The sequence below is a fragment of the Camelus dromedarius genome, chromosome 12 (genome assembly GCF_036321535.1).
Source record: "Camelus dromedarius isolate mCamDro1 chromosome 12, mCamDro1.pat, whole genome shotgun sequence".
Taxonomy (NCBI): Eukaryota; Metazoa; Chordata; class Mammalia; order Artiodactyla; family Camelidae; genus Camelus; species Camelus dromedarius.
In genome coordinates this window covers 8,766,895-9,053,921 of record NC_087447.1, presented here as the reverse complement: position 1 = coordinate 9,053,921, position 287,027 = coordinate 8,766,895, and the positions used below count along the sequence as shown (strand labels likewise).

Here is a 287,027-nt window from a genome sequence, read left to right as displayed (position 1 = left end):
CATGACACTTCAGGAGGTGAGAACCTACTGGTGGTTTGATTATTAACCAGAGCAGAACAGGTGAACACGCCCGTTTGTTCCCCAGGGAGAACCCTGTATCGGCTGGCCTGTGCTGTCCTCTGGCGCCCCCAAACGGGTGCTTAGGGTTTATCACACATAGAAAATTAAAACCCTAATATTTACCGCTTATGATGAACTAAAGACTTTCAGCTTTGGTTTCTCTACAAGTTCATGTGCCTTCTCTTTCAAGTGACAGTTTACAAAACCAGGATAATCAGATCAAGGTGTCACACCAAAAAGACTATTGTGGTTCTAGAGGATTAGCCCCCAAAAGATGCTAGAGCTACTTTTTAGATTGTTCAGTGATTTGTATATTATTTTTAAGCATACAAAGAAGTATAGATAATGATACATTCATGTATTTTACACTTCAGCTGAACACCTCGAATACTACAGATTTGTTGGAAATCCTGATCCTATTTCCCTGTCTTCTTGGAGGTAAAAATAAAATTTAGGATAGTGTTTTTCAGATCTGTGTGTTTTATACTTGCACAACCTGTATAGGTATTCATAAACACATATAGTATTGATTTGTGCGTTTCAAATTTTTTTCAGAAAATTCGTGTCCTACCGTATCATTCTGAAGGTCTTGCTTTTACTGATCAACATTGTGTTTAAAATTTATTCATGTTAATACAGACACATATATGAAGATATATATATGTTAATATAGACCTGATTCATTTTTTACTGCTGAAAAATTCCTCGTGTAACTATTCCCATTTTATTTATCTATTCTCCTTACAATAATCTCATGGAAATGAGATAATTCATCTTTTTCTTACTAACACATTTGAATTCTTTTTATATTCTGAACGCTGATCCTTTGCTTGGTCATCTGATTTGCCAAATTACTTCTTTCAGTCTGTGGCTTATCTGTTCTGTTTGTTTATGAAATCTTTACAAATACAAGACATTTACATTTCAAAGACAAATATGTCTCTCTTATCGTTTTTTCGTGTATGAGTCTTGCGAAATCCTTCTGTATCCCAAGGTCATAGGTAAAGAATTTTAAAGACTTTCTTTTTACATTCAGATGCTTAATCCTCCTTGGTTTTGTGTATGTATTTGTTAAGAGGTGGATGTCTGTCCGTGTGAGATTTTCTTTGGCAGAGTGCATATTAGAATAGCCTTGGGAGCTTTTTAAAAAAACCAGTTTCTGGGCCTCATCCCAGAATTGATGAAATCTTAATCCCTGAGGGCGGAGCTGAGACATCAGGACTTTAAAACAAAAAACAAAAAAAATCCCCAGCAACTCCCCCAGGTGGTTCTAAGGTGCAATCAGGATTGAGAACTTCTGCTCAAAGGTCAGACCAAGAGTAGAACTGCCGGGGTGTCTCTCATGAGGTGAATGTTATATCGTTAACTATACTGGATGTGGCCAGTAGTCTGTAAAGTGATTATTAACTATTTATGGTTCACTTATGGTTACTTATGGAGAGTTCCAGTTGCTTCACATCTTTGAAAACACATGGCATTATTATTCCAATTAAGTGATAAAGAAACCATACCCAGAGAGTTTAGGTGATTGGAGGACTTGCCTAAAAATCATAGCAGGTACCTGTGTTCTCCACCATCTTTGACATCCTGCATCACCATTCGTACATGTTGCTTCTGGCAAATGCGCTTCACTCACTAGCATCCCTGGACAAGGACATTGGCAATATTTTTGGTTCTCTATACCCAACTTGGCTCCGAAATTCAACCTCAGTGTGGAGGGATTCACCATACAACTGACTTCTCCTGAATTTATGAGGTCAGCCATGAGCCCGGGCTTTCAAAACACACAGAAACATCAGATTAAGGGGGTCACTGACTGTTAACCGATGAGTTGATCTGCAAATGCCAGTTGACAATTTGTCAAGTTTACAAAAATGTATGTGTTCCTAACTGTGTGCCAAGAAGCAGGCAAGATGTTCTAAGAGTTTCGGAAAGCTGGATTCCTCCTAAGGCAGGATTTCCGCTCTTCAGATATATTGAGGCTCTAATGTAAATGAGACAGGCCTTATGCAACTCAGTTTTAAATTATCAGTAAAGAGTTTTAAGTGATATGCTTTTAAAAATTATTTATTTATTATATATATTTGGGTTTGGTGGGGGTGTTTTGTTTTTTGTTTTGGTAGGGGGAGGTAATTAAGTTTATTTATTTATCTTTTTTGATGGAGATACCAGGATTGAACCCAGGACCTCATGCATGCTAAGCATGTGCTCTACCACTGAGCTATACCCACCTCACCAAGTGATATGCTTTTAAAGAAGTGATTCATGTGAGCTGGATATTTGGACTAACTGACCTTGGAATTTCTTTCCTACTCTGTATGTCTAGGGATTTATGAGATAAGGAAGGCTTTATGGCTGAAAACAAAACAGATTCTCCCTGGTCATGGTAGGCAGGCTCTAAGACAGCCCCAGGTGGTCATTGTCCCCTGCTATTCACGCCCTTGTATTGTCCCCTCCACGCTGAATAGGGCTGACCCGTGTAGCCTGTTGGATGCTGTGGTCATGACGGTATGTGACTTCTGAGCTAGGTCACAGAAAGGCATTGAAGCTTCTGCCTTGCTCTCTCTTGAACTGCCCACTCCAGTAGCCCTTTGGGGAGATCCTTGAGAAGAGGGATGACTTCTTGCCAACAGTTAGCACTAACTTGCCACCCATGAGAGCAAGTCACCTCGGGAGCAGGTCCTCCAGGACTAATCACTCTTCAGTATCTGTATCTGACATCTTGACCACAGCCTAGTGAGACACTTGGGGCCAGATCTACCCAGATAAGCTGCACTTGATTTCCTGACCCCCAGAAACAATGTGCAATAATAAATATTTGTTGGGTTTTTTTTTTAAGTCACTAAGCATTGGTGGAATTTGTTATGCAATGATAGATAACTTATACAATAGTTTTCTTACAAATGCATCACCAACCTATTAGCAAGAAAGCAATTCTAATGGGGAAGGTATAGCTCAATGGTAGAGTGCGTGCTTTACATGCATGGGGTCCTGGGTTCAATCCCCAGTACCTCCATTAAAAAAATTAAAATAAATAAGTAAATAAACCTGATTACCTCCCTCCCCCACCAAAAAAAAAAAAACCTAAAAAAAAAGAAAGCAATTCTAATAATTTAAAAGCCTTTAAATATTATTACTCCCACAAATTCTGAAAGAGGCAGATAATTACAAGGAAGTCTTAGAGAAGGTGAATTATTTCTTTAATTCTTGGGGATTAGATTATAGGATAAAAAGGTATCTCAGATTTCAATGCATTTTTGTTCATACTTGCACTGTCAGGTTATTGCTATTTTAAAAACCACCTGGCAATTCACTTATGGCCTTAGAATATTAGGCTTATAGGTGCATACATGGTATATGTGTGATTTAGAAAAAAGTTTTGCAACTTTTTAAAGTACTGAAAATATCGCTAGCTAGCATTCTACACACTCCTGTTATTACCAATCTGTTTTTCCCACTTGGATGAATGGTCACGATTATTCTTAGAGAAAGGTTTGGCTTGTGGGCAAACTCATCTTTGATAATCTTTCTCAGCTCCGCTCACAGAAAAGGTGGGGGGTTTTAAAAATAATCAAAGCCAGAACAACAACAATAAAATAATAAGAATAATAAAAACAAAGACAGTTTACTATTGCTACTATAGCAAATTACTGAAAACTTAGTGGCTTAAAACAACACAAATTTATTATCTTACAGTTCTAGAGATCAGAAGTTCAAAATACATCTCACTGAGCTAAAAATCAAGATGTCATCAGGCCTGCATCCCTTCTGAAGACTGGAGGGGGAAATCAGTTTCCTTGCAGTTTATAGAAGCCATGTGCATCCCTTGGTTCATGGCCCCTTCCTTCATCTTCAAAGCCAGCAGTATAGCATCTTCAAATCTCTTTCTTTCTCTGACCTCTGCTGTTTCCATTGTCACATCTTCTGTGAGTCTCCTGTCTCCCCCTTTCCCTTATAAGGACCCCTGTGATCACATTGATCCATTGGCAGAATCCAAGATAATCTCCCCATTTCAAGATCCTGAACTCAGTCTCATCTGCAAACTCTCTTCTGCCACGTGTCAGCCGAGGTGGGCTGAAGTGGGATTCGAGGAGGTGAGTGGCCCAACCAGAAAAATGCATGAGGAGCTGCCATGCCACGAGACGGACTGTCCAAGGAGCCGACATGGAGCGAAACAGCACTTTATTCTACTACCACAAGATAGTGCGTGCTCTCTGTGGTGCACCTGTCCTGCTTTTATCTATTTTCTGCCTGCACATGCACAGTGTTCATTTCTTTGTTCGTGAAGCTTACATAACACCACTAGCACATGCATACTTCCACTTTCTTTGTTCTAAAACTTATACAACCGGCACATGCATACAGTCATTATTTACCTTATACTACAAGCATGTTGTTGTGACCTGGCCTTGGGTCCCACAGCCTATTCATTCAAGGTCGCTGACACCATGTAAGGCACCATATTCATGGGTTCCTGGAATTAGAACATGGACATCTCTACAGGCCATTATTCTGTATACAGGTGGGCTCAGAACAACAGATGAGAAGCAGAATGGAAATGCACCGTGGTGAGTGGGCTACAGAGCTCCAGGCCCAGACGTTCAGGGAAGCTCAGTGGAATTTCATTCCTGGGTGATCATTGGAACTAAAGCTCTCAAATTAGATGGGGGATGGAGCTGGATCCCTGCTTAAAGTTGTGGGCTGGGCCAGCCTAGGCTAGGGGCTGACCGAGATTGCTACTAAAGCCTGCCTGGGCTAAGCCACAGGTCCAGAGAAGTGGAGTGACCAGGACTTATCCTGTGGCCCAGGGAGTAAATCAGGCTATACACTGGCTTAGTGCCAGGATCCGTGTCATCCTTAATTGCGCCATGGGGCAGCAGTGTCCAACCGTCATATTGAGAGCCAGTCCTGGACTAAAGCCTTGAGGATGGGAAGGAGGTAAATGTAAAACCGTAAGACTGGGAGGTGTGAGCACAGGAGAGACATGAGGAGGAACATAACAAACTCTGAACATGGTCCATAAACCCATATAAAACCTCAAAAAGATGTAACACTAAGGCAGTCAACAAAATCAGTAAGTAGCATCTGAGTTTATTTCCAGTGAAATTAGTTTAATGAAATGATCTGACAAAGACTTTAAGCATGTTTAGTTTGCCCAAAGAGATAAATGAAGGATCTTGAGGTCCTGCTTATATTTGGGAAGTCTTCACATTTTATAGCAAAAGAAGAGGAAAGATCACCCAAAAGTCACTTCCCCTGAGTCCCCTAGACCGGTGCTGTCCACTAGAACGTTCTGCGATGATGGAAGTGTTCACATCTGTAATGTACAATAAGGTAGCCACTAGCCACGTGCGGCTGTGGAGCATGGAACTGTGTGGCTAGAGTGAAGAACAGAATTTTACATTTTATTTCTGTAGTTCTTTTCAATTTGAGTAACCACATGTGGCTGGTGGCTACCCAGTTGGACAGTGCAGGTCTAGATATTTTTTTAATGCATATTTTTGGGTTGTGCCACTAATATATGCATTATAGAAAATTAGATGCATGTTAAATTCAAATTCGGGGGCCTATGCTTCTAAATTTTTCTCTACTGATGTCAGATGTACTTATAAATACACACACTTTTCTTTTCAGAAATGGGATCATACTTAACATACTGCTTTTAATGTTTAAAAAAAGTAATATACAGGGAACATCTCCCCATGCCAGAACTCTATGTTTACATAATTTGAAAAAAAATTTTTAATTGAAGTATATGGTGTACCAACACAACAGTTTGAATTTTGTTAGAGAAAAGGAGTGTGTCCTTACTTTGGAGGCTATTTGTAAGGAAGATCTCACAACTGGGATTTTAAGGTCCAAGTTTGAAAAGGTGGTTCCTTTGCCAAGTGTATAAAAATGTCTTGAGAGGCTGTATTACCCACAGAGAGAACACAGAGATGTCGTGTCCAAATTGAAAAATAATTCTGAGCCTGGAGCACGGATATAGTTTCATCTGGGAGACAGGACAAAATTTTGTCTTGAAAGTTGGAGGGATGCTGGATCCTTACCCTTTGCTGAATTTTGGCTACATAGTTTATCCATAGCTTATTGGCTTTTCTGTAATAAAGAGTTTCTCAGATCAAAAATTCTATTCTGTTCTATTTTTTTTTATGTGTAAATATTTAAATTGATTAAAAAAGGCGTTATTGATTAATTCCAAATCTGGAAAATTGGTCGCATATAAGGGAATAGGTTGAGATATTTATATTAAACATAACACATTTTAAGGTGTGTTTTGGAATCAAATTTAAAATAAACATACTGTTGTTTTTACATCGTTTATATTTTTTAACTTCCTTGCAGAGCAAATAGTTAAAAAACCTATCAAGCTCAAAGGGGCTGTTGTGTGGGTACTGTTAGGACTACAATAAGGTAGTTGTTCTATTCTGTTCTCATTAAGGTCATTCCACAGACTTAAACGGCTCCAGTCCACCACAGCCCCAAGTAACGTTCCTGCGAATTCTTAACTTTGTGAACTTATCGTTTATAGAGAAGCAGAGAAACTGCCTCATTTGGAGACATAAAATCTTTCAAACAAGTAGAACCCCTTTTTAGTTGGCAAGGATTTTAATGGGCATCTGCTCAGTACACATGTTAGGCCACATTGCATGAAATGGAAGAGTAGAGGACTTTTTTTCAGGACCTCAGGGGTTAAACTGCAGATCTGAGGTGGAAGCTCTGAATCAGGAAAGGAGTTCAAATCCTGGTCACTCCTCAGGCACCTCCTCTGGGTCCAGAGCAAGCTGGCTCATCTCTGAGACTCAGTGCCTCCATTTGTAAAGTGGGCCGGAATTAGTAACTAGCACGTAGGGTGTCTAAGGATGAAATGAGCAACGCCCGTCAAATGCCTACCCGTGCCTGCCACCGGCAGCACCCCAGAGATGTTAGTTAGTGATATAACACAGGTGTCAATGATCTGAAAAGGAATTTATGGTCCTGATAAACTGAAAAGGTGCTAAGGGGCAATGTGGCAAAACAGTGAGGTCAGAAATCCTATGGTAAAGCCAGTCAGACAATCTTAAAACTAGAGGAAGGATATTTCAACAGAAGTAGAAAAGGACCTAGGATTATACCTTTGGAATCTTTGAATAGGTGAATCTTTTTATTCTGAGGAGCCCTCAGTTAATAACTCTATATGTAACTGACTTCTGGTCTTCACTGATCGTGGAGGATTTAGACAAAAAAACTGACCAGTTCAATTCACAAAGAGATGAGTTGAATGTCGGACATACGTGCTGAACAAAATTAAAACTACTCCGAGCTATCTGGGCTAAGGGATAGTTTCTCTTGATAAATAAACAACTAACAAATACTGTGGACAGTAAAAAAAAAAAAAAGAAAAAAAAAGAAGGGGAAGTTTTTTTCCCTAAAGATTACTTCCTTTTTATTACTTTCTTTTTAAAAAAAAAATTTTTATTAAAGTGCAGTTGATTTACGGAGGGGTAAATGTTTTAGTCTTTCATTTAAAAATAACATTTCATCTATTTATAATTATATTTAATATCAGATATTATATTTAAATATAATATTTAAAATAGAATATATTTATTTATACTGTGATGGAAAAGCTGGGCTGGTCTAACAAGATAACTCACAGGTCTAGGAATGTGAAGGAGAGGCTGGGCTGGGCTAACAAGTCTAAGTACTGGAATACTGATCTGAGTTCTGCTGGACTAACTTGTAAATCTAAGTTAATTAGTGTTGGTTTGCTGTTTATGTTTTTTTGCTAGCCAGCTGGATTTTCAAAGATACATATCTGGCTTTGGAATGTTGGTTTGCTGCCTCCCCGCCTCCACTTTTGTGATGATGATGCTGCTAAAGCTGTTCCATGCCTATTGGCCGAATACCCCAAGCTTGTACTTTACCCTATAAAACCTCATGTGCACATCTTGAAGGTGCTCAGAGCTTCGGAGCAGAAGCCCCTCTGGGCCCGCCGGCGTAATACATCTGAGTACTCCAACCCTCCGAGTGGTGCTTGTTTCTTGACTGGCCTGTCATTTCCGTAACAATACTAATATTAAAATATAATATTTAAAATATAAATTCTTATAATTATTTAAAATAATTAAAATATTTGATAATCACATAACATATTTTAGCCCTCTCAGCCCATTCTCTGTGAATGCTCCCCCACTGAACGTTTACTGCTTATCTGCAAATGGTTTTTGATAAGAAAGATTCTTTCACCAAAACAGAAGGTGCAAACAAAATAATGCAAGTGTTCAACTTCATCAGTAATGAAAGAAATATGTATTAACCATGAGCTGCTATTTTTATTCAATTCAGAAAGATTTTTGAAACATAACAATGGCTAACAGAGGCAAGGGCTTGGCAGAATGAACACTTCCGTAGATTTCCAGTGAGTAGCAACAACAAAAACAAAAAGCATATTGTCCCCAAGCCCAACAAGGGAATATTTAACTAAAATGTGCCACCCACAGGAAGGAATTTCACAGCCAGTACAAGTGAGGCTCATGGAGCTGTGACATGGTAAAACTCACACACACACACACACACACACACACACACACACACAAGAAACAAAAGAATACGAGGTACTTAGGATACCATGATTACAGCTGTGCCTGAAAAATACACAGGAGTCACAGGAAGAAATATAGCCACGGGGTGACCAGGCAGTGAGATGACAGTGATCACCTTCCATCTTTGTTTTTCTCAAAGTTCCAACAATAAAGATGTATTATTTTTAAATATTTTCTTTTATAGTTTATTTAAAAAATTATTTTAATTATGTAAAAATCTAGTAGTCAAACATCACCGCTCTCAAGGTGAGAAAAGCCCAGGTTGCAGGGACAATGGGACTCTCCATACCAGCCTCTGAAGGTTTCTAGAACATTCCTGAGAGCCTCAGCGCCTACCTGGTGAAAAAGACTTTGCCAGTAACCTGTACTTATCCTTGGGGAAAAGGCACTAAGCCACCAGAGCTTCATGGTGCAGCGAGGCTTTATAATCCTAAACAGCTTTTCCTCTTATTTCACCTTCTCCATCTTGGCCAGCTTTTTTTTTAACTAAAAAAATTAAAAAAAAATTTTTTGGGGGGGTGGAGGAGGTGATTAAGTTTATTTATTTAATTAGTTTGTTAATGGCGGTACTGGGACTTGAAGCCAGGACCTCGTGCATGCTAAGCATTCGTGCTACTACTGAGCTGTACCCTCTCCCACGTCCCCCTTTGTCAGCTTTTCTAGACAACTGAGATCTTTGGGCATAACTTGGGATTTTGGAGAGACATCGTGGCGAGCATCCCTCTCCATTCCAAGTGGTGATGGTTTCCTATTTTCCTACAGGTAGAAATCCCTTGGGCTCCTACTTTTCTCAGGAGCACACAGCCCCTGGGGAGCTTCTTGAACGCCCCTACTATCTGGGACGAGTCCTCGATGGATTTTTACCTGGCTTTAGAAGAAGAGAGGCAGAGTATGTAAGAGATAGCAGAATGGGACATTCTTGATAAGACAGAAGGTAGGTTCTGTCTTATGATCAGAAGGAATGTGAAAAATTATAGTCTTAAAAGGAAGTGCCCAGGGAGGGTAGAGCTCAGTGGTAGAGCATGTGCTTAGCATGCGTAAGGTCCTAGATTCAATCCCTAGCACCTCCATTAAAATAAATAAAAATCTAATTACCTCCTGCCCTGCAAAAAAACAAAAATAAAGAAAGTGAACAAGGGCCAGCATTATCTGAGCGGAGATTGCTAATAATTGTGTGATGTCCTTTAAAACTACAGACTGAGATTAGACCATTTGCCAAAGAGCCCCTAAGTGCATAAAAGCAGGAATTCTGGTTTCTCCATTTCTCTTTGAAACTATTACCCTCTGCCTTCACTGCCTTCTCTGCCTTTGCTGATTGAGAGTGAGGAGCCCACAGAGCATCTGTCTACACCATCAGACTAGGATTTAACCTACATCTTACTGGTTCAGCATGTTTGCATTCACAGAAAGAAAATTTTCTCTCTTTCCCACCTACCCCCAACCCCAACCCCATTCAATTCTTTGTGCAGTTTCGACCTCAAGAGTGTTTTCTCATATAGAAATAGAAGTTGCAAATCTCCCAGGAAGTTCTTTGGAAGCTCAGTTGTAGAAAACATATTTTCCCACCATCACTGTTTTCTCTAACATCTTGGAAATATCTTCAGCCTCCAACATCTCTTGAAGGGAGCCATTCATAGCAAGAAGAGCTTTTTTGTAGAGGAAGATTTGCCACATTGGCTAGTTCCTCAAAGCAGTAGTTTCCGAGGCTGATGTGTGGGCTGGGGTCCGTGGGTGACAAGGATTTTACAGATTTGTGCAAAATGAGAAAAATAAGAGCAATGCAAGAGTTTTTCAAAGAGGAATTTATTTTTTCTCACTGTGATGTATTCTGAGATGGTGTTTATTTATTTATTTGTTTGTTTGTTTATTTATTTATTGAAGTATAATCAGTTTACAATGTTGTGTTAATTTCTGTTGTACAGCATAGTGATTCATTTATACATATATATTCCTTTTCATATTTTTCTATTATTTCTTTATCAATACAAGATATTGAATACAGTTCCCTATATTTTATAGTGCTATAGAGTAGAACCTTGTTGTTTATCTATTTTATATATAGTAGTCAGTATCTACAAATCCCAAACTCCTAATTTATCCCTCTACCTCTTCTTTCCCCCACCCCCAGTAACCACAAGTTTGATTCCTATGTCTGTGAGTCTGTTTCTGTTTTGTAAATAAGTTCATTTATCTCATTTTTTTTAGATTCCACATATAAGTGATATCATATGGTATTTTTCTTTCTTTCTTTCTTTCATTTTTTTTGCTGTGAAATAATTTATTTTCCTAACCACGATGGGACTCCATTTTTTAAACATTTTTTTATTGAGTTTACAATATTGTGTCAAATTCCAGTGTAGAGCACAATTTTTCAGTTATACATGAACACACATATATTCATTGTCACATTTTTTTTTTGCTGTGAGCTACCACAAGATCTTGTGTATATTTCCCTATGTTATATAGTATAATCTTGTTGTCTCTATTTTTTGAGTTGAAAATGCCTTGTATAAAAGTAATAAGTGATAGGCTTAAAATTAAAATGTGGATATTTACTCAGTAAAATCAATGCACTCTAAATGCCCAAACATTTTTGTTAATTTTACAGCATTGTGAAATCCAAAAGTCCAGAGAACCGTCTTTTTAATGGACTTAATCGGATTTCATTTGAGATAATGGACTAAATGGGACTTCATTGAACTTCATTCTGACAGGGAAAGTTTTGAAAAATCCATCTCTATACATTAAAAATTCAACCTACTTGGAAGCCACCAAGATGTCCTTTGGTAGGTGAATGGATAAATAAAATGTGATGCATTCAGACTATAGACTATGATTCAGCATTAAAGAAAATGAGCAATTGAGTCATGAAAAGACACAGAGGAAACTTAAATGCATATCACTAAGTGGAAGAAGCTAATCTGAAAAGACTACGTATTCTAGGATTTCAACTTTGTGATATTCTGGTAAAGGCAAGACTTTGAAGGTGGTAAAAATCTCAGTGGTTGCCAGGGGTTGTGGGGAGAGAGAAATGAATAGGCAAATCACAGAAGATTCTTAAGACTCTGTCTGATGCTATAATGGCAGGTACATATCATTATAATTTCATCTAAATCTATAGAATGTACAACACCAAGAGCAAACCCTAATTTAAGCTGTAAACTTTGGGTGATAGTGATGTCAATGCACGTTCATCAATTGTAACAAATGTGCCGTCTGTTGGGGATGTTGGTAATGGGAGGCTATTCATGTGTAGGGGCTGGAGGTACATAGGAAATCTCTGTATCTTCCATTCAATTTTGCTGTGAATTTAAAAATGCACTTAAAAATAGTGTTGTTGTTGTTGTTGTCGTTTTTAAGTCAACCTACCAAGGAAATTTAATGATCAATTAGAACCACCATGGAGGAGCAGAGATCACCGACCAGATAATCAAGACCAGAACATTGATCTCTTAGGCCTCAAGAACTTCAGAGATCACCTCTCACATTTTCTCAGCTGAGAAAATTGACTTTGATGGTTTCCAGTCCTGGCACTGCCACTAATTTGCCAAGTGACCTTGAACTAGCCACTCACCACTCTGGTCAGTTTCTTTGACTGCGAACAGCCGCTTCCAGGTGTGAAATTCTGTGACTTAACAAGTCAGTGATCTCCAAGTTCAACATATTAGGAAAAAGAGATGGTTCTTCATGGGTATGGGGTCAAGTCTGGGGAAATTCAGACTGATTACAGAAAGCAAAAAACTCAGTGAAACAAAAAAACTGAGAAACAGGTTTTTTTATTGCCCTAAGTGGCCATAACTTATAAGTTGTTATTCTAGAGTGGCTTGGTATTGAGGGGAAAACTAACGAGAGATTCTTATCCAACCCGATTTTTTTTTCATTAGACTTCATGAAAGGCGAGGTGTCCTGCTCAAAGGGCAGTGGATCCAAAAGCAGACAGTTGCTGCCCCCTAGTGGACACCCAGCATGGCGCTCATCTCTAGTTTGGAGATTACAATTTGATTCCCCAGTGGTTGCTAGACTTGGTCCTAGAGCTGGAGGGACATTAAGAAGCCACCTTTTTCACTTCCTTTACTTTGCAGATGGGGATGTTGGCACATGAAGTCATGCAGTGGGGGCCAGGGCTTTTTGTCCCAAGTCCACAGCCCACTCCCCTACAACATGGGGCTGCTTCATTAGGCTGCATGGACTCCACCTATGTCTACAGACTCTGAGGGAGGGGAGCTCCTATTCACTCCTCGTGGCAGGGAAAGAAAGATGGCACCCATGTCAGCTGGCCTCCCACTGGAATGTGGGTGGCAGGAGGATGTCTGGAGCACAGCCACGTGACCTAATAAGGCAAGCACACAGGGAGAACGCTACAGAACGTAAAGGCAGAGATGGGGTGTGCCAAAGTGCTCGGCAAACCACCGGGCACTAGGAGAGCAGCAGGGAGCAGGATCTCCCTCAAAGTCCTCAGAGGGGACCAACCCTGTGCGCAGCCTCTTAAAATTCTGGCCTCCAGAATGATGAGACGATCAATTTCCGTCCTTATGCCAGGACGTCGGTCTGTGGTACTCATCCAGATTTTGCAGTGCTTTCTCTGTCACTCACTGGTTGTCAAGTACACTTTGATGTTGCAGAACCAAATGAAGCTGCCTTTTCTCCAAACTAGCCCATGACTGTGACATTTCAAGATGTGAAATGGGCATGTGAACTTAGAATTTCAGAGTCGTTAGATGGAAGGAACACAGTCCAACCACTTATTCTGATAGGAATTCCTTATACAATATTTCCTTCAGCCGGGGCAGAGGAGTGCTGCACCCTTAAGGCACACAGAAGGCAGGACAGCCCAGAGCCAGATGGGATATTCTGTAATGGAATATTCTGTTACAGAACAGAGATGCAGCCCTAGAACACAGCAAAGGCTTAGTGAGCTCGACCACCTTCCATACTTGGAGGAAATGAGGAAAATGGGGCTGCCATCCGTGCGCTCAACTCTAAGATCACTTGTAAAGGACAAGAGCGCAGATAAGCAAAGTCACCCAAGAAAAGCCAAAGGAACATCAGAGTGGCAAACGGGCCCTATCCAAGGGCTGTGCAGGGAAGGATAAGTTTTAGTCACCAGCTTTAAATATTTCCTGTTCCAAAGGAAAGGGTCTGTTGACTTGAAACAAATTGACTGCCAGATATTTCTCCAGCAAAGATGGGTTTATTCAAGATCAGCAGAGAATTGCAATTTGGGGTCTGCAGTGCTGGTGATCTATGTGCCAGTCCCCACACAGCAAGGGAAGGAGACCACTTTTATAGAGAGAAAAAGGGAGTTGGGAGGGTTATAGTAAAAAGGAATCCATGGTTTTTCACTGGCTGAATCCTTGTCAGGAAAAGAGAGTCTTTTTTTCTTCTGTTGGGCTCTGCTGTCCTTGCAGGGCACGAGGGCTCCCCCTGCTGGTCTCCCAACTCTATTTAATTGAGATCATCTGAATTTTTTACATCTCTTAGGTATGTTATGGAGGGAATATGGCCAACCTTATGTATTTTTTCCTTTAATACATAAAACATGCTTTAATGAAGTTTTTGAGGTAAATAAAATCAATTAAAATGCAAAGTAACACACTACAGATTCTGTAAATGTACTTTTTCTTATGGAATTTTTCATGAACTTTAGCTATGTTGCTGGGATTTTACTGTTTCTGGAGTTTTTTCTTATCTTCTATGCCAGGACATTGCTTCTTTTTCTATGTACCAGCAGACGACAGCAGATTTCCTGTTATTATTAGTCATCTAAATGGCACCTATTTAGCTATATCTAATGGTCCTTGTCTTTTTCTTTTTAAATTGAAATAGAGTCGGTTTACCCTGTTGTGTTAATATCTGGTGCACAGCATAGTGATTCAGTTATACATATTTATTTCTTTTCATATTCTTTTTTATTATAGGCTATTACAAGGTATTGAATATTGTTCCCTGTGCTACACAGTAAGACCTTATTGTTTATCTTTTTTATATAGAGTAGTTAGTATCTGCAAATCCTAAACCCCCAATTTATCCCTCCCTCCTCCCCTCCCCTGTTAACCACAAGTTTGTTTTCTACATCTGTGAGTCTCTTTCTGTTTTGTAAATACATTCATTTGTGTCATTTTTTATAGATATCATGTATAAGTGATATCATATGGTATTCTTCTTCCTCTTTCTGGCTTAGTTCACTTAGAATGACATTCTCCAGGTCCATCCATGTGGCTGCAAATGGTATTTCATTCTTTTTATGGCTGAGCAATATTCCATTGTCTATATATACACCACAACTTCTTTACCCAGTCATCTGATGGACATTTAGGTTGCTTCTGTGTCTCAGCTACTGTAAACAGTGCTGCTAACCTTATGTATTTCTGGTCCTACTGGCAAGACTCTCCCTGTTATAAGCTGCATGCATCAGGCTATCATAGCTGCCTGCCATTGACCATTCCTCTAATTCCCCACGCTGATTCCATCAGCAGCACAAACTTCAGAATAAAACATGGCTTCTATTGTACCTTAGAGACAGAATGCCCTTGATGATTACATCCAGGCTAAAACTGGCTGCCCAAGACCGTGATTCCTCACACTAAATCCTCAATAAAAGAGCTTCTGGGGGGAGGGAATAGCCCAGTGGTAGAGTCCATGCTTAGCATGCACAAGGTCCTGGGTTCAATCCCCAGTACCTCCAGAAATAAACAAACAAACAAACAAACAAATAAATAAAACTAATTACCTTCCCTCACCCCCCCCCCAAAAAAAGTGTTTCGGATTGTGACTTCACTCGATCCTCTGCTGTGAGGGAGACTGCACAGATAACACACAAGGATTTAGTTTGGTGAAGTTCATTCTTCAGTGCATGTTGACCAAGAGGCACTCTTTCAGTAACCTCCCTTCTGCACATTTCTTAGTTCACATAAATGAGTGTCTCAGCCATCATTATCAGGTGACAACAAAAAAGAGTGATTCTTTGAGACTTCCCCTCAATAAAACACACAGCATGGAGGACTTGGTCTACCAGCTGCGATGGGGGAACTAGTACAGACCGAGCCCTTCTAAGGTAACAACAGTAAAGCTGGAATCAAAAATAGGAGGCAATTCTCTTTAGGCATTAGACCACAAGAAGAGGCAGGCTGTAATCTGGAGAGAAGGGAAACAATTGGGGTTAAGTCCATGATCACTTAGTGTCTATCTCCCTGGGGTGCAGCCAGCTGGAGCCCCTCTGAGCCCCGGGGCAGTGGGAGTGACTGGGATCTTCAGAGCAGGGCCAGAAATCTGGGGGTTTCTCTATGAAGAAGGGGAGATGTGCAGCAAGCAGACTTGCATCAGCAGCTGGTGGAAGTGTTAAAATGGTACAACCACTCTGGAAAACTGTCCAACAGTATCTTACAAAGACACACACACTGGCTTATGCCCCTGCAATTCTACTCCTAGATATTCACACATGAGAAATGTAAACATATATCCAGCAAAGCATTCTCTATGAATGTTCACAGCAGCTTTATTCATAATAGCCCCACACCGGAAACATCCCAAATGATGAATGGATAGACAAATGGTGGTACATTTATACAACTTACTGCTATTCAGCAATCAAAAGGGAACCAATTACTGAGACTCACGATGTAAGTGATTCTCAAAAACAGAATGCCAGATGGAAGAAGTGAAGTACAAAGTACATTCTGCAGCACAAAGCATCAGGGGAGAAAATTCTGAGGTGCTAGAAGTGTGCTGTATCTCGATCTCAGGTGCGTACACTTACCCAAACTCACTGAACTGGACATTTACAATACTGTCATATATAATGATACTTCAGTAAAGTTAATTCGAACCAAAGAAAAGAACAACAGCCCCTGGCATTGGTAACTGATCAGAGGTCCTCCATGAGCAGTTCTGCTAATTGCCACACTCTTTTCTCTACTAACTCCTACACAGAAGGATTCAGAAATCTTCTCAGGAGGCAGAGTCTGCCTTCGAATCTGAATCCCCCACGCACTAGCATCACTGTCTTCAGGAAATGACTTAACCTTTCTGAGATGGTTTTCCTCATCCCTAAAAAGGGATAATGCTTCCCCCCCCCCCAAGAGCTGCAGAGAGAGTTAAAAGATGGTTAGCAGCCTTATTCATTTTAGCAGAAATTTTGGGGGGAAAAAAACCATATCCCAAATACCTATCATCAGTAGGGTGAATTAAAATTGCAAAGTATTCATAAGTTGTACTTTTGTAAGTAGCAATAAGAATGAAGGAGCTACAGCCACAAACAGCAACATGGATGAATCTCACCTAATATTGAACAAAAAGTGCCAGACACAAGAGCAAACTGTATAAGACTTATTTTTTTTTTAGACCCCCAGTGGATACCTAAAACCTCAGACAGTACCAAACCCTATATATACCAGGTCTTTCTCTATACACACATACCTATACTAAAGTTTAATTTATAAATCAAGGTCTGAAGGAGGTTGACAACAATAACTAATAATAAAATAGAACAATTATAACAACACACTGTAATAAAAGCTGCGTGAAGGTGGTTTCTCTTTCTTTCAAAATACGGTACAGATTTAACGCCTTTTCCATCTTAACTACAGTTATTGTGCCCTGTGGTTGTAACATTTGCAGTTTGAGGTGTGACAGCAAAACTAGCACCAGTTTCATTTTCTTGCTTCACAATTTCACAGACAGAAGATTCATTCTTACCATCAATCTTAGTGACCTCAGTATATGACCTTTTTCTTTCCTTATTAAGTTGAAAACTTTCACCACTCAAAGGAAGCCTTTTACGGCTTCTCTTCGGTGCATCCGAATTGCCAGCATCACTGCTCTTGCACTTGGGGGCCATCACTGAGGAGAAGAAGGGCGACTTGAACAGAAGTACTGTGATGCCTCCAGAGCTGATCCGATAACAAAGGCAGTTAGTAAGTGACTAATGGATGGGATACACCGGACAAAGGGATGACTCTTGTCACCGGCTGGATAGAGCAGGTGGTGTGAGATTCTAACATGCTACTCTAAACAGGGCGCAATTGAAAGCTTACGAATTATTTATTTCTGGGACTTTCCATTTCATATTTTTAGACTGCGTTTGACCCTGGGTAACTGAAACCGCAGAAAGTGAAACCATGGATAAGGGGAGACTGCTGTATAAGCAATACCATGATTCTCATACTTTTTTCAAAAAAAAAACGCATTACTTAGTGGGGGGCGGTGACTGAGAAGAAGCAGGGAGGGGAGGGGGCTCTGGGAGACAGGCAAAGCTTTATCTCTAGATCTGAGAGGTAGTTTTTAAGGAATGATTTTGACACACTAATAAGCTGTACATCTCTGTTTTGTGTCCTTTTCTAGATGTGTGCTATGTTTCACAATTAAAATATTAAAAAGAAAAGAAAGAAAAGAGAAGAAAAGAAAAAGAAACCCTCATTGAGGATAATCCGAGGTGTCCAAGAAACCAGGACCTGGCCCCAGGCTCCTTCATCCATCACCACCGGAACCATGAAGCCCCAGCCAGGGGAGCCCATCCTCTGTTGGTCGCCAGACCCTCTAGCACAAACTGCCTGGAAGGAAAGCGTCTGGACGGTGCACTTCACAGCTCAGCACTCACTCCGCCGCATTCCACCTGCAAACCCAATCAGCGGCTTCGTACTGCCTGCGCCTGCGCAGACGTGCCCATGTGAGACTGTGCTGCGCGTGCGCTTCCTGCCCCACTGGGCTTAACTGCCTGTCCAGGAGCAGCGGGGCAAGGGGAAGTGCCGACAGCTGTCCTGTGGGCAAAGGGCTTGGCCAGGAGCTGCAGTCACATGTACCCTAGACTGAGGTGCAGGTTCCTAAAGGGGTACCCATATTTAATTCCAGAAATGTTATTCTAGTGTAGAGACCAGCAAACTTCTATAAAGGCTAAACAGTAAATATTTTAGGCTGTGGGCCAAGAGACAAAAATCAGGATATTACGTAAGTACTTCGGTAACAAGAGAGGAAACAAATATCTACAATGTTTTAATTGTATGTATATAATTGTATGCATATATACATTCCTTTTCGTATTTTTTCATTATAGGCTATCACAAGGTATTAAATATAGCTCCCTATGCTATATGGTAGGACCTTGTTGTTTATTTTAATTATAACTGAGTATGATTTTTAAAGGTCTAGGCCTACTAATAACAACAGAATTTTGTTTGGGAGGTGAGGGTGGTGTGTGGAGGATATTTCCGTGATTGTGGCTGAGAGTTAGTATTCTCTGTTATTAACACTCTATTGCGGTGTCTGTTAATGCAGATCTACAGCGAGATTTTTACCCACTACCTTTCTGAAATGTCTTTTGACACAGACATGTGCTGCCGAATACTGATGTCCGCCCATGAGCATATGATTTCAGTTGATCCTATTCATCACCAGGAAGGCATTTATAGAATTCTGTTAAATTCTTCTCCCGCTATTTGCCTTTTAGCAGGTCTTCACATGGCAGATTAATCACTTCCAATTGGAGATCAGGTGGAAGCTCCTGAAGTGCACAGTGAAATGGATTTTGAAATAATGGAAATTTCCTTGACATTTGCATCAAAGTCTGAAAAACTGGGCTGGAAATGCAGTTTGAGCTTGGAAAGTATGTCTGCTGCAAATTCGTGTGGGAATGGAGAGCTGGAGTTTTGTTTTAACATTTGACAGCATGGGAAGCATAATAAGCAATTTGGCTTTACTTGTGACTCAGACAGTGTTAACCGTCATTGAAATGATTTCACTGCGTTATAAATTTGGCACATTAGTACTGTTTTGCCTTGTAATTTTAAGTTGAAATCTTTAAGAAACATTATCAAGTCTATAGCAAAACCTAATTTTCAAAGCCATTCAGTGATCTACAATATGGGTTGAGGACAGTTCTCATTTAGAAAACTTTTAATTTTGGCCCTAAACTCACAAGATCACAGTAAATCTCTACCACTGCTAATCCATTGAACTGTCATGTAGTAGAGCAAGTCAAGATATTCAGCATCTATTTTTGACAAAAACTCATGGAACTGAAGATGGTTAAGGTTATGAGAGTGAATGAAGTTCACTGTTGACACTGCTGGTTAAAGAATACATAATTTTAAAAAAGCAAAAAAACAAAGGGTTGAATAAGAAGACATCATGAAATAAAGCATCCAGTCACACACACACACAAACAAAACATTTGATAGATTCAGACATTTTCTGGAAAATAATTACAGATTTTTAATGCCATACATTTTCACAAGCTTTGTAAAATTGTCCAGTTAACCTGTTTTTCTGCTTTATACATGTTTTTGTCCTGATCAGTTGTAACACGTCTTAGCTGATTCCACTTTAGGTTGAACTGGTTTAGTGTTTCCGCAACTCCTTTGAAAATATTCTCAACTATAGTTGTCACACCCAGACTATTCACAGAGGCTAAATCCTCTGTCAGTCAGTCTCAGCACTGACTCTTCAGATAAACAACTAGCAGTATTGGTAGCATCTGTCAATTCATCAAGAGCCAAGGAAAATCACTCAAAATTATTTGACTCGTTTTTAAGTTGACTACTGTATTAGTTTCCTAGGGCTGCTATAACAAATGACCACTAATTTTGTAGCTTAAAACAACAGAAATGTATTCTCTTACAGTTCTAGAGACTGGAAGCCAGAAGCCAAGGTGTCGTCAGGGCCATATTCCCCCAGAGGCTCTAAGAGAGAACTCATTCTTTGCCTCTTCCAGCTTCTGGTGGTCACTGGCTTCCTTGACTTGTGACCACATCACTCCAGTCTCTGCCTCTACCTTTATATCATCTTCTCTTCTTTCTGTATGTGTCTCCTTTTTGTGTCTCTTACAAGGACACGTGTCATTGGATTTCAGATCCGCTCAGGTAATCCAGGATGATCTTATCTCAAGATCCTTAATTATACCTGCAAAGACCCTTTTTCCAAATAAGGTCACAGATAAGAGATTCCAGGGATCTGATGTGAATAGATTCAACATGGATATATCTTTTCTTTTTAATTTTTTTGGGGGTAATTAGATTCATTTGTTTGTTTTTTGTTTGTTTATTTAAATGGAGGTACTGTCTCATCTTTTGCAAATATTTTCTCCCATTCTGTAGGTTGTCTTTTTGTTTTGCTTATGGTTTCCTTTGCTGTGCAAAAGCTTATAAGTTTAATTAGGTCCCATTTGTTTATTTTTGCTTTTATTTCTATTGCCTGAGTAGACTGCCCTAGGAGAACATTGCTAAGATTTATGTCAGATAATGTTTTGCCCATGTTTTCTTTTAAGAGGTTTATAATGTCTTGTCTTATGTTTAAGTCTTTAAGCCATTTGAGTTTATTTTTGTGTGTGGTGTGAGGGAGTGTTCTAACTTCATTGATTTACATGCAGTTTTCCCAACATCATTTGCTGAAGAGACTGTCTTTACTCCATTGTGTGTTCTTGCCTCCTTTGTCAAAGATTAATTGACCAAAGGTTTGTGGGTTTATTTCTGGGCTCTCTATTCTGTTCTATTGATCCATATGTCTGTTTTGTACCAATACCATGCTGTTTTGATTACTGTTACTCTGTAGTATTGCCTGAAGTCTGAGAGGGTTATTCTTCCAGCTTTGTTCTTTTTCTTCAGTATTGCTTTGGCAATTCTGGGTCTTTTATGATTCCATATAAATTTTAGGATTATTTGTTCTAGTTCTGTGAAAAATGTCCTGGGTAATTTGATGGGATCACATTAAATCTGTAGATTGCTTTGGGTAGTATGGCCATTTTAACAATATTAATTTTTCCAATCCAAGAACATGTGATATCTTTCCATTTCTTAAGTTATCTTTAATTTCCTTAGACGATGTTTTGTACTTCTCCAAGTATAAGTCTTTCACTTCCTTGGTCAGATTTATTCCTAAGTTGCTTTTTTGGGGGGATGCAATTTTAAAAGGGATTATTTCTTTACTTTCCTTTTCTGATATTTCATTGTCAGTGTAAAGAAATGCAACTGATTTCTGTATGTTAATCTTATATCGTGCTACCTTGCTGAGTTCTTTTATCAGCTCTAGTAGTTTTTGTGTGGAGCCTTTAAGGTTTTCTATATATAATATCATGTCACCTGCATATAATGACAATTTTACTTCCAGAAGAAAAGTTTTAATACCTAGAGCTTTGTGGTCACAAGGAAAAACATTATATATATAATAATTACTTAATTATTATATAATAATTTTTATTATTTAATTATTTTATATAATAATTATATAAAACTTATGTACATAATTATATATAATATATCTAATCTCAGATATTAGAATAATCAATTAAAATTTTAAACACTGCATTAAATAAAACTATGTCAAAGTATAAATTAAATACGAGTTCAAGAAGAAAAAGAAACATTTTTCTTTTTTATAATTAAAGAACTCATTTATATAATTAAAAATAGACAAATGGGATTGCATCCAGCTTGAAAACTTCTATACAGCAAAGGAAACAAAAGAGTGAAAAAGCAACACTCAGAATAAGAGAAAATAATTCTAAACTATATATCTGATAAGAGGTTACTAGTCACAATACATAAAGAACTCCTATAACTCATTAACAACAACCACAACCCCCAAATAATTTGATGTTTTTAAATGGGCAAAAGACTTAAATATATATATTTCCAAAGGAGATGGCCAAAAAGGATATGATAAGAAGCTCATCATCACTAATTATCAGGGAGATGCAAATCCAAACCATGAAATACCACCTCACATCTATTAGAATGGCTATTATCAAGTAGACAAAAGAATAACATGTTGGTGAGCATGTGAAGAAAAGGGAACCCTTGTATATTGTTGGCGAGAATGTAAATTGCTAAAGCCATTGTTGTAAGCAGTACAGAGGTTCCTCAAAAAATTAAAAATAGATCTATCTTCTGCTCCACCAATCCCACTTGTGGTTACATATCTAAAGGAAATAAAGTTAGTTTCCTAAGAGGATTTGTGCACTCCCACATCCACTGCAGCGTTATTCACACTAGCCAAAAGGTAGAAGAAACTTAAATATCCATTAATAGATGAATGTGGTGTGTATACAGAAGGGAATATTATTTAGCTTTTAAAAGGAAGGAAATTCTGACATTTGTGCCAATATGGATAAACTTGGAAGACATTATGTTAAGTGAAATAAGCAATACACAGATAGATAAATATTACATTATCTCACTTATATATGGAATCTAAAATAGTCAAACTCATAGAAGTAGAGAGTAGAAAGTTAGTTCCCAGTGGTTATGGAGGGAGAAAAGGGGAGATGTTGGTTAAGGTATACAAAGTTTCAGTTGTGCAAGATGAGTAAGTTCCAGAGTTCAAATGTAGAGATATCTGAATATAGTTAGCAATATCATATTAGATAATTGAAATTTGCTAAGAGGGTAGATCTTTAGTGTTCTTACCACAAAAAGTAAAGAAAGATGAAAGGAAGGAAGGAAGGAAGGAAAGAAGGAAGGAAGAAAGGAAGAAAAGGAAGAAAAAGAGGAGGAGGGAGTGAGCAGAGAGAAAAAAGAAAAACGGTGACTATGTAAGACGATGCATATGTCAGTTTGCTTGGTTGTGGTGACTATTTCACAGTATGTAGGTACATCAAAACACCATGTTGTACACCATAAATATATAGTCTTTGTCAATTATACCTCAATAAAGATGAAAAAAGAGATACAAAGTCATGACAGATTTTAAATTGCTATGGTATTTTTATTTCATTGGACAACTATTGAACAGCTCCCTCCCCGGCCCTTGCAGCTTCTGGCAACCAACACTCTACTTTCTGTTTCTATGAATCTGACTACTTTAGATACCTCATTTAAGTGGAATCATGCAGTATTTGACTTTTTGTGACTGGCTTATTTCACTTAGGATAGTGTTCTCAGGGTTCATCCATGTTGTAGCAGTTGATAGGGTTTCTTTCTTTTTAAAAGGTTGAATGATGTTCCACTGTATGTATATACCACATTTTCTTTACTCACTCATCAATTGGACATGTATGTTGCTTTCACCTCTTGGCTATTATAAATAATGCTGCAACGAGCATGGCTATACAAACGTCTCTTAAAGATTTTACTGTCTTATTTTATAGGAGATGGCAGCCCTGACTCATACAGTAAAGTGACTGTGTAAACCAGTTTCTCAACAGCAGCGATACTGAAATTTTGGGATGGATAATTTCTTGCCAGTGAGAGGCTGGTCTGTGCGCTGTAGGGTGTTTAGCAGCATAACCAATTAGATGCCAAAAGCACCCCCTAGCCCAAACAACCAAAATCTATTTATACATAGCTAAATTGGGGGGTAGTGGTGCGAAATCGCCCAGTTGACAACCACAGCTCCAAACACTTGGGGCCAGTATAAGGGGCCCAAGTTGCTGTCGCCCAAGAGATGACAGCAGGCTCTCCATAAATACAAACTCCAATGCGACTTATAAAGCGTTTTCTTTTTATTTCTTAAAAGTGGCAGAAGTCGTAAGGATGTCATTCCGTACTGACGACAAAGTTGGACGAAGAAATGGCAAAGCGGAAGACCCCTTCCCCGACAGGTCGAGCATAGACTTCCAGGTCCAGGACTAAAGGCCACACGCACACCCCACGTTCCGTGGGACACTCGCAGTGCGCTCTGGGACTTGTAGTCCCGGCGTGCCAGGCCCTGCGCGCGCATCCCCGACCGCGGGCGACTTCCTCTCTAGGTCGCGCGCGGCCGCTCCCGGAAGCTCTACGGGTTAAAGTTTCAACGCTTCCTTTCCTCTCCTCTTAGTCCCGCAGACTGCCAATCCACGTAGCCAATAGGTGGCCAGACTGGTGCTTCCTTTTACTTGATTGGCTTAGGTTTTTGCAGCCCCGCAGACAAACTTGCCGGGGATTGGTGGAGCCTTCAGTTTTGAAAATCGTAGGTCTGGCCCGCGCTGCACCGCCCCGTTGCTTCCCTGCCGCAGTGAGCCTTGGAGTCTCCCAGCCGTGGGACTTGGGCGGGCTGGGATTTGTGCTGGGAAGGCCGCCGGACGTGGATCGGAGCAGCACTTAGGAGACACGGTGCAGTCGAGTGAGTGCGCGCGGGCGGCTGGCGGGGGTGGGGAGTAGTTAGCGATTAGTTACCCCTCCGGCCAACCCCGGACCGGGGGCGTGACCCCCCCATCCGCCGTTGCGGCCTGGGGATGGACGGACCACCTCTTACAAGTGACGAGAGGTGACCTGCCTTGGTCCTGGGGCCTGAGATGACCCCCCACCCTCCATCCGAGAGAATAACCCCTTCCCTCCCCCTCCCGATACCTACTACCTTCTTTTGTGCCTGGAAGGCGTTTTGTTGACCTGGACGCGCAGGAAGCCGCATCGACCAGGTTGTGTGACGAGATTATGCCAGATGGCATTTTTGTACAGTGAGCCCGCGCTCAACGTCTCCCTATCAGCTGAGAAACGTTTTAAACTAACCATTTCCTGAGGCCACTGCTGTCTCCGATCTTGTCACTCCCCAGGCACGTTCGCTGTCAGCCACTATGGGGAGCCCAGAGCCAGACCTTGGCGCCTGCCTTTACGAGGCTGAAATGGAGTAGGCGGCAAAGAGCGCAGTTTAAATCCAGGCCCCGCCCCTGACTTGCAGAGTGACTTTGGCTTAACTTCTCTTTACCTCAATTTCCTCATCTGCACAAAGGACTTCAGGAGGTTGTGGTGAGAATTAAACGAGATGGTGCTCCTCCCGAGCGTGGAGTAGGACTCGTTAAAGAAAGCAGCTATTAGGACCTTCTTTCATTGAGGAGTGGCAGAGGGTTAGGTGCCCCACTTCCTGCACCCTCAAAGGAACAGATATTGCGAAGGAGGGCGGTGGGGCATCTAGTCTGGTGTATTATGTGAAAGAAGTTCTGGGAGAGGAAGATGAGCCCCATTTGCCCTTGGTGGGATACAGAGTGCTCTAGGTTTGTACACCAGGTCTTTCATGGGCTGAAGAGATTTTTGCTGCTCTTCCCAGGACCCTCATTCTTACACTGATCCCTTCTTTCTCAGGGTCACCTCTGATCGAATGACAGTGACCCTTTTGAAATACCCAAGCTGAGGCTGCTGAAACCAAACTTCCTCACGGAAAAAACCCAAACACCATCCTGCACTTTGTGAAAGAAGCTCTCACCCACTTTGCCATTTTGAACAAATACTTAAAAAAAAAAAAATGCCTCCTTAAACAGTTTTCTCTTTCCTGGCCTCCTGCACTTCGCCAGGGCTGAAATCTGGGACAGAGGACCTGAGGGGAGCCAGAGGGATGGCAGCGGAGAGGCTGTGCCTGCACTGCAGAGCTGTCTCTGTCCAAAGCCTCTGCGATCCTGCCTAATTGGCCCTGCCCTGATTAGTGCTGCCCTTGGCATCTCGAAGTAGGGTTTTCGATGAGTATGGCTGCCCTAACCTGTGTAGAATGAGCTCATTTGGTGTCCAGTGGGGGTGGAGTGTGGGGGGGTGTTGTACCTGTAGGATGTTTCTAGGTGTAGAGTTGCTAGATGGATTGACTCATTTAACAGGTATTCCTTTTATGCCAGGCACTGTTTGGGATGCTGGGCTTTCAGCTCCGAGCAAGACAGACAAGGGCTTGCCTTCAGGGAACAAGTGTTTAGTGGACAGAGACAGGCAGTAAGCAAACAGATACACAGTTACCCAAGTGCCACCTGGAGAACTGAAATTGATGGATAGGATCGTGGCTGGTGGCCAGGTCCTCCCTGAGTTGCTGAGATCCGAGTGATGAGGAACGAACTGTACAAGATAGGAGACAGAAGGTTCCAGATAGAGGGCAGAGCTTGCTCGAGGAACAAAGGCTCGTGTGCCCTGGAAATCGGCCCCAGGCAGTCCTATGAGGCTGCAACGGAACCTGGTATTAAGCTCTATAAGGGGTCAGTGACTTAGCCCCTCCTTCTGGGAGCTTTCCTCTTAGGTGTGAGGCTGAGCTGTGCATGGTTCTTGGTTTTGAAGGTGTAGATCCAGGTGATGGGTCACTGCCAAGGCCTGAGACATGCAGTTTGTTATTATGGCTTACGACCATCACCCATTCATTTATTCTTTCATTCATTCCCCCAGTCGGGATATTTATCGAGCCCCTGCTATGACGGTAATAGAACACTTCTTCCTTGCCTGGGGCTTTGGCGATGATTTTATAACTGAGACTTCAGGAGGATACCTTAGCTTTTTAAGAAGTTAAGAGAAAACCGATTTTGTATTTTCCCCTGCCTGATCTGTCTAAACAAGTTTTCTTAAAAACAAGACATTGCTTATCTGCTTACCTCATGCTCCCTCATCAGTTTTCGGGGGCATTTCAGCTCAAGGGAGAGGGTTGTGGGGGCCGCTTAGAGAAGAGCCTGTCTCTGGACCCCACTTCCTTTCCCACTCCTTTGGAACATGGAACTGCTTCCATTCACTGGCCTCTTGAAGAGGCAGTTGGATTTAGTGTTCTTTGGCCTGACGCCTGGGGTCAGGTCACGTGTAACTTGGGGTGACTGTGTATTTGCCCCTCACTCACCTGTAGGTAGTAAGAGGAGAGCCCAGTAGGAGGGTAAGAGCTGGCCTGTGGTGGGCAGGTAGAGGGGTCCTGTGGTGGCCACAGTTTCTCCTGATCCAGGAAGGAAGTGCCCTGTCATTTTAAGCTCCAAAGAAGGCCATTTGTAAGGAGGGCCATTGATCACAGAATAGGCTGGGCAGTGTGAAATTACGGGGACAGCATGCTGTGAGTGGGGAGGCATTTGAGAACTGTGAAGATTCTAGCCCCCAGCCCCCATTCCTCTTGTCTCCGCTTTCTCCAGGCACAGCCACTATGGGGACGACAGCCCCAGGGCCCATTCACCTGCTGGAGCTATGTGACCAGAAGCTCATGGAGTTTGTCTGCAACGTGGACAATAAGGACTTGGTGTGGCTGGGGGAGATAGAGGAGGAGGCTGAGCGCATGTTCACTAGGTACGGGCATGGGCCGCCTGGCTGCTGCGGCCTTGGGGATAAGCAAGACAAACAGGCTGCCAGGGGTTCCTCTTGTGGGCCCGTCTGCTGGAGGCTGGGTGATGGGAAGAGGAAGGAGAGGTGTTGGGCTGTGCCTTGGAGGATGGGGATGCCTGGCAACCTTGCACCCCTGCTGTGTCTCCGGGAGGGAGTCCCGAGTGCCTGGCAGTGACTCGCACGTGGCCTTGGAGAGCTCACTTAGTGCTGGTCACCCCAGCTTGACCTGTCACTGCCAGGAAAGATGAGGGGGCCAGGCTGGGTGGGGGGTTTAGGGGGTGGGCAGTGGTTTCCAGGCAGCCTTGAACATCACTCTCTTTGTATCAGAGAATTCAGCAAAGAGCCCGAGCTGATGCCCAAAACGCCTTCTCAGAAGAACCGTCGGAAGAAGAGACGGATTTCTTATGTTCAGGATGAAAACAGAGACCCCATCCGGAAAAGGTAGCAGGGGCCAGAGGCTATCACCAGCCAGGGGAGTGTCAGCTGGGCAGGTGGGGTCTAGAGGCTTGGAGCCCACAGGGAGAGTTTGATTGGCAGGTGTTAGCTGGGAGCAGGAGAAGTGGGTACCATGTGCACTGGGCTGAGGGTAGATGAAGCATGACCCGAGGCAGTGGAGTCCAAAGCTTGCCTGGTGGGGATAAGGGTGGTGTTTGATCTGGGCCTTGGAGGATGGGAAGGATTTCTAGAGATGGAAGAAGAAAGAGAATCTGACATTCTGCTTGGAGGAGAGTGACCAGAGATGTAGACCGGGGGCTGTTCCCTAACCCACTGTTGCTGTGCTATTTATAATTGCCACAGTAATGACCCTAGGCTGCAGAATACCAGGGGAAGAGAGTGGGTCTTGGGGCCAGGCACTCCTGGGCACATACGCAGCTCTGCCCCTTAGCAGCCGTATGTCCTTAGGCCAGTTTTCCACCTCCCCGTCCCTCAGTTTTCACAAATCTATAGTGAAAATAATGGTTCCTGCCTCTCAGGGCTGTCCTGTGGGTTAAGTGACAAGTCTCCAGCAGGGTGCTTGGCACCGTGTGCCCTCAGTCAGTGGGAGGTTTATATGAATTTAATCTTCCTAGCAGTTCTGTGAGAACTGGTGTTATCCCAGTTTACAAGTAGGGAGACTGAGGCTCAGGGACGAGCAGCCGGGGTCTCTGGGTAGAGGTAGCAGAGCCCAGGCTAGCACCCCTGGCTTTGACCTCCAAGCCCTCCACTTCAGGTTCCACTTGAGCTGGCAGCTTCTAGGGAGGCTAGTGGTTCCAGCTGGAATTTTGGTGTACTCCCTGCCCTACTGTGTTGTCTCAGCTTCTGCTCTGCCTCCTCCGGCAGGTTGTCCCGCAGAAGGACTCGGAGCAGCCAGCTGAGCTCCCGGCACCTCCGTAGCAAGGACAAGGTGGAGAAGCTGGCCACAGTGGTGGGGGAGAACGGTTCTGTCCTGAGGCGGGTGACCCGTGCCGCGGCTGCAGCCGCGGCGGCCTCTGCGGCGTTGACCGCTCCTTCGCCTATCCCTGAGTCCCCCACGGTGCTGACCAAGAAGCCTGAGAATAGCCTGGCTCAGAGCCAGCTGGTGCCCCTGGTGGAGATTGGTGTCAGCGAGCGCCAGAGTGCCGAGCAGCACCTTGGCCAGCTCCAGTCTGCCCAGGGTCCGGGCCCAACCCCGCCTCCGGACACCGCTCCCGCCTCCCAGATCACCTTGACCTCAGATAAGGACTCAACACCTAAGAAGACAGAGGCTGAGAGACTGGAGTCTGTCACCGTGAGCTCCCTGATGACCACACCCCAGGACTCCAAGGGCCGAGGGTTCGGAGCAGGGCGGTCCGCCTCCAAGCTCAGGATTGCAGCGGCCTCCCCAGGCCCACAGGACTCGCCTAGCTCTCCAGCCTCCCCGTGGCGGGAGCGCGTGCTGGCTCCCATCCTGCCGGATAACTTCTCCACACCCACGGGCTCCCGGGGGGACCGGCGGTCAGTGCGGCGCAGCTTGATTGCCCCGTCCTCCCCGGGCCCTCAGCTCTCACTGGCCCAGAAATACTCCATGATGGCCAAAGAGGAGAGCACCGTCCAAAGATCAAGCAGAAGGATCGCCAAGAAGGCCACCAAAGAGCCGGCCGCCTCCGGCCGCATCATCTGTGAGTCTGGGGTTCAGTAGTGTGCAAGGGTGTGGGGGGTGATCCTTCATGCCTGCTCAGTTGGAGGAGCTCTGGGGAACCGCCTGGCAAGGAGCTGTCCACACAACTTCCTGGGATGATGTGAATGTTCCAGATCTGTGCCGTCCTATACGGTAGCCACTAGTTAGCCACATGTGATGGTTGCGCCCTCAAAATGTGGCCAGTTTGACTGAGAAACTGAATTTTTAGTATTATTACATCTTACTTAGTTCAGGTTTAAATTGCCACCTGTAGCCAGTGGCTACCACGCTGGACAGTGCAGATCTAGGCTAACGTTCTTGCTTTACAAACGTGGACTCTGAGGTCCAGGGCCATCGGGGACATTGTGCCTGTGGTTTATACCGTGCTGAGCTCAAACATGGGCCTTTTTCCCAGGGCTGGCGTGTTCCCCTTCCCTCTTGCAGAGGCTCACTTAGATTCCCCACATTGTGGGCCTGTTAGCATAATGGTTTGGTCTGGAGAGACTGAGGCAAAGAGATGTGAGTTTCCAGCACAGCAGCATGTTCTGGGAGGGACAGATAGCTGGGTCTGAGTGCCAGCTCGGCCCTTCCCCTGCCCTGTGACGGGGCAGGTTCCAGGAGTTCCTTCATGGGCTTTGGCTCCTCACCTGTCAGCTGGGTAATAACAGTATCACCTCCGAGGGTCGCTGTGCCGTTTTCTTTGTTAACCCCCGTAGGTGCTTAGAACACTGCCTGCCACAGGGCTCTGTAACGTTAGCTGTTTTTATCATCATCTGATCCCAGCTCCAGGGATCATTGTCCCAGTGGGAGCAGGTGTCATGAGCCACAGAGGAGTCAGGGCTGTCGTATGGAGGAGGAAGGGTCTGAGCTGGGAGGGCTTCGAGGGCTGTCTGGGCTATTGCCAGGTGGGAAAAAACATAAGGAAAGGTATCCTGGCAGAAGGAACAGCTTGTATGGAGGCCCTGAGGCCTGAGACGGCAAGTGATGGGGTATCTGGGGCTTATGAGCCACACAAGGGGCTTGGACTTGACCCCACTGACGTGGGGGCTGTGGCCCCTTGATGGTTGTTGTAAGGTTCCAGCACTGTGTGAAAAACGGCCCCACAGAAGAGGGGAGGGAACAAGGCAGGGAAACCAGGAAAGAGTCTGTAAGGGTCCAGCCAGAGGACGCTGAGCAGTGGGATTGGTGGAGAGGCCAGGCCAGGTTTTACGTTAATGAAACTGAAGCTTAAGGAGGTCTGGACCTTGGGAAGCTGGGATTTGAGCCCCACATGTTTCCTGCTTTCTGGGACAGGATGGCAGGCGTTTGCTGAGGAGGCATGGTGGTAGAAAGCCACAGGGCAGGGCCTGCCCACCGGGCAGGTGAGGGCACCTCCCCTGGCTGGGTTTCTTTCCCGCCTGGGGAGGGGCTTGCTCCGGGACACGGGGCTCAGGGGCACCCAATCTGGGATCCATGCAGACGTGCGGTCGGGCACACTGACCATTTTTGGATTCCCAGAAGGGCCACAGTGGTTCTGACCTGCCTTGGAGATCTCCTCTGTCCTGAGTCTGATCCTGGGCAGGGGTCCGAGGAGGCAGGCAAGCCTGGAACTCTAGAGGGAGGGTGGGGGAGAGGCTCTCGAGACCCTTTCGTGCTTCTGGATCAGACATCTGGGTTTGTAGCTCTTAAGCCATTCCGTTTGCTCCTGCCCCTGCCTCCTGTACTTGGTGTGCTTCTGATTTGATTTGTATTTGACCCAAGCCTGAGGAAAGAAGACAGTAAAACGCAGTGGTTAAGCCCTGGAGTCACACAGCCTGGGTGACCTGGGGCACACCCTTCTCCGAACCTCAGTTTCCCCAACTGTTAAATGGTAATAACACCTGCCTTGAATGTGGGTAGAGGAGCCAGCCTAGTGCTTGGATGTGGTACAGCTCAGTCAGTCTAAAAACAAAACAAAACAGGACTGCCAGTATCCCTGAAGCTCAGAGGAGTTGTGGCCCAGATGGCCCTACAGGGGGCGCTGCAAGGGTGTGGAGCAGTGAGGGGAGACAGGGCTTCCTGGAGGCCTTCCTGACGCCCTGGTTAGGGCAACTCAGAGGCGGAGTCTTAGTTTGGGTTCCCCCAGAAGTAGCCCTTGATGTAAGGGTTTGAGGGTAACTTGATACTACTGGGGGGGAGGAATTACCTGCAGCAGGGGAAGCAGGGAAGTGAGACGGGGTGAGGGGGTGCGGAGGAGCTAGTAACGGGCCTGGGGTCCCCAGGAAGCCTCTGGAGCCAGTGGGAGGCACTGGGGCGAGGGGCTGCTGGGTGGAGGCATTAATCCTCCACACTCCCGGCAGGGTACACAGTTGGCCAGCCAGCCATTGGGCCAAGAAGTGTGGCTGCAGCCGTTGATGGACAGATGGGCTCTGAAGTGGGGAGGCGGGGGCCGGGGCCGCTCTTCAGGGTTCTCAGAGGGCCCTGCTGGACAGGCCAGGCTCCTCCTGGGTGCCCAGGCCACGTCTGCACTGGGGAGCAGCCCCCAGTCCCTCTCTAGGCCCTCTCCCTGCCACCAGAGCCTTTCTGAGGCCTGAATGGCATGCAGATGGCGCTTAACATTCCAGAGAAGTCTTTGTGCTGGTGGAATAGTTGTGCTGTCATGGGGGCGTCTTCACTCTCTGCCCCCTCATCAGTGAGCACTGGGCTGGGCTGGGAGGCAGGGGAGGCGAGGGGGTCTCCTGGCTACAGACCCCTCAGGTGAGAGCACCTGGCCCTGTATTGGTCCCTCCCAATCCCCTAAGCCTGCCTCAGCCCAGGAAGGTCCTGGCTTCCCTCCTCGGTCTGCTGCCTGCCTCCCCTCTTTCCTTTAGACTCTGGGTGCCTCTCAGTCTTACCTCTGGCCATGCTCCCGGGGCTGGAGAGGGCTCAGATGGCTGGAGCCAGCCTCCTTCTGTGCCCTGCTAAGCCTCCTCCTTCCTGCCCCATGGCCTTTGCAGATGCTGTTCTGCCTAGACCAGCACCTCTCAACTTTTGGCCTCAGCCCCTGCTTCCAGACTTCAAAATGATCAAGGACCCCCAAAGAGCTTTTGGTTATGAGCATCCTATCTTTTGATAGTTACTGTATTAGAAAATGAAGAATCAAAAAATTCTTAATATTATTAAAATTTTTAAATAGTAATATTGCTGTTTTAGTATTTAAAATATTATTTAATACTTCAAGTCTATTATCTCTTAAGGTCAGGCTTTTTTTTTTTTTTTTTTTAAGAAAAAACTTTTTCTGAACAAAAATGCAGTGAGGAGACTGGCATTCTACATTTTGCAGATCCCATTCGTGTGTGGCTTCAAGGAAGACAGCTGGGTTCTGCATTCAATCTGCTGCATTGTGTTCTTTGGGTTAAAGGCTGTGCAGAAAATCTGGCCTCACACAGAAATGTAGTGGGGAAAGGGAAGAGCACTTTAAAAGCTTTTCTAGATAATTGTGCATATTCTTTCTTTTTCATGTAACTTGTGCGTTCTCACAGATACAGAGTCACGCACATCTTCCAGATGCTGACATGCTTCATTATACATATATTTTTTAAAGGAGCACGTTTGTTTTCTGATCTCATCAGAAACGTCTAGGTATCAGGAAGCTGTGAAGTTCACGGTGGTGGATACACATTTTCCAAATTTCTATTTTTGGCTTTTCTTTGGGCTCAATTTCTTATTCTTGGCAACAAACATTGTTTGGTGTTTTGTTTTGTGACAGACTCACTTTGTTCATTTTTAAGAAAATGTCTGCCAGATGCCCAAGCTTGGTTAGCCAGTTTGTCCATTGTTCTTTGACTTAAAAACAGCCTTCCGTGAAAAAAAGGGGCCAGTTCAGCTGAGTCCTCAGACCCCTGTGCTTTTCAGAGACTTGGTTATGCAACCCATGGACATTTTGCACACTTCCTGTGTTATCACGCAGAATGGCAGAGAGGCACGCACTAGAGTTTAGATTGAATAAAATGAATAGTGTTCAGTCCCTCACCAAGGACATTCTTAAGTGAAACTGGACAGTTCCGTCCCGAGTGTGGGGTGCACTTTGGTTCCACGCCTTGTTTGGCGCTCCGGCTTTACAGTTCACCTCCCATTGCTTTCGTGCCATCTGGGCAAATCTCAGCACCGTGAAAAGGGAGAATAGCATTTGGGTGTTAACGGTGAAAAGCGTGAGGACCTTGTGGGTCCCCCGCCAGGGTCTTGGGTACTTGACTTCCAGGAGCCTGAGAGTACACTTTGAGAACCACCAGCCTGGACATTCTCCCTCCTCCTCCCCCTTGGCAACTTTCTCATCCTCCACTGCCCAGCCTCCAGACCAGCTTGGCTCCCCATCAGAGGCTTTTCAAATCCTCTGCTTTTTCTGCCATGGCACATGTCACATGTCGGTTATAGGGTTATCTGATGATTATCCAGACCGAATTGCTCTCCATGGATCCCCAGGGCCTGGTACACTGTAGGCCCTTGACATATATATGCTAAATGAATAAGGTGCTTTGTGTCTACCTGTGCTGGGAGTTGGAGGCCCAGAGCTGGACATTGTCCCTCTTCCCTAGATACTCCCAGCCCAGTGAAGGAGCCAAGATGTGTTCTCAGACGGGCCTGTAACTAGGGAGCTAGGGGGTAGTGGGAGACGTCAAGCCAACAGCTCCACTGAGGGCTAGGAGTTGAGGGAGTGCCGGGGGCAGATGCTCAGGGCACCGTAGGGCATGGCACCCAGAGAAGGTAGGGGTCTGCAGGTGGAGAGGGTCTGTGTCTAGTGAAGGGAGGGAGGGGCCTACAGGTAGGGGGAGGGGTCCGTCTGGTGAAGGGAGGGGCCTGTAAGTGGAGAGGGGGTTCTGTGTCTAGTGAAGAGAGGTCTGCGGTGGGGGTGTCTGTGTCTAGTGAAGGGAGGGGCCTGCAGGTGTGTGTGGCGAGTCTGTATCTAGTGAGGGGGGGGCCTGTACGTTGGAGGAATCTGTGTCTAGTGCAGGGAGGGGTCTGTGGGTGGAAAGTCTGGCTTCAGTGAGTAGTGGCCATGGCCCCACCCGAGCCTGATTCCCTGATTCCCTGGACCTCCTGGAGAAGCACCTGGCTGATTCTGAGGACATCTTTTCCTTTGTTTTCCCATCAGGCCACAGTTACCTGGAGAGGCTCCTGAATGTTGAGGTGCCCCAGAAAGTCAGGTGAGTTCAGTTCTGGGACACTGAGGGCCCTTTCCGGGTAAGTCCCACTGGTGGTGGCATTTCCTGTGCCTGGGCTTTGCCTCTCTGTGGGGACTGCCCCTGGGCTGCCCACTGAGGCTGCCCTGCCCGCTGCCCCTGCCCCAGTCTTTCCGGGCAGCCAGTGACATGGGTGTCAGGTCTTCTACATTGCTTGTCAACATCGTTTGTCAGCCCTGGCCTGGCCTTGACCCCTCCGAGCCTTACCCTGGGGCCTGGGCTCCGTAGGTCGTCAAATCCAAAGGCCTGTGGATGAGCCAGTGCAGCCATGAGGTCCAGTTCAAATTAAGGGTGGTGTGGCATGGGTGTTGGATGTGCTTCCACTACAGGACTGTACCCCTGCACTACTTTGGGCCAGAACTCCTCTTCCTGGAGGCCGCCTCCTGCCATCACTAAAGCTATTCCACACTACCCCCCGCCCCCTTCTTTGGAACAGATGGTCCTGCTTGGGATGAGGGACAGGGTGACTGGGCAGACCTGCTGGCTTTGCTGGCCCCACAGTGCATAGAAAACAGCCCTCAAAAGAGACCTGGCTCACCCAGGCCCAAGGGGTTGTGGCGGAGCTGGGAAAAGTCTGATGTCTCGAAATCAAGGCCCTGATGGGATATAAGTGAAGACAAATTCAGAAGCAGACGCCCCTCTTCTGCCCAGGCAGCAGACGCACCACGGAGCCACTGGCTCTGGCTGCCTGTCCTCTCATCCTGCCAGACGCTGTGGGTTTGTGGCCCGGGCCCGGGCATCTGACATATGGCTCTTGTGGGGGGGCCCGGGCTGGGCGGATCCCACAGTGCCCCCCTGCTCCCCTTGCAGCCCCAAGGCCGAGGAGCCCGGCGAGGAGGCTGAGACTGAGGCAGCGGCTGAGCCGGAGGTAAGGCGGGCAGGCCAGGGAGGGGCGGGCTCGAGGCCTGTGAGTCCCGGGTGCAGACCCCAAGCCTTGGTTCTTCCCTTAGGTCCCCCAGAACGACGGCAGTACCTTGCAGCTCCGCAGTGCCACCAAGATCACCATCTGCACACCGGGCCCGCAGCTGGCAGCTGGTGGCCCGGGAACGCCATCTGAAGGGCAGCAAGGTGAGTCTCTGACCTGCTGGTGCACACACCTGGGGCCCTGCGGGCCTTGGCGGCCACAGCCTGACTTTCTCTCGGGGAAGAGGGAAGCCCGACTCTGGGATAGGCCGAAGGTAAATGAGACCCAGTGTGCACAAATCTTCTTTGAGCCTGCAGGTTTCATGTCCTTCCTTTTGGCTGGAGCTGCTGCTGAGGGTCACATGAGTGGCTGTGGCTGGCTGGTCAGTGCAGGAAACTGGGGGAGGCCCCTGAATTGGGGCATTCACCGTGAACGTGCCAGGGCGAGGCCTTGAGCCTCACTCCAGCCAGGAGCAGGTGTGAACCTGGCCTCGTGTTTTACCTCTGCGGCTGGCTCATTTCTCGCCTTTGTGGGTCTCCTGTCTGAAGCAGGCGGGAGAACTGTGGGGTCTGGGGCCTGGCCCGCATATCCCTGGTGGGAAGAGCACTGTTGCTATGAGATCTTGAACACAGCTCCTCCAGCCTCCTGGTGAGGCTGGGGACAATGGCCGAGCCAGCCCCAGAGCTCCCAGAGGGGCTGCCGGGACCCTCTGGAGTAAGAGCAGCAGGGCCAGGGGAGAGACCGCGCTTTCTCCCAGCAGTGGAACAAAACGTCCTGGGCCGCACCCCACATGCTGACCCTGTCAGGAGCCGCCCGCTCCTCACCTCCCACCACCCTGTGCCAGCCCCAGCTGAAAGGGCCGGGAGGAGTGGGATTTTGAAACCATTCAAGGGGTCTGCTAGAACTTGCGGCTTCCTTCCTGAAAGGCACCCCCGGCTCTCAGTGTGAGAGGTGGGTGGGACGTGGTAGGACCGCTTCGACGAGACTGCCCTGCTGTTCTCCCCCCAGAGGCCAGGCTTGGGGGTGAGGGGGCTGGGGGCTGGGGACCTGGCTCCGCACATCCACGGATTTGTCAGGGCCAGTTGTCACTAAGCTGCTGCTTCTGCTCCTGGCCACCCTGGGGTCTGCCAGGGAGAGTCCTGCCCTGCCCACTCCGTGCCCCACTGCCACCTCACTGAAACTGCTCTCTCCACAGAGGCCAGGACTGACCGAGCAGATGGCCCCAAGGAGCCACCCCAGAGTGTCAGGTTTGCATCTGGGGAGGGGCGTGTAGGTGACTTATTTTGAGGGGCCCAGAGGGACATAAACCTGAGTCCTTGCTCAGGGAGGGTGGGCATGTGGTCAGGGGCCTGCATTGCCTTTTGGCTGAGGTGGGGCCTGGTGTTCTGACTTAATGAAGGAGGCAGCTTGATGCTGTGGGACGAGCCTGCCCTGAGAGTGGGCGACCAGATCCCAGGCCCCATCCTTCTGTGTCATCCTGGCCATGTGACCTTGGATTGGTCCCTTCCCTTCCTCTGATTGAGCAGCAGAGGATCGGTCAGGGAGACCCCACCTCTGCAGTGTCTTCCAGTCTGGAGTCCTGAGGGCTGGGCCTGGTTCTTTTTACAGGGGGTAACCTCTTATGGGGTGTTGCCGGGGTGTGGGGAGGATACCAAGGCCGGCCCCGTTACACCTCTGTGGCTGTGCCTCGGCAGGAGGAAGCGCAGCTACAAGCAGGCGGTGAGTGAGCTGGACGAGGAGCAGCAGCTGGAGGATGAGGAGCTGCAGCCCCCCAGGAGCAAGACCCCTTCCCCACCCTGTCCCTCCAGCAAGGTGAGTGGGCACCTGCCCTCCCTCGGTGCCCTGGCCTCGCCCACACGTCTTGACCTGGGTCCTCGTCTGCAGGTGGTGCGGCCCCTCCGGACCTTCCTGCACACGGTGCAGAGGAACCAAATGCTCATGACCCCAACCTCGACCCCCCACAGCAGCATCATGAAATCCTTCATTAAGCGCAACACTCCCCTGCGCATGGACCCCAAGGTGAGGGAGCCGTGCCTGGGCTTTGTTAGAACGGGGGTGGTGTGGCTGAAGGCTCCAGTCTGTCCCTAGGCTGCTGGGAGCAGTGTGGGTCTGGGCCAAGGCAGGTGTGACCTGCCCGTGCTCAAGGACCAGCTCAAGCCTCTGTGGTCATGGGCTGCCTTGACGTTTAGGGACTGTCCTCACTTCTTTGGCTCTGCACTGAGCCCAGAGGCTCTGGCGGCTCAGAGTGACCTGGCGGCCCTGGGCTGGGAAGTTGCAGGACTGGCCTGGTTGGCCACCGCGTGGCCATCCATCCCCACACACCACCCCTATTCCCTCCCAGCAGCCTGAGTAGTTAAGGTGAGCAGACACTGACTTGGTGGGGAGGGCTGGGTGAGATAACGGGGGGTGGTGCCACTGGTGAGAGGGTGCAGACCCCAAGCAGACTCACTGGCGTAACCAGGAGGGCGACCTGCTTTCCAGGATGCCCCCTACGTGGCATTAACTCTCGCCTTTTCCTTGTTTCCTCCCCTCCACAGTGCAGCTTTGTTGTAAGTAAAGCCTTTTCCTGTCCTTGTAACCTAGCTCTACCTCGCACTTACCCACTGTAGCCCTGTCCTTGCAAAACTCCAGCAGCTGTAGAAGCACTAACGTTTCATAAGCAGGAGTGGTAAGGGGGGTGGGAGGTGGGGGGTGAACCAGAGGTGCTGGCTGGCTGGCCCTCCAGAGCTGGCGTCCTTCCTCCACAGAGCCTGCCCTCGACTCTGCTCCTGGGAGGATGAGTCTTGGAGCCTCCCCGAGGCAGGAGGAAGTAGAGTGGGTGTGAGCTGCTGCGGTTCACCAGGACCACATCTCACACTGTTGCCCACAGCCACCTCCCACCCTCCTCCCCAGCACCGGGCTCCCCTCAGGGTCTGGGACTGTGAAGAGAACAGACAAGGCATCTCTGATCCTGAGCCACTGAGATGTACTGGGTCACAGACCTGGGCTATTGCCTTGAGGGACAGGGCAGTAGGGGAAAAAGGGGGGTTTGGTCAGCTGGGTGACACTGGAACCATCAGCAGCATCCTCTGGAAAGGAGGCCATGGAAGCTGTTCTCTTCTCAGATACCTTAGAGCTGAGCTAGACCACTGGCCATGCATAGGGAGCCACGGGGAGCTGGGGCCTGCTTGGTCCACGGTCCTGGCTCCCGAGGTCTCCTGAGGAGCTACAAGGCTGCAGCCCCCTCAGTCCTTTAGTTCCCACTGGTGCTTTGAAGGGCCTCCTATTGCAAGGGCTTCTGCCTCTAGCTGAGGGCCTCAGGGCCTCAGCAGCACTGTGTGGGCTTGGCAGGTCAAGGGACTTCCCAGCAGCTGACAGGCAGGTGGGGCCTGAACTTGCCTCTCCTGCGAGGAAGCTGGTCCCCTTTGGGTGGACAGGGTGATGGTGTGCTGTCCAGTATGCCAGCAAGCAGGCCATGTGGTCCTTATGCACCTATTTTGGTGCCAGGGCCCCGCGAGGCCCCTGTGCCCACAGCAGTGAACCAGACTTGGACTTGGTTCCTCCCACGAAGAACCACCTGTGCCCCTCCCAGACTGATTGGAGCCTCGCGGGGCTCATGGGGATGATGGAGAAGTCTAGGAAGCTGCCCTTTCCTGCTTTGGGGGGCCCAGGTCCCTGCCCAGGGCATCTGGTGGGTGGGACAGTCCTTAGGAGACCAGCGCTCCCAGGCAGGTCGCTGGAGCCTTGGACTGATTTCCTAACTTTTGAGCCTAAGTTTCCTTGGGTACAAGATGTGGAGACAGGTCCATTCAGGGAGATTGGATGAACCAGAGAGTCATGTGGATCAAGCACCCAGCATGGGGCTTGGCATAAAGTGGTTGTTGGGTAAATGGCAGGGAGACTGCTCAGCTGAGGCCCCTGGAGGCAGAAGGGGCTGTACAAGCTTTTGGTTTCCTCCCACCCTCTGTTCTAGGGAGCAGCCCACCCAGGGTCGGGGCAGAGAGGAAGCACGGGTTCTATGATAAGAGTGACTCTTGTTTCCTTCTGTAAAATCCACAGTGCAACAGAGTACATTTCCTGACCTGGGCTGGGAGATTCTAGCACTTAAGCTTTATAACAGAAACCTGTTTTGCTGAGCCCCGCTGAAAGCAGGAATCTGGCCGGCTCTGGGTGGGGAAGGGAGGGTGGTGAGCTCTCTGGGTGCCATGTGGCCTTGGTTTCCGAGGTGCATTCCTCCCAGGCCAGTGGACGGTGCAGCCTCTTGCTGGGTTTCCCTGGGCCTGGTGGTTGGAGAGAGAAGGGCCTGCCAAAGGCCACCTGCCCCCCAAAGGCCAGTGTCCTCCTCCAGACCCTTCCCGCACCCAGCTTGGTTTCTATGACTCATGGTCATCTCTCTTTGCTTCCACCTTTCTTTGCATCTTTGAAAAAACTTTTATATTAAAAAATTATACAGTAAAATTTATGTTAAAAATTACCATATAGTAGTGAAATCTACACCTTGTGAAAGTGTACGTTTATGTAACCACTACCACAGTTGGGGTGCGGAGCAGCCCCATCACCCCAGCCCCTGTTATCCACAACCGTAGTTTTTTCTTTCTGAGAATGTCATGTGAATGGAATCATAGCATACAACAGGTGACCTCCTGAGATCAGCTCCCCTCACTCAGCATAATGCTTTTGAACTCACCTAAATCATTGCCCTTGGAGTGAGTTTCTTGTAGACTGCCTATAGTTGAGTCAGGGTGGGGTTTTTTTTTTTTCTCTCTTTTAAAAATCTATTCTAACAGTCTTTTATTTGATCTGTTTAGTGGTATGTTTGAATTTAAGTCCGCTGTTTTATTATGGTTGGCTGTTCCCTTTAGTTTTTTTCTTCTGTTTCCCCTTTCTTGCCCTTTTTTGAGGGTCAACTTGATTATCTTTCAGTATTCCATTTTAACTTGTCTCTTGTGACTTGGGCTGTATCATTTTGAGGGCTTTTTTAGTGGTTATTCTGAGGCATTACATGCTTAACTCTCACAACCGCTTTAGAATCGATAAATTATCAGTTCAGTTGGCGTATAGAAACTTGACTACCTATAGGCACCTTGACTCCCCACTGTATGTTATCCTTGTCTCACATGTTGCATCTCTGTACATCCATGACCCCATCAGAATAATTTTTGCTTTCAACTGTCAAACAGAAGAACTCAAGAGGAAACGAAGTCTGTTGATATTTCCCCAGAACATTGTCGTTTCTGTTGCTCTTCATTCCTGATGTCTGTGTTTACTTCCGGTATCACTTCTCTTCTGCCTGAAGAACTTCCTTTAGCAATTCTTTGAGGACAAGTTTGCTGGCAACAGATTCTCTAGTTTTCCTTTATTCAAGAAAGTTTATTTTACTTCATTTCTGGAGGATTTTCCCACTGAATGTAGGTCGAGTTCTGAATTAACAATTCTTTCCTTTATCAGTTTTAAAACGTGCCACTTCCGTCTGGCCTTTGTACTTTCTGATGAGAAATCTCCAGTTATTCAAATCATTGCTCCCCAGTAGATAATGTGACCCTTTTTTGATGGCTGCTTTTGAGATTTTTTTTTTTTCCCTTTGTATTACTTTTTTAGCAGTTTGATTCTTTTTTGGCTGGACATGGGTTTTTTGGGGTTTATCCTGTTTGGGTTTTGATGACCTTCTTGATTCTGTAGATTTATGTCTTTCAGCAAATTAGGGGTATTTTCAGCCATTATTTCTTCAGTCCCCTCCCCTCAGCATTTCATGGACCTTTTGTTGTCATCTCATAGTTCCCTCAGGCTCTGTTAGTGTTTCATTAATATCTTTTCACTCTGTTTAGATTGGATACATTTTATTGATTTATTTATCTTTAAGTTTTCTCCCTTCTGCTATTAGCCCCATCCACTGAATTTCTTATTTCAGTTATTGTATTTTTAGTTCTAAAATTTCCATTTGGTTCTTTAGATCTTCTACTTGCTGAGACTTCATTTTTTTATTTGTCTTAAGAATGCTTGTGATTACTTGTTGAAGCATTTTTGTCATAACTACTGTAAGGTCTTTGTCTATAATTCCAACATCCATCATCTTGGCATTGGTGCCTGTTGATTGTTTTTTCCCATAGGAGTTGAGATTTCCCTGGTTCTTTGTATGCTGAGTAATTTTGGATTGTAAACAGGACATTTGGAATATGATGTTAGGAGACTTTGGGTCTTGTTTAAACCTAATGGAGAATGTTGATGGTTTGCTTCAGCAGCAACCCACTGGTTCCAGCTGTGGTTCCAACCTGCTTTCTGTGGCCTGTGGTTCCAATGTTGGTTCAGATTTCAAAGCCTTTGCAGTGCAATTTGGATCTATCCTGAGTGTGCCAGTCAGCAGTCAATCTGGGATCTGGCGGGTAGCCTGTGGGTTTAGTTCTCAAAGTTTTAGGTATGATAGTTTGGGTCAGATCCAAGCATCTGCAGTTTGGAGCTGCTCCCGGGAGTTCATAAAAGCCTTTTGGTATCATTTTCTCAATCTATCCAGTCCTTTCTGCTTCTCTGGGGCTCCCCCTTTCTGTCCTCCAGCCAGGAAGCTGAGGGCTTAGTTACTCTGCTCTGCTGTGTGCTTCCCTGACCATGTCCAGGGCCCCCTGGCTGGGAGACAGGAAGAAAAGCAGCAGTGTTTCCCAGCCTTTGGGGGTCACAGCTCCATTATGTGGTGTGGAAGGTTCTCCTCCCCGAGTTTTGACTCTGCAGTTTCCAGGAACTGCTGTCCCCATTGCCCCAGGATTGTTTGTGGACAGGGACATGAGAAGGGAGAAAAAGGGCGGGAAGACGGGTTTGAGTCAGAACTAGAGTTTTTCCTGGAATTCTTTCTGTCTGCGCCCCAGTGATCTCTTTGGGGTTTCAGGACTCATTGAGTTTGGGCTGGAGGTTTGAGGAAAAAAAAAAAAAGGTGGTCATCTCATTGCTGGTTCAGTGATGCTTCAGAGTTTGGTCTCCTTCCCCAGTCTGCCTGCTGCTGTTTACTTGTTAGAGACCTCAAATAGCTGCTCCATGTATTCTGTTAGGTTTTATAGCCACATCTAGTGAGAGACAGGGGAGTGTCTACTCCATTTTACCTATAACTGGACCACTTCTCTCCATCTTTAGGATGGTTTTACCTTCTAGGTGGGAAATCTGCAGTCAAGGTCAGCGGCCAAGGAGGAATGGACAGTAATTAGTGCAGGGAGAGGTAGGGGCCGTGCGTGGCTGAGCCAGAGGTGGGAGTCTGATGGGAGCCAGGTTGAGGGGAGGGGACCCCAGTCTCCACCTTCATCCCCTGACCATTAGGAGTAAAGCACCAGTCTTGTGCTTGGCCAGGGAGTGCATGGAGCACCACCAACCCATATCCCACTGGTTGCCCACAGCTATGATTGTGCCCCTAGGGCTTTCTGGGCCTGCGGAGGAGGGAGGTCCCAGCATCGATCTGCTGAACCAACTAGTTACTTTTAAAAAGTTGTTTCTGAAATTATTATTTAGCCGTATCACAGGACGTTTGGAAAATAAAGGAAAAAATACCATCTCTAATCTACCTCAGCAGCCTATATAGTAACCTGTTAGCATTTGGCAATATTTTCTTTCATTTCTTCAACTATTAGGAAATAGTTGATAAACACCACAAAAGAGTACCTGTGTGTGTGTGTACACTCATAGTATAAAAGTTATAAAGCATAATAATAATAAACTAACATGTGTACCCACCACCCCCTTAATAAAACATTAACCATAACTTTCAGAGCTGCTTTTCTGTCCTTTCCCAATCTCATACTTTTTTCAACCACGCATTTTACATAGTTAGAGCATACATCAAGTTTTGAAGCTGATTTTTATGCTGCCCATGACTTGGCAGGGCTCAGTTGAGGGCACTCATGACTTGGGCCCTGGGGAGGCCTTTGCCCACCTACCCCCCACCCCCCACCCCAGAGGAGAGATTGAAGCCCCAGGCCTCCATCCTGGTGGGAATGGAAGCCTGTTGGGGGCGACTCTGCTGGTCAGACGCAGTCTGATGCTGCTGCCTATGGGCGGGGTCCGTGGGGGCCGCTGGGCAGCCTTTGGGGGCCGTCCTGGCTCACACCCCCTCCCGCCCACCCCCAGGAGAAGGAGCGGCAGCGCCTAGAGAACCTGCGGCGGAAGGAAGAGGCCGAGCAGCTCCGCAGGCAGAAGGTGGAGGAGGACAAGCGGCGGCGGCTGGAGGAGGTGAAGCTGTAAGTGCCCGGCCCTTCGCGCACCCACCTGCCCTGCCACAGCGGACCCCCGTGACCGCCCTGTGCCCGCAGGAAGCGTGAGGAGCGCCTGCGAAAGGTGCTGCAGGCCCGGGAGCGCGTGGAGCAGATGAAGGAGGAGAAGAAGAAGCAGATCGAGCAGAAGTTCGCTCAGATCGACGAGAAGACGGAGAAGGTGCGGGCCGCCGGCTGCGGGCGTGGCCTGAGTGGGCAGACCTGATATTCCGAGGGTTAGGAGGGGACCCGTCAGGATGTTACGGGTTTGATGCCCTGTACCCTCCTCCTACCCATCCATGGGCCCTGGAGTCTAGCCTGAGCACAGCCCTGCGCTCCCGGGTGGTCAGGCTCCCAGGTGCCCCCTCCCCTGGGCTCTGGAGGACCAGCCAGGTCCGCAGGGGTGGGGAGCGTCTGTCACCCAGAGGCCTGGAGGCTGAGTGAGGAGAGCTGCTCCAGTGGGCATCTGTGGGTGGGCTCCGCAGGCCAAGGAGGAGCGGCTGGCTGAGGAGAAGGCCAAGAAAAAGGCGGCGGCCAAGAAGATGGAGGAGGTGGAGGCGCGCAGGAAGCAGGAGGAGGAGGCGCGGAGGCTCAGGTGGCTGCAACAGGTGCGAATGCTGGGCTCCGGCGTCAGGGAAGAGCCGGGAAGGGCGGCAGTGCCTCAGTGCCCAGAGGACTGCTGGGCACACCCACCCTGTTGGGTTGATCCTGGTGGATCCCGTTGCTTCCTGCTCGGAAGAAGGTTCAACAAAGTCTGTGGAGGTGGGGATGGTGACAGTAACCTGCCTCGTGTTTTCTTTGGAAGCAGCAGTTTGAGGGTTAAGTGCATGGACTCTGAAGCCAGACTTCCAATCTCAGTTCTGCCATTTATTAGCTGTGTGACCCTGGGTGGGCTCCTTGACCTCTCTGTTCCCTTGGTTCTTCAAGTAGTAGTGGTATCTACTTGATAAAGTTGTGAGGATTAAATGTTTTGCTGGTAAGATTACGGGCCTAACTCTGCCTGGGAACTGTCAGTCTGATGACTCTAGGGAGCACAAATCTGTCATTAGGGAATTGAAATACTAATGATTAAAAGTTACTGAGTGTTTACTACATGCTAGGCGCTGTTCTGATGTGCTATGTGTATAAACTCAGCAGCCTCAGAGGTTGTGGGTGTTACTGTTGTTCACATTTTATTAAAGAGGATAAAACCTAGATCAGAGGGCTTCTGTGACGTGCCCATTGTCACCCAGCTCCCGAGTCTGGCTCTAGTCTGTACCCTTAACTACTAAGTCTGCTGCTGCAGCAAAAGAAGTTGTCACAAGATGCCATTCAGGCCGGTCTCGGTGATCCTCTGGGATGCAGCCTCATGTGGGGTGTCCGCGGGGTCAGCCCCTGCCATTCTCAGTGCGAGAGGAGCCTGGCTGCTGGGAGGGAGTGGGCCCTCTGGCCAGCTGCTCCTCCCTCCCTCCCAGACCCTCTCTTGCCTCTCCAGCCCAGGCCTGGCCTGCAGGCCCTGACCCTGCTCTCCATTCACAGGAGGAGGAGGAGCGGCGACACCAGGAGCTGGTGCAGAAGAGGAAGGAGGAGGAGCAGGAGAGGCTGCGGAAGGCAGCCGAGGCCAAGAGGCTGGCGGAGCAGCGCGAGCAGGAGAGGCAGCTGGCGGAGCAGCGCGAGCAGGAGCGGAGAAGGGAGCAGGAGCGGCAGCTGGCAGAGCAGGAGCGGAGGAGGGAGCAGGAGCGGCTCCAGGCCGAGAGGTGAGGGAGTCCCGCAGGCCAGGCTGGTGGGCCCGCCCCCAGGGTTGTCATACGGATGCCATCTCATCAGCTGTCCTGTGTGTGTGTGGAAGAGAGACTGATGTAGCCGTCGCCTCGATGCAGCGCCCACCTTCATTTGGGGATTTGGAATAGAAGGACAGACTTTTTTTCTCCTGGCTGCAAACCAGGCAGACCACCTGAAGATGGTGCGTGGGCTATTGGAGATTCATTCAAGGAGTAATGGGCAGGGTCAATTGGGATTTTGTCTTGGTTCTGCCTCCAACTGGCTGAGCCGACCCTGCGGGTTCATTTTTTCTCAACTGACATAAAAGAGGTTGGAGGACGAGCCAGCTTTTCTCAGCAGCCACCGTGGGCATTTGAGTGGGAGAGTCCACTACATGCGGTGGTTCGTTGCAGGGAACTGCCCCCCGTTGGGAACTGTGGCACATGAACCCCCTCAGAGGCAATGGTCTCTGCAGTAGGCAAGAATTCCACATTTAGTTCTACAAGCGTTTATCCAGGACTGACCCTGTGCCATTTTGTGCTGGGTCTTGGGGATGCCGGGAAGGATAAGCCACGGTCACCACTGGCCAGGAGGTACGTGGGATCTTGCACCTGTGTGTAGATGTAGAGAACTCTGCCCACATGTAGATACGCAGGCGGACCTGGGCCCAAGCCCAGCAGCTGCCTCCCTCCGGCCTCCACCTCCTGGGAAACACCAGGCAGCACTTTTTGCCATGTCCATCTTTGTGGGTGGTGGCCAGCCCACTGGAGAAGTTGCAGGGGTGGGTCGCAGCCAGAGGGCTGACCACGTCAAGGACATCTCCTGGTGCTTGTTGACTGGCACAAAGGGGGTCCATGGTCCTGTGGGCAGAGTCAGAGATAGGAGTCTGGGAGGGGGACAGAGGGTGGCAGCTGATGTGGTTTTAGAAGTAGATGTGCATTGGGCAGCACAAGGGACTTCGAGGGGCAATGGTGTGATGGTCATAATGGTTGGCAGCTTTAGCAGATACCGAGCTACATGCTTTCCACACGTTTCCTTGTCTAATCCTACAAGAAGGCACCTGTGGTGTGGGCACTAGCAGCACCACCTCCCAGCCCGGGAAACAGGTTCAGAGAGGCTCCGTGACTTGCTCAGGGTCAGGAGCTAGTAAGTGGAGGTGGTTGTTCAGTCAGCCCCTCCCTGCGTCTTGTCAGGCTTGGCGCTGGGTGCTGTCCTGCAGGTCATGCCAATGGTGAGGACGACCTCATTTCATTCTCATGGCAACTCTGGACGAAAGATGTCATGATCCCCACTGTGCAGCAGACAAGACTGAGTCTTGGAGACCTAAGTTGTGTGGATGAATGGGGGCCAGGTTTAGCTCCTCAAAGCTGAGCACTCCCCACACCCTTGGGTGTGCACCCCTTGGGCATAAGCACAGCTGTGGGCTCTTAGCTGGCATGCCCTTCCTGCCATTCCATCTCCCCCCGTGTGTGCACCACGCCTGGCTTCCCAGGCAGGGATGGGAATGGGGCCAGGGCTTGGCTCCCCACCCTGACAGGCTCTTGCTCGGTCCTCAGGGAACTGCAGGAGAGGGAGAAGGCCCTGCGGCTGCAGAAGGAGCGGCTGCAGAGGGAACTGGAGGAGAAGAAGAAAAAGGTAAAGCGGGCCCGGGCACGTGGCTCCCCCGGGGTCTGCTGAGCTCTGGGCCGGGGAGGGCTGGCCCGGTGGCTCTGGGGCAGGAGCTGCCTTGCTGCATGGGGTTGGTGTCCGGGGAAGGGAGAGCACCCACACTGCCTCTAACACCCGCGGGCTGCTGGATCCCAGGAGGAGCAGCAGCGCCTGGCCGAGCAGCGGCTGCAGGAGGAGCAGGAGAAGAAAGCCAAGGAGGCCGCGGCGGCCAGCAAGAGCCTGAACGTGACCGTGGACGTGCAGGTGAAGCCTGGGCACCAGGGTAGAAAGGGGCCCCCGGCCCTGATTATTCTTGTCCCTGTAGCTGGAGGCACAGGCTGTATATATTAGGATCCTAAGAAAGAGAAAGGACATAGTCGGCCCAATTGTTTTACTATTTTTTTTTTTAATTGAAGTACAGTCAGTTACAGTGTGTCCACTTCCGGTGCACAGCGTAATGTCCCAGTCATGTATGTACATACATATATTCATTTTCATATTCTTTTTCATTAAAGGTTATTACAAGGTATTGAATTTATTTCCCTGCACTATACAGAATGTTTTTACTATTTTTGATACGTATTTTCTTTATTCAAAAGTAGAATTTGTTGTTTAAAAAAAAAAAGAAACTACACTTTATAAAAGAGCAAAAAGTAAAAGAAAGTTACCTTCAAAGGAAAACTAAGTATGGTGCTTATTTTCCTGTATTTTTACACATATGAACGTTTTATATACACACGTACTCTCTCTCGCACACACATACACATAGTTTTAAATGGGTACAAGCTATAACTGTCTTAGTCTGTTTGTGCCGCCACAGACGGGGTGGTTTAAATGATAGACATGTATTTCTTCCCAGTTCTGGAGGCTGGGAAGTCCGGAGTCAGGGTGCTGGTAGATTCAGTGTCTGGTGGGGGCCCTCCTCCTGGTCCGTAGACTGCCGTGTTCTTGCTGTGTCCTCACATGGCCGAAGGGGAGAGGATGCTCTCTGGGGGCTCTTCCCTAAGGGCACTAGTCCCGTGAGCATAGATCCCTCATGACCTAAGTACCTCCCAAAGGCCCCGCTTCCAAATATCATCACGTTAGGGGTTAGGATTTAACATAGGAATTTGCGGGGAATACATTTAGTCCATAGCACAGACCATTTGGCACCTCGATTATTTTTTCTCCCTTGTTTTCCCTTTCATTTAGTGTGTTGTGGACATCTGCCTATTTCACCACTTGTAAATCTCTTTTGATGACTGTGTTCCAGTTAGCTGTACCAGAATTTCTTCAACCAGCCCCTATTGATGAGCATTTAGGCTATTTCCAGTTTAGTGCCATTACAAACAAGATGTGTGTGAGGAAGAGTTTTCATCGCAGCATAGTTTAAGATGTTGAAAACTTGGAAATTAGCTGAACCAGATGGTTCACTTACAAAATGTGGTGTTCCCAGTGGAGCGCCCAGCAGCCATTCAGAGGATGCACATTGACACACCAAGCTGAAAGAATGTTCACAACATACGTTCACGTGAAAAAGGAAGACACAGAGTCGTATATGTGATGTGGTTTTTTTACGTTAGAGAGCAACCCTTGAACCTTTTTATTTTTCCTGGGAAATGAGGGGAGGCGGCCAGAGCCCCCGTACACCCCAGTGCCAGGAGACGCAGGCATGTGGGGCAGGCAGCTGACAACTGTGTTCATCTTTTCCAGTCTCCAGCTTGTACCTCATATCAGATGACTCCACAGGGGCACCGGGCCCCACCCAAGATCAACCCGGATAACTACGGGATGGATCTGAATAGCGATGACTCCACTGATGACGAGGCCCATCCCCGCAAGCCCATCCCCAACTGGGCCAGAGGTGAGCAGGGCCCGGAGCTCCCCAGGAGAGCCAGGTCTCCACTTATGACTCTGAGGGCCCTGGATGGGGTGGCTCGGCGGCTGCGGGTATCACAAGCCTGTTGTGCCCGTGGGCTGGCAGCTTGAGTCACTGGCTGACAAGTCTGCATCAGGCCTTGAGATGCGCCCAGGGAAGGGTAGGCACCCTGTGGCCAGTGGGCTCGTCTGAGGACCAGATCTGTGATGTTGGGCACCTTCATTCTTGACAGATGTGTTAGATCGTGGCTGGCCACGGGCCAGCACAGTGCTGGGTGTTCCGCCTTGGGCTCTGGCAGCCCCCTCAGAGTCCTGCCCAGCAGGCCAGATGGACCCAAACATGCAGCCTGGGGTGGGGAGAGAGCTAACTGATAGTGGGGTTTCGGCGACACACGAGGAGCAGGAGCATGGGTTCCGACTAGCTGGGGGAGGATTTGGAGGTGGGAATGGGGGCTCTAGAGCAGAACTAGACCCAGAGTTTCCAGGCCGCAGCGTTTTAACAGGAGTGGGGGTAAGTGTGAAGGTGCCGTCTCAGGCCTGGGTGCAAGGTCTGCCAGGAGTGGAGTGCAGCCGGGCCTACAGTGGGTGCCTTACAAGGAGCTGAGTGAGCTGGGGTCAGGGCAGGCTGCGGTCTCCCTCCCCAGAGGAAGAGCCCAGAACCCCAGAGGGGATCAGCACTCCACAGAAGACAGATTGCTTTGTGAGTTTCACCTCATCTGAACCCTAGAGTACAGAGTCTGCCTTCGTCTCCTACCTACCAAGTCCTCGCATTGGTGGCAGCAGGCAGGGGTCAGCCTGGTCAGGGAGCCAGGCTAACTGTAGTTGACCTTCGCCATCGTACTTACTCTTTCTCGGTTTTACCGTCTGTGAAATGGGGGTTCTCAGAGCGCCCAACTGAGAAGGGTGACTGAGCATGCAGTGAGTCAGCGGGCGGAAGGCCTGGTGCAGGGCGAGCGCTGGACATACCCCAGGGTCCTCCTCAGCCTCGCTGGCGGGTCTCTGAACCACCCGTGGCCTCAGCTTGCACCAGGCACCGTGGGGCTGTGACGCTGATGAGATAAGTAGCCAATCAAGGACTTGAGGATGTTGTCATATGCTTAAGTTCTTTCTGGAGCTAGACTTGTCTTCAAACCCTGGCTCTGCCAGTCACTACTGTGTGCCTTTGGGCACATCTCATGGTTGTAAGATGGCATGGATAAAGGGCCTGCCTCGAGGTGGTTGACCCAGGCTTCACGTTCCCTTGCAGGCACCCAGCTCAGCCAGGCCATCATCCACCAGTACTACAACCCCCCGAACCTTCTAGAGGTCTTTGGAACCATCCTCCCACTGGACTTGGAGGACATCTTCAAGAAGAGCAAGCCCCGCTACCACAAGCGCACCAGCTCCGCCGTCTGGAACTCACCGCCCCTGCAGGGCCCCAGGGTCCCCGGCAGCCTGGCCTACAGCCTGAAGAAGCACTGAGGCAGGCCTGCGGGGCCTCTCGGCTGTCTTGGCCTTTGTCTGTGTCTGTCTGTCCGTGTCCCTGTTGGTCTGGTGGCCTCCTGCCTGGTGTTCTGTTGCGGAGGGTTTGGTCACGTGTATATAAATGTGTTGTGTGTGCTGCAGGTGGAAAGTGGCCCGGGCCCATTGGGAGGCCAAGCTTGGTGGGTGTTTGGGGAAGAACCAGGCCCAGCCCCGCCTGGTTTGCTGACAGCACTCTGTAAATAGGTTGTTATAATTCAGCTGAATTTTAGCCTCTGGTGTTTGAGAGCTAGATTAATAAAGTCTATTCCTTCAAGCATGCTGTGGGTATCGTGAAGACGGGGCTTCTCTGCAGAAGCCTGGGACCCTGGCCCTGTCTTGGGCTGCCAGATGGGCAGGAGGAATAAGAACTGTTCCCTCTCCGGGGGGTGTGTCAGGGTCACCCACGTCCCACCCACAGGGATGCTGAAGGAGAGGGTGATTATGACGCCATCCTGGACAACCCTGAGAAACACTTCAGTTACTTTCGTTTTGGGGCCAGAGAAGATACTTCCTGTTTTTTGGGGGGGAGCTCCCTGTTTGTAAGGGGGAGGCTTGTTCCATGGATAAGACTGGAGTTGAGGTCAGGAGAATTGGGCTTTTGACACAGCTCTGCTGCTTAAGACAGGCCTTCAGCCCCTCAAGGCTTCAGACTCCACCCTTGCTGCACGGATGGTGAAAGGACTTCAGAATGTGGGTGTTCGGCAGAGGCAGGAGATCTGGGTCAGAAAGGGGTTGTCTCTTGAAACTACCTCAGGACCAGTGCTTGCAAGCCATCAAGATGTTTCTCCAACAAAGCCAGGCAGCTGCTAATGAAATGCTTTGTGTTGATGGAAGCCGGCCCTGGGCCTTCCCAATAGTTGCCAGCTGTGTTCTAGGCGTGCCACAGCTGGTTTTCCATCATCTGCTACTCCGGCCCCTGGAACAGGGGTTGGTGAATTACAGCCTATGGGCCACATCAAGCTACAATCCGTTTTAGTAAAGTTTTATTGGAACCCGCCCAATAGACATGAATGCCCGTTGTCTCTGGCTATTCCACTGAGGGCAGAGTTTAGTAGTTGCAACAGAGGCCTAATGGTTCACAAAGCTCAGAATATTTGCTATGAACCTTTGTTACTTCTTGTGAGCATATTTATATAGTGTGAGAAAAAGCTGTTGTTCAGCAAAAAGGTAGTTACAGTTGCTCTGTGTCTTCACCAGCACTTGCTATCGTCAGTACTTCTTACTTGAGCCATTCTAATACACAAGTAGTGAACTCTCATCGTGGTTTTGATTTGCTTTTCCCTAAAGACTGCTGCTGCAGAACATCTCCTGTGCTTGCTTGTCATCTGTATATCTTCTCCAGTAAAGCATCTGTTCCAGTCATTTGTTCATTTTTAAACTGGGGTTGTTTCCTTACTATTAAGTTTAGAACCTGTGTATTATTGATACAAATCTGTTGTCACATATGTGCTTTGCAGTATTATCTCCTGATCTGCAACTTGTCTTTTCATTCACTTAACAGCATTTTTTATAGATCAAAAATTTTAATTCTGATAAAGTCCAGTTTATCAATCTTTTTCCTTTAATGGATTGTGCTTTTTTGGCTTCATGTCTGAGAAATCTTTGTCTAGCTCCAGTTCACAAAGGTTTTCTCCTACATTTTCTTCCAAGTATTTTATAGTTTTATATATTACATTGAGATTTGTGATCTATTTTGAGTAAATTTTTTTTAAAGTGTGAGGTTTGTGTTTTTTGTTTTGCAGAGCAGTTGGATGGACGTGTAGTTGTTCCAGGACCATTTGTTTAAAAGACTACGCTTTCCCCACTGAATTTCTTTTGCATCCTTGTGAAGAATCATTCAGCCACATGTGTACAAGTCTCTTTCTGGACTTTGTACTGAGTCTGTCCTTTTACCAATACCACACGGTCAAGATCAGGTTGTGTAAGTCTTAAAAATCTGGTAGTGTGATTTCTCCAACTTTATTCTTCCTTTGCAAAAGTATTTTGGCTTTTCGATCAATTTTGCCTTTCTGTGTAAGTTGTAGGATCAGCTTATCTATACAAAAACCCTTCTGGGATTTTGATTGAAATCGTATTTAATCATAGATAAATTTGGGGGAGAATCCACATATTTATGATAGTCTACTAATCCACAAACATGACAAGTCTCTCCATTTATTTACATCTTTGGTTCTTTCATCAGCATTTTGTAGTTTCAGCATACAGATCCTGTATAAGTCTTATTAGGTTTATAGCTCAGTATTTATTTTCTCAGAGCTACTATAAATGGCATTGTCTGTCTTTATTTGGTTTCCATTTGTTCACTGCTGGTATGCTGAAATGCATTGATTTTTATGTATTGATCTTGTATCTTGTGATGCAACTGAAGCAGTACTTAGAGGGAAATCTGTAGCACCAAAAATACCCATGTTAGAAAAAGTCTCAAATTAGTGACCCCAGCTTCCACTTATAAGAAACTAGAAAAAGAAGAGCAAAGAAAAATATTAGCAGAAGAAGGGAAATAACAAAGGTAGAGCCAAATTCAATGATATTAGAAAGAGAAAAATAATAGAGAAAATTTATTTAAACCACAAGCTTGTTCTTTAAGAAGGTGAACGAAAGAAAGAAAGGAAGGAAGGAAAAGAAAAGAAAGAAAGAGAAAGAAGGAAAGGTAAGCCTCATCTAGACTGATAAGGAGAAAGAGAATGAACAGATTGCCAACGTCAGGAATGAGAGGAGGCACCACTATAGGTTCTACAGGCACTAAAACAACACAAAGAGACTTGTGAGCAACTTACGGTCACTGGAGAATTCGGGTGAACACGGATTCCTGGGAAGATGCAGGCTATCTCAGCTCACTCAAGCAACATGAAACCGAACTAGCCCTAGATATGAGAGAAGTGTAAATTTGTAGTTTAAAATCTCACAACACTCGACGCCTAGATCACTTCAGTGGTAAGTGTTCAAGGAAGAAATAATGCTAAGTGTGCACAGCGTCTCCCAGGAAATCAAAGAGGAACGACTTCCTGCTCTGTGCGGCCAACATTGCCCTGACCCTCAGACCAGATGAAGACACTGCAAGAAGGAGAACTGGGCAGTTACCTCCCATGAGCATCAACATAAAAGTTCTTTAAGTTGTGGCAAATGAAATGCAACAAATGATTCTTACATGAAAAGGACAATACATCTTAATCAAATAGGGCTTATCGCAGCATTGCCAAGTAGGTTTAACATTTGAAATGTGGTTGACCATATTAATAATGGGAGGGAAATCGTGTGATTAAATTAATAGATAAAGAAAATGACTTTGACAATTTAACACAAATTCATGATAGAAACTCTAAGCGAATAAGAATTTAAAGGGAATTTTACCTCAACTTGGAAAAGCACTTCTACTTAAAAAAAAACCTTCAGCAAACTTGTGAATGTCTGGCTACATTCCTCTTACTAACAGGTCCAGTGCAAGGATGTCCAATGCCATTACTTCTGAACATTTTACTAGAAGTTCTAGCCAGTGCAAAAGGGTGAAAAAGAAAAGGTACTAGAAAGGAAGAATGAAAATTATATTCAGAGATGACTTGTAGAAAATCTGATAGTGTCTACCAAAGGATTAGTAAGTGAGTTTCACAGGGAGGCAGGATGCAAGATTAATATACAAAAACCAGCTGTATTTCTCTATACCTACCTTGCACAATCAGAACATGAAATTAAAAAACAATGCATCTTCCTACACTATTGGTGGGAATGTAAATTGGTGCAGCCACTAGGGAGAACAGTATGGATGTTCCTTAAAAAACTAAAAATAGATTTACCATATGATCCAGCAATCCCACTCCTGGGCATGTATCCAGAGGAAATTAATTTGTAAAGATACACGCACCCCAATGCTCATAGCAGCACTATTTACAATAGCCAAGACCTGGAGGCAACCAAATTTCCATCAACAGATGAATGGATGAAGAAGATGTGGAATATGGAGATATATTTATCTCCATCTATATATATATATATAGATAGATATACAGTGGAATATTAGCCAAGTATGAAATACCATTTGCAGCAACTTGGATGGACCTAGAGATTATCATACTAAGTGAAGTACATCAGACAAAGAAAGACAAATATCGTATGATACTTATATTTGGAATCTAAAAAAAAGTTTACCAAAAGGGAAAGGGGGGAGGGATAAATTAGGAATTTGCGGTTAGCGAATACACACCACTATACATAAAATAGATGAATGACAAGGACCTACTGTATAACACAGGGAACTATATTCAAGATCTTATAATAACCTATAATGGAAAAGAATCTGAAAAAGAATAGACATATTTGTATAACTGAATCACTTTGTTGTACACCAGAAACACACATTGTGAATCAACTATATGTCAATATAAAAAACTTTCCAAAACAGTAGGAATAAACATGATTTATAATAGTGTTCAAAATTATCAAAATCTTAGGAATACATTTGACGAAACATGTAAAAGACCTATTCAGTAAAAAGTAAAACATCTCTGAGAGAAATTAAAGAAGACCTGGTGGTTATGATATACACAATGTTCATGAATTGGAAATTCAGTATTCTTAGGATATCAATAAGAACAAATTTGGAGGAGCCCCACTACACAACTTCAAGACTGTTACAAAGCTGCAGTAGTCAGGAAAGTACGGTGTCGGTGTAATGGCAGACAAATAGATCCGTGGAACTATATAGAGTCCAGAAATAGAACTATGTATGTATGGTCACTTGTTTTTTGACAAAGGTAGAAAGACAGTTTAGTGTAGAAAGGATAATTGGTTTCAACAAATTGTTTTCGAACAACTGAATATATTTTAAAAATCTCCAACCCAACTCAGTACACCGTATGTCGGAGTGGTTCACGATGGATCATAGCCTAAATGTAAATGCTAAACACTCTTCCTTTTGTCAGACCCCAGCAGGGAAGACCCTCACCTTGGAGGCAACTGCAGTGTTTTATTTTGTTCTGTTTTGTTTTGTTGGGGGAGGAGGGAGTACGTTTATTTATCTTTTATTTTATATATTTTTAATTTTTTTTTAATGGAGGTACAGGGCCTTGAACCCAGGACCTCATAAACGCTAGTGCTCTACCACTGAGCTATGCCCTCCCCTCCAGCTGCAGTGTGTTTAGTGTTTTTATTGAGAGGAGCCTTGAAAAGTTGGCAGTGGAGTGGGTCCAGGTGAAGATGGTGGTGCTCGTGGGAGAAGGAACGTGTTCCTACACTTGCCCAGCCCGAGGCCTCCGCCGGGAAGAGCATTCTCCTGCACTGCTGTCCTGAGGACCAGGTACCACTGGCTCCTCAGCAGTCGTGTCTCATGTTTTGCTGAAACAGAGGCAGAGAACACAACATGGCAGTAAACTCTTACTGGGTCAGGGCCAAGGACGTGGAGTTTGTCATCCAGCCCCATCTAACTGCTTCCCAGGGAAACGTTTGGGAATACGGATAATAACTGTCAAATACAAAGCACCTACTGTGTGCGAGGCACCATGCAAGGTCTTTGCCTTGGCTGTGCCCTTAAACCACATCTGCTCTCTGAGCCGGGGGGACGGGGTGGTGGTGGAATTACTGTCATCTTTTTTTTAAGCTTATGGAAAGTGAGACTCAAAGTCATTGTCCAAGGTCATTCATGTAGGGTGTGCAGTCAGATCGGAATCTTTTAACTCCAAAGATGTTGCTCTAGGTCAGCTCTGCTGCCTCTGCCCAGACATGAGGAAGGTAAGGGGAGGCCCTCCATTGCCTCTTGTTGGCACCCAGACATTTCAGATGCCACTGGCGACTGCCCAGTCCTTGCCCTGTTGGTGTTGGGCCCTCGACTCAGGCCGCTTTGGCTCACCCAGGCTTCTGCCGCCCCCTGGCGGCAGGGCATGGTATCTGGCATCACCCACGGGGCTGGGCAGACACAGCCCGGAAGTGCGGGGAATTGAAGTTTTCCTGGGGTGGATTTTGACGAATGGGAAACAGGAGGGAGGAATTCTGTCACCTTCCTCTCTCCCGTGGGGGCCTCCGAGGCATAGTTTCTCCGCACAGCCCATCTGGAGAAGTCCCATCCGAGAAGCAAACTGCTGCGTCTCCAAGGCTGGGTGAGGAGCGGTGGCCGGAGCGTCAGGACCACTGCACGTCTGCCTTCCAGCTGTCCCGGCTCACTTCCTTCGCCGGATTCCTGGTGGGCGGGGAGAGATCTAGCGGGGAGGTGGGGACACAGCCAGTGTACACGGCACGGATGTTCTGGGATTTGGCTGAGAAAGAGAGCCGTGGAGTACATCAGGGCTAAACATGGAGTTGTATTATTTGTATTATTTACTAAGGGACCCCATGCAGCCAGGGGACATCTGGGGGCTCCTGTGACTCTGGGTGTTGGGATCGCCACTAATCAGGGGGAGAACCTAATGATCAGATTCTCACACTGGGCACCAGCTGCTTGTTGACAGTGTACAGTGAAGTTGACATCTGTCAGTTCCCCCTGAGGATGTCCTGCCCAGGACTGAGCCCTGTCTCACAACGTGAGGAGAGCAGAAGAGCGGAGACAGAGGGACTCACCACCATGCCGGCTATGGCTGCTTTCTGCTCAGCTGGAAGGGCATCCACCTCCTCTCTGAACCCCTTCAGGATCCACAGAATCACTGAGGAGGACTCAAGGATGAAGAGCAGCCAGGGACTCAGCAAATAAGTTCTCAAAGAAAGCTTTGATATACTCTTTCAATTCTGCACATGGAGGACGGAAAAGACTTCCTCCCAGTCATCATGATGGCAACCTGGCCATCATGCCTTGTTTTAAAAAAAAAAAATTAATGTATATATTTTTAATTGAAGTATAGTTGATTTACAATGTTGTGTTAGTTTCTGGTGTACAGCATAGTGATTTAGTTGTATATATTCTTTTTCAGATTCTTTCCCATTTTAAGTTATTACAAGTCACTGATTATAGTCCCCTGTGCTATACCTTAGGACATTGCTGTTTATCTATTTTATACGTAGTAATTTGTATCTGCTAATCCCAAACTTCCAATTTATCCCTCCTCCCTTCCCCTTTGGTAACCATAAGTTTGTTTTCTATCTCTGTGAGATTTTTCTGTTTGAATTTCTTTCTGCTTTGTAAATAAGTTCATTTGTATCAGTTTTTTAGATTCCACATATAAGTGATATCATGAGATATCTGTCTTTCTGTCTGACTTACTTTACTTAGTATGATAATCCCTAGGTCCATCCATGTTGCTGCAAATGACATTATTTTATTCTTTTTATGGCTGTAGTAGTATTCCATGGTATATATATACCAGCACTTCCTCATCCAGTCATTTGGTGATGGACGTTTAGGTTGCTTCCATATCTTGATGGCCGTCATGCCGTGTCAAAAACAGTGCACACAGCATGACACCACCTGCAAAGCAAGGTCCCAGCGTAGGACACCTGTGTCTGGATGGCTGGGAAAAGACTCGGCAAGTTAACGCTGGCTGTATCTTCCATCGTCTTCTATGAGCTTTTCTTCATTTTTTCCAAAATTTCTAAAGAATACTATTCCCATGACACAATGCCTGGCATAACAACTTTAGTTTGTTCTTAAAAACCCTTCTGTTACATTTAATGGCAAAAATTATGATGTGTTTCGTTACAAACTAACATTTGCAAATTATTTTCACAAATAGAAAAATAAATCAATGGAATAACGAAAAACATTTATGTAAGTAATACATGACAACTTGAAAGCAGAAGTACAGTTTGCCTATAAATGTATTGCAGTAAAATATGTGTACTCAATTTTTTTTTGGCTGTCACCTCCACACAATTTTCATCACCAATCTCTCAGTCTTTGGGGGGCTTTTGATTATCTCATACTCAAAAGTCAAATTATATTACCTTTATATATCTACATCTATATCTTTATCTATCGATTTATCTTTAGAGCAAAATTAAGGCTAAACACAGGAGGGCTCCAAGAAATGAGGAATTAGTTAATATGCGCTGTACACTTTAGTCTAAAAGATTCTACCTGTGTGAAGGAAAATGTTCTAGGGTTCATTCAAATGTGGAATGAAATTCAAATTTGTTTTATATCATATTCCTTATGATATTCATTGTATGGCTATACCATATTTTTTTTCAGTTTTCAATTTTTTATTTCAACTAGAAACAAAGTACAACTTTACGTCTCACTAATATTTAAGATATGGACTGTCACTGGTGCCTTCCTGTATTTTTAATCTGTTTATCAGTTGAGAGACAATTGGATTGTTTCCACTTTGGAGCTTTTATGAATAATGCTGCTATGAATGTTCATGTACAGGTTTTAGTGTGGACATGTTTTTAATTCTCTTGGATAAACACCTAGGAATGGAATTGCTGAGTCATATGGTAACTCTATGTTTAAGCTTTTGAAGAATTACATGGCGGTAGCACGTTTTACATTCCCACCAGCAATGTCTGAAGGTCCCCATTTCTCCATATCCTCACAAAGACTTGATATTTTCCATCCTTTTGGTTATTCTCACCCTGCCTTTCTTTCACTGAGTTCTAACAATTATATCATCATAACATCTTGAACACTCGTCTGTTCTTCCAATTCATCTCTCTTTCGGTCCTCATTAGCTAGAGTTGATTTCTCTTGTATATAACCAAGTACCCTGATTGCTACATCAGGTATGAAGAAAAGCCTGTAAACATCACACAATCCCCTTGAGGAATATTAAAGTTATTTCAGGGAGTAAATAAACACCAAGCTCCTGTACACAGAGCAGTAGGGTCTGGTGCTGTCTCTAGGGCATCAAGGATGGCGATTCTGGCCTCGTCATGAAGATGTTGCTTCCCCTGGTATCATGGGTATCAGTCTGGGAGATGGAAGAAAACATTACAGAATGGAGTCTTTATTTTTTGTTCAAGTCTGACGCTGGCGGTGGTGGGATCCCCTGCACTGTGAGGGCACCGGCTGTTCCAGCCTCTCAGGCCTGCAGACCTGCTGAAGGTGACAACCCCCATCCACTTCCCTGAATGTCTCATCCTTCTTCCTTTGACCAGGAAGAAACTGAATCCAAACAGCCCCTCACATCACTCTTACCAGAGGGAAAACTCCGTGACCTGATGTAGGTGGGGGATGCCTCAGCCCACCCACAGTGGGAGCACAGACTTGGGGACAGTTGAGGCTTGGGAAGGGTGAGATGACATCAGGCTGCTGCCCCTTCTTTGAAATGCTGCCATCCTGTCAGGGGCACAGAATTAGAGGAATGTAGGTGAGCCCCTGACATGGGGCTGTGTTTTGTGAATCAGCCTGAGGTCCTTAAGGCAAAAAGACTTCCTGAGGACGCTGGGAACACCGATCAACCTGGCCCCAGCATGCCCAGAACACCAGTCTATGAGGGATGGATACCAGGAGGCACCAGGTGATCAACATCCATGGTAGCATCAGGTAAGTCTGAACTAATGATGGGGATGGAAGCTTCAGGTCAATTTCCTGCCTTGGAAGAGCTGAGCCCAGATGTGAGATGGATCGAGCTTGCAGTTGGAAAGGGGCTGCTATCAGCAACTCTGGATGAAGGGAGCTGGGGTGGCAGAGACAGGGAAAATGAAGATGGATGGGCAGGAGCCAATGTATCAGGAAGCGAGTCTTTCTGGAGAGGTCCTTGGGTCTGAGCAGACAGCCCTGGTTAGTCACGTGGCTCTGAACCATCTTGTGCAGTGAAGATTGCAGGACCACTCACTTGAGTTGAATTTGTGGGCAAATAGCTGATTAAGTCACAGTCTAATTTTATGATTTATAACTTGTAACTTCCTAACTTTTGTAACTTCTGAGATACTCCTGTGTCTCAGAAAAGTCAGATCTTTCCTCTAAGATTGTACCAGGCCCTAAGTGGAGATTTGTTGACTGACTGATGAGAAAACGCACACTGTGTTCTTTTTATTTTCCATAGCTTGATTCCCATCCATGAATTCATCCATTTCTACTATATGAAGAAAGGGTGTATAACAGGGTACCTGAACTTGCTCAGTGGGTCAAGGAATTTCAATTTATTTAAGTCCTTACATTTGGTTAGAGTTTGTCGTGCGGCCTAGTAGGCTGAATAATTGTCCCCTAAAGATGTGCATGTTCAAATCCCTGGAACCCACAACTGCATTACCTTACATGGTAAAAGGGACTTTGCAGATGTGATTAAGTTAAGGATCTGAGGATGGAAGGTTTTCCATCCAGGCACCCAATGGATCACAAGGGACCTTATAAGAGGGAGGCAGGAGCATCTTGTTCAGAGAGAGATGCAAGGACAGGAGCAGAGGACAGAGAGGAGGGAAGGGGCCACACCACTGGCTTTGAAGATGGAGGGAGGGGCTGTGAGCTAAGGAATGCAGGTGGCTTCTAGATGCTGGAAAAAGCAAGGAAACAAATTCTCCCCTAGAGCCTCTGTCAGGAACAGAGACCTGCTGACCCTTGATTTTTAACCCAGTGACCCTGAGTTCAGACTTCAGACCTCCGGAACTATAAGGTAATAATTTTATGTTGTTAAGCTGCTTAGGTTAGGGCAATCTATTAAAGCAGCAATAGGAAACTCATACATGTGGGAAGCACTGAGTATTAGCCAAGTAAAGTTGGAAAAATTCCTTGGGGCTGGATCATATCAGGCCTGGGATCCAGGGCAGAGCACCATCTTCTCTCCTCATCATGACCTACATGTTTCTCTCTCTCTCAAATTCAGATTCAGCTGATACCTCAATGTGAGCTCAGTCTGGGAGACTCTGCTCTGTCCCTAAGCCTGAGCATCCTGCTGGAAGCTGCTTACCCTGCCTGACTGCACCTCGTGAAGGACGTGGAGCCTCTCTGTTACTGCTGGAAGGGATGTGGACATCATCTGGTCCTCTCCTGCCACCCCTACCTGTTCTAAGGAAGCTGAGCATCCTTTCCAATCCTCCCTACTTCTCTGTGCCCAAATCCCTAAACCTCAGTGAAACCCACTTGTCTGTCTGTGCTCCCGTGAGTGTGGTCATTTATGTGCAAACTAATGAACAGGACTCATGAACAGGATGATGTTTCATCCCTTTGAAACCCCCTCACCAGATCCATCTCTTCTCCACCCACATTGGCTTTTAAGTGAAATGGCATAATTATGGTCTCCTTCCTCTGTCATAAGCCGTGTGGAAATCTCGATCCTCAGTGGAATACACGTTCTCCTGGGAGTGATATTTCTATGAGATTCAGAGACAGTGGGATTGTTGGGTCCCTCATAGAGAAGGCTTTGCTCCACCATTAAAGGGACTCATTTACATGCTTCCAACCTCCAGCGTTTCTGGGTTTCCCCCCCAATTGCACAGTAAATCTAGGACCCAGAGAGTACATATATGATGCACTGCAAGTCAGATTACACTGGAGTGCCCTTTTCTTTGCTGATGGTTCTTCTCTTGAATTTGGACCCTGGAATCCATCGTCTCTTCAATTCCATTGCCGCTTCCTCATCATCTCCTACCTGGACTTGCCCAAAACCATTTTCCCTCATCCATGATCCTTTGGCTGGGTCCTCCCAGTGACCAGTTCTCTCAATCATGTCCAGTCACGCATGAACCTCTTGTTGAACATGCGTTTCATGTCAGGCTCTATTCTTGACCAAGGGATGCATCAGTGAAGAAAGCAGACAAAAATCTTTGTTTTCTTGAAGCTTATGTTTTATTCATGAGAGCAAAATAATAAGCTAAATAAAGCAGTAAAACTTAAAGTGTATCAGAAGGTGACAAATGCCAAAGAGGAAAATAAGGCAGGAGATAGGGTGGTGATGTGGTTTTAATTACGATAAACAGCACCTGAAACTAATATTGTAAATCACCTGTACCTCAATTTAAAAAAATTATGACGGACAGGAAAGTCCTCACCAAAGAGGTAACATTTCAGTCCAAATCTGAAGGAGGTGAGAGAGAGAGAGCATGAGGCATCTAAGCGATGAACATTTCTGGTGGAGCGACTCCCCAAGATCTGATCATAGAGCTCTCTTACTTTTTGCATTAAGTCTGTTGTCTTAAATCATTTTAGGGACCAATATTCCAGGAAACAATGTATTAAGCTGTGTTGGCCAACATATGGGAGATGCTCCAAGGTTGTGGTTCTCAAATATAATTTGCATCAAAATAACCTAGAGGACTTTTTAAAAAATTATCCTGAATTTAAAAAAATTGTGGGGTGAGGGTGGTAATTGGGTTTTATTTATATGGAGGTCCTGGGGACTGAACCCATGACCTCATACATGCTAACCACATGCTCTACCTCTGAGCTATACCCTCCCCACTTCACCTGCAGGTCTCGAGAAAACAGATTGTTGGGCCCACCGCTGGGCAAGCTTGATATTTTTCTCCCTTTCCTCGTTACCCTGTGCAAGCACAGTTTATGTGCTCAATCAACGGTAAATTAATATAATCAGTCAGATTAGCAGGTTTATCAGCTCTGCAACTATAGGGTTTGAACCTGCAGGGGGCACCATTTCAGGTAGAATCTGGGACCTCCCTGAACACTTGCAGTATACCGCTGGCCACGAGGGGGAGCGTTTAAGCGCCACTCCTGGGGGCAATGGTCAAGGTGACTAAAACCAAAGGAAAGTTTCACTCGGGTTTGTACTCGTTCAAAACAACTGAGTAGCTCTTCTCTTCTCGATGAAAGAAGGCGGTGCTGCACCATCAGGCCTGGTGTATTTACTGACTGTCCCTTCAGATTTCACACCCGTGGAGCAGAGGATGAGTGATTAAAGGCTACGTACGCTGATAAATTTATGAAAGAGTGGAGCAGAGGCTATTGAGGCAGCACGTCAATGATCATATTGGAGGCAAAGCTAAAGAGGAAGTGAAGGTGACTCAGAAGCGCCTTATTTGCGGGGAGAGTACAGCTCAGTGGTAGTTCAATCCCCAGTACCTCCATTAAACAAGCAAACACACAAACACACCTAATTCCCACCACCCCCGCCACAGAGTGCCTTATTTGGAGAGGAATCACACTGTCTGGATTTATGGCTCTTGTTAAAGAGGTAATCTGAATAAGGCACAGTGCTGAGTGTTGCACATACATGCTAGTATTTCATTCCTGGATTTTCTTGTAAAACAAAAAAAGCGTATCTCCATTTACCAAATGCATAAAAGATTAAATGACTCTCCCAAGCTGATATGAGTCCATAGGCCACGGGGTTGGAATGATCTACATCTTGATCCACGTCTTGAATCTTTGCTGTTACTTGTCAGTTGCCTCTTCCCTGTTGGTCTTGGGAAGTCATCAGGATGTGCAATTAGTGGTGTGCTTACTGATACACAAAGTCAAAACCGCAATACAGAAAGCTCGATTAGTTTTCTTCCTTACACAATACTGGAATTATTTCCCTGCTATTGCTTTAATTCCCTTCTGTGGAATTATCTTGATCTTTGTCATTCATCAAATATAGGATAGAAGGTCTTCTCAGCACAGAAACAAATGTCAAAAGGAAATGTCGAGGCAGTTATATTTGCTTTAAAAAAAAACAACTTTCTTTTGCCACCACAAACCCATCATCATCTCAGTTATCTGCCAGTAAAAGCAACTGAACACAAAGGAAATCAAATACAAAACCTGAGATTGGATCAAGATCACAGACTGAGCGTGAGTTTAATCTCTATTCATCCTCCTTGGAAATCTCCCCAGAAAAAGAAAATGTTAAAACAACAACAACAAAAAAAAAAAGAACAAAGCCATAAACTCAACAGTGTGGTAGAAAAAAAGAAAGTGACAACATTTGATTAGAAGTGTTTAAGATTTCCTGGTAGATAAAGAGTAGAAAGGATGAAATCTACTGAGAAACAAATCTAGAGGAAACTGATGTGCTATCATGTGCTGGAGACAATCCTTACAGTGGGGAGTTTTGGGTACAAAAGAGGCATTGAGGTTTAGGATAGGACTTGAATAATAAATATGAAAGTTGAAGGTAGGAAAGGACAAGGGTAGAAGCATGTCACCGGAACTGGGCAGCTACGTCAGCCCAACTCCCTTTGTCTTTGCTCAATATGTGGTGGTTCATAAGTGGAGGTTTGTGCCTCCTAATCTCCCTCATCTATTTCTCTCCTCCCCTCTGGCAACCACCTGTTTGTTCTTTATGAGGCACAACCTTTTAGTTATAACATTAACGAGTCACAGGTTAGAAATGTACAGTGTGGGGGAATATAGTCAATAATTTTTAATATCTCGGTACAGTGACAGATGACAACTACAGTCATCATGGTGATCATTTTGAAAGGTATGGAAATATAGAACCACTACATGTATACCAGGAACTAACACAGTGTTTTAAGTCAATTATACTTCAAAAGCAAACACACAAGCTCATAGAAAAGAGATCAGACTTGTGGTTACCAGAGGTGGATGTTAGGGGGAGGGAGAATTGGAGGAAGGAGGTCAAAAGATACAAACTTCTAGTTATAAGACAAATAAGTACCAGGGATGTAAAGTATAACATGATAAATATAGTTAGCACTGCTGTGCGTTATACACCAAAGTTGTTAAGAGAGTGAATCCTGAGTTCTCATCACAAAGAAAAAGGTGTTTTTTTTTTCTATTTCTTTAATGTTTTATCTATATGAGATGACGGATGTTCACTAAACTTACTGTGGTTATCAGTTCATGATGTGTGTAAGTCAAATCACTACGCTGTTACACCTTAAACTTACGCAGTGTTGCATGACAATGAAACCTCAATAAAACTGGAAGAAATAATGAATGAAAGTAAAACAGTAACACTAAAAATGTGCGGTGCTTCACCATAGAAGACAGAAGTAAAAAGTTATGCAACGGATTTCCTTTAGGTACATCAAGTTACTAGGTCACCTGATGAGACTGAAATGATATAGTGTCACAAGGGTCATAGATTAGCAAATTTCCTGAAGTATTGGTAATGGTGGTGATCACATGCTTTTGAAGATGCCGGAGTATTTGTCCAGAAAATGTAAAACAATGGAGACTTACAGTTTGTTGACACTGTAATTTTTTCTCTGTCACTGTGTCCCACAGTCCTGACTATGAAGGGGCTTCCCTCTTTCCCTTGTAATTCAACAAGCCATGCATTTTCATGCCTGTAATCCTCTGAGCTATGAATATTCTTTTCTGGTGTTTATCAGTAAGTGTCCAATAAAGGAAATAGAAAACTTTCTAGGTGTATTGAACAGGGAGAATTTCATCTAGGAATTGGTAATAAAGGTGTTTGAAGGGCTGGAGAAACAAAAAAGAATGGGGGAATGCAAAGAATACCCAGTGATTTGTAATTGCTGGAAGACACTACCACCCCTAGAACTGGAAGAGAAAAAGAAAAATGCTGTTGCCCATATCTCACGACTGCAGGTAAAGCTGAGGCTGCAGTGGTTGGAACCAAGCTGCCTGAGCAAGAAGCTAGGAGCTCATACGTGACAGCCACTGCTGCAGACACTGCCATGGCTGGGCTGCTGGGGGTACCACTGCTTCCACGACCGCTGCCAGATGTGTTTTTTCAGTCAAAGCTGAAAAAACATGACATCTGTCTTCTTCCCACCTTGAAACTCCCATCAGTGCCTTCCACTGGAAAAGCTTACAAGAAGGCAGCTGACAAGAGAGTCTGTACGTGTGACTCATCAGCCTTCAGCTGTGGCAACAGAGAGATGAGCAGCACAAAGCAGCTCTGGAACTGAGGAAACAGAGATCGGAACGCAGGGTCAGGAGCATAGTGACTGTAATCTGCAGAGCCAGCCTCATGTTTTCAGCCATTTGGGGGCCATTTGTCTCTCCTTAGAAGGGTTCATAGCTGGTCGTTTGTTGCCCACAACGTGATAAACTTACTTAACTTAATAAACAGACTTAAAGACCCTACAGTGATGTGGGCTCAGTAGTTTCCTAGTCCAGCTCACAAGTCCTGAGGTTATTTGTCTTCGTTCTCCATGCACTTGAAAAATCCTCTGTGTCCAATTCCAATAAACAGTTCTATTCAACCTATTGTTGATGCCTCAGGGTAACTGCTTTCATCCCTAGGATAACAGCTAAGTGTTTGCAGAGGACTCAGACTCCCCTGCTTGGGAGGGACCTGTGATGGAGCTGTGACTTACTGTCCTCAGCTGTCTCCTGCACCCGTGAGGCTGACTTACAATGAGGAGCGTGTACTTCAAGGACACTCCAGCTCACCTTACTGACTGTGGGAGGGCCAGAAAGAGGTGTTAGCACCTGGCTTCCTGCTGCAAGGAGGCTGGTAGGTAGCCTGTGGGAGTAGGAGGTAGTGGGACATCAACTCACTCATTTCCTTGATGCATCTCAGGGCATACATTTTGTCCGGACAACCATGCACAATGGCAAGGCAAGAGGTAATAAATGGCTTTGAGGAGTTTATACCATGAAACCCATTGGTGTTTTATGTACCAACAGAGATGCTTACAACTTTGGATGAAGACCCAGCATATAAGTTTGTGATACTTCTTAAATACATAGCATAAAATTTTATTGTTAAATGCATCCCTTAATGAGCAGAATGAGGACCTTCTTTGATTTTATGTATCCATGGATAATATCACTTATTGCTAGAATGAGGCAACTTTATTGGTGTTTTGCATCTTTATAGATGTTAATTCTGAAAATACTTGTCACGTGAATGCGCAGATGTGAAAAGAATGAAATTGTGGTAGTGGTGTCACTTTTATATTTTGAAGTCCTTTGACCTGTAAGTTAAATACATCATTGTAATGTATCACTCAAATTTATTCCTCATGATTTATCATCCAGGCTAAATTAGGTCCTCCTTTGATTTTATTAAAAAGAAAGAATTAGAAATCACTTCCTATAGAACAACATTTTGTGTACCACAGAATAAATTAATAATTTTTTCGAAGTCTAGAGATTTATACATCAGAGTCAATGCTGTGTGTGAAGATTCTGTTGGATGACAGTGTGTCTTCCATCTCTGGGAAACTGGAAGACCAGTGATCGTGGAAGTGGAGGCAGGAAACGAGAGCGGTGTGACCACATGTATGCATGTGGTTGAAGACTATGCGGATCTTACCATGTAGAAGTGATCCCTTAGAAGTTTTCATGCTTCTGGTATGTGTTGACCCTAGAGTAGCCCTGGGATTTTGACCTCAACCAGAAGGGACATAGCTGACCAGCTCATACTGCTAAGGACAGGAATCCAGAGACCTTTGTGCCTTGGGGTGTGGAATATCAGTCCCCTTCATGACCCTCCTATACCCTGAGTTCCAATAGTCAGTGTTTTAAGCCTTAAAAATCACAATAACAGTCACTGAGACGTGACCATAAAACACTACATTAAGCGATCTCATCTTACCAGAGAGAAATCCCAATGGAACGAGAGCCAAATTCTTAAGAGCACGTTGTAAGCATTTAGGGTAAGTAAACATTCCTCCTTGGCAGAATCACTGAGACTGATATTTTACTTTGGGAATGAGTTGACTTACTTTGTTTAACTTAGTACTTACATGGCAGATATTTACTGCCAGACACTGTACAGGACATTTTTCCCCTGTGTTAATTCATTTATCCTAAGACAAGTTGTATGAGGTGGGCAGTATTATGTCATCCTTAATTTACAGATGGGGAAACTGAGGCTAAGAGGGTCACCACTCTGCTGAGTTCCCCACAAGTAGAAAGTGACAGAGGTGGGCTTGACCCCAGGAAGTCTGCGACCACAGTCAGGCTCCTATCACAGGTCAATAAGTGAGTACATTCTGGCTAATTTGGAGAAATCCAAAAATCCAAACAAGACTTTAGAATTCATAACAGAGCATAAAACTATTATTAGGATTCTGATGAGGGCAGCATTGAATTTTTAGAATAATTTGAGGAAAGTTGACATGTTAAAATGTTTCCTTTAGGAAAAAAGTGTGTGCCTCTGTTTGTTTAGATTCCATTTGTATCTGTGAGTAAACTTCCATGATTTTGTCCTTAGAAGTTTGCATACTTCCAGTCAGTATATTTCAATACTTATGTTGCTGCTATTGTTTCTGTTGCTGATTATCATATTTGTCCATGGTGTTATGTGATGGTAACAGCTGGTTTATAGAAAAGAAATCAGTTTTTCAATGCTGACCATATATTCAGCTACCTTTGTGAATTCTTATCAGTTTTAGTACTGTCCCCCAGCTCCCAACCCTAGTGGCTTCTCTTGGGTTTTCCTGGTAGTTGATCAATTATCTATAAATAGTGACTATTCACTGGCATTTTTTTCATATGGCTTTTTTTTCACCCTTGTTTGAAGAGAATCTTTGTAACAACATATTTTCCTTCTTTGATTGACTTGACTTTTTACAGCAATGTTAGGTTCACAGCAAAACTGAACAGCAACGTACAGAGAGTTCCCATATACCCCTTCCTCACATACATGCACAACCTCCTCCACTATCAACATCCCCCCCAGAGGGGTACATTTGTTACAACTGATGAACCTACAGTGACATGTCATTATTTCCCAAAGCACATAGCTTACGTGAGGTTTCACTCTTGGTGTTGTACATTTTATGCATTTTGTGCAATGGATAATGACACGTACCCACCGTTCTAGTCCAGAAGAGGTTCACTGCCCTAAAAGTCCTCTGTGTCCCTTCCCATTCATCTATTCTCACCCTAACCCTAATGCCTGACATATCCGCTATTGCTCAACATTGATTTGTAAGTTCTAAGTGTTACACTAAAATCAGAAAAGGAAATCAGCATAATTCCAATGATGAGATACAAAAAGTTTTGTTTGCAGACAATATGGTTCTTTCACCAAGAGACACAGATGTGCTCACAGAGTCCCATTAGAAGTGCTAAAATAATAAGATGAGTTACTTTCCAAGTGGCTGGATACATGCCTGATATATAAAAATACAACAGCTTTTATACGGTGTATGAGATAGCCATTGAGAATTAGAAAAAAGATAATTTACAAAAGTAGCATAATCATAAAATTCTCTTAAGAACAGATCCAACAAGTAAAGGACATATGAACTTTGGGGAAACTAATTCTAAAAATGCCCACCTTTCCAAAATTGATATGTAAATGTAATGCCCTTTAAACCTGCATAAAATTATTTAAAAATTCATATGGAAGAATATATGTCTGAAATGACCAAGAAAATTAAGAAGAAAATTGATTAAAAAAAAAAAAAAAGAAAATTGATTGGTCATTTGCTGTGTCATAGGTCAAAACTTACTAAAAAAAAAAAAAATCACCTTGATCCAGATTAGTGTTGGAACAGAAATGACAACTATGCCATGAAAACATAATAGCGTAGAAATGGATCCATACATGTAGGGAATTTAATGTATAGCATGAACAATGTTACAGTTCAGTAGTTAGAAGATCATTTATCTTTTGATCAGACACTGCTAACAATCATCTGGAAGAAAGAAAATGAGACTTTTATCTTTTACCATATAAAAACTTTAAACTGGTTTTAAGATTAAAAAGTAAGAAATTAGCAATTTTGGTAAAAATACTTGGAGAGGAAGTGAGATTACATGGGGACTGTGGGGTGGTGAATGGAAGGTGAAAACATGGGATCAGTCACTGGAAGGTAAAAAGTGAATACTCTCCAGGGTCTTGTGCACCCATGTTGCTTTTAATGGCACTACTTCATTCTTTTTAATGGCTGACTAATATTCCATTGTGTGTGTGTGTGTGTGTGTGTGTGTGTGTGTGTGTGTGTATACATATATATGTATATATATTACAACTTCTTTATCCATTCACCTATCGACGGACCAGGTTGCTTCCAGGTCTTGGCTATTGTAAATAGTGCTGCTGTGAAAATTGAGGTGCATGTGTCTTTTTGAATTATAATTTTCTCAAGATATATGCGCAGGAGTGGGATTGCTGGATCATATGGTAACTCTATCTTTAGTTTTTAAAGGAACCCCATACTGTCTCTCTAGGAGAGGCCTGGACATCTTTCTCCCAGTGGTAATGAGTGAGGCTCCACCTCCTTGTCCTATATAACCCTGCATCCACCTTGATTTCCTGGACAACTGTTCATCCTTCAAGCCTCAGTCAACTGACACCTTGGCTAGCAACCTGAGTTTGACCTTCCTGACCTATGTTAGAACAGTCATTCTCATTTGCCTCCAAGCCCCTCTCCTTGCTGAATCCTGGTGTTTACCAGAGAATGTGACTTAGGTGCAGAAGGAGGCAGACGCAATTTTTGTATCAAAACACTGAAGAAATGACGGAGCAGCAGGTTAAGTGGCTTGAAAATTTTGAATGCTTTCACAGTCTTTAATCTAAGGCATTACAGTCCATGGGAGATGCTCCAAGGCTGATTTTGGAGAATTTGAACAGACTAAAGAAACTACCCCAAATCACAACCACATTTCAAACTCAGAAAAGCATTGATCTTACCTTCTCTCCCATGTCAAGTGTGTTTGCCTGGCTGAGAGGAAGACCCTTTTATTAAAGACCCTGTCACTCCTCCCTTCCAAACAAAGGGCTTAATGCTGATTTTAATCCCATTTATGTTACTAATATGGACCTAATTTTAACACGTTCCTTCCTTTTCACTTCTCCAAATTATTCCCAACTCTGCACATCTTGACAGGAGGAAGTGTGGTATTTTCATTCCTTTCTTTGCCATCCTGGGCAAGCACAGATTCTGTGCTCAGTCAATAGTGAATTAGTAGAATCAATTTGCCCAATCAGTTCTGCTGAGAGAAATTGGGGAGTAGCATTCTCTAATCGGAGATGGTTCCTCTCTCTCACTTAACTCCTCTTTTCCTCAGCGATTTAATAAAACTGGACCTTGGATCCCAGCTTCTCTCTTCCCAGGAAGGGAGACAAAATGGAGATGGAATAAGGAATTCTCAAAGACAATTTGAGGTCCCTTCCAGAGAGAACTTCTGCACATGGGTTCAATGAATCCAGGCACTAAGGTGGAAGGAACTGGACCAGAGCACTTGCTAATAGCTTCAGCCAGCCTGGGTTTCACCTGGTTGCAGCATCGCCCCCTATTCCGGAAGTCCATGTGGCTCAGTATCCGGCATGCAGTGAGATCACGTCTTCCTCTGTTTGACCCCGTGCAAGCTGCTGAAAGTTCACTGTCACACCCGCAGAGATGCTTTCCTGATTTACCTTCGTATCAGACCCTCCAAAGAAGCCTCCCTGAATGTGCCCTGGTTAGGTGGTCATTTTTCATGCTTCCATGATTCACTCAGCATTGCCATGGCTAGGCTGCTAAGGGTGCTGTAGACAGTGCTTCTACAACCACTGCTAGCAGTGAAGTCAGATTCCGCAACAACGTGACTTTCTGCCCTCTTCCTACCCTGCCATCTCCCATCAAGGCCTTTCATTGGAGAACCTAAAGATGGCAGCTGGCAGGAGAGTCTAGGATACGTAACTTGCAGGCCTTCATCAGACAGATGAATTGAACAAAGCAAATCTGGAACTAAGAAAATAGAGACCTTATCAGGCACACAGTTATTTAATGTACAAGTCTTGATTTTATTTTTCAGCCTGATAGAGGCTATTTGTCTGACCTATGGAAAAGTTAATAGTTGGTGAGTTTGTTGCCTAGAACATGATACCCACGACTTAATTAGCATAATAAGATATCAACTAACCAACACATGAGCTTAATAGTCAATACCTGTGTGCAAGGTACTGCTGGGATAAGAAAAAGTCCTATAAGATCTTACGTCTTATTCCTTATGCCCCTAAAGCAGCAGATCTACAATGAGAAGGGCTTCAGGGAAGGTGCTAAGGCTATGGGTACATAAATATTAGATGTCACAGGGGATTAATGAGGAACAGAAGACTTACTGTCCACTTCACTTCAAAGACTGTTCAAAAAGAAAAGTCATTGTAATGAGCTAAGTACAAAGTTAAGCAAAGTAAATAGTCTCCAGAAGCTTGCAGTGCATATGGGCTTGGCGGTTTCCTGGTCCTAAGGCTACTTGGCCTTGTTCTGCATGCACTCCTTCCAGAATTCATTAATAAAAAAAACAACCCTACACTGAAACTGCCATGGGTGCCGTCGACTTCCTCCTTTCCTCTCTAGGATAAAGATGGAGACAATCTGCTATTTTCTTCACCATAAGTTGCACCTGAGTTTGCAGAGGACTCAAACTACACTGTATGCAAGGGACCTTTGTTGGGTTGTGACTTTCTGTCCTCAGGTGTCTCCTGCTCATGTGGGGATGAATTACAAGGAGATGTGTGTCTTTCAAGGACACTCCAGCTCACCTTATTGACTGTGGGGAATCAGGACCTGGCTTCACTGCTACAAGGAGGCTGTCCCTCTGGAATTGCTTTAGGTAGCATCAGTTCCCCAGGTAGGTACCAGTGTATTTGAACAGGGCCTCACGGTGGTCTGGCAGTCCTGACTCCTACTGAAAGGAGCTTAAGACTGAAGGAGAGTCCTTGACATTCGAGTATCTTCTAGTGGCAGAAGGAAATCCCTGGAGTACTACCTGGAAGTCTCATGGACCCCAGACAATTTCATATGTACAGTGTCCCACAGCTCATTTGAATGCAGCCTGTATGCTTCCTGTGTCATTGAGAGGGCTTTAGGCCACTTTCGACTTGTTTTTTGTATTTTAGTTAGTCATTGATTTGCCACTGGGTTTGCGTATGATCTTGCCAGAGCTCTGGGATTAGCGTGGGATATATGGTTATAATATGATGTTTAAGACTTTGCACATTTGTTGGGAAATTTGTCTCCTAAGGCGAGACCTTTCCTCTTAGTCTCTTTTGAATAGGATTTCCTCAAAGAGACCAGATACTAGAGCAAACGGAGTAACATGTCAACAAGAGGTGGGTCTGGGGAAAGGCGTGCAGGTGTTCATCTAGTGGGCACATCATTGCACCTTTTCTGTACGTGTGATGTTGATCTCAAATGCAAAGTTAAAAATTGTACTACTGAGGCAAAATGTATTGTGAGTAACAAACTTCTGCCTTCCCAGGAAAGAAGGGTCAGGCCATCCAGGGAGAGGACAGGACAGAGCTGGGTGGTCGGAGTACCCACTGATGGGAGGTGGTGTTTGAGGTCAAGGTGTGGTTGGACGAAGGCTCTGCAATCTCCAGGTTGTGTCTGAAATGGCACCTGGACGGGATTCCCAGTGCTATGCATTGCATGAGTAGGGCAGTGCACACAACGAGAAACTGTTATGGAAGATTCCAGAGCAAAGCAAGCATTTCTGATTTTTCTCCCTTCGTTCTTTCCCCACGTGCAACACAGAAAAGAGATTCAGACATTTGGGACCATTGAGTTATGGCAACAGTTGGCAAACAGGTGATGGAAACAATCTCTGATGCCCAGTGAGTGGCCTTTCCCATGTCATGTGCCTCCCTTTGCAGCTCTGAGCTGTGGCCTGAAGTCTGAGCTGTGTTAGGTGTAGGAAGGTGGCTGGGAAGGCAGTCTGTGGGGGTGGTAAGGAGTGGCTCCAACACTCACATGTTCACCTGAGGAACCTCAGCGCACAAATATGAAAGGCTCAAAAATGCAGAAAGGCAAGGGAAGAAGGAATAAAATGGCTTCAAGGCATAGGTCTAAAAATGACACACAAAATTATTCTTAATGATTTATCAGCCATAGCTAAATTAGTCCTCTTTTGATTTTAATCAAAGTAAGGAATCAGAAATCACTTTGTATAGAAAAAAATTGTGTACCACAAACTGTTACTTTAAATTATTCTTTGGGGGCCTGGGAATTGTCCCTGCAGAGTCAATGCCACGTCGGATCTGATGGATGAAGTGTACGCCTTCTGTCTTTGTAAACTGGAACAAGAGAGTTGATGAGAGGGGAGGTGGGAATTGAGAACCAGTGTGACCACATGATACACAGATTGTAAAAGTATCTGTGGGCATCGTGACCCAGAGTGATGTCTTAAATGTTTCCGTCCCTCATGTGTGTATTAAACAGTTAGAGACTTAGTCCCTAGAGAAAGCCTGGGATTTCAGGCTCAGCCTAAAAGGCACGAGTGACCAGATCATCCTGCTCAGGACATGAATCCAGAGTCCCCATGTGCCTTGGGATAAACAATATCTATTCCCACCCACCACCTTCCTATGCCCTTTGTTCCAAGAGTCAGTATTTAGGATTTTAATCACAATAACAGTCACTCGGACGTGACCATGAAACAATAAATTAAGCAATTGAAATGTACTGATCTCATCTTAACTGAGAGAAATCCCAGTGCAACGAGAACCAGTATCTGAAGCACACTTTATTAGCATTTGGATAAGTTGACATTCCTTGTTGGTAGAGTCAGGTAGAGTCAGTTTAATATTTGCATTGGGAATGCAGTGATTTAGTTTGTTTGACTTGGTATTTACATTTTTTTCCTTTTTGTTACGTAAGTGTAATGGCTGATAATTACTGGCAGACACTGTGCTGAATATTTGTGCCTGTATTAATTATTTATCCTAAGCCAAATTGTATAAAGTACGCACCCTTATTTTACAGATGGGAAAAATGAGGCTGGGAGGGTGAGCGGATGTCCCTACAAGTAGAAAGTGTTAGAGGTGGGCTTGAACTCAGGTAGGCTGGGACCAAAGTCGGGCTCCTCCCACTACTCAAAAAATGAATATATTCTAATTTTGAAAGATACAAGCAGCACCTCAGAATTCAAACCAGTGTTAAACTAACCACTTAGGATTCTGGCGTGTGGCTTGATTGAATTTGAAGAATCATTTGACAAGAGTTGACTTCTTTAAATTTTCTAGGATTTCCTTCAGGAACAAGATGTGTACCCTCCATCTTTTATTTCGATACATTCTTATATCTGTGAGCAAAGTTTCATGATTTTATCACTAGAGGTTTTCCTATTTCCATTTATGTAGATTTCTTTTGGGGGGGAAGGTAATTAGGTACATCTATATCTATATCTATATCTATATCTATATCTATATCTATATCTATATCTATATATAGATTTTTTTTTTAACAGAGGTTCTGGGGATTGAACCCAGGACCTCGTGCATAGGCACACACTCTACCACTGAGCTATATCCTCCCCCCAAGTCTATTTCAATATATTTTCATTGCTGCCATCTTCCTGTTGCTAATAGTGTGATATTTTCGTTATTTCATATAATGGTACAGTAGGTTTATAGGAAAGCAAGATGTTTATATGTTCATTTTATATGCAGCTACTTAATGAACCTTTATCAGCTCTACTTGACTTTTTTTCAGTAGGTTATGTTAGATTTCCCTGATAGGTGATCAACTATCTATACACTGACTCATTCATTCATGTATATTTTTCATCTTTCTCCCTTGTTTGAAGAGAATGTTTTTAACAAGATGTTTCCCTATTTTTTCCCATTGTCTTTACTTTTTTAGAGAAGTTTGAGTTCACAGAAACATTGAGCAGAGAGTACAGAGTTCCAGTTACCCCTTACCTCATCCATGCACAGCCTCCCCCACTGTCAACATCCCACACCTGATGCGACGTTTATTACACTTGGCAGACGGACCTCTACTGACACATCATTATCACCCAAGCCAATCACTTGCATTAGGGTTCACTCTAATGTTGTACATTCCATGAGTTTGGACAGATATTTAATGATTTGTATCCCGTGTGAAATTGTCATACAGGATATGTCACCCCTGAAAACCTTCTGTGCTCTGCCTGTTCATCCCTCTTTCCTCCTCACCCATGGAAAGCACTGATCTCTTAATGTCCCCATAATTTTAACTTTTCCAGGATCGTTTATACCTGGAATCATAGTATGCAGCTCTCAGGTTGACTTCTTTCCCTTAGTAACATGCACTTAAGTTTTCTCCGTGTCCTCTCATGACTTCCAGCTCATTTCGTAAAGAGCTGAATTCCACTGAGTGTTACAGCTATGTTCCATTGTTTCCAAATACCTCAGTTTCTTCATCCAGTCACCTACTGAGGGACATCTTGAAAGTTCCCAAGTCTCAGGAATTTTGAATAAAGCTGCTATAAGCATCACGTGCAAAGCTTTGTGTAGATGTGAGTTTTCAGCTTCTTTGTGGAAATCCCAAGGAGCACAATTGCTGGATCGTATCGTAACAGTATGTTTAGGTTTTGTAAGAAACTAACAGACTGTCTTCCCAAGTGGCTGTACCATTCTGTGTCCCCACAGGCAATGAATGAGATTCCAGTTGTCGTACATCCTTGTAGCCATTTGGTATCGTCATTAAATGATCTTTTTTTAAAAAAAGAAAGGAAGAAAAGAAATTGAAAAAAGACAGATGAACAACCGTGGGTGAAGAGTCAACAACCAGATGGATTCAACTGAGTCAGAAACTGAAATGCAAGCCTCTGAGATAGAACTTACCTGTCATCCTCCTCCCTTCATCTGACAGTCCCCACCACCAGACAGCCCCACTGAGAGCACCACTGTGTTACGTTACCATCCACATACCATCAGTGCCTGAGGAAGGTCTACCGGCTTCCGAGTGGCAAGATTGAGAGAATTTCTTACTTCTTCACGTTAGTTGACTCCACGGTAGAAAAGGAAAGTGTAGTAGCTTATAGATTTGTAGCAAAGATTTAAAATGATAAATTATGTTTGCACATTTTCTGACCATAGTGAGCAATCAAAAAATATTGCTACTTTTTTTTTATTACCACTATTATTATTAGCTACCCTAGGTTTTGCCACCCAAAGAAACTGTACTCAACATAACAATGCTACGTTTCCAGTTATGATCAGCTTGCTGTCATTTTGATATCTTATATTTTATTGCATATTATATTCTTCCAACCCTTAACCCGTGGCAACCACCATTCCACTGTCTGTTTTTATCAAAGTAACTACCCTAGATATCTTATATAAGTGGTATCATACAGTATTTGTTTTTTTGTGACTGGTTTATTTCAGTTAGTGTAATGTCTGTCCTCAAGTGTCATCTATGTTGTAGCATGTGACATAGTTTTCTTAAGTTATAAGGCCAAATATTAATAATATTCCATTATATGTATGTACTGCATTTTGTTTATCCATTTATCTGTCAGTAGACACTTGGGTTGCTTCAACCTCTTGGCAATTGTGAATAATACTGCTATGAACAGGGGCATGCAAGGATGTATCTGAGACCTTGCTTTCAATTCTTTTGCATATATACTGAGAGGCGAACTTGATTGATTATCACAATTCTGTTAAATTATTTGAGGGACCTCTGGACTATTTTCCATAGTGGCTGTACCATTTTATATTCCCATCGAAAATGCACAAGTGTTCCTATTTCTCTGCATCCTGCCAGCACTTGTTTTCCTTTTTTAACCTTCCTTCCTTTCTTCCTTCCTTCCTATGTTCCTTCCTTCCTTCCTTCCTTCTTTCCTTCCTTCCTTCCTTCTTTCCTATGTTTGCCATCATAATGGGTATCAAAAACCCATGAAACTTTGACTTGAGATCTGAAACCCAGCATGAAAGCACTGGGGCCAATAAACCCAGATGCCTCTCACCTCACCCATCCATTGGCCACCATTGCCCACAAAGTACAATGGAAACTCTCCTGATTGGCTGACCCTGTCCCTCTAGTCCTAAGCCTCCCCTGGTCTAGCATGTGCTACTGTATGTTTCAGCATAATCTGGGGACCTGATGTTCCCCCCAAAAGCCATGTATTTATGCTGTCTTGTCCTCGACATGCTGCTCCACTGGGATCCGTCTATTAGGGGACGCAGTGAGCCAGTGTTGCAGACAGTAAAAGAATTTACCAGAAACAAAGAAAGTTTACGACATACGGAAAAAGTTTGATAGATTCGCTGCTACAGGAAACAGCAGGCCATGCAGACAAGAGGTGCCTGTGTGAGCACCAAGGGTGGATGTGCAGGGTCTTTTACTGAGGAAGGGGCTGTGCACACAAACGGATAGGGGAGCAGATTTTTGCTTGGTTACAAGAGAGGTAAGGGACTTTAGTAAATGGGAAGATAGTTGGATTCACGACTCCAATAAGATGGAGACATGGGCTGAGAAGTGGGATTTATGACTCCGATAAGGAGGAACCGTGGGCTGAGACAAGTCAGCCTGAGCTCTTGTGAGGTTAGCCACTTCCCAGGACTGCTAATTCTGCTAAGGCAAACACACATCAAGAAAGGGTGCACTTTGGGTTTTTTTGAGGGATTGCAGGCAAACATCTGAGCGTCCCGGAAGGGGGTCGCAGGGCCTTGGCAGGCACCAGTTGGCACTGCACCCTCCTCCAAACATTCCTCCATGTCAGAATTCCACACATTCTTCATTGCTACTCAGACATGCCCCCTATACGAGGAGCCTTGCTTCCAAAGCCTTTACTCAAAATGGCCTGTGCCTCTCTCTGTGTTTCCATGCTCAGGACTGAGGAGAGGCAGAGGACGAGTCTCCGTGGGCTTCTCCACTGCTAAGACCCTGTGACTCGGGAGGTGTGATCCTCCTACTGGAAAAGGAAATCAAAAAAGGATTTTCTTGTTATTAATTAAGTGCTTGATTTGATATGAACTCTCTATCATATTTTTGAAACATTGGAGTAGAATATTAGCAGTTGGGGAGGTAGTCTCCTCTTTGCACTATTTTCTCCTTAGGGACTGAAAATCACTGATTTCTTCCACAATGGTCACGAGGCTGCTAACCATTCTCCCTCAGCTGCTCACAGGAAACCTGGCATAGCAGGCGTCCCTTTGCACTACGGATGTGCCCCAACCAAGTCAGTGGTTTGCTAGTTCATATCCATTCATTTATTCAAGGAATAGGTGCTCATCCTCCTCTCCGTACCAGGCACTCTGCCATGGAAAGACGAGCAAAACCAGGCACTGACCCTGCAGGGAAGGAGCTGACACCAACAGGTGCTCACATCCGTTACCTGATTATACATCTGTAAAAGCATGGCCTCAGATTTTTCTACAAAGGAGAGGTGCCTGGTACCAGCAATGCCTATAAATGGGACTTTGACCAAGTCATCGGGGACTGTGACACTGGCAGATGACATTAGCCCTGAGTGAAGAAGGAAGGGCTGGAAGCCAGACCTTGCCACCTGCCACGTGTCTCTGTGGGCAGGACCAGCAGAGCTCTTTAAGTACAAATAGCCCTAGGCTTCCCAGGCTCCTGAGTCCAGCTCCTAATTGCTTATCATTCACTAAGGCTGAAAACTCAAAGCTAAAGAAACCATGAGGCTGTCCCTGACCGTCCTGCTGGTCACTCTGGCCCTTTGCTGCTATGAGGGTGAGTATCATTTCTAACCAGTCCAGCGCCGGTCCGGGTGAGAACCTTTCTCTAGGTACATTCACTAGGTGGATTTACTTGTTTTTTTGCAGTGGGGGTGGTGTGAACAGACCAGAAATCAAATCTTTCCCTTTACTAGACAGCAAGCACCCCAAAAGACCAAGCCTCATTTTATCAAATCCCAATACTTTAGAAATTTACAAAAAAAAATTGCAGGCAAAGTTTAAGAGTTTTCCACCCAAACTCTTACTCCTTGTTTGTGATTTGTTTTCAGAAGCACATGACATAATACGATTTGGATGTGCATCTTGGCTCTGCCACTACCAGCCCTTTGCCTTTGAACAAAATGCTTAATCTCTCCAAGCCCCCTCTTACCACTGCGTTTTACAGCACCTACCAAGCCTAGCGTATGACAACGGAGTGGGATTCAGTGTGTCGAGACTCCACCTCTAGGTCTCAAGCAGACATCTGGTTCTCCTTCCTAGAGTGTCTTAGGTGACAGTTGAGTCCATAATACTTTTAACTGTTAGATTCAGACTCCTAAAATGTCACAGCTGGAAGGGTTTTTGCAGAGTCTGAAACATCAGGAAGAGCTGATGTTCTCTGAATCTCTGAATACTCGACCTTCAAATAGGCTCTACAAAGGAGCAGCACTCCCCGTATCTACAAGTACTACTAGTTTCCTGGGAGAACTACCAGTAATCGTAGTGCAACTAGTATTATTAGAGCCACAAACTCCACTCTTCTACAATTCATTCCAGCCATTTGCTGAAGATCAGCACTTTGGCATGCCTTCACGCCCTCAATACGGTCCCAAGTCTCTTTGTGGCTTTCTCTTTTGTCGAATTTCTAAACGTTGTTCTCTTTCCCTGTGTTGCCTCTGATCTTTCAAATCATCTGCTTAGTAAGCTGTCTGATCAGGGGTCAGATCGGAGCCTGGTAGGATACATCCCAGGCTGCAGGGTGGGGGCCAATGCTTGGGGGATGGAGACTCCAGACTAGGGAAAGTGGCTACTTCCGGGCTCAGCACAGTTCCAGTGGGGTCAGGAATGAGCACCAGTTCCTACCTCCCACCCCCTCTAGGAATTCTCTACATCACAGCAGAATAAGAGAGCCAGTCATAACTTTGTCTATAAGCTTCTAATGTGCTCAAATTGATTAGATTCTTTGTTGCTTATTAGCAATGTCTACATCCAATGACATAGTTTTACTCTTTAATTGAGTCTCAAAATAGCATCGGCCAACATATAAATTTACTTCCTTTTCTCTGAATTTATGCTCCCTTCTCTGATTTCTGGTAAGAGTTGACTCTGCCATTCACTTGAAAATTGGATGACTAAAATCTACTCTTCCTTGATATTCAACCAAAATAAGGTGTCATTCTCCTGATAGGCAAAACTTATTTCTTTTGAAATCTAGGGAAAGTGAATTTCAGCAAACCATGAGAGCCTTGGAAAGCAGTGGGTGTCCTTTAAAAAGGATCAAAACTGAACTATGGATCAGAAAACTGGTTTTTAGTTCTGGCTCAGCCGCTTGTTCTGTGATCTTGAGACAGTCACAACTCTAGGGTCCTGCATTGCCACCGGCACAAGTATGGGATGAGATCATAAAACTCCTGGGTTTCCTGTCTAGTTATAGTTCAGGGAGCAATGGAAAAAAGTGACTTTACCTGCATCAATTGTATCTCTTTCTTTTCTTTTGCAGCCAGTGCAATTGTCTGTCCCCACCTTGCTAGTGATAATGCAGGCTTCCTCTGGGAACCTGATGAAGCCTACAGGAAACAAATTGAGATGTATCAGGCACCTGCAGAAGCTGTTGAGGCCAAGCTGCAAGTGAAGCAATGCGTGAATGACTTCTCCAAAGAAAAGAGACTGCTACTTACGAAGGCTTTGGTAATTTCTTTCTTCTTTCTGCATAGAAGCCTCTGCTCAGCTGCCCAACCAGGAAGCAGCTCAGTGTGCTGCTCTGAGGAGGGCACTTACGACCTGAAGCACTGCTCACCTCTGATAGGGTGACCTGTGGCCACAGGGTGGATGATAGCATTCCTCTGCTCAGCTATCCTAAGGAAAGCTATGCAGAGCGTCAGCGCATGTTCCTCCATCTGGGGTCATCTCCCAGGGTGCCAGGTTTCCCAGACTGTCCTGGGGAGGAGGACAGAGGGGCCCCATGCAGTGATACTGAAGGGCAGAAGCACGGCCTCCCTGCCCAGGAGCTACCCTGAGTAGGAGCAGCCCTCCCCCAGGGGACACAGTCACTGTGGAATCTCACCGGGAGCTTCGGGTTGTTGAACTGGGAGATAGGTGGGAGGGAGAAGACCAGCCCTCAGTCCTGTCAGGAGGCAGGATAGCTGTCTGGGTTCTCCACCAGCTTCTGAGAAGCCAAGGCTCTCTCCTTGCACCGCCGTTCACTTCTCCGCACCTCACTTACTCTATTCCTCATCGTGGCCAGTGTTCCGAGACCCTCCTTGCTTGGGCGCCTGCAGGCACACGTGAAGGTGAAATACTTCAATGATGTCTTTATCAAGACATCAGATATTTAAAGATGCCTCTCAGCCCTTCTACCACTGCATTTAGGTCATGAGGTTTGGCTCCGAATGCCCTTAGGAGCTGGATTCTCAGTGCTGAGAAGCTCACGTGCAATCAGATTGAATTCCCATAAGGAAGGAGAGACTGGGAATCCCCCAAAAGCAGTACTTCCTAAGTCCTCTTCAACCTCTGTTCTAATCTCTCAACCCTGAGTCTCCTTTGCAGTGAACATGGAGAGTCCTCTGTCCTGGGACATGAGAGAAAAGAATCCCTGGGCTGCTCTGTCCAACCTTTACCTTCCTTCTTCCATTGGAGACCTGAGTCCTACTCCTGGGTGACCGACCACCCACATGTTTATTAGCTGGTTAATCGAACGGGTTCTTTCCTGACTTGCGTGGTGTGTTGTGATCATATCAGGTCTGTTGCATTTGCCGTACACATTGGCTTCCTCCTTTGGGCCCTTCCATTTGCCTTTTGCTGGTTGAAATGTCACTGACATCCTGTTTGTGAATGACAGTCTGTGTTAATGTATCATCTCCAGCAGCAGCATGAATAACCTCCTCTTTCTTTCCTTCTTTTTCTATTTCAGACAAAAGTACTGGTAAAGTGTGGTTACGAAGATCTTGAAAGACTTCTACCCTTAAACATTTTATGATCAGCTGATCTTTCCTGGAAAATGTAGAGGTTTCAACATCTTGCTCAATAAATTACTTGCCCTGCACTTCTCTACGTGTCTTGTTAGTATCCATCTGCCTCTGGCTTTGAGTGGGGGAGATTTTTATCATGAAGTGGCCATTGGTGTTGTCATTAGTAAATTTTAGAGACCAAACCTCCATTGAGCCATGGTGACCTGAGGTGCAGGGCTCCCCAAAAGAAATATTGGGTCATGAATCATCCTGCATTGCTTTACAGATTCCCCATTCATGTTGCCACATAAAAAGGACCATTAAGGGTAAAAGGCAGTTAAAGCATTCCTATTACTGGTCTTGATCTGCGGGATACCCACAGCATGTGTGGTCCGTCATGGGGATCCCAACTGGCAGCATCACTCATGTTTTGTCTTCATGCGAACCACAACCAACCTGCCTTGTCCTCTTCCCTTCACTGGGCTTTCAATCCTATGAATTGCCCAGGGTAATTCATTTTCCATCCACTTCTGAACGTTTAGTGCATCCCCAGCGTTCAACCTTCCGTTAACTCCTTTTCCTCTGCACAAGTACACGGATCACTGACATCTGTACTGCTTACCATCACCTTGGGCTACTGCTTCGTCTCTCAAATTCTCTTAAGAACTCTAGAAACAAGCATCCACCTATCATCTGTACAAGTCCCTTCAAACACTCCACAGTTACTTCAAAAGAATATGTAAAATTGAACAGAGTATGTGCCTGTCACCTACTCCTCTTCCATGTGCCTCCACCCCCATCCTGGGTAATGAATTCACCATCCAATGAAGCACGAACCTCACAAAAGCTGGAGGCACCGTAGGCTCCTGGATAACTTTCCAGTGCCTCCTATAACACACTACCACACACTTGGTAGCTTAAATCTACTTATTTTCTCAAAATGTGAGGACAGAAGTCCAAAATGTGTAACACTCTCCAAAATCATTGTGTCAGGAGAGCCATGCTCCCTCTGGAAGGTCTAGATGAAAACCTGCTGTGGCTGTTTGTAGCTTTCACGGCCGACGACATGCTTTGTTTTGTGCTGACATCGCTGCAGTCTCTGCCCTGTGAGGCCACGTTGCCTACTCCTTATTGTAGCGGGTGAACTCTCCCTCTGCCTCCTTCATATAAAATATGTGGCATTGCACATAAAACACACCTGAGAATTTAGGAAGATCTTTCCATTTCAAAATCTGTAATTACATACATCTGCAAAGTCCTTTTTTTTTTTTTTTTTTTTACTATGGAAGAATAGCTTTACAAGTTCTGGGGATTGTGGGGAGGATATAGCTCAATGGTAGAGTGCGTGCTTAGCATGCACCAGGTCCTGGGTTCAACCCCAAAACCTACACTAAAATAAAATTTAAAAAACAATTTGTAAACACCGAATTACCTCCTACCCCCACCCCCAAAAGAGATAAATAAAATAGAAACAAATTTTTTAAAAAATCAAGTTCTGGAGATTAACATGTGGATGTCTCTGGGTGAGCTTTATGAGCCTACTACAGCTCATGTTCCTCCTGACATCCAGAAATTCACTATTCTGTCTACTCTGCTTCCACAGCATTGCTTCTGAACCATCCCCTCCTTTCTTTCCCCACAGCCATCCTCTCAGTCCAGGCCCAGTCTTTCCTGGCTTGGACTAAATTTCCTAAATGTCTTTCCTGGGCTCTGATTTACCCTTCCTGCAATACGTCCTCCTCGCTGACGCCAAAGTGACCCTTCAAAAATCAGAATGTGGATCCCATTTCATTTCTGTTAATTTAAAATACTAGAAGACTCACGTTTCCAAACATGTCAAGTAAGAGAACTTACTGTTAATTTTACACCCACTCTCAAATTATTATAGATATATTTAGGTAGGTATATTTGTGCAATCTCTTGATTGAGAAATAAGTTAAGGTTATCTACTATTATTAATTAACAGCAATTCTTTTTTAATAAGTGTCTTTTTAATCACATCAGGAAATATTTACACTTTAATTAGCCCATATCTTGTGATACACTTTACATATTCAGTCTACATACCAAGCTTGGTGAGCACGAGCATTCAAGGAGCTCTTGCAACACTCTGAGAAACCAGACTGGAATCACTGCTGGGCAGATCAAGGCTCACTGTGGGTGTTGCACACAAGGATTTCCATGGTCCCATCCCCAGGCATCAATCTAAGATGTCCAGCTAGTAGAAGTCCAGAATGAGAGAGATCGTGATGGGGAGAAAATCTCCAAACAAGTACTACAAGAAAATTTCCTAGAAATGAAGAATAGTATATTGAAGAGCCCAGTCCTGCCCCACATCCAAACACATTTTTGTGACTCCTGGAAACATTGCTCTAAAGAAAGATGTTTCGTTCAGAAAGAAACACTAGGTCATAACCAAAGATGGGGAACAAACCTTGAATCAACAAAAGACTAGAAGATACAAGGTTAATACTACAATTCCAAGCCTCTGGCCTGCAATTGTATACAAATATGATTCTATATGTGATCAATTATCACTTAGGCATAAAAATTTTTAAAGATATTTCAGAAGTACAAATTTTCCAAAGTATTGTCTCCAATGAGCATTTTCTTAGAAGGTATCAGATAACTCACTTTACAAGAAAGAAGGAATAGATAAAGAAAGGCAAAATATGGAATCCAGTAAACACAGGATCTAACATAGGTCTTTATAGATGAATCTGTAGAGAACAGTGAAAAAGGTTTTTAGAACATGTCAATACCAGGGGACACATTAAAAGCAGTTGTAGATGAGTAGCAGATATTGTAGTGTGACTGGGGATGGACAGGGTCTAGTGCTTCTCATTGGGAGATGTCTTTCAATATTTTCCTTTTTGAACAATCCTCCTATATTGATGTTATAAATCAAAATTCTGTAAAATACAGGAACTTGTAAGACATAAATGAAAAGGAAGGACTAGGCAGGAATACAAATGGTCAGTGAAAAAAATTGGTTATGATTCTTGAAATTTTCTCTGGTCAAGTTAGAATCTACACTACACCAAACATATGTCCCTTCACAGTTGCTAACACAGTCAACCTGAAAAAAAAATGTAATAAAAACCAGATATTCAGAAGATCAAAAATTACTGTTAATTAGAGAAAACCAGGTATCTCAAGCTAAGGAATTAAACACTTGTCTGTGTTTGAGGAGATGCAAGAGTCTGAACTCATTGAAATCATTTCTTTGTATGCACCTGAGGTATCTAGGGCCAATATCCTGTTCCTACCCAACCTAAGTCCCCTCTGGGTGCCCCATAGGAAGTGGCTGCAGTGGCTGAGGGAATGGCAGTGGGCAGCCTGTTGGTCTCCATCCTAAGTTCTCTCAGGGCTCACTGTTGGGAGCAGCAATAGTGGCTTGATGGCTGCAACATCCTTTGTTTAGTGATATGGCAGAGAACAATTTTCATTCATACCTAGGAGAAACTTGATGTGTTTTGTTGAAAGAATTAATGGTTTTCCAGAAGAAATTAATTCTCCCCAAGGCACGAGGCATGACTGACAACTGAAGAAAGATAAGCGATAAATCACCGAGAATGAGATTGTTTCATAGAAATTAAAGGCCTATAATAACTCAAGGAAAAACAAAGGCCCTAGGAGTTTGCAGTCCTTGAGAAGAAACACTTTGTGAGGGATATAGAGACTGAGTTGGATCTTGAATGACAAAGTGGATGAAGATGAGTGAAAGGAGAGAAAGTTCCCTATGGACTAAGAATGCTGCCTGGGGATGGTGCACCCATGAAACCACTACAGCAGCCCCCACACCTTCCTCCGGTGATGAGCCCTGAAGGAAATCAGGATGGAAACAGGGTGTCCGCCATCATGTAGTCAATCATGGCAGCCACCCCCGATGCTGCACCCTGAGGAGACACAGATGGGAAAGTACAAGATACTGGTCCCAGATAGCTAAGGTGCATATCAAAGGAATGGTTACAATGAGGTCACACTCTTGCATCTTCCAACTACCTGGTTTTTGTTGCAAAACTCCTATAGAGCCTAGCTCCTCCATATTCCTTTGGAGCAGTCCTTCAGAACTATCTGAGAGGCTGATTCCCAGGCTTGAAGTCCTCAGAAAGTCCACCAAATGAAACATAATTTTCAAATTTTAGGTTGTACATGTTTTTCAGTTGACAGCCCCCAGGGGTGAGGACAAGCCTGGGCAAAGCCATGGACAAGAAGCTGAGCTCCACACACGGGAGGCTACAGATGCCCATGCTCCTGCCAGCATCTGTTTGCACCCGGGATGCATTCACTGTCCCCAGAGTGTGCGGCCACCTAGCACTGCTGACCTTCATCACAAGGGCAAAATCCTCTTAGATGTTTCTCTCTCATTGGTGTTCTCAACCATGGCTGTACTGACATTTGATGCAGAAGTTTTTTTTTTTTTGAGTAGATGCTCTGAAAATTGTTGGTGGTCTAGCAGCATCCCTTATCTCTACCCACTTGAGGCCTAGCTACCACCCACCCTCTGAGGACACCCAAAGCATCTCTATACATTTACAAATGTCCACAGGCATGGGTGGAAGGAGAGAGTAAATCAGCCCCAGTAATGAATCACTGTTCTAGCACTGGAAGTAGTTTATATCAGTTCTTCTATATATCCCTCACAATGCCCCTAAGGAAGAGAGGTTGTGAATGCCTACAGTTAGCAAGAAAACATGGGCAGGAAGTGGAGGGAAATTACCAACTGAATCGAGAAGAGATGGTATAGATACCTAATTAACTGAACTGTCACATGTGTGTGGATTAAATATTTAACCACACAGTTTTTGGCAATGTCAACTTGTGTAAAGTTCAGGGCTTTGGTGAATGAGCCAAAGAGAACTAGCTGGAGGTCACTCCTGATCCTGGCTGGGCTTCCAAATCCGGATCCCTGCTCCAAGCCATTAGATGGATCCGGGTATGATTGGATTCAAATACTGCTTCCTTTGTGTTAATAGGGAGGCGACCCAGTCCCCAGGTGGCTAGGGCTCCAACTTCTTGCCCTCCTGACCGGCCCTCTCCCTATTGTGCCTCCAAAGTCCTCACCCGGGAACATGAAGAAGGTGGCGTTAGCACCAGGATGTCAGGCTCATGCCTGGGGTTAGTGTTGGGTTTGATCCATGCCTTGACTAGCTATTCAGTTTTCAATGAGCTGCTCATTCTAAACAGACCTAATCATAATAGCATGCAATCTATTCAGCAAAATATTTGTGTAAATTTAAAATCTATCGTGAAAAGCAATGACACAGTAATTAATTAGTCACCAACTCTACTACTGTCATCACACAGAGATCAGAGGTGCACAGGCCATCCCCTCAGGGAGCATAACAGGGAGGAAGGGGCCATGGCATCAGGGTCCTGGAGATTCAAGGAGAAAGCTGCTCATGGAAAGACAAAGGTTCCTGGGAAGGGAGATCTGCCAGATTCAGGGGCCAGGAAATAGCACAATAAGCGGGCTGTCCCTGATGTGGCATTGGAAATGATGAGGATTTTCAGCCCAAAGGGACTGAGGCAAGGACAGTGGGGAAGGATGGGTCACAAGGAGCAATGGCCTGGAGATTAAGAAATCAGTCTGAAGCACACATGGGGCAGTCGTGGGAGTCAAGGTCATAAGAATCCATGGGAACCATGAAGTGAAAGTCCATTAGGGTCAAACAAAGGAGATGGCTTAATAACAGCCTTGGGAGCTGTCTCTCAGGACAGAACACCTGGCTCCTTACTCAGGCCCTGCCACCCACCAGCTGTGTGCCCTTCATCAAGGTACTTGACCTCTCTTGTCCTGGTGTCTGCAGCTGGGGAGAAATGATGTGCCCACCTCACGGGGAGGGTGACCACACATCCCAGCTCACTTGGAAGAAACCTGTTTTATGTTGCTCTCCCGGCGTTCCATCCCCTCAGTGACCCCTCTCACCCTTCAAGTTACCCCAGTTTGACCAGTATATTTCATCATCACCCTACTCATTGGGTTGTTGTGGCGAAGACTGAGAGAGGTTTTCATCAGTGCTGTTTAATCATTTGCCATTCATGTTTCATTGCACTTTGAAAACAAGCACATATGGACTGGTGCCATGTATGGAAAAGTTTGATAGCAATATGTTTGAGAGAAAAGCTATATATGGAAATTATATCTCAATAAAACTCTTTCTAAAAGGTTAGAAAAATATGAAGTAGGCATGGGTCAAGAAACAGCACTTTACTTTCAAACTGAGGACTTTTCACCTCAGATGTGAACATGATGCTCTTCTGTATTTTCGAGATGGGAAATCGAAGCAGAGATCAGTGATCTCTAAAGGTCCTAGCAGTCCTTCAGGGTTTATCAAAACACCTTTCTCAATTTATAAAATTAATCCCTATCCACTGACATGTAGGCAGCACCTGCTCTGTGCCCAGCCCTGTTCTGAGGACCTGCGTGTTGGAAGTCATTCAGACTTCACCACAATCCAAAGAAACACAGCTGTGAAATGCCCACAGCGGGCTGGGCCCAGGGCAAGGGGGCACCTGTTCTAGGAAAGGCCTGATGGCATGAAGAACAGACAACTCACCAATGACAAGACGTCTCCAACTCCGGGGCCTTTCCTGCAGTTTCTGGCCTGGGGAAGTATCTCTCCACCAGACTTTTAGACTTTGGCATGATTTTAAGGAAGAAGAGCTTCCCCTCAAAGAACCTGCCTGTGGTTAATGTTCCAACAGCCCTGGAGGTAAAAGGCAGAGCCCATTGTACAGAAGGAGTGAAAATAAAGAAACGGGGGTGTCTTGTCCCCAGAATACCATGGATCTGATTCATCTCAGGAACTTGCAGTTAAAAAACCACTTAAGGGTCATCTAATTTCCAAAGTAACTCTTTGTCCTCCTGTGCCAGTGCATGAATCACAGGAAGAAATGGCTGTCACTGAATGATGTTACCTCATTAAATATGCCAAGGACTCAAGTGACCAAAATATTAGTGTGCATACATCTCAAGCCCAAATAAAAATTTCCCTTGCCACATGCTTTCTCTCTCCCTCAAGACCCAGCAGACTCAGGGTAAAATCTGTAAATAATTCACTTCAACACCGTGGTTTGTCCTTGGATGTCTCACAAACATCCAAACTGAAGGTTCTTCACTCCTCTAGTTTCTGGACCTAATGTAGGGACCTGAGTCAAAATTCCTTTTGGAAAGAGAAATTCTGGCCAGCAACACCAGCATCTAGAACTTTTGGTTTCTTCTCTTTCTCCTTCTAAACACTGGCTTGCAAAGGAGTCTTCTGTGAGCTGTTACTGCTATTTGATTCACCTGAAAAAGATCATCCCTTGTGACGGAGAACACACGTCTTTATTGTGGCCACCACGTGCATAGTGTGAGATTGTTTTTATGAGTAAGAAACCTTTGAGGGTGTCCAGTGTCCAGCAGGTAACAGGGCAGGCCTATAATAACTGGGGCACCAGCAGAGTCTCCATTAGGTCCCGGCCAAGGAGACAGTCTCCCATTTCATTACTAAGGTCTTCAATTGCCTTTGGAATGAAGATCACCAGCAATGGTCAACTGGGTGAAAGTACACACAGGAGAACATAACCTTCTTCCCCATTTCTAGCCTCTTGCTAAGTCAGTGTTGTTCCTGACAGTTTATGCTGCAGCTGATGATGGAAAGAAATGAATCCCCAAATACTACAGACAGCAAAGAATGCAGTCATGGGTAAGTACTGACTCATCTCTCTTGATCTCTACTCCACTTCTTTTTTTAACCAAAGCCGACTTTGTTTCTCTTATTCCTATTACCTTCTTATCATCTCTGCTTAAACTGGTGAGGTTTTTTTTTTCCCTATGAGGCTGTCCTGTCCCTCTCTGACTCCAAGAGACATGCATTCCTATCTTGACACATACCATCTTCCCTCAGGGCATCTGTACTTTCTGTTCCCTCTGCCTAGAACGCTCTTTCCCAGGTCTTCCCCTGGAAATCAGTATGCAGTCAACCAGCCTTAAAAGTCCCTCCTCCTATAGCTTGCCTGGACCTCCCTTCAGGATGCTGCCCCTGGTGGTTGTTTTGTTGTTCTTTACAGCCATCACTCTCTGGTATCACTCATTCAATTGTAGGCTTCTTTGTTGGCCACCTAATTGAGGTAAGCTTTAGAAGGGGAAAGTCCTGACCAACTTACGCCGACAACTGGATCTGTGCCACAGGTCACAGTTATAGGAGACAATCCTGGTGTTGTTAAGCAATAGACGGATGGACAGATGGATGGATGGATGGAACCTCACACTGATCCTGATTACCTGTTTTAAAGCCGTTTACATCGTCTCCCTGTCATCCTTACAAAATCAGGCATGGCATCATTTATGCCTAATTTAGCACTGAACAAATGGAAGCTGAGAACAACCAGCACTTTAAATTGTCCAGGAATGTTTCATAATTAGATGTTGCATCAAAGAGTCAAATCCACATCTACATGAACCCAGATCCCATCAGAGTCCACCATTCAGCACAGCCTCCACTACGCAGTTACTCTGTTTCACATGATCCCTTGAATCACTGGAAGAAAACTAAAAAGCTAGCAAAGCTAGATGAAAATTCATCATAGATTGTAATATAATGAATTTATGATATTGAGTTAATGAAGTGAGACACTCTTTGTCAAAACAACCCTCAGAGAAGGCGAGGCATTTTTAAGGTTTCCCCAGTTTGAAGCATCTTACTGAAAATGGGTCCGCAGGCAGGGGAGGTCTGCCATCCAGAGGAGGAGCGTGGTATTGCGCCCAGCTCAGGTGTTTGGTGAACCAGCAGAACAGACACACAAGATAGAAAGTCATTTGTACTTTGAAGAAGAAAGAGAAGGAGAAAAGAAACAAGAGGAGGAGTAGGGAGGGAGATGAGGAGGAGATGCAGGAGGAGGAGGTGGGAAGAGAGAATGATAATCACATTCATAATTAAAATACAAGGATAAAAACTCAGGCTCATAATGTACTTTGCTTTATTATTTAGAAAGGATTTTCCATTAATTTATCCTAAAGTCACATATCATTATTGCACTCCAAAAATAGTTTGGAGTCCCAAAGTTTGTGTCTCCTTGGTTTTCTACAAAGACAGCACAGACTGTCTGGGTTCTGGTGGATCCTTGCTGTTGTTGGTGGTGGGTTTTTTTGGGGTTTTTTTCCTTGGTTTTTATTTTTGGTCCAAAGCCAGGTATATACTGTGACTCATTGTTCCCTTGTGGGAGGGATTATGGTGACCTGCAGGATAAAAGAAGCTGTGTGCAGTCACCTCCAGAGTGAGTTCCTTCTTCTCTGCCTCACTGGACTGAACAGCCAGCAACAGCGGCTCAGACATGAAGCTGGTGATGGTCCTCATGCTGGTCGCCCTCCCCCTTTACTGCTACGCAGGTGAGTACTGACAGGGGGCACAAGCTTTGGGATAAGCTTGTTGTCTGGTCCCTTGTGCAAGATCTCCCCATCCCAAGCTCCAGCACAGGGCAGGTCTGTGTGCCATAGACCTAAGGACCAGCACTAATCGCAGGAAATCTGAAAGAAGGGCCTGTGTGGGCACCGCCCCGGCTCTGCAGCTGCACGTTGTGTCTCGTGCCATTCAGGGCGTCCCACCATCACCACAGGTTCCATGCAGCCAGGATGAGTCTTGTGATCGAAAGTTAGAATTAGGTATTTCAGTGGGGCAAGGGAATGGCAGGCTCTGATGAGCCCCTACATTTATATCCACATGCGTTTCCTGAAAGCAACACTCATGGAGTCTCCTTCAAAATGGAAACAAACAGGAAACCTCCCAGGACAAAAGGCTCAGGCTGTGGGGTGTGACCCTGTGTTTTGCACCGAGTAGGGATTCCTCATTTTTCACACTTTTTCAGAGTAGATTTGAGCCCTTTTTCTGGAATGGCCTTACTCCCGGTCTCTTCCCACTCAAAGGTGACTGAGGAGAAGAGCTCACACATTTGGAGGTCTCCTTCCACAATGAGGATCCAGCTAGAGAAAAACGCCCTGGCAGCTAGACTCTGGTCTTCAGTAACATGACACACACCTAGTTTGCTTTGTTCAATTTACAAAGCTCTTTTAAATATCCCACCTCATTTGTTCCTGAAGTACATGTAGGTGTGCTCGAGGTGACAGGCTCAAGGTCAAGTAAATGGAAAGTTGCAAACGCGAGAGTAAAACTTAGGTCTCGTGAATCTGATTCTAGAGCTCTTTCCCCTTCCCAACTCAAGCAGACACACAAGAGCACTTCACAGACAAGAATTTCATTCGTATGTTATTCGCTGTTGCAGAAAGTAATTACCATCCACAGAGCTAATGGACAATATTCTAGACCCAATTCATCGACAATACTGGGAACGCCACCTGCTGCTGTGATGATAACAGTGAAGCATCACATGGCTCCACACAAAGAAAGACCAGACAATGTTTAGTAGGTTGCACTGCATCAGAGCATCTCATTTCTCCAGAATCCTATTTAATCAAGGTTAATACTGTTTGGCTTCTCCGAGCTAACAAGAGGAAGGGAGATGTTTTAGGACTTAAAGAAATCCCAGATCCTGAGTTCACTCTCATAGACTTCAAAACTCAAGCCCATTCACAATCTCCTTTCTGAATATACGTGTCTACTGGGATGTAAGAGGATGGTAAGCATCATGGTTTCACCCCAAAGAGCCCACGTTTGCATGCTTTCTTCCCAGGGTCTGGCTGCTCTGTTCTCGAGAAGGTGGTTGAAGATACAATCAACCCTAATCTATCCAAGGACGAATACGTAGCCTCTCTGCAAGAGTTCATAGACAGTGAAGACACTGCAAAGGCTGCAAGGGAATTTAAGCAATGTTTTCTCTCCCAGTCAAATGAAACTCTGGACAACTTCAGAGTGATGATGGTAATTTTGGCTTTTTCTGATATGTTTTAGAACCATGGGACAGGGACACACAGGCTCTAGGTTTTCACTCCTTATGCCACAGCCAGTGGCAAATGTGCCTTATTCCTGCTGATGTCATTGTGTGGTTAGTCTCATGACTTTGACATCAAGAAAGACTTCCAAGGTTGCAGTGCTGATTTGCCACTTTGTGAAATCTTTAGTGAATGGTAAGTGAAAAAGACAAAAGAGGGCAAAGATGTTTCAGGCAGAGGATTACCTGCCACCAGGTCCCCAGTACACACAACGCACACACACACACACGCACACACACACACTTTCTATCAAGGTAAACAACACCTGATTTCAAGAAGTCCTTCACTTGTAAGAGTGCTCAACAAAAAGTCTCCTTTGTCACAAACTGTAAAACATTTGAAGAATGATTCATAGAGTCCAGAATATACCATTTGAAGAAGAGTTCATACACTTCATTAAAAGAATTTAAAATGACCTTTCAAGCAATCAAAATTTGTGAGCATAAACAATTGGATTCCTCGACGATCAATGAAGCAGCCCAGGAACGACAAATGCAGATCATGGGCATGTATCCACCATGGGTGATGGAACTGTTTAAATCTAAATTCAGTAGTTTAACAATGAGTGATTCTTTCTAATTATAAATTGATATTTTTGAGTTTATTCTAGCATTTATTTCCTCTCCTAGAATATATTTTTTCCTCTCCTAATATGTTATTTAAAACATTCCATGGTAGACCATTTAGAAATATTGCAAAAACCATAAAGGTAAAAGGGAAATCACCTAAGGAGATTTTAAACATGGTACAACAGGAATGAATCTGAGGACATTAGGATCAAGGAAACCAGCCAGTCACAAAAGACAAATACTGCATGACCCCGCTTACACCGGGCTTCAAGAATAGCCAATCCCACAGAAACGCAAGTTAGGGTCGTGGTTGACAGGGGCTGGGTGTTGAGGAAAATGGGAGATATTTTACAGGTATGGAGTGTCATCTGTGCAAGACGCAGACAGTCTGGAGACTGGTTGCACTGACTGCAAAGTGAATGCGGTGCCAAGTATATTTAAAGTACTTAAGATGGTAACTAAGATTTTATATGAATTTGCTATCATTTTTTTTTGAAATTTTAAGGTACAATCCTTGCAGTTAAAGATGATGGGCTTTTTTCTTTAAAAACCTAGCTCAGGCTAATCACTTTTAGGGCCCAGACTAAGTAGTTTGTAGTCCTCAAAGGCATGGTAGAGAGATCAGACTGTGTTCTATATTTCTGAGAGTGAGGCTGCACAGGAACTCAAAACATCATATTTCCTTTTATTTGAGTGGAGATTTTAACCATTCTATGTTGAAAAATGATATACATGCAGCATAGTTCTTGGATAACTTATTTCAACAAACAAGAAAAGTGAAGAATAAACTTGCCTAGGGGTCTCTGGTGGGGAGAAGATCTGGAATCGCCAGCTCTTCTCTGGCATTAATAAATGTCTCCTGAACGTTAGAACAAAGGATGAGTTATCCACCACTATCTCTCTCGGATGTCAGATGTGTGTGGACAGATCCAGGAAAACAATGAGAAGAAATGTTTATTTTTCAAGATTTTACTTTGCAAGAGAAAAATCTAAGTGATGTTTATTTTTGTTTTTCCAGCAAAGCATATACAACAGTCCTCAGTGTGCTTTGTATTAACTTTCCACGAGACCTTTGGCTCAGAAGACATCAACTATCGGTTCAGATAAACCACAAGCTCACTATCTTTTTTGTCTTTTGATAAACAAATGGCAAGACAATTGTTGAAACCTCAAACTGCATTTTCATTTCAATAAAGTTCTGCAAGCCTGAAGTTCTTTTTTTGTTCTCTGATTAGAGCAGAGGCTTTACAGAGTTTAATATAACACACACGGTTATTCATTGAAGAACTCACTAGTGAAGGACTGAAGTGTTTGAAAAGTACTTTGTTGGTTACCATCTGTAGCCAACACTAATCTTCTGTCTAGAAAAGTGTTTTTCCTCCCCCCGCCCCCGCATCTCCTCAGGAACTAGCTGGGAGACGCTGGTGGTAGGGTCATGGCCAAGTTTCCAGATCTGCCAGAGTCTCCATCTCCACTCTGAGCCCTGCTGGCCATGGCTGGACACCGTTCTCAGCGATCTCTGTCCCTGACCCAGGTGTGCAGGGCTGGGAATAGGGCCCGTGAGAGAAGTGACTCAGGCAAAGCAGGGGTGAAGGCTGTCTTGATTTTAAAATTTGATATAAGCCATGAATTTTGAGTTTTAAAAAGACTTCACAAAAATATTATTTACCCCAATTCCTGAGATTTTGGGTGCCCCTTTAATGGTGTGACTCTCCTTAGTCCTGTCTAGACATGGTCCATCCCCTCATTCACACAATGAGCAACAAGGCCAGGAAGGTCATGGGAAATGTGTGCTATGCCAGAATAAAGCAAATCAAAAGATTTGAAATCGAAACTTCACTCTCCTTCCTTTTGCCCGTCCCCACCAGCGTGTCACCAGGGAAAAGTTATTGCCACTTCTGCTCACACCTCCTTGGGTCCCTCTTCCTTCCTGGGCCATCCCCTCCACCGGGAAGACCTCTGACCCTTTCTCAGGACAATTGTGCTCCCACCAGTTACGACTCTTCCGTCAGGTGTACCCCATGCAAGAATTAGGCACAAAAGAGGTCATGGGTGGGGAGCGAGGAGGCCAAGTATGACTGTAGTGGCTGGAATTCCCACTCCCTAGTCAGGCTGCTCGCCGGCTGGGAAGGGAGAATGGCCTCAAGATGCCGGGCAATGGCAGCTCCCAGGAGGTGCCTTCCTATGAGTGCAGAATCTGATGTCAGCCTCTAGACAAGGGAAGCTCAGGAAACCCCAACCCTTCTCCTGTCTCAGGACCTGGATAATTTTGACCAGCATCTGCCTCGGGACATCTTAGAGCTGATGCAGTGGAGTGAGGGTAGATGTTCCACACAGTCATGTGTTTGCCGGCCGCACCACCCAGACAATGATAGCTCTGAAGAGAGTCTGTTGGAGGGGCTGGTGCTACAAACCCACGCAGAGGTCAAGTCAATGATGGGTTGTGCTGACAGCACCAGCAATTGTGAGGTGCCCAGCAGACAGGAGTGTGGGAAGGAGCAGTGAGATGGGAGCAAAGGGAAGCAGCCGTTCCAGGATGTCCATGCCAACAAGCCACTCAACCAAGCGTCATGATGGCAAAAGAATCAAAACCATACAAAGTATGTTCTCTGCCCACCTTGGAATCAAACTGGAAATCAAGAACAGAATTATCACAGAAAATTTCAGATCACGTGGTAAAAATCACCACACTCCTAAATAAAATCCATGAAGCATCAAATAGTTAAGAAGTATTTGGTAAAGCATCTGTCTCCAGCACTGGGTCATAGCTCTGTGTGAGTGGACAAGGGTGATCTTGTTCAACCCGGGGTTCTGGGGACCTAATACAAAGTGACAGCATTTCAGGCGCTGAGGAGTGGAGAGTGGGGAGATCGGTACCTGAGGGCTAAATGCCTTGTGAGAAACACACTGGGCACCAACTCTGGGGGGAAGAACCAGGAACCAGAAAGACCAGGGAGAAGCAGGAATCCTGAGTGCTGTGTTTATAGCTGATGGCAAGACGAGGATTAGGGGAAAGACCCAATAGAAATTTTTCTCCTCATTTTCCTTCCCAGCACCGTCCCACTTATACTCAGCAGGACTCTGTCTGTCTGGAGTTGAAGACAAAATAGTCGGTGTATCCAGGCAGAAATGCATCATTCTAGCTGTACTTCTAGCAAATGCCTGAGGCTTAAGCAAATGTTGCATCTCCTGGAAGTAGACACTCAAATTAAACCACTTCTCACAAAATACGTGAATAGAGCACTTGCCTGGGAATGGTGGTAAAAATTACCTGTGTTTTATCAGGATTCTGACTGAAAAGGCTCCCTGAGGGCTAGGACAGGTGGGTAAAAAGTCTGAATAAATCCTAGTTTCCATGAAGAAATTTCAGAAAGTCAAAGTTCAAAAGAAAACCTAAAACAAAATTACTAGAATTGACATCAGGCTTTAGGTCAGCAACATGAAAAGAGAATGGAGACAGAAAGTAGATACTTATCGTCTAAGCCTCAGAGGTTAGGGGAAATGGGGAGTGACTGCTGTCCGTGGGGTTCTTTTGGGGTGATGAAAATGTTCTACAAAGAATGTGGTGATGATTGCACAACTCTGAATATATTAAAAACCACCGAAGTGTATCCTTGAAATGGGTGTATTCTACGATATGTGGATTATATCTCAATATAGCTGTTAAAAAGAAGAAATATATATGTTTGTGCCTACGGATCTTCCTGAGGGTGACAAGATTAGAAATGAACTAGAGTAGGGGACTGTCAAGGACAGGGCACCGGGAGTGGTCTGCCCCAGGACACTGGAAGGCACAGCCAGTATGAGAACATATACTGATCTCCTCTCCCAGGATGTGCGCTGAGTTACTGAGGGTATTTAGAAAAGTCAGTGCCTGGTGACAATTCAGGGCACATGCACTTTTGCTCCTTGTCACCTTCAATGTTCTACAGGTACCACATCTGTTTATGCTCACACCCCGTGCAAATGCTCCCACTGCCCACCCTCGGAATCCACTGGGTGAGAGGATCATCCCTCACTCTGGTACCCCAACACTGAACCCCTGTACAACGAGAATAACTATTCTTAGAAAAACCACCGAGACGATAGAAACATAAATAGAAAGAGGAAGAGATGTGAGTGTTTTGGAGGTACAGGAAGAATGTCAGAGGCTGAAAGAATTGTTGGATTCAATTCTAAATAGCTGCCTACTTGATCCTATCTCTGGGCTGTGTGCTGGCCAAAAAACACACTCTAACAAACAAAAGGTATTTTTCAATTTATTTGTATTATTATCATTTCCCTTTGAACACCTATAGGAATATGTAGTGTATGCCATTCTTAATTCTGTTTTCAGCACATTGCAGTTTCTCTTATTTCCTTGGTCTTTACTCAAATGTCTCCTTCTCAGGGAGGCCATCCCTGATCATCCTCATGTCAACTTCTGCTTTTTCTCAACCTTCCTCGCTTTCATGTGTATTGATAGCTCACAGTGAAAATAATGAGGAGGATAGCTTGTATTATTTCAATCATACAAATATAAAGTGTACCTGTGTATCTGTGGTTATATGATGCCAATGGTTCTCAATAAAAGGAATCCTTTTCATCATAAAAATGACTTAAGGGCCACAGAGAGCTTTTGTTTCAGCGGCTTATAAATATCTACACTTACACATAGTTTAAAATGGAGACATTTGTAAAATATTTATTCATTAATTTCATCCTACATAGAATAAACCCATACATGTGAGTAGACATATCATCTCTTCATTAAAAACATGATATTTTGAAAAGAGCCAAAAAATGTGCTCCGTGTTAGAATTATCATTGTGTAGATTTTTGCAAGTCTCTTTTAACATCTGACCAATGGAAAACTGCTGATTAGCCCTTATTTTCTTTGGCATTAAATCTGTTCCTGCACCATAAGTCACATAACCTCTGGAAAGCTTCAAGGTACACTCGTGAGAGAATGACAGTGACCCGAAAAATAACATCTTAGTGTTATGATTAATAGAGTTTTGATCTCCCAGTAACTTTTGAAAGAATTTGGAGTTCAACAGACATTTAGTAGGACTATGCTTTCAGAACCACAATATTATGTCAGTGTGTGTGTGTGTGTGTGTGTGTGTGTGTGTGTGTGTAAAAGTTCTCCTCTGAAATCATGAAATACAGGACAGAGATGGGCCTTGGATTAAATTGTGAAACATATACAGGGGATTCCAAAAACAAGAGTGCACCCCAAAATCACTCTACCAATATGTCAACCATGGGAAAAAAGAAATTTCCTTATTATATGACCAGCTGCAGGTTATTTGATGAAACTCACTGAACATTCTTAAGTAAAACTGAAAGTAAGTAGGAAGAAAAGTATTCACATATAAAAAAGATAATTTACACGGCCAAGAGAAAGTAGAGTTCTAAACTAATGACTATTAGTGGCATTTCCATTAAGTTCCAGGATAAACAAAAATATGCCTGTCACATGCACCATCAGTCAATGGCTTTGTGTCATCCCCCTAAGTAGCAACAAAATGAGTAAAGCAAACGGATCCTAAATGTTTCCAAAGAAGAGAGAAAACACAATCATTTGCAAAGAGCGTGACTGTTCTACCAGGAAATGTGACACAGGCTCTTGAAATACCACAAGAAGTATGAAGATAAGAAGATGAGAGACTTTGTCAGTGGGCTACATGTATCAACAATATACAAAAAGACAATAGCTTTTCTGTGCTTTATGTGGTAGCTGCAGGAAATTGGAGGTGAAACAGGACACCCCCAGGGTGATATCAGCAAAATGGAGGAATACCCAAGTCCCAGCCTTTCTTTGCTCACAGAAGCACTCAGTTAACAATGATATACAGACCAGAATAATGTTAGGAGAGGTCCAGATTCCAGTTTAAAAATGGCAGTACTCCAGATGAGCACAGTATTGACTTTTGTGAGAAGAAGAAAGTGTATCTCCATTGACTGAGGCTTAAAAAGATGACTTGAGTCTCCCAGGCTCACATAGTCCATAGAGCCCAGGTTTGGCAAATCAGATCCACACATGAAACCCATTTATACTGACTGACCTCTCTGCCTCCTCATTATTGCACTTGGGGGTCCTCAGGCCCCTACTTAGTGGTCTCCCACTGGTAGACAAAGTCTAAACTGCACTACAGACAGCTGGACATCTCCTCTCCCTTAAGCAACACTGGAACAACCTTCTCTGCAGTTGCTGCAACTCTCTCTTTGGGAATTATCTCCCCTTTCATCTCTCCCACCAAATCTAGGAAGCTTTGGTTTCTCAGTACAAAACCACATATCAAAAGGAGATTTAGGGAGAGTTATATTTGCTTTCAAAACAGACACAGCACCCTTGACAAGCAGGCCCATGATTATCACCGTTTTCTGTTCATGAAGTCAAACCAGAGCACAGAGGAAATCAGCCAGTGAGACCCTTGACCTGAGATTGGGTGAAGGACACAGACAGAGCATGCATTTCTTCTCTGCCTATCTTCCTTTGAAATCCGAAACTCGATTTTTAAGAGATTTTAAAGTAAGAAGTGAAACAGCATAGCAACAAACAGAGCAGAGTGGTGGGAAAAAGAAAGTGACGACATCTGATTAGAAGCAGAAAGCTTCTAATGAAACTGTAAAGGAGGACACTGGAATCCAAACCTGTGACAGAGAAGATTCTTTTGAAAGAAGAAATTTTTGCAGAAAGAGGAATGAGCTTTAGGGTAGAACTTGCATGTTTACAAAAGCTGAAAACAGGAAAGGAAGAAAGTAAAAATGCAAACCAGATGCTGGGCAGCTACTTCACCCCAAGTGTCTTTTCTCGCTTTTTTGATTTTAGATCCCCCAGGAGACAGAAGTGAACACAGACAAATGATTTTCGTTGCTGCAGGAGGTCACATGATCAACTGATGAGGCTGAAATAATACAGTGTAAGAAAAGAGTATGTCATGTCAGCTTCTGTACTCTTGGTAAACAGTGCTGATCACAGGCTTTGAAGATGTCAGAATATTTCCTCAGAGAGTGTAAAACAATGGGGACATGTAGTTTGTTGATAATTTTTTCTCTATTATTGAAGTACAGTCAGTTATAATGTATAAACTTCTGCTGTACAGCACAATGTCCCAGTCATGCATATAACATACATATACTCATTTTCATACTCTTTTTCATTAAAGGTTATTATAAGATATTGAATATAGCTCCCTGTGGAATGCAGAAGAAATTTGTTTTTTAAAGTTTTTTTTATATAGTAGCTAACATTTGCAAAGCCCCAATTCCCAAATTTATCCCTTCCCACCCCCTTTCCCCCCAGTAACCATAAGATTGTTTACCATGTCTGCGAGTCTGTTTCTGGTTTGTAAATGAGTTCGTTCGTGTTCTCCTTTTTCTTTCCTTTTTTTTTTTTTGTAAAGACTCCACATATGAGTGATATCGTATGGTATTTTTCTTTCTCTTTCCGCCTTACTTAGAATGATGAAATCCACGTTCATTCCTGTTCCTGCAAATGGCATTATTTTATTCTTTTTTATGGCTGAGTAGTATTCTATTGTATAAATATACCATGACTTCTTTATCTAGTCATCTCTTAATGGACATTTAGGTTGCTTCTATGTCTTGGCAATTATATGTAGTGCTGCTATGAACATTGGGGTGCATGTATCTTTTCAAATTAAAGTTCCCTCTGGATATATGCCCAGGAGTGGGATTGCTGGATCGTATGGTAAGTCTATTTTTAGTTTTTTGAGGACTCTCCATACTCATTCCCATAATTGCTGTACTATAGATTGTTGATACTTTTTTTGTTCTCTGAATGGCATTCAGTGTGACCCAGAGCATGCTCATGATTGGGCTTCTCTCTTCCCTTTGTAATTCTGCAAAATACCTATCTATATAGAAACAGACACAGATATAATTCATTGGATTTCTAAAATCACAATCACAGTGACTCAGACAGGACCATAAAACGATATATTAAGCAACTGAAAAGTACTGATCTCATCTTAACTGAGAGAAATCCCAATGGAACCAGACCCAACTTCCAAGGCACACTTAGCATTTCAGATAAGCAAATATTCCTCTGTGGCAGAATCAGGTAGGCTCAGTTTGATATTTGACTTTGGGAATGAGGTGATTTCTTCTGTTTGACTTGGTACTGGCATTTTTTTCCCTTTTTGCTGCATAAGTGTGATAGCTTATATTTACGGCCAGACACTGTGCTTTCCAGGATTAATTCATTTTCCTAAAGACAAATCTCATGAGATAGGCAGTATTATGTCACCCTTACTTTACAGATGGGGAAGCTGAGGCTTGGGGGGTGGTCAGCACTTGGCTGGTATCCCCACAAGTAGAAAGTGACAGAGGTGGGCTTGAACCCAGAGATTCTGGGACCAAATTCAGGCTTCTCCTGCTATTCAGTAAATGAACTTAACCTAATTTTGAAAGATCCAAACAGCTCTTTAGAATTCAAAACACTGTAAAACTGACTGCCTTGGACACTGACATGGGCCTGATGAATTTGTACAATCATTTGAGAATAACTGACTTCTTTAAGTTCTCTAATACTACCTTCAGGAACAAGGTGTGTGCTTCCCTTTCTTTAAAGTGTTTTCAACATCTGTGACTAAGTTTCATGATTTTCTCCCCAAAGTTTGCATATTTCCATTTTTATATCTATTTCTCTATATTTTCATTGCTGCAATTGTCCTGTTGCCAATGGCATCATTTTTCCATTATGTCCTATCATGGTAACAGCAGGTTTATAGGAAAGTCATTGATGTTTGTATGTTCACCTTGATGAAATTTTGTCAGTTCTCTTCATTTTTTCAGTAGATTATCTTAGATTTCCCTGAGAGTCGTTTAACTATCTATATGTAGTGAGTGATTCTCTCGGTCATTTTTTCATCTGAATTTTTCCCTTGATTAAAGAGAATGTTTTTAATAAGTGTTTCCCTATTTTTTCCATCATCTTTACTTTTCTAGAGAAGTTGTAAGTTCACTGAAACATTGAGCAGGGAGCACAGAGATTTCCAGCTACCCCTGACCTCCATCCATGCACAGCCTCCCCCACTGTCAACATCCCACACCTGATGGTACGTTTATTACACTTGGTAGACGGACCTCTACTGACACACCATTATCACCCAAAGCCGATGATCTGCATTAGAGTTCACTCTAAGGTTGTACATTACATGGGTTTGGGCAGATGTTTAATGACGTGTATCCTGTGTGACATTGTCATACAGGATATGTCACACCTGAAAACCTTTTCTGCTCTGCCTGTTCATCCCTCTTTCCTCCCTCACCCATGGAAAGCATTGATCTGTTAATGTCCCCATAATTTTAACTTTTCCAGGATGGGTTATACCTGGAATCATAGTATGCAGCTCTTGAGGTTGACTTCTTTCCTTTAGTGACATGCACTTAATTTTTCTCATGTCCTTTCGTGCCTTCCAGCTATTTTTTAAAGAGCTGAATTCCATTCAATGTTACAGTTACGTTCCATTGTCTCCTCACTATTCACAAGAAGTTAGCAGTATCTTGCTCCTATCTATCCCGGATCCATCTAATGACTTGGAGCAGGGAGCCGGATTTGGAAGCCCCACCAGGATCAGCAGTGACCTCCAGCTAATTCTCTTTGGCTCATTCACCAAACCCCTGAACTTTACACAACATACACTGCCAAACGCTGTCTGGTTAAATGTTTAATCCCCCCACACATGTCAGCGCTCTAGTGGTTAATTAGGTGTCTACACCAACTCTTTTCGACTCCGTTGGTAAGCTTCCCTCTGTTTCGTGTCCACGTTTTCTTGCTTGCTGTAGGCATTCACACTGTGAATTTCCAGTCCTTAAGGATATTACAACAGAGTATGGAGGAACTGGTGTATTTCCAGTGCTAGAGCAGTGACTTTCTACTGAGAATGATTTTCTATCTCCTTCTGGCCACACCTGAGAAAATTTGTCAACATCTACAGATGTTTTGGGGGTCTTCAGAGGGTCAGTTGTAGCTATTGGCATCAAGTAGGTAGAGATCAGGGATGCTGCTAGACAAACTGCCATGCTCAGAGCATCTACCCAGAAAGAAGTCTTCAGCCTGAAATGTCAATAAAGCCACGGGTGGGAAACCCAGTGTGAGAGAAACATCTAAGAGGATTTTCCCTTGTGATGAAGGGTCAGCAGCGCTAGTTGGTCACACACTCTGGGGACAGTGAGTGCATCCCTGGGTGCAGACAGATGCTGGCCGGAGCATGGACGTCTGTAGCCTCCTATGCATGGAGCTCAGCTTCTCATCCTTGGCTTTGCCCAGGCTTGGCCTCCCTCCTGAGGGCTGTTGACTGAAGAAAATGCACAAGGTAAAAGTTGAGAATTGTGTTTTGTTCAGCAGACTTCTGAAGACTTTAAGCCTGGGAGGCAGCCTCTCAGATAGCTCTGATGGACTGCTCCAAAGAGTGAGAAAGGAGCCAGGCACTACAGGATTTTTCCAACAAAAACCAAGAACTCAGAACATCAAAAACCTACTGTTAATTTAAGAAAACCAGATATCTCAATGTAATGAATTTAACAGTTTCCTATTTATGGGAAGAGGAAGAGTCTGGGCTCACTGAAATCATTCCTTTGATATGCACCTTAGCTATCTAGCATGAGTATCCTGTTCTTTAGCATCCTGTGTCTCCCCAGGGTGCACTGTTGAGGGTGGCTGTGGTGGCTGACTGCTTCCTGGCAGGTACCCTGTTTCCATCCTGAGTTCCCTCAGGGCTCACCTTTGGAGGCAGGTGATGGGGGGCGGCTGTAGTGGCTCGATGGATGCACCATCTTTTGTTTACTAATATGACAGGCAGCATCTCAGTCCACAGAGGACTCCTCTTCTCCTTTGTGTCATCTTCTTAAAGATGGCGGCTGCTCTGTCCCCAGAGTGTGCCGCCACCTAGCACTGCTGAGCCTTCATCACAAGGACAAGTCCTCTTAGGCGTTTCCTTCCCACTGGGTTTCTCACCCGTGGCTCTATTGACATTTCAGGCTGAACACTTCTTTCTGGGTAGGTGCCCTGAGCACGACAGGGTGTCTAGCAGCATCCCTGGTCTCTACGCACTTGATGCCAATAGCATGGCACTCACTGATCTTGTCCTTCAAGATCTAACTCAGCCACCACATCCCTCAGAAATTGGTTCTTTTCAGGGATTGCAAACTTCTAAGGGCTTTGTTTTCCCTTGAGTTAGTATAGGCCTTTAGTTTCTATGAAAGAATCTCATTCTGAATGATTTATCTTTTATCTCTCTTCAGCTTTCCGTCACACCTTGGCCATTAGTGAGAAATAATTTCTTAAGGAAATACATTAATTCTTTCAGCAAGAACCATCAAGTTTCTTCTATGTGTGAATGAAAATTGTTGTCTGCCATGTCACTAAACAAAGGATGTTGCAGCCATCAAGCCAGTACAGCCACCCTCGGTGGTTAGCCCTGAGGGAACTCAGGACTGAGACAAAGAGACGGCCCATGCCAAGCCCTCAGCCACTGCAGCCACTTCCTGTGGTGCCCCCAGAGGGAACTCAGCATGGGAAAGAGCAGGATACTGGCCCTAGACAGCTAAGGTGCACATCAAAGGATTGATTTCAGTGGGCCCAGACTTGCACCTTCTTATGCACAGAAATGCGCTAAATCTCTTAACCTGAAATATCTGGTTTTCTTTGATTAACACTAATGTTTTGTTGTTCCAACTACTTAGTGTTTTGTTACAAAACTCCACTGTATCCTGGCTCTTTCCTTACCCCTTCAGAGTAGTCCCTTCAAGCCATCTAGAGGCTATCTCCCAGGCTTGAAGTCATCAGAAATTTCACTCAACAAAGCATAATTCTCAAGTTTTACGCTGTCCTTTTTTTGTTTTCATATTAATTGTTTTGGCAGTCATGAAGGGACAAATATATGGTGCAATGCAGACTCCAAGTTGACAGGAGATAATTTCAAACATCATAACCTATTTATTTTCATCAATTTGTTCTCCTGACATTTTGTTTTGCCTTTTTTCTTCTATCTAGTTTTTCCTTTTCATTTCTGTCTTACAACTTCCTGTATTTTTCAGAATTTTTATTTATAACAGCAATAGAGGAGCATTGTTCAAAAAGGAAAATATTGAAAGACAGCTTCCAATGAGAAGCACTAGACCCCATCCATTTCTATCCATACCACATAGTCTCCGGTCGATCTATAACTTCTTTCACTACGTCTCCTAGTATTGACATGCTCTAAATATGTTTTTCATGGCTCTCTACTGATTCATCTACAAAAGCCTATGTGATATCCTGCATTTACTGGATCCTCTCCTTCAACTTTCTTCATCCATTCCCTCTTTTTCATAATGTATCCTCTGATGCCTTCTGAGAAAAAGCTCAGTAGAGATAAAACTTTTGAAGATTTGCACTTCTGAAATATCTTTATTTATTTTCATGCTTACAGGATGGTTGATTGCATATGGAATTATATTTGTATACAATTATGAGTCAGAGCCTCTGAATTGTTGCTATTACTTCTGTATCTTCTTGTCTTGTGTTGATTCAACTTTTATTCCCCATTGTTGGCTATGACTTAGTGTTTCATTCTGAAAGAAACAGCTTTCTTTAGGGTAATGTTCCCAGAAGTCACAAAAATGTGTTTGTTATAGCGCATGAGTGGGCACTTTAATATAATATTCTTTCATTTGTAGGAAGTTTTCCTATAGTATTTCTTTGGAGATTGTCTTCCCACCACGATCTCTCTCATCCTGGACTTCTACTAGTTGAACATCCTGGATTAATGCCCAGGGATGGGAGCAAGAGTGGAAATCCTTATGCGCAAAACCCATGGTGGGCCTTGATCCTCCCAGCAGTAATTCCAGTCTGGTTTCTCAGAGTGTTGCAAGAGCTCCTTGAACCCTTGTGCTCACCAAGCTTGGTATGTAGTTTATGTAACATGTTTCACAAGATAATTTAAGTGTATATATTTAATTGAAGATCATCTAAGTGTACATATTATCTGATGTGATTAAAAATATACTTATTCTGAAAGAACTGCTATTACTTGATAGTAGTGGATAGCTGTTATCTACTATTCCTCAACCAAGAGACTATAGGAATGTACATACCTAAATATACCTGCAATAATTTGAGAGTTGGTGTACTATTTATATTAAGTCCTCTTACTTCACACATTGGAAACATATGCTTTCAAGTATTTCAGAGTTACTGAAGTGAGATCTGATTTTAGAAGGGTCACTGTGGCATCATTGAGGAGGATGTATTGCAGGAAGGGTATGGCAGAGCCCAGTGGGCCATTTAAGAGACTTCAGTCCAAGCCAGGAAGGGCTAGACTGTGAGTATAGCTTGGGGATGGAAAGGAGTCAATGGCTCAGAAGTGATGATGTGGCAGTGGAGGGGGCTGGACTTACTGAATTTGTAGAAGTCAAGAGGAAGGTGAGCTTTCATAGGCTCATAAATCTCCCCCAGAGATATACACATCTTAATCCCTGGAATTTGTAATGCTATCCTTCCATAGTAAAAAAGGACTTTGCAATGTGATGTAGTTACAGATTTTGAAATGGGGAAACTATCCTAAATTCTCAGGTGACCTCCAACTGCAATGTCACATATTTTATATGAAAGAGGCAGAGGGAAATCAAACCAGAGCACAAAGAAAACCAGCCAATGAGATCCCAGACCTGAGATTGGGTGAAGAACACAGGCAGAGCATTAATTTCTTCTCTGCCTATCTTCCTTTGAAATCCTAAACTCGATTTTTAAGAGATTTTAAAATAACAGTGAAACAGAAGGGGCCAAGATGTCAGAGTAGAAGGATGCTCGTAGCTCATCCTCTCCCACAAATACACCAAAACGCACATTCACGGACCCACCAAACCAACCAGAGCACCTGCTGAACTACAACAGAACATCGCCCCCTTTCAAAGACACGGATGGCACAAATGTGGCAGGAGAAAAGGGAAAAAGAAAGAAGAAAAAGCAAAACAGTGCAGGACTGGTCCCAAGGGGAGGGAGCAGCAAAGGAGGAATAGCACTCTTTCGCTGAATCTCCCCTGTGGGACAGAGGGGGAGCCTCCAAGGCTCGGATCTGTATGGAGAACCCCCTTGGCCAACAGAACTACATTAAACAGGCACAGAGGGTCCCTATAACACAGCCCGAGATGCGAGCTGGCAGCTGGGGGACTGGACAGTCTGCCCGAGCCAGGCGGAGGACTGGGGCAACTGCACGGAGGCAGCGCCAGGGGACTGCAGGGTGCTGCATGCCATGGCTGGGAGGGGTTACAGAGCAGAAAAACCTGGGTCCCCCATAAATTACAGGGGGGAAAAAAGCAAAGCAACACTGCTGGTGTGCTGTGGGGGGAGGGGCGCCATAACCTTTGTCTCCTCAGACCCACGGAGCTATTACTGGTGCTTCTCCAGAGAAGAGAGGTAGGGCACAGCCACACAGCTGCCATATCCTCCTGTGCGCAGCACCCAGGCGGTGGCGGGGCTGAGACCTCAATCCACACCTGGGGGCTCCACAACCTCCTAGGCAGGACAGAAATTTGCGTACAACCTGAAGCAGATAGGATCTTTCTGCCCTGGTACCTCAGAGAACTTGCGCCTCCAAGACAAACAAGGAACTGAGTTTTGGCATGGAGCAGGGGTGGGGCTATTCTGCTGTCTTCCCCTAGCCAGCCTATGGAGCGTGGAACTGAGGCGGAGTGGGCAGCTGCACAGAGCAGGGGAGCAACTGGCACCGGGAGAGGCCGGGCAGCCACTCACCTTCCTGGCAGGAACACAGCACCTGACCACGGTGCCGGGAGGGGGTGAGATCCGCCTGCCTACGTGGCTCGAGCACAGCATCTGACTGTGGCATCGGGAGGGGGAGTGACCCACCCGCCCACAGTGATGGAGCTCAGCACTTGACCCAGTGTTCGGAGGGGGCAGGAGCGTCCTGCCTACAAGCGCTGGGAGCAACACAGAGGAGGGCACCAATGGAAGGGCCTCTGGAAATAGCAAGATGTATTCATGAAACAGGGCAAAGACAGAAAGACTTCTCAATAAAACCATTAAAAGTGCACAGTCTCCAGGAGAACATACCCACTTTTTTAAATCTTTTTTAATCTGTTCTATTTTTTATTACCGTTTTAAACTTTACTTTTTAAACAATTGTATACGTCTCCAGTTTTAATCCCTTTAAAATTTTTCTTTTAAAATATTTTTCTTATTATTATTTTAAAAAATCCACCTGATTATATTTTTATTTCTCTTGGTTTTGACCACCTGTTATTGATTATACACAGGTCTCAAATATTGATTTTTTGATCTTTTCTCCTTTTCTAAGGTTTTTAAAAGATGTCTCAACTCAATTGCTATTCTGCTTCAACTAGCTCTTCTATTACTGATTATACACTGTTTTCAAAACTTTTTTTCTCCCTTCTTTTAAAATTTTCTCTCTCTTTTTTTAAGTTTTATTCCTGCATAGACTTTAGATAGATAAATAAATAAACTCCTTAAGGACAAAAATAGATAACTGATACTCCATAAGCCACAGTGCCAGAGAGATATGAGCAATATGAAGAAGCAGAGGAGCCATTCCAATTAAAAGAGCAAGAGAAATTCCCTGAAAGCACAATCAAGGAAATAGACATCGATGGCCTACTAGATCAAGATTTCTAAAAAGAAGTGATCAAAGTACTGAAGGAACTAAAAGAGATAGTGTTTAGAGATATAAAATATGTCAAATATGAAATTGAATCTATAAAGAAGAGTCAAGTAGAATTGGTAAACTCATTGGCTGAGATGAGAGCTGACCTAAAGGCTATACAAAGCAGGCTAGATAATGCAGGGGAACGAATAAGTGATCTAGAAGGCAAGACAACAGAAAGCGCCCAGTGAGAACAGCTGAGAGAAAAACAAATAAAAAACAATGAAAACAATATAAGGGATCTATGGGATAATATAAAGCGTGCCAATCTATGTATAATAGGGGTTACGAAAGGGGAAGAAAGAACAAAGCTGATTGAAAAGGTATTGGAAGAAATCGTGACTGAAAATTTCCCAAACTTAAAGAAAGAATCAGATATCCAAGTACTGGAAGCTCAGAGGGTCCCAAACAGGAAGAACCCAAGCAGAACCACACCAAGACAGTCATAATCTAGATGACCAGAGTCAAGGATAAAGAGATGATCCTAAAGGCAGCAAGAGAACAACAAAGAGTGAGTTACAAGGGAACCCCCATAAGGGTCTCAGCTGATTTCTCTACACAAACACTACAGGCCAGAAGGGAGTGGCAAGATATATTCAAAGTCCTGAATGAAAAAAAGATGCAGCCTAGGACACTTTATCCAGCAAGGCTATCCTTTAAAATAGGAGGAGACATAAAGAATTTCACACACACGCAGAAACTTAAGAGTTTAGCAACACTAAACCCATGCTAAAAGAAATATAGACAGGTCTACTCTAAATAGAAAAGAGGCACTATGCTACAAAAAATGAGAAACTCATAACTGGAAAGGTGATAACTACCATGAATAAAAAAAGAATAAACACAAAATTGTAAAAGAAGACATCTAGATCATTAAGAGTGTGAGAGGGAAGCAAGAAAATATAGAGGGTTTTTTTTTTCTTTTTTAAATTTTTTGTTCTCAATAGGACAGGCTTGAGATTATATTAATATCTATTTAATACAAACAGTTATAGTAATGGGTAACAGAATTACAAAAAGGGTAACCACAAGCCAAAAACTTACAAGGGAGTCACAAAAACTAAATAACATCCAAGATAATATAAAGGAAAATTACAGAACTACAAAAGGAACAAAGAGGAAATACCAAATCAACTACAAAAATAAGTTCAAAATGGCAATAAACACACACCTATCATTAATTACTGTAAATGTTAATGGACTAAATACTACAGTCAAAAGATGTAGAGTGGCAGACTGGATAATAAAGCAAGAACCTTCAATATGCTGCATGCAAGACACCCACTTTAAGGAGAAGGACACATATAGATTGAGAGTGAAAGGATGGAAAAGGATATTCCATGTAAATGGAAAAGCCAAAACAGCAGGTGTAGCAGTACTGATTTCAGACAAAATAGACTTTAAACCAAAGGCCATAAAGAAAGATAAAGAAGGACATTTTATAATGATTAAAGGAGTAATACCAGATGAGGATATTACACTCGTTAATATATATATATACACCCAATATAGGAGTACCTAAGTACATAAAACAATTACTAACAGAGATAAAGTGGGAAATTGATGGGAATACAATCATTATGAGAGATTTTAACGCCACATTAACATCACTAGACAAATCTTCCAGACAGAAAATAAATGAGGCAACACAGAAATTAAATGATACAATAGAAAAATTAGAGTTGGTGGATATTTTCAGAGCACTACATCCCCCAAAAATAGGATATACATTCTTTTCAAGTACACATGGAACATTTTCTAGGATTGATCATGTACTTGGGCACAAAAGAAACCTCAACAATTTTAAGAAGATAGAAATTATCTCAAGCATCTTTACTGACCACAATGCCATGAAACTAGAAATCAACTACAGAGAAACAAAGGAGAAAAAAAGGAAAGCATGGAGATTAAACAACATGCTATTAAAAAACCAATGGGTCGATGATGAAATCCAAGTTGAAATTAAAAAATACCCTGAGACAAATGAAAATGAAAACACAGCCACACAAAATTTATGGGACACAGCAAATGCAGTGCTAAGAGGGAAGTTTATAGCGATACAGGCCTTCCTCAAAAAAGAAGAACAATCTCAAATAAACAATCTAACCCATAAGCTAAAACAACTAGAAAAAGAAGAGCAAAAAATCCCAAAAGGCAGCAGAAGGAAGGAAATTATAAAGATCAGGGAGGAAATAAATAAAATAGAGATTAAAAAAAAAATAGATCTACTCTAAATAGAAAAGAAACAGGATGCTACAAAAATGAGAAACTCATAACTGGAAAGGAGATAACTGCCATGAATTACGAAAAGAATAAACACAAAATTGTAAAACAAGACATCTAAATCATTAAGAGTGGGAGAGGGAAGCAAGGAAAGTCACTGTGGAAAACAGTACGGAGATTCCTCAAAAGACTAGGAATAGACTTACCATATGACCCAGTCATCCCGCTCCTGGGCATATACCCAGAAGGAACCCTACTTCAGGATGACACCTGCACCCCAATGTTCATAGCAGCACTATTTACAATAGCCAAGACATGGAAACAGCCTAAATGTCCATCAACAGATGACTGGATAAAGAAGAAGTGGTATATTTATACAATGGAATACTATTCAGCCATAAAAACCGACAACATAACGCCATTTGCAGCAACATGGATGTTTCTGGAGAATGTCATTCTAAGTGAACTAAGCCAAAAAGAGAAAGAAAAATACCATATGAGATCATTCATATGTGGAATCTAAATAAACAAACAAAAAAAGAACATAAATACAAAACAGAAACAGACACATAGATATAGAATACAAACTTGTGGTTGCCAAGGGGGCAAGGGGTGGGAAGGGATAGACTGGGAGTTCAAAATTTGTACATAGCGACAGGCATACGTAGAATAGATAAACAAGATTATACTGTCTAGCACAGGGAAACTTATACAAGATCTTGTGGTAGCTCACAGTGGAAAAGAAGATGTTACAATGAATATATTCATGTTCATGTATAACTGAAAAATTGTGCTCTACACTGGAATTTGACAAAACATTTTTAAAATAACTATAACTCAATAAAAAATTAGAAAATAAAATAAAATGACAGTGAAACAGCATAACAATAAACAGAGCAGAGTGGTGAGAAAAAGAAAGTGATGACATCTGGTTAGAAGCAGAAAGCTTCTAATGAAACTACAAAGGAGGAGACTGGAATCCAAACCTGTCACAGAGAAGCATCCTTTAGAGAGAGGAAATTTTTGCAGAAAGAAAAATGAACTTTAGGGTAGAACCTGGATCTTTATTAAAGCTGAAAAGGGGAAAGGAAGAGAGTAAAAATGCACATGAGGTGCTGGACAGCTACTTCACCCCAAGTGTCTTTTATCACTTGTTAGTTTTAGATTCCCCAGAAGACACAAGTAAAAATGTAGACAAATGATTTTCATTGCTGCAGGAGGTCACAAGAGCAACTGATTAGGCTGAAATAATACAGTATAAGAACAGAGAATGCCATGTCAACTTCAGGACTCTTGGTAAACAGTGCTGATCACAGGCTTTGAAGATGTCAGAATATTTCCTCAGAGAGTGTAAAACAATGGGGACAAGTAGTTTGTGATACTTTTTTTCTATTATTGAAGTACAGTCAGTTATAATGTGTCAATTTCTGCTATAGAGCACAATGTCCCAGTCATGCATATACATAAATATACTCTTTTTCATTACAGGTTATTACAAGATGTTGAATATAGTTCCCTGTGCTGTACAGAAGAAATTTGGTTTTTATCTATTTTTATACATAGTGGCTAACATTTACAAGTCTCAAACTCCCAAATTTATCCCTTCTCACCCGCTTTCCCCCCAGTAACCACAAGATTGTTTACCATGTCTGCAAATCTGTTTCTGTTTTGTAAATGAGTTCATTCGTTTTCTTTTTTTTTTTTAAGATTCCATGAGTAATATCATATATATAGTATTTTTCTTTCTCTTTCTGGCTTACTGCACTTAGAATGATGATCTCCAGGTCCATCCATGTTTCGGCAAATGGCATTATTTTATTCTTTTTTATGGCTGAGTAGTATTCCATTGTATAAATATACCACAACTTCTTTATCCAGTCATTTATTGATGAACATTTAAGTTGCTTCTATGTTTTGGGAATTGCATATAGTCCTGCTATGAAAATTGGGAGGCATGTATCTTTTCAAATTAAAGTTCACTCTGGATATATGCCCAGGAGTGGGGTTGCTGGATTATATGGTAAGTCTTTTTTTAGTGGACTATTTTTGAGGACTTTCCATGCTAATTTTCATAATGGCTGCACCATAGTTTGTTGATAATTTTTTTCTCTAAATGGCATGCAATGTGACCCCAGAGCACACTCACCATTAGGCTTCTCTCTTTCCTTTCTAATTCGGCAAACTACACATAAATATAGATACAGACACAGATGTATTTCTTTGGATTTTTAAAATCACATCACACTAACTCATAAATGATCATAAAACAATAAATTAAGCGATTGAAAAGTATTGATCTCATCTTAACTGAGTAAAATCCTAATGGAACCAGAGCCAACTTCCAAGGCACACTTTGTTAGCATTTCAAATTAGCAAATATTCCTCTTTGGCAGAGTCAGGTAAACTCAGTTTGATATTTGAATTTGGGAATGAGGTGATTTCTTCTGTTTGACTTAGTACTGGCATTTTTTCCCTTTTTGTTGCATAAGTGTGATAGCTTATATTTTCTGCCAGACACTAGTTGGACATGTTTTCTTGGTTTAATTCATTTTTCTAAAGACAAATCTCATGAGATAGGCAGTATTATGTCACCCTTACTTTACAGATGAGGAAACTGAGGCTGGGGGGTCAGCACTTGGCTGGTATCCCCACAAGTAGAAAGTGACAGAGGTGAGCTTGAACCCAGAGAGTCTGGGACCAAAATCAGGCTTATCCTGCTATTCAGTAAATGAACTTAACCTAATTTTGAAAGATCCAAACAGCTCTTTAGAATTCAAAACACTGTAAAACTGACTGCCTAGGATACTGATGTGGGCCTGGTGAATTTGTGGAATCACTTGAGAATAACTGACTTCTTTAAATTTTCTAATACTTCCTTCAGGAACAAGGTGTGTGCTTCCCTTTCTTTAAAGTGTTTTCAACATCTGTGAGTAAAGTTTCATGATTTTCTCCCCAAGGTTTGCATATTTCCATTTTTATATCTATTTCTCTATATTTTCATTGCTGCAATTGTCCTGTTGCCAATGGTATCATTTTTCCATTATGTCCTATCATGGTAACAGCAGGTTTATAGGAAAGTCATTGATGTTTGTATGTTCACCTTGATGAAATTTTGTCAGTTCTCTTCATTTTTTCAGTAGATTATCTTAGATTTCCCTGAGAGTTGTTTAACTATCTATATGTAGTGAGTGATTCTCTCGGTCATTTTTTCATCTGAATTTTTCCCTTGATTAAAGAGAATGTCTTTAATAAGTGTTTCCCTATTTTTTCCATCATCTTTACTTTTCTAGAGAAGTTGTAAGTTCACTGAAACATTGAGCAGGGAGCACAGAGATTTCCAGCTACCCCTGACCTCCATCCATGCACAGCCTCCCCCACTGTCAACATCCCATACCTGATGGTACGTTTATTACACTTGGTAGACAGACTTCTATTGACACATCATTATCACCCAAAGCCGATGATCTGCATTAGGGTTCACTCTAAAGTTGTACATTTCATGGGTTTGGGCAGATGTTTAATGACGTGTGTCCCGTGTGACATTGTCATACAGGATATGTCACACCTGAAAACCTTTTCTGCTCTGCCTGTTCATCCCTCTTTCCTCCCTCACCCATGGAAAACACTGATCTGTTACTGTCCCTGTAATTTTAACTTTACAGGATGGTTTATACCCGGAATCATAGTATGCAGCCCTCAGGTTGACTTCTTTCCCTTAGTAACATTCACTTAAGTTTTCTCTGTGTCTTTTCATGCCTTCCAGCTCATTTTTTAAGAGCTGAATTCCACTGAATTTTACAGCTATGTTCTAATGTCTCCAAATACCTCAGTTTCTTTATCCAGTCGCCTACTGAGGAATATCTTGATTTCTCCCAAGTTTTAGGAATTTTGAATAAAGCTGCTATAAGCATCACATGCAGGTTTTTGTGCAGATGTGAGTTTTCAGCTCCTTTGTGTAAATACCAAGGAGCACAATTGCTGGATCATATGGTAAGAGTATGTTTAGGTTTTGTAAGAAAATGACAAACTGTCTTCCCAAGCGGCTTTACCATTCTGTGTCCCCACAGGAAATGAATGAGATTCCAGTTGTTCAACATCTTCATAGGTATTTAGTGTTGTCAGTAAATGATCTTTTTTTAAAAAAAGAAAGGAAGAAAATAAATTGAAGTGAGATGAATGACTGAAGGTGAACAGTCCTCAAGCAGAAGGATTCAATTGAGTCAGAAACTGAAATGCAAGCCTCTGAGATAGAACTTACCTGTCATCCTCCTCTCTTCCATCTGTTAGTCCCCACCACCAGACACCCCCACTGAGAGCACCACTGTGTTATGTTACCATCCACATACCATCAGTGCCTGAGGATGGTCTATTGGCTTCCAAGTTGCAAGTTTCTTACTTTCTGCAAGTTAGTTGACTCCACTATAAAATGGTAAGTATAATAGCTTCTAGATTTGTAGTAATGATTGAATATGAAAAATGATATTTGTACATTGTCTGGCCATAGTGAGCAATCCAAAAATATTGCCGTTCTTTTTATTTCCACTATTATTATTAGTTACTGAAGGTTTTGCCACACAAAGAAATTATATAGAAGATAACAATTATACATTTCCAGCTATGATCAGCTTGCTGTCATTTAATGACCCAAATTTTACTGAGCATTGTATTCTATCTCCCCCCAGCCCCTGGCAACCACCATTCCACTCTCTGCTTTTACAAATGTAACTAATCTACACACCTTATATAGTGGAGTCATACAGTACTTCTCTTTTTGCAGCCTGTTTATTTCACTTAGTGTACTGACTGTTCGCAAGTTTCATCCACGTTGTAGCATGTGACACAATTTCCTTACTTTATAAGGCTGAATATGGATAACATTCCATTATATGTATGAACAATAATTTGTTTATTCATTCATGTCTCTGTAGACACTTGGGTTGCTTCAACTTCTTGGCAACTGTGAATAATGCTGTTATGAATATGGATGTGCAAGTATGTAGCTGAGATCCTGCTTTCAAATCATTTGCATATACTCAGAGGTGAATTTGATTGATCATATCGTAAATGCTTTTTAATTTTTTCATGGTCCTCTGGATTATTTTCCTTAGTGTCTGCAACATTTACATTCCCAACAAAAATGTACAAGTGTTCCTATTTTTCTTCATCCTTGTCAACATTTGATTCCTTTTCTTCCTTCCTTTTTTTTAGTTGCCATCATAATAAGTATGAAAACCCTAGGAGACATTGACTTGTGATCTGAAACCCAGCATGATAGCACTGGGACCAAAAACTAGATGAATCTCCCCTCACCCATCCATTGGCCACCACTGCCTACAAAATACAATATAAACTCTCCTGATTTGGCTTACCCTTCTCTCTAGTCCTAAGCCTTCCCTAGTCCACCATGTGCTATATGTTTCAGGATAACCAGAGGACCTGATCTTCTCCAATGCCACATGCTTTATGCTATCTTCTCACCCCTCATGCTGCTCCTTTGGCATTCCTCCTCTAAACGTTCCTCCATGTCAAAATTCTATATATTCTTGACTATTATTCAAATATCCCCCCCATATAAGTAACCCGACTTCTCATGTCTTTACTCAGAATTGTGTTTCCATGAACATTCTGTTTATGACTGAGGAGAGGCAGAGGATGAGCCTCTGTGAACCTCTCCACTGAGAGGACTCTGTCACTCAGAAGGTGAGATCCTCCTACTGGACAAAGAAGTCTAAAGGGGAACTTCTTTTGTAAAAAATCAATTTACTGCTTAATTTGATTTGAAATCTCTTTCATATTTTTTGAAACCTTGGAGTAGAATATTAGTAATTGGGGGAGTAGTCTCCCCCATTGCACTGTTTTCTCCTTAGAGACTGAAAAATCACTGATTTCTTCCACAATGGTCACCAGGCGCTAACCATTCTCCCTCAGCCGCTCACAGGAAACCTGGCATAGTAGGCGTCACTTTGCACTATGGATGTGCCCCAACCAAGTCGGTGGTTTGCTAGTTCATATCCATTCATTTATTCAAGGAATAGGTGCTCATTCTCCTCTCCATGCCAGGCACTCTGCTATGGAGAGATGAGCAAAACCAGGCACTGACCCTGCAGGGAAGGAGCTGACACCAAGGGGCACTCGCATCCATTACCTGATTATTCATCTGTCAAAATACAGCTTCTGGTTTTGCTACAAAGGAGAGGTGCCTGGTGCCAGCAATGTCTATAAATGGGACTTTGGCCAAGTCATCGGGGACTGTGACACTGGCAGATGACATCCGCCCTGAGTGAGGAAGGAAGGTCTGGAAGACAGACCTTGCCACCTGCCACGTGTCTCTGTGGGCAGGACCAGCAGAGTTCTCTACATACAAATAGCCCTAGGCTCCCAAGGCTCCTGAGTCTAGCTCCTAATTGCTTATCATTCACTAAGGCTGAAAACACAAAGCTAAAGAAACCATGAGGCTGTCCCTGACTGTCCTGCTGGTCACTCTGGCCCTTTGCTGCTATGAGGGTGAGTATCATTTCTAACCAGTCCAGCACCAGCCCTGGTGAGAACCTTTCTCTAGGTACGTTTAATAGGTGAATTTATTTGGTGAGGGTGCAGGAATGTGAACAGATAAGAATCAAAACCTCTTCCCTTACTTGACAGTGAGTCACCCAACAGACCAAGTCTCATTTTATCAATTTTTAATACTCTGGAAATTTACAAAAAATATAATTGCAGGCAACTTTTAAGAGTTTTCCCCCCTAAGCCTCACTCCTTGACTGTGGTCTCTGTTTCAGAAGAAGTGTGATATAACAAGATTTCAATGTGAATCTTGGCTCTGCCACTACCAGCCCCTTGCCTTTGAACAAAATGCTTAATATCTCCAAGCCCCCTCTTACCGCTGTGTTTTACAGCACCTACCAAGACTATCTTATGACAATAGAGTGGGATTCAGTGTGTCGAGACTCCACCTCTAGGTCTCAAGCAGACATCCGGTTCTCCTTCCTAGAGTGTCTTAGGTGACAGTTGAGTCCATAATACTTCTAACTGTTAGATTCAGACTCCTAAAATGTCACAGCTGGAAGGGTTTTTGCAGAGTCTGAAACATCAGGAAGAGCTGATGTTCTCTGAATCTCTGAATACTCGACCTTCAAATAGGCTCTACAAAGGAGCAGCACTCCCCGTATCTACAAGTACTACTAGTTTCCTGGGAGAACTACCAGTAATCGTAGTGCAACTAGTATTATTAGAGCCACAAACTCCACTCTTCTACAATTCATTCCAGCCATTTACTGAAGATCAGCACTTTGGCATGCCTTCACGCCCTCAATACGGTCCCAAGTCTCTTTGTGGCTTTCTCTTTTATCAGAATTTCTAAACATCCTTCTCTTTCCCTGTGTTGCCTCTGATCTTTCAAATCATCTGCTTAGCAAGCTGTCTGATCAGGGGTCAGGATGTAGGAATTCTCTACATCACAGCAGAATAAGAGAGCCAGTCATAACTTTGTCTATAAGCTTCCAATGTGCTCAAATTGATTAGATATTTTTTGCTTTTTGGCTACATCTAAATCCAATGACATGCACCTGTTCTTTAATTGAGTCTCAAAATAGCATCAGCCACCATATAAATAAATTAACTTCCTCTTCTCCAAATTTGTGCTCCCTTCTCTGATTTCTGGTAAGAGCTGAAACTGCCATTCACTAGAACACTCAATGACTAAAATCTCCTCTTCCTCTATATCCAAGACAAAATAAGGTATCTCTCCTGACAGGCAAATCTTAATGTTTTAAAATCTAGGGAAAGTGAATTTCAGCAAACCAAGAGAGCCTTGGAAAGTAGTGGGTGCCCTTTAAAAAGGATCAAAATGGAACTAAGGATCAGAAAACTTTGTTTCTACTCCTGGCTCGGCCACATGCTCTGTGATCTTGAGGCAGTCACAACTCTAGGGTCCTGCACTGCCACCAGCACAAATATGAGATAAGATCACAAAACCTCTGGGGTCCCTATCTAGTCATAGGTCAGAAGGCCATGGAAAAGTGACTTTCCCTATATCAGCTGTATCTCTTTTTCTTCTGTTGCAGCCAATGCAGTTGTCTGTCCATCTTTTGCTGTTGATACTGCAGCCTTCCTCTGGGTACCTGACTTACTGTACAGGGCATGACTTAAGACATATTCAGCGCCTAGAGAAGCTGTTGAGGCCAAGATGCAAGTGAAGCAATGCATGAATGGCTTCTCCACAGGAAACAAACTGCAAATTTGGAAAGCATTGGTAATTTCTTTCTTCTTTCTGCATAGAGGCTTCTGCTCAGCTGTCCACCCAAGGAGCAGATCAGCTTGCTGCTCCGAGGGGGTCACCTGCCACCTGACTCACTGCTCACCTCTGATAGGGTGACCCGTGGCCACAGGGTGGATGAGTACATTCCTCTGCTGAACTGTTCTATGGAAAGCTGTACAGAGCATCAGGGCATGTTCCTCCTTCTGGGGTCACCTCCCTGATTTTCCTGAACTGTCCTGGGGAGGAGGACAGAGGGGCCTTTTGCAGTGGTACTGAAGGGCAGATGCACTGCCTCCCTGCCCAGGAGCTACCCTGAGTAGGAGCAGACCTCCCCCAGGGGACATAGTCACTGTGGAATCTCACTGGGAGCATTGGGCTGTTGAAATGGGAGACAGGAGAGAGGGAAGGAACAGGCCCCCTCATTTTGTCAGAGGGAGATGGGCTGTCTGGGTTCTCCACCAGCTTCTGAGAAGCCAAGGCCCTCTCCCTGCACCTCCATCCACTTCTCCGCACCTCACCTACTCTCTTCCTCATCGTGGCCAGTGTTCATAGGACCTCCTTGCTTGGGCGCCTGCAGGCACACGTGAAGGTAAAATACTTCTTGATAAAGACATCAGATATTTAAAGATGCCTCTCAGCCCTTCTACCACTGCATTTAGGTCATCAGGTTTCTCTCCGAATGCCCCTAGGAGCTGGATTCTCAGTGCTGAGAAGCTCATGTGCAATCAGGTTGAATTCCCACAAGGAAGGAGAGACTGGGAATCTCCCAAAAGCAGTACTTCCTAAGTCCTCTCCCACCTCTGTTCTAATCTCTCAATCCCAAGTCTCATTTGCAGTGAACATGGAGAGTCCTCTGTCCTGGGACATGAGAGAAAAGAATCCCTGGGCTGCTCTGTCCAACTTTACCCTCCTCCTTCCATTGGAAACCTGAGTCCTGCTCTTGGGTGAATGACCATCTCCAGGTTTACTTGCTGGTCGATGGAGAGGGTTCTTTCCTAACTTGCGTGGTGTGTTGTGATCATACCAGTTCTGCTGTATTTACCGTACACAGTGGCTTCTTCCTTCAGGCCCTTCCATTTGCCTTTTCCTGATTGAAATTCACATACAAGTTGGTTGTGAATGAGAGTCTGTGTTAATGTGTCATCTCCAGCAGCAGCATGAATAACCTCCATTTCTTTCTTTTTCTATTTTAGGTGAAAATACTGCTAAAGTGTGGTTACGAAGATTTTCAAAAACTTCTATCCTTTGTCTTGTGATGATCACCTGATCTTCCCTGGAAAATGTAGAGGATTCAACATCTTGCTCAATAAATTACTTGCCCTGCATTTCTCTACGTGTCTTGTTAATATCCATCAGCATGTCTTTGACTGGGGGTGGTTTTTATCATGAAATGGCCATTGGGTGTTGTCATTACTAAATTTTAGGGACACAAACTCCATTGAGCCATGGTGACCTGAGGTGCAGGGCTCCCCAAAAGGAATATTGGGTCATGAATCATCCCGCATTTCTTTACAGATTTCCCATTCATGATGCCATGATTAAAAAGGACCGTTAAGGGTAAACGGCAGTTAAAGCATTCCTGCTACTGAACTTGATTTGAGGGATACCCATAGCATGTCTGGTCAGTCATGGGGATCCCAACCAGCAGCATCACTCGTATTTTGTCTTCATGAGAATCACAACCAACCTGCTTGGTCCTCTTCCCTTCACTGTGGTTTCAATCTTATGAATTGGTCAGTGTAATTCATTTTCCATCCACTTTGGAATGTTTAGTACATCCCCAGTGTTCAACTTTCCATTAACTCTTTTTACTCTACACAAGTACACTGATCCTTGACATCTAAATCACTTACCAACAGCTTGAGCTACTGCTTCCTCTCTCAGTTTCTCTTAAGAACTCCAGAAATCAGCATCCAGCACCAATCTGGACAACTCCGATTCAAGCACTCCACAGTTACTTCAAAAGGAATATGTAAAACTGAACATAGTGTCTTCCTGTCACCTACTCCTCTTCCATGTGCCTCCACCTCCATCCTGGCTAATGAACCCACCATTCAAGAGGCACCTGCCTCATAAAACTTGCAGACATCATAGGCTTCTAGATGAGCTTCCAGTGGCTCCTTTAATACACTACCACACACTTGGTGACTTAAATCAAATTATTTTCTCAAAATTTGAGGACAGATGTCTAAAATCAGTAACACTCTCTGAAATCATTGTGTCAGGAGGGCCATGCTCCCTCTGGAAGGTCTAGGTGAAAATCTATATGGCTGCTTCTACCTTTCATGGCTGATGGCATTCTTTCCTTGTGCCACATCACTGCAATCTCTGCCCTGTGAGGCCACATTGCCTACCCCTTATTGTTGTGGGTGAATTCACCCTCGGCCTCTTTCATATAAAATATATCGCATTGCACATAGAGGACACCTGAGAATTTAGGATGGTCTCCTCATTTCAAAATCTGTAACTACATCACATCTGCAAAGTCCTTTTTCACTACTGAAGGATGGCATTACAAGTTCCAGGGTTTAAGATGTGGCTATCTTCAGGGGAGCTTTATAGCCTGTGACACCTTACTTCTCTTCTGACTTCTACAGTTCACTGAGTCCTGCCCCCTCCACTGCCACAGCATCACTTCTTAGCCATCCACTCCTTTCCATCTCCACAGCCATCCTCACAGTCCAGTCCTAACCCTTCCTGGCTTGGAATAAATTCTCCTAAATGGCCCACTGGGCTGTGCCATATCCTTCCTGCAATACATCTTACTCCATGATGTCAAAGTGACCCTTCTAAAATCAGGATCTGAATCTGATCTCACTTCCATAAATCTAAAATAATAGAGGGCATGTGTTTCCAATGTGTCAAGTAAGAGGACTTATTATTAATTCCACACTGACTCTCAAATTATTGTAGGTATATTTAGGTAGGTATATTTCTACATTCTCTTGGTTGAGAACTAGTAGATAACAGTTATCCACTACTATCAATTAATAGCAATTCTTTTATAATAAGTGTATTTTTAATCACATTAGATAGTATGTACACTTAAATTAGCCTCTATCTTGTGAAACACATTACATTCAGTCCACATACCAAGCTTGGTGAGCACAAGGGTTCAAGGAGCTCTTGCAACACTCTGAGAAACCAGACTGGAATTACTGCTGGGAGGATCAAGGCCCACCATGGGTTTTGCGCATAAGGATTTCCACCCTTGCTCCCATCCCTGGGCATTAATCCAGGATGTTCAACTAGTAGAAGTCCAGGATGAGAGAGATCGTGGTGGGAAGACAATCTCCAAAGAAATACTATAGGAAAATTTCCTACAAATGGAAGAATATTTTATTAAACTGCCCACTCATGCTCCACATCCAAACACATTTTTGTGACTTCTGGGAACATTACCCTAAAGAAAGCTGTTTCTTTCAGAATGAAACACTAAGTCATAGCCAACAATGGGGAATAAAAGTTGAATCAACACAAGACAAGAAGATACAGAAGTAATAGCAACAATTCAGAGGCTCTGACTCATAATTGTATACAAATATAATTCCATATGCAATCAACCATCCCGTAAGCATGAAAATAAATAAAGATATTTCAGAAGTGCAAATCTTCAAAAGTTTTATCTCTACTGAGCTTTTTCTCAGAAGGCATCAGAGGATACATTACGAAAAAGAGGGAATGGATGAAGAAAGTTGAAGGAGAGAATCCAGTAAACACAGGATATCACATAGGCTTTTGTAGATGAATCAGTAGAGAGCCGTGAAAAACATATTTAGAGCATGTCAATACTAGGAGACGTAGTGAAAGAAGTTATAGATTGACAAGAGACTCTGTGGTATGGATAGAAATGGATGGGGTCTAGTGCTTCTCATTGGAAGCTGTTTTTCAATATTTTCCTTTTTGAACAATCCTCCTATATTGCTGTTATAAATAAAAATTCTGAACAATACAGGAAGTTGTAACACAAGAATGAAAAAGAAAGGCTAGATAGCAGAAAAAAGGCAAAACAAAATGTCAGGAGAACAAATTGATGAAAATAAATAGGTTATGATGTTTGAAATTATCTCCTGTCAACTTGGAGTCTGCACTGCACCAAACATATGTTCATTCGTGGTTGGCAAAACAGTCTACCAAAAAAAAAAAAAAAGAGAGAAACCCTACAACTTGAAAATTATGTTTTTATTCAGTGAAATTTATGAGGACTTCAAGCCTGGGAGACAGTCTCTAGGTGACTCCAAGAGACTACTCTGAAAGGGTAGGAAAAAACCAGGATACACTGGAGTTTTGTAACAAAACACTAAGTAGTTGGAACAACAAAACATTAGTGTTAATCAAAGAAAACCAGATATTTCAGGTTAAGAGATTTAGCGCATTTCTGTGCATAAGAAGGTGCAAGTCTGGGCCCACTGAAATCAATCCTTTGATGTGCACCTTAGCTGTCTAGGGCCAGTATCCTGCTCTTTCCCATGCTGAGTTCCCTCCGGGGGCACCACAGGAAGTGGCTGCAGTGGCTGAGGGCTTGGCATGGGCCGTCTCTTTATCTCAGTCTTGAGCTCCCTCAGGGCTAACCACCGAGGGTGGCTGTACTGGCTTGATGGCTGCAACATCCTTTGTTTAGTGACATGGCAGACAACAATTTTCATTCACACATAGAAGAAACTTGATGGTTCTTGCTGAAAGAATTAATGTATTTCCTTAAGAAATTATTTCTCACTAATGGCCAAGGTGTGACGGAAAGCTGAAGAGAGATAAAAGATAAATCATTCAGAATGAGTTTCTTTCATAGAAACTAAAGGCCTATACTAACTCAAGGGAAAACAAAGCCCTTAGAAGTTTGCAATCCCTGAAAAGAACCAATTTCTGAGGGATGTGGTGGCTGAGTTAGATCTTGAAGGACAAGATCAGTGAGTGCCATGCTATTGGCATCAAGTGCGTAGAGACCAGGGATGCTGCTAGACACCCTGTCGTGCTCAGGGCACCTACCCAGAAAGAAGTGTTCAGCCTGAAATGTCAATAGAGCCACGGGTGAGAAACCCAGTGGGAAGGAAACGCCTAAGAGGACTTGTCCTTGTGATGAAGGCTCAGCAGTGCTAGGTGGCGGCACACTCTGGGGACAGAGCAGCCGCCATCTTTAAGAAGATGACACAAAGGAGAAGAGGAGTCCTCTGTGGACTGAGATGCTGCCTGTCATATTAGTAAACAAAAGATGGTGCATCCATCGAGCCACTACAGCCGCCCCCCATCACCTGCCTCCAAAGGTGAGCCCTGAGGGAACTCAGGATGGAAACAGGGTACCTGCCAGGAAGCAGTCAGCCACCACAGCCACCCTCAACAGTGCACCCTGGGGAGACACAGGATGCTAAAGAACAGGATATTCATGCTAGATAGCTAAGGTGCATATCAAAGGAATGATTTCAGTGAGCCCAGACTCTTCCTCTTCCCATAAATAGGAAACTGTTAAATTCATTACATTGAGATATCTGGTTTTCTTAAATTAACAGTAGGTTTTTGATGTTCTGAGTTCTTGGTTTTTGTTGGAAAAATCCTGTAGTGCCTGGCTCCTTTCTCACTCTTTGGAGCAGTCCATCAGAGCTATCTGAGAGGCTGCCTCCCAGGCTTAAAGTCTTCAGAAGTCTGCTGAACAAAACACAATTCTCAACTTTTACCTTGTGCATTTTCTTCAATCGACAGCCTTCAGGAATGAGGCCAAACCTGGACAAAGCCAGGTATGAGAAGCTGAGCTCCATGCACGGGAGGCTACAGACGTCCATGCTCCGGCCAGCATCTGTCTGCACCCAGGGATGCACTCACTGCCCCCAGAGTGTGTGACCAACTAGCGCTGCTGACCCTTCATCACAAGGGAAAATCCTCTTAGATGTTTCTCTCCCACTGGGTTTCCCACCCATAGCTCTACTGATATTTCAGGCTGAAGACTTCTTTCTGGATAGATGCTTTGAGCATGGCAGTTTGTCTAGCAGCATCCCTGGTCTCTACCCACTTGATGCCAATAGCTACCACCCACCCTCTGAGGACACCCAAAACATTTATCGATGTTGACAAATGTCCCCAGGTGTGGCCAGAAGGAGAGAGTAAATGAGCCCCAGTAGATAGTCACTGTTCTAGCACTGGAAATACTTTATACCAGTTCCTCCATACCCTGTTGTAATATCCTTAAGGACCGGATATTCACAATGCAAATGCCTAGAGTTACCAAGAAAATGTGGACATGCAGTGGAGGGAAAATTACCAATGGAATTGAGAAGCGATGTTGGAGATACCTAATTAACCACTAGAGCGCTGACATGTGTGGGGGGATTAAACATTTAACCAGACAGTGTTTGGCAGTGTATGTTGTGTAGAGTTCAGGGGTTTGGTGAATGAGCCAAAGAGAATTAGCTGGAGGTCACTGCTGATCCTGGTGGGGCTTCCAAATCCAGCTCCCTGCTCCAGGTCATTAGATGGATCCGGGATAGATTGGAGCAAGATACTGCTAATGTCTTGCGAATAGTGAGGTGACCCAGTTCCTGCATGGCATGGGCTCCAACTTCCTCCTCTCCTGACCTGCCCTTTCCCTGTCATGACCCCCAAGGCTTCATCTAGGAACATAAAGAAGGTGTTAGCACCAGGATATCAGGCTCATGGCTGGGCTTAGTGTTGGATTTGATTCATACCTTGAATAGTTATTCAGTTTTCAATGAGGTTGTCTTTCTCAGTAGATCTGATAATAAAAACATGTAATATAATCAGTGAAACCTTCATGGAATTCAAAACTTATCCCCCAGAGCAGTGACACAAGAATTATTAGGCACCCACTATATTACTGTGGTCACACACAGACCAGAGGTGCACAGGCCATGCCCTCAAGGAGCATAACAGGGAAGAAGGGGCCATGGCATCAGGGCCCTAGAGACTCAAGGAGAGAGCTGCCCACGGAGAGACAAAGGGTGCTGGGAGGGGAGATACCGCAGATTCAGGGGCTGGGAAGGGCACGAGAAGTGGGCTGTCCCTGATGTGGCATTGGAAATGCATGAGGATTTTCAGCCCAGAGGGACTGAGGCAAGGACAGTGTGGGAGGAGGGTTCCCAAGGAGCAAGGGCCTCAAGGAGGAGAAAACAATCTGGAGTGCACATAGCGCAGTCTTGGGAGTCAAGGTCGTAAGAATCCATGGGAACCATGAAGTGAAAGTCCATTAGGGTCAAACAAAGGAGATGGCTTAATAACAGCCTTGGGAGCTGTCTCTCAGGACAGAACACCTGGCTCCTTACTCAGGCCCTGCCACCCACCAGCTGTGTGCCCTTCATCAAGGTACTTGACCTCTCTTGTCCTGGTGTCTGCAGCTGGGGAGAAATGATGTGCCCACCTCACGGGGAGGGTGACCACACATCCCAGCTCACTCAGGAGAACCCTGTTTTATGTTGCTCTCCCAGCGTTCCATCCCCTCAGTGACCCCTCTCACCCTTCAAGTTACCTCAGTTTGGTAATAAATTTCAACAGCACTTTACTCATTGGGTTGTCGTGGTGAAGACAGAGAGAGGTTTTCACCAGTGCTGTATAATCATTTCCCATTGATGTTTTATTGCACTTTGAAAACAAATAAACACAGATTGGTGGTATGTATGGAAAATTTGATAGCAATATGTCTCAGGGAAAAGCTATATCTTTGAAAGACAACTCTTTCAAGAAGAACAAGAAAAATATGAAGTAAGCGTGGATCAAGAAACAGCACTTTACTTTCAAACGGAGGACTTTTCACCTCAGATGTGAACATGATGCTCTTCGGTATTTTAGAGACGGGAAATCGAAGCAGAGATCAGTGATCTCTAAAGGTCCTAGCAGTCCTTCAGGGTTTATCAAAACACCTTTCTCAATTTATAAAATTAATCCCTATCCACTGACATGTAGGCAGCACCTGCTCTGTGCCCAGCCCTGTTCTGAGGACCTGCGTGTTGGAAGTCATTCAGACTTCACCACAATCCAAAGAAACACAGCTGTGAAATGCCCACAGCGGGCTGGGCCCAGGGCAAGGGGGCACCTGTTCTAGGAAAGGCCTGATGGCATGAAGAACAGACAACTCACCAATGACAAGACGTCTCCAACTCCGGGGCCTTTCCTGCAGTTTCTGGCCTGGGGAAGTATCTCTCCACCAGACTTTTAGACTTTGGCATGATTTTAAGGAAGAAGAGGTTTCCCTCCAAAGAACCTGCCTGTGGTTAATGTTCCAACAGCCCTGGAGGTAAAAGGCAAAACCAGTTTTAAGGAAGGAATGAAAATAAAGAAATGGGGGTATCTTGTCCCCAGAATACTGTGGAGCTGATTCGTATCAGTAACTTACAGTTAAAAAAAAAGCTTAATGATCATTTAAATTTCAAACTAACTCTTTGTTGGGCTTTGGTGCCAGTGCGTAAATCATAGGAAAAATTGCTGTCACTGAATGTTGTTACCTATATTAATTAAGGCAAGGAGTCAAGTGACCAAAATATTAGTGTGCATATATCTCAGGCTTTTTATGAGTTCAAGGCCAGGCCAAATATAATTCTCTTACCACATGCTTTCTTTTTGCCCCAAGACCCAAAGACTCAGGGTAAAAATCTCAACACCATGGTTTCTCCTTGAAGGTGATTGATAAATGCCTCACAAACACTGAAACTGAAGGTTCTTTTTTTCTCTAGTTTCTGGACTTAATTTGGAAACATGAATTAAAATCCCCTTTGGGAAGAGAAAAAAATCAGGCCAGCAACACAAAGATTCAGACATTTGGTTTTTTCTATTCCTGCTTTGAAACGCTAGCTGGCAAAGGAGTCTCTTGTGAGCTGAGTTATTGTTATTTGATTCACCTGAGAAGGATCACCCCTGTGGAGAACACACCTCTTTTTTGTGGGTACCACATACATAATGTAAGGTTTATTTCTTAGTAAGAAACCTTTGAGGTGTCCAACAACCAGCAGGCAACAGAACAGGTGCATAACAACTGGGGCACCAGCAGAGTCTCCATTAGGTCCTGGCCAAGGAGACAGTCTGCCATTTCATTATCAAGGTCCTTCAATTGCCTTTGGAATGAAGATCACCAGCAACGGTCAACTGGGTGAAGGTACACACATGAGAAAATAACCTTCTTCCCCATTTCTAGCCTCTTGCTAAGTCAGAATTGTTCTTGGCAATTTATGCTGCAGCTGATGATGGAAAGAAATGAGCCCCCAAAAAATCCAGACAGCAAAGAATGCATTCATGGGTAATTAACTATTGACTCATCTCTCTGACTCTCTTGTCTGTTTCTTAATTTTTTTTAACTGATGCCAACTTTTCATTTTGTTCTGATTTCATTCCTATCATCCCTATGTAAACTGCTGTAGGTTCTCTCCCCTGTGAGGCTGTCCTGTCCCTCTCTGACTCTAAGAGACATACTTTTCTTCTCAGGCCAAGCACCACCTGCTCAGGATTTCTGTACTTGCTATTCCTTCTTCCTAGACACTCTTCCCCAGATATTCCCCAAAGTATCAGTGCCCACTTATCCAAGATTAAAAGTCCCTCCTCCTATAGCTTGCCTGGACCTCCCTACAGGATGCTGCCCCTGGTGGTTGTTTTGTTGTTCTTTAGAGTTATCCCTCTCTGGTATCACTCATTCAATTGTAGGCTTCTTTGTCGCCTCCCTCTTTAGAGGTAAACTCTGCAAGGGCAAAGTCCTGGTCTAAATTATCCTGACAACTCAATCTGTGCCACATGGCCCAGTTATAGGAGACACTCTTCGTGTTGTTAAGCATTGGATGGATAGATAGATGGATAGATGGATGGATGGATGGAACCTCACACTGATCCATGATTACCCATTTTAAAGCCCTTTACATTGTCTGTCTGTCATCCTTACAAAATCAGGCATGGCGTCATTTACACCCAATTTAGCAGTGAGGAGATGGAAGCTCAGAATGACCAGTACTTGAAGTTGTCCAAAAACATTTCATGATTAGGTGTTGCGTTTAAGATTCAAATACACATCTGCTTGAAGCCAGATCCCATCACCATTCCACCATTCAGCACTGCCTCCCCTAAGTAATCTGTTCTTCTAACTCATATCATCCTTTGAATCAGTGGAAGAAAACCCCCCAAAAGCAAATAAAAGTAGATGGAAATTAATTCATAGATAGGCAATAGAATGAATTTGTGACAATAAATTAACTAAGCAAGATAGCCTTTGGAAAAACAACCCTCAGAGAAGGCCAGTCTTTATCAACATTTCCCCAGTCTGAAGCACCTTGCCGAAATTTGTCTATGGGCAAGAAGGCTCTGCGACCACAGCAGGACTGTGGTATTGCACCCAGCTAAGGTGTTTGGTGAACCAGCAGAAAAGACACACAAGATAGGAAGAGAATTGCACTTTGAAGAAGAAAGAGGAGAATAGAAACAAGAAAAGGAGGTGGGGTATAAGAGGGGGAATGGGGCGGGGGAGGAGGTGGGAAGAGAGAATGACAATCACAATAATAATTTAAAAATCAATAAGACCACCAGCTCATAATGTTGTACTTTGCTTTATTATTTAGAAAGCACTTTGCATTAATTTGACCTAAAGTCACGTATCATTATTGCAGTCTGAAAATTGTTTGGGGTCCAGAAGTCTCTGTCTCCTTGGTTTTCTACAAACAGCACAGGCTGGCCGGATTCTGGTGGATCCTTGCTGTCTTTTCCTGGTCCAAAGCCAGGTTTATCCTGTGACTCATTCCCTCACTTGTGGGAGGGATTAGCATGGTGTCCTGCAGGATAAAAGAAGCTGTGTGCAGTCACCTCCAGAGTGAGTTCCTTCTTCTCTGCCTCACTGGACTGAACAGCCAGCAACAGCGGCTCAGACATGAAGCTGGTGATGGTCCTCATGCTGGTCGCCCTCCCCCTTTACTGCTACGCAGGTGAGTACTGACAGGGGGCACAAGCTTTGGGATAAGCTTGTTGTCTGGTCCCTTGTGCAAGATCTCCCCATCCCAAGCTCCAGCACAGGGCAGGTCTGTGTGCCATAGACCTAAGGACCAGCACTAATCGCAGGAAATCTGAAAGAAGGGCCTGTGTGGGCACCGCCCCGGCTCTGCAGCTGCACGTTGTGTCTCGTGCCATTCAGGGCATCCCACCATCACCACAGGTTCCATGCAGCCAGGATGAGTCTTGTGATCGAAAGTTAGAATTAGGTATTTCAGTGGGGCAAGGGAATGGCAGGCTCTGATGAGCCCCTACATTTATATCCACATGCGTTTCCTGAAAGCAACACTCATGGAGTCTCCTTCAAAATGGAAACAAACAGGAAACCTCCCAGGACAAAAGGCTCAGGCTGTGGGGTGTGACCCTGTGTTTTGCACCGAGTAGGGATTCCTCATTTTTCACACTTTTTCAGAGTAGATTTGAGCCCTTTTTCTGGAATGGCCTTACTCCCAGTCTCTTCCCACTCAAAGGTGACTGAGGAGAAGAGCTCACACATTTGGAGGTCTCCTTCCACAATGAGGATCCAGCTAGAGAAAAACGCCCTGGCAGCTAGACTCTGGTCTTCAGTAACATGACACACACCTAGTTTGCTTTGTTCAATTTACAAAGCTCTTTTAAATATCCCACCTCATTTGTTCCTGAAGTACATGTAGGTGTGCTCGAGGTGACAGGCTCAAGGTCAAGTAAATGGAAAGCTGCAAACGCGAGAGTAAAACTTAGGTCTCGTGAATCTGATTCTAGAGCTCTTTCCCCTTCCCAACTCAAGCAGACACACAAGAGCACTTCACAGACAAGAATTTCATTCGTATGTTATTCACTGTTGCAGAAAGTAATTACCATCCACAGAGCTAATGGACAATATTCTAGACCCAATTCATCGACAATACTGGGAACGCCACCTGCTGCTGTGATGATAACAGTGAAGCATCACATGGCTCCACACAAAGAAAGACCAGACAATGTTTAATAGGTTGCACTGCATCAGAGCATCTCATTTCTCCAGAATCCTATTTAATCAAGGTTAATACTGTTTGGCTTCTCCGAGCTAACAAGAGGAAAGGAGATGTTTTAGGACTTAAAGAAATCCCAGATCCTGAGTTCACTCTCATAGACTTCAAAACTCAAGCCCATTCACAATCTTCTTTCTGAATATACGTGTCTACTGGGATGTAAGAGGATGGTAAGCATCATGGTTTCACCCCAAAGAGCCCACGTTTGCATGCTTTCTTCCCAGGGTCTGGCTGCTCTGTTCTCGGGAAGGCGGTTGAAGATGGAATCAATACTAATGTGTCCATGGCTGAATACATACTCTCTCTTCAAGAGTTCATAGACGATGAAGACACTGCAAATGCCATAGGGGAACTTAAGCAATGCTTTCTCTCCCAGTCAAATGAAACTCTGGACAACTTCAGAGTGATGATGGTAATTTTGGCTTTTTCTGATATGTTTTAGAACCATGGGACAGGGACACACAGGCTCTAGGTTTTCACTCCTTATGCCACAGCCAGTGGCAAATGTGCCTTATTCCTGCTGATGTCATTGTGTGGTTAGTCTCATGACTTTGACATCAAGAAAGACTTCCAAGGTTGCAGTGCTGATTTGCCACTTTGTGAAATCTTTAGTGAATGGTAAGTGAAAAAGACAAAAGAGGGCAAAGATGTTTCAGGCAGAGGATTACCTGCCACCAGGTCCCCAGTACACACAACGCACACACACACACACGCACACACACACACTTTCTATCAAGGTAAACAACACCTGATTTCAAGAAGTCCTTCACTTGTAAGAGTGCTCAACAAAAAGTCTCCTTTGTCACAAACTGTAAAACATTTGAAGAATGATTCATAGAGTCCAGAATATACCATTTGAAGAAGAGTTCATACACTTCATTAAAAGAATTTAAAATGACCTTTCAAGCAATCAAAATTTGTGAGCATAAACAATTGGATTCCTCGACGATCAATGAAGCAGCCCAGGAACGACAAATGCAGATCATGGGCATGTATCCACCATGGGTGATGGAACTGTTTAAATCTAAATTCAGTAGTTTAACAATGAGTGATTCTTTCTAATTATAAATTGATATTTTTGAGTTTATTCTAGCATTTATTTCCTCTCCTAGAATATATTTTTTCCTCTCCTAATATGTTATTTAAAACATTCCATGGTAGACCATTTAGAAATATTGCAAAAACCATAAAGGTAAAAGGGAAATCACCTAAGGAGATTTTAAACATGGTACAACAGGAATGAATCTGAGGACATTAGGATCAAGGAAACCAGCCAGTCACAAAAGACAAATACTGCATGACCCCGCTTACACCGGGCTTCAAGAATAGCCAATCCCACAGAAACGCAAGTTAGGGTCGTGGTTGACAGGGGCTGGGTGTTGAGGAAAATGGGAGATATTTACAGGTATGGAGTGTCTCTGTGCAAGACGCAGACAGTCTGGAGACTGGTTGTACTGACTGCAAAGTGAATGCGGTGCCAAGTATATTTAAAGTACTTAAGATGGTAACTAAGATTTTATATGAATTTGCTATCATTTTTTTTTTGAAATTTTAAGGTACAATCCTTGCAGTTAAAGATGATGGGCTTTTTTCTTTAAAAACCTAGCTCAGGCTAATCACTTTTAGGGCCCAGACTAAGTAGTTTGTAGTCCTCAAAGGCATGGTAGAGAGATCAGACTGTGTTCTATATTTCTGAGAGTGAGGCTGCACAGGAACTCAAAACATCATATTTCCTTTTATTTGAGTGGAGATTTTAACCATTCTATGTTGAAAAATGATATACATGCAGCATAGTTCTTGGATAACTTATTTCAAGGAACAAGAAATGTGCAGAATAAACTTGCCTAGGGGTCTCTGGTGGGGAGAAGATCTGGAATCGCCAGCTCTTCTCTGGCATTAATAAATGTCTCCTGAACGTTAGAACAAAGGATGAGTTATCCACCACTATCTCTCTCGGATGTCAGATGTGTGTGGACAGATCCAGGAAAACAATGAGAAGAAATGTTTATTTTTCAAGATTTTACTTTGCAAGAGAAAAATCTAAGTGATGTTTATTTTTGTTTTTCCAGCAAAGCATATACAATAGTCCTCAGTGTGCTTTGTATTAACTTTCCACGAGACCTTTGGCTCAGAAGACAGCGACTATTGATTCGGATAAACCACAACCTCTCTTTCTTTTCTGTCTTTTGATCAACAAATGGCAAGACAATTGTTGAAACCTCAAACTACATTTTCCTTTCAATAAAGTATCTGCAAACCTGAAGTTCTTTTTTTGTTCTCTGATTAAAACAGAGGCTTTACATAGTTTAATATATCACACACGATTATTCATTGAAGAACTCACCAGTGAAGGACTGAAGTGTTTGAAAAGTACTTTGTTGGCTACCATCTGTAGCCAACATTGATCCTCTGTCTGGAAAAGGAGGGAAAACACTTTTCCAGAGGATTTTTCCCTCCTTCCTCCCCCGCATCTCCCCAGGAACTAGCTAGGAGGCGCTGGTGGTAGGGTCATGGCCAAGTTTCCAGATCTGCCGGAGTCTCCATCTCCACTCTGAGCCCTGCTGGCCATGGCTGGACACCGTTCTCAGCGATCTCTGTCCCTGACCCAGGTGTGCAGGGCTGGGAATAGGGCCCGTGAGAGAAGTGCCTCAAGCAAAGCAGGGGTGAAGGCTGTCTTGATTTTAAAATTTGATATAAGCCATGAATTTTGAGTTTTAAAAAGACTTCACAAAAATATTATTTACCCCAATTCCTGAGATTTTGGGTGCCCCTTTAATGGTGTGACTCTCCTTAGTCCTGTCTAGACATGGTCCATCCCCTCATTCACACAATGAGCAACAAGGCCAGGAAGGTCATGGGAAATGTGTGCTATGCCAGAATAAAGCAAATCAAAAGATTTGAAATCGAAACTTCACTCTCCTTCCTTTTGCCCGTCCCCACCAGCGTGTCACCAGGGAAAAGTTATTGCCACTTCTGCTCACACCTCCTTGGGTCCCTCTTCCTTCCTGGGCCATCCCCTCCACCGGGAAGACCTCTGACCCTTTCTCAGGACAATTGTGCTCCCACCAGTTACAACTCTTCCGTCAGGTGTACCCCATGCAGGAATTAGGCACAACAGAGGTCATGGGTGGGGAGCGAGGAGGCCAAGTATGACTGTAGTGGCTGGAATTCCCATTCCCTAGTCAGGCTGCTCGCCGGCTGGGAAGGGAGAATGGCCTCAAGATGCCGGGCAATGGCAGCTCCCAGGAGGTGCCTTCCTATGAGTGCAGAATCTGATGTCAGCCTCTAGACAAGGAAAGCCCAGGAAGCCTCCACCCCTCCCTAGTCTCAGCACCTGGATAACTTTGGCGACCATCTGCCTCGGGACATCTTAGAGCTGACACAGTAGAGTGAGAGTAGGTGTTCCACACAGTCATGTGTTTGCCGGCCGCACCACCCCATGATATCCCTGAAAAGAGTCTGTTGGAGGGGCTGGTGCTACAAACCCACGCAGAGGTCAAGTCAATGATGGGTTGTGCTGACAGCACCGGCAATTGTGAGGTGCCCAGCAGACAGGAGTGTGGGAAGGAGCAGTGAGATGGGAGCAAAGGGAAGCAGCCGTTCCAGGATGTCCATGCCAACAAGCCACTCAACCAAGCGTCACGATGGCAAAAGAATCAAAACCATACAAAGTATGTTCTCTGCCCACCTTAGAATCAAACTGAAAATCAAGAACAGAATGATCATAGGAGAATTTCCCATCACGTGGTAAAAATCACCACACTCCTAAATAAAATCCATGTCATCAAATAGTTAAGAAGTATTTGGTATTGTGTCTGTCTCCAGCACTGGGCCACAGCTCTGTGAGTGGACAAGGGTGATCTTGCTCAACCTGGGGTCCTGGGGACCTAATACAAAGTGACAGCATTTCAGGCGCTGAGGAGTGGAGAGTGGGGAGATCGGTACCTGAGGGCTAAATGCCTTGTGAGAAACACACCGGGCACCAACTCTGGGGGGATGAACCAGGCACCAGAGAGACCAGGGAGAAGCAGGAATCCTGAGTGCTGTGTTTGTAGCTGATGGCAAGACGAGGATTAGGGAAAAGACCCAATGGAAATCTTTCTCATTTTCCTTCCCAGCACCGTCCCACTTATACTCAGCAGGACTCCGTCTGTCTGGAGTTGAAGACAGGATAGTCCTGTTTTAACCTCATTTCAATTTCTCTTATTTCCTTTGTCTTTAATCAAATGTCTCCTTCTCAGGGAAGCCTTCCCTGATCATCCTCATGTCAACTTCCGCTCCTTCTCAGCCTTCCTTTTTGTTATGAGTATTGACAGTTGGCAGTGAAAATAATAAGGAGGGTTCAAATTATACACACACAAAATGTACCAGTATGTCTATGGTTATATTATACCAATGGGCCCATATTTTCTTTATGTTATTTAATGGCAACAATTGGTTTATCAATTTTACTTGATATTTATATGCTGATCTTCTATTCAGCTAACGTGAGTTCTCATGAGTTCTAACAGTGTTTTCAATAGATTGTCTTTAATTTCCCTGATAATTAATAGTCTATAAGTAGTGACTGATTCCTTGATGTTTCCTTTTCCATGGATTTTTTCCCCTTGTTTGAAGAGGATATTTTAACAACATATGTCCCTCTTTGTTTTTAGTATACTTTATTTTTTGGAGCAGTTTTAGGTTCACAGAGAAATTCAGAAGAAATTTCCCATATAGCCCCTGCACCCACACAGGCACTGCCTCCCCAACTATTAATATCTCTCACCAGAAGGTTCATTTGTTCCAATGATGAGCCTATAATTGTAATAGGGAAGAACAATTCTGACTCCATATTGGATCTGGTTTTTTTTTTCACTTTAACCTTTGTAGTCCACTGCTTTTGCTACAGATCAGTCACCAAAGGGATGTTGCCTATAAGCTTAAATTATGCATAATGGCCTACCCCATAATGGCCCAGGGAATCCTGCCTCCTTTGTAATGAGTGGTAAGCTAAAATACCTTTGTTTAGCTCACAGGAAACCTTCTGACCAGGCCCATCTGGGAATAGCTGCAAGAAGGAATAAATTAACACATCCCCTCTGGAGTCTGACCCGAACTAGGACTTTAACCCCTCTCCTTTTAGTATAAAGGGAGTCTAAATTCTAACTTGGGGAACATGGTTCTTTGGGACACTAGTCCACCATCTTCTTGGTCTGCTGGCTTTCCGAATACAGTTGCCATTTCTGCACCAACAACTCATCTCTTGATTAGTGGCCTATCATGCAGTGAGCAGTACAAGCTTGAACTCAATAACACATTGACATGTCATTATCACTCCAAATCCATAGTTTAAATTAGTGTTCATCCTTTGTGTTGCACATTCTTTGGAGTTCAACAAATGTATAAGACAAGTACCACCATTATGGTATCATATGTAATAGTTTCATTGCCCTGAAAATCATCTGTGCTGGGTCTGTTCATCCCTTCCTCCCCATTAGCCTGTGGAAACCACTGATCCTTTTACTGTCTCCATAGTTTTACCTTTTGCAAGATGTCATATAGTTGGGATCATATGGCATGTAGTTTTTTTCTGATTGGCTTCTTCTGCTTAATAATATGCATTTAGATTCCTCTATGTCTTTTCATGGCTTGATAGCTCACTTCTTTTTAGTGCTGAATAATCTTCCATCGCCTGATATACCATGGTTTATTTATCCATTTACCTACTGAAAGTATCTTGATTGCTTCTGAGTATGGCAATTATGAATAAAGCAGGTACAAACATCCTTGTCTGGTTTTCATATGGACACAAGTTGTCAACTCTTTGGGGTAAATACCAGAGAGCATAATTGCTGGCTTACATGGTGAGAGTATGCTTCAGTTGTAAGAGACTGATAAAGTGCCTTCTGAGGTGGCTGCACTATTTTGTATTCCCACTGAACAAGAATTTCTGGTTCTCACATCCACACCAGTGCTTGGTGTTGTCAATATATAATCTTTTCTACAGGAAAAGAAAAGAAAAGGGGGGGAAAAGAATTGAAAGGAGACAAATGAAAGAACTACAGTGAGGACTCCACAACTGGAAAAATTCATTTGATCAGAAACAGAGGTTCAAGGGGCAACTGAGACAGAACTTAACCTGCATCTTCCTCTAGGCCATCTGACATGTCACCACCACCAGACATCCAATCTGAAAGTACCACTTTGTTATTTTACAATGTACAGACCATCAGTGCTTGAGTTAGACTTTCTAGCTTTGAAAATGTGTAATTTTGAGAAAGTTTGTTATTTTCTGCTAGTCAGTTGTCTCAACTGTCTAGTAGGAATTGTAATCGTTTATAGCTTACACATTTGTAGAGAGGATGAAATATAATAAACTGTGTTTATATGGTGTCTGGATATAGTTAGCAACCAAAAATGTGGCTACTCTATCACCACCATTGTCATTAGCTACAGATGGCTTTGCAACCCAAGGGAAGGTGACGTTTCCAGCAAGGAATGCTTGCTTTTCCTCTTCTCTGGGCCAGGCACTGTTTCAAGCAAGCAAGAGAAAAACGGATGTTGCCCCTGAAGACAAGGAGCTAAAGTTCAAGGGGGCTCGCATCCATTAACTGAATTCACTTTTTATAAATCTACAACCTCATCGTTGCTGCAAAAGAAGTGCATGGTATCAGCAGAGCCATACAAAGGCACACTGACCATGTCACTGTGGGTCATGGACCAATTCCCCAAGGATAGGAAGACTGAACTGAAACAGAGAGTCAACTAGGTGAGGAGGAAGGCAGACATGAAAAAGCATGACTGAAAAAACCCTGAGCAGGTAAGAAGAGATTCCGGAGTAATAAAAATACATGGAAACAGTCCTCTCTGAGAGATACTTTTACCCGTGATGGAATATACTTGCACCAGCACAATTTCTGTTCGTCAGTATGGAGAATTCCTCACAGCTCAGCATGCTGTAAGAGAGGCCTAACTACCTAGTTCAGTCCATGGATCTATAGGTTCAGAGATCATGAGCTAGGTTTGCTTCTTAGTTTATTTTAGACAGGGAGTGAGTCTAGGTTTCCTTACAGTTCTGAAAATTGACGATTATACAACTTTCATCAATACACTGAACTAGGAACTGTTGACAACCTCTGACATGTTTGACAAAGAGGACAAGAAAATAGCAGCCAACATTTATTGAGAGTTTAGTTTGTGTCAGACCCTGGTAAATTTTACATACACAGACACACACATGCACGCACGTACATGTATTCACCATGTAAAATCTATCCTGTGGCATGTTTATTAGCCATCTTTTTTATAAGTGAGAAAACTGCATTAACTTAAATAGAAAGAGAAATTGTCCTAAGATCTGAGGCTGCAAACGACGTGAACCCAGGTCTCCATGATCTTCGTCACCATGCCTCCCACTCCGGTTGATGGAGGTAGAGCTGGCTACAAGAACTCCCCAACATCTTGCAGAGCATCACTGTCGCCCTCAGCTGGGACTTCTCCAAACCCTGCCAATGTGCTCGCTGGTAACACACTTCGTAAATATGCCCCTCGTTAGTAAAGGTTACTCAGTGGTTCTCAGCCCTGCTGTCCCACAGAATCACCAGTGGCCTTTAAATAATTCAAGTATCTGGGGTTTACCTCAGACCTAGTGAATCAAATTCTCCAGAAAGGGGAGCATGGGGAATCTGTATTTTTTTAAAGGTCTCAAGTGATTTTTTTTTCCTTTTTCAGTTTTATTAGGTAGAATTATTACAGTTTGACTGCACATATACATGATACTGCATGCAAATACATATATACAGTATATCACACAATTTCTTAGTTTACATGTATGTACTGATCATTGTTTCTAAGAACAGATTAGAGCTTTAGCTTTTTAAATTCACATAGTTATCAAAGGAATAAATCCAACTACAAAATAAAAATCAACAGAATGCGGTAATCCAACCATAAAAGACAGTCAAATGTGCTTACACATATTCAAGAAATCAATCATCTAAGTTATAAACAATAAGTAGATCATTTGTGATTTGATCATACAAGTGAGACAGCAAACCTCTGGCCAGGACAGTTAGAACTCTCAAATCTATTTTGATTTCAGTGGGTAATTTGTGATGAAAAAAAAAGAAGCTTCACACTCACACAGAGTGGTGTAAACAAAGAGGAACAAAGCGTGTTGCTCACTGCCCAGTTCTGCAAGGATTAAGGCATGACCCGCTGCCGACACAGAAGTACTTAAGACAGTAACAGGAATCTCTGTGCTTTGAACAAGCAGGCCCCTTAGCTAGTTAGAGAAATCTTGGAAAGAATTTTAGAGTCTTGTGCCTTCCTGTACACAGCAAAACACAATATCATTAACTGAGATATCTGATCTTCATGACTACCAGTAATCTTTTACCAAGAAGTGTGCTTGACAGTATGTACTCCCTAGTCAAAAAACATACATATATATGTATGATATATATAATATATATATACACACACTGGCTTCTTCCCGACTTCTTCAGAGCAGTTCCCTCAGGGCTGCTGAGAGACCACAGTCTTCGGTAAAGTCCCCAAATAAAACCCAAACTCACAAATCTTATGTTGTGCGTTTTTCTTCCAGTCAACAGCAGGATGGCACAAGAGTGGGATGGCAGGCAAGGAGCATGTTGCTTTAGTTGGGTGCTGCCTTCGCTTCCATTAAAAATGAAATTGACCCAGACAGCAAAGTTTGGTTTGAACAGAAAACTTGAGCTCATGGTGAAACAGGAGGGTAGGGGGCAGGGTACAACCACTGAAGGAATGACACAGCATTTGAGGACAGGACAAACTGGTTAGAACCAAGATGGCAGAAGATTAGACTTCTGGTAGACCTTGAGACTCATGACACACCCACAGGCGCCATAACAGTTCCTAGGTTGACCACAAAAGTCAAAAAGTGGATGGGGCCCAATTCCTGGAAATCCCTGCCCCTTCCCCAAAATAGTTGGAATAATCCTCCTACCCCTTAGCATATGAAATTACCAAACCCATAAAAACTAACAACACCGTACCTCAGGGTCACTCTCTCTCTTGCCTTCTGAGACAGCCCTGCACCTGTCTATGGAGTGTGTATCTTTCTAAATAAACTTAGTTTTACTTTACTATACCTCGCACTTGAATTCTTTCCTGCCCGAGACAAGAACCTATATTCTCCAGTAACAATAGGGGAAGTTAGCACCCTGTCTCTTCACCTGTCTCTTCATTTCACCGTCTTCCCAGCCTGAAGCCCAAGGGCAGAGACACTTTCAACATTGGTGATGCTTGCCTGGCTCCTGACATCTCAGAAGCTTCTTAGGAAAAAAAGGGCATTGAATTTGTTTAATCAAACATTAACCCCATTGTGCTTTGTGGGCAGCTAGTTGTCACTGTAACCTTGCTCTTAATGGACTGAAAATATGAACCTCTATATTGTTGTCAACTCCACTGTAAACAAAGACTCTGGCCTTGGAATGAGCCAGTGAGAGAACAGAGAAAGGAGTTTATCCCTAAGAAAATTCTCCAAGGATGAGGTGTGTTCAACTGTGTTTTAACAAACCTATGTGTGAAGATGGTCATGATGGACAAGAAGCCAAGGGAGAGGACAGTTCTTGTTCAGACTTGATCAATGTGTAAATGACCCAGGCGTGGTCAGCTGTCATACAGGTAGAGGAGGGGTCAAAGCAGCATCTTCTTATGCACCTGCTCTCCATGACCAAAGTGCAGCCCCCCAGCTTTCCTGTCCCCTGAGCTGCCCTCCTGACATCAGAACCCAGCTGTGTGTCTGCACTTACACAAAGAACAAAGATATATAAAGATCAAAAGCTCAGAAGCCAATTGAGCAAACAGGAGACATTTCCAGAGGTGCCCGAATGCTCTCCTGGAAGGCAGAGCAGAGTTCCCTCAGGCCATCTCTCTTGTGGTCTTCCCCACTCAGGACAAGGGGAGGCGTGGGTACTGGACACTGTTTTTTGGCACCAGCCCTCAGTGAGGAAGCAAGGGCTGAAAGCCACGCCGTGTGACCTGCCACATGCCTATTTTGGCAAGACCAGCAAGTCCCATTAGGTTCAAATAGTCCTGGATTCCCCAGGCTCCTGAAGTCCTGTTCTAAATTGTTTGTCATTTGCTAAAGCTGAAAGCTCAAAGCAAGATAACCATGAGGCAGCTCCTGTCTGCCCTGCCAGTCACTCTGGCCCTTTGCTGCTACAAAAGTATCATTTCTAATCAGTCCAGCACCAGCCCTGTTGAGTACCCCTCTGAACTAGGTGAACTTATTATCAGGGAGGGTGATGGTAACCTCATCAAATTCTAAACATTTTCCTGTGCTCCTTGAAGTAGTCATTGTAAAGCCCAGGGCTCATTTATCCATTTCCTGACAGCTAGGAACTTTTACAGAAAATCATCTCAGGCAAATTAGGAGTTCTTCTGCCTGAAGCCTCACCCCTTCTTACAAGTAGCAGGTAGCCACTGGGATCGTTCTGATGGAATATGATGGGAACCACTTCCATGGCTGTTTTCTAAAAACCCCATGAACCCAGTGCCAACCTCTTTGTTTATTCAATGCCATCTTCAGGGTCATCCAACTTAATTTTTAACAACTGGCTTAAACCCAAGTATGCTGGATCTTAGTGGGATCTGCATCTAGAGTCTACTGCTGAGGAGCTTGTCCAAAATTAGAAAATGACTAATGTCAGGTGGTCATCAGTCACTTCTTCTTTGTTCAGTTGTGTCATCCAGAGACGATATATATTAAATATTCCTAGAAATATATATGTACATATATTATGTATATATTGTATATTATATATTGTATGGCTATTGTAATTATTCTCATGGAGAAGTATATATATTATATATTATTCTCATGGTGAAACATATATTACTGTTAGGAATACATATAAATAATATATATATAGGAATAACATATATTTTGTTATTTATTTACATATGTATTTATACACACACACACACACACACACCATTTTAGCAATAATATATATATACTTCCCCATGAGGTTAAATATTGATTGGAATTTTGTCCATATCTTTGACATAGTTACAGACTATGCTTAATATCTGCTAATTTTTAAAAATTCTTATTTATTCATTCTTTTCTCCCTTTCTCTGATTGACCCACTAGCATGAGTTCATGTGATAATTTCCTGCTATTGTGATTTGGTCACAGCAACCCTCTTCATGGATTACTAATGAATTAAATGTTGTCACAATCACTCCCATAAATTACTTTTAATGATCATTGATACATTTTGGCTTATTGAGGTAAAACCCTGCCCCTCCACTGTGGGAACTACTTATTTGGGAATCGTGAATTCGTTCATTTCATTTACTGATTTCCAAAGAGCCATCATATGCAAGACATAGAGTTGGGAGAGAGATTCTGTCCTCAAAGAGCTCACCACAGGCCAGCAAGGGAAGAGAAAGAGAAGTACACAACTGAAATTCTGTGTAACGAGCTCCAAGATGGGGTGCATCACAGGGTATCGACAAAGGGACTCAAGGAAGGCTACCCTGGAAGGAGTGACTTCCGAACTTAACTTTGAGCAGCTTGGGGGTGGGGAACAAGGAGGTAAAGTCCAGGTGTAGGAAACACACAACAGCAAATATGCTGCCAAAGAGTGGTGAGGATGGTGTGTCCTGGGAGCAGCAGGCAGTGCAGTGCGTCTGAACAAAGGGCGAGCCTGGGGCAGAGCTGTACAAAATGCCTGGGAGAAGGAACCAGGTCTGTTAAGTTGGAAAGACCTAGACAGTCCAGTGGACATCCAAATGCAGATTTGGAGCTATAAAGAGAGCCCTGGGCTGGAGATATGGGTTTAGTGGCCATAAAAATGGTAAGTGAAGCCATGAGTGTGGATTAAATTGCCAAGCTCATAGAGAGAGAAGAGCTCTCTGTTGTCAATGTTAGTCAAAAATTAATATTTATAATTTTTTATTGAAGTATACTAGATTTACAATGTGTTAATTTCTGGTGTACAGCATAGTGATTCACCTATACATATATATTTCTTTTCAAATTCTTTTTCATTATAGGCTATTACAAGGTATTGATTATAATTCCCCGTGCTGTACAGTAGGACCTTGTTGTTTATCTATTTTATATGTAGTAGTTGGTATCTACATATCCCAACCATAAGTAACCATGAGTTGGTTTTCTACGTCTGTGAGTCTGTTTCTGTTTTGTAAATAAGCTCATTTGCGTCCTTTTTTTTTAAGATTCTACATACAGATGATATCATATAGTATTTTTCTTTCTCTTTCTGGCTTACTTCACTTAGTATGATGATCTCCAGGTCCATCCATGTTGCTGCAAATGGCATTAATTTATTCTTTTTATGCCTGAGTAGTATTCCACAACTTCTTTATTCAATCACCTGTTGATGGACATTTAGGTTGTTTCCATGACTTGGCGATTGTAATAGTGCTGCTATGAACATTGGGATGCATGTATCTTTTTCGGTTAGAGTTTATCCCAGATATATGCCCAGGAGTGCGATCGCTGGATCATAGGGTAAGTCCGTTTTCAGCAAAAAATAACATTTATTGAGCATTTACTATGTGTCAAGAAATGTATTAAATTCATTATAGCCACTATTTAAACAGCTCCAAAAGTGGCTAATTATCATGATCCACATGTTCCAGATGAATAAACTGAGGTTCAGAGAGGGTAGCTTGCCAACGGTCACAAAACAAGTAAATGAAAGGATTGGGTTTTGAGCCTGGGTCTTCTATCTCCAAGGCCACACTGCTGTCTGTGAGAATGTTGAATAATCATATCTCTTCCCTCCGAGTTCTGAATCAAGTGAAAAATGTACATGGAATTAAAATAGATCAGCTCCACAAGCTGTCAAAAGATCAGCTCCATAAAGCTGAATTCTAGGCCAAAATGAACTTTCCCAAGCACAGCTGAATGGCTACCATCTACTGGCTCCATCTCCAGACCTGCCCCAGGGAGCTTCCTTCCCAGGGCCGGAGCAGGCACAGAGCACCGATGCATAAACGGGGAAGATGAGAATGATAACACCCTTACCTCCATTTGGAGTGTTGTAAGAACCCAGAATATCCTCTCAGAGAGGGAAGGAGCAGAGATGAGAAAAAGCAGCCTGCAGGAAGGCCAGATCCTGAGGGAGCCAAGGGAAGGAGGGGCAGAAGGGGTGTCCAATTTCACAGTCAGGTAAGCCAGTCTTCCGTCCGAGAAGGGGAAGACCATTCTCCTTCAGACAGCAAAAGAGTGGGTTATAAGCAGCTTCACTCCAAGCAATGTAGGTACCATAATAATCATCACAATTATGTTTACAACTGCCAAGAGTTGTAAGTCACCTAAATAACCACCAATAGCTACACATGCACTGATAAAGAATCACTGGGATCCAACACGTGACACTGAGTGAGAAGAGGAAGTTACAGAACTCTACACAGTGTGTGATCTTATGTGTATCAGGCGCCCACCAGGCGCTAACATTATAATCGCCAGTTCTCCACCCGCCAATCCTTAAGGGAAGCGCCTTAAGCATCTACTTGTGGCCAGAAAGCTGTAACCGCATCCGGTTTGTCTGGGCTGGAGTCTGGCAGAAGACATCTGCTTGATTTCATCTTGCCGTAAGGGCAGTAAGAAATATTGCTGCTCTGAAAGAAGTCCCTTCAGCCCAGTCTATAAATTCCCAGTCAAATGACCGTTTTGTTTATCCCATCAGATAAGCACTGAGATTCGAACCTGCTATCACCATGCTTCTCGTCCTCATTATCAGCCACAGTGCAAACGTTATTAAGAACCTGCTTGGCAGAAAGCCTGTGCCAATGAGGCTGGGGGCGGTGGGGGGGGGGGGTGTCCAGATGCAGTCTCTGCCCCAGGAGAACCTAGAGTCTAGGATGAGAAAACAACAGACAAAAAGGTACGGATACTGACAAATTCACAGCATAGGGTTAGAAATTCATTGATAGAACAAACAGGATCTTATTATTTGTGATTCACATCTTAAATCTTTCCAAAAAATATATTTAAGTGAGTTACAGTATTAGACTGCAAGGTGGTGCTGAATCACTTAGGACAGGGAGAGCCCAAGAATTGGAGGTGGAAGGACAGCAATGCAAACACGAGCTACTGATCTCCAACTTTCAACCTATAGTCAACGCACTTAAGATGTAGTTGTGGTTACGTATTGAAGGAAGTAAGAAATAAAGAAGGGAAGAAATGAAGGGAAGGATGCAGCACCAATACCCCGATCTTACAAAGTAATAAGGCAAGAGGTGCTGTTCCTAGTTGATAGAACTGGAAATAAAGAGTAAACATAGGACTTAAATTGACTAATGTAACTGACTGAAAACTAAAAATAGGAAACAATACCATTGCGAACAATAAAGCAGACAAGGTGAATAGGCAATAAATGAATTAAATCTGCCTCTAGGGAAGCAAGAACTCAGTAAGTGGTGACTAATGTTGTCACATTAGGGAGCTGTGGTTTATACATTTACTAGTAAGAGATACGGAGCAAACTCCAAGAAGATACAGCAAAAAGTTTTAAAAGAGAAGCCTCTGGGCAGTAAAGCCAGGGATGGGAGAGGTGGGGGTGGGAGGAACAGATTTACTTTTCACTTAAAATCCTCCTATATCATTTGATTTTTTTTAAACTGTATAGTATGGAATAAAATTATGTGCTTCCCACCCCACCCCCCGCCTCCTCTATTTCTCTTTATATTATGATTCCCCTACCAATGAGACTTCCAGACCTCAAAATTTTGGCTTTCGGGTTTAAAAGTTACAATCCAAATATAAATAAAAACTATTTCTAGGAATCCACACTCAGGCAGAATCTATTTGCACTCACACACATCCCATCCTGATGAATTAAAAATTCTCTGATCAGCGGGGAAGAGAAGGCTAGATCTAAGATCTGCTAAGAATGATCATGGGAAATGCTTAGGTGGGCATCCCAGAAATAGCCTTGTGACCTGTTTCTCAACAAATTGATCTCCTCGAGTTGTGAGTGCTAGAACTCGTAAATGAGTTTGGGGATCTCAGACTAGAGAGGTCGGGTCTCTACTTCTCGTACAAAAGTTCCAGGGAGGGCAGCAAGCCCAAGAGACTTTTGCACACCCAAGAAGGGCTTGAGGGAGCTTATAGATTCCCACTCTGCCCCAAGTGGAAACTGCCAGGAAGCCTTTTTCCCATGTGGCTGAGCGGAGGAATGGGGAGTTGCTAGTTGGTGGCCCTGGGAGGGCCTAAAGCCCTAGACAAGAGGACAAAACAGATACACTCTGGCTGGTATGGCCCAAGACCGGGGGGACTTGGGTTGTTCGTGGGGTGGTTGAGGGTAAACGAGGTGAAGGTTGTAAAGCAGTGTGCTGGTGGCCCCTGGTGAACCTTCAGGATGTGTTAGTCATTCCCTTCTTTTCTTCCTTCTTCCTTCCGTCCCCTTGCTCTCTTCCTCCATTCCCCCAATGTGCCTCCTTCAGTTCTGGCCCCAGCCTGCCCCTGCCCAGTCAGTCCCTCCTGTTCTGGTCCCACCTCCTAGCTCTGTCCCTGGCTACCTTCCCACAACTCCTCCTCCTGGAACAGCCAGGACCACTGTGCTTAGAATCACCTCCTTGGAGTGTCGTCAACCTCTGATTTTAAATGGTGAATGAATCACACAAACTCGTCGTCCCTCCCAAATCCTACTAAAGTGATAATATACAATGTTAAGGGTGTATTAAGTGTATTATTCACACAGACGGAGAATTGGAGAGAAGACAACGGCAGATCAAGGAAGTCACTTTGGAAAGTGGAAAGCAAACTGCAGATAAGAGGAAGTTACAATATATCTAAGGGGTGAATTGATTTACTCAGGAGAACCCTTGAAAGACTCTATCCTTTTAGCACAGGAACAATCCAAGGTGGGGAGACAGAGGTGGCAGGAATTTCAGGTTGTCTACCTCATATCCCGTCATCCTTCTTTCCTACCCAAAGAACCTGGTTTTATTCGGAGCTACAGGGCACCCTGCTAAAACTAAAAGTTCCACCCACCCATGCACCCCCAGACTCTCTTGCCACTAGGGGCAGCCATAGGACCCAGTTCGGGCCAATGAGTGTCCATTTGTGGGACTTCCAAGAAAGCTAAAGAGTTTTCTTGAATTAATGGGGCAAACTGAACAAGAATGAGCTTTCCCCTTTGCCCTTCCCCACTCCTCCTGCCCAGTAGTGATCAAAGTGCCCAGAAGGGTGCCAGAAACATGAAAGTCACATGCTAAGAACGGCAGAAGAGAAAGAGGTGAATGGAGCATCGGTGTCACTTCCAAGCTGCTGCGCCAGTATGGACCACTCCTACTAGACTTCCTGTTATACTTTAAAAAAAAATTAACCCTTATCTGGTTAAACCACTTGGTCAGGATTTGTTGGGTGCCTTTGAACCCAGTCCCTAATCCATGCAACTGTTATTGTTGGTTGAACATTACATATGGAGATAAAGAGCTACATCCTTTCTCCCATCCCACAGTCAGATAAAAAGGTCCTCCTTCCTCCTCCTCAGGGATCAGAAGTTCATCCTTTAAAGAATGAGTATAAGAGACTTTGAATGGGAACTGGGGACATGAGGCTCCTTAGGAGACTAAGTAAAGGCATGGGGCTGAGATGGGAGGATCAGATGGAAATCACACTCTGATCCCTGGGACCATCAGCAGCCTCCCCCAGCCCTCATCCAGATTGCTAAATTCCAGACAAGTCAGGAAAAACGTTACTTGGTTGAGAGTTTTTTATTCCTCTAAGCACCTCCAGGCACAGACCATGCAGACCATGCTACATCAGGTTGTGCTGAGTGAATTAGGGAAAGATATTCAGGGGAGAGCGTAGGTCATGGAGCTTACAGTATGGTGTCATGGCTCCTTGCCAGGCACAGGGACAAACAGGGAACAAAACAGCCCAAGGCAGATGCCCACTGGACCCCAGCTGAATTCAAATGAGGAAGTAAGGCTTTTGGCTGGTTGCCTTTGTGCTTTTTCCTCTTTTCCCAAAACGGGTGCCAAGCAAGTTCCCTTATTGTCTCTAGAAAAACAACTTAGTGGCCTGTCATCCTGAAATTTACCCAGCCTGCCTTGCAGGGTTGCCTAATTCCGGTAAGCATTGCCTCATTTACACAGTTTCTTAAAGGGTCTGACATTTTACAAGCTTATTTACTTGCTGTTTCCTTTCTGGATTTGGCAATTTGCATATTACATGCATATTATGCATAGGAAACGTTCCAAAGTGGTAGATGCTTGCAATCCTGTCCAGAGCAGTAACACAGCTAGAGACTCCATTTAAAATCTGTGGCTCCCTGAACCGATTTTAGAAACAATTCTCGGCTTTTTGTGAACTATTGGTTGGAGGAAAGTCGTAATTCATCTATACCCCTGCAGTGTAACATTTCCTGCTCCACCTCCACCAAGCATCATAACCTTGGACCTAAAAAATCTAGTTCATGGATTTTTTCATAGAGGATTAATCAAAATGTAAATTAGGATTTATGTATAAAAATGTTCACTGAAGCATTCTTTCTAATAGTACAACATGGGAAACATTTAATAGCATGGAAATGCTCACAAATAATGCCACCTGAGTGAAATAGTAAGAAACACATCATTCTAATAGCAAAAGGGAGAAACATGCCAAAAAATTTAACTGTGAGTATTTCTGAATGGCAGAATTACAGCCATTTTTGTTTTGTTCTTTACCCTTTGTCATGCTTTGTCTGTAACAGATACACCCCTTTACCTGAAAATGTATTTTTGCCTCCAATTTAGAATTCCTAGGGTTGATTAATCTAGAGAAAGATCTTTCCTTGTGTGAGTAAAATAAATATGTTCCCTTATTCAGATCTTGAGCTTTGAATTATTGCTACTATCCATTGGTATCCTCAGCCTCCCTAACCTGAGCCCAACCCCTGTCCAATTCTGAAGCCCCTGCATCTGAATGAAGTTGGCCCATTTTTTATTCAACAAACATTTTGAGCAGTTGCAGTGTACCGGGCTCCATATCAGGCCCAGGGCATAAAGCAATGAACATAACTGCCCAGATAGTACCCATCATGGGGCTATTACTCCCTTTAAGCCACAGCCCCCAAGAGGTCCCCAGTGTGGCTCTGCCAGGAAAATGGGTTCCAGGCACCCCTGTCTGAAGTTCAGTGCTTTTCTCCCATGACAACAAGTTGTAGCCACTGACCAGCTCACAAAGATCCAGACCACTCCTGTTTCATTCCTCTGAAGAGCTGTTGCCCCAGATCACTGGGAATTAGCTTTTTTGAGTTTCTGAACCATTTGTTCTTCATCCAACATTTATGAAGACTTCCAGAGAACTAGGCACTGTTCTGGCCCCATGTTACAAATAGAACTGTCAAGGCTCCTGCCCATAAGATGCTCATAGCTTACTCTATGGACAGGGAACCCCACCAAAGGACCACCATCAGTGCTGGGAATTTCCTTGGAAAAGATGTGGGCAGTGCTTTGGCAGGAAGCTTAGCTGACAGAAACCTTTTGCAACAGCTGCCTTTTTGTTGAGAACTGCCGTGAGGGCTGCAAAATTACTTTGGGGGTTAATTTTAATCATTCCCAGCCAATTTCAATTCCCCCTAGCCTACCCACCCAGAGGGACTGAACTGAACACTCTGACACTGGGCACTTAAGAAACAAAGGCTCATTCATCATTCACGGAACACTTGAATGAACAACAGGAAAGCCAGAAATGGCGCAAGTTTCCCAACCTCCCATTCCCCTACTCTGGATCCCACGAAGAAGAGTGTCACCAATCTCAGGCTGGACGAGTTCACAAAGGACAAGATATCAGTGGCTCCTCCTAGACAAGTGGCTCTCAAAGGGTGGTCCCCACACTGGTAACTGCAGCATCACTTAAGAGCTCATCAGAAATGCGAATTCGTGGGCCCCACCCAAGACCTACTGACTCAGAAATGCCGGGGTGGGAATGGATAAATTGGGAGTTTGAGATTTGCACATACTGACTACTATATATAAAACAGATAAACAAGTTTCTACTGTGTAGCACAGGGAACTATATTCAATATTTTGTAGTAACCTATAATGAAAAAGAATATGAAAATGAATATATGTATGTATATGTATGACTGAAACATGATGCTGTACACCAGAAATTGACAAAACATTGTAAACTGACTATATTTCAATTTTAAAAAAAGTAAAAAAAAAAAAAAAAAAGAAAAGAAATGCAAATTCTTGAGCCTCACCCCAGACCAACTGAATCAGAAATGCTGGGGTGGGGCCCAGCAATCTGTATTTCACCTCCAGGTGATTCTGATGCTCGGTAAAGTCTGACACCATGGCTCAGTTGCATGGTTCTAACCCTTCCCATTACAGGGAGAGGTCCAGGGGCAGAGTTCTGCATCAGAGGCGCCATCCTCCAGGATGGATCCAATGTTGACTGCGCAGCCCTGGGATATGACTGGTGCTCACATCTGTCACAAACTTTCCCCCACCCTATCTATCAGAGCAGAAGCAATTGTTTATCTGTCCCTCTCTTTCAGTGTTGAAAAAGAAGAGAAGGGACCCATATCTCTCAGTGCCTTGTCTCCTTCTAAGACTATTTGAGGCTATTATTGGCACAGCCAGCTTATCTTCTTGGGGAGGCCAGTTTAACACATCGTTACATTTATGCTGGGTTTTGCTGACCTATACAATCCATGCCAAAATGTACTCACTATGTGAACAGCTGACCCTCCATGTAAGAGCAGGAAAGGCAACTATAGAGTTGGGCTGTCCCATCAGACTGAAACCTTAACTTCTTTTCTCAAAAAGTGAATTTAGGCAAATTACAATTGTAGCAGGATGAACTGAAGGTTTCCTGGTCAAGGTTATGGTATAGCACACCTTTGGCTGAAGCAGGCTTCCTTTCCACAACCTTGTCCTTAGGCTGATGTTGAATTTCTCTGCATCCCCTGGCTTACGCTGTCAAACTGGGTCCCCAAGAGGTACCCCAATGACAGAGGAGGGTAGGTTTGGACACAAAGTAGCTGCAGAGAAGCCACAATTTGAGTGTGACACACAGACTCGACTACATGGAGAAGAGATAGGTTTTTAGAGTGCCTTTTGTGTACGATAGTCCAGTATTGAGAGAACCTTCATGGCTTCACAGATGTCTGGGGGAAATTTCATAAATAACAATTGCCAGAGGCAGGGCTATGTTAGCCAGAATGGTCAGAGATTCAGCAAGATAATTCTGGTTGCTGATACTTTCTGGCCCCCATCTCTGTGGTCTCTGAGAAAAGGCAGAATTCAGAAAAGGACTTAGTTCTCCCTGGGCAATGCCCACTGCTTATTTCTTCTAATTCAAAGCTTTGGGCCTTGTGAGCTTTTGCCTCTACTTTACATAGTAGAATAATGTATCTTTTGGTTCATGCTACTCATCTAGTATCTTACAGTTGTTTTACCGGATAGAAACGTAAACTCAGTTTGAAGGACGCTATGGTAATGGTAATCGGTAATCTCGGGAAGCTCCCAGGGAATACAGGTAATTGGTTCCATCATTAAGGGGTCAGAGCCTTAAAAGAATGCTCCGGGGTATGGAGGAGAGAAAGTGTCAACAAAATAAAATTAGAGCACTATGATTGAAGGAATTCAGAACGGGGATCCTGAGGCTCAGATTGTTGCAGCAAAGTGTGTTACAGTTCAATGTTACAGCTCAGTTGTGACAGCAACCTGGATCCTGATGAGAGACCAAGCAGCATTTGGAGGATTAGAGAACTCAGGTTTATTAAGCCAGCAGGTCCAGAAGAATTAACACTGCAAGCTCTGGACCCCGTCTGTCGGTTTACACAGGCTTTTATAGGCTACCAGTAAAGACCTTGCAACATTTTGCAACATCATATGCAAATAAGGTATAACAAAGTGGACCAATCAGGAATGACAAAAATGGACCAATTAGGAATGATAGAAATGGGCCAATCAGGAGTGAGCTCAGGGAACCAATAGAATCTTAGGGGTAAGTTCCTCTTTCCTAGAAGACCGCCTGTTTTATAGAGGCAAAAAGCCAGATAATACCCTGGGCCAGGGAACCAGATGGCGCTGGCAGGAAAGTAGTGGCCCTGCCTGGGGGTCCTGCTGGTCTTTTTCATGGGGCTTCCCCCCTCAAGAGGACCCTATCACAGAAACTGATCAGTGACCACGTTTATCTTTCTGTTCTTTACCAAAGGTTAAGAGGAGAGAGAATTAAAAGGAAGAGACTGAATCTAAATGAATAACTAGCAAGGCTGCAAAACCTCTTGGGTAGAGGAAGGACTTAAGTGCGTGCGGCTGTGCTTTTCAATTTTCAGTTTACAAAACTGCAGCACGTCACTTCACTTATCTCATCAACGGCACCACCACGTCCCCAGCCTCGTAAGGAGGAGGAGGAGGAGTTCCCTGCATACAAGTAGGAAGCTCTCGAGCGTGGAGAGCCAGCATAGCCCCTGTCCTAGGAGCCCGACAGCGGGAGTCGAGCAGGAAGCGGCTACGCCGGCAGAAGTGCAGACGCCAGCAGAAGCGCTTGCGCCGCTGCCGCGCGTCGGGGCTTTACGGTAATTCTGCGAGGCGCGCCTGTCCCCCCTCGTGCGCAGGCGCGGAGTCGTTGCCTGCGGAGCGGTTGCGAGCAGAGCGATTCCCAGAACTGCTTCACCGGGAAGGGCTGGACTTGCAGGTTCCGAGGCCGCCTGGGCGGCTCAGCACAGCCTAAAGCCCCGGCGTCCGCCTCCTGCGGCGTCCTTGGTAAGTCCACGGGCCTGCGTGAGCAGCTGCCCGAGAGCCGGGGAAGCACCCTCCCAGGTGTCGGTGGCTGGAGGCGGGAGGGCACTGGCAAGATCCAGCCCTCAGGCCGCCTCTGGCCCCGCGGCGGGGGTGGGAGCCGGGGACACGTCCCCGGGAAATCGAGGCGCGACGTGGGGCAGAAGACGAAGGCTGGAGCTGCAGCCCCGCGCTCCATCCGCACCCCTCCCCGGCCTGGGACCCAGCACCGAACGGGAACCCGGTTTCCCCAGGGAAACTGAGGCCCGAGAGCAGCTGGCGAGGAGGCGCCGCGGGCTCTGAATCGCAGAGCATCCTACCTCCGCCTTGAAGCCGGCGGGTGCGCGGGGCCAGGGGCGTGCACTCTGGACTTTTCGTGCAAAGTTCAAACCGAGCCGCCTCTGTCCACCCTACTCCCTGAGTCTCAGGAATTTGCCTTCGGCTGTAAACATTCTCCCCTCCCGGAGTAGAAACTGGACCCTGTCCCCAGTGGGAGTCATGCCCCGTGCGGGGTTTCTTGGACCCGCCTGAAATGACACTTTCATCTTCCTGATCCCTAGGATCCGTCGGCATGAATCCCACCGTCATCGTGGTCCACGGTGGCGGAGCCAGCAATATCTCCAAGGACCGGAAAGAGCGTGTGCGCCAGGGCATCGTTAGAGCCGCCACCGCGGGTTACAACATCCTCAAGGAGGGAGGGAGCGCAGTTGACGCCGTGGAAGGAGCCGTGACCGTCCTGGAAGATGATCCCGAGTTCAACGCAGGTACATTTGCACCGCAACTGGTAACTGACGCCAGACCGGGTTAAGCTTCTCCCCCGCAAACAAAATAGAACCTTTCTAAAGTGTCAATGAATCTATTCCTTTTTATGGTACAACCTGATGTGCTAAAGAGATTTTAGAGTTTCCCTTTTTATTTGTTGACCAAGTTGCTTTAAAGAATTTTTAAATTCATTACTCCTTTTTCTTTAACCCGCTTCCTAGAATTAACGTATCAAGAGCCTTTGGGGGGTGGGGGCAAGGAGTAGACTGCTGTTGGGTAGCAACCTCTGGAGCCTCTGGATGTAATCTGAATAAAACTCCCATAAGGGAGGGCAAGGGGAAACTGAAGAAAAAGGCAGACAACTCCAGACTGGGAGGTGGCAGGTTTATGGGAACTTACATAAAAGGCTCATCTTGCAAGATAAGTAGACCTCTGTCCAAGCCCACCAGAATCTTAAAAGCCCCCTATACTGTCCAGATGGTCTCAACACCACATTTCTATCTCACGACTGTGTCCTTGGGCAGCTTCTAGAGCAGGAAGTCAAGTGGAGGGCACATTCCAGGGGAAGGGAGTGAATGCCACCCATTTCCCCACCCCAGCCAGCCCACAGGTCAATGGCTTTCACATTCTTTCCATGATTTCCCCCAGCACTCTTCCCTTCGTTACTGGCTCTTACATTCTCACACACCCCGTTTTCATCAGTGTGTCCTGAGTGGTCAGTGTGGGATTTCAAGAGCTATCTGACTACATTGGAGGCAGATGCAAAAGAAAACACAAGTTAAGATGATAATTCCCCAAATCAGTGATACCTTTTTTTACCAAGAGCCCCATGGTTCAGATCATTGTTCCTAAGTCCCCTAGGCTGGGAGCCAGATCACTGAGAGTGATCACTCGTGTTCTGTGATTTAACAAAGACAGCACATTAACATACTTATCAGGTATGAACACCCAGCATTCTGTTTCGATAACAGCATAGGTACCTCCTTGCGAGGCAGTAGTGATGTCCAAGGCCATCCTATTTCAGAGGAGAGCTTTTCTATTTAGACATTTCAGCATGCAGTGAGGACAGGCTTTGTTGGCTCTCATTCAGAGCTTGGTGAGTGAACTTAGTAAGGACCTTGTGTATGCTGTCCTGTCCTCCAGGCCAAAATGGAGGGCACAAAGACAACAGCCCAATGATCGTCCCAGCAAGAAACAGAAAGTGCCCACCGGGCCCTGAGGAGAGGGAGGTTGGCAGCCTTAGGAACTTGACCTGGTTGTACATACCGTAACTGTTAGCCAGGGGAGGCAGCACTGTCAAGCCAGAGGAGATGGGACTGGGGGCCGGATAGGCTGGACCAGAACCCCCACCTTCTCTTTCTCAGTGTTGTGCACATAATGCATTTCAACAGGTCCAGCTTTCAGCCAGACAATGGGATCCCAGTGGGGACTGAGCAGTTCCCCCTCACCCATCCTGGCAGGATGTCCCATTGCAAATTCCAGTAGATAATCTCCTTTCCCAGGCATGTTGAGGCTTGGTGTTCTCAGCATCACAGTGACCCTTGGTGTGAGTCAGGGCAGTGGCTGTTTCCTGACATACCTTTTTGGTATTGGGTGCTTCCACAGGGGTCATAACAGCATACTGTCCACCTTGAGCTCTGTTTTCCATTTGCCTTTCCCAACTGAGGTCAATACAAGCAAACTATTTCTAGCAGCCTCTATAATCCTATATAATATATAGATTTGTATATACATACAAATCCTATACAATGCTATAATTCTCTACAATAACTGTTTGGGAACTTGATACAAAAAGTGAACTCCCAGCAGTTACGGAGTTAGGTGGCAATGATTAACATTCATGACACAGCTTGTCTGAATGTTTGTGAAACATTGCCTTTGTTTACATTATATTCACATTTTCAATAGGGGTTTCATTTTGTGTTTAAAGCTTTTTTCATAATACTTAGTTTACTAAAAAGAATTGTTTTTTAGACAGCAACACTGTAAAAATTGAACTTTTAGATTTGGATGCTAGAAATATTCTTTAAAGATTTACTTAGATTGACAACCAAATCATGACCCTTTGCTTTCTGGGCCTGAAGTTGAGCAGTATTTACACAGAACTTTAAATAATTTATTTTCCCTACAATTCAATTTTATAAGCAGTCAGTCTCTGAAATAGCAGGATTTTTATTTACCACCCTCTTCCTGAACTCCTTACAATGTAACATCCATCTATAAGGTAAAGATCTGTGATGGGGTCTAGGAATTGTTTTTTGTTTATTTGCTTTGAAGCTTTCCAGGTGATTCTAAAGTACAACCAGGCTTAGAATCCACTGGCCTAATACTGTACAATTTCAAAAGGGGTTTTTTTTAGCATTATTTTTATATATAGTAAAATTTCCCCTTTTTTGTGTACAGCTTCATAAATGTGACAGTGTCATGTAACTACCTCCACAGTCAAAATATAAAACAGTTCTGTTATTCAATAATTCTCCCATGTCCCCTGGTGTCCACACCTCCATTCACCCCCAGCCCCTAATTGCAACTTATATGTTTTCTGCCCCTATGGTTTTTGCCTTTTCCAGGATGTCATAAATGGAATCATACAGTGTAGCCTTTTGAGTCTGGATTCTGCATTTAGCATAAGGCATTGTAGGGTCACCCATGTTGACACAAGTACTGGTAGTTTGTCCTTTTATACTGTTGAGTAGTATTCCATTGTGTGGATATACCATAGTTTTGGTCATTTACCAACTGAAGGACATGTTCATTTGGAGGCTAATCACTGCTAATCACTATAAACATTTACATACAGGTTTTTTGTGTACACCTAAGTTTTTATTTCTCTTGGGTGAATACCTTAAGTGTGGGACTGCTGGTCATATGGCAACTATATATTTAACTTTATTTGAAACTACCAAATTGTTTTCCAAAGTGACCCCCATTTTTTTTTCCCACCAGCAATATATGAAAGTTCTAGCTACTCCACCTCTTCACCAGCACTTGATATTGTCAGTATTTTTTATTTTAGCCATTCTAAGAGGTGTATGGTAGAATCTCATTTTGTATCAATTTGTATTTCCCTAATGGTAAATGACATTTGTTTTAGCATCTTTTCAAGACTTTTGTCAATTTCTTTATTGAGGTTTTTTTTCTTATTATTAAGTTTTAAGAGTTCTTTATATATTCTAGATATAGGTCATATATCAAATATGTGATTTGCAGATACTTTCTTCCCCTATTTGGCTTGTCTTTTCTTTCTCTTAACAGTGTCTTTTAAAGAACAGAAGTTCTTAATTTTGTAGTGTCCAATTTATCCCTTTTTTTAATGGATCCTGCTTTTTTGTGTTGTATCTTAAGAAATATTTGCCTGACCCAGGATCACAAATATTTTCTCTTGTCTTCTAGAAATTTTATTATTCTGTGTTTTAAATTTAGGTCTGTGATCCATTTTTAATAAGTTTTTGTATATGGTATGAAGTATATATCAGGGTTCAGTTTTTGCATAATTCTCAGCACCAGTTGCTGAAAAGGCAGGTCTTTATCCATTGTTGAGTATCATCTGACTTTATACATACAGATCTATTTCTGGACTCTGTTCTGTTCCATTGATCTGTATGTGTATCTTTTCACCAACATCAGGGTATCTTGATTACCATAGTTTTATAGTGTGTTAAAATCAGATAGTAAAAGTCTTTCAACTCTATTTTTTCATGATTGTTTTGTCTTTCCTACAAATTTGAGAATCATCTTGTCAATTTCCACCAAAAAAATTCCACTAGAATTTTTATTAGGATTGTGCTGAACCTGTAGATTAGTTTGTAAAGAATTGAAATCTTAACAATACTGAGCCTTCCAGTCCATGAACACAGAATATACGTTCATTTATTTGGCTCTCCTTTGATTTCTTTCATCAGTGTTTTGTAGTTTTCAGTGTACAAATCTTATAAATATTTTGTTAGATTTATAGCTAATTATTTCATGTATTTTGGTGCTATTGTAAATTTTAAAATCTCAACTACCAGTTGTTCATTGCTAGAATGTGAAAATACAGTTGATTTTTTTCATATGTTTATGTGCCACTGTATGTCTTCTACGTTAAGTTGTCTGTTAAAATCTTTGACTCATTTTTCAATCAGGTTGTTTCTTTTCTTTTTGTTGAGTTTTAAGAGTTCTTTGTATATCTTGGATAAGTTTTTTATCAGTTATGTCTTTTGTAAATACTTTCTCCCAATCTGTGGCTTGTCTTTTTATCTCTTGACAATGTCTCTCATAGAGCAGAAATGTTTTATATCAATAAGGTCCAACTTAACTATTTCTTCCTTTCATGGTTTTCATGCCTTTGGTGTTGTATCCAAAAAGCCAAACCCAAGGTCATCTAGATTTCTTCCTGTGTTATATTCTAGCAGCTTCACAGTTTTGCATTTTACATTTAGGCCTGTGATCCATTTTCAGATGATTTTTGTGATAGGTGCAAGGTCTGTGTCTAGATTTTCTGCATATGATATCCATATTTCAGCACCATTTGTTAAAAAGACTTGTCTTTGCTCCATTGTATTGTCTTTCTCTGGAGATTCTGCACCCAATTCCAGTGGGTGTGGGCTTCTCCACATGACCAAGCAATTCTTGGACACCCGCTAGGTGTCCTATAGTTCAACTCAAGCCTGACACTAACTACCTGGAGATGGCATCAGGTTCCAAAGGTTACAGGCTCAGTCCCACAGGACTGCCCTCCACTTTAGATGCCAACTGAAAGTCCATGTTGTTTCCTGAGCTTCTGACAGACTAGCTATAAATCAGAGGTCCCCACAACCCCCCCAATGAATTTGCTAGAGAGGCTCACAGAACTCAGGAAACCAATTTACTCACTAGATTACCAGTTGATTACAAAGGATATCAAAGGGTAGGAATCAACAGCCAGATGAAGAGATACAAAGGGTGGAGTCCTCTTGTCCCAGTGGAGCTTGTGGTCCGACCTTAGCACATGGAAGCCTTCTTGTTCACCACCCTGGAAGCTCTCAGAACCCCATCCTTTGGGGGTTTTATGGAAGCTACATTACAAAGGCATTATTGATTAGATCATTGGCCACTGGTGACTGATTCAACCTCCAGTCCTTCTCCCATCCCCAGAGATCAGGGGGTGGGACTAAAAGTTCCAACCCTCTAATCATGGTTGGTTCCCCTGACAACCAGCCTCCCCACCTTTAGGGGATTTTCAGAAGTCACCTCATTAACATAAACTGGATTGTGGTTGAAAGCAGCCTATTATAAGACACCCAATATGGATCTGAAGTGATCACAGGAATTGAGGACAAAAGACCAAATATTATAACAAAAGATGCTCCCATTGCTCTTCTCCCTTAGGAAATTTCAAGGGTTTTGGCAGCTGTGAACTAGAACCTGGACAAAGACCAAAATATGTATTTACTCTGAATCACAGTATCACACTTCCTTAGTCAAAGATCAGTTTATTATATATTTATGAAAAAAAGGGGGGAAGGGAACAATGAATAGACTGAACCAGTAGAAAACAAACAGCAGGATGACAAATGTATACCTAACCATATCAGTAATCACATTAAATGTAAATGGTCTAAACAGCCCAATAAAAAGCAGACTGTCAAACTGTACAGAAAGATGGGACACAATATGTGCTGCCAATAAACAATCCACTTTAAATATAAAGATGCAAATAGATTAGAAGTAAAAGAATGGACAGATTATACCATGCCAAAATGAGTCAAATGAAAGCTGGAACAACTATACTAATATTGGGCAAAGTATACCTCAGAATAAGGAACATTAAATAATAATAATGATGGTAAGTAATGGAAGGGTCAGTTCACCAAGAAGGCAACAAGCTATATAGCTAACAACAGTTTCAAAATACATGAAGTGAAAACTGATAGAACTCAAAGGAGAAACAGACGAATTCACAGCTACAATAAAAGAATTCAATACTCCTCTCCCAGTAATCAATAGAAACAGACAATCAAGATACAGAAGGTATGAGCAACATTATCAATGAACTCGACCTTACTGAGTTTATAGAACTTTCCATCCAACAGCAGAGTACACGTTCTCTTTAAGTGCAAAGGGCAAGATAGAACAGATTCTGAGCCAAAAACAAACCTTACAAAGTTAAAGGAGTGCAGATCACACAAAATATGTCCTTTGATCGTAACAGAATTAAACTAAAAATCAGTAACAGATACTTCAAAAATCCCCAAATACTTGGAAATTAAGTGTCACACTTAACCCATGAATCAATGAGGAAGTCACAAGGGAAATTAGGACACATTTTGAATAGAATGAAAATCAAGACAACATGCAAAAACTTGTAGTATGCAATCAAAGCAGTGCTAGGGTAAAATTTAAAACATTAAATTAAATAAAAAATTAAACAATCGTATTAGAAAAGAGTCTCAAATTAATGATCTAATAGGAAAGAGAACAAATTATGCATAAAACAAGCTGAATGCAGAAAGGAAATCATAAAGATAAATCAATGAAATTCAGAACAGAAAAAGAAAAAAACAGAAAAATCTACAAAATCCCCCTCCCCCACACCAAAAGCTAGTTTTTTGAAAAGAACAATAAACTTGATAAACTCTAGACCGACAAAAAAAAAAAAAAGACACAAATTACAAATATCAGGAATGAAAGAGGGAACCTCTCTACAGACCGTACGGACATTAAAAGCCTTAGATAGAAAAAAATGCTACAAATTCACCAACTTACACAAAATAGAAATTCCTTGAAAGACAACTGGCAAAGATCACTCAAAGAAAGATAGCCTGAATAGTCCCATATCTATTAAAGAATTTGATTTCTTAGTTAAAAACTTCCCATCAAAATAAAAAGCCAATCTACCAGACATTTACAAAGAAATGATACCGATTTTATACAACTCTTCAAGAAAAACCGAAGTGGAGAGTACACTTTCCAATTCATCATGTGAAGCCAGTATTACCCTCGTATCAAAGCCAGACAGATATAAGAAAATAAAACTTCAAACTAGGATCCCTCATGAACATAGATGCAAAATCCTCAAGGAAACACTATCAAATCAAACCCAGCATTATATATATATAAAATAATACATCACGGGGTGGTGGGGGGTTACAGCCCAGTGGAAGAGCATTTCTTAATTATGCGTCGTATTTCCTGTTTGTGTGCCCAGTAATTTCTTATTAGGTACCAAATACTTGTCAGGTGTTGGGTATTTTTATAACCCATTAAATATTCTTGAGCTTTGCTCTTATCCCCTTTTATAGATGAGGAAACAGTCACACAGTGGTTAAGAATAGCTAGGCTGACAGGTGTTGTCTGGGCAGAGAAAGTTGGAGAGAAGGTGCTAGTGGTAAAGAGAACAGAGTAATGAGAGCTCATGGTACATCAAGGGGATCTAATATTTCAGTAAAATGTAGCCAAGGAGACGAGATGAAGCTGGAAAAGTAAGTCAGGAGCCGAATCAGGAAAGGCGTCATATCTTTTATTTTGTAAGTCAAGGGGTACAAAGTCAGATTTGTGTTTTTAAAAATGTTCCTTTGACAATGGAGTAGAGGATAAATTTAAGTCAGCAGTTTAGAGGAAACTCCGAAGCCATTTCTAAATTCTTAATTCTGGCTTTGAGACTTCTTTTCGATTTTAGGTTGTGGATCTGTCTTGAACGAAAATGGTGAAGTTGAAATGGATGCTAGTATTATGAATGGGAAAGACTTGTCTGCAGGAGCGGTGTCCGCAGTCCGCTGTGTCGCAAATCCCATCAAACTTGCAAGACTTGTTATGGAAAAGGTATACGTGACTAAGGCACCCTTCCCCTGAGGAACTGTCACTGCCATATGTCAGTGACTAAAAGGGGGCTGACTGCAGGAAAGTCCTTGAGATCACTCTTCTCCTAAAATTGTATGAAAGAACAAAAATAAACCAGGATTCTGACCCCGTTGATGATGTAATTTGACTCATGATCACTTGACTGCTGATTACAGTTTTCATGTTACCTTCCTGTATATTCTTCAGCCTTCTCTCAACACATGTAACATAACACATACAAACTGAAGAGACCAACTGCTGAAATAGCATGCGTTAAATACAAATGGATTAAGTTCTCTAAATTTAAGATCATATGTAAGTTGAATTCCTAGTAATATTCCATCATTTGGGGGGTTTTTTTGAAAATACAAAAACTCAGAGAGCTAGGCTTTTTTCAACATTCAGAAAAGCAAGCCAGTAGAATTTGCATTTTTGAGGCTTGGTACCCAGAGAGAATAGTTATTTTCCACACGGATGGAACAGTTTAAAGATTTTAACTTTTCAAAAAACTAACTACTTTCCTATCTCTTTCTGGCTCAAGACACCTCACTGCTTTCTGACTGACCAAGGTGCAGCGAAATTTGCAGCGGCCATGGGGCTCCCAGCAGTTCCTGGAGAGCAGCTGGTAACAGAGAGAAACGTAAAACGCCTAGAAAAAGAAAAGCATGAGAAAGGGGCTCAGAAGTCAGACCATCAAAAGTAAGTGTCGTCTGGGGCTCACATTCTGGGGAGTTACTCAAGTATGAATGTTTGACAAATTCGTGATTATCCACTTCTTAATAAAAGACAAAAATCACTTGGTAGTTTCAGTTTTTGTACAAAACAGTTCACACTAAATAATGGGAAAACTGCTCTTTTGATTTTGAAATTTAACCTCATTTATTACTCCTGTGAATAGTAACTCAAGCTACCAGAGCTCCTTCTCCAGCATGAGTTAACAGATGGATGCTGTGTATTACTACATTAATTACCCGGATGCTTCTGGGTCAGTTTGTCATCTTAAGGAGACTACACAGGTCTCTGTGATCTCGACTCTTACACAGTGCATAGAAGTCAGTACAGCTCTTAGAAGTGAATTAATCATGGGTTCTGAGTTATAGTTTTCTGAATCCCAAATAAAATCCCCCTTCTTTAAAGCAAAATTTCAAAAATAAAATCTGAATGTGACCTGGAGGTTTATAATGGAATGTAGTCTATTAACTCTGCATACTCTTCCCGATTTGTAATGTTTAACCAGAGGTGTACTTTAGTATCACCTAAGGAGCTTTTTCAAAATACACACATCTGAACTCTTTTCCTAAAGAATCTAACTCAGTAGATCTGAGGAGGGAGGCCATGCAGGTCTGTTAGAAGAGTTTCCCAGGTAATTCTGAGGTGTCCCCGGGTCAAGATCTGTTTTACAAGATTGGCCACATGCTGGTAGCTGTTGGTCGTGCTCACCAAGTGTGCTGTTGTGTCTGTAGGTGAAGTCTCAGGAACGGGGTTGCTTTATCAATGGTTGATGTACATTTTAATAGATGTCGCCACATTACTTTCCAAAAACTCAACAACAACGCGCGTCTCCACCAGCCAGTACTGCTCTTTGATATAAGCAAGAGGGGCTCCTGCCCTGGGCCCTGCGCTTTAGGGGAACCTCATGTCACAAACACACAAAACAGTTGGTTTACTGCAGATACACAGCACCTCTATCGCTCAGCAGTGGCACAGCGTCACCCTCGTCATCCGCTCTGTGACTAATATCATTCAGCCCCCAGGGAAGTGCTTCTCTGCATTTCTTCCTCTGTGTCTTGGAAGTAAAGGCCACCTGAGTCTACAGGCGTGTGGATTATGCTACTGCTGACGTCAAAAATGGACACTGCTGTGGAGTGTGGGGAAGCGTTGAACAGCAGAACGCCTTAGGTAAGAGAAAAAGACAGATTAGTAATTTGTCAAATAAATTCTTACATAACAAAGTATTGTTTCCCAGAAGTGCCCGGTGCCCTCCTTCTCTCCTGTCTCCACGCTTCTGTTTGGTCCTGCAGTTACTCATAAATCAGCATGGAGTCCGCAGGACCTGCACATGAGGGCTGATTCCTGCTACTCTTAGATTTGTATGCACGTCGGTCTAGACCAGCACCATCCGATAGAAATATGAGAGCCGCATATGTAGTTTAACATTTTCTGGTGGCCACATTTTAAAAAAGTAAAAAGAAAGTGATGTTAATAATATATTTAACCCAGTACACCCAAAATATTATCATTTCAACATATGATCAATATAAGAAATTATTTATGAGATATTTTACATTCTTTCATGCTAAATCTTCAAAATCTGATGTGTCTTTCACACTGCCAGCACGTCTCGCTGTGGACTGCCCACATTTCCAGGGCTCAGCGGCCACAGGCAGTTAGTGGCCGCTGTATCGGAAGCACAGGTCTAAACAGAACATGCGTGAAGAACCCCTTCTTTATGTCAGCAACTAAATGGACACAATATTAGAATTATGGATGATTTTACTTTTATAAAAATACTTAAGATTGAGTTAAACTTTCAAAAATGTTGAGATTTTTAGCTTTTAAGTAATGTTTCTTTAAAATGTTATATTAATTATAATTCATGTTTAGACTTTAATATTAATAGATAATTTTGTATATTTTAGAAAAAACTAACTTTTGAAAGTATATCTTCAAATTACTTTTATTCTCTTTTTTGGATTTGCTCTTAATTTTGATGAAAATATATTCTAATTTTGTACACTGTCAGTATAGTTACATTTTTACTTTTTAATTCCTAGATGATTGAAAATGAGTACAAGTCAAGATTTTGATAGAAGAATACTAAAGTGGAATTCACAAAAGAAAAAAAAAAGCTAAACGGAAAAAAGAAGTAAAAAATCTTCAAAGAAACAGTCTGCTTTAAAAGTAAGCAGTCTTCTCCCAGGATGACCCACATAAAATTCAGAACATTATAAATTCCTGGTTCCATGAAGATTGAATTACTTATCAGAACAATGAAAATTAGTAGGAATATTATTCTCACCAAATCCACAGCTTGAACAATTCAGATGAAGTCCCTACAACTTCACGTTCTTTACTAAAGGAAGATTTAATTGCTAATCACAAAGAATCGTTTACCAAAAAAGGACGCATGCAGGTATTAGAATTGGGTGGAAACGGCTGAATAAACAGTAGACAGTTGATCACCGGAGAAGATAAAAGAAAATATTGATGTAATGTTCATGAAGGAATAATAGTATTTGGCCAAGCATAATGGTGCTTTCAATGGTACTGTCAACACAATGTTTACAGAAAACAATGGGAAATTTCTAGGTTTGTGAAAATTAGTTCAAAATTTGATAAAATGCCAAACATGTAGTTAGGGGAAAACAAAAACGAATGATTACTATCTAGGATAGAGAATTCAAATAGGTTAATTTAATGTGTAGTAAAGCAAGAGCTGAAATCATATCTAAAATTTTTAACAATTCCGTGGTTAACAATGTGCCATGGTCAGAAGACATGTTGAAAAGCTGGCATTTAAAAGGCAGGCCTGTGATAATGGAGCTAACGTGGAGGGTATGTAAAAGCTGTGGGAACACAAAGTCTGGCGAAGAATCCAAAAGCATTCTACGTGACATGCAGAGCCCAGTGGATCCATCTCTAGGAGACATGCCCTCCGCTGTCCATCACGGATGCTGTGGGACAGAGGCGGGTCCTCTGCAAGACTCTCCAGGTGTGCCCGAGGTGGAGCGGCTTCACTAGACTCACATCCAACCTCATAACAGACCTCGGACGCGTGGTGGGAATACCGCTAAATGCTCTTAAGGTGATTAGGTTGAATTTAGATATCAAGAGTCCAGCACAACCACAGGAGCTCCTCAAAGAGCAAATCACAGACTTTGACAGAAGGTGAAATTAATTTTGAATTTGCGCTTAGTATGAACTGTTCCTTTCTATTGACAAGCTTAAAAGCTTTTTTAAAAAAAAAATCCAAGTTTGGCTATTTCACTTTTTAAAGAATTTTTAAAATTTTTTTGAAGTATAGAGAAATAAAACCAAAAGTACGTGTGAAATATGCAAGAAAAATAACATCCTCATAAAATGTAAAGAAATTGAAACAAGGAAACAAATATTTGCCTAACTTGAAGGAAAAGATCCATGCACAAATGATCCTGAAACCAGTTTCTATAGAGGCAGTTGTTCTGTTCATGATAAATCAAAATGTAAGTATCATTTGGAGAAAGATTTGAACAAACTCGAGCAACACACTCCTATTTTCAGTTTTCTTTATAATATACCATCGTTGAAATTTGAAAGAAGATTTTTAGATATTCTGCATGGTCCTGACACTGGTTAAGAGATGACAAAAATGCCTATAACTGATTGTGATTTAAATGATCAAATTAAAATATTTAGTAACACCTTCTGTGATAATAATTTATCGTACGTAACCCCACACAGCATTTGAGTGCAGTAATGAAAAAATCGGGGTTCATTTCCAAATCTCAGCATGAAGAGTTTTATATATAATTCCCGTTGCTACTGCCTTAGCAGAGTGAAGCTTCTCCAAGTTAAAATTGATTAAAAGCTTGTTAAGAACTATTCGGACTGAAGAAAGGTCATTATTTGGCACTTTGTCAATAGAAAGCATGTTGATCATAGAACGTGATCAGTTCTTCCTGAAATGAAGGGAGGAAAATTAATTTTATGGAATAAACACATGATCATTTATGAGTTGGACATGTGTCTGTGTGTTTTTCCCCACTCGTTCAGCCATCACCAGCTGATCAGCATAGGATCCCGACTTGCATGATAATAATTAAATTGTCATCATTGGTAATTTGTCAACTTTTAATCAAATGAGAACCATAGCTTTGCAGTGCTTTTTCAAGATACATTTATCACAGTGGCAGGAGAGAACATATTTATTCTAAATACTAAGCGTGATGTGTGGGCCTCCATTTGCCTTCGTATTCTTGCCTCAACCCCTTGCAGGTGTGGGCGTGCTGCCACCAGCTGCCCCCTGGGCACCTCTTTCCTTACGTGGTGGGAGGTGGGAGCATCACTGTGGTCACTCCCCCCAGTGACCACCGGCTTGGGTACTTTTGTTGGTAGGCCATTCTTTTCCAGGAATTTGTCTATTTTTGATCATTTTTTTCTCTTTAGTTATTCTGTCCCCTTCTTATCAATCTTAAGGCTCTCGGCTAAAAAAAAAATTCCCAAATCTGTTGTTTTTATCTTGGTTTTACTTTGCTTATAGGTATTTTTGCCATGTGAAAGTTTTCTCTCTTTTTTTGTAATCAAATAAATAGTAGTCTCCCTCTTCTTGTATAGTCTGTAGGAGCAGAAACTTAGAAGGTATCCCCGCCCTGAGACATGCAGCCGCCCAGGTTTTCTTGAAGGATTTTGTTTTGTGTTTTTTATTTAGGTCCTTAGCTGTCCACCTTGGCTTTTATGAATGATGGAAGGTAGGGCTCCTGTCTTCTTTAAATAGAATTCTAGTCCCTTGAATGCCAGGCTCCGTTCAGCTATGATTCAGACTCCCTGTGTGATTGCCTAACAGGTCCCTCAAGCTTGTGTCCAGAACTACCCACCCCACCCTTCCACACACACCAGCAACAACACAGAAACCTACCCCTACGAGCCTTCCACCTTTCAATAAGTGTTTCTTGTTCCCTTTCAGTTCCTGAGGCCACAAGCCTTAGATTTCTCTCTCTCACACCCAGTTCACCTGCAAATTCTACCAACTCTGCCTTCAAAATGTCCCGGGTCCAGCCCACTCCTCCCCCTCCCCTCTGACACCACTCTGACACAGACCACTGCCTCCCAAGCTCCTAACTGGTCTCTGTTTCCACTCTCATCTCCCTCAGTCTGTACACAATAGCCAGAATGATTCTTTTAAGATGATTTTTGTAGACGTATAGCGCACAGCGCGAGTGCGTGCATAGATCAAATATGTAGCCCTTGGGGAATTTTCGCAGAGTGGACGCACCATGTGATCAGCACCCAGAGAAAGACCCTCGAACAGAGCCAGACCCCCGTTCCCTGCCCTCCCCGCAAGGCAGCCGCTCCCGGCTTCCAACACCGTGGATTAGCAGTGCCTGTTTTTGGACGTTATCTAAGTGGGATCATGTACCCCGTACTTTTTCGGCTGCCTCCTCTCATTGTATTTCTGAGAACCGCCCCTTTGCCAAGTGTGGCAGTATGTCGTCCCCTGCGCGTCACAGCTTATTTACTCTGGTGACGTTTGTGTCGTTTGTGGTTTGCTGTTGCTACAAATAGTGCTGCTGTGAGCATTTTGTACACTTTCTTGGTGAAACCATCTCCACGTTTCTGTTGGACAGAGATGGGGGAGTAAAACTGCCGAGTCGGCTGTAGTGGACCCTGCAGGTGGTCTCCCCGAGGGTCACACCGCCTGCGCCTCTGCGCCCACACTTGGTAGCAGGTCCTTTTCACTTTAGCCATGCCGCGCAGGGGTAGTGGTAAGAGTGATTGCTTTTAAAACTTAACCCGGATCGTGGCGCATCTCAGCTCAAGCCCTCCAGTGTCTTCCCACCTGCTCAGACTAAAAGCCCTACCAGTGGCCTGTAAGTAGGATGACTGAGGTGCAGAGTATAACGTGGGCAGGCCTGCTTTGCCATTTCCGTGAGTCGGGAATGCTGGAGTCAAAGTGTGTCGCGTGTGCCATGAACATACAGTATGGGAATGTAAGTGGTATTAGGCTGCACTGTCCCCTCTGGGAGTGTCTCTCAGCTTCAGCCTGTCACTTTTCCTGTTTCTTTTTGGCAGAAGCTTGGGGACCGTGGGCGCTGTCGCCGTGGACTGCAGAGGAAACGTGGCTTATGCGACCTCCACAGGGGGCATCGTCAACAAGCTGGCGGGCCGCGTCGGAGACACACCGTGCATAGGTGGGCTTGCAGGGTGGATGCCTGCCCTCCCCCCATCGTCTCGTCCTCATTTTCTGGTCCCTGCCCCTCCTCCCTGCTTCCTTCATTTCCTTCCTCCTCCTGAAGGTGGCAGCTTCAGAATTTCTGGGAGTGGCAGGGGGTGGAGGGAGTTGTCCAGAGCACATGGAGAAGGTGTCTGTGTCCAGCAGGCACGTGTTACCTGGGTGCTGTCTTTTGGGGGTGATTGGGAGGCAGGTGGAGAAGGGGTGCTGAGCTCGGCCCAACACCCCGCAGTGCCTCTTTCTCTCCAGCCCCAGTTTTAGGACCTGCAGACTATTCCCAGAGGGTTAAGTACACAAACCTCTTCGCAGGCATGGGCTCAAACGAGCAAACTAAGCAAGCTGAGAGTTTAAGTTTGCAGTTGTTAGAGCTGAGTGGCGTGAGAGGGACTCACCACTACTTCTGAGATAGTGCACAGTGAAGTGTGCTTTGCATGAACCTTGAAGGACCTTATCTAATTCCCAGGAGAGAGAGAGAGAGAGTGTGTGTGTGTGTATGAGACCCTGTGCAGTCTGGGCAGATGTGCTCTGGGGCAAAGGAGGGGCTGACCTGGTGTAGCTGCCCCAGGAAGGTCTGCCTCGCGGGGGCGCCCTCCATCCCCCCATCTCAGGTTATTCACCCAGCGCTCACTAGCTCACTGTGTAGTGACACCTCAGCGCTCTTGGGATTGAATATCTATGTAGCATTAGGCTTGGGATGTGTGTTTAAATTTCTTGACTATTGCCGCTCAGTTAGAACCAACCACCTTCCTTGAGCAGGATCTGGAGGTTATGCTGACAATGACATCGGAGCCATTTCCACGACGGGACATGGGGAAAGCATCCTGAAGGTGAACCTGGCCAGACTCACGCTCTTCCACGTAGAACAGGGTACGTGGAACAAGGTCATTCTGTCCGAGGACGAGGAAGCAGAAGCTGTTTACAGATAGGTGGGGAAGGAGAAGGGAGCCCTTTCCTGTTTGCTACAGATGTTGCTTTTGGGTTAACCTTCCACTCGGGTCTGGAAAGGAGAGCGTGTGGAGTACTCTCAGGGGGCTGTGGAGACCCAGAGCCCAGGTGTGGGAGAAGGGGCAGCTCCATGCAGGGCAAGGAGGGCCTTGTATGGTGAAGAGCTGCTCCGAGGCATTCAAATAGGAATCATTTACCAAGAATCTCTGTTCACTCACTTTGGTTTTTCCCATCAGATTCCTTTCAATAACTTGTATCGTTTCTCAACCTCTCCTTGTTTTTAGGAAAGACGTTAGAAGAGGCTGCGGACATGTCGTTGGGTTATATGAAGTCAAAGGTCAAAGGTGTCGGTGGCGTCATCCTGGTCAACCAAGCAGGAGACTGGGCGGCAAAGTGGACCTCCACGTCCATGCCCTGGGCGGCCGCAAAGGACGGCAGGCTGCACTCTGGAATCGACCTTGGCGAGACCAACGTCACTGACCTGCCCTAAGCCCCCGGGAGACTGTGTTCTAGATGCTAGCTTGGAGGGAAAGCACGCTTGCCTGGTGTGGAGATCTAGCTTAATCAATTAGATCTAGAAATGGAAAAATCCTATGGTCTGTCACTTGTTTTGTTGCCTTGATCAGTGTTTGGTTGGGAGCGGATTCCGAAGTGATATGAGAAATGCCCACATTAAGATCAAAATGAGACTAGTGAAGATGACACAGCCCGCAGAGCCGTCCTCGTGAGTGGGCCCCAGTGTCTTAGGTTAGAAAGAAGAAACAGCGTGATCTCAACAGGACAGAAGCAACCTCGGTGCAGGGAGTGCCTTTTGGAATTGGGTGGCCCACCACAGTGATGGAGGCTGTTGGCTGGAAGGTGTGGGGGTCCAGAGGACAGCAGTGCCCCCGGCAGGACCCAATGCAGGGGCGAGGTGGGGAGGGAGGAGCCAGTGGAGGAAGCAAAGGTGAGCAGCAGAGCTCAGTTCCGAGTCAGAAGAACATTGAGTAAAAGAACCTCTGAGGGACAAACTGATTTCTCAAAGAAAGTTCAGATCTTCTCTGACTTACTAATAGAGACATGTTTCCAGATACTTTGAAAGGCCCCTCTGGTAACCCACGGCTCTGATCGACCGATGAAGGGGCCTCAGGATGACTCTGGAGCTCCTTTAAGTCCGAGGGTTTTCTTGGGCTCACACACGAGCCTGCTCGCCGCGTGTTTCCCACCAGCCAGCCCGGCCGACCAAGGCCAGCCTCCGCCTGCCTGGCCCTCTGGGCCCTCGCGTAGCGAGCGGCGGGGCTCCTGGCCGCTCAGCCTCTCCTGCGACCAGGAAGGGCCAGGCACTGCTGAGATGAGCTGACTTACTGCTGTCCATCCTGTCCGGCGCCGTGGGTTCCCCCAGCTGAGCTGGGTGTGCAGCGCGGTCAGCCTGGCGAAGAAAGTGACTCCCTGGTGGAGGTGTTCCTGTTAGCCCCCTTACACTGGAAATGGCATTTTTGCTGTGACATTTCTGCCCAGTTTTTCAGTCTGTCAGGGCTTACCTTCTCTCTGGAAAGAAATTGCTTCACTTTAAACTCCATGTGCCACTAATAAAATGTATTTTGAAAAAATAACAGTGTGGTTAGGAGTCGCTTGGCAAAGACCGGAATGTACACGAACAAGCTCCCTTGGTCCATCAGGTAAACTCGTTAAGGAGAGCTTCCGGCACAAGGGTGGTGTGTGATGTGATGAGACGTCCTGCCTCGTGGAGTATGTTGGAGAGTTTTACGGAAGAAGTGCGTTTTTTCCGGATGGGTTGTGGAAGAAGCCTCACCACCACTGCGGGACTCAGTGGGACGGACGGACCAGTCTTCTCACCGTTCTCCGCGCCAGGCCCAGCCCCGTCCCCTGGCCTCCCCTGCACCCGCGTCAGCTCTCTGAGCCCGGGAGAAGGAGGTGGCACCTGGAGTCAGAAGGGAGTTTGAATCCTGCTTCCCACTACAACCTGGGTGACCCCGGGCAAGTTAATGTCTGAGGATTTTGTCATCTCTAAAACAGATTACTATGGCGATTAAATGAAAATAAAGGGCAACAGCTCGGTGTTTATCCTTGGATCCTCTGAACGTAGAGACCCTGTGGCCAGGCCCAGGAGGGGGCGGGTGTGATTATGTCCTTGGAAACCTCCGTCTGCAACAACCGTCCTCTAGAAACAAGGGTTTTGTTGGCAGGTGTGTTCGTTCGCCAGGGCTGCCAGCAACAAGATAGCACAGGCAGTGGCTCACACAACGGACGTGTGGTTCCTCACGGTTCTGGAGGCCAGAGGCCCGAGATCCAGGTGTCAGTGGGGTGGATTCTCCGGAGGCAGCTGCCCTTGACCTGCACGTGGCTGCCTTCTCACCGCGTCCTCACGTGGTCTGTTTTTCACACACGTCTGTGGCCAAACTGCCTCCTGTAAGGACACCAGTCAGATGGATCAGGGCCACCCCAACAGCCTCGTTTTCTCTCCAGCGCCTCTTCAAAGGCCCTGTCTCCAAACACCTGGGGGTTAGGGCTTCAGCATGGGAGTTCTGAGGGGACACAGTTCAGCCCCCAGCAGGTTGGGCAGGAAGAGACTCTGGCGAAGTCAGATCACTAAGCAGATAAGGAAGAAGGAAGCAATGGGGAGGGAGGCCTGGCTTTGCGCTTATCCGTTCACAAGGGAAGTGGCTCTAGTCACAAGAGGCTGCTGGGAGACTCAGCTCCAGCCACCTGACCCCGTTGGACGGCAGCCCCTCTGTGCAAGCCCTCAGACCTCGGCTCTGTGAAGGGCCACCTCCGCTAGCCCAGGATTCTGTATGTGGAGACCACACAGGGGTCTTCTGGCCCACACATTGTCCAGGGGCAGCCCCCTTCTGTCCAACACACAGAGGAGCGGGACAGGACCTGAAATGACCACAGCTGTTACCACTTCTTACCACAAGAGGGCAGCAAACCATGCAGTGTCCACCCGTTCCTGCAGCTCCAGGCGGGTGACAACTCGACTTTGGATTAAAACAATCTGGTCTGAAAGTTTGGAACCAAAGAGGGGTTCCTGTTCCTGACCTTCATTTTCATTTAAATTCTACAGTTTATTTTAGAGCACAGTTGTCAAAAAAACATACTAGCAAATGCCCCACAGAACCCATCAAAATTAGCCACGTCTCTGACTCTTAAAACAACGAAGGCTGCTCTGCACTGGCTGCCAGGTGCCAGGCCCATGGTGAGCCCACCGGGCAGCCCCAGCCTCGGCCCTCAGCAGCTGCTTCCAGCCGGGAAGACAGATCTATGGTATTTGGCCTGAACTGGCAAAATGGTGGGATCACAAGGCGCATAATGGGGGCCCAGAGCTGGGAGTGGGTTTCTGCCCCGGGGCAGCTCGGCCCACCCGCGCAGCTGGAAGGGACAGTCCTGGAAGGAAGGGCCTTAACCTTGTAGCTGTTGGACAACAAATTTTTTTTTCAAATAATGTCTTTTCTAGATGTATTCTTCTCCAGCACGAGAGATTATAGACTCTGAGGGCAAAAGGAGGATGGAACATGCTATGTCCCTCTCTTCCAAGTGGGTGGCATGGGGAAGCCGGTGGGGACACCGTCCTTCCTGCTCCACTACCGGCTGCCTTCACCCCTGCACAGAACCATCACTGCAGCTGGTGGGGAGCACGGGAGTGTCCCCGCAGAGCTTCCAGCCAAGGAGAGTGCAGTGCCCTTCCTCCTCCTGCTCAGTGTAGGAGTGACCCGGGAAGGAATGGGACTGAAGGACCAAGGCAAAACCAGGTCTAGGAATGAGGTCTGGAAGGGGTGTGGGTGCCCAGCAGTGGTTCCATCCAGAGCACAGATACCATTAGATGGGCAGGCAACCCTACCTCCCCTGCCCCACACGCACGCACTCAGATGAGTTGAGCCACTGTCACACAGCTCGTCCCCTGTGAGAGGTTAATGTGAATGGGGAGGCACAGGGACAACTTGGCCCTTTTGGAAGATGAAATAAGGCCCAGAGAAACTGGAGTTTCCCATCTACTCCAGTTAAACGGAGGTTTATCTCAGCCTTCCCCCTCCCAAATCCTCCGTCCCTGAGTGATGGTCCTTTACACATCCCTCATGGTACCTGGCGCCCACCAAGACTCAGGTGAGAAGCAGGAAAGAACAGCACTTGTAATGACTTTACCCTTCAAATTCTGCTCCCCACCCACCCACCCACTATTAAGGTGGAATTGCTGGTAGAGTGCATGTTTAGCATGCATGAGGTCCTGGGTTCAATTTCCAGTACCTCCTCTAAAAGTATATCAATAAATAAACCTAATTACTTGCCCCCAACAAAAAAAAATTAAAAGGTGGATTTGGATTTTCATATAGTGAGAGGTTTGGGCCAGGAGGGTCGAGGTTGGTAGAGGAGACCACGCTGGGGTTCTTTTTTTTTTTTTTAGAGCACTGATCATCTCAGAGTTAACTCTGTTTTTCGCTCTGCAATTACCAGCACTTTCTGGATCCTGTGCCCAACTCGGATGGGGTTTGGGTGCTAAACTATGGCTGGGAGCAAAGGGGAAGGAAGGTTGGTTCTTCCCATCCCGCAGACCTTGGCTCCACGGCCAACTCAGGCAGCCCCGGGGTTGTTACCTGGCAGGGGAGCAATTTTTTACCGAACTTTTTTAGTTAAAAATAACCTTTTAATGCAATAAAATGGGTATGTGTTCATTACAGAAGTTGGAAAAATTGACAAAACTTTTTAAGTGTGAGAAAACAAATCCACAAAAATAAAAAAATAAGGGGAAAAATGTCTTACCACCCAGTGAATATCACTGTTAACACCTATTATATATTCATCGGTGTCTTCTCCAAAATAAGATCTTACCATACCTGCTTTTTTAAACACTTTTTCAATTAACAATCCGCGTTTCCATGTCAATAAACCTCACCTTTTGTAACACTCAGTCAACATGCAAATTTTCTCAAAAAACTTCTCAAAAAACTTCACTGACAGCAAGTTTGTCCAAATCTTGTCCCTTGCCTGGACTGGGGACTGTGCCCCTCAGTCTCCTCACAGGCCTGGCCTGTTTTTAACTCCCTGACTTGTTGGGTGGGGGGGCCAGGTGCCCGGCTGGTCGGGCTGCCGCCCCTGAGATGGATGAACACTTGGCGAGACCCTCTCACAGGGGCGCCCGCGTCAAACACAAACGTCCCCTCTGCAGCAGAAACCCGCGGCGCTGGGCTGAGGGAACAGGACTGGGCTCAAGGTTTGAGAAGGGAAATGTGGGTTGTGCCAGAGTACGGGGCCCCACCCAGAAATTTGGCAAAGAGTGACCGGGAGTGGGGAGAGCAGGTGGGGAGCGGGTTCGCCTCGTGCAGCCTCCAGGAAAGGCCTGGCCCCCCGCCCTTCCTGCTCCGAGCCTCCTCCGGCCACCTCTTCTCAGGCCACGTCCTCCCCTTCAACCTCTCCCAAGGCCTGCCGACCACACAGTAAGCAGGACCTACGCCAAGTGCCTCTTGGGCAAAGGGCATTTGCAGAAGGATTTACAAATTGGCACCGCCGGGAGGCCAATCTCGCAGCAAATCCAGCAATATTCTCTGTGGGGTGAGAACAAAGGCTGGGGTTCTCTTGCCTTCGAGAACAACATTCCACCGTCCACCAGTGCCAGATCCCTGGGGCTCTGAACTCCTGAACTCTCTCCCAGTGTTCTATTCAGACATCAAGTATTTAAGTCTTTCAAAAAGTAAGAAAGACCAAGGTGAGTTCTTCCCTCCCTCCCTCCCTCTGGGCCCACTCAGCCTGCAGCTCCCTGTGACCCCTGCTCCGCCCCGCGGCCTCACCCCGAGCTGGCCTTTCTGCCTCGGGCCTCCCCAATCTTCCCGGCCATCTCTGCTCATCTTATCTCTGGCTCTTACACAGATATCACACCCAGGATGCCTCATGACTAAAACCTCTGCCGCCCCCCGCCCCCGCCCTTTCCCACCCTGTCCCTGTCTTCTTAGAAATTCCAGCATGTTTGTCAACTGCTCTCAGGACCCAGGGCGGGGCGCCCTGCAGAACCGAACATCCCACACACACACTCAGCACTCCCAGCCCCAAGTCCTTACTTGGATGTGCTGCAGAAAACAGGCGGCCCATCCAGGGAGCACGACGTGCCTGCCTTATTTCACGGGCATGTCCCTGAGCGTGGGCACCCGAGGTCTCAGACCCAGAGCCCCACTGTGGCACCCTGGGGCGGCCTCCCTGGGAAGGGGCTTCACTGTATTTGAGAGGAGAGGTTCCAGCGCTGTTTCCCTGTCTCTGACCACTGGAGCCATGGCCTGACCACCCCTCCCCAGCTGGGCCAGTCCCCTGACCAGGCTGTTCGGGGGCTCAGATTGGGAAGGCGCCGTGGCCCGGGCCGGGTGGGCAGAATGCTCCCAGCTGCTCTAAAGCCCGGTAGGCGGGGCTGCGCTGCCCCTCCCGGGGGCAGCTCCCAGGAGGGGGTCAGCTCCCCTGGCACCCGCAGGCCTCAGGCCTGGTGCCAACACCGCCCAGCTTCTCGGCCTATCTCAGTGTTAAGGCTCCCTGGGGGCCGCTTGGGTGGCAGCCGGGCCTGGGCTCAAGTACGAAGACAGAGGAACTAGGAACTCCATCTCGTGGCTTGGACTCTGTACCCCCACAGCCAGCCCTCCCGGGAGCCCCATCCTGCCCACCACCCTCAAGGATTAGGTCACCCAAGAGCCCCCTAGGGTTCCTTCTGCTGCTGCGTCAGACCCAAACCCCTGGGCCGGCTCCTCCCAGTGCCCCAGCAGGCAAGGGCTCCCCAGGCCTCTGCACACCCCACTCCCTCTCTCGAAGTGCCTTTCCACCCTTGAAGGGTTTACAAGTTGCATAATAGTAACCTCCCTCTGAGGGTAGGTGCAAAGATCAATTAGTTAACGCACGGAAAAGTCTTAGAAGTGTGCCTGCACGTTGGAAACACTCATAAGTGTGAGCTCTTGTTACGGCCTTATTTTGTCCCCCAGTCACGCCAACCAGCGTGAACTCTCCCTTTTCTGGGCCCCTGCCGCTCTTCAGGGTCCCCAGCCAGCAGCTCCTAAAACAGGCCTCTGTTCCACGGACCCAAAACTTGCTTTGACCGTGATGGACACTCAGACACGCGGGCCCCAGACAGCAGGCCTGATGGCACTGTGTTGGGCAAGGTCCCTGGGCAGGGCTCTCCCCGCCCCGCAACAATGATGCCAACACAAAGGGGAACCCCAGTTTCATAGTTTCGGGTTTACAGAGCACTTTCACAGTTCTCTCTACTTCGCGGAGCATACAGGGCAGAAATCGTCATTCCCGTTTTCCAAATGGGGCCCTTGACGCGCAGAGGCGGTGAGCAACGCACCCAGGCCACACGCTGGGACGTGGCCAGGTGGGCCCAGGATCCCGCTCTGCCTGATGCCAAGCCCAGCGGTTTCTCCTCAGCACCGAGCTGGGTCACAATCAGTTAAGTGCATCTTCCTCCTTCTGAAAAGCAGCTCAGATGCCAAAGGAATCAGAGACGATGAAAACCAGACGCCCTGCCCCTTGTCTCTGGACCTGCTCCCAGGAAAGGGAGGACAACGGATATGTGGCCCCCAGGGCCCGGCCCGCCCCGTGAGCTCAGCACTTGGCAGAGGGAGTCTCACTGAGGAAGGCCTGGGAGACCCCTGGGGCCTGGGAAAGCCTCTCCCCAGACCTGGGGCCAGACTGCAGGCCCATTCAGCTCCAGGGTCAAAACAAGGAGTGACCAAGGCCAACCATTTTGCTACTAACCCTCTCCAACCCCAACAACCCTGCTAACTCGGTGCTGTGCCCATTTTTCAGATGGGAAAAGCAAGGCTTAGGGAGATGTGACAGTGGAGATGCCTGAGGAAGGCTGGGCCAAAGCAACCCCGTGACCTAGGGAAACACAGCCAGCCCTGCCCACCACCTGCTTCTAAGCCCAGCCAAGAGGCAGGATACACCAGGATGTCCTGTTCACTGGGTCATGGGCCCCTTTGCTGTTGGGGGAGAGGGGTCAGCTCTCAGTCGTGGTGAAGGCCATCTTGGCACAGGCCTCAGCAGGTCAGGGCCTGGGTGGGGGAGAGGGGGCTGGGCTCTGTGAGAATGTGACCGGGCAGGGAACAGGCAGAACATGTGTCCACAGCCAGGGTGCCCCAGGTCACCCGCCCAGAATTCCCCCCGGACAGTCATTTCTCCAGCCAACTCCCCATCTCAGCGTAGGAGTGCTTGTGGGGCTGAGGGTAGAGCCAGGCTCAGGCCAAGGGAGGGCGGCAGAGGCTGGCTCAGCCTGGCCTGTGTGCTAGCGTGCAGGTGCGGGTGGGGTCCCTAATGAGCCCAGTCAGAGGATCCTTCACATTCATTCAACTAACATAACAGCCATGACCACAAAGTCGAAATAACAATGAACTCCATCTCCACCCCACCAGTGCGGGCGGCTCCAGCTCTTCCCACCTCCCTTCCCCACCCACTCCCACCTCCAAAAACCCCGGTTCTCTTCCCTCCACCAAATGCACACCCCCCCATTCCATGCTTATTGTCCTCACTGCCCACAGTGACCCCGCTCCAGCCTGCCCTCTACCCACTTAAATACTTTTTGTGGTATCCTGTGACCCAAGTCAAACCCAAGCGCCCCTCGGTCTCTCAAGGCTCTGTGTGGACTGCCGCCCTGCCCCCGGAGGTCTTGGGCCTCATTCAGCATATAGGTCTCAGCTTCTCCCAGTGCCCTGCTGCCTCCAGCCACCAAGTTTCATTCACACTCTCCCCGCTGCACAGAGGCTCTTTCCTCTCCTCCACTAGGCAACGCCTGCTGAGCTCAGAGCCCACCCAAGGGACGCTTCCTCCAACACCCGGCCCAGGGACCCCTCTAACAGCCACGGATCCCTCCTTCATGGGAATTGTCACCATGGCAGGTAGCATCTGTCTCCCACACTAGACCCTGCTCCCCGTACCAGCGCCTGGGCCGGCACGTGGCAGGGCCTTAACAAATGAGTGCTGAGTGAAAGACTGGCCTCTCCCAGCTCTGGCCTTTCTTCCCCCAGTCCTCCCCAGACCCAGCTCACAGATGCCTCCTCCAGGAATCCTTTCTGTCTTTTCCTCCTCCGAGCAGCTCAGCCTTGGGCCTCAGTCAACCACTCAGTCTCTTCCCCACATGCTCCCCTCCCACCACTCAAGCTGAGGCCTCTGGAAAGCTTGGACTTCCCTCTGTCACACATCAAACTCTGACAGCCCCTTGGAGAGGAACGCTGGTGGCCCCTGCTATCCCCCATTTACAGAAGACACCCTTGAGGCTGAGAGGAAAAAAGCTCAAAGTTCTGCATTGTCCCAAACATCCCCGTACTGGGCCCCGTGCCGCCTGCTGAGATGATGCTCAGCCTCAGGTTGTGGGCCTTTTCACAGAGGCCCCACCCTCCAGAGGAAAGAGAGAGAAGACTTAATTACTCCAGTCGGGGTTGTAATTTAAAACGTACTTTTTAGCAACCTGGACCACAGAAAAGTATGTTATTACACAAAAATGTTAAGATGAGATTTACAGTAATTGCCTTCCAGTGGCCAAGTTCTGTCTGTCCCTTCCCAGCACATGATCTCCTTCTTCAAAATGTTCACATCTAATTCTATGGAACCAATTTTTCCTGGCAAAAATAATACAAGTTTAAAAAGAGTAGGTGCCTAGGGTGAGGGAAGAAGGGCCAGAATTAGGTTCAACCCCCCCAGCGATGGCCCAGGTTCCAGGAACAGTGAGGAGGATGCAGAGCCTGGAGATGGACAGTTGGTGGGCTCTGGGCTCTCTGGGCAGACGGTGGGGACCAGCGCTGCAAGTCAGGGAGGGCGGGTGGTCTCAGCACAGGGGCTGCAGATCCCGGCTAGGGTCAGCCTTCCCAGGGTTAGATCCTTCCTCCTCCACTTGCGACTGGGATCTCAGACAACTTCCTGAGCCTCAGTTTCCCAACCTTTCAAATGGGGACAGGAGTATCACCTATCTTGCAGGAGTGTCATGATGCCTAAGTGAGAAAACGCATTGAACGTGGTGCGGGACAGAGAGCATGTGGTCACTGCAGATGACACATTCTCCCTGAAGAGGTGAGAGGAGGCGCAGTGGAAGGTTGGCTTTGGCCTGAGTCTTGGAGGTGAGAAGGATTTCCGCAGGTGGAGATGGGGCAGGACAGCTGAGTGCATCTCAGGCAACAGGGAAATTACTGAAGCCAGGCCCCAGGGCCTGAGGGCAATGACTGTCACAGAAAACACTGAGGATGTTAGTGTTTTGTACATTCGGGGGAAAGACAGATGCTAAGCAAGTAAACGCGTAAACAAGACCATTTCAGATGGTGACAACGACTCTGAAGGAAAACAAGCGAGATTCCAGAACCCAGAGTGACTGGGGAGGGGGGGGGGGCACGGTAATCAGGGGAGGCTTCTCCTCTGCGAGGATATGTGAGTTGCAATCAGGAAATAATTTGGGGAGGAGCGTCCAGGCAGAGGGAAAGCAAAACAAAGGCCCAGAGGTGGGCGTGGCTCCCTGGGCCCTGCAGGAAGGCCGCATGGCCACAGGGCACTGAAGTGGGGCGCGACACAAGGTAGGACTGGAGAGACAGGTGGGGACAGGTCGCACGAGGTCATGTAGACCAGGTAAGACTTTGGATTCTGAGTGTTGTGGGAAGCCAGGAAGGGCTTACCAGGAGAAGTGGGGTGATCTGATTTATTTTTAAAAGACTGCTCTGGCTGCTCTGGGGAGGATGGGACCTGTGGACACGTGACATGAACCCCAGGCAGAGCCAGAAGCCCGAGGAAGCAGCCCCCATACTCTCCCCTCAGGCCAAGCCACCCGTCCAGCACAGGCCTCTCCGGGACCCCCGTGCCAGGCTGCTCCCAGCCGTGCCCTGCCCGACCCGTGCATCTCTGTCGGCAGCCTTTGGGGCTGAGGGATCCTTGTTCTCTGGTTATATTTCCTGGCATTCTGAATCCACCAAGGAGAGACCACCAGTGAGTTTATAGGAAAGTAAATTATAGCATCAGAGGCTGTTTTTCAGCATTCTTCCAGGCCCCAAGGGCCCACGAGGTTCAGAGCATAAACGCATTGAACTGTGTTGGCTCCTAAGACGCTGGGTGCACTTAGAGCTGAGCAGTAAACAGCCGGCCGAGCCGTGCTCTGCTGCTCACACCAGCGGGAAGGCTCCCGGGTCAGCTCTGTCTCTGCCCCAGCTCTGTCTCTGCCCCAGCTCTCTGCCACCTGGGACGACATACAGCATCTCTCTGGGCCTGCGACCCCTTCTCCAGAGCAGAGGGTGGAGCTGGTGTTCCCTCCGGCCCTTCCGGATCCCGGAGGCAGACCCTCCCCCGAGTTCAAGCTTGAGGCAAGCCGGAGGCAGCTGCGGAGAGCCACCCTGCAATCTCTGAGGCTAGGCCCGGGCAGCCTGGCCCCTTCCCTCCTCTCTCAGCTGGAGAGACAGCAAGGACCTCACCTGAGCCTCCCCACCTTGAGGGACAGCAGCCCTGTGCCCCCCAGGCTTGAGCAGAGGAGGTTCCTCCCAAGCCATCCACTCGTGGTTGGAAGTTTTTGAAACGTTAACCTATGTTATTTTTCCTCTTATTTTCTTTCCTCTTTTGGCCCTTCCCCTGATCCGGGCGGCCCTAGGGAAGAGCTGTGACAGGGAAGGCAGAGAAAGGGGGCTTCTGCAGTTCAAAAGTCTAGGCCTTCAGAGGAGTGGAGAGACCTCCAGGTACTCATCTTGTGTAAAAGCCAGGCTTTCCAGGCCCCCACCACATCCCCAGACAGAAGAGGATTCCCAGGGCAGCCGGGGAGCACAGAACGAGTGCAGGCACACCTCAGAGATGCAGCAGATCTGGTTCCAGACCACCTCCATAAAGCGAATATCACAACAAAGCCAGTCACATAAGTATCTTGGTTTCCCAGTGCATATAAAAGTTATGTTTACACTATATGATAGTCTACTAAGTGTGCAATAACATTATATCTTAAAAAATAATGTCAGATACTAACTACTATATATAAAATAGAAAAACAGGTTTCTACTTTATAGCACAGGGAACTATATCCAGTATCTTGTAGTAACCTATAATGAAAAAGAAAAAGAATATGAAAAGGAATATATGTGTGACTGAAACATCATGCTGTACACCAGAAATCGATACAACATTGGAAACTGACTATACTTCAATAAAAAAGAATGCAAAAAAAAGCCCATAGTGGGAAAGAATATAAAAAAGAATATGTGCATATATGTGTATAACTGAATCACTTTGCCATACACCAGAAACTAACACAACACTGTAAGTCAAATATACTTTAATTTTTAAAATTAAAGATTAAATAATAAAATTAAAAAACAGTGTACAGAAACAACCTAAATGTCCATCAACAGATGACGATAAAGAAGTTGTGGTATATTTATACAATGGAATACTACCCAGCCATAAAAAATAATAAAATAATCCCATTTGTAGCAACATGGATGAACCTGGAGATTGTCATTCTAAGTGGAGTAAGCCAGAAAGAGACAGAAAAGTACCATATGATATCACTTACGTGTGGAATCTAAAAAAAAGGCAAATGAACTTATTTACAAAACAGAAACGGACTCAGAAACATATGGTTACCAGGATGGGAATGGATAAATTGGGAGTTCAAGATTTGCAGATACTAACTACTATATATAAAATAGATAAACAACAAGTTTCTACTGTGTAGCACAGGGAACTATATTCAATATCCTGTCATAGCCTATAATGGAAAAGAATATGAAAATGAATATATGTATGTATATGTATGACTGAAATATTCTACTGTACACCAGAAATTGACATATTGTAAACTGATTATACTTCAACTAAAAAAAGAAAAAAAACAATGTACATACCTTAATCAAAAAATACTTTATTGCTTAAAAATGCTAGCCACCAGAGAGCCTTCAGCAAGTCATAACCTTTTTGCGATAGCATCACCAAAGATCACTGATCACAGCTCACCATAACAAATAATAATGAAAAAAGTTTGAAATACCGTAAGAATTGCCAAAATGTGACAGAGACATGAAGTGAGAAAACGTTGCTGGAAAAAAAATGGCACCAACAGACTTGCTCAACACAGGGTTGCCACACAACTTCGATCTATAGAAAATACAGTCTTCAAAGCATAATAAAATGAAGCTTGCCTGTATTACCACAAATTGGCAGTCCCTGCTCAAACCAGTGGCCTCCAGGTGCAGGCAGTAAAAGGATTTAAAAACAATGATAACCTGGGCATATATCCAGAGGGAATCCTAATTCAAAAAAACACCTGCACCCCATTGTTCATAGCAGCACTATTTACAATAGCCAAGACATGGAAACAACGTAAGTGTCCATCGACAGATGACTGGATAAAGAAGTTGTGGTATATTTATATAATGGAATACTACTCAGCCATAAAAAATGATAAAATAATGCCATTTGCAGCAACGTGGATGGCCCTGGAGAATGTTATTCTAAGTGAAGTAAGCCAGAAAGAGAAAGAAAAATACCTTATGGTATCATTCATATGTGGAATCTAAAAAAAAAAGGACTTATATATAAAACAGAAATAGACTCACAGACATAGAATACGGACTTATGGTTGCTGGTAGGGAGGAGGATGGGAAGGAATAAACTGAGAGTTCGAGATTTGCAGATACTGACTGGTATATATAAAATAAATAAACAAGTTTAAACTGTATAGCACAGGGAAATATATACAGTATCTTGTATTAGCTCATGGTGAAAAAGAATATGAAAATGAATATATGTATGTTCATGTATGACTGAAGAATTGTGCTGTACACCAGAAATAGACACAATACTGTAAACTAACTATACCTCAATAAATAAAATAAAATAAAATAAAAACAGTGATAAGATTCATTGAAAGTCTATGTGCTTTTTTTGGCTTTTTAAAAATTGAAGTTTAATTGATTTATAATGTGTTAGTTTCTGCTGTACAGCATAGTGATTCAGTTATACACATATATATTCTTTTTCATATTCTTTTTCATTGTCGGTTATTACCACCATGCATCAGCAATTCTAAACAACGTCAGTGATAAAATACTCTTACCTGGAAAGTTCTTCCAAGTTGCAAGCACTTGATACGGTTAATGTTGAGTTTCCATAAAATATATGTAAGCTCCAAATTAGCACATGTCCATGGCTTATCTTTTAATAAACACTGCAGTCTACAGGGAAATTATTTCTAAGAACTCCCAGGTACACAGAAGGTCTCCGACAGGTTCGTGTCAAGAGTAAGTTTGTGAAGGTGCAGAATCCTTGGAGCTGGCTTCGGACTCAGTTCTTGTCTCCCACTCCCGTGGGCCACCTACTCCTGTGCTTAAATAGCAAATTCAAAGTAAACAACAAAAGTGCTGTGGTTGTGAAGACCACGAGAGAGAACTGCGGTTGTTTCATTTCCATCATCTTAGACCACTCGGAGCTTTTCTTTGGGTTTAAAACAAAACAGTAAAAGAGTGTAAGGTGTAATTTTTATGCTTGGGAAGTGAAAGTCGGTTCACACATGAACTATTTGACTGAATTTTAGTATCTTTGAAGTTGAAGTGTATTGCTGATTGTTCTAAAACTGAAGAACAAATCAAAAAAATAAAATAAAGCATTACATCAGTGGCTACAATTTAATAGCTGCCTAAATTTACCTTTTGCAGATATGTATTTCAATTTTATAAAAATGCACTTCTGGGTGAATTTTAATTAGATAATTATTTACATGAGATGTTAATATATCAGAATATAACCAAAGGATCAAAGTTCATTAGGTAAATATGCAAATTATTGAATAAATATCTGTGTTTTAATGTGTGACTACTTTTGTGCTCTGATATTTATTTTTACCAGCATGATGTGTGTCCTTCAATAAAAGAAATTGATCTTTATGGATAAATAAATCAGTGGTCACTGCATTTCTTTTCTGATCTTTATTCCTCATTTCATTTCACAGTTCTTACTGAGAATAATTTTTGTTGTCTAGAGCAGGGAGGTGTTAAAGAGAGACCAAGCCTTAGTGAGGAAGCAGAGTCCACAGATGGGCCTGAAAAACCTGACAGCAAGCCTCCCAGGGCAGAAATGGATGTGTGAGCACATCTAGGCAGACAGGTCTTGGGTCATGTCACAGCAGAACCTCCCGGCCCTGGCACCACATGGGAGCAGCAGCGGGATTCCTCTCTGCACCCAGGAGTGGCCCCGAGGTGGCAGCGCAATCAGTGAACCGGAGGCCTGCACTGGCTGATGGCCAGCGAAAAGGGATGAGCTGGTGACAGGTGACATCAAGCACCTGCTGCCCTCAACACACAAACCTCGCCAATGCCTTGGTTCTGAACAAGCCTGCTGGAAGTTAGGCACAACTCTTGGAAACCCAAGAGGGCCGAGACTAGGTTTCTATCCTCTTAGCAGAGTGAAGGCTTGAGACCAAAAACACATTTTATTTTAGTTATTTTTCTTATAAATATTATAGTATCAATTATTATGATGTGTATTATGTATGTTTATATGTATATGGGATAAAATACATTACATAATATATATTACATATAAAATATATACATGGAAAATATAACTATTTTACTTATAAAAACAGATGGTAAATACATGGATAAAGTTAAGTTCTATTTCACTTCGTGAATACCTGTGTTTGAGGCCACTGTATCACCCTGGTGGACCGAAAGTGATGTGGTACCCAGAGCGGGCAGCATAGGTGGGGCCATAGGTGGGGAATGCAGGGCCAGGGGCTCACCAGGCTCCTCTGGATGAGACATCCCTGGGCCTCAGACTAAAAGCCAGGAGCCCAAGGTGGTTGGTCTTCTCTCCCCCTCCCTGTGGGTGTGGGACAACCATAGCCCCTCAGAGCCCCTCGGCCGGCCAGCAGCAGAGCTGGGCCCTGACCCCCCAGCTGTGGACCATGTTGGCTCATGTCCTCCCAGAGGGCAGAGAGCAGGGCTAAACAGAGGCACTGGGTGGAGGCGCCTCAGCGGTGACCTGCCAAGTTCACTGTGGGAGCAAGCTCCGGGCAGGGGAGATGGGAGAGGACAGGCGCAGAGGGCAGGACCTGGTGACTCACTGCAGAACAAAGAGCCTGCAGAATTCAGCAGTAAAGTGAATCAGCGTCCCAAGAAAGGTCAGGAAGTGCATCGTGTCATGTGCTGTCAACCCCAAACCCGCTGCCCAAATCCCCCGAGCCGCCTGTAAAACAGGGGAACCAGTTCCTACCCGGCAGAACAGGGACTTGCCCCGACCCTTGGAGGGAGCTTCCCCCAGAGCAAAGAACCTGCTGGTTCTGCCAGGTGCCACCACCTCGGGAGGGCACATCCCCAGCTGCCAGCCCTGTTCCACCCTCCTGCCCCCCAAGTTTCAGCTCCATAACCCTACCTGGTTGGGGAGCCAAGAAATTGCACAGATCCTTAGTGGGATGAAGCCTGCCACACCCCCACCCCTCCCTGAAACTCCAGAAACAGCAAAAGCCAGGTCACTTTGTACCTGGGTACAACTTGCCACTGGGAGGAGGGTGACGTGTCCCCACAGGCTGCCGCTAGACAGCGCATGTGAACATCTCAGGGGGGCTACTGCCTTCATCTGTGGGCTGAGGGACAACTTGTCCTGGGAAGATGACCAAAATCCTTGCAGAGATCGGAACGGTGGACTGTCACCCGCCACCCACCCCAACACCCTCCCACCCCCACCTCCCAGCCCCAACATTCACCACCACCAACCCCACTGCAGAGAAAGGATCAGAATGGCCCTCCCACAGCCTCCAACCTGTTTTCTGGGATCTGGCTGACTGCAAGTCCCAGCCCAGGCTGCACCCTACCTTCCTGCTCAGAGGATATGCCAAGCTCCCAGCCCAGGGGATGAACGTTTGGTCTCAGTCACTGCAGCAAGGGCTCGGGGCTGCTGCTGGCCCAGGCCCTCCTACCCACCAAGGATACTGGCCCTTTAAATGGGGGCCTAGACGGGCTCCCTCAGGGGAACTCACCAACCCAGCAGCCACGTGTGCACACACATGCTGAAAGTCCAGATCCAAAAGCAGGGCTTCCAGAGCCCCTGGTCCCTCCCCTCCTCAGGCTCGGGGTGCAGCTGGAGCCAGGCACAAGGTGCTCTCACCCCCTAAGCTGGAGCCCAGAGAAGATCGGACCGAGAGCAGGGTCCCTGGCCGCTCCCCAGCTGTGGCCAGGCTCCATCCCTGCAGCTCTGGCAAGTCCAGTCGGGGCTCGCCCAAGTCCAGGCCCAGCCAACAAGGGGTACGGTTTTGGCTGGGGGCGCTGGCGGGAACTGTGCCAACTCATTGTCATGCCCACGGTGCTAATTGCCCAGGGCCTGTCTTCCAGCACAGTGATCAGGCGACTGCCCACGTGTGGCCAGAAAAGATTGGCTTCCGGCCGTCACCATGTAGTATGGCAGGGTGCAGGTTCTGGCCTGGGACTCGCAGGGTTCAGGGCGGTTTAAGGATGTGTGAAGATCAGTTATTAGGGTCTAAGGAGGTCTGGGCTTGGAGCTTCAGCTGACACTTTTTGCCAACTGCCCATGAGGCAAGGCAGAGACGGCTGCTCTGCAGGCTCCTGGCAGAGGAGGGAAATGCCTGCATCTCCCCACCACGACCGGCAAAGGCTGGGACGCGCGTGGAACCAGGGAAGGAGTATCCAGAGAGAGATGCGGGAGCAGGAACAGGACATGCCTGACTCCCCACAATACAGCCCTGGAGAACAGCGGACAGACTGCGCTGCAGGGAACAGGCCAAGGTCTTTCACAACGGCTGCATTTTTAAGGTTCTTGACCCTGTGAACCATCTTGATGACACTCACAGGGCCATTCTCTGCACAGCCCCTGGGCGGTGTCCCTGAGTAGACAGGCCATGTGTCCAGAAGACCCTCCCTGTCTGACAGCCGGTTTGGGGGAGGCGACACAGAGACACGCTTGTTCTATGGCTGAAGGATAGGGATATAAAAACACTCCCAGGGGATAAAGTGGGAGTTCAGGATTCGCAGGTACTAACTATACATAAAGCAGATGAACAACAAGGTCTTACTATAGAGCACAGGAAACTATATTCAATACCTTGTAATAGCCTATAATGAAAAAGAATATGAAAAGGAATATATATTTATGTGTATAACTAAATCACTATGTTGTACACCAAAAATTAACACAACATTATAAACCAACAATACTTTAAAAAATGAAGGAAAAGGCACCATGAGGGATAAGGAAGGTTAGTATATAATGACAAAGGTAAAATTCACTAGAAAGTTATAAATATTCTAAATATGTCTGCACCTAATAATGTAGTACTTAAATAGATAAATTTAATTTTCAAAAAAAAGGGGGGGGGGGGAAGAGGGTGTAGCTCAGTGGTAGAGCGCATGCCTAGCGTGCACAAGGTCCTGGGTTCAATCCCCAGTACCTCCATTTAAAAAATAAAAATAAAAGTAAACCAAATTACCTGCCCCTCAACAAAAACAACAACAAATTTTTAAAAAACATTCTCGGATATTCTAAGCTTCCTTACATGGCTCACCTACAGGTGGACCTCGGAATTATTCTTCCTTCACCTGACCTTGCTTCTCAACCCATGCCCTGCAGTCAGGTCAGGAGTGTGGGAGTTGGCTAAGCCCACAGGTACACATGATGGATGCAGCAGCCCAGCAGGCACACAGGAAACCCCCATCTGAGTGTGAAAGCAGCCCGGTTTACCAGAGATCCTCTGCGTCCCCCAGAGTCACACGTGTGTGGACTTGAACAGAAGCTGTCCATGTGGAGACAGGACGGTGTGGGACTCGCCAACCTTCACGGAGTGCTTTCTCCATGCCCGGCACGACTCAATGTGCATTACACCGATTTCCTCCTCATGGCCAGAGGCAAGAGATAATACTCTTACGCTCATCCTACAGACAAGGAAATCCAGGCAGACAGTGGGGAAGCACTTTGCCCAGCTGGTGAGCGGTGCACCTGGGATTCCACACAGACAGGTTCATTCTAGAACCTGTTCTCTCCCTTTTTATTATTATTTTTTTAATTGTGGTAAAACACATATAACATGAAATTTACTACCTTAACCACTTGTTAGTGTACACTTCATTGGCATTAAGCACATTCACATGTGTTGTGCAGCCAGTACCACCATCCACCTCCGGGACCTTTCCATCATCCCAAACTCAGACACGGTCCCCAGTGAACAAAAATAGCCCCCCTTCCTCTCCCCCCAGCCCCTGGCACCCACCATTCTTCCTTCTGTCTCCATGAACCTGACTACCCTCGGCGCCTCATCTGTGAGGAATCACACCGCACTTGTCTTTCACATCCTCAAGTTTCACCCAAGTTGTAGCAAGTGTCAGACCTGTTCTTCCTTTTTAAAAAATTCTTCTGAATCCATAATATCTTTATACAATTCCAAATTCAAAGGGGATCAAAGTGCTTACAGTGAAGACTCCTTCTCTGTGTCCCCTCCATCAACTTTGTGGAAACAACCAGTACCATCCACTTCCAGAGATGTTTTCTGCACATACAAGCAATTACATACACAGGTTCTTTTGCTCTTTTATTCTGTTTTGTTTTGTTTTGTTTTGTTTGTTTTTCCTCTTTGCAGTCTGCCTCGGAGATCATTTCATTGTCCGTTCAGAAGACTTCCACTCCTAATCTTTTGGCTACACAGTCATTTACTCCACAAGTTCCCATGGTGGGGTGGCTATTTGAGAACCTGTGCTCTTAACCGTGTCAAGTCACCTCGGGGCCTCCAGCTCTCACACGATGCCAAGGCCTCCTTCATCGATTCATGCCCCACAATTCCTGTTTTGCAACCATTATGTAAGAGAGTAGAACAAGTAAAGAACTGCAAAGCTAAAACTCCAGATAGCAGGCATGTAACAGAGGCTCTCAGGGAGAGCAACCGCTGATGGGAACGCAGGTTGGGGAGGACTCCACTCTGTTCTATCCCCAACCCTATTCCATCCCCAACCCTATTCCTCCCGAGTCCCCAGGTGATGAAACAGCACCCCGTGCACTCAGCTGTGCCAGCCAGAAATCAGCCAGGCTCCCCCTGATGCCTCCCTCCCCTACCCATCTCGTTCTGTCCAGCATCCAGCCTGTCCACGTATCTCTCAAACCCTCACCCTGCCATCAGCTGGTCCAAACCCACCATCCTTTCTGCTGAGCTGCTCTGTCACCTCCCCCTTAGAGGAGTCAGCGACGTCTCATCAAAAGAGAAATCAGACCCCGTCACTCTCAAGTAAAACCTTCCAGACTGTACACCCTTGTTCATAGCAGCGTCTTTCACGACAGCTAGAATGTGGACACAACCCAAGTACCCATCGATGGATGAATGGATAAGCAAACTGTGGTCTAGACATAAAATCAGATCTGATTCCACCTCAAGAGGAAAGAAATTCTACAGTATGTTACATGGATGAACCCTGAAGATGTTATACTGAGTGAAATAAGCCAGTTCATAAAAAGACAAATGCTGCCTGATTCCACTTTTATGAGGTACTTAGACTTGTCAAAATCATAGAGACAGACAGTAGAATGGTGGCCACCAGGGGCTGGAGGAGGTGGGCGGAGAGCTGTCATTTAGTAGGTATAAAGGTTCTGTTTTACAAGATAAAGAGTTACAGGGATGGACGGTGGTGATGGTTGCCGTCCACGTTAATGTGTTTAATACCACTGAACAGAACACTTTAAAATGATCCCCATGGTAGATTTTGTGTTGTGTGTATTTTCATACAATTTTTTTTAAAAGCACTGAAAAAAGAAACCCTTCCTGAGCTTCCCAGGACTCTGAGCGTAAAGACCCTAGCGAGAGGCCCTTGGCAACCTGGCCCCGCCGATCGTGCACGTCTGGTCCACGGTCCTCATTCCCAGGCACAGCCTGCTCCTGTCCACCTGAGGGCCTCCGTGCTGGGCGTCCCCTCTGCCAGACTTCCTCCCCTTGCAGGTGACTCGAGAGGACCACCCCAAACCCCCAGTAAGTAGGTCTCACTCTCCTGTTGTAACAGAACGCCAAGCTTCGTTCTCCACTGGTGCTTAGCACACCAGCGAATGTCTTGTTTGTTTCATCGTCTGCTTGTCTGTCTGTGCACCAGAGTGACGCTCCGCGGCTGCACAGACCTAGGCCTGCCTGGTTCATCGCCGCATCCCTGCCGTGGGTTGATGCTGTCTTGACAGCACATGCTGAGACAGACTCTGGGGTGTGCGATTATTACTAGGGATCAGGAACTGTGACCGGAAGGGGACGGAAGCTGGGCGAGGCAGACGGAAAAACCGACCTGGAGCCCACACGGGCCTGGCAAAGCCTCAGTCAAGCGGGCAGGGAGCTGTGCAGTAAGGACCGCCTGCTGGGGTTGTCCCACACAGCACAGAAGGGCCCTCCTTGCTGGGTCACCAGGTGCGAGGGGCCCCGGGGAGGGCGTGAGCTTGAGCGTGGCAGCTCCCTGCAGCTGGGGCAGAACCCCAAGGACTGGCAGGTGGCAGCTCTCTGCCGACCTCACTCATCACGGCCAGGCAGCAAGTGCTCAAAGGGGCTCCAGACAGTGCCTCTCAGCACCTATGCCAACTCCCAAGTCCTAGCACAGTGCCTGGCACACAGTAGGTCTTCAGCACTTATTGAATGAATGAATGAATAAATGAACATTTGATTGAATCTTGAAGTGCAGATGGGATCTGGAGGAGACAAGACAGATGTGTGTTCCAGGCAGGAAACACAGCTTGTGCAAAAGGTGAAAAGACATGAAAAAAAACAAGGAATGTTCCTGAATAGGCAAACACTAGGAAAGGGTTAAATTCCCATGCAGGGGAGGAGAGGAATGAGGTTCAAATGGAAAGCAAAGGCCAGAGGACAAAGGCCTTGTAAATCGCCCTTGAATTTTATCCCATCTGACAAAGGAAGCTTTAAAAGGGTTTTAAGAAGGAGGAGGATGCAATCACCAAGTTTTAGAACCATCACCTGGTGGCCTTTCCGAGGATGGCCGGGGAGGATGAGCCAGGAGGCGGGAGGCCGTGTAGGAGGTGACTTTGACCCAGCCAGGCCTGGGTTCTAAGGCACAGGCATAGGGGAAGGAAGCAGGCGGCCACTGACATGGTGCCAGCAGGCGAGAAGGAGCCACGGCCACAGCCTGGAATCAGCGACACGTAAGCTCAGTCAGTGAAGAATCAACATCTGAAGAACAAGAAGGATGGCTAGGGAGATAAACAGGGAAGCGCTGACCTGTGGGAGCGCAAGAGAGAGAACAGTTCAAGAAAGAAACGGCAAGAGGGCCGAGGCCATTGAGGTCAAGTGCGATAAGGCCTGAAATGCCAGTGGATTTGCTGTCAGGAGGGCAAGACTCCAGATCCAGCAGCAGCAATGGGTCCTCCAGGCCAGCCTGGGGCTTGGGTGTCTCCTGGGCACCTGGAGAAGTGTCCTGTCTGCCCATGTGCTTCAGTCCAGGGTCTCCCCCAAGTCTGACCACAAGATGCTCGAGACCATGTGACCCTTGAGGCTTTAGGTCCAGACACTTCCTGGGAGCAGAGCCCAGTGGGGTATCCCGAGTCCTAGTCTTGTTTCTGCCACTGGTGTGGGGCCTCAGGCCTCAGTTTCTCCTGGGGCAATGGTCCAGGTGGGCCCTACAATTGCTTCTGTCGATCTGGGCTGCCCGGTGCTCAAGTTCAAAGAGTAGCTTGGCGGTCAGGTCTCCAGACACTGACTCAGGAACTCTTGCTGCCTCCACACAAGACTCTAGGGTCCCCTCTCCCCAGCGGCACATTGTGTAAGCTCAGTTTCAGTGGGTTGAGAAAGGAGAATGTTTACTTTTCCCACTGAGCTGATGCCCAAGTAAATAGTGTGGTTCCAGAAAAGGAGCCCACACACTGCCCTCCCCTGTCCAGGAGAGCATAAGAAGGCACCCTGATGAGTGGGTCTCCCACAGGACCCTCGGGGCCAGAGACAGGGCCAGAGCTCACTCACCACCTCCCGCCACCATGAAGCTCACTGTTACCCTCGCCCTGGTCATTCTGACTCTCTTCTGCAGCCCTGGTGAGTGCCCCGGGCCCCTCTGCCCCATGGAGCTCTCTCTGGCACCCAGCACTGCTCAGGACAGGGGGCGGCTGTCCATGCCCTCTGTCCAGCCTCTGGGAGAGCCCGGGAACACTGATGCCCAGGCAGGAAGCTGGGTCTGGTGACCAAGCCCATCTTGGGAACTTAGGGAGAGCCCTGAGGAAACTGAAAAGGACCCCGTCGTCCATACCCAGCAACCTCAGAATCCCAGGGAATGGAACAGACTGGAAGGGGTAGGGATGGAGGAAAGCCCACAGAGATGCGGGGGTTACAAGACCAGCAGAACAGTGGTAATGAGCTCCTCAAAGCCCAGTCTCGGACCAACCTCGAGATGCCAAGAGATCTGGGTGCCGCCTCCAGGTTTGGGGTCAACACACCACTCTGGCAGCCAAAGGGGCTGGAAGGAGCTGCAGAGCCTTATGGCTTCAAAAGAAACCCAACCCAAGGAAGGGTCTCCCATTCTGGGCAGAGAGGAATATTCTAGAAAGGGATCTTTCCCTTGGGAAACTGCCAACCCAGAGCAGAGATTTCTAAACATTTTTATCCTCTGCAAAAAGGGTTGGGAGCCTCTGAAGAGCTGCAGCTGTCACTAAGAGGAAAGGAATGAGAGAAGGAAGAGGGGAAGCCGGATGGGGCTCACACCCTTCTCGAAGCCCCCTGATCTTTTGGGAACTGGGTTACCTAACTGTTTCTAACTCTGTATCAGCCTCTTCTACTCCTTGTAATAAACAACAATTTTTAAACAAATGTGAAAGTTTCCTAACAACTATGGAGATAAGTTTTATGACCTTGGGGGGTGTCGGGGGAGTTAGAAAACCAAGACCAAGAGGCGGTGGGAACAACTGTGCAGAGATGTCTGTTTTAAAGGGGAAATAACATCATTTGGACTGAAATGTACTATCATTAGAAGATCTCAGTGCCAGGTACAGAGAGAGACAGTTCAGCAAGCCGGGAAGGATGCATGGTAGGAGGTGGGTCTGGGATGTGTCTGCATGTTTGTGTATGCACAGATAGAAACACCAGTGATGAGATCTAACATTTATTTAGCACTTACAGTGTGCCAACCACTGTGCTGAACCCCTTTCAAGTATTCTGATTCTGAAAACAACCCTACAAAGTAGGGATGTTATCCCCCTTTTACAGATGAGAACACTGAGCCCCAGAAAGATAAAGTAACTTGCCTGATGACCGAGTAAGTTGCAAAGGAGGGATCTAAGTTCTGGAGAGGGTCTGACTTGGGGTGGCCACTTCGGCTGGGGCCATGGAGTCCAGGCAGGGAAGCTGAGTTTGCACAAAGGCAGAGAATTCAAGGATGGGGATTTGAAATTCAGGGAGAAGATGGGGCTAGCAGAGATTAGGGGATGATGACTGTCCCCTCATTCAAAGGGAAAGGGACCAGAAAAGGGAGCAAGACCCAGGGAGCGCTCTGTAGGGAGAGATCACAGTGGGGCCAGGAAGAGACACAGAGGTGTGTCTGCGGGCCAGCCCACAGGGCCCAGCACTCACGGTGGATGCCTCTTCCGGGCCAGGCACGAAGGCTTGTGCTTGGCTGGTACAAGTGCCTCTTCCTGCCAGAGCCTGACTTCACCACGGGCCCCACTGATGAGTGGCTCAGACCATCTAACCATCAGTAAGAGGCAGAATTCCCGTCGGAGCCAAAACCCTCAGTGGACCTCTTCCCAGCCCCAACACTGCACAGAAAATCAGATCAGCAGCTTCTATTATCAGCGCAAACAGCACCTGCCCCACCCCAACCCAGGAAGTACAGGGAGGCTCAGGCAAGCCACAACAGGCTGGCCGCAACCCAGAAGGCTTCCCCACAGCGCCAAAGAGCCAGCTGCTTGGAGCGCCACCTGATCGCACATTCGACGCCATCTGTGAAGGGGCCACTGTCGCCTGCTGACAAGCCCGGCTGTGTGCATCTGGGCCAAACCCAAGTAGGGAGCTGGCCAGCTTAGAAAAGGGCCTGGTTACATGTGTGCTCTCTTTTCTTTGCTCCAGCTTCTACAGAGGTCTGTTCAGGCCTTCTAGAGGTCATTAAAAACCTCTTCGTGGGCACACTTTCCAGTTATGAGGCTGCACTTGAACCTTTCAACCCTGACAAAGACGAGAAAGACTGGGGGATCCAGACGAAGATGCTGGTGGACACCCTGCCCCAGAAGGCCAAGGACAGCATGTTAAAGTTCATGGTACCCAGCACCCTCCGCGCCCACTGCCCAGCAGTGGATTCCCCAGGTCCCGTAGCTGCAGCATCAGCCCACTTTGGGGAGTGGGTGCAGTGTCCATGTCCCCTGGGAGAAGCAGACACAGCCATCTTACCTTTTTTCTTCTTCTTCTTCTTCTTCTTCTTCTTTTTTTTTTTTTTTTTGGTAATAGTCTTCTCATAGATTTATTTCTTCATCTTACCTTTTTTAAAGATGCTTCTGAGAAATGATCCAAGCTTAGCTCCTACCCAAGCTACTGCAACTCTTGGCTGACATTAAAGTTTCTTGGTCTAGCTGTGACGTTCACTCACTATTGTATTGGGTTTTCTGTTTGTTTGTTTTAGGACAAAATAATAAAAAGCCCACAGTGTGCTTAGGATTTAGAAGCTGAAGACCTCCACCCTCTGAGGCCCCTGCCACTCCGCGGACACTTACTTCACTCCACCTCCACCAGCCCCACCTGGTTCCCATCAATAAAGTACCAGTATCTCATCTTTGTGTCCCCGCCTCATTTTTTATTCAACGGCTGTTTTGAGAAGATGCACCACATCTAGGGGAAGGTTAGAACAAAAAGAAAGGCAGTAGCCACGGAAACACATCTCACTTCCGGTCCACAGGTGGCCAGACCGGCTTCCAGCACGTACACCCTTCCATAGGCAGAGAGCCGGCCTGGAAATATTCCCAGGGCCTTGCTCAAACTTGACCTAGGGGGGAAAGGTGGGGGAGGTTAGACGGTGTGGCAGCTGACCTCAGGCTGGCCCCACAATCCCCACCCATTTAGTGATGAAATGAAGTATTCTGTTTCTTCCAGACCTTTGGGATCCTGCTCCTGGGTAGAAAAAGAAATATTTAACGTGATTATGCTAGCCAGACATGCCTGCAAACAAAGATGAAGATTTCCAGAGAGTTCCATCTCCCAAAGATAAATGGTAGATGCTTCAAGCATTTTGACAGAACAGTACGGATCTATTAGAGGCTGGGAGGGCCCTGCAACGGTCCTGAAAAATCACACCCAGCACATGACCATGGCCTCCACCTATGGAAGGATCAGATTCCTGTAAGAATTTTAGGAAACAAACGCTGGGGGGAGGAACAGGGATCAGGGTCCCTGGGGATGACTTTGAGGAGCGACAGACCCTGAGGGGCGCCCCCAGGGAAAGGAAGTTGTTTTTCAGTCATTTCATGTTTGCTGCATGAAATGATTGATCGAACTATTTCTTCGTGCAAAAACCCTCAGCTTATGCATTCTCTAAATCCTTTATTTGTTGTCATTGTTAGGCCACCCTATTTCCAGGCTGAAATTGCAGAAGCCTACCAGTCAGACTGTCTGCTCCCGTCGGCCTTACTTTAAGGACATCTCTGCCCAGAAGGGGCCGGGGGGGAGGGGGGGGGTCAGGACCAGACAGTCCAGCACCTGGTTACTACCGTCCACTGGCCGTGATGTTCTTATTCTAACTGACCCCAACGTCCCTCTCTGATTTGCCCCTGCCCCCCGCCATTCCCTGAGTCCCTGTCCAGCCAACCTTCACCCAAAAAGATAATCAGCCACCCTATTTTTTCTTGGGTGCAAAAGTCTTCAGGCATGAGATTAATCCCTAGGTATTTACTGGCACATCTGACGTGTTCATAGTGGAGATTAATCCCTAGGTATTTACTGGCACATCTGACGTGTTCATAGTGGAGCTGGGTGCTGCGGGGAACCCGAGAGCAGATTTCATAACACAACAAAAATGCATGAAGCGCTTGCTCTGGCCAGAACTGCCCTGGGGCCCAAGTAAAGCAGAGGGAACCAAACAGTGGCCTCTGCTCCCGGGGAGCTGGCAGCCTAGTGGGGAAAGCTCCTCCTAAATAAACCAGGAAACAAACAGATAGATAAAACTGTGATAAAAGCATAAAAGAAACACAGGGAGTAAGGTGAGCAAAAGCAGCATGGCCAGGCCAGCTCGGGAGTCCCTGGCTCAGGGTGTGTGCAGAGACGGGAAGGATAAGAGGAGACTGGGGGAGGCAGACAGAGCACTGCAGGCAGGGTGCAGACAGAAGGAAGAAGAGGCAGATGCTCAGAGAAGACCGTGGGAGGCTGCTGGGCTTCTCCCCGCACCCCTGCCCTTCTTGAGGCCCCACTGAGCCCTGCCCTTGGACCCCAGGAGAAAATTCGGAACCTGCTAAAGAACCTTTCCTCTGAGTTTCTATTACCTGCCACCAAAAGAGCCCAGATCTGCTCCTGTATATCCTACCATCCACCCAACATCTCAGAGTCCTCTCGTCCAACAGAAGTCTGACTCCCCCTCCCTAGTCTGTTTCTAATCTCAGTAAATTCTAGCTCTATCCTCCTGCGGCTCTGGCAAAGCCCAGGAAGCATCCCTGACCCTTCCCCCTCCAGCATCCACACTCCATCCAAACAAGTCTACCTCCAAAGCACCACCGGGAACTGCCTCTGAGTCGCAGGTCCACCTTGGGCCACACCACCCATCCCTCACCTGCGCAAGCCGGCAGGGGGTGGAGTGGGGGAAGGGTCTCCTAACTGGCTCCCAGCTCACACTCTAGCCTCCCTGCAGTCCACTCTCCACACTAGGGCCAAAGTCGTTTTTATCAAACAAAAGCCCCCTTCCACTGCCACTCCCCCAACTCCAACCAAGTAACACCCTTCCAAGCTCCTCAGCACCCTTCTTATAAACTCCAAACGCTGAACTCTCGCATTGGCTCTCATCTCCCACCCCCTCCCCTCACCCCACCCCTCCAGCCTTCAGGCCTGAGCCAAGCCCCTACCCGCCTCAGGGCCTTTGCACAGGCCAAACACATCAGCTGCTCAAAAAGTATTGATGACTGGTGTAAAACTTCGCCCTAGAGCAAAAGGTGCAAAGACTAAAACTCTTCCTAAAGATACACCCCATGTGAACATAAATACCCCCAAAACAAAACACCCCTTGTCCCGTGGTGATCGTCCCTGACTGGGCCACACCGTCCCCAGCAATTGAATGAAAGTGAAGGGCGTGCACAGGGGAAGCGGGAATGGAGAGGCATCCGCCTAGGGCATGGAAGGAGGCGGCTGGAAAGAGAAAACTCTTCCGTCCAGTTTTTTCCCAGAAGAAATGTGGTCCCAAGGGGACGCGCCTTCTCTGCCCTCAGCAGCCGGTGCCGCCGCGGCCACTAGGGGGCAGTGTCGACCATGGTGTCCTGGAGCGGACGCGCTGGCCGGGCCTTGGCCTCGGAGCCCTGCTGCTCTCCACAGCCCGGCTCTCTCTGGGGAGGACGATGAAACACAGTTCCTTTCTAGACATCTTTTATCAACAGTGACTACTTTAATTTGATTTTTGAGGGTTTTTTTAAAATCACAATTCTGAGGAAAAACAGGGGCAGTCACACGAACAATGTCACTGCCCACTGAACCCTGCCAGTGATGGGTCAGCACTTTTGGAATTAGTAATAATTCCACTCCCAGACAATTCCAAGGGCCAGTCCAACAGAATCTAGGACCTGAGATGCTCCTGAAGGTGGAGAGGACCAAGGGGCGCTGGTGGAGCTGACCTTTGACTTCCATCTACCCCTTTTTTAAAGTCTGGAAGCAGAAACCATAACCTAATAATTACCTTTATCGAATGCTTACTCCCTGGCAGGCTCTTTTGCAATTTCTCCTTTATTCCTCACGCAATCCAGATTCCAGAGCCCAGGCCCCAAACCCTGCCCTACGGAGAGTAGGATTCCAGGTGCGGCATCTTCTGAGCCAATAACTAAAGTGACACTGATGAGAAGTGTCCACTCTTCCTCAGAAGACATACGTGTGCACACACGCACACCCACACCCAGGCACACAAACTGTAAACCAGCGCACCCCTCCCTTCGTTGTCTGCCCCAAAGGAGGGCCTGTGATTGTAAAAATTGCAGAGCAGGTCGGGGGATTTGCAATTCCAGAAGAGATTCTTGGCAGAGGGTGGGGTCTTGGTCCCACCCCCTCGCTGCGGAGGCCCCGGGGTTCCTCTGCACCCAGGACATCATTAACTCACATACCTTTGCCTCCCATGAGCCATCCACCGAGGTAAGTATTGTTGAAACAGATAAGGATCCAAGGCCATACAAGGTTCAGAATTTTAATTATCTATTCACATCTGGGGAAATGTTTACCCAGGGCAGATACAACCGGTATCTGGGGGATAAAAGGAAGTCCAATTATATGGCAGCAGCAAGTCTCACACCTAGGGAGCTGCAGATGTAGGTGATCCACAGAATGTGAACTGTCAGCACACAGAAGTGTAAGCTGGGTGTTAAAGGAGCAGAACCAATGCGAGATGAACTGATCACAGCCCCAGAAAGAGCACATCTCAGGGTGACGCCCGGTGCCAGAAAGCAGAAGGGAAATTAGAGCAATGAAGGGGATGTTCACTGGGTTCTTTTCCGTCTGCATTTGCTTAAGCGTACATTACAGCCCGAATCCCCAAACGCTGGCTGGCAGGCCACACTCAGGCCATGGCTGCTTTTTTTTTTTTTAATCCTATAATGGAGGCCCTGTAGAGCAGAGACATTTCAGTCCCTGACAACCCGCTTATGGACTGTTATACATGGAAGAAATACATTTCTATCTTGCCAAAAAAAAATTTAATTAAATTGAAATAAAATACGGTAGTAAATTTCAAAACCGTGGCTTACTTTTGAACAGACCCCAAGCTAAGAATGATTTTTACATTTGAAGGAGGAGGAGGAGAAAAAGTTTGTCCGGCCCTAGACGCTATAAATATATAATTATACAATCCGCCGTTTTGACTGCGAATATGCCAAACTCTAAAACACAAGGAAGCCCAGGTTGGATATAAGCTGCCTGCATTTGAGAAATGTGACACACAAACTGTTCACTTTTGTAAAGTTTGAAAAAAATCTTTATATGTATCTCAATAGAGCAAAAAAAAATTAAAAACAAGAAGTATTATTTTTAGCACTCTGTGACTCTTAGCATTCACACCTCTGAGGAGCCCAGGGGGAGGACCATGTTTCTTGATATCATTGTCAACTAGACTGTGAGTCTGGGCAAACCCTTTCTCTGAAATATATATGACTCCCACACCTTGCAACCAAATGAACATTTATTTGCTCTCGAAGAAAGCTAAGGAGTCGGCATTTTCAGACATTGCCATCCTGTGGCAAAATCTGAGGTCTTGCCCTCACTATGTCAAGGTGTAGCCTAAACAGATTATCAGTAGGAAAGATGCAGTTTTACACCCTCGACCTGGGGACCAGTGGAGGTTAGCCTGGCAGAAAAAATCTATAAATGACTCACGAGGCAGGAAGAGGAAGCAAAACCAGCCCTTATCCACTTTATCAAGATGATGTGGATAAAATTATGTCTAGTTTATGGCCAATGCAAACGTGCTGTTTGCAAATGCCAGGGGATATGTGGGTCGTCCTTCACCGTAGGCTGATTACTGCTCAGAATGGCTTCAGAGAGTTGATAAAACCTTGATTGAGCTGATGCGGCCACACAAACAATGCATTCTGAAACTTGTAATTAGGGAAGGTTCCTCCCAAGCACTTACAGAACTCAGCAACCGGCACCGGGTAGGGGGACAATGTGACCATGAATCATTAGGAGTTAGCCACCCAATATATTTCCATGAGCAAACTAAAATTATAAAACTATAGTACATGCAAAAAATAAGTAAATCTGGAAATAGATTCTGTTCAGCACGCATGGTTGCCAGCGTCAGAATGGATCAACCAGGGATTTGGAACTCAGACGTGTCCCCCGTCAAGTGAATGGATTCCTAGCCTCTGACAAAAGTCTAGTTAAGTCCTAAAATATCCGAAGTCACGTGCCTGCAGCACCCACACATCCTGTGAGACTGTGAGGCATGTAGTTACAGAGCATCCTTTAGAATTCCCTCTTAAGGCCTTGGTAACAGAAGTAGCTACTCCCTCAGCCCTGGTTCAGGATGGAGATGTGGGTCTGGGGCTCCCCAGGAGAGAAGAGATGAAGACAAGGTCTCAGGGCACTGGGGCAGGAGACAGGATCTCCTGACCTCTGACCTTATGCATCCATCAGTCTGAGTCCATCTCCTCAGTTGACCTTGAATGTGGCCCCTTCACTCTATTCCTATCCGAGTACCAGGCCTTGAACCTCTGTGGCCTGGGTTATTGCAAATGGCCTCTAAACTAGTTTCACATAGCTGCTGTAACAAATGACTACAAACTTAATGGCTTTTTAAAAACTCACAATAGTTTCCATATCTGGAAGCCCAAATTGATTTCACGGGACTAAAACATCAAAGTGTTGGACGGCTGTGTTCCCTCTGGAGGCTCTAAGGGAGAATCTGTTTTCCTGCTTTTGTAGTTTGTAGAGGCCACTCTCATTCCTTGGCTTGTGGCCCCCTCTCCCATCTTCATAGTCCCCCGTGCAGCCTCTACTCTGACTTCGGCCTCCTCTTCTACCTCCCTCTTGCATATATAAGGATCCTCAAGATTGCACCGGGCCCACCTCAGAATCCAGGATGATCTCCCCACCTCCGCATCAGCTGATAAGCAAACTTAATTCCATCTGCAGCCTTCATTTTCCTTTGTCATGTAACCTAACGTAGTCACAGGTTCTGGCAAAGGTCATGGGTGTCTTTGGGAGACAATTACCCTGCCTTCTTAGTGGTCTCTAAGATCTCAGTCTTGCCCTCTTCTACAATACTCTTCCCTGGGTTGCCAGGAATCAAACAATGTCATGCTTTTGCTTAAAATCCTTCCCTGCTAACCATCTCCTACAGGATAAAGCCCAGGCTCCTCACCTGGTCCGGGAGGTCCTCCTGGAAGCCTGGCCCTGCCTGGTGCTCTGGCTTCAAATCCTGCTGCTTCCCCCACCTGCGCTGGAGGTGCAACAGTGGACAAGACTTGTGAATAGGTCGCCCTCCAAGTTAGACAGGTAAATGCACAGTGGATGGGGTGAGGTAGCTATGGGGACGCACCAAGAGAGTGTCTCCAACTAGGAGAAAAGAATGCAGCCACACCCTACACCCCACCAAGGTGACCACAGAGTCATCTGGGGGCAGGACTAGAATGTGAGTGTCATGTTGGATGTGGAGCGCTCTAACCCAACATTCTGTGCCAAGGAGGGGATGGTCAGCAGGGCGAGGGAGGCACAGGGCTCCTGAGCAGGGAGAAAGAGCCACGGAGGACCAGCAACGGGTCCTAAGTCTATGCTCACCTTCCTGACGTGGTTTGCAGCGGAGGGTACCGTCTGGTCCACCAGCCTCTGATTAATCAACCAGCGTGCTTCTGGTTACAGCTCTCAGTCTGGAGGCTCAGTCAGTGTGCAGCCCTCTCTGGGAGATGAGACCATTCTCACTGTGTCCCTCAGGCAGGTCCTGAAGCCAGAAAGCCACAAGGCAGACTTACGCAGGGCTGAGTAGGGACAACAAGGACCCACTTCTCTTCTGTCTCCCGCCAGCCCCTGGGGGATGTGGCAGAAGGGAGAGCAAAGGGCCAATCTCCTGATGCCACCGGCCCAGAACAGACCATCTTCCTGGCAGGCAGGCCTCCTTCCTCAGGTGACACTCCCCTGCATTACCGAGAGGCGCACACACTCATCTCTGAAACAGGCAACAAACCCATGCTGTTCCCACCCCTGCAGACTAAAGTGCCTCGCCTTTCCAAAGTCATCTGAAGACCCAAGCTCCATCCTCCGTACGCTAGGCAATGTTTGGGACATACCTATACTAAAAATCTGATTCATTATTTCTCTAAAATTCAAATTTAACCAGGCGGCTTGTATTATCATCTGCTAAGTCTGGCAAACTTTAAGACTCCTTCAAGACTCAGCTCCTGGACTTTCTCACCCCACCCCTCATGCCCTAGGACCAGGGCTGTCTCTACCACCCATCACACCTGATCTGGGCTCTGTCATGCACTTATGTCACTGCAGCGCATTTGCTGGTATCTGCATCCCTCTCTAGAATGTGAGCCCCATGGAGGCACGATCCAAATTTTTGTTCTTTTGCCACTCAGTGAAGAAAGTTTAGAAAATCCAAGTAAGCAAAAGGCAAACAAATCACTCAAATGTGAATCCGCATCATGCATCCCATCCGTCATACACAGCAGGCTCCGACTTTCTAGCCTGTAGTGGATAATCCAGGCAGGACCACATCAATAGCCAAGTAGTCCCAGAGAGGTAACCCTGACTCCCAAAGATCTGCCACCACTCTCTGGCCAACCCACTGGAGGAAGGCAGGTGCTTCATGGGTAGGAAATTCTAACCCAAGTCACCACATTCCAAAAAGCTAGAAACTCATTATTTCCTATTGCAATCTCTGTCTTTCTCATTTCTTATCCAGATGAGATCAGCTGATGAAACTGGATTCTTTGAAACCACCAATCCATCTGACATGTCTGCATTTCACCATCAATAAATTTCAAGACCTGATTATTTTGCCATTTTATCAATGTTGCTCAATGTTAAATATTAACCAGGTAGCCAAAAAAAAGGCTCTTTTGATGTCTAACACCGTAGACAACAAGAATTTCAGACTGTCCCCTGGAAACTGTGAGAAATCCTGTGCTTAAAGAAATGTGATGACTGACGTGTTGGGAACGGCCATTTTATTTTTGTAGGTGAACAAAGAAGATAAAAGAGGGTGAGAGGAAAGGAAGAAAGAGGGAGAAAGAAAGGAGCAGAAAGAGAATGGTCTGAGGATTTCCCTGGCTTCTCATCATTTGGGGACAGAAGTCAGACACCCACCTGAAAATCAGTGACAGAAAGTCGCCTGCCTGTAGCCAACTCTCCCAGTGAGTTTAGCCATGCCGGGGTAGGGAACAGTGAAATCCATCAAGGCTCACCCAGGACAGATGCTTGATAGATATTTATTGAGTGAGTAAGGGAAGGACCAACACCTGAGCCAAGCCCACTCTGGTCATACACATAAGCCACACCCGATCCCCTTAGAAGCGAAGAAACCCGTCAGAAAGAATGTGTGAGGCAGCCCTGGGTCCGGAGCTGGCCCAGGCTCTAAAAGCCACCTCGTGGAAGGTATTCCTTTAACTGCAGGTGTTTGTTTCCTTTGGCACCGCAGTATGTAATTTCCCATTTTTAGAACAATGCTCCAAAGAACGGTCACAAAAACAACCTTCGGAGGGGGCGGATTTCTTCCTGGCCACGGCTACAGCCCTGTGAAAAAAACAATAACAAAGGATTTTTATTCAAAACACTGTTTGCATCTCTCCGTAAAATCCGGAGGCCTTTCGTTAACTTCACACGGGCTGAAAAAACAGTGCCCCCCACCCCGCCCGCCACCCTTTGGTAGAGCATCTCAATACACTCTTGCCTTTGGGAGGGGTCAGTTGGGAACCCATTCTGCAGCGGGATCTGTTTTGGTCTTGGCAAGCCCCCCTCTGTGGGTTTCTCTGTGGCAAGGGTGGAAAGGAAGCTTGTTGAAAGTCAGTGTCTGTCGTTTGGGCGCCCCATGCAAGTCTGAGACCAGAAGAGGACAGCATGTTCCTGAGAACATGCCAAGAGCCAGCTGCAGGAGGTGAGGCACGGGGACGGGATGAGGTGCACACCCTCATGACTTTCTCTTCAGCATCATCTCCAAACTGACTTTCTCCCTGGTTCCCAACTCAGACGATTGGCTCCTAGATTTGAGGAGTCCCTCACCTCTCTTCCCCATCTACCTGCGCCTTCCTTCCATCCCACCACCTCCACCCTGAGGTGCACCCAACTCCTCTCCACCTGCACCTGCTCGTCTCTCTCCTCACTGGCCTCCTCGCCACGTGGGTCTGCACACACTCCGGCTTCCTCCTACACCTTTTACTTTTTTTGTTGTTGTTGTTGGGGTGGGGGTAATTAGGGTTTTTTTTAATGGAGGTACTGGGGATTGAATCCAGGACCTTGTGCGTGCTAAACATGCACTCTACCACTGAGCTCTACCCTCCCCACAACTTGACCTTCCACTAGTCCCTGCACAAATCTTCGGCACCAACCCAGATGGTCTGCTTGCCATTCCCCAAGTCCACCTTAACTCTCTAGGTTCCTCCTCCCCCTCCTCTCCCAAATGAGAATGACCTTTCTGGTCCTCTCTCTGGGACTGAATCTTTTTGGTCCCATTTTGAAAAGTCCATACGAATAATAACTCCTCCCCCACCGATGTAGTTAAAAACGCCCTCCCTCCACCCTCCCTCACTGAAGCACTGAGATTCTCTGGATCTCCACTTTGCGGAGAAATCATTAGCATAGCTTTTTTCTTCAAACACGTGTTGAATGGTGTAGAGGAGCAAGGTGCTGAGCCTCTTTCAGAGGCTTAGAATCAGAGAATGAATATGGTGCAGTGGTAGAGTGCCTGCTTAGCATGCACGAGGTCCTGGGTTCAATCCCCAGTACCTCCATTAACAACAACAAAAAAAAGAGGCTTGGAAGGAATCGGGCATCCATAAAGGGACACTATCCTCTTCTGAGCACTTGTTATGAGGCTGATGCTGAGCAGAGCACTTCTTAGGCATGACTTCGTTTTACCCTCACAACGAGACTGTAAGGTAAGGACCACAGTCGCCTTTTGGAGACGAGGAAACAAGGGCTTTGAGAAATTAACTCCCCAAGAGCCTCACAGATTAAGGGGAGCAGAGCTGGAGTTCAAGCCTGGCTCACAACACTCTCTGCTACAGCCAACACTCAATACTTCATTCACAGAGGATTTACAACACGGAACGGTTACGATGAATGGGGTGAGTGTGAAACCACAAGTTCTTCCAATTGGAACAAATTCATGGAAAGGATGCATCAGGGGATGGGCTCCCCATTCCACGTGTTTTGTTTTGTTTTGTTTTTAAGAAGGTAGAGGATCTGAGTTCCTGGAACATCAGGCTTTTGATAAAGTTCTCTTTAAAATAGTGTATCTAAGGCTTCTCTGCTTGGGGGGGAGTAGCAGGCGAAACAGCTGTGATGTTGTACCAGGAATCACTCTGAGATCCCAAGCTGAGCGGCAAGAGCTTGGATTGTGGCATTCGAGTCCTGGCGCCTGCGCCTACCAGCTGTGGGTCTCAGGTGAGCTAGTGGACCTGGCCAAGCCTCATCTGTCAAATGAGAATGATACCTGGCTGGGAGTGGGTGTGGCTCAGCTGTGGAGCGCATGCTTAGCACGCACGAGGTCCTGGGTTCAAGCCCCAGTACCTCCATTAAAAAAATTTTTTTTAATAAGTAAATCTAGTTACCTCCACCGCCCCCCAAAAAAAGAGAACAATACCAGCTGACAGGGGAGTTTGGGTGGATGAAGTGAAGTAATCTATATAAAGCACCTGGCACGTAGAAGGTGCTCAATAAACTGTTTTTGTTGTTGTTATTTTCCTTGGATGTTAGAATCTACATTTCTTTCCTTTTTTTTAAATCAAAGCACAACCTGTATACAGTAAAGTACATAATAATGCACTCATTTTAAATGGTCAGCTTGATAATCATTTACGTGCACGTGTATACCCACCACCCCCGCCCAGGTATAGACTCAGTCTGCAACCCGCTGGCTCCCTCAGGCACCATCTCAGCCCAGACGCCCACCAGACATGACCGTGACTTGACTCATCACATTTTCACCTCGCCTCTCCCTGAGTATCATATGAAAGGAATCAGTGTGTCATCTCTCACTGCCGTGTGCACAGCGCTCCCCTGTGAACACACCACCATCTACTTCTCCAATCTCCTATTGATGGGATTTGGAGACAACTCCTTTGAACATGTTTTTTTTCAGTGGAGGTGCTAGAGATTGAACCTAGGACCCCCTCATGCATGCTAAGCATACGCTCTACCACTGAGCTATTACATCCCTCCTTCCTTTTTTTTAATTTTGTTTTTTCGGTTTGTTTGTTTTTAATGGAGGTACTGGGGGGTATATATACCTGTGAGCGAATTATTGGGTTCCAGAAGAGGCATCGCTTTGGCTTTACTAGAATGTGCCAGACAATTTTCCTAAGTGTCTGAGCCACGTCTGCGCTCCCCACAGCAATGCATGAGAGTTTCCGTTGTTCTGTGTCTTCAATAACACCAGGTGTTGTCACTCTTATTTTAGGCACTCTGGTGGCTCTGTAGTGGTATCTCCCTGTGGTTTTAATTTGCATTTTCCTGATGAGTAATGATGTTGAGCACCTTTTTGTAGTGTCTTTGGCCATCTGGATATGCTCTCTTTGTGAATTCTGTAAGATTTTTGCCCAGTTTTTATTGGGTCATTTGCCTGTTGCTTATTGATTTATAGTGGTTCTTTATATATTCTGGAAATGAATACTTTGCCAGATATACATATTGCCGGTATCTTCAGCCAAGACTGAGACTTGCCTTTTCAAGTTTTTAAGGCTGCCTTTTGATGACAAGAGGCTTTTCATTTTGAGAAAGTCCACTTTATCCATTTTTTTCCCATGGTTAGTGCTTTTGGTGGTCTCTTTTGGAAATGTTGGCCCACCCCCATGGCATGAAGACACTCTATGCTAATTTCTTCTCACCTGGTGTTGGTGATGTCTTCCTCTCCAGCTGACGATAGCTGATGGGTTCTTAATTCAGTGAGGAGCAAGGGTCTCGTAGAATAACTAAGCCTGACCAGCTCACATGATAATGCTCAGATGGTAATGACTCCCTAAATCTTTGGACCATCCAGCCTGTCAGCATAAAGCCACGTGGTGGCATTAACAGGCACCATTGCTGACTGGCTGCACTGCTGAAATTCCGCAGAATCCCCTAACGAGAGGGGTGGCATCTTCCAAAGTAAACCAGGAAGGAGAAGGGAGGATGGTAAGCCCCTCAAAGCTGGTTTATACCCTCAGGCCCGCAGCTCACGCTAACCACCCCCAACCCCGACCCCGCCATGATCACTTTGCAGACACATCCTTCTCCCTAGCAACACTTTCTCCCCGCCCTTTATGAAACTTTTTCCCATGTGTTTCCTTTGCTCCCTGTATTTTCCCTTTCGTTATCATTTATTTAACCATTTATCATCTGGAGAGCATTTGTTCTGTATTTGCCTTTCAAATCATTTCTCCCCTCTGTCTCTCCACCCGGAAAGCAGAGTTTCTCTACCTCAGTACCACGGACACTTTGGACCGAAGGCTTCTGTGTCCTGGAGGCCGGTACTGAACACTGGGGATGCCCAGCTCTCCCTGTCTCTCTCCTTTCCTTCCTACCTTTCTTCTTACTGTTGATCGGGAGGCCCGCGGGAAAAGTGAGGGGGCGACTGGGAGGTGAATCATAGCTTTCTCAAGCTCAAAAGGGCCTCAGATATGATCTAGTGCCACCCCCACCTTTTACTGAGAAGGAAACGGATCCCAGAGAGGGAGGGAGAGGATGCACCAGAGACAAATAGGTGGTGGGCTGGGGCAGGGGCGGATGAGTACCAGGCCAAACAGGAAGTCAAAATTCCAGGGCCTGAAGCTGAATATCCATTCCCCCCGGGGAGAACCTGGCATTGCTTCCCATAGCTCCTTCCCATAACCCCATCCCCAGAGCTGCTGAGATGGAGCTGCAGACTGGGATCTGCGAAGCCCCTGGCATGTGCACACGAGTGTCCATCCCTGGGAGCTCATTCCAGAGCCTCCAAGGGGCACAGATAACCACCAAGTCCTATGGGGATATTTCATGATGACAAATGCCATGACTGCATTTTAGCTTAATCCTATAATCATGAGGGAAAGGATGGGCAGGCCACCTGGCCACACCTGTCCTAGTGGAGAAGTTACAGAACAAGTGATCCATGAGGTGGAAGGAGCCCCGGGACCACATCAGCCCTGGGCCTGCCTCCACGCCGGCAGAGGATGGGAGGGCAGCCGAGAGCCCTCAGCCAGCGTCTCCCAAGTCATGGCGGCTGTTACCACTTGTTGAGCGCATGCCATGCACTGGAAGCAGTTCTGAACACTTATAAATACATGAATTCAGTCCATCCTCCCCCAGCCTCTGAAGAAGACACTGTCATTCTCCCACATTGGAGATGCTGCTACGAAACCCGGGGACCCACGGTCCAGCTTCAGGGTGCTCTCCCAGAGCATCTCTATGAGATCACAAGTCAACATAGGTCACCCTACTCTTTACTTGTAGCCAATGCCAGCCTCACCCGATCAGACACATGTGGAGGCCCCCCAGTGTGTAAAAGCCTACACGCAGAACTTACATAAAGCCCTGGGCGGCAGTCAAGATTGTAATGGTGCATGATGAGTATTTTTACTTTAACAGTTACAAATTTGTTTCAATGCTAGTTAGAAAAATTCTGGGCTTCATTTATGGTAGTGACATAAAGATCTTTTTCTAATTAACTATATGATTTTTTAAAAAATCTATTTAAAGATAACTATTAAACAAATAGCACACAGTGGCATGTGAATGTGGCAGAAATTGGGATGATGGCACTTGAGTGACTTAAGCATGGGCAGCCCTGCTCTGACCTCATCACATCTTGAAGACAACCAACGCCTGCCGTTGCCCCTTTCAAGGCTGTGTCACCTCCTCCCTCCTCTTATTCCTGACATTCTCAGAGCCTCTTTTTCAATAAACTTGAAGGTCAGAGTCCAGTAGCCCTCCAGCCGTCTCTGCCCCTTTATTCATGGGTCACTCACTCTGGGATTCTCTCTGCTTTCTGGTGATGAAAGAGGAATCTAGCATGGCTGATAAATCTACTAAAATCCACAAACAAGAGGCCAAGTGTGATGACAGAAAGGAATGAGGAAACCCCACCCCATTCTTTGGACACCGTACTGGCCTCCTGCCCCCAGCTGGCCTGAGGATCCCTCCCTTGGGGCTCCAGAACCTATAACTTACAGGAAGTCCCGTGGGCCATCTGCACACCCTGTCTCTGAAGAACCCTGGTGGGACAGGAAGGACTGTCCTTCCCTGGCAAATGGGGAAAGTTTTAAAAGAAAACTTGTAAATGAGATTTCAGGGTCTCACTCAAAACCCCAGGGGGAGAAAGGTAAACCACAGGGCTGGAATTGAACTAGCCACCAAACCCCACTGTCCCCATAGAGTCTCAGAGGATGGAATCAAACGCCATCGGCCTTCGAGTGCCTGGTCATGGCATCCTCCCGGTGCCACCTCCCCCAGAGCCTGGCGGGCGCCCGGCCGAGGACGCCTGAGCCTCTTGGGACAATGTTCTGCCTCCAAAGAGGATCTCGAAAGCAGAAGGAAATTAGAAACAACCACACAATGAATACCAGATTCTCCTCTCTCCCTGCTTGGGCTGCCAGGAGATGAAACGGGGCTGGCCGACAGCACGCCCCACCCAGCAGCTGCTGGCTCTGCAGGACATCCATGCCACAGGAAGGGCTGGTCCCCGAGGCCTCTCTGTTCTCTAGGGACGTCCACTATGTCCATTTTCCTTCCCCAGCCGGATGCCGATTCCTTGAGGGCAGAGACACACCTGGGGCTTCCCTCCCACAAGGCATGACGGGGCAAGAGCCAGGCCCTCTATGTTTGTTGATTGAATAACTGATTCCCTCTGGGCTCTCTCCTAAACACTTCACAGGCATGAACTCATTGACTCCCCACAGCCATCTCGTGAGCAAGAAACTATCATTAGTTCCATTTCTGAGAAGATGAAGTGGGGTCCAGGCGACCCAGCCAGTGGGCAAGGCTGATCCAATTGGGGCAGCTTTGATGGAACCAAATGATCCTGTTCCTCACTTCTTACTGACATCGGCCACCCCCAGCAATTCCGTGAGATGTGCACAGAGCCCAAAGTCCTATCCCACATGCCAGATAAAGATGGTGACCTAAGGGCAGACATGTCCCCTTTAGAACGCTCACCCCAGGGACAGCGTATGATGTGGATGGACATTCAGGAGCTTTTGAGGAGGATTCACACAGAGCTGGTGTCAATCTTACCCACTCAGCATCCCAACATTCCTGCTAAGAACTTTTTCTGAAAAATGCATTTTCTAGTCTGTATGAGCTATTAGTCATTTTAACATAATGTTGTGTTTTCTGCCTCCTACGTAAGCAGACACGAGCTTTGAATGTTGTGGAATATTGAGCTCATGTATCTAGTCAGACTTCTGTTTGCTTTTTCGCTGCAGCCATAGCTACGATCTGAGTAAACAGAAGAGAAAGATTTGGCTCCCAATCCTACTCGCTGGGCGCTATGCCATCACTCCCTAAAACAAAGGGGAAAGATGCCAGAAGGGACGGACCAGGGCTTGTGGGGAAAAAAAACGCCGTCCTGTCCCAGGGGCTACTGGGCAAGGTCAAAACCCCCCAGAGAGGGGAGATGAAAGGGCAAGAGGGCATCTCCTTAATCCCTGTGAGAAGACAGCCGATTTTATAACTGGGCAGCAGAGGGAGACCAGTTCCCCATAGCCCAGCCCCTGAAGATGAGGTCACAGGCTTGGAAGGTCCCAGTGAACCCAGCTTGTAAGTGGTGGACCTTGACCTGGATCCCACGTCCTCTCTGCCCTCTCAGGACTCTCTCTTTCTGCCCTGCTACCCATTGGCTGCAAGACCTGGCAGCTCCGTGCTGTGTGTGAAGTGACCTCCACCCTCTGGATTGCATCTTGCCATGGCCACGTCCTGGGCGGCTGCATCCATCTGATCAAGCAAACTCGAGGATAGACTTTGCCCTTGGACTTTCTAGTGTACAACCACACGAATGTGACCTGTTTCTTTGGAGTCTATTGTATCAGATGTTAAAACAAAAGTTGATGGAGAGATCAAGGTCATGGATTCAATCTCTAAATGAGCCCATTGCCACATAAAGGAAAGTGAGGAATCTTTGTCCCTGCTGGGCATCTTCACCAGCCTGCCCTCCTTCCCTTCCATCTCAGAAGGCACCCGAGGCTCTTCAGAAAAGCCTCTCCACCTGTTCCAGTAACACCCACCTCTTGCGCACTGATCCATCCCCAGGCTTCCTTCAGGCACAAGAATCAACTATCCTATCTTACTTCAAAATCCTTACCCTCCCTCTTTGGCTGGCTTCTTTTGTTTCACCTAAAAACATGTTCGAGTCTGCCCAGATGAAAACTCAGGCTACCTGTGTCTGCCTCCTGTGCCCAGAGACTGTCCCATCTCTCCTCTCACCTTTAACACCAAACTTCCTGGTCATCTCCCTTCATCTCCTGAACTTCTCCCAGAGGTTCCTCAGCCCCCTGCTGTGTGCAGCCCAGCCCAGCCACTGCCTCTCAAGGGCCACAAATAGTCAACAAGCATCTAATCCAGTGGCCACTTTTCAAGGCAGATCCCCTTTGACCTTCTTGCAGCAATGAACCCAACAAAAGAGACTCTTTCTTGGGAGATGTGCTTGGGGCAAGTTCTGCTCACTGCTTGCTCAAAACCATTCCCCTTCTCCTTAGCTGGCAGAATCCCAACTTGGTTCAAAGGCAGGAAAGAGAAACTCTTTTATTGCAGCAACATGGGCACAGCCCCTGGTCCAAGGGCACCATGGGTCCTTACTGACCAGTGGGATAGAGGGGGAGATCAGTTGGGGTCTTCTGGGGACAACCCCTCCATCACCACCCACCCCACCGATAAGAGGGAAATGTGAAGACAATGTCTGTCCAGGCTGCTCCGCTTCCTGTCTTTGAACTCAGTCAAAGGAGGATGTGATGTGAGGATGTGATATCTCAAGGAGGACTTCAGTAACATTGACCAGAGATCTGCTGCTGAACGTCCCAACCATGAGAAAAATTAATCCCTCTTGTCTATGTCACCACCAGACAGGTTTGCTGTTACCTGCAGCCCAAAGTATCACCTGCCAATGCGTCACTCCTGTATTTTTTACTGACAGTAACCTCTTACCCCTCATTCTCAAGTCCCTTGACAGCCCTTCCACCAACCCTTGAACATCAGCATTCTCCTGGCCCTCTGCTACCTAAGTGTGGGACTCACTGATTCAACAAATCCCTGTAGGCACCTTCTGCATGCCAGGCTGCCCTTACAGAGTTGACACTCTAGTGGGAGAGACAAACAATAAACAAGACAAACAAAAATTTCAAGTGGTGAGTGAGTGCTTTGAATGAAGTGATTAGCTAAAGAGGATGCTGAGAAGGATATGGAGCCTCTTCAGGTCATGGACCATTTCCCTGAGACAGTTAGGCTGAAGTTTGAAGGATGAGAAGAAGCTGGCCATGCAAAGATGAGGCAGAGCATGCCAGACAATGGGAAAGATGATGAACCCAAGGAAGGAAAGACTTGGGGTGTTATGGGGACCCCAAGGGAACCAGTGAGGCCAAAGAGAAGTGAGCGATGAAAAGTGAGGAGGAAAGTCAGAAGAAGCTGAGATTCTTGTAGAACCTGTAAGCCATGGGATGCTGGTGGTTGTCACGCTAAGTAGAGCTGGAAGTCGTTGCGTAAGAGGATTAACAATCAAATCTGTGTTCCCAGGTCATGGTGGCTGGAATTTGAAGCCAGAGTGGAAGTGGGAACCCAGGGTGGACTCACAGTCACCCAGGTGAGAGATGGTGGTGGGTTGGCCCAGGACGGTGGCAGTAAGGATGAAGAGAGGTGGTGTGTTTCCTTTGTGATGCAATCCCAAGGTAGGCATGACGGGATCTGCTGATGAGTGGGATACAAGAGGAGAGGAAGAAGGAGGCAGTGAGGATGACACTCATATCAAACACAAGGGAGAGTTGTACCATTTATAAGATGGAGAAGCACGTTCAGGAGTGAGGAAGACAAACCATTTTTGGAGTTCCATTTTGGAAATGCTGAGTTTGAAACACCTCAGAGACACCCAAGGGAAGAGGGCAAGGCTAGAGCTCAGGGAACTGACAATTTGGAGATTATCAGATTAGAAATGGTATTTAAAGTCACATGAATTGATGAGAGCCACTGGGTGAAGCACAGAAAAAGAATAGATAGAATAGGGCCATCAGGTCGTTCAAGTTAGAGATGCCATTTACTTTTCACTCCCTCTCTTTTCTCTTCACGTGTTAGATGGCCACCTCCCATCAATTCTAAATTCAAAGCACTTCTTAAAGCTGTTCTCTCTCCGTTCCCATGGCTGGGGCCCTTCCAGTCTTTACCTTATCTCCCCTGGAGACTTTAACAGCCTCCTGGACTTGGGTCTCTCTGGTTCGTCCTCCATTCTGCCACCTGTGGAGTCTGCCCTTGCTCAGCTGGAGCAAAACCGAAACCAGAGAGTACAGAAGGCAACCGCAGAGGAGCAGTTGTGAAATGATGCCAGATGGGAATAGGGTCACCCAGACCTGACCTGGAGATGCACCAGCCACAGAGAGAGAACCAGGTGCCCAGGTCAATAACCATGGCAACCAGGGAGGCCGCAGCAGATTCCAGCCATGCACCTTATCAAGCATCCATCCCCAGCTGGAGTTGGCATTAGCAGCCCAGTTCATGCGCACCAGCCCATGTGGTTTCAAAATTAGAGGTACCACCCCAACACCAGCATGCTGGGGGCACTCTCTAAAACAGACAATAGCAACAAAAACCAAAATAGCAGTGACTAACATCTATGGAGCACTTACAATGTACCAGGCACAGTGCCAAGCACTTCACATATATTCCCTCATGTAATAAAACAACCCTATCTATGAGGCAGGTGGCATAGATGAAGACCCCAAGGTTCAGGGAGATTAGGGGGCAGTTACAGCCAGGGCTTTGGGATTGTATAGACATGGGTTTGTCCCAGCTGCACGACTAGGCTTTCTAAACTCTCCAAGCCCCATCTGTAGAATGGGCTTACATGAGATAACTCACATTAAAGCACTTAGCACATGCCTGTCACAGAGAAAGTGCCCAATGCGGATCTGCTAATTGCTGTTATTTTGATATTATTAAAACAAAAGTCAGTCGTGTCATTTCCCTGTATGAAAACTTGCAATGCCTCCCATTCCCCAAAGATAAAGATGCCTGGGTCTCACCAGCTGGCCCCCCACCCCAGGCTGACTATGCTCTAGCCTTGCCCTGGCCCTCACATTTCTCAAAGACACGTGGCCGCCTCTGCTCCCACTGTCTCCATGCCCAGAATGCCCTCCTTGCCCTCCTCCGCCAGAGAGGAGGTGAGAAGTTGTCAGAGGAGAGGTCCCCAGCCCTCGGCTCATTGGATTCACAGACGGGGACATCTCTTTCCCACTCACATCCTGGGCACCTAGCACAGCACCAGATACTCAGGAGATGCTGATGGAAGTAAATGCCAAGAGCTCATCATATTTTTAAAAGCTGCCATGGAATGGTTGCTGGAGAGCTCCGTTCAAGATTCCTGGAAGAGCCAGCATCCCAGGCCAGTCCTTCCAGCTGTGGACCAGTGATATCACCTCCATGTGCCAAGAACAGCTCTCAGTCCAGCTCTCCTCCACCGAATCTTCAGAACCATCCTGGGGGCGAGATTTCTAAGCTAAAGACAACCAACAACATAGTGCTCTGGGGGCACAAACAAGCCCAGGGCACAATGTCCAGCCAGAGAGAGGCTGTGCGCCACCTCCACTGTCCTCCCAAGGTCACCCCAGCCCCATCACCCCACCCTCCTGTCTCCAGGCATTCACCCTACGCCTATGCCAGGGCCGTGCCCAGCCAGTCAGCCGCCTGGCAGAAGAATGGCTAGTGATTTCTGGGAATCGTTGCTATCAATATGACTCTCCAGAAGACCAAAAGCCTTTAGTCTCAAAAAAAAAAAAAAAAAAAAAAAAAAACACAGGTTAGATGGCATTTCAGGGCCTGTGACAGCAATTAATACATCCTCCTTAAAAGCCTGCCAGCAGATCACAAACCCCACTTTGACAAGAGTAACAGCAATGACAGGTAATGTTGATGGAACACTTCCTACGTGCCCAGCACTTCACGTTTATAATCCTTATCCTTATGAAAGTACTATCATTATTTGGCTTTATTATCCCCATTTTTAGCAAGGGGAAAACTGAGGCTAGGGCAGAGCAGCCGTAAGTGGGGGAGCTGGAACTGGAAGCAGGCAGCCCCTCTCTGGAGCCTGAAATCCTACCCCCTACACTGCATGGCCTGTTCTTTTTGCATTGTCTGCAGAGGGGGCTTTGGTCCCATGTGGCCTGTTGAAAGGTTGAGGAGGTTCTGTTAGACTTAGCTTCCTGTAGTTTCTTCCTGGATGCTATGATTGAGGGGTAACAGGGAGTTATCAGAGCAGTCACCCAGAGACTGCCTCATTAGCGCCATCACGGTCCCTGCCGTGTTTTGATCTTGGAGATCCAGATAGTCAACAGCAGAACCAGGAATTGAATCGAGGACTTGAACTTGGTACTGCACCGCTGCCTTCCATGAAGGTCACAGTCTGGTGTCCCGAGGAGCTGAGAGAGCCCTCGGGTGGAGAAGGAGGGGTTCAGCTCACCCAGAGGAGTGGGTGACTGGAGGAGGCTCTGGAAGCACGAGGTGGAGTTTGAATTCTAGGTCTGGACGTCAGGGTCTCCGCTCCAGGAGCACATCTCAGGAAGAGGACTGTGTCTAAACACACTGCCATGTGCACAGTCAAAAACCCTCAGTTAACTCTGAGGCCACCAAAGAGTTTGGAAAGATTACCATGTTCCACCGCCCACTGGCACCCTTAGGATGACCACAGACAGAGGGACTCTCAAAAACCAAACCATCGAAATAACAACACGTGATGTGAATAAGAAGCTGCCTCTGCTGCTTTGTCCTTTGGCAGCAGGGATAAGGGAGCATCCCTGAGCCCAGAGAATAAGTCCCTTACAGGCCACTCGACCTCCAGGTCCTCTCCAATCATTCTTATAACTAAGGGCCCTTGAGGACGCAAGTGCATCAGTTCCCCCTTAGAATAAAGCTTAGCTTGTAAGCAACAGCAGTGACAGCTGCCTACCAAGAATAAGGACAAGGTTACTCCCTCACCATCCCAGCCCAGCAGGTCAGAGCTGTGACGGGCCTTAGAGATGGGCCTCCCCCCCCCCCACCCCGTCCCCGGCTCCCACACCATAGGGGTCACCCGATGCAGGGATGGTTCTGAGATAGGAGAGTCTGATATGAACCACAGACAATGGTCATTCCTTGCAACCAACCCACCCTCCCTGCAAGCCCCCTGCTGAAAAATGCCAAGTCAGCCCTCAGAAGGAACAAAGCCAAGCTTTGTAAGTGCTGAATTACTTTGGAGGGGGCGAGGAAGAAAAGAATTGGCCGTACTCACATTACTCATTTTACAGCTCTTGTTTCGGTTCTCGTGCACAGCGGAGGGAGGGAGTGCCCTCCTTGGTTCCTCCTGCCTGTGTTATAAGTTCCGTGAGGGCAGGAGCTGGCACTGTGTCCGCCACCCCCACCCCCCCGGCAGAGCATGAGTCTCTCAAGGTGCGGTGCCTGAGCCACCTGCCCCAGGCTCGCCTGGGGCCTTCTGACATGAGTGCTCTTGCCCCCCCCCCAGATCTGCTGCCTCAGACCCTCCAGGGTGGGGCCCAGGAATCTGCATGCCTCCACACCCCAGCGGATTCTGAGGTTCCCTGCCCCGCTGGCACCCTTATTTAACTGTGACCTGTCCCACCAAGGAAGTCAGCGAGGCCCTGACGAGGAACTGAGGTGGGGGCCCCAACCATCCCGGGGTGGACCAAGGGCTTTCCTGGGACGTGGGACTTCCAGAGCTAAAACCAGGGCAGTCTAGGGCAAGCTGGGATGGGTGGTTGTCCTAGCCCACTTCAAACTCCTGCACAAGGACAAAGAGCAGGGGTTCCCAAGCTCACAGGTGAGAGATTATCTCCTAATCACTCGCCCTTGGTGTTAGAACGGTGCTGGAATGCACCGCCAGTGTACTCAGAGTTGAATGTGGGCGTGGGTGATGTGCTGGGATTTCACAACACTTCAAATGAAGAATGAAGTCAGACCATGAGGAACTGACTCAGGGGCTCCGAAGAGTGTTCATCTTCTCCAGGCTGTCCCCTCCCCAAAACCTACCATTGCTATCGGTGCTGAAAGCAGCAAACTCCCACCCTGAGCTGACTGCTCCCTCGGGATCAGAGGCGTCACCCTGAGTAGGAGGGGGCCAGCAATGAGAATCGCGGGGTGTCAGAACCAGAAACTCTCCTGGAGATCAGTTCTGCTCCCTCCCTTCTCAGATGAGAAAACTAAGGTCCAGAAGGCCGTGTGATTGGCAGGGTCACACAGCTAACAACCCAAAGGTGACCTCAGTTCTCCTGATCTCTGCATCTCTGCACGAGCCCTTCTGCTCCTTTTGCCCCTTCTGCTGGGCAAAAAAAGACACGTGCAGAAAGGGAAACCAGATTTTTAATTAAGTGAGGAGGAGGCTGGACACATAGACTGATCAGAGCAAAAGAGTGTGTGAGGGACCACGGTGTCCTCACCCACAACACGTTACAGATGGGGAAACTGAGGCACACAGAGGTCTGAGGTAATTCCCAGGGCTACACACAAGAAACCTGTTTTGCAGGTCACTGAAGGGCTGTCCCCAGCAGCTACAGAAGTGGGTATGGCCAACCGATCTGAAGATTAGCCATCTCTGAAATGAGAGGCTCTTGTGACAGGGTCCAGCAGAAAGATGGGCTGGAACACCAGGAGCTGGAGTTGGAGACCTGGACCCAGAAACATGGTACCGAAGCCTTCAGCCTGGGAGAGCTTTCCCAGAGAGAGTGTGCACCCAGGCCAACTGGGGGTTACCTCGGAGGGAGCAGTGGGGGTGACTTCCACTGTTTCTTTTCAACAGTTTTGACTTGTATGAAATAATTGAGAAACTTTGGGGGTTTTTTTGGTGATATCTTTACAAGATGATTAAAGAGGAAAAAAGCTTTTTTTTTTAATTGGATAGAGAGGGAAGAGCAGGAGGCCAAGCCCTGAGCTTTGGAAAGCGGAGAGGTGAGGACAGTGGGATTTTAGGGTCAAGGGAGTCAAGGAAAGAGGAAGAAAGGCTCCCCCGCTAATTGGAGGGAAGGTGGTTATGGACGTCCCAGTGTCTGTATCAGTTTATTAAGAGCAATTAATCAGAAGACCATAAAACATTTCCACTTCTCACACTCAGAGTTAAGAGGACAACCCCAAAGGATTTTAGAACTCATTTCTAAAAAGTATTTTGAGCCCTCCATAATTGAGTATTCAGAAATATTCCCTCCGAGTTACTGTCCATGACAAAATGGGATCCCTCTTCCAGGAATGGATGTCTCTGTGGTTGGCCCAGTAAAACCTTGGCTTTGCAGAACCCTCAGGGAATGAATGAGTCACTTTATAGAGCAGAATTTCCTGAATAGCTGAAGGTAAAACTTTAAGGGATAGACATTTAAACTTTTAAATAGAAGTCTTTCTAAAATGGCCTCCCCACCTCCTGCACTCTAAAATTGAGGAGCCGGGACATCACCTCAGCAACCCCATTTTAAGGCAGCACCCTGGAGCTTAAGGATGCCTGAAACGATTCCACTTTTCATTATCCTACATTCAGAATTTTCCCTCTACAACCACAGTCCCCCGCCCAGCCACCCTCTTGTTCCTCCCTCCCACTGCCCCTGCCCTCCCCTCTCCTCTCATCTCTGGTGTCCGATCCAGCACCTCACCCCTCATCCCTCTTTAGGACCCACAGTTATTGAAACTCGGGTACCACGCCCAGTGGGTCAGCAGTTTTCTCTGGCCCCGTTTCTTAAAGCTACAGAACTAGTTTCTGCTGCTGAAGAAAGTTACGGAACGGTGCTGTAAATAATCAGAGGACAATTTCATTTACAGATTTTATGAAGTCCTCTCACCCCCAAATCAGCTAGCACAGGCCGTTTTAGCCACATTTTTAGGATGAAACTAAGCTCTACAGGTTAGATGAGCTTTCTAAGGTGGATAAACAGTATGTGGATAACATGAATCCAGGTCGTCTAACTCCAAATCCATACACTTTGCTACTTCTTGAATCACCTACTCTGGAATTGTCTGTTATCTAAAATCTGCCAAGAGAATGGGTAGAATAAGTAAAAACTGGAGATCCAGCTGAACGCCTTTAACATGAAGATCAGTGGAGGCAAGCCTGGCAATGACTTTTTACCCCACGAGTGTTAAATCGTTGCTGTGCAGATCACTGCGTTGCTCATTGCAAAAAACTATTGGGTATAAGCAAGCCACGGAGGGGTTTCTGCAGATGAACCAAAGGGTGATGTGGTTAATAAAGGGTTTGGGCTACATGACCAGGTCTGCACTGTAAGCGTGAACAGTGGAAGAAATCAAAGCCGAGGTTGAAGATGTCGTTAATTTACTCTCAGGAGAGTTGGCTTCTCTCTGTTTTATCTCGAAGTCCTACAGACCAGGAGTGTGTTTCCATCTTTGCCGTATCCCAGGATAGCACAGTAGCACCTTACATTCCAACAAGTTAATTAAAACAGGGTATTAGCCACTTGGATTCGTGCAGAGTATACACCCCATACATGCTGACTGGGATCACATTACATTTATGACCGCGGATTTCAAGTGGCTGCCCAGAAGTGCTGCTCCAGTCCTTAGGAAGACCCTCCCCTTTCCAAGATGACTGCTCCACACTTCCTCTCTCGTCCAGCCTCCATCCTCCCGCCCCGTCTTTGCTCTCAGTCCATGATCTGGCCCTTATGTCACCAAGAAAACAGAAAGGACCATCAAGGCCTTCCCTCCATCAAGCCGTCTGTCTCCCCTGACTCTCCTTCATGCCTGTTCTGCTGACAGTGACCAGCTGTCCTGGTTTTCCCAGGACTGGGGGGCATTCCTGGCAGGTGGAATTTTCCATTTTAGAACAGGGTTTTCCCTGAACCTGGAACAGCCAGTGCTAAACTGGGGAAGTCCTTCTAAATAAGAATGAGCTTTCCCCACCCCTTCCCATCTGAGGCCCAGCCTCCGGGGGCGGAGGGATTTCAACTCGTCCAAAAGGAAACTTCTAATTTTTCTTTCCCAGACCCTCATCCCCCATTTCCCCTAACTTAGTAAATGGTAAGTCCATTCAGTCAGTTGTTCAGGCCCAAAACTTAGGCGTCATCCTCCATTTCTCTCTCACTCCCGCCCCTACTTATCCGATCCATCAGCAGTTTCCATCAGCTCCGCAGCCAAGATATTGTCTCCTCTTCTGCCAACCCCTCATCATGCCTGGCCTCACTAGAATGTTCCAAGAAGGCAAGGACTTGGTCTTGCTCATTGCTCTCCCCAGGGCCTGGAACATTATAGGCATCCAATAAATACTGGTTAGATCAATGAATGAAATAAAACCTTCTCAATTCAGACAGGTCCCTGATGGAAATTTGTGATCATTTAAGCAGAGGCTATTAAGCAAACTGATAGCATAACTAAGATAAGGAAGCATTTAAATGATGCGGGATAAACTATTTACAAACAACAGGCCTGTTAATTATGAATCCTATGTATATTCGTTATGGTCCCCAAGTTTCTCTTTTAAAAGACCTGGTTTACTTGGTGGTTATGCAAAGCTTAGGTCCTTCCTTGCAGCCTAGTTCAACAGACTTATAGTATAGCCTTCAAAATAATATAATTGCATTTCTGTGAAAGAAAATACATGTTCTACGATTCCAACTTCTGCAGTGATCTCATCAGAAAGCATAGCCAATAAACACCTTAAATCTCTGATGTTTCTAGTCTCCACCACGGCTCACCCAGCATTCCAAAAATGCATCTTGAAACACTCAAGCCTGTTGACACTGAGGAAAGCAGGCTAGAAGGTGGAATTGGTTTGGAAAAGAGAGATGGATGCTCCCTCGGGCAGTTTCCAGCATCCCCTGCTAGAACTTGCAGCAGTGTATACTGCTTCCATATATACTGAGTGGCCCGAATTTGTCATTTTCACCATCATATTGTTGCATACGGTTCACTCCATTGAAGTTCAGCTCAGCTCAGCAGACACTTCCGCAGCCTGATCTGGGGTCAGACACAGCCCCAGTGCTAAGGGCTCTAGGGAAGAGAAAACACATGGTCCCTCCCCTCCAGAATCTTCTTCCATTGGGGATACTTATATGAGATATGTTAATTATATTGGAATTATATTCATGTAACCAGACTACAATGAGAGCTATGTTGAGAGGTGCATAAAGTGCTGTGGAGGCACAGGTAATTCCACAAAGGGGAGAGATGTCAGGGACAGAGAGGGTGACAAGTGAAACCATTTGCAAAGCGGACAACACAGGGAAAGCAGAAAAGCGTAGTTCATCCACATACAAGTGCTAGATCACAAACCAAAACGTACATGGAAAAACCTCACAGAGTTTAGAGAATACACTTGTAACTAGAGCTCTGCTTCCTAGCCCCCAAAACCACAAAACCTAAGAAGTTTAAAACTCATCCAGTCCTGCAGTGGCTTTGTCACACAGGCAGAGTGCAGCATGAATGCTGATTAAGGGGTCCAATGGGTGGTCATCCCAGGTGGGTGAGGTCAGTAACATCATGAATGACCGTTTGCATCAGATCATCATCTGTCGCCAATCTTTATCTCTCGCCTCTGTTCTTGGTGGTAGGGGAGACAAAACTTCTGAACAGCCAAACTGTTCACAATGATCCCGTGTTTACCCAGCTGGTGAATTTCAATAGGATAAATAGATAATACAAGATAAGGGGCCACACCCTTGATGCCTCATCGCTGCAAGTTATAGAACTTCCGAGTTTATTTGTACCAACACAGGAGAAGGATCTGGAAGGAATTTTTGTCGGGCAAGAGCTTCAGCTTCTTGCAGCTGTAAGGATGAGGACAGAGGGAGGGGTTAGTCCCTGGAGCCATCAGTCCCGGGAGGAGTGCTTTCTGGCTGTAAACACAATTTAAACTACCCTAGAGCAGAGTTTCTCTAAGCGACACTTCCAACATTTAGCCCTTGGATATTTCTTTGTTGTGGGAGAATTTCCTGTGCATTGTAGGATGTTTAGCCCCATCCCTAGTGTCTTAGTGGGTTCAGGCTGCAATGACAAAAATGCCACAGACCTGGTGGCTTAGACTACAGAATTTTATCTCACAGTTCTGGAAGCTGGAAGTCTGAGATTAGGGTGCTAGCATGGAGGGGTTCTGGCCAGAGCCCTCCTCCTGGTTTGCAGAGGGCCTCTTGCTTGCTATATCCGCAAACAGCTGAGAGAGAGAGAGAGAGAGAAGCTGAAATCCAGCAGAGGATGCAATGTGGGCGCAAGCTGGCACAGACCACCCACCAGCGCCCACTCTCATTATCGATGCTATCTGTACACCCTGCGGCTACAGGTCCTTTGCCTCCTTTCCCAGTTTCTATTTGTGTTACTATGAAAACAACAGAAACAAAAACCAAAACAACAGTTAGACAAATCACACCCCCACCAGAAACCTCTAGGCTATAATGGATATTTATATCCATTATACAGAAGCACTGTTCTAAGCCCTTTACATGAATTCCCTCATTTAATCCTTACGACAGACCTATGCGGTTGGTACTGTAACTATAAATATTATAAACGGGGAAAGTAAGGTACAGAAACGGGTGGAGACCAGCCCCGGTCAGGCAGCCAATAGGAGCCAGGGCAGCCTGTGGTGAGATGGGCGGAGTCGGGGCGGGAGAATGAGACGCTTGCGCAGGCGCGGTGCATGCACTTCTCAGTTCCATCCTCCATCCTCCATCCTCCATGCTCCATGGCAGTTAGGGGAGACGGGGCACCCAGAAGAGAAGGAAGATCATGAATAAAGAGAGATGAGACAGCAGGGAAAGATCGAGAAGGGCCCCGTCAGGCCATGCTCCTTGAGGTGGGAGAGAGGTGCTCTCCTTGCCACTCCCACGCCCCTTGAGGGCCCTTGACAGCTCTCTGGGATCAGGAATCTATCTCCTCAAGAGGAAGGATGCGCAATCTCCTGGTTGAGGCACTGGCTTGACTCCCTATCACCTTCTTCCCCTGTGCCCACAGGCCCCTTTTCCACATCTTCCAACCCTGCAGCGCCTTCCCACGCAGTCTACACCACTCATCTCTAGACCTGAAGCGGATCCGGGGCTTGCTTTGTGGATACCTCCCCTTGACTTGGCCCTCGTGGCTCTCGGCCACCAGCCCTTCTGATATCTCTCACAGGCTGAGGACCCCGCACACCCTACCCCGGACCCCTTCCCCATTCTGGCCTTCCCATGTGGACTCCTCACCCTGGCCTGTGACCCATGGCTCATGGACCTTCCCTGAACTGACCGGTCCACACAGTTGTCCCTCCCATCCTCCCCCCTTGAGCTCTGACGCCTTGGTCAACACCCCACCTTAAGCAATACCTGCCAGAAGACAGCCACTGCTCACCCAGGCTCCCGGGGTCTCCATACCTTCAACTCCCCTTTCCCGCCTCAGCTCACACTCTGACTCATCCCAGCCCCCACCCCCATCCGTATAAACTCAGCCAGCAAAGCCTGTGCCAGGATGGCGTTTCCCCTCCCCCTCCTCCCAGCCACTGCCAGAATTCCTCAGCAAGGTCCAGACTCCTACATGAGGATTGCCAGGGGCCCTTGTTTAAAATACTGTGACATTGAAATAAGCCAGACCCAAAAGGACACACACTACATGATTCCACTTATAGAGATCCCTTGAGTAGTCAGATTCAGAGACAGAAAGGAGAACAGTTGTCACCAGGGGCTAGGGGAGGGGAAAGAGGGAGTTGCTTAATGGGGATGGAGTTTCACTTTGGGAAGACAGAGCTCTGGAGATGGATGGTGGTGATGGCTGCACAACAATCAAATGTACTTCATGCCACTGAACTATACCCTTAAAATGGGTAAAATGGTAGAATTTCTATTCTATTTTACCACAATTTTTTTAATGCTATAACAAAATCGATATCTTGGGAGCAGCACCAGGACACCCACGTTTTTAACCGGCTCCCCTGTGGCTCTTACGCACCTTCAGCGTGAGGACCAGGAATTGCTCCCGCCTCCAGAGAGTTACCTGCCAGAACAAACACCTGGCAAAGTGTAAGGAGGTTCCTGACTTTTTTGAGGCCTCAGCCGGGCAGGTCTGGTCAGCACACACATTCCATGCCTCTCAGCAAGAGCCCTGGGACTGGGAGGGGTGGGGCTGGCCCCCAAGGCCTCCTCATACCAAAACTGGAGCCCTTTGGCCCTGTCAGTGTTTCCCCTAGCCTCCCCCCCAGACCCAGAGAAGGGGAGGACAAGTTAGAGGAGGGAATGGCAGGGATACATCTGAGTGCTTAAAAGGGGAGCTAGCCCAAGGTCAAGGCTTTCCTGAGGGGGTGAAGTCTACCCCATATCCTAAGGGCTAACTGGCTTTGGGGGGACGGGGCAGGGCATTCCTGCACAAAGGACTAAGATGTGCAAAGGCCCAGAGGCTACTAGTGTGTTTCAGAAGGAACAAAAGCCTGGTGCTAAGGGCTGGGAGATGTATGGCACTGCAAAGGGAAGCCTGGCATACAGACCATTTTATTCAGAGGCCTCTGAAATCAGCAGCCAGGCCTGGTGGGAACCAGCTTAGAATCTTTTTCATTTGCCTCTGCTCTGGGGAATCCTTCTCTCCTGGAGACAGTGTTATCCTAAGATTGCAAGGCATTCGGCTTCCTTATCTTTTCACCCACTCTCCCCTGTGGCTTCTTGGGATGGCTTGTGCCTCCCACAGACTCAACCAGGCAGGTCTGGTCAGCACACACATTCCATGCCTCTCAGCAAGAGCCCAGGGGCCGGAGGCATGGGGCTGGCTCCCCCCACCCCGAGGACTCCCTGCACCAAAACTGGACCCCTCTGGCCCTGCCAGTGCTCCCCCAGCCTCCCCAACGGACCCAGAGCACTTAGTCAGCTCTCACTTGGGCCTTTTCAACCACTTTCTAGACCTCAGGAGAGCACTGGTGGAAAGGGGCCTCTTTTCTTTTTCTCTTCTCCTTTACTTTCCCAAACGGACCACCCCTAGCCGTGTTTAGAAAAGAAGAAAGTCTACACCAGTACAAAAATCCCTCTAAAATAATACCTCCCAGGCCTTTCAGGATCAAAGGGTTTCACTCACATCGACAGTGAAGATCACAAAGTGCGCCTACTTCAGCGCTTACTGTAAGAAGAGAGTTGGACATTTTAATACCTTTTTTTTTGAGAGATCCATTTACTTGCATCGCTTGGGGTCTGGAAAGTGGTAAATGTGCTTAGAAATTACCTAAACAGTTTTGTCAGGCCAGCGTTTCTGTCTCGGGTACAAGACGGTTGGAAGGCTGCCAGATGCTCTTGACCGCTGTATTAAGACGTCTCCCGAAGGGCCTGTCACGTGCCAGGAGGACACCGTGGACGTGTGCCAGGCCCCTAGCCCTCCAGCCCAACCCCTCCAACTCCCTTCCTCCTCTGCCTGAAGCCCTAGCATGAAACCAACGTTCTCTTTCTCAAACCAGCTCTCCGAGTGGGTGACCCAACCCAGCAGGCAGTCTCGTCCTGTTCCCTGTTCTGCCTGTGAAACAATTCTTGAAAGTTTCCCAATGTGGTCCTGGAAATATTCATCTCTCACATTTTTCACCTCAAGAAAGTATTTTTCACTTCAATAAAAAGGAATGGCACCTCGTGTATAGCACAGGGAACTATATTCAATTTCTACTAAGAAGATATAATAGGAAAGCATCTGGAAAGGAAATATCTATATGCATGTATCTATATAACAGAATCACATCACTGTACACCTGAAACTAACATTGTAAATCAACTACTTCAATTTAAAAATTTTTTAAAAAGGGGAGTGATGGTAAATTTGGCGGGTACCAGGGAGCTGGAATCCAGAGGAGAGGGAGTTAAGATTCCAGATGCCTTTGTGGCTTGATTCTGTCAGAGCTGTAGAAGGCTTTCACCCCTTTCTCTCCCCATTTCCAGCAGGAAGGCAGTAGGCAGGGCTTGGGAAGCCTCGCCCGGACCCCCACTTCCTGCCAAGCAGGCGACTCTCTGGTGCCCGCTGGGGGAGCAGGCTGGGCCCTGTGACCAGCTGTCCTGGACCATGAGAACTATAAACCTTCCTTCCCTTTTGCCAGTCTTGCCTCTCCTCTCCTTTCTCAATCCCCTAGCGACTGATACTCTAGGGATGGGAGAAAACCGAGCTCAGGGGTTATGTTAAATCATTGGTTGTGCCTCAGTGCGATCATTCTAGGTACATCAGTTCAGAGACTAACCGAGCAAACCTGGATTAGCAGAGGAGGGCCAAGTCCTTTCTCAGAGGCCCTGAACTCCAAAGGCTTGACCTCTGTCCCCAAACAGGGCCTTCCTTCCTGAACTCTCTGCTATGCCAGGAATTCTGCACACAGTTTAAATAAAAAAAAAAAAAATCCCCCTGGATTTGCTGCTTTCTGATCTGACCAACTTGGAATGCGTACGTGGAGAGGTGCTCCTTGCCTGGGCGAGGACGACCCTGCACAGGAAACCAGGCCTCAGTAAATAAAACCCTCAGCCTTCTCAGAAAAGCCCAGAGGTTGCCTTCCGTGAGTAACATTCTCTGGGCTGACCCTTCACCCTGGGGACCTTGGAGGAAAAGGAAGGTGGTATGGGCTGAACTGGGGCCCCCTCCTCACCAAATTCATATTTGAAGTACCTCCAGTACCTCAGAACGTGACTGTATTTGACGATGGTCTTTAAAAAAGTAGTTAAAATCAAGTCATTAGGGTGGGAATAACCCAATACGACCGTTATCCTTATGACAAGAGGAAATGAGGACACAGATAGTTACAAACGGAAGACCATGTGGAGACAGAGAAGACCATCATTTATAAGCCAAGGAGAGGGGTCTCAAGAAACCAAGCCTGCCACCCCTCGATCTTGGACTTCTAGCCTCCAGAACTGTGAAAAAAACACATTTCTGTTGTTCAGCCTCCTGGTCAATAATGCTTTGTCATGGCGGCCCCAGCAAACCAGCACAGAAGATGCAGCTGTGGGAAGCCACGTGCCACTGACATAAGAGGCACAAGTGAAACTTCAGGAAGTTTAGAGAAGAGGCAAGATGTACTCAGACCTTGTGAGGAGGATGGGCGATCCTCAGATACGATGTTTTGCTCCAACCGATCCAATAAGAAGGTTTTTACATTGCCTCCATAGAAGCCCTTTACATCAAATTGTTGAGGAGGAAAAGAGAAGTATTAAAGATAAATGAATCTGCTATATATGTGGAATTTCCAGAACTCCCCTCCCTGTGGGGTCCAGGGGCGGAGTGGCCACAGAGAGAAATGTGAGCAAGACTTGGAGGATGCAGGTGAAGCGTGGCCCTTTTATGCTCTGAAGGTGGAGCAGGGCAGATGCGGGCAGCTCACGCCCACTTGCTGGCGTGGGGCGGCCGCTGGGCCCACAGCTCCTCCAGCTGCTGGATCAGGTGTGTGTGGCTCGGGGCACAGGCCACCGGATCACGGAAATCACTGGTGGTGAGAGCCGTTCCAGTCTGTCCCTCGTCTCCCCCAGTCCGTGTCTACCTTCCCTCCCGAGCTTGCCCTGCTGAGCCACAAAGACAACACCTTACACAGACCACAGAACCAGCCCCACCAGCACAGGAGCCCTGACCCCGAGGACAAACCCCTGACTCTCGTGGCTCATAGGAGTTCTGCTTCTCTGCTCGAACCCTGACTCATACAACAATCAACAGACAAAAATCTATCTTAGCAGGACACCCAGACAGGTGAGAGATTATGACAAATAACCTGAATATGTCGTAAGTGTTTACTTCCTTGGACTCATCCCCTTGTGATACCAATGTAAGCCCACAAGAGGTACAGTCTCAGCCCGTGGGGCCAACATTGTCACTCTCATCAGAGTCAGACACTCAGAGCCAATTGGCCGTCCAGTCCTTCCCTCACCTGCTGATCCTTCTGTGAATCCTCTCCCCTCTACTCCTCTCCCACCATTCTAGGCTCCACCCTCCAGTGCCTGGCTCCTGCCTCTACACCTCCTACCCTCAGACCTACCGCCTCCACCCCAAAACCTCCCCAAGCCCCTGCTTCAAGCCAGTTGCCTTCAACTCTCTTCAAAGGCTATGTCCTTCCAGAGCAAGTCTAAACCCTCTGCCTAAGACTTTTTACCATCTGTCCCCACCCTACTGGCCCCCATCTTCCCCCCTGCTCCCCAGTACGTGCCCACTGCTGCGAGAGGCCAGTCTCTTCTTCCTGTCGGGGTCTGCCACACCCACTCCATCCCTGGGCCATCACTCAGATTTGTCCCCATGCTGTCGGACCTTTCCTTCTTCAAGGCCCAGCTCAGGTCTCATCTCCTTCATGAAGCCTTCATCAAGGCCATTGGGTGCCGTATTGAAGAGAAAAGACTCTGGAGCCTGGCAGTCTGGATTCAATTCCTGGCTTTGCCCTTCCAGCTCTTATGACTTTGGGCAAATTATTTAATCTTCCTGTGCTCAGATTCCTCCACTATAAAATGGGGATGCGCAGGGTTCACAGGGTATTGTGAGGATTAAGTGAGCTAAGTTATAAAAAGTGTGTGGTGCCTGACACATAGAAAGCACTTGATCAGGGTTAGTTCTTGTTTCATTTTTTATTATTACCTGATCATTCCATCCCTTTCCAGTACTCTTTCCCCTAAATTTCTACACCTGGTATAACAGAGCCCACATCACTCAAGCACTTAATTACAATCAGTCTTGTACTGTTGGCTGTGATTTCATGTGTAACAGACAGGAGCAAGAACATTTTATCTGTGATCAGAACATCAGTAAGCAATAGTTTATTCATGAACTTAAAATACTCCTCATTCCTAACATGCAGCATAAGGGGGAGAACTTGCCCTGCTCCCTCCTGGTGGCATTTAACCCCTAAGAGACCTAGGAGGAAAAAGATGGAGACAAACTGTCAGGAACAGAAAGATACGAAAGTGCCCACAGAATGGTCCTGAAACCTATCTTCCCGGTGCATTTAAATGCCAAAAAGACAGCGTTTTGAAAGACATGGTTTTCACATCAAGAAGTGCTGTCTGCACTATTTATGGACATGGAAGCAACCTAAATGTCCATCGACAGATGACTGGATAAAGAAGTTGTGGTGTACATATACAGTGAAGTACTACTCAGCCGTAAAAAAAGAATAAAATAACACCATTTGCAGCAACATGGATGAACCTGGAGATTGTCATACTAAGTAAGCCAGAAAGATAAAGAAAACTACCATACAATATCATTTATAGGGGACTCAAAAAAAAAAAAAAACACACAAATGAACTTATTTACAAAACAGAAACAGATTCACAGACATAGAAAACAAACTTATGGTTACCAGGGAGGAAAGAGGATGAGAAGGGATAAATTAGGAGTTTGAATTTTGTAGATACTAATTACTACATATAAAATAAACAAGGTCTTATTGTATAGCACAGGGAACTGTATTCAATATCTTGTAATGGCCTATAATGAAAAAGAATATGAAAAGGAATATATACATATATATGACTGGATCACTATGCCATACACCAGCTATTAACACAACATTGTAAGTGGACTATATTTCCATTTTTTTAATAAGTGGTGTCTGGAGGGTGGCATGATCAGCAGCAAGCCCTCAGCCAGCACCTGCTCCCCATGAAACTGAACAGGGCCCAAGTAGCAGAAGATTCCGAAGGCCCAGGGCCCAAGAGGACACTAGATGATGATGGTATCAGGGTGTGGTGGGTCCCTGACACTGTGCAGGCTCCCAGCACTCCTGTCAAGGGCCTTCTGGTCTACCACCCAGACCGCTGAAGGCTCATGAATTAGTCAATTCATAGTTTCAGACAATACGGGAGTTATATGACAGTCAACTCTTTTGAGTCTCTGTTTCTTCAGCTTTAAAATGAAGGGACTGGTGGAACCACAGGAGAGCTAACAAACCACCCAGTTCTGAAATTTTGCAAAGTGAGTGTTCTACACAGAGCAAGCAAAGGCAGTCAAGGAGGACTCTGAGAATTTGATTTCCATCCTTACTACCCAAAGCATTCTACAGATTTAATGCAATCCCTCTCAAAATTCCAGAGGCATTTTTCACAGAAACAGAAAAAAACAATCGTAACATTTGTATGGAATCACAAAAGTCCCTGAATAACCAAAGCAACCTTAAGAAAGAAGGACAAAGCTGGAGGCATCACATGTCCTGATTTCAAATGATATGACAAAGCTATAATCATCAAAACGGTACAGTATTGTTATAAAAGAAACACATAGTGGGGAGGGTATAGCTCAGTGGTAGAGTGCATGCTTGGCATGCATGAGGTCCCAGGTTCGATCCCCAGTACCTCCACTATAATAAATAAGTAAATAAATACACCTAATTACCTACTCCCCAAAACAAAACTAAATTTAAAAATTAAAAGAAAAAAAAACAGACACATAGCTCAATGGAACAGAATAAACAACCCAGAAATAAAACCATGCATTTATGGTTAATTAACAACAAAGGAGCCAAGAATATACAATGGGGAAGGGATAATCTCTTTAATAAATGAGAGGGTGGGGGGTGGAAAGAGCCAAAATATAACCCATTTGTGCCCTGGTGCATTTGGTACTAGAGCCCTCCTGGCTGAGAAGTGCCAAAGCTAAGGATGAATACGGCAAGGTATGCAACTGACTCAGGTTCAAGTTCCAGCTCTGACACTTACAGGCAAGTTACCCAATTTTTGTGAAGCTTCCGTTTTCTCAGCCATGGCACAAGGCGAATAATAATATGTACTTCAAGTACTTATTGATTAAAGCGTAAAGCATTTTGCACAAGACCTCAAGCAGAGGGGGTGCCCAGATCATGATTCCATCCAGAAAATGTTGATCAGGTGCTTATTATGTGATAGACACAGTTTCAAGGCACCGGGGCACAGTATGAATGCCAAAAAAAATCTCCCCCTTACAGAGTTTACCTTTAGAAGAAGACAGAAGGGGGGGTATAGTTCAGTGGTAAACTGTGTGGTTAGCAAGCATGAGGTCCTAGGTTCAATCCCCAGTACCCCATCAAAAATACATAAAACCTAATTACCTCCCCACCCCACCCCCCAAAACAACTATATACAATGTTTTATGTCAATTATATCTCAATAAAACTGGAAGGAGGAAAAAAATTTTAAGGAGAAGACAGATAATAAGAAATAACCTAAATAGAAGTCCACAAAAGCATAGGAGAAGAACATAAAGAAAAATCAAACAGGGTAAATAGGTTCGAGATGGGGGCGTGATGTCTAGGTAAAATCCTCAGAAAATGGACACTGCTCAGTAAATGTCACTATTACCCCCACGGCCAGTGCTCTAGGTTTGGTACCAACCAAGTATTTTTCCTGGTGTCCAAATGGGCATTTCTTCCCAACATACCTCACAAAATAAAATGTCAGTGTTGGGAGAGACCTTAGAGATTGTCTGGTTCGTTTTATAGAGGAAGAAAGAAACCCAGAAAAGTGGGTCGACAAACCCAGGTCCGCATACTTAGTTCAGAGATAGAGGTTGGTGCCAACTCCAGTCTCCTGACTCTAAGACCAGTGTTCTTGTCTCTACTTCATACCCAGTTGCTTCAGGGTGACTCAGACCCATATGGAATTGCAGCCTGGAGCCTGGAAGATTTCTATCTCGGTGGTGTGTTTCAGCCTGCACTGTGGCTCATGGTTATTAGCTATGTTATCTGACTGATTCTTCATTCAAACACATTTACAGGGAAAAAAAAATTATCATGGATTTGCAAGAAGACGTCCACGAACCAGTGACCCCAGGGGGCCCCTGGGTACCATGGATGCCACACACACGGATGCAGACACCACACTGGAGCCACCTAGATGACCCTCCTCGGCTGTAAAAGACCTCGGCTGTTGTCAAAAGACCAAGCATTCATTTCCATTATTTTTTTTTTTTTGATTGTCATCAAAATGTAACAACAAAATTTGATTTGTGTAAAACCTTGAGCTGTTGAGAAGATACCCACAGAGCCCAGTTTGGGGAACACCGAACATGGCACAGGTCTTTGAAGGGCTATTTGTTTTAGGATAAATCCGTGCAGCAATCAGGGGCATTTACAAGAACCACTAAGGCTAAAGGGAGCTGCAAGTGCTGATCAACCCATTTGTTTCCTTTTACATACATGTATTTATATTTATATATATATATACACACAATTTTTAAAGGTTACTTTCCATTTACAATTATTACAAAATGTTGGCCATATTCCCCGTATTTTACAATACATCCTTGAGCCTCTCTTACACCCAATAGTCTGTACCTCCCACTCCCCCACCCCTATAGGCAACCCCTCCCTCCTCACTGGTAACCACTAGGTTTTTCTCTGTATCTGTGAGTCTGCTTCTTTTTTGTTATATTCACTAGTTTGTCACATTTTTTTAGATTCCACATATAAGTGATATCATCCAATGTTTGTCTTTGTCTGACTTATTTCACTTTGCATAATGCCCTCCAATCCCATCTATGTTGCTGCAAATGGCAAAATTTCATCCTTTTTATGGCTGAGTAATATTCCATTGTATGTATATATATATATATATATATATATATATATATATATATATATATACATACATATATATATATATACATACCACATCTTTATCCATTCATCTGTTGATGGACACTAAGGTTGCATCCGTATCTTGGCAAAGGTAAATAATGCTGCTATGAACCTTGGGGTGCATGTATCTTTTTGAATAAGGATGAGACTGGGGCCTGAGAGCAGTGGGAGACCTCGATACTTTTACACAGCTGTCAGAGACTGGGAATATCCGTGGGCTGTTAGGGTGGGGACCTCAAAGCACCACCCATCCATTCATTCAACAGATACTAAGCACCAAGTACATGCCTGGCACTGTTCAAGGCACTGAGGATAAGACAGGAAACCAAACAAAGCTCCTGACATCATGAAGCTTACATTCTAGTGAGGAGGAAGGGAATGAACAAATTAGGGAATGAATACATGTCAGAGAGCAGTAAGTAAGTGGGTAAAAGGCACGGGGTGCCTGGAGCCAGGAGAATGAGGGCTTATTACTTTACTTAAGGTGTCAGAGAAGGGCTCTCTGGACAGGTGACATTGGAGGGAGAAGAGTTTTTCAAGGGAAGAACATTCCAGGCATAGTTCTCCACAAACACAAAAGCCCTGAGGTGGAAGGGCAGGGGGACACTTGTAGCCTGAACTCCCTGTGGGAGGGAAGGTGGGGGTCAGAAGGGCAACGAGGGCCAAGAGACATTTGCAAGCACTTGAATTTTGCCTCAAGTGAGATGGGAAGTGAGATGATGGAAGGTCCTGAGTGAGGAATGAAGACATTATTAAAGGTTTTAAAGGGTTGAGCCTATTTCTGTGCTCAGAGGAGACCAGAGCAAGACCAAGCCTGAAACAGGGAGATCAGTTAGGAAACAATTGCCAAACTCCAGATGGGATGTGTGATGGCCTGGAACCAGGCAGCAGATGGAAGATGGAGCAAATGGGAATTCCTTATCCTCTAAACGTAGGATGTAAAAGAATGAGAGAAGTCCGGGATGACACCAGTTTTAGCCTGAAAAACCTGAGGGTAAAGTTGACATTCATGGAGTTAAAGTCTGTGGGAGGGACTGGGGTCAGGGGAGGGTTGAGGAGGAGGGAGGTAAAGAGAGGATTTTCCCACCAGGTGTTCAAGCTCTGTTCTAGATTAATGAAGTCACCCTTTTCTAAGCCAACCACATGCTTCAGCCACTCCACCACTGGGAATACCCAATATATCCAATGCACCCAAAGAATTGTAAGCAAGGACTCACACAGATACATGTACACCAATTTCATGGCAGCATTATTCGGAATAGCCAAAAAGTGGACACAACTCAAATGTCCATCAACAGATTAGTGGATAAGCCCAACATGGCATATACATACAATTGGGGTGGGTATGGCTCAGCGGTAGTATATGCTTAGCATGCACAAGGTCCTGTGCTCAATCCCCAGTACCTCCATCAAAATAAATAAGTAAATAAATAAACCTAATTCCACCCCACCCAAAAAAAAAAAAACAAAAAATACATACAAGTCAGCCTTTAAAAGAAAGGAAATTCTGACACAGGCTACAACATGGATGGACCTTGGAGACATTATGCTAAGTGAAGTAAGCCAGCCGCCAAAGGACCAATGTATGATTCCACCAGCACGAGAGATCTAAAGTAGTTAAATCCATAGAGACAGAAGACAGAATTGTGGTTGTCAGGAACTGGATGGAGATGGGAGGGGGAGTCATTGTTTAATGGGTACAGAGCTTCTGTTTGGGACGGTGAAAATGTTCTGGGGTCAAAGAGTGGTGATGTTTGCACAACAACATGAATGTACTTCATGCCACTGAACTGTACACCTAAAAATGGCTAAAACGGTAAATCTTATGCATATTTTACAATTTTTAAAAAATAGATGGCACTCTCACAGGTTAGTCCACTGGCAAGGGCTCTATAAGGCTTTGGACATTTATAAATACAAACTCAAATTTTTAAAAAAAATCATTCTACAGTTGCCCCGTGGTTAGCAGTGAATGAAGAATATTGGTACCTATTCCACCAAAAGGACTTCAGCATCAGGAGAGGCAGAGCACTGGGGGTGGGAAAGAGGTGAAACTGAAGCCTATTCCAGGCAGAAAGGACTGGATGAAAGAGACAGGACTGGAATAAGATGGTCAGAGAAGCAAAGTGAGCAGAGAGGACTGAGACATCAAGAGCGGGGAGGCTGTGGACCAGCAACGGCGGTCAGGTCTGATGACAGCTTTGGTGACCTAAAGAAAGTCATCATCTCGCTTAACAGTCCCGTGTGAAGCTGATAAAAGGGCCTAATTACAAGAACTCAGAGTACTGAGCACTAACTGTGTCCAAGCACCGCACAGCTACTCACTGGCTTGATCCTCCCAACCACCACCTAAGGGAATTACTCTGATCATCCTGATTTCACAAATGGGGAAACTAGAACTTGCCTCAGGTTAGAGCAGCAGGAACCAGATTCAAATCCAGGCAGTCCAGTTTCAGAGTAGAACTCTTAACTACTAGGCTACACAGTGCTCAACACCAAACAGCGTGGCATGCAACATCGTGACTCTGGGGTCGACCGTTACAGATTCAACTTTCCAGCATTTCATCCTTCAAAACCCTCTTGAGCATTGAAGGCATGGTGTGACCAGACAGATGACTCAATTCAAAAGCCCCACAGCCTTATCTCCAAAGCCAGCAATGGCTCTCTGATCAAATGCACTGATTTTCCACTTCTGCACCCAAATGACTCTTCATGACAACAGCTGATATGCTTACAGCATTGCTGTAAGAAAGCCAACCCAAGCTCTGATCTGTTTTTAACTATTCAGGGAAACGGCAGAATCCTCTTGAGAAGTTGATTTAGAGAAAGCTGGAGGCCACTGGCAGGGGCAGGAAGAGTTCATTCCTGGCAAAGTCATGTTTACATGAAATTCCAGCTTCAAAGCCCATGAAAGTAAGAGATGCAAGCAGGTTTCTAAAGAAACGTTCATGATCAGGGAAAAAACCTGTGACCTGGCCGGGAGATGAGTTCCCAGCCAAGATAGCTATAATCTTTCTCCTGCAGTTTAAACCAAAGCACGTGAAGATGAAAAGCCACTGCCAGTTCTTCTAGCTCTGCAGACTTTATGTGAACCCCTGTGCCTGACTGCTTTAACCTACCTCCTTCCGTGTTGGCTCTTGATAAATGCTCATAGAAGATATAAATATTATGTATCCAGAGAATAAAAAGCCCTTTGGGGGAAGGGGGTCAAATCCCAATCATCTTTAAATCTCAAAAGACACTTAATAAATGTCAACACACATCGTACAAGAAAAAAGCACTGTGCTGGAAACAAACACTGTGCGAAGCTGGAATCTGCTCCCAAAAGGGCAAGAGAGGAGGATGCAGGCGTGGGAGTGCGGTGAAGCCAGCCAGAAGTTCATGCCACCATCTCTCTATTTTATGTGCCAGGCATGCTGGGGACCTTTCCGAGTCCCCAGTGGATGTGAAGTCTAGCAGAAACCCAGCACTGTGGGAGCTGAAACAGGGGTGCCCAGCACCATGGGAGGGCACACAGACGGGGCACTGAGCCCATACCTGGAGGCTCAGTAAGCCTGGGGTGGTGACTCAAAGGCCCAGTGAAACAGGGGGCAGAAGGATTGCGGAGGAACACTGTGAGGACAGATGCAGGGACCAGCATCCTGAATTCGGTACTGCAAGCACTTTGATATGCCTAGGGTGAAAGGTGCACACAGGAAGCCGTGGGCGCTGAGATGAAGTGGGTCACAGCAGCCTTGGATGCTAAGCCAAGGATGTGAACTTCATCCTGAAAGCCAAGAGGAGCCACTGAAGAATTTTAAGCAGGGGAGTAACACGATATGATTTTTATTTTAGACTGGCCTCTCCTTAAAGCTTACTCTGTCCGTCCGTGGAGGAAAAGATCTAAGGGGGGCAGGCCAGTTAGGAGGTGACGGCAGTAAATAATGACAACCAAAGATGTCAGGGATGCCAAGGAGGAGGGTGACTAATGTGGCAACCAGATGGTTACAGAGATGATCGGGTTAGCAGGGGGAGGAGAGGCAGAGGAGGGCCCAGCTCTGGAAGGCAGGCTTGAGAATCAGTGGCCCCGAGAGGTTGCCCAAAGAGTCCAGAGTAAGAAAAATGAAGAGCCCAGGACAGGTCCTTGAGAAATTCTGCCATTTGTGAGCTTGTGGGTAGAGAAGAGGCCATAAGGGTCCTGGGAAGGGAGGGCCAAGTGGTCCTAACCGTGCAGATGAAAAAGAGGTTGGGGGGTGGGTAGTGCTCCAGGAGGGAGGGGGCACAGTACCAAACGCCCTGAGGCTGCCCTGGACAGAATGAAGGATGGATGAGAACAGCTCTGGGTGGAGACAAGGGAAGCCCCATGGGAGGGAGTAGGGCACTGGAATGAGTGAGACGGGAGGAAGAAGTGAGGGAAAAAGCAGATGGCCCTTTCAAGCAGGTTGGCTTTACAGGGACAATGCCACAGCAAGATGGGGGAGGGGATGGAGGAGAGTTCCTTTAAAGGGGGAGGGGCATGCACAGATTTACTTGCCAAAAGGAGATGCCAGGATAGAGGTGGGGTGCCCGGAAGAGTAGGGGTGACAGATGGGGGTTAAGGAAGGGGATACACAGAACCCCTGGAGGGATTCACCTTGGGAGCCAAGGCCAACGCCCAGAAGGAGGGGGCGTCTGCAGGGCGGAGGGACAGGAAGCTCCAACTCCCCAGTGGAGCTGATGGTGCCACGTGGAATACAGGCTGGGTGACGATTTCAACATTTTAAGAGAGGATGGACTGTTCCTCTTGAACACATTTTTAATTTTCTTTATGAAATCTCCTGATTTATAAATGTTTGCAACTGTCTGAAATCCAGCTTAATGGTCCTGCCCGCCCCAAACCTGTCTATGGCCCAAACTGAGCTCCCTATGCCCAGGACTCCCATGCCCTGTTTCTTCTCCCTCTCATCTCCCCCTTCATGTGGGTGTCTCCCCTCTGGAAGCCTGGAAAAGCATTTCCTTTACAGGATCAAAAATACTTTTTTCTAAATGCTGTTGAAGCTTCATTAGAAGTAGATATACTAACCCTGAAGTTCTAAGTCTCTGGTCTCTGCCCCACCCCGAACTCTGAATTTCATAGATACTGTCCTAAAAGCATGGAAATGGCCCACATATGTATGCCACAAATGTTAACAGCCCTCCGTACAAAGAAACCCTGAAGAATCGTTTGGAAAGAGTCAGTTACTCTTCTTTAGTGCATTTTCCGTAGGCCTTTCAAACAGCTCAAGAAAAAGAGGATTTGAATCTCTAGGTCCTATAGAGGGAAAGGCTGGGCCTCTGGCATCCAGAACCAGCTCCTTCCTGAGTGTGACTTCTGGCCCAGGAAGGCGTGATCATCTGTAAAAGTGCTGGTGAACCTCATGCCTGGATGGAGGTACCATCATTACAATTAAGGTTATCATTATTTCAGTCCCACCACCTTCTCTCACCTGTGTTTGGGGTGGAGCCTGACACTGCCTGGGCTTGGCTGGTGGCTTCCTCGGGTTTATTCTGGTCTCTGCATTCCAGGGCTGATGGCTGTGGTGTGTTCTAACAACAAGGACAAGGATTGTTACCAGGTCGCACAGCAAATCATCTAATCAATTAAGATTCCTCAAATGCCTACCATAGGTATATGAAAAACCAGAGGCCCCACCTTTACGCCCCACTGCATCCCAGTCCAGTCCACCCTCACTAGGAAGCTCTGCCTGCAGAAGAGATAATAGGATCTTAAGATGGGAGCTGGCACCAGCTGAAAGACATCCTCTGTGAAAGTCCGGTGACCCTTATACAAAGGGGACAACACCATTTCAGGTTCACCAGTTCAGCAGACCCAGTACTTGTCCGCAAGGATTTTGCAGCAGTAGAAGAAAAGAGCTAAGGTGCAACTCAGCACCCAGGAACGAGAGGCCGTCAAGCAAAGACTATGTAGAAAGAAGGATGTGGTAGATCTCCAATGCAGGAGCCATCACCATCTTGGAGGAGAGGTCCCACTAGGAAGGAAAGCCCACCTGGGCACAGGATTCCCTGGCCAATGCCAGGGTCCTGTCCAGCAGCAACATGGAAGCCAGTTCGTGGAGGACACGGTTACTAGCAATAGCTTTAACAGGCTATTCTTTTCATGTGTTTGCTTAAGTTGACCATCATCCCAAGAAATTACTCCTTCTCACGAGAAAGTAATTTAGAGGTTGATGAATGGAACAAGCCTGGATTTTCAACTTCAAATTGGTAAATTTTCTTATTCATGCTTTCTTCTTACCAATGGTCTAGTCTCACCATAAGTAATAAGCAAATCCCTCATTAGACTTTCCCAAGGGCTGGGGCCATGGATCATTTGTCTTGTATCCCTGTTTGTAGAGCCTAGCACAGTGTCCCAGGCACTCTGGAAATGTCTGTGGCTTGGATAGATGACTGACGAAGGAAGGAAGGAAGGAAGGGAGGGAGGGAAGGAGGGAGGAAGGAAGGAAGGAAAGAAGGAAGGAAAATAGATTCTTTCAACCCAATGACACTTGTATTTCTTTATCAGCACATGACACGAAAATTGAGGCACAGATAACTTAAGTAATTTGCCCAAGATTGTATGGCTAGGAAGTGGCAGAGTGGAGATTAGAACCCAGGCTATCCAGCTCACAAACCATGCTCAAAATCATTAAACTATCCACTCATGTTTTACAGCATATACTAGAAAATATGAGAGAGAAAAAAGTCCAAGGCTAAGTTACCAGAATATCCAAAATAAGAAGTCATCCTGAAGGAAGTATGGTTCTTAGCTAATTATATAGATTGCCTCTCAGTGTCCTGTTGGCATAACTTGTAGCCAAAACTAAAGTGCTTGAGAAATAACAGAGTAATGTTACTAAACCAGCAAAACAAAGATTCTATAAAAGTGGGATTAGATAAAGAGGTAGGAAACAAATTCAGTTCCAATTTAATTTAGAAAAGAAACAAATCATCAAGCAAATAGTTTTTTTGACACAAATATGAAATTAATCTGATACAGATAGGAAATTAATCTGAAACCATCAAAAAAAGTTGCACTGCCTTAAAATCCTACACTCCCTTTAAAAATGCAAACTTCATGAGGAAGCCATTATTAAATCCAGCCGTACTAAGCAACAATTCCAATTCAATCCCCGGAGATTAATTTTAAGGCACTAAATGATTCTAAGATGTATTTTAGTAACAGAGAGCCATGCCCAGAGAAAAATTTCAGGGATAAAAATCCTTCCACAGCCATCATTTTGGTGTTTTCCTGAATACAAAGGTTCAGAAAAATAGAAGAAAGAACATGATATAGAGATGGAGACCAAGAAGAGTAAGAGTTAGAATATTAAACAGTGTTAAAAATTAAAGGCCCAAAGTTTTCCTTTTCAAATCTACTTCTTTGTGGAAAACATTGTACTAGATGATGCATGAGCTTGGAAAAGATTAAGGCAGGATCCAGCCAGTGGTATAGCTTCTAATGTACCAGAAGATGAGGTGATATCATCTAAGCCAAGCAAGGGACAAAACCAACGCCTTCTGCTGATGTGTTCTGCGCTGATCAAAGGAGAAACCCAGAGGCAGGGAGCGGAGAACCCACCTTTAGGTGAGACTGGACAATTGGCGTTGTCATTCCAGGACATGACCACTGTGTGGCAGGAAAGGATGTGGAGGAAGGGCAGGCTGTGGCCAAAGAACTCTTTGGATCCACTCCAGAGAAGAGAGGATACACAGGGGAAAGGTGGAGGGGCGGCATTCCCCCGAGGCTCTCCAAGACCCCAGACCTGGTGTTTTACATCTACAAGTCACAGTGAAAGTGTGGAGAAAACTGATACATAACTATATTCCCATGCAAAAGGGTAGAGCCCTGGCTAGTTACTAGGTAACAAAGCACATAGCGGTTAAATAGTATTATTACTATATGTGACTATGTTAACTCGTGTGAATCACAATTTCCTGGCCAAGAAGATTGAACTGAAATTTTTTAAAATTTCATTTTCACTTTTTTTTATTACATTTTTGTTTGTTTGTTTTGAGGTGGGGGAGGAAGGTAATTAGGTTATTTATTTACTTATTTTTTTAAATGGAGATACTGAGGACTGAACCCAGGACCTCATGCATGTTAAGCATGTGCTCTACCACTGAACTATACCTTCCCCCAATCCTGAAATTTTTATTCTAACAATGAGATCAGGTTTTTTGACCAACAGATTGGTAAAAAATAAAATACAATAAAAGAGCTCAATAAAAACCAATAAGGTTGACTCAGTATTGTAAACTGACTAACTACACTTCAGTTAAAAAAAAAAAAAAAGACAAGGAAAAAAATCCTAGGAAGAGAAGGAAAAAAAAAAAATAAGGGTATGGAGAAACCAGGGGTTTTCACACTCAGAATGTACACAGATACCGCCTTTGGCGAAGGCTACTGGGAGCAGCTAGTAAAATGTTCAGTGCCCGTGCTCCTTCACCCAGCACTTCCATCACTAAGTGTCCGATTGAAATCCTTGTACATGGGCTCAAAGTGGCATGTGCTGTGATGTTTGCAGACACAGGAAACAACGTACAACATGTGACACTTCATTTAGGCTCTGCGATATTTCACAACAGTGAAGGAGAATGAAACAGATCTGTATTGACCTACACGGAACATCTCCAAAACACATTGTTAAGGGAAAAAAAGCAAATTGCAAAACAATATGGTATGGTCTTATTTGTGTGCTTTTAACCCACCAAACTATAGATGTCTGGGTTACTATACAGACATAAACAACTAGATTACAATACAGATATGTCCAAAGCTTTGAGCAGAGTGTGCAGGGAGCATGCCATGATGATGGCGGCACAGAGCACTCTAGAGTGTACAATTGGGCTTGGGAAAAAGAGAACGTTCCTTGTTTGAATTGTTTATTAAAAAAAGAATTGCTGTATGGTGTAATTAAAAATTAAATCTTTAGAAATGTTAGCTTTAAAAATGTCTACCTGCCCCATCATGTGTTTATCAGGTTTGGAAGGATCTTACCAGCTGTGATTCCTTCAACAAGAGGAGGTTCATTCAACAAATACTGATTGAGCACTGACTATGAGCCAGACTGTTCTAGACTGGGAAACGTTAAAAATATCTGACTTCATGGAGTTTATATTACAGAGCGTTTATGGCATCATCTCCTTTGGGGTGGGGGGAGTCTCTGGGAGAGAGGCAGGGATTGATAAAATATGCCCAGAGGCCAGAGGATGACATAGGTGGGCTCCCGCCATCTCTTCTGGACCAGGGAAGGAGGAAGAGATGGGAATGGTTTAAGGTTTCAGTGCAGGGTCGAAGCATCTGGCTGGCCCCTCACTAAGCCCTCGCTGCGTCTGCTCCACCTAGCTGCACAAGTTGGAGTGTCTGCAGTCGGGCAGCTCCCTTGCCTCTCCCCAGGCCTCGTGGAGGGACTGGGAGCCAAGTGGGGAAGGGTGCAGCCGAGCTCCGGTCTGGCTTAGGAGCTCCTGGCTCTTTGGGGCCACCCAAAGAGAGTCCCCTTCCTGAGTGAGGCCACTTAGAATGATGGCCAAGAGCCAGCGGGTTAGGGGACAGAGGGACTGACAGTAAGAGGAAAGTGAGTGGAAGGGAGTGAGATTAGAGGGGAAAGGAGTGGATGTAGGAGCTGGCAGTGCTCCACCTTGGCCAAAAACGGGGAGAAGTGGGGAGGGTATAGCTCAGTGGTAGAGCATGCACGAGGTCCTGGGTTCACTCCCCACTTCCTGCTTTAAACATAAATAAATAAATAAACCTAACTAAGTCCCCCCCCCCGCAAAAAAAATTTAATAAAAATAAAAGCAGGGAGAACATCTCCTATCATGTGCCATCTGGCGCCAGAGCAGAGCCCAGCAGCCTTTACTGTGCTGGAAGCCCGGTGAGAGCTGCCGGTCCCTCAGCATCCTCACTGCCCCTCCCTTGGCTCCTCGTCCAGACAGCAGCCCACCTGGCTTCTGCTTCACTTCCTGTCTAAGCTGAACAGCATAGGGAATAAAGTAGGTGAAGCGACTCGAGAGAGGTTTATCATGAAAAAGCAGAACTGAGACTAAACTTATCATAGGAATTATTCTGCAATATAAACAGAGATCAAAGCATTACTTTGTACACCTAAAATTAATACCATGTTATACACCGACTGTATCTCAATAAAACTGGAAGAAGTGGAACTGAGTTTGTGGTTTACTTAAGAGATTAAACATACAGTTTAAGGGGAGAGGGTTAAGGGCATCCTGGATCCCAGACCACCCTGTAGCATTTACAGAAGGATGGCAAGGAGAGGGCCCGTGGTACACACAAAGGAATTACTCAGTAATAGTGAAATTGCAGACATCCTTGACAAGCAAGTAGGGGAGAGGTTTCAGGCTAGGGCGGCCTTTCCTGAGGCCTTCAAATCATACCTCACAGGCCCCAGGCTGCCCCACCTGAGCCGGCCCAGCCAGCTTCCCTGTGACGCCAGTTCACACGGGTGCTGGAAGGCGGAGGTAATCTGATTGGCCTGGAGAGTCATGTTTGCTAGGGAAGACCAGCTCTGTTAAAGATCAGGGTCAGGTTTGAACCTGTTCTTCCAAACCTACGTGCTGTCCCTCAGAGAGCCAAACAGTAAGACACACAAGGCGACGGGAGCAGCTTTGCAGAGCTCTGGTTATTTATAAGATCCAAGTGGGTTTGAAACAGCCACACCCAGTTGAACAGACTGGAAAATAAGCTAAAGAACCACCTCCACTTCATTGCTGGTCCACTTTGAACTCAGAGAATCGGCCTGGGTCCGCTGCCATTTGCACAAGCCTGCATGGGGCTCTTGGCAACTGAAGACAGACATAGCTCAAACCCACGGCATCACTTTCAAACACACAATTCCATACCCACTTCCCCAGGAGATTTCTGATCTCAGTGCCTCCAAACCTGCTTTCTAGAAGGACTTTGTCCAAACCTGAGAAAGATAAACACATTTGCCACACCCTAGCCTCGCTGTCCCCAAAGGAGGGTTGGACACGCCCTGTGAGTGCTCTGGGCTCGAACACCACACATGCTTCCCTGCTCACATGTCACTATTTCACAGCCAAGTGCTTCCCAGCAAAATACACGAGGGCTTTGTCTCATTCTGCAACAGTCTGCGTGGGCAACAGGGCCACTGTCACTGTCTGTCCAGCTCAGAAGGGAGACCAGCAGGGTGGAGGGGGCAGTGAGCTGCAACAGCGAGGGTCAGCCTCACCTTGCTTCGGGGGCGAACACAACTCTGCACATCCTGGCTGGGGTTTCACAAATCTCACTAAGAAGGAAGGGCTGGAGGAGGACAAACGAAGGTGCTTTCTTTGCATTACTCCCTTAGTCAAACAGGGCATCAGAATCGCATCTGAAAAGTGCATTTTTTTAGTTAATAAAAACAAAATAATTAATTGGGAACAGAATAATCAAAAGTCACACTTTCCATACTTAAGTGACTGGTTTGGGACCAAACTGATCAGGTTTGGGGAGCCCCCTCCTCCTCCACGTCCCAGCTTTCTCCCCCTCCCAGCTTTCTCCCCCACCCCCTTCCTCAACTTCAATTCTTGGCCATTAAATCTCTGCTATAATTCTGGTGGGGGGCATCTCCAACCCACCCCCGACCCACCTTCATCTCCCAACAAACCCCCTCAGGTCTCTTCCCCACTCAGCATTCCTTCTGCAGCCACTGCCTCACATTTCTTAGATCAGCTCTTCACCTTCAGAGTCTCCAAGATTTGGCTTTACCTCCTTTTTCCACCCCAACAAGGCAGGCCCGGATGCAGGAAAAGTGTGGCTTTTGAAGTTTGCTGAATTTCCCTCCTTTCCTGAAGTTAAGTCAGACTCATCAGGAGCTCAAGGAGAGCAACTGATTTGCACAAGGTTCCTAATAACTTCTTAGGGAATCAGTTCTGGTGTTTGTTTCTCTTGTTTCATTTGCTTTTGTGTGTTTGTTTTTACCCAGGGTATGAGCTAATGCCTCAGAGATCAGGGAAATACACAGTAAGGGACAGAAGGAAAATAGGAGAACGTGTCACTAAGGGGAAGTGTATTAAGTGATAAGTTAGCGATAGGAGGGCTGATGGAGTTTCTGCCGCGTGCCGTGCACTACGTGCCTGGCACTGTGCTGACAACATGATGGTGAACAAGCTGACCGTCCCCCTCCCTCACAGAGCCGACAGCCTGACGGGGGAGGCAGCCACACAAGCAACCGGCCACTGATGATCTAATATGAAGAGTGCTGAGAACGGAAAAGTACAGCGCACACGGGCGCACACACCGTGGCGGGGTCGGGGGGGGTGTGGGGTGGTGCTTGCGTGCCAGGGAAGAAGACTTCCAGGAGGAAATGTTCCTTAAGCTGAAACCCAAAGAATTGAGGAAGAGAAGCCTGTTGAAAGCCAGGGGGCAGGAGAGAGCAGGGTATGAAATAGCTGGGTGGGGCTGGAGAGGCCAGTTTGAGGCCGCAGAGCAAGCACTCCCTGGGGGGACCTTGGGTGGAGCCGCAAAGGCTGAGACACAGTGCCCAGAGCCACCTCCAAGACCTTTTCTTCCCTGGGAACCTACACGCTGTTCAGGCTGTCTCAATAAAGCATTCTGAGCCAACTCTTTACTCTCTTAGTGTTAACCAAATGCCCATGATCACCAAACAACCAAGGGGCCGATCCAAGTCAGAGCAAAGGGAGCAGGAGACACGCCCCTCTCCCCCTGTTTTTTCCTGTGCTTATTTCTGCCCCCAGAAAAGCCCTAGCAAAGGTTCTCCATAATTACATAACAAGAACAGGGCAAGCAAGCTTCAAGGGACACACGGAATCCAACCGTTTCCCCTTCAAAAATCAAAACCACCGAAAGCGAGCATTAGCACGGTGCAGGCAGATTCCCTGGGTTGCTGGCAAGGTCTGGAATCACCATCCAGCAGCAAGAACCCTGTTAATCCAAGGTGTTTATTTCCTTTTGATAAATAGTCATGTGTAATTTCCCATTTTTAGGGACAATAATTATTTCCAACAAAGGGCAATCACCAAAAACTGTATTTAGAAAGACTCATTCTCCATAAGAGAACTACAGCTCAGTTTTTAAAAACAATAATAATTTTTAAAGCACTTAGCTAAAAACATTCATTTGTCTCAGCTATGATTCAAGAAACAAGTAATTTTTGAAATATAGGGTACTCAAATAGAGAAAAGCAAAAAGCCACCCCCTCCTGCCAGGCCTCCTGGACCATCAGCTCTAAACCCAGCCAGGCACAGAACTGAGAGTGTCCACCTGGCACTCCTCTCTCCTGTAGCTACATTTCTAGAATTTATTTTCTAGGAATTCAGACAATCCACACCGGCTGCCTCCACTCTCTCACTTGACCTCCCTAATCTGCCTGAAGGGCCCACTTGAAATTCAAGTTGGGAACCGAACTTGCACTCGTCCAAGCAGAAAACGCCCTGTCATTTTTCTCTCCTGCAGGCTCCCATTCCAGCCCTCCCCACCACCTGGCCACTAGACCAGAGGACCGAGGTGGGGAAGGCGGTCATGCGCCCTGGAGGAGACCACACAACCAGGTAAGACACAAAACCCAGGCCACAGGGCACTGGCTGGAAAGCCAGAGGTTATCAAAAGCCTTTCCCCGCACCTGGGCTGCAGTGGGCGACCCTACGACAGGCAAGGGTCGAATGCCGGGCCACAGCCAAGGCACTCTGTCAGGCCTCCGGAGGGGAGAGCAAGGCCGGCACCTACCCGTGCTGTTTGTGAGGCTTTAAGTGGTTCTCCTGTCCCAAAACACCAGGAGCTGGCCTGTCCAAAGACCTGAAATAACCACCAAAAGGGACCCATCCCTCAAGGCTCCAGGGCTCTCTTTTTAAATGTAAATATCCCAAAGTATTAATATACAGGGCCCTAGCCCTCTCCAGCACAGCAGTTACTCCAAGCACAAAGCTATCCATTGACTTTAGGGAGAAGTATGTGTCCCTCCCTGCAAGGCTTGGGGCTTAGGGACCACCAGGGAAAGGGGGCTAGCTCCTGTGGCCACGCCCTCCCTGGGAGGTTTGAACCGGGCTTGGAACGACTTCCCGACACCCGCCCCTGAATTCCACCCCGGAGCCTTCGTTCCCCTCCTCCCCGCTGTGCCGGGCGCCCTGCCCAACTCGGGCACCACGGGGCTAGCGGCTGACAGCTGCCCCGAGATGAATAAAAATCTGCCTGGCAACGAGTCACGCGAACCTGGATGCGGCCTGGTGATTGGCAGTTCAGCCGGACGGGGCGTGGCAACAGACGCTCCCCAGAGACTGTCCTGTCTGCACCCACTCCGCTCCCCAGCCCCTCCTTCCCTTGCTCCCTCCCACTTCTCTGGGACCGCGAGTCTCTTGGGAGGCTCTCTTATTCCCTGGACACTGGCGGCCCAGGATTACACTATGAGGGCCTTAAGGGTGTCACCTGATTTCTGGCTGGAGCGGGAAAGCTTGAGGTTGCACGAGCATTGTTTTATTTAGGTTGTAAATTCATTTGGGGCGCCAGAGGGGACTTAATAGAGATGGGGAGCCCGGCCAAAGTCTCCTCAAAGCCCTTTGGCGCTGTCCCTGCTCCCCGTAGGTCCTCTCTCCTCTCCTTCCCTCTCCAGGCCCTGTCAAGTGCCCAGATGTTCGTTCCAAACCTAACCCCTTCCCGCTCCCCTCTTCCTAGGGAGCTCTGCCTCTCCCTCCCTGCCCCCCACCCCGGCCAGGCCACATCCCCCTCTGCCCTGTCCCAGGCTCGCTCTTCTGTTTTTACCCAAAGATTGCTTTTTGTTTCCTTTTTCCCTCAGGCCCCCATGATCCTTGGAGTAAAGAGCCAGTGGTCCAGCCTGATGGAGGCCCCAGTTCCTTCTCCTTCCCCTTGGGAGGGACACAGGTGGTGGGTGGGTGGGACAGAGCAAGTCCTCCTCGCTGACCCAGCTGATGGCTTGCAAGTTCTCAAGCTGGGCTTGAATAGGCCTCAGCCTTCGAGCCCAGGAGGCCAGAAAGCAAAGGGATAAGAAGGGAGGCCTTCCAAGGCTGAGAACAAATCTGTCCTGCCCAAAACCCCTTCCTGGAGCCCCCTCCCATTCCTAGGCCCTCCCCTAGAGAGAAGCCCCACAGCCACTGGCCTACATTCCCACAGCTGGAGGGCAACCCGTCCACTGGATGGGGTGGTAGAAGGGGCCTCCAGGCCGCCTGAACTTTGGTTGGGGACAGTAAGTGGGGCTGATTATAATGCAAATAATTTGAATGCCATTTCTCCCTGGTTTATCATCATCCTGGAAGAGTAGAACCTCGGGAGTGGGCAAAAGGGGCTGGTAGCAGCTGAGGAGGCTGAACCTGGGCCAAGAGATCTCTTTACTTGAGGCCTGGAACCTACCCCTAACCCCTAAAAAGGCAAATGAGTAAGATCCTTTTCCGGGCTGGAGCAGAAACCCGCCAAGCTGCCAGGGTCTCCAATTCCTGCGCCTTACTGTGTGACCCTGAATATATTGCTTAACCTCTCTGAGCCTCAGTTTCTATGTCTGTGAGAAAAATAATACCCACCTCATGGAGTTGTAGAAATCAAAAGAGATAAAGTGTGTACAATACATACACAATGCCTAACACAAAGTAGGTATCAATAGAAATGGCTAACACAGTATTGACTATGTGCCAAGTACATTATATGTGTGAACTAACATCCTCACAACAATGCTATGAGAGAGGTACCATATTATCCTTATTTTATAGATAAGGAATCTGCGGCACAGAGAGGTTCAATAACTTGCCCAAGATCACACAGCTAGGAAACGGCAGAACTGATAGTTGTTGTTGTTGTTGTTGTTATTCCGCTATTAGACTGTAGGCTCCTTGAGGAAAAGCATTTTGCACATAAGCATTTAATAATACTTTAATCAGGGATGTTCTTAGAAGGTCAAGGCCCTACCAATTTCAAAAGACAGCTTCCGTTTCCTAAAACCTCCTCAGAAAAAAATTCCCAACTTCCTCAGGGAAGCAGCAATGGCATCACAGAAAAGCTTTTTAAAAAAGTGTTTTTTTCAAATCAGGAACTTGGATTGACCTAGGTGGAGTCAGCTCTTCCAGCTCCAAGAGTTGAGACGGATTACTTCACTTCTCTGAACCTCACCTTTCCATCTGCCTTCCTCTAGGGCAGAGCTGAGAAGCCAGCCTGAGACCTCCAGAGATGGGTACTCTGTGCCCCAGAAGGCCAGGCTCCCCAAGAAAAGAAGCAAGAGGACCCAAATTAACAAAATAAATGGACCAGCAGGCCCTGTCCAGAGAGAGGGTCTTTTCATTCTTAACCCTTTCCAATCCTTGGCTCCCCTGCTGGGACGTTTTTCCATGAAGGCCAGGCCTCAAGCTCATAGTGGAAAATAACAGAGGTTTTTAAAGGGAACTGAAACCACCCTCCTCAGCAGAATGTTGCCCACACATCTGCCGCGGCCCATGGCAGCGCCTCTGCTGGGAGCGGTCAGCCTCGGGAAGCATTACATGCCTGACGCCACGGGGCGATTCCAAGGCTGGTAAACAGCACTTGGCATTCCCGGCTGGTGGCAAGCATCCATGCACCGAATTCTTTATCCTCGTGAGGACAGACAGAAAGCTGCTCTGTGCTGCAAAGCTCGAAGCCAGAACTCCATTTTCAAAACCTCCAGCTGGAGAGCAGTGCCAAGGCCGAGGCATGGAGGTCACCAGCCCCCTCCAGTGTGCTTGCGAAATAAACTTGCCCAAACTTGGACTTCTTGAAAACTCGGGTTTACTTGCTCATTCCAAAGGGGGAAAAAAACATGGCCCTGTTACAACTGAGAGACTTGGCAATCTCCTCCTTAACCAAGGGGTCCAAGTCATGAGGATCCTGATCAGTGACCCCTACACCACTTCTCAGGGTTCCTGCCCCAGAATGAGTAACATGAACCCAAGTACGAGGAAACATCCTCAGACAAACCCACGCTCAGGAACATCTCTGCAAGACAACTGGCCCCATACACTTCAAAAATCTGTGTCACGAATGACAACAGAAAGCAGAGGGACTGTTCCAGATTGAAGAAACTAAAGAGGCTGTGACAACTAAATACCCCGTGGGATCATGGATGGTTGAAGCCTAAATGGGAAAAAAGATATCGCTGTAAGGAAACAATATTACTGGGGCAACTGGTAAAATTTAAATATGGGCAATATGTCAGATAATAACATTGTAACCATGTTAAGTTTCCTGAATTTGACTATCACATGATGGTTATGTAGGAAAATGTTCATACATGCTGAAGGATTTGGGATAAAAGGTCGTGATGTCTGCAGTTCACTCTCATATGATTCAGCAAATATAATGATCATTATAACATCTAGATAGAGTGATATTAAAACAACAAGGTAAAACTGGTAAATTTAAGTGAAAGGCCTATAGATATTCACGGTGTCATCCTTCCAACTTCTTGTTTGAAGTCAAAACAAATACACTTTAAAAAGAAAAAGAAAATGGAGCGTCAGTTACACGCTTAGCGGCAACTCTCACATCACAGCTAACTCGCAAGGCTGGGGAGCTGTGTGATGGGGTTCTGAAGCAATGAGGCTCATGTGCCAGCAACAGGCAAAGCCCTGGAGGTGCTGTGCTTTGGCTTGGGGACCCTGGAGACAGTATTTCAGCAGTGCTGTTGCTCAGAACGTTGGAGTCAATTTACCAACCACATGGGAAAATTAGTTGCCCTACAATATAATCTCGCCTTGCTTTGGACCCCAAACAGCCCCATCCACCTAATTAACGAGCTTTGCTTCTGACTATAGACTGTTGGAACTAGTAAGGGCCTTAAAGAATGAGTGCCTTATTCATGTTACAAATGAGGAAACTGAGGCTCAGAGAGGAAACTTAACTTGCCCAAGGTCATGGCTAATCCCCCTGACTCCCAAGCCCAGGCTTCTGTCCTGGGAACCCTGGAGTATCTTCCAGGCCCTCTGGTTATTTGCAAACCTCAAGAGAGGAAGATCTGTGTTTCCCCAAGGAAATTGTTTTGTTTTGTTTTTTAATGTACAGGAAACGTGGAGAGCAATTCCAAAAGAGAGGGGACAAAAATATTCTTAACAGCAGAACTTTCACAGACATCAGCATAGCACCTCCCGAGTGTGTTTGTTTAAAACAAAAATTGTCGTATTACTTTATGATCATACCTTAGATACATCATTAACTGTGGCTATTTTAAGAAAACTCAATATATAGAAAGTCAAACTTGCCAAACAGGAAAACAAGAGGATTAGGACCTTGTCCTGTTCAATCTCTACCTCTCCCTCCCCCTCAGACCCCTTCTCCCTGCTTCCTTGCCCTGCTCTGTGTCTCCAAGAGACCGAGCCCTCCACCAGCAACACCTGGGCTCACTTGCCCTCCAGCGCAAGACACCCACAGGAGGAAAGTTCAGGGTGTTTCTTCCCGCTTCACAGGGCGGGCGGTTCTGGCAGATGCTCTGGTCCTTCATGGCTGGATTCCAGGAACAGCATCTCTTCCCCAGGCCCCTTCAGGCCCAGCAGTAGCACCAGCTTCCCACTGTCCCTGGGGGTCTCACCACACCTTGGCTTCTAGACCCCTGCCCACTACTGCATCAATAGTCCCCCCATGAGTCTCTGAGTGTGCACTGTCTTCAACCACATCTCCTGTAGGGACCCTGACACATAGAGAAATATTTTGAGTGGATGAAAAATATTTATTGCCTCTTGTGAGCAAGGGGGGGAGGCATCTCAAAAGTGTTGAATTTTTCAAATGTCCTTTATGCTACATCACTTCCCACGCATGCACAGCCACGCTGCCTGAAGCCAGGTGCATGTCAAGCTGCAGTCGCAGCCGTGGCTCCGAGCTGAAACTCCAATGAAGCACCTTGAGGAGCCCAGCCCAACCCCTGCCAGGTCTCCTGAGGCCACTGCTGCCCTCAACTGCAGGAACCGGAACCTCAGAGTGTACGACCTTGTGAACCTGGGCCCTTCAAGACTTTGGGGAATAACTTGGACCATCCCCATCAGGGACTGGGAGAGGACAGGTAAGAAAGTGTCAGAAGGAACAGGGGGAGGGAGGAAATCAGAGAAATCAGAGTGGGCAGGCAGGACAAGCAAAGGAAAGCCACCTGGGCTGAGCCCACCACATGCTCCTCCAGCCCCTGGCACCTCCTCCCTGCTGCCCCTTCTGTGGTTACAGTCACTGCAGTGGGGAGGGCTCCTGTTCCGTGGCCACTGCCTCCCCCAGGCCATCAGCCTGGGCCTGATGGGGCAGGAGGGCGGCTGAGCAGTTTTGCACATTTGAATGGCCCATTGCTGTGTTCCTGATCCATCTTACCCACCGCCCCATGATAGTCCCTGACAGCCAATGAGATCTTGCCCTGAGAATCCAAGAACCATCACCATCCTCATCATCTCTCCTAGAGTGTCACTTACACGTGTGTATTTCCAGTGTTCAAAGCATACCAGTGTCCCATATCTACCACATCATTTGGTCTGTGAAGGTCAGCAGAGGATTCCGAGACCAGTGGGGCTGGGACAGTATCTAAACACATGATGTTCAAAAAAAATACTTGTTGAATGAATAGACTCTGAGGGCCACCATTAGCATACATCAATCTTTCCTCGAGCCAAGAAAAAAGATTATAATTGCTACATTATTGGACAACCTGGGTAGTTCTGCCTGGGGCATCTTTCCAGCATCCCAGAGGACATCCCCCGGCTGTGTATACAAGTGTACCCCACTGTTACCCGCTTACTCTGACACCAGGGCCACACATCTCAGGCAGCATGCACACTGTGTCCCCCCACCCCCAACCTGCCACCTGCCACTTGTCAGCTTCAGAATGAAGGAAGGATTGAGAACTGGGCTTTGAGCATAGTTGAAAGCAGTACCCTTGGGGGGTGACCGGACCTGTTTAGGACGGAAGGCAGCCTCGTGTATGTGAGTGTGCCAGTGTGTGTGTGGAGGGGTTCACACCTCCCTCTCTGATTCCATGCCTACCCTCGTGTTCTCAGTTAACAAACACAGCTGTGACATGAATGCTACACATATAAATTTGATGCCCTCGCACAATAGACAACCCAGTGTCTGGTCCTGTGGATACCACCCCTATTTTATGGGCGAGGAATCTCTTGCCCCATTCACAAAAGCAGCTTTAACAAAGCCGCAGGGTATCGAGTGCCTCCCTTGTTACCTGTCTCTTTCCAAAACCATGAGCTATACTTGAGCTCCAACATCCCCAGGGACACAGGCGCTGCTGGCTGGGGTGGGAATGGGCGACACTGGTACAGGCACATCCGAAATCCAAGCAAGCGCAGGTGGAGCCCACACTGGGCAGGAGATCCCACTGCTGGTGCACAGAAACCTGCAGGCCAGCTGGTACTGGAGAAGGTGAGGGGGGATGGGAGCTGTGACCCCTGGTCTCACGAGGGGTTATGGGAGAGCCACAGGGCTGCCTCCGCCAGCAGAAAGGGCAGTTCTGGGAAAGGGCTTGGGGGATGAGCTTGGTCTGATCGTTTTGGTCTAAGAAGTCACTGCCCTCTGCCCAGCAATGACCAACATCAGGAGCCAGTTTCTAGAAGGCTCCCCAACCTGCAGAGCTGGAAATCAAAAGGGGACTTTGGTCAGAAGAGATTTTTCTTAAAGTTTAGCCCTAAAATGGACTAGAAGGAAACATAAAGACGTGTAATATGAGATCAGCACCCTTATTGCAAAGAGGAAACTGAGGCCTGGAAGGGCAGGTCAACTGCAGCCAAGTCGGGAAGAGCTGGCAGCCCTGTGACCACAGCCAGACCCCGCTCTCCCACTCCAATAGGCCCTTTTTTTTTTTCTCCATTCACATCTGTGTCCTTGTCCTTTTACTCATTTAGAACCATGTCTTTCTCTTTTTAATTTTTTAACGGAAGTACTAGGAATAGAACCCAGGACCTTGTGCATGCTAGGTCAGCACTCCGCCACTGAGCCATTACCCCCACCCCCGGAACCATTTCTAAATTGTGTATTGCTATCAGAGGATGCCAAGTTGGCGGTGGGGGGCAGTTCTGGGGCTCAGGCTGCCAGCACGCCCAGCCTCTCTTGACTTCTCATCCACGGTGCAACCAGTCTCACCATGAGACTCGAGAAGCAAAGAATCCCTCCCATTTCCCACTAAGGAAACTAGCAACACCACTGAGTGGACCCAGCCTGACCTGTCAGGCCTGGGTGGGCAGCCTCCCAGGCTGCATTCCCCCAGCAGAGAAAGGAAAGGCACAGTGCATCAGGGTTAATAAACAGCTTTATTTGCCCTTGACAGCATCCATTTTCTTACATTCTCAATTAATTTGCCATTAAAGTGCTGGAAATTTTCTTAATCATGATAACATTTGTTAAAAGAAATCAGAACTAATATCAGGAACGCGGCGATCATGAAGAAAACATTTCTCTTACAACACACAGATTCGAAGACCCTCCCGGGGTTGAGCTGGTGGGTTGACTAATTTGCAAACAGATCCTAATTCCCTCTCACCATGAGGACTACCCAACCAATCAGCTGGGACCGCCACCCCTGGGGGAGAAAAGCAAGGCCAAAGAGTCCTAGAGACACCCACACGCCCTTGCCCAGCGGCCCCTCTCAGCCATCTTTGGGTGTTTGCTGCTTGAGTAGCTCCAAATGTAGGAGAAATGGAGGTCTGGCCCCCCTGGACTGCCTTCTACCCCACCCCACCCTTACTAACAAAAGCCCCAAAAGTTATTACAATGAAAAAGTGGGTTTCCATGACCCAAACGCTAACAATGTTCGGTAAAAATGAGGATAATAAACACAAAAGCTTGCTTAGTAAACAGGAGCTCTCAGCATTCAATGCAAAAAAAAAAAAAACAAAAACAAAAAAAAACCTGAAATCTTAAGGCAAAAACTGTTGACCTTGCACATGGGCTGGACGAAGAACTTGAACTCTTTCCCTATCTGTAAAGCTCCAGGAGGAGTCTAAAGGCGGTTGGTTGGCTTTTCAGCGCTTGCCACTGGCAGAGCCCGGATCTTTGCGTTACTGCTGAGGCTGTCGGCGTGTTTCTCTTCGGCGTTTATATACAAACACACCTAAGGCTGACGTCTTTTTATACAGATATGTACACACACAAAGGCCTGCTACTCTTTCTTTGTGGAAACTGCCAATTCCACCTCAGGGAGCTGGATGCCAACCTTAGTCCCACTGTCATTACTAGAGGAAGATGACAGTCGGGACTTCTTGGAGGCCAAGGACACGCCACTCCCCTGCAACTTGCCTGCCTCCTCATCGCTCCCAGTCACCTCATAATGACCTTTGCTCTTTGACCCTAATCCACCAAAGGTACCAAATTTCAGCTTCCCGTGTTTCCCTTTGACCTTCCCGCCTTCCAGAGACACTTCTCCACCTTCAAACTCCAAAGTCCCTGTCGGGGTGGCAGGTGCAGAGAGCTCCCGCTCGTCGCTGAAGGAACTGGAGCGGTGCCGTGGCTTCTTGCTTTTGAATAAGGAGAATTTGCCTTTGGGCGAAGATGTTTCAACTTCTGCCTCTCCTTCCAGAGAGCCGAGGCTGGCCTTGGAGCTCTTAAGGTCGCCTTTGGACCCTGAAATTGATGCTTCTGGTGAGCCAGTGACACCACCTTTCCCTTTAGGTTTAGAAAAATTGAACTTAGGCATTTTGATCTTGGATTTTTTAAGTTTTCCGTCGGACTCTTCCCACTCACCCTCTCCGGCACCAGACTGGACACTGGCCTCTGCTTTCGGGAAGTTAATATCCACCCCCACTTCTCTGCCAACCAGCTCACGGCCAGAGAAGGTGAACTTGGGGATCTTCATCTTGGGGAATGTTACTTTTCCAGATCCACTTTCCAAGTGACCTTGAGGCCCAGACACACTCAGCCCAGGACCCTGAAGTCCAATCTGGCCTCCTTTTACATCTCCTTCTACCTTTGGTCCTGAGAAATGAAGTCCTCCAGCCAACTTAGGTACATCCAAGTTGAGAGCAGAGGAGACCTGGGGTCCTTTCCACTCACCCCCGGAGCCTTTGACGCTCACCTGCCCTTCGCCCAGGCTGACATCTGGGGCGCTGACACCCCCTGAAACATCCACACCTCCTTTGATTTTCAGGCCCTTCAAGCTGACACCAAAATCTGACTCGGGAGTTGCCACATGAAGTGAAGGCCCTTTCACGCCAATGTCGGGAGCGGCCCCATGGAAACCTATTCCGGAACCTTTCAGATCACCTTTGATTTCAGGACCAGCAATTTGCCCACTTGGGAGTTTCACGTTCGCACCTGGGAGCTCCACGTCACATCCAGATGACTTCATTCCCGGCATCTGGAGGTTTCCTTCTAGGCCTTGAACACTGAAGCCCAGGAGACCTCCTCCAACAGTGGGGCCTTTCATCTGACCAGCGGCCCCAAGGCTCCCTGTCACTTTTGGTCCTTCCAAGTTCAAGTCTACATCTGGTGCTGAGATTTGAGGGCCAGAGATCTGAGGCCCTTTCAGGTTCAGGCCTCCAAGGTTCACATCCATGCCAGGCCCCTTTAGTTCTCCAGCAACTTGTGACCCTTTGACATTAATGTCCAAGTCAGACCCTGGAGCAGAGATGCCAAACTGGGGCAGCTTCATCTTGGGAAGTTTAATACCACCTTCAGGTGCCTCCAAGCTTAGATCGGGAGCACCTACTGATACTTTAGGGCACTTGATGTCACCAGAGACAGCCAGGTCCCCCTGCAGGCCTGGTCCCTTCAGGGTCACATCTGGCGCACCAACATTAAGCGTCGCTGTGGCATCAATACCGGGCACTTTCACACCATCTCCTTCCACCTTCACCTTTCCACCGACTCCTCTGAGGTCAAGCCTGGGGGCACACACATCCAGGCCGGGAGCAGATACATCCAGGTCTCCCTTCAAACTTGGTCCTTTCATGTTCAGGTCAAGGTCCGGTCCAGAGACTTTCGGCACAGAGACATTCACTGAAGGCAAGTCTACTTTTGGCCCCTTCAGAGACACATCAGGCCCTTCGAGATTAACATCCGGTGAGCTCAAGCCTCCTTCAAGAGAGGGCAGCTGGATCTCAGCTCCCCCACCCTCCATTTTCACACCAGGAATGCCGATCTTGGGCATCGAAAACTTGGGGAACTTAATTTTCGATTCTGGACCTTGCAGATCTATGTCTGGTCCTTCCAGTCCCACACTGGGGACATCACCCTTTATCTTTGGTCCTTTCAAGCTGACGTTCACATCGGGGACAGAGACTTGAGGGGCAGAAATGCTGAATGACGGTGCCTTGACTTTAGCATCTGGGCCTTCAAGGTTGATGTCAGGTGCATCCAGGTTTGCCTGCACCCTGGGGCCTTTCAAGTCGCCTTCTATTTTTGGCCCTGAGACATCCATACCTGGCACCTTGAACTTGGGAGCCTTCAGCTTGATGTCAGGACCTTCCACATTAATCCCGGGGGAAGAAATATCCAGATCAGGTGCCTGGATTTCGCCCCCCATTTTGGGGCTAGGGAGAGCAGCCTCAGCTTTAAATTTAGGTGATTTAATGTCGAATTCTACATCTGGAAAGTACATTTTCCCAAACATAGGTTTCTTGGTCTTGGGAGATTTCACATCGACTTTAAATGTGGCATCCGGCCCCCCAACATTGACATCTACATCAGACTTGACAGTGGCATCAATGTCACCTCCAGGAGCATTCAAATCAAATCCCTGTTTTTTGGCCTTAACTTTAGGACCACTCATGTGAATTTTAGGCATTTTAAACTTACTTTTCTTGCCCTTGCCACCAACGCCAATTTCAGGAGTCTCAACATTCAGCTCTGCTTCAGGAACTGTCATGTCAAGCGAAGGTGACTTAAAGTCCGCTTTGGGGCTTTTTGCCCCAAATCCAAACTTGGGTTTCTTAAACTTGGGAATTTTCACATCTGGCCCCTCGATGTTAATATCTGGACTCTCCATGTGTACATCTAAGCTTGGAGCTTCTAAATCAACTTTGGGTCCCCTGAGGTCCAGTTCACCGCCTTCTAACTTAGGGCCAGAAACTCCAATTTTGGGTGTCTTGAGATGCAAATCAATATCAGGAGCAGTTAGTTTAGGGGCAGATATATCCAGTGATGGCATCTTCAAGTGGGGGCCACTGAGTTTGGCATCAGGGCCTTCACAGTCCAGACTTGGGCCTTTCAGGTCTACTTCTGGGCCTTTGAAAGTCCCTTCAATCTTAGGGACAGACACATCAAAATCTCCTTTGCCTGTGGATCCTTTCAAATCCAGGTCAACATCGGGCATGGAGATTTTGGGAGCTTTGATATTGATCTCTGGCATCTTAAACTTGGGGCCCTTCAGTTTTGCATCTGGACCTTCAATATTCACATCTGGAACATCAATGTCCACCTTGGGTCCTGAGACATCGATGTCGGCCTTGGGCAGGCTCACATCCAATTCTGGGCCTTCTCCCTTAAAGCCAGGCATGCTGATCTTAGGCATTTTTATCTTGGGCATCTTCAGGTGCCAGTCTGGGCCATGAACATCCACATCTGGGACATCGACGTCCACTTTGGGGCCCTTGATGTCCACTTCAGGGCCCTTGAGGTCACCTTCCACCTTAGGCAGAGAAATATCCACATCTCCCTTTACTTTGGGTCCTTTCAGGTTTAAGTCAATGTCAGGCATGGAGAGCTTAGGAGCTTTGATGTTCATCTCTGGCATCTTGAACTTGGGGCCCTTCAGTTTTGCATCTGGACCTTCAATATTCACATCTGGAACATCAATGTCCACCTTGGGTCCTGAGACGTCAATGTCGGCCTTGGGCAAGTTCACATCCACTTCTGGGCCCTCTGCTTTGAAGCCAGGCATGCTGAACTTGGGCATTTTCACTTTGGGCATCTTCAGGTGCCAGTCTGGGCCATGAACGTCCACATCTGGGACATCCACATCCACTTCAGGGCCCTTGAGGTCACCTTCAACTTTGGGCAAAGAAACGTCCACATCGCCCTTTACTTTGGGACCCTTCAGATTCAGGTCAATTTCAGGCATGGAGATCTTGGGTGCCTTGAGATGCAGGTCAGGCATTTTAAACTTAGGGCCCTTCAGCTTCCCTTCTGGACCATGAATGTCAACATCAGGAGTGTCTATGTCCAGCTTAGGGCCTTTAATATCCATTTTGGGGCCCTTCAGATCTCCTTCCAGTTTAGGAATGGAAGTGTCCAAATCTCCTTTTATCTTAGGTCCTTTCAAGTTCAAATCTATGTCACTCATGGAGATTTGTGGGGTTTTGAAATGGACATCAGGCATCTTAAATTTGGGTCCTTTGAGTTTCCCTTCAGGACCTTCAATGTCCAGCTCTGGCCCTTTCAGATCACCTTCTACCTTAGGCAGCGAAAGGTCCACATCCCCCTTTACCTTAGGCCCTTTCAGATTTAAGTCAAAGTCGGGCATGGAGACCTTAGGTGCTTTAATGTTCATCTCTGGCATCTTAAATTTAGGCCCCTTCAGTTTTCCTTCTGGACCTTCAATATTGGTATCAGGAGTGTCAATGTCCAATTTGGGGCCCTTGATGTCCACTCCAGGGCCCTTGAGATCACCCTCAACTTTGGGCAGTGAGATATCAACATCACCCTTCATTTTGGGGCCCTTCAGGTTAAAGTCAAGGTCAGGCATAGAGATTTTGGGGGCTTTGATGTTCATCTCAGGCATCTTGAACTTGGGGCCCTTCAGTTTTGCATCTGGGCCTTCAATATTCACATCTGGAACATCAATGTCCACCTTGGGTCCTGAGACATCGATGTCGGCCTTGGGCAGGCTCACATCCAATTCTGGGCCTTCTCCCTTAAAGCCAGGCATGCTGATCTTAGGCATTTTTATCTTGGGCATCTTCAGGTGCCAGTCTGGGCCATGAACATCCACATCTGGGACATCGACGTCCACTTTGGGGCCCTTGATGTCCACTTCAGGGCCCTTGAGGTCACCTTCCACCTTAGGCAGAGAAATATCCACATCTCCCTTTACTTTGGGTCCTTTCAGGTTTAAGTCAATGTCAGGCATGGAGAGCTTAGGAGCTTTGATGTTCATCTCTGGCATCTTGAACTTGGGGCCCTTCAGTTTTGCATCTGGACCTTCAATATTCACATCTGGAACATCAATGTCCACCTTGGGTCCTGAGACGTCAATGTCGGCCTTGGGCAGGTTCACATCCACTTCTGGGCCCTCTGCTTTGAAGCCAGGCATGCTGAACTTGGGCATTTTCACTTTGGGCATCTTCAGGTGCCAGTCTGGGCCATGAACGTCCACATCTGGGACATCCACATCCACTTTGGGGCCCTTGATGTCTACTTCAGGGCCCTTGAGGTCACCTTCAACTTTGGGCAGAGAAATGTCGACATCACCTTTTACCTTGGGACCCTTCAGATTCAGGTCAACTTCAGGCATGGACATCTTAGGTGCCTTGAGATGCAAGTCAGGCATTTTAAACTTAGGGCCCTTCAGCTTCCCTTCTGGACCATGAATGTCAATGTCAGGAGTGTCTATGTCCACCTTGGGTCCTGAGACATCAATGTCGGCCTTGGGCAGTTTCACATCCACTTCTGGGCCTTCTCCTTTGAAGCCAGGCATGCTGATCTTGGGCATTTTTATCTTGGGCATCTTCAGGTGCCAGTCTGGGCCATGAACATCCACATCTGGGACATCCACATCCACTTTGGGGCCCTTGATGTCCACTTCAGGGCCCTTTAAGTCACCTTCCACCTTAGGCAGAGAAACATCCACATCTCCTTTCACTTTAGGACCTTTCAGGTGTAAATCAAAGTCAGGCATGGAGATCTTGGGGGCTTTGATGTTCATCTCTGGCATCTTGAACTTGGGGCCCTTCAGTTTTGCATCTGGACCCTCAATATTCACATCTGGAACATCAATGTCCACCTTGGGTCCTGAAACATCAATGTCGGCCTTGGGCAGTTTCACATCCACTTCTGGGCCTTCTCCTTTGAAGCCAGGCATACTGATCTTGGGCATTTTTATCTTGGGCATCTTCAGGTGCCAGTCTGGGCCATGAACGTCCACATCTGGAGCATCGATGTCCACTTTGGGACCTTTGATGTCAACATCAGGGCCCTTTAGGTCACCTTCCACCTTAGGCAGAGAAACATCCACATCTCCTTTCACTTTAGGACCTTTCAGGTGCAAATCAAAGTCAGGCATGGAGATCTTGGGGGCTTTGATGTTCATCTCTGGCATCTTGAACTTAGGGCCTTTCAACTTCCCTTCAGGCCCTTCAATGTTAACATCGGGGCCTTCAATGTCCACCTTGGGTCCTGAAACATCGATGTCAGCCTTAGGCAGGTTCACATCCACTTCTGGGCTTTCTCCTTTGAAGCCAGGCATACTGATCTTGGGCATTTTCATCTTGGGCATCTTCAGGTGCCAGTCTGGACCATGAACGTCCACATCTGGAGCATCGATGTCCACTTTGGGACCTTTGATGTCAATTTCAGGGCCTTTCAGATCTCCTTCCATCTTGGGAAGGGAAACATCTATATCACCCTTCACCTTAGGCCCCTTCAGGTTTAAATCAATGTCAGGCATGGAGATCTTGGGAGCCTTTAGGTGCATCTCTGGCATCTTGAATTTGGGCCCCTTCAATTTCCCCTCTGGGCCTTCAATGTTAATATCAGGAGTTTCAATGTCCACTTTCGGGCCTTTGATGTCAACTTCAGGGCCCTTGAGGTCACCTTCCACTTTTGGCAAAGACACATCCACATCACCCTTCAGTTTGGGGCCCTTCAGGTTAAAGTCAAGGTCAGGCATGGAGATTTTGGGAGCTTTGATATTCATCTCTGGCATCTTAAACTTGGGGCCCTTCAGTTTGGCATCTGGACCTTCAATATTCACATCTGGGGTATCAATGTCCACCTTGGGGCCAGAAATGTCAATGTCAGCCTTGGGCAGGTTCACATCCACTTCTGGGCCTTCTCCTTTGAAGCCAGGCATGCTGATCTTGGGCATTTTTACCTTGGGCATCTTCAGGTGCCAGTCTGGGCCATGAACGTCCACATCAGGGACATCAATGTCCACTTTGGGGCCTTTGATATCAACCGCTGGTGCTTTCAGATCCCCTTCAACTTTGGGCAGAGAAACATCCACATCACCTTTTACCTTGGGGCCCTTGAGGTTTAAATCAATGTCAGGCATGGAGATCTTGGGAGCTTTGATATTCATGTCAGGCATCTTAAGTTTGGGACCTTTTAGGCCTCCTTCCACGTTGAATTCTGGACCCTCAATGTCCATTCTGGGACCCTCTACATTGATATCTCCTTTCGGTAGATCCACAGCCATATCTGGCCCTTCTGCTTTTAAGCCAGGCACACTGAACTTGGGCATTTTCATCTTGGGCATTTTCAAATTCCAGTCTGGACCATGAACATCCACATCAGGTGCATCGAGATGCACTTCTGGTGCCTTGATATCCACTTTGGGTCCTTTAAAGTCACCTTCTAAATTAGGACCTGCAACATCTAAGTCTCCTTTGACTTTAGGACCTTTCAGATTTAACTCCACATCAGGCATAGACACTTTAGGAGATGAAATACTCAGGAAAGGCATTTTGAATTTGGGTCCTTTCACTTTTCCTTGGACCTCAGCATCAGGAGCATTAATATCAATTTTTGGACCTGTTATATCAATATCTGGCTTTTTGACTTTGACATCTACCTCAGGTGTCTGAACTTTAGAGCCTGAAAAATTAAACTTGGGAAGCTTAAAACGAGATTTCTTTGACTTGCCTTCAATATTGAGCTTAGGACCAGAAACGTCCAATTCTGGGCCCTTTACATCCAACTTGGGAGCTTTAATGTCACCTTCTAATTTGGGCCCAGAAACATCAACATCTCCCTTAAGCTTTGAGCCTTTCAAATTCAGGTCAATTTCTGGCATGGAGATCTTGGGCATGTTTACATGCATGTCAGGCATCTTCAGTTTTGGACCTTTTAATTTGCCTTCTGGGCCATGAATGTCAATATCTGGTGCATCTACATCCATCTTCGGGCCCTTAATGTCAAGAGTAGGCCCTTTCAAATCACCTTCTACATTTGGAAGTGAAACATCCCCCTCTCCCTTCATTTTAGGGCCTTTAAGATTAAGGTCCAAATCTGGCATTGATATCTTAGGAGCTTTGATATTCACCTCTGGCATCTTGAACTTAGGGCCCTTCAGTTTCGCATCAGGACCTTCAATATTCACATCTGGAACATCAATGTCCACCTTGGGTCCTGAGACGTCAATGTCGGCCTTGGGCAGGTTTACATCCACTTCTGGGCCTTCTCCTTTAAAGCCAGGCATGCTGAACTTGGGCATTTTCACCTTGGGCATCTTCAGGTGCCAGTCTGGGCTATGAACGTCCACATCTGGGACATCAATGTCCACTTTGGGGCCTTTAATATCAACTTCAGGAACTTGAAGCTCACCTTCCACTTTTGGTAAAGACACATCCACATCACCCTTCAGTTTGGGGCCCTTCAGATTAAGATCAATGTCAGGCATGGAGATCTTGGGGGCTTTGATGTTCATCTCTGGCATCTTGAACTTAGGACCTTTCAACTTTCCCTCGGGCCCTTCAATGTTAATATCAGGGCCTTCAATGTCCACCTTGGGTCCTGAGACATCAATGTCAGCCTTGGGCAGATTGACATCCACTTCTGGGCCCTCTCCTTTGAAGCCAGGCATGCTGAACTTTGGCATTTTCATCTTGGGCATCTTCAGGTGCCAGTCTGGGCCATGAACGTCTACATCTGGGACACTGATGTCCATTTTGGGTCCTTTGATGTCAACTTCAGGGCCCTTGAAGTCACCTTCAACTTTGGGCAGAGAAACATCCACATCACCCTTTACTTTAGGACCTTTCAAGTGTAAATCAAAGTCAGGCATGGAGATCTTTGGGGCTTTGATGTTCATCTCTGGCATCTTGAACTTAGGACCTTTCAACTTTCCCTCTGGTCCTTCAATGCTCACATCTGGGGCTTCAATGTCCACTTTGGGTCCTGACACATCAATGTCAGCCTTGGGCAGGTTCACATCCACTTCGGGGCCCTCTCCTTTGAAGCCGGGCATGCTGAACTTTGGCATTTTCATCTTGGGCATCTTCAGGTGCCAGTCTGGGCCATGAACATCCACATCTGGGACATCGATGTCCACTTTGGGGCCTTTGAGGTCAACTTCAGGTCCTTTAAGATCTCCCTCTACTTTGGGACCTGTGACATCCACATCTCCTTTTATCTTGGGACCTGTTAAATTAAGATCAATATCTGGCATGGATATCTTTGGAGTCTTAAAATGCATTTCAGGCATTTTAAACTTTGGACTTTTCCACTTTCCTTCAGGTCCTTCAATATTCACATCAGGACATTCAATATCCACTTTGGGTCCTGAGACATCAATGTCGGCCTTAGGTAGGTTCACATCCACTTCTGGGCCTTCTCCTTTGAAGCCAGGCATACTGATCTTGGGCATTTTTATCTTGGGCATCTTCAGGTGCCAGTCTGGGCCATGAACGTCCACATCTGGAGCATCGATGTCCACTTTGGGACCTTTGATGTCAACATCAGGGCCCTTTAGGTCACCTTCCACCTTAGGCAGAGAAACATCCACATCTCCTTTCACTTTAGGACCTTTCAGGTGCAAATCAAAGTCAGGCATGGAGATCTTGGGGGCTTTGATGTTCATCTCTGGCATCTTGAACTTAGGACCTTTCAACTTTCCTTCAGGCCCTTCAATGTTAACATCGGGGCCTTCAATGTCCACCTTGGGTCCTGAAACATCGATGTCAGCCTTAGGCAGGTTCACATCCACTTCTGGGCCCTCTGCTTTGAAACCAGGCATGCTGAATTTGGGCATTTTCATCTTGGGCATCTTCAGGTGCCAGTCTGGGCCATGAACATCAGGAGCATTTATGTCTACTTTGGGGCCCTTGATGTCAACATCTGGTACTTTAATTTTACCTTCTACCTCAGGCACAGACACATCTACATCCCCCTTGATTTTTGGTCCTTTCAGATTTAGGTCCACATCAGGCATAGAAATATCTGGGGCCTTGAAATGCATGTCAGGCATCTTAAACTTCGGGCCTTTCAGTTTGCCTTCTGGTCCTTCAATGTCAATATCTGGCCCACCGATACCACCTCTGAGGTCACCTTCCAATTTGGGAACATCTGCATCCACTTCTCCCTTTATCTTGGGGCTTTTTAAGTGTAGATCAATGTCCGGCATGGAGATTTTAGGAGTTTTAAAATGCATATCTGGCATCTTAAATTTAGGACCTTTCCATTTGCCATCAGGGCCTTCCACAGCTACATCTGGCATGTCAACATCCAATTTGGGGCCCTTGACATCTAAGCCTGGACCCTTTAACTCTCCCTCTAGCTTTGGGGCAGAAACATCAAAGTCTCCTTTCATTTTAGGCCCCTTTAAGTTGAAATCAACATCAGGCATGGAGATCTTGGGGGCATGAAAATGCATCTCAGGCATCTTGAACTTGGGGCCTTTCAGTTTTCCTTCTGGACCCTCAATGTTAACATCTGGAGCTTCAATGTCCAACTTGGGTCCTGACACATCAATGTTGGCTTTGGGCAGGTTCACATCCACTTCGGGGCCCTCTGATTTGAAGCCAGGCATGCTGAACTTGGGCATTTTCATCTTGGGCATCTTCAGGTGCCAGTCTGGGCCATGAACATCCACATCTGGGACATCCACATCCACTTTGGGCCCTTTGATGTCCACATCTGGCACTTTCATTTCACCTTCTATCTTGGGCACAGACACATCCACATCCCCTTTGACTTTAGGGCCTTTCAAGTTTAAGTTCATATCAGGCATGGAGATCTTGGGGGCCTTGAAGTGCATCTCCGGCATCTTAAACTTGGGGCCCTTCAACTTCCCTTCTGGACCTTCAAGGCTCACATCTGGGGCTTCAATGTCAACTTTGGGTGCTGAGATGTCAACATCAGCTTTAGGCAGGTTCACATCCACTTCGGGACCCTCTGCTTTGAAGCCAGGCACACTGAACTTGGGCATTTTCATCTTGGGCATCTTCAGGTGCCAGTCTGGGCCATGAACATCCACATCTGGAACATCCACGTCCACTTTGGGCCCTTTGATGTCCACATCTGGCACTTTCATTTCACCTTCTATCTTGGGCACAGACACATCCACATCCCCTTTGACTTTGGGGCCTTTCAAGTTAAAGTCCACGTCAGGCATAGAGATCTTAGGGGTCTTAAAGTGCATCTCAGGCATCTTAAACTTAGGGCCTTTCAACTTTGCATCAGGACACTCCAGATCAACATCAGGCACCTCCACATCCACACTGGGGCCTTTCAAGTCTCCCTCCAATTTTGGCACAGACACATCCACATCCCCTTTGACTTTGGGGCCTTTCAAGTTTAAGTCCACATCAGGCATGGAGATCTTGGGAGCCTTGAAGTGCATCTCAGGCATCTTAAACTTCGGACCTTTCAACTTTGCATCAGGACATTCCAGGTCGACATCAGGCACCTCCAGGTCCACACCAGGACCTTTGATATCAACTTGCGGTCCTCTGAGATCACCTTCTAGTTCTGGCACAGAAGCATCTACCTCTCCTTTCAGTTTGGGTCCCTTCAAATTCAAATCCACATCTGGCATGGATATCTTGGGAGCTTTGATATTGAATTTAGGCATCTTAAATTTAGAGCCTTTTAATTTTCCTTCTGGTCCCTCAATATCCAAATCAGGAGCATCAATGTCCACTTTGGGGCCAGAAACATTAATGTCAGCCTTTGGTATGTTCACATCCACTTCTGGGCCTTCTCCTTTGAAGCCAGGCATGCTGAACTTGGGCATTTTCACCTTGGGCATCTTCAGGTGCCAGTCTGGGCCATGAACGTCCACATCTGGGACATCCACGTCCACTTTGGGCCCTTTGATGTCCACATCTGGCACTTTCATTTCACCTTCTATCTTGGGCACAGACACATCCACATCCCCTTTGACTTTGGGGCCTTTCAAGTTTAAGTCCACATCAGGCATGGAGATCTTGGGGGCCTTGAAGTGCATCTCAGGCATCTTAAACTTGGGGCCTTTCATCTTTCCTTCTGGACATTCAATATCAATGTCGCCAACATCCACATCCATTTTAGGGGCTTTTACATCAATTCCAGGACCTTTCAAGTCTCCTTCGACTTTGGGAAGAGCAACATCTACATCAGTTTTCAGTTTAGGGGCTTTCAGATTAAGTCCAACATCAGGCATAGAGATTTTGTGTGTCTGTATATTCATGCTTGGCATCTTGAACTTAGGGCCTTTTAGTTTCCCTTCTGGACCTTCGATATTCACATCTGGAACTTCAACGTCTACCTTGGGTCCTGAGACATCGATGTCAGCCTTGGGCAGGTTCACATCCACTTCTGGGCCCTCTCCTTTGAAGCCAGGCATGCTGAACTTGGGCATTTTCACCTTGGGCATCTTCAGATGCCAGTCTGGACCATGAACTCCCATATCTGGTGCATTAATGTCCACTTTTGGACCCCTGACGTCCACATCAGGAGCTTTTATCTCTCCTTCTACTTTTGGAACTGTAATATCATAATCTCCTTTTACTTTAGGGCCTTTCAAATGCAAGCCAACATCTGGCATGGATATCTTCTGAGGCTTTATATTCATTTCTGGCAATTTAAATTTAGGACCTTTCAGTTTTGCATCTGGACCTTCAATATTCACATCTGGAACTTCAATGTCCACCTTGGGACCTGAGACATCAATGTCGGCTTTGGACAAATTCACATCCACTTCTGGGGCCTCTCCTTTGAAGCCAGGCATGCTAAACTTGGGCATTTTTATCTTGGGCATCTTCAGGTGCCAGTCTGGGCCATGAACGTCCACATCTGGAGCATCAATGTCCACTTTGGGACCTTTGATGTCAGCCTCTGGTGCTTTCAGATCCCCTTCAACTTTGGGCAGAGAAACATCCACATCACCTTTCACCTTGGGGCCCTTGAGGTTTAAATCAATGTCAGGCATGGAGATCTTAGGAGTCTTAAAGTGCATCTCAGGCATCTTAAACTTAGGACCCTTGAGCTTCCCTTCTGGACCTTCAAGGCTCACATCTGGGGCTTCAATGTCAACTTTGGGTCCAGAAATGTCAATGTCAGCTTTAGGCAGGTTCACATCCACTTCAGGGCCCTCTGATTTGAAGCCAGGCACACTGAACTTGGGCATTTTCATCTTGGGCATCTTCAGGTGCCAGTCTGGGCCATGAACATCCACATCTGGAATATCCACATCCACTTTGGGCCCTTTGATGTCCACATCTGGCACTTTCATTTCACCTTCTATCTTGGGCACAGACACATCCACATCCCCTTTGACTTTGGGGCCTTTCAAGTTTAAGTCCATGTCAGGCATGGAGATCTTGGGGGCCTTGAAGTGCATCTCAGGCATCTTAAACTTGGGGCCCTTCAGCTTCCCTTCTGGCCCCTCAATGCTGACATCTGGGGCTTCTATGTCAACTTTGGGTGCTGAGATGTCAACATCAGCTTTAGGCAGGTTCACATCCACTTCTGGGGCCTCTCCTTTGAAGCCAGGCATGCTGAACTTGGGCATTTTCATCTTGGGCATCTTCAGGTGCCAGTCTGGGCCATGAACATCCACATCTGGAACATCCACGTCCACTTTGGGCCCTTTGATGTCCACATCTGGCACTTTCATTTCACCTTCTATCTTGGGCACAGACACATCCACATCCCCTTTGACTTTGGGGCCTTTCAAGTTTAAGTCCACGTCAGGCATAGAGATCTTGGGGGCCTTGAATTGCATCTCAGGCATCTTAAACTTGGGGCCCTTCAGCTTCCCTTCTGGCCCCTCAATGCTGACATCTGGGGCTTCTATGTCAACTTTGGGTGCTGAGATGTCAACATCAGCTTTAGGCAGGTTCACATCCACTTCAGGACCCTCTGATTTGAAGCCAGGCATGCTGAACTTGGGCATTTTCATCTTGGGCATCTTCAGGTGCCAGTCTGGGCCATGAACATCCACATCTGGAACATCCACGTCTACTTTGGGCCCTTTGATGTCCACATCTGGCACTTTCATTTCACCTTCTATCTTGGGCACAGACACATCCACATCCCCTTTGACTTTGGGGCCTTTCAAGTTTAAGTCCACGTCAGGCATGGAGATCTTGGGGGCCTTGAAGTGCATCTCAGGCATCTTAAACTTGGGGCCCTTCAGCTTCCCTTCTGGACCCTCAATGCTGACATCTGGGGCTTCTATGTCAACGTTGGGTGCTGAGATGTCAACATCAGCTTTAGGCAGGTTCACATCCACTTCTGGGGCCTCTCCTTTGAAGCCAGGCATGCTGAACTTGGGCATTTTCATCTTGGGCATCTTCAGGTGCCAGTCTGGGCCATGAACATCCACATCTGGAACATCCACGTCCACTTTGGGCCCTTTGATGTCCACATCTGGCACTTTCATTTCACCTTCTATCTTGGGCACAGACACATCCACATCCCCTTTGACTTTGGGGCCTTTCAAGTTTAAGTCCACGTCAGGCATAGAGATCTTGGGGGCCTTGAATTGCATCTCAGGCATCTTAAACTTGGGGCCCTTCAGCTTCCCTACTGGACCTTCAAGGGTCACATCTGGGGCTTCAATGTCAACTTTGGGTCCTGAGACATCGATTTCAGTCTTGGGCAGGTTCACATCCACTTCAGGGCCCTCGCCTTTGAAGCTGGGCATGCTGAACTTGGGCATTTTCATCTTGGGCATCTTCAAGCTCCAGTCTGCACCTTGAACTTCCACATCTGGTGCTTTAATGTCTACTTTGGGCCCTTTGATGTCCACATCTGGAGCTTTCATCTCACCTTCTATTTTTGTGGACACATCTAGATTCCCTTTCATTTTGGGTCCTTTAAGATCCATGTCAACATCTGGCAGGGACATCTTAGGAGCTTTGAAGTGCATCTCCGGCATCTTAAACTTGGGACCTCTCAGCTTCCCTTCTGGTCCTTCAAGGCTCAGATCTGGAGCACTAATATCTACCTTGGGTGCAGAAATGTCAACATCAGCCTTGGGCAGATTCACATCCAGTTCAGGGCCCTCTCCTTTAAGGCTAGGCATGGTAAATTTGGGCATTTTCATCTTGGGCATCTTTAGGTTCCAATCAGGACCATGAACTTCAACATCTGGGGCAGTGACGTCTACTTTTGGCCCCTTCAGGTCCCCTTCCACTTTTGGCACTGTAACATCATATTCTCCCTTTACCTTGGGACCTTTCACATGCAAATCCACATCAGGCATGGAGATCTTTGGGGCCTTGATATTCATCTCAGGCATCTTGAACTTGGGGCCCTTCAGTTTTGCATCTGGACCTTCAATATTCACATCTGGAACTTCAATGTCCACCTTGGGTCCAGCAATGTCAACGTCAGCCTTGGGCAGGTTCACATCCACTTCTTGGCCCTCTCCTTTGAAGCCAGGCATGCTGAACTTGGGCATTTTCATTTGGGGCATCTTCAGGTGCCAGTCAGGGCCATGAACGTCCACATCTGGAGCATCAATGTCCACTTTAGCACTTTTAAGCTCAACATCAGGAACTTTGATCTCACCTTCAACCTTTGGCACTGTGACATCATATTCTCCTTTTGCACTTTTCAAATGTAAGTCCACATCTGGCATGGAGATCTTTGGGGCTTTGATATTCATCTCAGGCAACTTAAACTTGGGTCCTTTCAATTTCCCCTCTGGTCCTTCAATACTCACATCTGGAGCATTGACATCTACCTTGGGCCCAGAAATGTCCACATCAGGCTTGGGCAGGTTCACATCCACTTCAGGGCCCTCCGCTTTGAACCCTGGCACACTGAACTTGGGCATTTTCATCTTGGGCATCTTCAGGTGCCAGTCTGGGCCATGAATGTCCACATCAGGGACAGCAACGTCCACTTTGGGGCCTTTCAGCTCTCCTTCAAGTTTTGGTGCTGTTACATCATACTCTCCTTTTGCCTTTGGGCCTTTCACATGCAGATCTACATCAGGCATGGAGATCTTTGGTGTCTTGACACTCATTTCAGGCAGCTTAACATCAGGGCCTTTAAGGTTGCCTGCCAGGCCCCCTATGTTGACATCTGGAGCTTCCACATTGACTTTGGGCCCTGAAATACTGATCTCTCCTTTGGGGAGACTCACATCTACACCTGGCCCTTCCCCTTTGACTCCAGGGGTGCTGAACTTGGGCATTTTCATCTTGGGCATTTTCAGGTTCCAATCTGGGCCATGAACGTCCACATCTGGGACACTGACATCCACTTTGGGGCCTTTGACATCAACTTCAGGGACACTGACTGTCCCCTCTACTTTTGGAGGCATGACACCTACACCCCCTTTCACTTTTGGTGCAGCCACATTTAAGTCTACATCTGCCATAGAGATCCTGCAGGTTCCTGCTTTCCCAGAAGGACCACTAAGCTTGGGGCCGGTCACAGTCCCCTCTAGGCCAGGTGTCTCTATGTCTACCTTGGAGCCTTTAACAGACACTTGAGGGCCTTTAATATCACCCTGCACAACAGGGGCAGAAACCTTAAAGTCTCCTTTCAGTTTAGGGGCTCCAAGGCTCAGATCCACATCCTGCATGGAGATTTTAGGTTTCTGAATAATCATTTCAGGAGTCTTGACTTTAGGACTCTTCACCTTCCCTTCCAGCCCGCCAGTAGCAACCTCAGGCAGGCCCATGTCCCCAGAGACCCCAGGAAGAGTCACTTCCCCGGTGGGCAGGGTCACATCAATGCCGGCTCCCTCTCCCTTAGAACCTGATACAGAGAATTTGGGGGCCTTCATCTTGGGCACATTCAGTTTTCCCCCAAGCCCATGAATATCAACATCAGGGGCTTGAACTTCCACACTGGGGCCAGTAATGCTGCCCTCGATTTTGGGCACGGAGATGTCCACCCCTAAACTCCCCTGTGGCTTGGCACCTTTCAGGCCTAGGTCACCCTCAAGGGATGGCCCAGTGATTTGGGGGCCCTTCAGCTTCCCCTCAAGCCCCTCAATCTTGGCAGATGGAGCACTGACTTCAAGCTGAGGGGTCTGGATGTCCCCTCCGATGGTCAAGCCTGGCGTGCCACCCTTGTGCCCCATAGAGAATTCAGGGACAGAAACACTCAACCCTGCCTCTGGGGCCTGGCCTGAGACACCAAATTTGGGCACTTTCATGGTGGGAATTTTAATTGTCCCATTATTGCCACCCTCAAGAGATAGGCCCTGCCCCTCTACTGCCCCACCCCCAAAAGAAGACGACACATCCACTCCTGGAACTTGGACCCCTCCTTTGCTACCCAAGTCCATGCCCTTTGCACTGAGACTGACACCCGGGCTTCCCACCTTTATTCCAGGCACAGTGACCTGGATCTTTGAGTGGCCAGCACCTTGGAGCTCTGGTCCTGAAGCAGAAATGGACCCTGCTCGGATGTCCACAGTGGAGCCTGTGGTTGGAGACACTGCCCCCGAGCCCGAGGGCAGTCTGATCACTGTCTTCCCAGGCTGGGTCTCCACATCCACAGTGGAGATTTCAGTCAGTTCCTGCCGCGGAATCTTGATCTTGAACTCAGGGCTGCTTATGTCGATGTCCTTGGCGCCTTCACGGCTTGTCACGTCCACAGTGTAGGCTGTGACTCTTCTAGTCACCGTGATGGTGCGGCTCTGGGTCTCCCCAGGACCCCCTTCCACTCCATCCTCCGACTTCAGCCGAGGCTTGATCTTCGTGGTGTAGATGCGCTGGTACTCCTCGTCATCCCCGCTCTGCAGAAAGACACGCCCGGACAGGTTGCAGCAGAGTCTGCGTGAGTTACAGACGCCCGGCCACAGCCCAGCCGACAACATGGCTGCCCATTTCCCAAAGAAGCCAGGACCCTATCGGGGGTCCACAGAGCCTCTCGGGACAGAGCACAAGGTGCTGAAGAAAGGGGCGACAGCCCTATCACAGGAGGAAAACAGAAATCATTTGGGGAAACTCCGGTCAGCGAAAGGTACAGGAAGGGGCTGCGGTGAGACTCCTGGACCATGTGGTCTGGGAGAAGGATTTAAAATCAATTTTAGATTCAGCTCATCGAGCCCCAGGGACTCCTCCAGGTGACCAGCTCTGTGCAGACTTTGACCCTTCAGCTCTCAGCTCTCAACTCCCTAGCTTGTTTGTTTAATCTGGAGGGGAACCCTCCCAGGGACCTTTTGGGAAGCATTTGTTAAGCCTGGCTGTACTTGGGTTCACACTTCCACTTTGAAGACTCATTATTTGCTAAATAAACGCCAGCAGAAGGAGCAGAGAAACGCCCCTCAGGGCCCCTGCTGCCCAGCCTCTGACTCACAGGTGAGTCCAGGCCTCTGGAAGGAGGAAAGCGGTGTCTGTGAGGCAGAGCTGGGCACTGTGAAATCATTTCAAAGATCCTGGCAAAGCTGACTGCCTCCCTCCCGACATCAAGGACCAGGCCACAAGAGTGGGTCCCAGTGCTGGGACCCTCTGAAGAGACCAATGGAAGCTTCTGAAGGGGCAGCATCAGCCACCCATGAAGAGGAGAAGCAGGCTGGCTCAGCAGAGAGCGCAGAGGCTGAGAGCAGGAGCAGAGGACAAGACAGGTCCAGCAGGCAGACAGAGGCTCAGGAAGCGGGGCCGGCCCGTCGGCGTGGCCAGGGGAGCTCCGGGCGGGGCCAGCCGGCCAGGCACTCACCAGAACCACTTCGGAGCTGTGGGAGCTGAAGACTTCATGGGTCCAGGTCTGGCCGGGCTCGGGGGAACGGTCCCCCTTGCGGTGCAGCTTCAGGCCCACCGTGTGGTGCCCCATGGTGTTCAGCAGCTGGGCCACCTCGCCCGACTGCAGGTTGTCAAAGTAGATGGTGGCACCCACAATCTGGTCCCCTGAGCAGAGAGGAGCAAGAAGCAGGTAAGACCACCCAAGATCTCAGGAAAACAATACACAACCACTGTGTGCTGGGCCCTCGAACTGACTGGCAGGTGGGATAACACCCATTGTAGAGAGGAGGAAACTGAGGCTCAGAGAGGCCAACTAATTTGCCTAAAGTGGCAGAGCTCATTGGCGGTGGAGGATACTACAAGGAGCCAGCAGGGGTGGGAGGGCTAGGGTACCGAACATCCCGATGCCACTGTGACCGGGCCCTCCACAGCCCACTTATGCTGCCCTCTGCCCTCCCCAACCTCACCCACCCGACCCAGCACCAGCCCGCACCCCGAGGTGACTCACCCTCTTTGACCACCCCAGTGCGGGCCGCAGGGGAGTTCTGCATCACCTCCTGCACAAAGACGCCGTCATCCCTCTGGGCAATGGTCAGCCCATGGGAGCCGCTGCCCTGCCAGTTGGGCAGCAACAGCTCCCGGGTCGACTCCTCCTCCTTTTCCATCTGGATGAGATAAGAGAATGGAGCTCAGAGCAGTGGGGACGCAAGGGCACGAGGGGACAAGAAAGCCAGGGATCTTCGGTGCTAGGAACTCCCTGAAAGTGGGCATGTCTCCAAGGTGCCTGCTTCTGCTGTGGGCATGCTCCCAAGATGGAGAAGACGGAAAGTGGACAGTGGATGATGCAGCTGGCCTCGGAGGAGACATGGAAACAGCCTAAATGTCCATCAACAAATGACTGGATAAAGAAGATGTGGTATATTTATACAATGGAATACCATTCAGCCATAAAAACCGACAACATAACGCCATTTGCAGCAACATGGATGCTCCTGGAGAATGTCATTCTACGTGAAGTAAGCCAGAAAGAGAAAGAAAAATACCATATGAGATCGTTCATATGTGGAAACAAACAAACAAAAAAAAAAAAAGAAGAACATAAATACAAAACAGAAACAGACTCATAGATATAGAACATAAACTTGTGGTTGCCAAACGTTTGGGGGGTGGTAAGGGAAAGACTGGGAGTTCAAAATTTGTAGATATTGACAGGCATACATAGAATAGATAAACAAGATTATACTGTATAGCACAGGGAAATATATATAAGATCTTGTGGTAGCTCACAGTGAAAAGAAAAGTGACAATGAATATATGTATGTTCATGTATAACTGAAAAATTGTGCTCTACACTGGAATTTGACACAAAATTGTAAAATGACTATAACTCAATTAAAAAAAAGTTTATAAATAAATAAATAATCAGCCTTGGAGGTAACCATCCCCTCAGCCCTCCCCTCAGGGCCACACGCAGTCTCTACCCGCCCTATCCCATCACCACCTCTCTCATCACCCTCCCTCCTCCTACTGACCTTCACAGGACTTGGTTCAGGAGCAGATGCCTTGCCAGGAGCCCGCCCCTCCTTCCTCTCCTCTCCTCAGTGTCTCTCTCTCTCGGGAATCTCCGTCACACAGCCTAGGGAAAAGTTCACGATCAGGCTCCCACTCAACAGTCCGCTTGCTCCAAACCCTGACTGGCTGCCACACAAGAGATGGCTGGATGTTCTGTCCTTCAGGCCACACCCAAACCCCAACTCCCACTACTGTCATCAGCTCTCCTCACACATGACTCTCCAGTCTGTGGTCACAGGTTTAGAGGAAGCCAGACTCAGTTTCAAACGGTGGCTCTGCATCCTCCCAGCTGTGTGATTCCGGACAAGGCACTAAACTACTCTGAACCCCCATTTCCTCATCTGTGAAAATGGAGATGGTAAAGGATTTCCATGAGGACTGAAGGGAAGAGAAAGAAAGCATGCGTGGGACCCTCTGGCGCACGGGAGCCTTACAACATCCATGTTCTCATTAGGTTCTTTGTGACAGCCTCAGCAGGGAGCTGTTACGGCCCCCATATTGCAAATGAAGAAAAGAAGCCCCCAGCCTCCCTGCACTGGCCGGAGCCCTAGAGGCAGGAGTACAGCTGCACTGCTTCAGGGATGCGTGGAGTCAGGGCCCACCTGGCTGCCCTGCTGGGCCCTGAGCCAGGCCCCCCTAGGTGTGAGCACTTAAGGGCAAAGACTTCCTCCAGCCACAGGACGAGCTGTCAGCTACAGAGGCACCCCAGGAAGACACAAGGCAGGACTCCTGCCCGCGGCCACCCACACAAAATGGTGGCAGCATCACCCAGAAGCATGCCCGTGCAGCTGTGCCAGGGAGGCTCTAAAGCACCGACAGCCTCGCCCAAAGCTCCACCCTAAAGCTGTTTACATCCAGAAATTAGTCAACCAGTCAATAAATACATGCACGCTGATCACCTCCTGTCTGGCTAACATTGTACAGGGACGGACACAGCTCAGCCCAGCACTGAATCGTACCCTGCATTCGCTGGTTACCTACCTGCACTCCCCTCTAAACACCTACTGAGTGCACACCACGTGCCGGGTAGGCAGATTTAAAAGACTCCTTTTATTGTGATTGAATTACTGCATTCTGTTGATTCTTATTTTGTGGTTGGCTTTATTCCTTTGATAACTATGTAAGTTTATAAAGCTAAAGCTCTAAACTGTTCTTAGAAACAATGAAGAGTACCTATATATAAATTTTAAAAATATGTGCAGTATATTATATATATGTATTTACATGCAATATATTGTATATGTGAAGTCAAATTATATCAATTTCACATAATAAAACTGAAAATGAAAATAAAATAAAAATTAAAAACTCCTTTTAAATCCTGTTCTGGATATAAATTATGAAAAAGGTGCTCTGGGCATGACCAATATAGCCTTAGAATGTTCCAGAAGGCTGGAAGCCTTCGAGAGGTGGGGAAATGAAATCTAAAAGGGGCTTTAAAAGTGCTAAGTTTGCCTCTGAGGACGGGACTCACGGAAATTCATAGGCACTCAGCACTTCCGCTGTCAGGCAGCTCACAACACGGGTGAAAATGGCCACAGACCCCCCCAGTTCCCCAACCACCCGAACTCACGCGTGCACAGGTGCCGGCTGGGAGGTGGGCAGAGCCATTGGTGGGCAAGTGGCCTGTGGCACAGGTGTGACAATCACCTCCCTTCCTACCAGAAGTCAGGATGACCCTTTCCCTAGCATCCAGCACAGAGAAGCCAGCCCTGCAGACAAGGAGCCAGGCAGGGCAGGGAAGGAAAAGGTTCCCACCCGAGGGCTTCTCAGATCTCCAAAGCCACCGATGGCCCTGGCACCCCTTCTTCCTCCTTGAGCAGGGCCCCTTTTCTCAGCCCAGCATCCTGGTGCAATGAGCCAGCAGCCGGCAAGGGGGGAGAGAGCCAGCCAGCTCATCCTCGCCCACATCTCAGCCCCACCCTCTCTCCTTCCCCAGTGAGTCACTGTGGCCACAACAACTCCAGACACACCAAGGGTCACGCCTAAAACCCGATCGACAGAGCGCTGCACAGGCCAGACCCCTGGGTGCCAGAGGGGCTGGGGCTCCAATGAGACTGGGAGTGGGCTTCCCTGCCAGGTCCGTAGGACAGGGCCCCAGGCAGAGTCCCTGCATACACAGCCAGGAGACTCAAGAGGGACCTGCTTCGACCAGGGGCTGATGAGAAGGAAAGGAAGCCATCAGCAGCAAAGAAGAGACCACAGCCCGTGAGAACAGGAGGCCCTCAACCCAAGGATGCAGGTCAGCCCCAGCAGGGCACCCGCTGGGTTCTCAGCCAGGTGGGGCTGCCAACCATCCTGCCTGCTCTGGCTCCAGGCCTCACCTCCTGGCGTGGCCAGGAAAGACGCCCCCTCCCCTTTTATCTGATCCGGCTGGATGGACACAGGGGTGCTGATAGGGGATTCGAGGCTATGATGGCAAGGGTCTATTTTCTGCATTTGGGCCCCAGCCCTCGATCTCTCCCACCCCTGGGGTCTATTCCAAGCCCTGGTGGTCCTACCTTCTCCTCCCACACAAGTCAGGTGAAGCCGGGTTACTGGGGGGCTGGGAGGGTCTGCCCTGCTGCTATCCAAAGCAGGGTTTCTGAAGCTTTGGGGAATTCTGCACATTTGGCCAAAGGGCATAAACCCTTGGAGCTAGAAGAAATCTTAGAGCCCAGCTGTCCCACATGGCGGCCATATGTGGCTATTATTTAAGTTGATTAAAATTAAATTAAATTAAACATTCAGTTCATTGGTTGCAGTAGCCACATTTCAAGAGCTCAACAGCCATGTAGGGCTATCATATTAGAAGTGCAGATACAGAACATTTCCACCGCTGCAGAAAGTTCTGCAGGATAGCACCGCCTGCTGTTTACAGATGGGAAGAGTTAAGTCCAGAGAGGTGACAAAGGGAGAGCACTGGGTCCCTAGAATCCGGGTCTGCTAGCTCCCCGCCTGCGGTCCAGCGGACGCTGGCCGGCAGGAACCTTTGTGATGGGGTGGGCTGGAGTGGAGACCCTCTAAGGCAGAGGGCTGCTTGGAGGGCAAAAAAGAAGCGAGATGGTGAGGCCACTCCAGCTTTAAGGCAGAGAGGACACCCGTCTGAGACTGCAGGGACAGGGCGTCATGCAGGCCAGAGGCAGCTAGAGAAGAATGAGGCTGCCCTGACAAATCAAAACCACAAAGAGGATGTGCATGCCACCTCTGCAGATCGGGGGCAACACCTAGGCAGGCCCAGGAGAAACCCAGGCAGCAGACCCGGGAAGACAGTTTCTGCCAGGTGTGACCTCCAAGGAGCATCCTTCTTCCACTGCCCCCAGGAATCAGAGCCCCTTCTGCCCAGGAGCCAGAATGAAGACAGTCAGGGAGGGGGCCCAGCCAATATGCAGCCAAAGACAGCCTGGCAGCCAGCATCAGTGTCAAGATGACAGGAACTGATACATACACACATACACACACCCGCCAAGAGGCAGGCCTGTGGGTCTCAGTGCACCAAACCTAAAGTCAAGATACACAGCAGAGGGACACAAGTTTGTGCATACGCTCAGCAGAAATGGGACATAGGCGGTGACACGCCAAAGCACAGAGACATGCTCCCACCCACAAAGGGGAGGACACTGACAGCAATGAAATTTCCATCCAGCACACGACTAAATGGACCCAGCATACATATGGGCCCGGGAGAAGCAGTCCCCAGGCCCAGAACAATGAGCTGACTCACAGCCAGAGCTAGAGACCTCCACCAGCGGGAAGGCCCCGGCACCTGTCACCAGGTCGAGGGGCTGGGATAGTCAGAGATAACAGAGACACACCCAGAGGGTCCATCTACTCTCCTGCACACTCACCAGGCAGTAAAGAGGAAGCAAAACCACACATTGAAAGAACCTCCCGCCCCAGGTTGAGAGAAAGAGAATTTTGCAGCGCTCCTATGGTGTCCCAGTACGGGGCTCAGTCCACGCCTGGGGTCTCCAAGCAACCCTATGTGATTAAGAATTAATATCTTTGTATGGAAGGTACAGCTCTGTGGTAGAGTGAGTGTTTAGCATGCATGAGGTCCTGGGTTTGACCCCCAGTACCATTAAATAAATAAAAATAAACCTAACTGCCTCCCCCACAAAAAAAATTTTTAATTAATATCCTTATTTTAAGGCTGCAGAAACAGGCACCCAAGGTTAGACAACTTGCCCTAGTATGAGACAGAGCTGAAAGGCAAGCCCGGGGTTCCCAGACTCCAAGGCCAACAGTCTGTACCCAGGGAGAGGGGCAAAGGCACAGATAAATACCCCCACAGGATGAGAAACCACAGAGAAAGATGCACAAGGGAGATAAACACAAAAGCGAGAGCTCTGCACTGGAGGGGGCAGAGTGAGATGTGAGATGGGGAGACACACCCACAGGAAGACTGAAGGAGAGGCCTCCATGCATTTCCAGACAGAGACTACGCCTCGCCTCGGAGGGACGGAGGGACGCCTCGGAGGGACGGAGGGACGTAGGGACGGAGGGACGGATGTAAACATGAAAAAGAGAGGGGCTGAGATGCGGGCCAGGAGGGAGAGACCCAGGGGCCTTGATGCCCTTCAAGTGACACAAGCCCAAGAGGCAGGGCCAGAGGCCACCAGCCTCCTTGTCCACACACCAGCCTCATCATGGCCCAGCCTGAGGACAGCAAACTCAGAATGGGCAGAGTCCCAGGCAGCCCAGAGCCCAGGATCTGAGGGCCCTTCTGGTTCTGGGGCTCATCGACGCTGTGTCCCCACGAGTCAGAAATCCTGAGCCACCCAGAACCCAGCTCACCTGTAGAGTCTCTGGTCTCCAGCTGGTGAAGCCTGAGAGAACATTCCCCTTCTGGGGCTTGGCGGTCATCAGACCCACCCTAGAGAGCAAGGCAAACATTCCCACACACTGCGAAATGGGGACAGTCATGACAGGAAGATCCCTGTTCCAGAGAAACAAGGAGGAACACAGGGCTGGCCTCTCTTCCAGGCCGAGGTCTCTAAATGGCCCTGCACGTAGGCAGCCGCCAGACCTCTGTCTGGAAAACAACATGCCCCGCTCTAACTGAAGCAGAACTGTGAGTTCTCTTCAGATTCTACGCTGGCACCAAGAACTTTGAGATCAGCTGACTCTGGGCAGCACACCCCCAGGGGGCACTTTCAGCTTGAATGGGATGTGTGTCCTGGGGAGGTTGAATTATCAGGGAGAATTTGATGAACACGTTGCAAGACATGGATAACATGGGCACTGAAGAAACAATCAAAGAAAGACACGCAAGGACGCACACACAACCCCTGGACACAGAGCAGACCCCAGCCCCTGCCTCCACCAGCTCACAGCACACACCTGCCCAGGCAGCCACAGGCCCTGATCATCATGGAGGGAGGCTCCACCTGCTCACCTGGTGCCCAATCAGTGCCTCCCTCTTCCCTGCTCACCTGCCTACCTCGCTCCCTGGCTATCTGGGCCGCTGGCCTTGCCCACAACTCCCACCCAAAGGAGGTGGTTTGTCCAGCCTCCCGCTCCAGCTCTCTCCTCCCCATCAGCCCCTTTCATCACGCTGGAGTTTCCTGCAGCTCCCCACCCCCAACCCCGCCAGCCAGCTGCTTTCTGGGCTCCACCCTGTCGCCTTTCTCCACCTCAGTCCTCGGGCCCTCCCACTCCCCCAGGCGCAGGGCTCCAAGCTCTTGCTTCCAGCAGGGAGAGAGCCCTTCTCCCTCCCCTGACCAAGAGGGACTCCCCTCTCTTTGTGGCAGGGGCTGGGGGCAGCTTACAGTCTCCAGCAGGAAGTCTTCACACCTGGCCACCTCACCAAGGAAGAGTGGGCCTTGACCCTGGACAGCTGGGATTAAGACACTAACTCTGAGGTGGGGCACCCTCGGGAGGAGGAGGGTATGAAGAAGAACTCGCTGTCTCGCCCTCAAGGGTAGATTACAGTTTGGGAGCTGCCCTCAGCCAAGACCAAGGCCAAGCTCTCCGCCCAGTGGTCGGGCCACGCTAGTGCAGGGGCTTGGGGCCAGGCCACTCGGCCCAGCTGCCAAAGAGCCGCCCCCAGCCCGGCCAGGACGCCAAGCCAGGCGCTTCCCCTTCCCCTAGAACCTCCGCTCCAGCCCCCGGGGACAGGGCAGGATGCCGCTCCCTGGCTGGCCGAGTGCAGTGCCTCACTTAGCCTCCATCAGCTGGGGCCTCGCTCCCAGGGCTGTGCTAACCCTCCGTTGGGCCTCTAGACACAAACTCCAGGGCCTGGAACCATCAAGGATGAAGAAACTTACTTCAGTCCTTACCTACAGCCCCCGTGATACCTCTACCACCTGGGCAGAGTCCCATTGCTGTTCCCTGCCCTGTAAGCCCCAAATGCCAGCAAAAGTGACAGGTCCAGGACCACCATGCACAGCTAGAGACACAGTCTTTTAGGTAATGACGCATAACCGCCATGAAACAGAGACTCCGGACCCAAAGCATCCAGTACAACAGCCTAGCCAAGTCCCCTTGATGGGGACTAAGGCCAATAGGGAGGAAAAGGGGCTCCATCAAAACAAACAAACCAACCTGCTGAGCCCGCTGTGGCCCACCCACGTGGCCCCCACACCTCCTCCAGCTCGCCCAGGCCTGGAGGAAACTGTGTGCTCAGGAAGGCCAGGGAGCCCAGCAGGACGGTCGGAGCCCAGGGAAATGCCAGCTCCCTGGGAGCCTGGATGAAGCCCAAGGGGGACAGAGCAAGAGCAGAAGGCCCTAAGACACCCACCAACTGAAACATGCCATTCTAAGCCCTCTCCAGGGGCCACCTCCCTTCTTCCTGTGCACATGCACGTGGTATCAGCCCAACTCCAGGGAGAGAAGCTGGGGGGGGATGGGGGGAGAAGCCAGCAAGGGCGGGGGGCGGGTAGGAGTTCCCAGCAGGAGTCAGACTAGCTCTCCCAGTCAGCCTTTCTGTCCCCAGGCAGTTCCCAAGTTCTGAGGAAGGTGATAACCACACCCCAGAGCCGCACACACCTCTCCACCCCCACAGCTTTGCCCCAACCCCTCAAACCAGCTCCTCAGGCTCTGGGTGGTTTGTTCTGCCAGGGCCAGCAGGCCAGTTCCAAGTCCACCAAAGAATCCAGCCTGGCGGTGCCCAGGCACCTTCACCAAGGGCCTCCCTGGAACTAAAATGACCTCCGGGGACCCCCCAGCCCATTTCCTGCCCTTGACCGAAGCTGACCTTCACCCTCCACAGGTCTCCATGGTCACTCTCTCATGTCTCACTTTGAGCCCTTGAACCTGTAGCCTCACCCACCCTGAACCAAGTCTGGCTGGTAGGAGTCCTCAGCTCTGTGGGGTTAACTCTTCAAGAAGTTACTCAAACCCCTGAATCACTGCTGTGGGCCCCCAGAGAAGCAGCACTAAGCCCCACATTACTTATGTGGCTCCCAATGTGTCCTGGTTCTCTGAATAATGTCCCTGTGTATGATCTTTAAGGGCAGGGCTTTGGAGAAGGGCTCAGACACCATCCTGTCCCCATTGCCAATACTTTAGACACTCCGCTAGCCCAGCTCTCATGGTCCCAGGTCCTCTCTGACCCTCCATCATCCCACAGCTCACAGCTCAGAGCAAGGAGGTAACCCCTAAGCCCAGGCTCCCTTCTACTCCCTACTCTGCACACACACACTACCCATGTGCTGGCCCAACCCATCATCCCTGTGGGCCAAGGAGAAGGAAGCGTCCCCATTCAGCTTTGAAAGGAAGTTGAGTGCCACACCCTGCCCCAGGGATTTCCCTCATGGGGGGCAGGGGGAGGGAGGGGGAATGAAAGCAGATTCTACTCCCCAAATTTAGACCCAGCACAGGTGTGGAGGCCCTAAAATGCCTTCCAAGGCATCTTCAATCTCTCCCTCCTTTCCCCCGACTCCCTCACCTTCACCAGTCACTACGGGCCCCTTACGCATCATCGTGTCCCACAAAATCAAACCAACCCCTATCATGCAGTAGGCTGAGCGCAGAAGGGCCTGCGATCCCTGCAGTCAGAGGCTAGATTCTGGTAGAGAAAATTTTCAAAACCAATTATTGGGAGCCCAGCGCTGTGCTGGGGACACAAAGGTAAATATCTGGGTCCCTTTTCCTCCGGAAAGTCCAAGTCATTCTCCAAGGACCTCACTGCCCTGGGAGGATCCTACCCTACCTTTCCACAAATCCACTCCACAGAGCAGGGCACTCAGCAGCAGGCTCCCTGGAGGGCACCTCACCACCTCCCCTCCGGCAGCCACGCCCTGTGAAAGGCACGAGTGCACACAAGGCACACAATTCTCTGTGGCCACAATGTGCAGAGGCGCCAGAGTCGCCCCATGCCCGCTCTGCCCACTGGGATCCCCTCCCACGCAAGGGGCACCGACAGCCCTGCTCAGACCCCACGTGTCCCTCGTGGCCAGCGCCGCCAAGGGGCTGCGCCCCTGCATCCTGGGGCCCTGGCACTGCAGGGGGAGACGATCTCTGCCAGGGGTAAGGCCAGCCCTCGCACACTGCACACCCTCTCCCTGCCTGGGAGAGCCTTACATAACACGGTTCTCTGAACACACCCTAAAGCCCCAGTGCCTTTCCAACTCCACGGCAGGACCTCGTCCCCCGGCCCTGCGTCCAGACGTGCGCCACTGGAGTGGAGGGCTCCAGAGAGGGCAGCGGAGCCCTCCTCCTACGCCAGCCCGGCTCCTGCCCCCGCCTCCCACACACAGCCCCTTCGCCCCCCTCCCCTTTGCCCCTCACCACTCCTCCCCGAGTTCTGGTTTGAATTAGTCACCGGCTCCAACCACCACATTCCTCAGGCTCCTGGCGCCGAGCCAGGCGCTGGGGCGGGGGCCATCCCGCCCGGACGGGTTTGGGAGTGGGGTGGGGGAGACAGCACCGCCTCTGAAGGGGAAGGGGCGGTCCCGAGGGCTGTGCCGCTGCACAGCCCCCCTCCCCGCCCACCCCAGTGCAGGAATCTCCCTAATTATGTCCCCCACCCCCACACCCACCAGTCCCGCTGCGAGGCGCGCTGCAAACTTCCAGACTCCGCTGCCCTGGAGGAAGAGGGGAGTTTTCTGGAGCAGAGAACGTAGAGGGGCAAGATTAGGGCGGGGCAGCTGGAGGGAGGCTGAGGGGGCCTCCAGGAGCAAAAAAGGGAGAAGCTGGTGGTGCAGAACTGGGTGGGGCCGGGAGGACTCGGGACGCGAAGTTAGGGGCGGAGGTGTGGGGAGTGGAGGGGGAAGGCGGAGGGGGTGCGCAGCGCGGGGGCGCAGGGGCGCCGGGAGGGGCTGAGGGGCCGCGCCGCGATCTCGGAAACTTCTCCAGTAAACATGGAATAAGAACGGAGCCGCGCGCTGAGCCACCGCCCCACGGAGAAGGAGGGGGTGGCACAGGGGCCACCAGGCCAAGAACCGGGCGCCTGGCTGTGCAGCAGGGACAACAATCAGCCCTCAAGAGAAATACGGACCGGAGCAAAGCGTGCCTCGGAACGATTTTCCAACTTTGCCCAACTTGCGCCCCAACTCCAGAGGCAGAGCTCGGCTCCCAGAGTGCGACGCGTTGCCTCCCCGCGCTGCCCCGGGCTGAGCAGCTTGCTCCAAACTGAATCTTCCCAGTGACACCCACCCAAAGCAGCTCGCCCAAGCCCTGCCACCCACCTCCCCTCGCGCGTTCCCCCCGTCCCGTTCCCCGCTCTCACCACGGTGCGCCCGGCGCCCTACCTGCGCGTTCAGCCCCAGGGCACAGCCATAGCCGGCGCGGGGCCCGAGGTCGCGGTGCTGCGGCTGCTGCAGGCGACGAGCCCCGGTCGGGGCGGGTCCGGCAGGGCGGGCGGTGCAGTCCCCGCGGCGGAGCTGCTCCGAGTGGCCGGGCCCCCGCGCGCGGAGGCGGCTCTTGTAACTCCGGCTGAGGCGGGCGGGTCTGCCCCGAGCTGTGGGGAGAGGGCGGGGCCGGGCGGGGCCGGAGCGGGGCTGGGACAGGCGAGCCGGGCCGACCCTGGAGGGACTCGGGAGCGAGCAGTTGGGAGGGCACTGGGGGCCGCGGGGACCAGGGGGCGCCACACATCCGAGGAGGTGACTCCTCTTCCCCCCAACCACTGCCCTCCGGCCCGGGCCTGGTTCAACCCCCAGCGTATGTGGTGTGTGGCTTCATCGGCAAGAAACTCGAAGCTGTCTGAGGCTCATCCTCACAGCTGGAACTGCGAGTCGGCCCATTTTGCAGGAAGGACCAGGGGGTTCAGACTGCGGCTGGCTGGGGGCCTTGGATGGTTCGGCCGCGACCTCCAGCCTGACGCGGACCTTTGAGCTTTTTCTCAACACAGGCAGCTACCCTTCAAATCCTAGGCCCCAGACTCCTCCCTGGGTTCCGCAGCTCCACACAGCCGCGCCCATTTCTCGCCTTCCCTCTTCTGGGGGGCCCCTCCCCCCTCCCACAGAACCAGCCCGGTGACGCTGGCCCCACCTGCTGGAGTCAGGGTCACCAGTGTCCCAGCGCCGTGATGCTGCTCCGGCCCCTGCAGTGACAAGGGAGTCAGGCCTGCACCCCTGGGAAGAATAGGGCCGGCCTCCCACGTCACTGTCCAGACTCCCTGAGAAAAGCCAGAGCTCCCGCTTTTCCCCTT

General features: G+C 46.4%; 7 protein-coding genes, 3 long non-coding RNA genes and 1 other non-coding gene across 15 annotated transcripts; 8 read left to right on the top strand and 3 right to left on the bottom strand.

Moving 5' to 3' along the window:
• Nucleotides 1–3,003: 3,003 nt before the first annotated feature.
• Nucleotides 3,004–3,076, top strand: TRNAV-UAC (transfer RNA valine (anticodon UAC)). The gene has a single exon. It is a non-coding gene; the product is annotated as a tRNA-Val (tRNA).
• A 21,447-nt stretch (nucleotides 3,077–24,523) lies between these two features.
• On the top strand, nucleotides 24,524–51,005 carry INCENP (inner centromere protein). The gene is made up of 18 exons (XM_064492259.1): nucleotides 24,524–24,671; nucleotides 27,400–27,550; nucleotides 27,914–28,027; nucleotides 28,907–29,703; nucleotides 34,792–34,843; nucleotides 35,690–35,747; nucleotides 35,830–35,947; nucleotides 36,979–37,030; nucleotides 37,478–37,595; nucleotides 37,668–37,802; nucleotides 43,863–43,972; nucleotides 44,045–44,165; nucleotides 44,470–44,592; nucleotides 45,503–45,720; nucleotides 47,281–47,359; nucleotides 47,528–47,635; nucleotides 49,064–49,214; nucleotides 50,475–51,005. Exons 2-18 carry the CDS (start codon nucleotides 27,411–27,413, stop codon nucleotides 50,687–50,689), a joined length of 2,709 nt encoding a protein of 902 aa, XP_064348329.1. The 5' UTR covers nucleotides 24,524–24,671; nucleotides 27,400–27,410; the 3' UTR covers nucleotides 50,690–51,005.
• Nucleotides 51,006–74,805: 23,800 nt separating this feature from the next.
• On the bottom strand, nucleotides 74,806–81,570 carry LOC135322641 (uncharacterized). Of its 2 annotated transcripts, XR_010383324.1 has the most exons (3): nucleotides 81,492–81,570; nucleotides 77,050–77,155; nucleotides 74,806–76,830 (listed from the first exon to the last, which is right to left on the bottom strand). It is a non-coding gene; the product is annotated as an uncharacterized LOC135322641 (long non-coding RNA). The 2 variants fall into 2 exon arrangements; XR_010383323.1 differs by lacking the exon at nucleotides 81,492–81,570 and having other exon boundaries at nucleotides 77,050–79,027.
• LOC105091481 (secretoglobin family 1D member 1-like) lies at nucleotides 79,711–83,062 on the top strand. The gene is made up of 3 exons (XM_010982988.3): nucleotides 79,711–79,822; nucleotides 81,527–81,714; nucleotides 82,937–83,062. Exons 1-3 carry the CDS (start codon nucleotides 79,768–79,770, stop codon nucleotides 83,000–83,002), a joined length of 309 nt encoding a protein of 102 aa, XP_010981290.1. The 5' UTR covers nucleotides 79,711–79,767; the 3' UTR covers nucleotides 83,003–83,062.
• A 9,147-nt stretch (nucleotides 83,063–92,209) lies between these two features.
• On the top strand, nucleotides 92,210–95,679 carry LOC105091482 (mammaglobin-A-like). The gene is made up of 3 exons (XM_064491820.1): nucleotides 92,210–92,349; nucleotides 93,648–93,835; nucleotides 95,494–95,679. The coding sequence occupies exons 1-3, from the start codon at nucleotides 92,295–92,297 to the stop codon at nucleotides 95,530–95,532; spliced, it is 282 nt and encodes a 93-aa protein (XP_064347890.1). The 5' UTR covers nucleotides 92,210–92,294; the 3' UTR covers nucleotides 95,533–95,679.
• A 35,680-nt stretch (nucleotides 95,680–131,359) lies between these two features.
• LOC105091527 (mammaglobin-A) lies at nucleotides 131,360–134,839 on the top strand. The gene is made up of 3 exons (XM_010983045.3): nucleotides 131,360–131,518; nucleotides 132,817–133,004; nucleotides 134,662–134,839. Exons 1-3 carry the CDS (start codon nucleotides 131,464–131,466, stop codon nucleotides 134,698–134,700), a joined length of 282 nt encoding a protein of 93 aa, XP_010981347.1. The 5' UTR covers nucleotides 131,360–131,463; the 3' UTR covers nucleotides 134,701–134,839.
• A 19,308-nt stretch (nucleotides 134,840–154,147) lies between these two features.
• Nucleotides 154,148–171,348, top strand: ASRGL1 (asparaginase and isoaspartyl peptidase 1). Of its 2 annotated transcripts, none has more exons than XM_031459456.2 (7): nucleotides 154,148–154,309; nucleotides 154,885–155,088; nucleotides 162,726–162,868; nucleotides 163,428–163,585; nucleotides 169,658–169,773; nucleotides 170,571–170,681; nucleotides 171,044–171,348. In XM_031459456.2, the coding sequence occupies exons 2-7, from the start codon at nucleotides 154,896–154,898 to the stop codon at nucleotides 171,247–171,249; spliced, it is 927 nt and encodes a 308-aa protein (XP_031315316.1). In that variant the 5' UTR covers nucleotides 154,148–154,309; nucleotides 154,885–154,895; the 3' UTR covers nucleotides 171,250–171,348. The 2 variants fall into 2 exon arrangements, with proteins under 2 accessions (XP_031315316.1, XP_010981292.1); XM_010982990.3 differs by having other exon boundaries at nucleotides 154,149–154,309; nucleotides 169,655–169,773.
• Nucleotides 163,594–167,603, top strand: LOC135322640 (uncharacterized). Its single transcript, XR_010383322.1, has 2 exons — nucleotides 163,594–164,785; nucleotides 165,661–167,603. It is a non-coding gene; the product is annotated as an uncharacterized LOC135322640 (long non-coding RNA).
• Nucleotides 171,349–172,319: 971 nt separating the features above from the next.
• On the bottom strand, nucleotides 172,320–177,110 carry LOC116155284 (uncharacterized). The gene is made up of 2 exons (XR_004139146.2): nucleotides 176,807–177,110; nucleotides 172,320–173,166 (listed from the first exon to the last, which is right to left on the bottom strand). It is a non-coding gene; the product is annotated as an uncharacterized LOC116155284 (long non-coding RNA).
• A 16,464-nt stretch (nucleotides 177,111–193,574) lies between these two features.
• SCGB1A1 (secretoglobin family 1A member 1) lies at nucleotides 193,575–196,457 on the top strand. The gene is made up of 3 exons (XM_010982991.3): nucleotides 193,575–193,740; nucleotides 195,763–195,950; nucleotides 196,310–196,457. The coding sequence occupies exons 1-3, from the start codon at nucleotides 193,686–193,688 to the stop codon at nucleotides 196,340–196,342; spliced, it is 276 nt and encodes a 91-aa protein (XP_010981293.1). The 5' UTR covers nucleotides 193,575–193,685; the 3' UTR covers nucleotides 196,343–196,457.
• Nucleotides 196,455–286,296, bottom strand: AHNAK (AHNAK nucleoprotein). 3 transcript variants are annotated; one of them, XM_031459458.2, is made up of 6 exons: nucleotides 286,129–286,296; nucleotides 276,415–276,518; nucleotides 275,391–275,547; nucleotides 274,860–275,047; nucleotides 239,644–239,743; nucleotides 196,455–196,669 (listed from the first exon to the last, which is right to left on the bottom strand). In XM_031459458.2, exons 3-6 carry the CDS (start codon nucleotides 275,545–275,547, stop codon nucleotides 196,659–196,661), a joined length of 456 nt encoding a protein of 151 aa, XP_031315318.1. In that variant the 5' UTR covers nucleotides 276,415–276,518; nucleotides 286,129–286,296; the 3' UTR covers nucleotides 196,455–196,658. The 3 variants fall into 3 exon arrangements, with proteins under 3 accessions (XP_031315318.1, XP_031315319.1, XP_064348326.1); XM_031459459.2 differs by lacking the exon at nucleotides 196,455–196,669 and adding an exon at nucleotides 204,773–205,092 and having other exon boundaries at nucleotides 286,129–286,295; XM_064492256.1 differs by lacking the exons at nucleotides 196,455–196,669; nucleotides 239,644–239,743 and adding an exon at nucleotides 255,391–273,936 and having other exon boundaries at nucleotides 286,129–286,282.
• Between the last annotated feature and the right edge of the window lie 731 nt (nucleotides 286,297–287,027).

Coding starts and splice junctions, on each gene's coding strand:
- SCGB1A1 (XM_010982991.3), top strand. CDS start 193,686: ATGAAGCTCACTGTTACCCTCGCCCTGGTCATTCTGACTCTCTTCTGC. Junction 193,741..195,762: donor GACTCTCTTCTGCAGCCCTG/GTGAGTGCCCCG, acceptor TCTTTGCTCCAG/CTTCTACAGAGGTCTGTTCA. Junction 195,951..196,309: donor ACAGCATGTTAAAGTTCATG/GTACCCAGCACC, acceptor TGTTTGTTTTAG/GACAAAATAATAAAAAGCCC.
- AHNAK (XM_064492256.1), bottom strand. CDS start 275,547: ATGGAAAAGGAGGAGGAGTCGACCCGGGAGCTGTTGCTGCCCAACTGG. Junction 275,048..275,390: donor CACTGGGGTGGTCAAAGAGG/GTGAGTCACCTC, acceptor CTCTCTGCTCAG/GGGACCAGATTGTGGGTGCC. Junction 273,937..274,859: donor ACAGCTCCGAAGTGGTTCTG/GTGAGTGCCTGG, acceptor GTCTTTCTGCAG/AGCGGGGATGACGAGGAGTA.
- LOC105091481 (XM_010982988.3), top strand. CDS start 79,768: ATGAGGCTGTCCCTGACCGTCCTGCTGGTCACTCTGGCCCTTTGCTGC. Junction 79,823..81,526: donor GGCCCTTTGCTGCTATGAGG/GTGAGTATCATT, acceptor TTTCTTTTGCAG/CCAGTGCAATTGTCTGTCCC. Junction 81,715..82,936: donor TGCTACTTACGAAGGCTTTG/GTAATTTCTTTC, acceptor TTTCTATTTCAG/ACAAAAGTACTGGTAAAGTG.
- ASRGL1 (XM_010982990.3), top strand. CDS start 154,896: ATGAATCCCACCGTCATCGTGGTCCACGGTGGCGGAGCCAGCAATATC. Junction 162,869..163,427: donor CAAGACTTGTTATGGAAAAG/GTATACGTGACT, acceptor TTCTGGCTCAAG/ACACCTCACTGCTTTCTGAC. Junction 169,774..170,570: donor CGGAGACACACCGTGCATAG/GTGGGCTTGCAG, acceptor TTCCTTGAGCAG/GATCTGGAGGTTATGCTGAC.
- LOC105091482 (XM_064491820.1), top strand. CDS start 92,295: ATGAAGCTGGTGATGGTCCTCATGCTGGTCGCCCTCCCCCTTTACTGC. Junction 92,350..93,647: donor CCCCCTTTACTGCTACGCAG/GTGAGTACTGAC, acceptor CTTTCTTCCCAG/GGTCTGGCTGCTCTGTTCTC. Junction 93,836..95,493: donor ACAACTTCAGAGTGATGATG/GTAATTTTGGCT, acceptor TTGTTTTTCCAG/CAAAGCATATACAACAGTCC.
- INCENP (XM_064492259.1), top strand. CDS start 27,411: ATGGGGACGACAGCCCCAGGGCCCATTCACCTGCTGGAGCTATGTGAC. Junction 47,360..47,527: donor TGGAGGAGAAGAAGAAAAAG/GTAAAGCGGGCC, acceptor GCTGGATCCCAG/GAGGAGCAGCAGCGCCTGGC. Junction 47,636..49,063: donor ACGTGACCGTGGACGTGCAG/GTGAAGCCTGGG, acceptor CATCTTTTCCAG/TCTCCAGCTTGTACCTCATA.
- LOC105091527 (XM_010983045.3), top strand. CDS start 131,464: ATGAAGCTGGTGATGGTCCTCATGCTGGTCGCCCTCCCCCTTTACTGC. Junction 131,519..132,816: donor CCCCCTTTACTGCTACGCAG/GTGAGTACTGAC, acceptor CTTTCTTCCCAG/GGTCTGGCTGCTCTGTTCTC. Junction 133,005..134,661: donor ACAACTTCAGAGTGATGATG/GTAATTTTGGCT, acceptor TTGTTTTTCCAG/CAAAGCATATACAATAGTCC.